Source organism: Astyanax mexicanus, chromosome 14, assembly GCF_023375975.1.
Source record: "Astyanax mexicanus isolate ESR-SI-001 chromosome 14, AstMex3_surface, whole genome shotgun sequence".
Lineage (NCBI taxonomy): Eukaryota > Metazoa > Chordata > Actinopteri > Characiformes > Acestrorhamphidae > Astyanax > Astyanax mexicanus.
In genome coordinates, this window is record NC_064421.1 from 35,287,270 (window position 1) to 35,575,627 (window position 288,358).

Consider the following 288,358-nt stretch of genomic DNA (forward strand, 5'->3'; position numbering starts at 1 on the left):
TGTACAATAAACTATCCTTTTAGTTCATTGCTAATTTTCAAATAGCCACAACAGCGGTTATAAGCTTCTTGGGTTTTCTGAAAAACTAATTAGCTGATAAGCTAATTGCTTATTAGTAATTATTTTAGGAGGTAATTATTAGTAATTATTTTTATTTTAGGAGGGTGTTGATATATTTATACACATTTTAGTATTTGTTTTTGTTTTTTAAGTAAAGAAATGTTTTGTTTCTGCCAATAGTTAGTTATTTGTTTGAAGTCAATTTTTAGTATAGTCTGCAATATTTTGAACTACCAATAAAATAGTAAAGTTCTATTCTACTGGGCAGTCACATTTTCAAATAATTTTTTAATATCTATTTAGCACATTTTGCTTTTTATACTTTGTTTTTTCTTTATTTTTAAGTTTTAAATATTACCTGTAATGCAAATAATACTTGACCAGAGCAAAACCTAATTTACCTAGCAACAATACTTATTTTTGTACGGATCTATTCTACTCTATTAACCACATGAACAGATGTCCATGTACATGTTATTTGGTCCAATCAGTTTAGCCAGTGACATCCCCTCACCTTACCTGTTCAGTGGCTGGAACAGTAGATCATGTTTAGCATAAGAAGCAGTTTAACATTTGCATGTGACCATAAACATACCTGATCAGCTGAGACCTGTTTGTTAGCTGAAGTTTCCCACATTACTTCAGCTACAAGGTTAACAAAGATACACAAGCTTATACACACCAAACAGCAGAACACAGTCTGCACATCTAATTACCATACTGTCTACAAACTGTGGAGGAGTTCATAAATCCGTTATGATCCAGAGTTCCTTACATCTGAATAATGAGTCAAGGCAATGGTGTTATCCACTATGCTACACACTAATGTGGTTGGTGATGTGTTTTTTTAACACTGTATAACTCCAGTATATACAAAAATGAGTTCCAGAAGTGCTGCTGTTTAGCAATACGAGCTTTGTTGTGGTTAACATTACAATTTACAGTGGACTATTACACTGCAAAGATCACAAGACAGAGGCACCAAAATGTTTTATTATCCAAATCTGTTTATTTGCTTTATGCATCAGCATGTCTCTTCATCCTCCTCCCCACACGCAGGCGCTCACACAGACAGTCCTGACAATTAAATACATGAAGTGGGGAAAAAGACAGCATTAGCTCATGGTTATGCTGCACATGCTTCAATAAAATGAAACACATATTTACAGAATCCACCTTTTTTTTAACTTATTCTACTCTTACACCTCCCCCCCTCCCTCCCTCCCCATCTAAGAAAGCTCCAAAAAAATAAAAATAACAAAAAGTGTTTTCAATCCTCCGCACCCCATGGCCTGCTCCAAGAACACATCGCACAATTTCTTCCACACTTAAAAAGAACGTCAGCAGAGAAAACCAAAGATGGGAGCGCCAAATAAAGAGAGAGAGAATGATGAAATAGACTTATGGCCAATACAGCACAGTAGTAGTACATAGAGTCCATTAACTACATAAACATGGCAGTAACACTGAATACTTTAAGTCTATGTACAAAGGTTGCACAGAAGTAGTTTTGGGGTGGGAGGGTGGGTGGGAAGAGGGGAGGGGGGGGGGGTGTCGTGGACTCTCTCAGGTCTCAGGTTTGAAACATGCCTTTTGGTCATCTGAACGTTTCATTTGAAAAGGGAGGGCATTATGGTGTGGTTGAACACCAACAACAGCAGAGCGAGAGAATGGGACGAGTTTTCAAATCGGTTTTACTCTATGCTTGTGGTTTTATTTGTTTAATCTCCCTGCCCAAAACCCTCCCTTCAATTCTTCATCCTGTTTCTTGCTTTTCACCGTACAGGATTTTTTTTTTGGACATATAAAAGAACACAAATAAGGCACAATTTCTACTCAGACTGTTTTATCATGGGGTATATGCATCAAAAGGGGGCAGAAGGGGGAGGAATTGGGACAAATAAAACAGTCGACTTATTTTAAATTGAAAAGAAAAAAAAAAAAAAAAAAAAAAAAAGATTTCCCTTTGTGTTCCAAACAGCCATTCTGATTAACATGTTTTTCTGATAACCTGCATCCTCCTCCTCCATTGCCACAGAAACCCTGTTTCCCCTTTACCCAAATGTGTACCATCACACTGTGACAACGAAAACTGTGCCACTAAAAGAGCACACTGTATAGTAAATAACCTAATACTTAAACTAAACTAATGCTTAAGAACCTTCCTCCCTCCCCCTAAACCATTCACAGATCAGCCAACATTGTCAACAACTAGCCTCAAGAATCACTTTTCAAATTTAGAGGGAAAAGTTACCCCAGCTAAAATACAGCCCACCACAAAGCGAGCCTCAAAATGCTGATTAATGGTAGTAGATTAATGGTAGCTGTTAAAATTAACAAAACAAGCAAAAAAAACAAAAATGTGAGTGAACCCAGCTGTGTTTCCTGACCCAGTCTTTTAAATCTTTTCAAAAACTGAACCACTGAACCATTTCTCTCTCTCTCTCTCTCTCTCTCTCCATCCCATTAGCACAAGGTTCCCTCTCTTTAACAGTGATGTCCCGACAGAAACAAGTGAACAGAAATCAGGTTGTTTGTGTGTATGTTTGGGGGGGTGTGTATGAGAAACATCAGTGTGTTTCATTCAACATTTTAAAAATCATTTCACATTTTCGGCCCGTGACCCAAGCGTGCAGATGTGCAGGATTTAGTGAAAGTCCCAGGACTTGCTTCACTGTGCAGAGGTAAAATGGGATATAAGAAAGGCGGCTGTGGATTGGGGGGGTTTCAGCTAAGAGGAAAAAGATACTCAACCTTTTTTATTGTTTCAGTAGTGGGTTTGATTTGATGGGAAAAGAACTTTGTGAACATTGTGAGCAACAGGCAAATAAACCCCTCCAAAAAAGCAAAAAGCTAAGCAAACAGGGTTCTCTCAAGCACAGTCTATGAGAGTGGCTTGTCCAATAAGACCATTCTGCTACCTGACAGGCTTGACTAAATTTGGCTAATTTGACATGCTTCTCCACTGTCAAAAAAGCACTGACTTTTAAAACGCCCTCTATTAGGAATAGTCTGTGGGAGCTTCTGCTGTTCAGCTTCTATCAATCAATCAATCAATCACAGGGAACCCATTGCACCCATGGTGATGAACTACAGACACAAACATTGAGTTCTTTCTGTGCTAAAACACACTCACAAACTCAACAACAATCAATCATCACTGGCTTGGTAACGATCAGGCAGGCTCATAAGAACTGGGGTTGAGAACCATTTGGGCAAAGAGGGAAAAAAGAAAGTAAAGATAATGGCAGGAGTTTAAAACAAGGTGTGAACGGATATCTTGAAGTGAGTACAGATTTAATACTCCCATATTAAATGGTGAAACCGCACCACAGCCAGCCCAGCCAGGAGCACGTGGGTGTAGCTCTGTTGCTGCTGAAGGCCTTCTGCTGCAGTGGTACCAAAACACCTGTCTGGAGCGTTTAGTTAAGGTGCAGGGTGGGGGAAACCTGGTGTGGGTAATGGGGGTAAATGGGGTAGTCTGGGCAATAAGTGGCAGGTTGGTTGGATGGTAGCGGTCTGAGTCTCAGGCTTTGGTCGCTGTATGGATGGAGCACATCAGTCGTGTTTCAGATGGTCCTTAATGTCCTCCTCGTCTGTGTACTCCGACGGCTCGTCACCGGGCTTCAGCAGACGACCTACATAGTCATATTTTTCTGCATTTGTGGAGGTCAGAGATAGGAAAAAAGGAGGAAAAAAATATATACATTGTTAAACAATATTAATACATTTGATCAGGTCATAAATTGAAAGTGTATTTAAGTAACAGTCCACAGGATTTTGCTGAAAAAGTTGCTAAAATATCAGAACAAATGTTCTGATATCTGACATGTTCGCAGTAGTTCTTATAGCAGCACCATTAGCAGCACAGTGGTTGCTCAGGTAACATGCAAAAGCTGTTAAAGCCAGAAAAGTTTCCGGGACCCATCAGACACACTTTTTTTTTTAAATGAATATATTTGGCTTTGCAGGAATTGTAACAGAAGCACACAGACACCATTTATTATAAAATTTTGCCCTGTATTCAATATTCAAAAGAAAAAATCTGAAGGTCAAAAATAACTGAAAGGCCACTGTAAAACCCTAAACTTCCATGAACATGATAAATCAGGTCAGAAGGTTTTATACACCTAAATATCTGGGGTTTTTTTCTCACTCTTGCTTTACAGTCAGAATTCTTAAATTGCTTGTCAGTTTCTAAAGATCTGATGTCATTTCGGGTTTGATTTTTCATGTAACTCATTAGACATTAGAAGGTGTGAAATGTTAACTACACAACCTATGCATTAGATTTGATTTAAACCTAAACAATACTAAATGGATAATATGCCATGGAAGAACAAGAACATAAGCCCTTAAGTGAATCCTGTTGAAAAGGAGAAGAGCCCTGGAAAATTCCTATTGAGCAATCTTTATTGGCATGCCAGAATAATGAAAACTACTGCTTTGTGAAACACCCTCCTGGAATTGATGTGGATAAAAAAAAAACATGAATAATAAAAGGCACATGCATCGAAAATATTTAGGGTATGTCATTCTGTCAGCAAGATTGAGTTATTCTAAGATAAAGTATTAAGAATAACAGCTTGTGCTTGCTGCAGGGGGAGGAGGAGGAAAGAAGCTCAGGTATAGCAGAAGGTCAACAGCCTTTAAACTAATGGCAGATTGTTCTAGACAAATGACAACTTCATAAAACAAGAACCATCTGGATAAATCTGCAACCCTTTTTAGTTTTCATCTATCTACTCAAAACCTAAATGGCATCTCATTACAATTTTTTTTTATTTTAAGTATGTACCTGAAGCAAAATTACTGGGGGGAAAGGCCAATTGTAGTTCTTTTATATCTACATTGTTTTATAGTGGTATGAAAAAGTTTAGGCACCCCTGATAATTTTTATGATTTTCCTTGTTTGTTGGGATCAGCAATTTAGGTTAAATATATTATGTAGCAGATGAACACAGTGATATTTTAGAAGTGAATACAAGTTTATAGGATTTACAGAAAGTGTGATATAACTCTTTAAACTAAGTTAGGCAGGTGCATAAATTTGGGCACTCCAACAGAAAAATTACATCAATATATTGATTTTGAGAAGTTTAGGGTCGTTTTCTTGTTAAAGTATTCAGCCCCGGCGCAACTGCAACTTTCTCACTGATTCCTGAACATTGTTTACAAGAATCTGCTGATATTGACTGGAATCCATGTGACCCTCAACTAATAAGATTTCCAGTACCTGCACTGATCACACAGCCCCACAGCATGATGGACCCACCACTAAATTTTACTGTGGGGAGCAAGTGTTGTCTTGGAATGCTGTGTTCTTTTTCCTTTATGCATACCGCCTCCAAATAACAAAATTTTAGTTTCATCAGTCCACAGCACCTTATTCCAAAATGAAACTGGTTTGTCTAAATGTGTTTTAGCTAGAGCTGGGCGATTAATCGCTTCTCCCAGCAGAATGAATGCAGCAGCAGCACCAGCACACCATCCAAAGCAAAACAAGCATTTATAGAACATTTAATAGAACACTGGCACTTATTTAAGACATTTGTTTTGCAATTCAAGCCCAATGGGGAAAAGTCTTTGCTTTATAGCATATTAAATTGTACTTGTTTTCTATTTTGTAAGTTTGATCAAAAAGGGCACTATTTTATTTCTTTCTATTTGTTTTTTGAGGGTGGGTTTATTATTGATTTAATTGATTTTATTGATTTAAGTTTGAGGGTGCATTGTGTTAGTACCTAAACTATGTTGGAGAAAGCTTTCTAAAAGTTACTAGATGATCTCACTGTTTACAATTGTTTTTTTTTTGCTTGCTTCTGGTTGCACTTTAACCACAAAGTGGGACATTTAAGTGACAACTAAATAAATAAAAACTGTTTTTTAACCATTTTTTATCATCTTTTTAGTAGGGGGAAAAATCGATTTAAATCTTTATTTTTTTTTTAAACAGATTTTTTTTATGGGCCATATCGCCCAGCTCTAGTTTTAGCATTCCTCAAGCGACTTTGTTTGTGGTGCAGAAAAGGCTTCTTCTGCAGTAATCTCCCATACAGCCTCTCCTTGTGTAAAGTGTGCTGTGGGTTGACTATAACTGTTCTCACCATCCTTCTCCTCTGATTATCTGATATTTTTCTTGACCTGACACTTCAGACCTTAACTAGAACTGTCTGTGGTTTTCCATTTCCTCACTATGTTCCTCACAGTGGAAACTGACAGCTGAAATCTTTGAGAGAGCTTTTTGTATTCTTCCCCTAAACATCGACGTTGAATAATCTTTGTTTTCAGGTAATCTGAGGGTGTTTTGTGGCTCCCCTGTCAATTCTCAGATATTACTATGTCCATCTACAATATATGTTAAACTGATTTGAACAATCAATGATGAAAATCATAAAAATTAACAGGGGTACCCAAACTTTTTAATACCACTGTACACACACTCACCCATAAACTGCATCTCCCATTCCCTGACACTTTCCATCTGAACCGCATTAAGATCTGACAGGTCATCATACTCGTCCCGCAGTGCATCCTTCTCTAGACAGAATGTAGCCAAACCACGAGAGGCATCCCGGCCCGCAAAGATTCCATACGGACCCTCTGAGGGACAAAAACATAAGACATTTATTATTATAGATATGTCACACTGTTTATATTAAAAAGCAAATTTATTTATTCTAACAGGGGATTGAACGGTACATTTTAAAACATGTTTATATACAGTACTAATCAAGGGTATTCAATATTTTACATTTTTGCATTGTAGATTAATAAAAGTCATCTAAATACATTGTATGATGGAAGAAAAAAAACTAGAAAATGTTTTAGATTTCATATTCATTTAGATAGCTTTGCACATCTTAGCATTTTCCAAGTCAGCTTTATGAGGTAGAGTTACTTGGAATGGGGCGGTTAACAGCTCTGCTGAACTCATACATAAATTTCTTCCTCTTAATGTGTTTGAGAGCATCAGTTGTAAAGTTGTGAAGAGGTATGGAATATAGTGAATAACCCTATTTCAGTAATGTTCTAACCCATATTATGGCAACAAGTTTGAAAGTATCCTCAAGTACTTTCATTACTTACAAACTGACCACACAAGCATCAGACATTTCTAGAAGAAACACAACCATTATGCTACTAATGAAAATGACCAATCTAAGAGCACTTCTTCAAGCTAGACATGAATTTGAATTCAATATGAATGTATTATGCATGGGAAAGTGCCTCTACAGTAGCTGGCCCTGACACAAATGCAGAAACCTGGCAATACAAAACAAAGAACATACATCTAATTATTCTGACAACTAAAAAGGCCACATAAAACAACAACACAAAACAGAAAAAAATAAAAAGGCTACGTTATTTCTGCTTCAGGGCTCCCCATACATATATAGTATAAGTCACATTTATGCCACTGCAGTAAATACAACAAATGCTTTGAGTAACCCCTCAAGGACAGCTGTGTGTGTGCTCAAGAGCTAAAAGATACAGAAGCAGCATGTGAGGTATATAAAAAAAAATAAGTGGACTGAGGTTGTAGGGCAATAGTAAAGGTAAATAGAAGATTTTATACTAATATATAACTCAGGAAAGTCTCATGCAGATCCATCTTGCCAGTTCCACAGAGCGGTAGAGGTGTTCTGGGCTGTGTCAGTGGAACATCAAGATAATGCAATCAGCTGCTGTTTGGTACAACTAATACAGAATTTTGTTTTTAAGGGAAAAGGAGGAGCACTGTCATCCTTCAAACTTTTACTAGTAATTTCAGGCCTATAAAAAAAAAAGTAACTTTCCTTTTTTTATATTGGACTTCAATTTGAATAACCATGGAAGCCCTAACCTTCACCATTTCAGCAAATTCAAAGAGCATTTTAGATAACAGTGACAAAAACACTGCAGATATTTCAGTTTTACAGTCTTTACTTATGACATGTAATAGAAGTCATACATGCATTTCGCGCACTTTCAAAAATGAAGAAGCAGAATGCAGACAAGTTCAGACAGGTCTGGCACTGTTCTTAAAATGCAACAACAGAAGAAGCCAGAAATGCCTGAAATATAGGTGCGCACACACACCTCAAAACAGCTGTTAGACAGGAACCAAACCCTCACCACATCCAACATGCTTCAGCTGACCTCAGAAACATTCCTTTAATAAACTCTGGAATGAAGCTCTGAGATGGCACAGAGCCCTCAATACAAACAGAGAGAGAGAGACCAATTCTACACACTGAATCAAATTACCTACTCATGCTGTTCTTTGTTGTGAGGATGGACCAGCTTTACAGAACACAAAATCCAAGACTAATATGTAATAAAAATGAGTAAGAGTATTCTACATAAGTAAAAAGTGTGTCCATACATATATACAAAAAAAACTAAAAAGTCACAGACGATCAGGCATAATCGCAGAGTAGGCACAGCATTAAAATTACTGACAGGTAAAGTGAAAAGGTAGACACATTAAGCAACAGTCAGTTTTTGAAATTGATGTGTTAAATTGAGCTGTTTTGAAAAGACTCAAACTGTTTAAGATCATGGAGAGAAAAAAAAACTGGGTCAGAATATACCCAAAACATGAGGCAGGTCTTGTGGGTGACCCGGTGTTCAGTGGTCAGTACATCAATTAAGAGTGCTGCAAGGAAAAATAAAAACTGGGACTCACTGAGGACTCATCTCACAAAACTTTTCTGACGCTAATACGGATGTGATTTTTGCAAAAGTCACTTAACACAATTAAAATTCCTTCTCAGTCCTGCTCCAGACCACTCAGTCCTGCAGGCACAGCTAGCCTGCCAGCTAGCTAACCAACACCACAAAGCACTAGAGATGGGACCGATCCGATACAGTATCAGTATCGGGCCGATACTGACGTAATTTAATGTATCGGCTAACAGGTAACCGCTTACTGATCCATATTCCATAAACTTTCTTTTAATATATTTTATAAAATATTTATGCAAACAATAGGATGGCACAGCCATAATACATACACTTACACACTGAATGTGCCACTAAAAACAGCTATTATCAACTATATAAAGCATGCTCTCCGACACTAAGCTGACTGCTAGACTAAACTGCACTGTCAACTGCTGATTGTCCACTGAAATTTCCCCTTAAAAGCATGACTCGGCTTATAATAACAGCCTCTACGTATGTTCTAAAGTCTTATGACTGGGATGCAGCCAGAGTTGCATATTCAGGTTTCTAAGCATGAACAAAAGTTAGCAAACGAATGCATAAAGAAGCTCCATCACTGTGATTTATAGATAACTGAAAATAGGGACAAAACAGATGTTGTGCTTGGCATCATCTGAGCGCCATGTGAGAAACTCCCCACCGTGCCCAGCTTTTTGATCATCTGATTCTCCCACAAGACTACTACTGATTTCATAGCGACATAACAGACATTAATAGTAAATGAAATGCAAAAGACAACAGGTTTAAAGCAAGCAGGCCTTTCTTGGTCAAAACAGGACAAAGTGCACCAGACGTACTGTTATTATTACACAAGACAAAATAAAGAAGAAAAACTGCACTGGAATGTGTGTCAAAATGAGGGCAGTGGTCAGAGGTCAGGCCAATGATGCCACTTTTATAGCTCTGGGCCTGCTTGGCTATTTAAGCCACGTATGATTCAGAATCTGATGTGTATCTCAAACTGAAATATAGCCTAAGGAGAGTTGGGGCCTCAAAAAACACACCCACTTCAGAATATAAATTAGAACTAGGCCTAATCTTCTATAGTGAGATACTTTCATACTGCCAAATTTTTGATAGATGACAGGCATTATATCTATTATACTCTAAAATAGTAAGCCTTGCTTGCCAAGAGGTTTGCTTTTTTTTTGAGTGTTTAGTGCAAAATAATTACTAATGTGGAACCAAATTTCACTGTAAGCTTTAAGGCAACGGTTCCCACCATTTTGCAACTTGTTGCCCACTTAACCAAAAACATTCCACAGCCCTCATAAACAGTTAAGTGACTATTTAAAATAAGTAAAATTCAACCCAACAATCATTGCTGATAATCAAACAGAATCATTGCCTCTGGTTCCTTTGTTTTTGAAAGACCCTGTTTTTAGCTATTTATCAATGATGGACAAATCTCTGATAAGATAAATAATGATGGTTCCAGCTTGCCAATTGACCATATAGCTTTTGTACTACACCAGACTAACTAGCTTGATCTAAACATAACATTTTATAACAAGCTTGCATCTTAATTAGCAAAACAGAAAATAAGAACGTAATTCCCCCCTTGTGGAGACACTGTTGCAGACATTCAATAATGCAGACTCTAGATTACTTTTTTTGGATGACTGCGCTTTAGGGCTGCAACTAAAGATTATTTTGGTAGTCGACTAATCTGATGATTATTTTTCGATTACTCAATTTGTCAACGATTATTTCTGCCATGTCCTTCATCTCTAAAATTGATAGAAACAGCTAAACATGAGATTTAAAAAGATTTTAAAGAATTTAAATATTTGGATGTTCTTTAGAAATTAGAAAGTATGGATCTTTAGTGAGTAAATATGTAATCTGTTGTGTCTGGTCACATTTGGAGACGCACACTAAGTTCAACTCATCAATTAGTCATTAGTCATCAATTAAATTTGTAGTCAATAAATTTAAATTATCAACATTATCGATTATATTGACTAATCATTGCAGCACTACTGGGCTTTACTGGTCAAATGTTTAAAGAGTAGATCCACCCTTAATATAGGCAAACCATCTTACTTTTTTTATATCCATGGGAATCAGTATAAGCATGCAAAGACGGGGCTTAGTGGGAAGCGAAAAGAGAACAGCCAATCAGAGGTTTTCACCACAGTGACCCCTGATGCATTAACATACAGAAAAGATGCCACCCACACTAAATTATAAAGTGCATTTTTGTCTAGTTTGTAAACTCCACTGAGGTGTGGAAACAGTAAAAGTGTAGTTAATCCCCATTAAATGATGATTTGTAAATATTGGCACTATTCCCATTACTTTCATCACATTTCTGGGTATCTCCTGCCCAACATTACAGTGTGCTTCTTATACAGACAAAATACATTCATCACCACACACAGGCCGTAGAAGGCTTCAGCTTCACTTCCAATGCCATGACCAAATCAAAACTAAATTAAGCAGCCGTGTGAGAGTTTTAAGCATGAATGCATCCCACATTTAACAGCTGTGGCATATGAGCAGATGAGCCAAAAAAACAGCATCTGACATTCTTAACCATCTGAGGGAGATCATGAATAAGAAATGCACAAAGCAGAAGAAGACAGGAGCCCAGTCATTGTTACAAGAATCAAGCCATCAAGGCAAATTTCACAGTTAATGCAAAGCGTTACAGCTAAATAACAGTAGATCAACCTAACACTATTCAGTGTGTTAGACTTAACTTTAAGTATTATGCAGTGTGTGTTCATGTACAGGGAAGTTGGCTTACATCTGGAACACAGCACATTTATTTCTCACACATTCGTAAAACTAATAAAAGCCAACTCCAGCACATACAGCTGATGCAGCAAACTCTGGTTTAAATACAAACACATACAGGCTTGGACACACTTAAGCACACCCCCCACATGTACACACAGTTAGCTACCTCTGGCAAGGTCTTGTAATGTCCACGTCAGTCATGGCTTTAGTTCAACACAACTTTACACACACACTCCCTCTCTCTCAATCTCTTTTCTCTGAATTGATAAACGTTTTAAAGAAATAAAAAAGAAGCAGGAGTCAATACTGCAGCTGACCATCCTTCATTCTGAACAACCAAAAAAATATTAACCAAACAAAAACTTAACGATACTAACACAACACTTATCCAACACGTATCCAACTCATTTACTGATTACTCCACAAGTGAAACAGATTATGTATCTGGTTCTTGTAACTTGTGTGGATATGAAACTAGCTCATTCTCCGAAAGAACAGCATTTCAGACAACAGTTTAGTTAGTCTAAACTATCAGCAATCAGACCAAAAGTCTAAAACTTCAGGTGGTTATTAATAGCCAAACAGATAACCTGCTTCATTTGTTAATATGGTGTCTAATATATGGTGGTTTGGAGGGGTAGCTATATCCTCCCTTAAATTATAGTTGCGGCATGCAAATGTAATAACTCTTACATTAGAAACATAGCTATTACTCTTAAAGTTTAGTAATACCTGCTTCAATTCTGTTTGGAGAATTGCCGACCTTATATATTCCATTACACACATTAAATATATTAAGATGTGACCAGATTTAAAAATATCTGGACAAATATTACTTTGTTCCAAGGTCAAAAAAGTACACCTAAAATGTTGTTTTGTGTTTTATTACTATATAACTACTACTACTACAACTATCTTTCTATTTGGTGGAGCAAGAGTATTTGGAACATTGGAACAAGTTACTTTGACAGCTATTTTATATTCAGCTAATAATTATTGCATGGATTTTCTTTAAGTTATATTAGAATACAATTTCTACACAATGGGATAACGCTAGCTTTACAACTACTAACCCCATATTACAGATATGTAACCTAGCTGAACGAAATTAAACAAAAATGTAACTTTTTTAATATTAAAACAGTTTTATTTTAGCATTACCACTACATAGAAATGTGTGTGGAACTCTTTAAAAAACTGACCTGAGAGCAGAAAAACACAAGTCAAAGCGACCAATAGTTATGGGGAAGAGTTAGCAAGCAGAGAGTTCATTAGTTAACTAGCTAATGAACTAATGAACTCTCTAGAGTTAGAGAGTTCATTAGTTAACTAGCTAAGTGTGGCAGCTACCCATTATTTAGTAATAAAAAGGCGCCGTTACGCTACACTGCGCTAACGTTAGCTAACTAGCTGAACTGCTAAGCTAAGAGCAACTTAAGCTAAAATGGCCACAGGTTATTTATTTTACCTAAGCTACTAATACAAGCTTCAGTCAAACTAACTACTAGCTACTTAATTTCAAACTAGATACTTAATTTAAAATTCTAAAATGCAGGCGCTGTTTATTAGTTATCAAAAAATATGGATACAGATAAGCTTGTATTTAGCTAGCTAGCTTGTTTAGTGTGTTATGGTGAGCTAAGCTAAGCTAAACACAGTTAACGGGTGTCTGAGCTCCCCTGTTGCCACTAGCAACTCTACAGTTAGTTAACCTATATTCTTCAAATTTCCTATCTGTTTATTACAGCGTGTCTTTAACGGTTTTGTGCAGCAGAGCTATAGCCAGACTGGAGAGCTGAATCTGGGGTCTGGGTGCTTGTTTTTGGGGGGCTGAAGAAGTTAACGTTAGAGCTCCACACACAACTACAGTCCTTATTCTGCAGTTCTCTCCTCCTCCTTCTTCTTCTTCTTCTTCTTACCACGTCCGTAAAACTTCTTCCCGCTGGTCACGTCAAACACCTTCATGTTGACGGCGATGAGGATGCGCGGGTTCTGCGCCCCGTCGTACTCCCGCAGCTGCTCCAGGGTGAAGTCGCGCCTGCCCATCTTGGGCAACGGCGAGGCCTCGCTGGCCGCGGCCGCGTCCGCGCCCGACCGCCTCAGCCACCGTCTGTACACGACATAGCAGGTGGCCAACACGAGGATTAAAATGCTGAGGTTGAGCAGCATGGCGCCGACGCCGGGCCCCGGATCCAGCTCCTCTGTGCTCGTCGCGCCCTGCCCGCCACTTGTGTCGCCTGCTGCTGCTCCGCTCCTACCATCCCCATCGTCCGCCATACTGTCTGCGCGTTAGCGCCGACCCACAGCACACACCACGCCCACTCAGCGCGGGGGGCGGAAATGATTGGGCGTTTATATTGCAGACCCGCCTACTTTGAGCTCAGGCTTAAACGCGATTGGTCGTTGCCGATCGAAGCTGCCTATTTTGGACTGGATTTGCCAAGTGATTGGGCCTTTGTTGTTCGAACCTTGTCTATTTTGGACCCTAGCTCGTATATGATTGGTCCACCATCGTTTGAACCCGCCCGTTTAGGTCTATAAGCCGCGTACGATTGGCCTCCTGTGTTTGAGGCCGCCCACTTTAGTATCAGGAATAAACGCAACTGATAGTCAGCGATTCAGAACCGCCCAGTTTGGACTGTATTCGAGGTATTATTGAGTTCGTCCTTGTCAAATCGGGCTGTTTTTTATTTTAAAAAGCATATGATCAGTTCATCTAAATTCTAATCGATTATCTGGGTTCTGAAAGAGTATTGTTATTGTATCTGACTGTTTGTTTGGCCCACCTCCTGCTGGGCCATGTTATAACCACACCACGGGAATTGAAGTTTTTCCCCTCTTTTTTCCCTACTAAGCTACAACAAAGACAAAAGCTCGTTATAAAAGAGGAGGTTACGGTTATTACCCAGTGTCTAGTCCAAACAGAGGCATAATCAGATGTAATGCACACTGACATATTTATCGTTTTAATAATAATAATAATAATAATAATAAATATATATTAATGTTAGAGTTGTCCCATTTTAACATCCCCAAGACAAACATAAATATTAAATATAAATGACAAGACAACACAATGTTTGGGTTTTTATAAACAGATTTTTAATAAAATTTTAATATATATGCATTTTTTTTTACAAGTTACAATTTATAGGCAGAAAAAAGGAAAAGAAATTAACCTGACATGCATATGAACACACCAGCGCACACAAACAATACTACAATACAGATTATTCAAAATTAAAATTAAAATCAAATCGAATCAGCATACTTTAATATTTTTATGTACAGTTTTAATTTGTATTTTATAGCTACATTATCCAAATAAGCAGTATAAGCAATAAAATATATGATTATCATCAATTGCATCATTCAAAATAGAGAGAAAAAAACTATCCCATCTCCAAAAGATTTTAAAACTTTTTTTTTTAGGAAATATAACTCCTTTTTGTTTAAAAAGATATAATTATATAAATTCTTAGAAAATCAAACTTCAAGTAGAGAGAAATGTTTCCATTTTGAGTCAAAATCCCCCAATAAGTGGATAACCCCTCTTGAGGACTTTTTAACTTCTGAGGGTGTCTTTTTACACTATACAACCAGCAAATGGGGAAATGTTAAAAGCATCTTAAGATGTGTCAAGATCATCTTGACTGGTAGAAAGAATGTTCAGTGTAATGCTCAGTCTACCATTTAGGAACACTCTTTTGAAAAGATGCTGTTGGAAAATACACCCCTGTTAAAAAGCAGATTAAAATCTTGTCTCCTTACATCCCACCCCTTTGCTTTGCAATCTTGCAATTTTTTTGGCTTTCAACTTTATTGTCTATTCATCAAACACTCGCAACATAAATGCATAGATGCGGTTAAGTCTTATGCAAATGCAAGCTATTCACCAAGAAACTGTGTATAGTGTCACTTTGTCAATGTGGCATTCCTTCCACAAGCTTAAAACGGCAAAAATGTAGTTCACAATGTGTTTTCATCAGACATCACAATCTGACATATGTCCAAGATGGGTTTTCTTTCCTAAAAATGATTACAGCTGGCCTTGTTCCGTTCTCCATCAGTGATGGTGCTATATGTTGTTCAGGCACACAAACAGCAAAAGTTATGACACCTAAAAAAATAAAATCAAGTGTGATGCATCGTCCTAACCTGTTTTAGGTAATAACGTTTTTGTTTTTTTTTTTCTTTTGAAATGTAAGGCACCCCTAGAAATACAACCAAACAGAGAGAAAGAAAGAGAGAGAAAGAAAGAAATAAAGAAATGTACATTCAATATTTGAACACTTTGTAAGCTGCATCCGATGCAGCGTTCGTAAACTTGACAGCAAAACATTTTGACCCCAATGATTCTTCGCAGTCAACTGATTAAAACAGTGTCTAATTAAAAACGGCAAACAAGAAAAACCTTCCCATGAGTCAAAATCAGTCTGCTGGGACAATTAATACACAACATTTAGGTTGACACAGTGACGTAGTGAAATCAATGCAGCTTTGAAGGTTTTAACACTTGAGGTTCATGTTAACGGTTTGACTGATTCACTCATGGGACAGATTTACGGTGTAAACAGTAAACCTGAAAAGACCGCTCTCATCCAAGATCAGAAGTAGTGGTCACTGGAAGCAGAACACAGTCCAGGATTTATTTATTTGGCTGACTGTCATCTTTGGTTTTGCTGGTCGCTGGTTCTCCCTTGTGTGCATCAGGCTGCAGACTTTTCTTCATGTTCTCTTTGGGATTGGCCTTTACGGCTGCAGTCAGATCGCTGGCCCCAGTGGAGCTCTTGGCAGATGTTTTCTGACTGGCTGAGGCCACTTTGGAGGGCCCTATAGCAGCTGGGTTATTGGTTGAGATGGTTTTGGTATTGGCTGTGGATGTTGGCTGATTGGCTGGGGCTGCCTTTGCTGGCCCTTGATTGGCCAAATCATTTTTAGTGTTGCCTGGAGAAGCTGACCGGCTGTTATTATCCATCTTGGCTGCTAAAGTAGCAACAGCAGGCCGATTAGAAGGCTTTGTGGGTGGGGCCAGTTTTGAAGATGATGACGAAGAGTTGTGACGTTTTCGTCTCCCCTCGTCACCTCCAGAGGACGAGTGTCTCCGTCTTCTGCCTCCCTCCTCCCCTATTGGCGGCTGAAAGAGAAGGAATCAGGTGAGATTTTGACTGGAATTACTTACTTGTGTGCGTTCTGACACTTAACATTTGGACTCCATAGGACCCAAAATTTAGGATCGGAATTCATTATATGTTGAACGGGTCTGGATTAGATCTGAAAGTTTGGTGTTCGTGCTTCTACACTCACCTCCACTCTGAAGTCGTCTATGCTCTTGAACTTGCTGAGGCACTCCTGAAGCTTGGGGTCAATGACCTGGTTCTTAACATGGGAGTATTTCAGGAAAGCCCAAAACTTCTCTAGACCGTACAGTTGACCTGCAGACAATGTTAGCATACACCTCAATGTTAACACATATGCCCTTTTAAACAAACATTATGTGTAAAAATATTGGAAACATGAAGTAATTATCACAACTCTCTGTCTGCATTCTTTTCATCTTCTCGCATGCAAGCTTACTCCTCATCAGACTTCTGCTTTAACAATCTAAACATTACTATTTTATATTTTGCATTGATATTGATTTTGACTGATTTTTTTTATCTACCTGGTACTTCAACAAATAACTGAATCTAAAAGAATTATATTAGAATAATAAAAAAAACAATGTAGATTTTCCATTGAATGTTTTATTTTACATTTCTTAAAGTATCCAATATTAAAAGTTCAGTGTTAAGAAGGAAAAAATGTGAATAATCGTGATTAATCACTGCAATCTGTATATTTACTTACTTAATACTTATAGAGTTTGACAGGTAGACACATTCACTGACCCCTATCTTTATGTTTATTTTATGTTGTATAATGGCAAAATTTTTAATATTGTATACACGGTGATCTATGTACACAATCAACAACATATTGTCGGTCACTGCATCAACAAAAACTTACTGCACTCTACATTACGATTCACTGTATTTAATCAATCATAATAATCCAACATTTGACCCATATGAGTCACTGGACACAGTAATGACTCTGAACTGATGAATGTGTTGTGGCCTTTAAACCAACAGTTATTATGTTAGACTGCAGGGCTAGAGCAGATAAATTGATAAGGCTTTCTTTCACAAGTTCACAATGTACTACAACATATGTACTACAACATAGGAGCATGCTCAGTACTAGGAGGTAGATGGGGCATGTTTTAGTGCAGCAGTTTAGTGCCAGATCTATTTGTTTATCAACACTGATTTCTGGTGCAAAAGCTAAGACATCTCTTAATGCTGTGTACCTTTCTCATAGTCGTTTAAAGTTTCTTCCTGAAACTCCTTAAAGATCTCAGGTCTGAACCTCTTCTCCAAACCGTAACTGTAGAAGCGGAACAGACATTCCAATCCGTACCTGCAGGAAGACAAGTGTATTGTTAGAGAACACTAATGTGAATGCCAACGTAACACATATCACACATTATAGGGACAATTGGGGCACACCTCTTAATAATTGAATTCAGGTGTTTTATTCAGTCCCATTGGCACAGAAGATTTATTAAGAGCAAAAATCATTGCTTGTGCTTAAACTACAAAGATTTTTTCAACACATATTGCTTTATGCATTTCAGTTTTATGAGTTCTTTTAAAAAAAAATATCAGCATTACATTGACTAAATTAAAATACATTTAAACTATGTCATTAAATTTAAATGGTCATTCTCGTCTGAAGAACATTCAATCTCTGCATGGATATCACAGTGTCTCTCAAACATATCCTCATGGATGAAGGAGCATCACCTTCAACTAAATCTCTCAAAGACTGAACTTCTGGTTATACCAGAAAAACCATCTTTTCAACTTCACTATAACCATCGACTCCCTCTCTCTCTCTCTCTCTCTCTCTCTCTCTCTCTCTCTCTCTCTCGAGAGAGAGAGAGAGAGAGAGAGAGAGAGAGAGAGAGTTAACAAGAGACAGAGAGTCAGAGAAAGAGCGAGAGTTAACAAGAGAAAGAGCGCGAGTTAACAAGAGACAGAGAGAGTGAGAGAAAGAGCATGAGTTAACAAGAGAGAGAGAGTGATAGAAAGAGCACGAGTTAACAAGAGACAGAGAATGAGAGAAAGAGCGCGAGTTAACAAGAGACAGAGAATGAGAGAAAGAGGGCGAGTTAACAAGAGACATAGAATGAGAGAAAGAGCGCAAATTAACAAGAGACAGAGAATGAGAGAAAGAGCGCGAGTTAGCAAGAGACAGAGAGAGAGAGAGAAAGAGCGCGAGTTAACAAGAGACAGAGAGAGTGAAAGAAAAAGCGAGAGTTTGCAAGAGACAGAGTGAGAGAAAGAGCGAGAGTTAACAAGAGACAGAGAGTGAGAGAAAGAGCGAGAGTTAACAAGAGACAGAGTGAGAGAAAGAGCACAAGTTAACCAGAGACAGAATGAGAGAAAGAGCGCGAGTTAACAAGAGACAGAGAGTGAGAGAAAGAGTGCGAGTTAACAAGAGACAGAGAGAGAGAGAAAGAGCGAGAGTTAACAAGAGAGAAAGAGAGAGAGAGAGAGAGAAAGAGCGCGAGTTAAGAGACAGAATGAGAGAAAGAGCGCGAGTTAACAAGAGACAGAGAATGAGAGAAAGAGAGCGAGTTAACAAGAGACAGAGAATGAGAGAAAGAGCACGAGGTAACAAGAGACAGAGTGAGAAAGAGCGAGAGTTAACGAGAGAGTGAGAGAAAGAGCGCAAGTTAGTAAGAGAGAGAGAGAAAGAGCGCGAGTTAACAAGAGACAGAGAGAGAGAAAGAGCGAGAGTTAACAAGAGAGAGAGAGTGAGAGAAAGAGCGCGAGTTAACTAGAGACAGAGAGTGAGAAAGAGCGCGAGTTAACAAGAGACAGAGTGAGAAAGAGCGCGAGTTAACAAGAGAGAGAGAGAAAGAGCGAGAGTTAACAAGAGAGAGTGAGAGAAAGAGCGCGAGTTAACTAGAGACAGAGAGTGAGAAAGAGCGCGAGTTAACAAGAGAGAGAGAAAGAGCGAGAGTTAACAAGAGAGAGTGAGAGAGAGAGTTAGAGAAAGAGCGCGAGTTAACAAAAGACAGAGAGAGAGAAAGAGCGAGAGTTAACAAGAGAGAGTGAGAGAAAGAGCCCGAGTTAACAGGAGAGAGAGAATGAGAGAAAGAGCGCGAGTTAACAAGAGACAGAGAATGAGAGAAAGAGTGAGAGTTAACAAGAGAGAGTGAGAGAGAGAGAGTTAGAGAAAGAGCGCGAGTTAACAAAAGACAGAGAGAGAGAAAGAGCGAGAGTTAACAAGAGAGAGTGAGAGAAAGAGCGCGAGTTAACAGGAGAGAGAGAATGAGAGAAAGAGCGCGAGTTAACAAGAGAGAGAGAGAGAGAGAAAGAGCGAGAGTTAACAAGAGAGAGTGAGAGAGAGAGTTAGAGAAAGAGCGCGAGTTAACAAAAGACAGAGAGAGAGAAAGAGCGAGAGTTAACAAAAGAGAGAGAGAGAGAGAAACAGGGCACAGTTGGTGCTGTTTTTACCTCGCTGCGCGTGTTCTTCACGTTTGGCACATTTCATGTAATGTACTGAATGTTTTTTTAACTTTTGATACGCTGTAATACAGAGACATTTTGGTTAAATGGTTAAATTTGGAGTTGCCCCACTACTCTTTCCATTAAGTATCTCCCAAAAATAATTTTAAGGAGAAAGAAAAAACAAATTAGTAATTTAAAACTTTTTTCATCAAGAATTTAAACAGAAAAACAATGTGAAAAAGAAGTTTGTGAACAGTGAGAGCCATAATGTATTTGCTATTAGGAGGTACTAAACTCAAATTAAAAGGTGTTACTTAAATAAAAATCTGTAATTTTTTTTAACTACTGAAGTAAAGAAAAAGATATATATAGAGTATATATTAGTGTATGTAAGTGTATGTAAAGCTTCTAGACTGAGCTTGAGTTCAGTATTTGCTATTCCCACAGACACACAGAAGTGAAACATCCTGTTTGTCTGTACCCAGTGTCTCACCAGCTCATAATAACCATCACAATTTATAACCGACTTCTCCAGCTCTCATGTTTTCACCCTGTTCTCATACAATCTCCCTGTGTGTTCATTAAACATATACAGGGGTTGGACGATGAAACTGAAACACCTGGTTTTAGAGCACAATAAGAGTTCTAGTGGAAACAGGAGAGTTAAGGTGTACATTGAATTCTGCCGTGATTTAATCAGCCGTGGTTTTAGGTTTTTTGGATACAATCCGGGTTAGCACCTGAACATCAGTAATCAACATCTGGTTCTCACCTGTAGTTCTCTTTGGCATCCTCCACAGCATACTGTTTAAACTCCTCATACATTCTCCTGTTAAAGTTGTCCCTGAGGAAGAAGGACCAGAACCTGAAGAGTGTGTTCATCTCCTGAGACTGACCCACACCCAACCGTTTTCTCTCTATAAACAAAACATAGAATATTACAAACCAACATTTTACATATTAGGCAGACTCTGTTATTGTTTTTTTGACTCTGTTATTGTTTTTTATGAGGTACACATGACAGTCAGTAGTGAGTGATCTATGTGTAAGGATTGCTGTCAGTAGAGTGTGTTCAGAACAGAGTGTGTGTGTGTGTGTACCATTAAGGCAGCGCCGGCGGTACTTGTGGTAAACCTGCTGGGTGAAGCCATTCTCCTGGAGCAGCTCATGGGACGGGTGCCAGAACTTGGGCAAAGACTGAGGGGTGCAGCTATAACTACCTGACTGCAGGGGGGCGCCTTCTGATGGAGAGGCATTAGAACTACTGTTTAAAGAAAGTGATTGAGAGAGAAGGGTTTAAAGGGATTAGAGGGGATTATACGGGGGAAAATCATTACATTTTAGTGGTTTACGGTGTATTGAGTAATTATTTTTGTTCACAGCACAGAAATAAGATGGATTACTGCATGTACATTACAATGTAGTCTGTCTGAATTGACAACACTTCATGCAACTGTGGTGTGTGTGTGTATATTTCTAACCTGACAGAATTAGTGCGGGGTCTGTGCTCTCTGGAGTCCATCACCCAGCCCACATGGCTCTCCAGGGGAGGATTGGAGCTGTGTCGGGTTTTCCTCTTCCGGGGAGTCTGAGAGAGAAAAGCCAGTGAGTAATCTGTAACAGACTCCTCTACTGTTTGCAAAAGCAGAGTAGCAGTATGTTGTGTATACCTTTCCATCAATGTTGCCACTGTCCTTAATAACAGGATAAAAGCGGGGTGTTTTTGTCGGGTCTTGGCGACCGGGTGTGCGTGGGGTTCGGGGGGTCCGTGGAGCACTGGAGGATTCTGGGACATTGGTGGGGAATGAATGGGCCAGGCTGGATTCGTCTACAAGTAATAGATAACAATAAATAAACAGTAACAATAAAAGACCTGCATCACCCTATTATCAGTCAGTTATGCCTATTCCGTATTTTCCTTTCTCTCTCCACCAATCATGTTAAGGAAATTTAAAACACATCAGCTTTCCCCTTAGACCAGGGGTCTCAAACTCATTTTTCTGGGGGCTGCTGGAGTTAGAGTCTGGGTGAAGCTGGGCCGCATCAGGACAAGGACTCACTGAGTGTATTTTCTTCAACGCTTTCTGCCATGTTCTGTCCAGTTATGCTACCCATCGATACGTGCTTCCTAAAGACACAGATGCATGCGCTACCCTATTTTTTTAATTATCTTATGTGTTTTATAATAATTCTGTTTTCCAGTATTTTTTGTGCATTTAACAACCTGGACTCACTGTCATTACACTGCCAAAGTGTAATGGCAATTAATAATAATAATAATAATAATAATAATAATAATAATAATAATAAAAATAATAATAATAATAATAATAATAATGTCTAAAATAAATACAAAAACAGATTATAATAAACACTTACTACCACAACTTTACCCTAATACTGTGATTTAGGCTATCCAAAAATAGTACATTAACATTTACTGGAAACATGCTCTAATATAGTGTGCTTATTTTGTATATTTACCTTTAAATATACACAAAGGGTAGCACAGTTTGAAAGAGTAGCACATTTGACAGAACACCGGATCTATCGGTGGGCCATGACGTTTTTGAATGTAAATGAAGCAACAGATGTAATCAATCATAAGTTTAAGATTTTTAATCAATCTCAATGTGATCTATAGATATATAAATCCATATTCTGTTTTCAACTTCTCCTCTGTGGTTAAAAGGCAGTTGTTCTGTGTGTGTGTGTGTGTGTGTGTGTGTGGCTTGTATGTGTGTGAAGTCACAGCCACTGTTCCCTGACTGGCTGGATGCAGCGTGGTGGCCGGATTTATCTGAATAAAGTGCTGCTGAACTTTTTTGCTAGAGGGCGGGATGCGGAGACTCTGAAATTAGATTTCAAGTCACAGGCTACAAAATGGCCCGTGAGTTTGAGACCCCCACCTTAGACAAACACTTTAACTTTATTCTCACAAAAACTCCTGCCATGAAAAAATATTTTCATATCTTTAACAACATTGTACTTCTGTGCGTAAAAAAGTGTGTGAAGTGCACACCACATTTCTGTAGCGTGACAGCTATTGATTTAAAATTTTATTATTACAAACATCATCAGCATTAAAAGCTTAGTTATGTATATTTTAACAGTTAATATAGAGAATTTGTTGCAGAAAGTAAGGTGCCCGATAATAAGGTACCATTCTAATTCCTTTTAATTAAAACAACTTTTTTCTTTCAAACAAGTGCAGGATATAAATCTACACACATCTCTCCTCATTTGGGTGAGTAAAACGCTTCTGTTTATTTACAGTAAGCTTAGAGTTTCAATGTTTTGATTGAAACGGTCAATTATAGGGTGATGCAGGTTATAATTATTATCTGTCGGTCTGTCTGTCTATAAAATGTAGTGTAATAATGTATTACTATAATTAATGTCTATATAGCTGATTTTTAAATTAGATTTATAGACTTCCAATCTAAACAAAACATGCACTACAAAATCAACCCTACTTTACAAAAGCAGGAGAGAAAACAAAAGAAGAACTACCTTGGCAGGGAGGAGGTGGAGGGGGCACTTCTTGGTTGGGTTCGACAGGCAGTTTAGGGGTCAAAGTCTCAAACGTGTCCTGACTGATCACACTGATCTTCTTAAAGTTCTCTACTTCCTGTTGATGAGGAGAAAGACACACAAACACTTCACTCTTTTAGAAGGTGCTGCATAATCTAACACATCACATTTGATTACTTTCTTTCAGTGTTAGATTTTCACTGATATTTCTTAATGAGGCGAGAAAACAATGCACACAAATACTCAGTGAGGAGCTGTCACTTTAAGGTACAACCTCAGTATGGACAGCTTACTACACAGCTTACTACACAGCTAACACACTCCAACACACCACATCACCAGAGAGCAGAGTAACCAGGCTACTACACTAATTCAGTGTCACTTAATGGAGCTTAAACATTCAGCAATGGTGTAGCAATGCATCAAAGAGGATGATTCAACAAAAGCAGCAATTATACTCATTTATTTTAATAATACAATACAATGGTCAGCATAGGACTGGGCGATATGGAAAAAAATCTTATCACGATATAGTTTTTCATATCAGCCGATATCGATATGTATCATGATATAAATCAACTCATTTTCTGTTACAATTAAAGGTTTCTTGTTACTCATAAGTGATAGAATAAGGGAGTTATGGCCAAACTCACTAGCAGGTTTAGAGCCTTGTGGACAGACACTAGGATGTTCACATCTTGACAGGTGGGCACAAGGTGCTAAGACAGCTTTTAAATTCATTTTAAAAGTCATTATACATCCACACAGGTCCGCAGGCAACTACATAAAGCAAAATACAATAGTATATCACAGTGTTCATTTGATTTTGATACAGTTTAGTCTTAGTCTTTTGACTAAAATGTATGTATTAGTTTTAGTTACATTTTAGTCTATCGGATATTATTAGTTTTAGTCACATTTTAGTCTAGTTTTAGTCTAATAAATTTTGGTCATATAAAAAGTATGTATTACATATGTTTTCCTGTTTTTCTATTTTAGATTTGTTGTTATTTTGAGATTATTTACTGCTAATGTTTATTAAAATAAGTTTCCTGTAATGGAGGTGGGAGGAATAAAGTCAAGTTTCTGAAATGATGCACTTCTTCTGCAGTACAGATTTATACTAACATTACTGGCTTTCAGTAGACTAGACTTACATTACTTAACAAGTGTATTTAAAACTCGTTCAGTTCAGTAACAGCAATGTTTAGCTCCGATTAAATGCAGCTACACAGATTTTATAATCTTCTGTATTTAGTAAAATATCCAGCACAACAGACTCTCTATTAAAAACTAAAAACACAAAGACAGAGGAGAATTCTGCACTCAGGGTTTTCTAACAGAAACAGTGAGAGTTATTTAACGGAAAGTGCTTATTTTCTGTGTGTTTATATGCTAAACCATCACTCGTGCTAAAGTTAACGTTAATTTACACGGAAAACGGATTAACAAGGCTAACCCATTAGTTACCCGTTAGTTTATTAGAGTGTAAAAATCAGTGAAGGCACCTTAGCTAATGATGACAGATTGCACAGATCCCTTTTACACCTAAAACGTCGCTAACTCTGAACTCAGACAAGCTAACCTATCCTAACAAACAGAGCAGTGTTACCTGCCTTCAGAAATCTGAACAAGCTCACCTCTCTAAATATCTTGATGAGGAGACTCCATGCCACATATTTAGGAGTTGAGTTTTCCACTCTAGAGCAGCTAAACTTATCCTATAAATGATATTTTTGGAGTAAATGGGAGAGGCAACGCTGTGTAGATCAGCTGTGCGAGTGTCAGAGGGAGGGGAGAGGGGGGGGCCTGATCTCGTGCTGCGCCTGTTAGCAGCGCTACTTAAACGGGAAATAGAAAATAAAGTTTATCGAATCCTATCGTCCGCCTTTTTATATTTATCGCGATATATATTTTCCTCGATAACTATCGTTATCGTTTTATCGCCCAGCATTAGGTCACCATTGTGCACTTTTTAGGATGCCTAATTTGAAGTAAACAAGGGTTTGTTACCCTGATGTAATCAGACTATGGATGCCCACACAGGACAAAGCTGATATCACTGTAAATCACTGGGCTGCTGGATCTCCCAGGCAGAGTGCAGAAACACTGTTTCTCGTATAGCCGGTGCAGGCAAAGACATGGCCCCACAAATAAGCCAAGCGATTTAAAAGTGTGCATTATTACAAACATCATCAGCATTAAAAGCTTAGTTATGTATATTTTAACAGTTAATATAGAGAATTTGTTGCAGAAAGTAAGGTGCCCGATGTCTGATCTCCATGCCACATATTTAGGAGTTGAGTTTTCCACTCTAGAGCAGCTAAACTTATCCTATAAATGATATTTTTGGAGTAAATGGGAGAGGCGACGCTGTGTAGATCAGCTGTGCGAGTGTCAGAGGGAGGGGAGAGGGGGGGGGCCTGATCTCGTGCTGCGCCTGTTAGCAGCGCTACTTAAACGGGAAATAGAAAATAAAGTTTATCGAATCCTATCGTCCGGCTTATTTATATTATATTTATTATATTATATTATATATTATATTATTATATTTATCGCGATATATATTTTCCTCGATAACTATCGTTATCGTTTTATCGCCCAGCACTAGGTCAGCATGATGCAACATACACTACACTGGTCAACAGCTAGCTAACCAGCTTTTGAACCCCTTTGAGCATCAAAGACATGCCAATAGAAGCTAGTCATGAGTTATATTTTTCAGCAAATATTATTTAACTAATAATACCACCCCCCCCCCCCCACCATATTTCATAACGCACTAGTCCATTCCCTAAATAACTGCCTATTGGTCAGACATGAACAACTGTTGCTTACAGCTCTTAAGATCCATTCAAAAAGATGTGAAGAAGGTATCGGTGATTCTTAATTAAATGGCTTAGTATAATTGTTGTTGGAAACCCAATACAGATGTCTATCACTGCTTTTTAATGTAAACAGCTTTTAAGGGACAGGATTATCTAGTTACAGTGTTCAGAAATAAGGTCTAAAAGATCCTGACTCTGTTCATCAGTCACCTTTACTAGGAGGAAAGAAAGGCTGGCAATGTTCCACAGTTGACTTATTTTATTGTACAAACACATTATAGGTCAATTCAGCACTAAAAGCAGCTTGATGGGTTGAGTTTTATAGGCAGTTAAACAAAGCGAGAGTTTGTTCAAGCAAGAAATAGTCTTCCGGACAGAGCACAGAGACAGACAGTAGTGAACTGCCACAAACATCTCCTTATAGTCATATATTTATATTCACATATTCACTTGACCGTGTGACTGTCCCTAGAGCAAGTATATTTGGATAAGCAAAATTTGACCTTTCAAACACAAGTCATCGCAGAAAAGTTGTATTTCATATAATTATTACTGATGGGTTGGAATGAGAAAAATGTTGCAAAAAGTTCAGAATATCAGCATATGTACATAGCATATGTGCAATATTATAAACTGTGTTAAATACTGTTGTATATTATATATTTTTTTTTAAGTTAGCAATGTGTGCATTCTTGTTTTTCAGAAATAAAATTTTAGGTAAACTTATAGAAAATCTAATTAAAAATACAATATATAATCACTTCTGTACTTATATTTAAAACAGTACAGCAGTAATAACGCTGGGCTTGTAGGGGTGAATCACTTAACTGTACTTTCACCTTTAGCTTAAGATAAGCAGTTTTGACCTTAGTGTTGTGAACACAGGTGGCAAAACTCACACTGAGTGGGCCTGCACGATATTGAAATAAACTGAAACTGCAATCTTACATCTTGCAAAAAATATAAATTGTCAATTTAGGCACTCCTGGTTTATTTTATGTATAACTAAATAAATGCATAATATATTCTATAGACACACTGCTGCACATTTAATACACAAGTACTGATTATTTACTAAACGTAACAGATTTGATAATAATAAAATGAGCATCTTACTTATGGCATGTGGGTCACACTCGACTGGAACTGCCATTATTTAAATTAGTTTACTGTGGTGGAAAATTGTCAAATTAACAAACACAACATACATTTGAGATTATGCTTGCTTTTTACTTACAATGGTTTTCACAAGTTATCTCAGTGTTTCTTTGATGTTGTTCCTTTAGTCACTAATTTGTATTCACTGCTTCTGGTGTTTCAAAGTCAAATACAAAACCATGATAAAGGAAAAAATAAACACAGATAAAAGCAGGCAGTCCAGATTAGGAAGAAGCATGGCATTTGTTCTGCATTGTCCCTTTTCTAATTCTTGCCTAAATTTAACCAAATTATTTCTACCTAAATCACTAATCACAAATCACTCAGGCAAATAATTAAATTAAAGTAATAGTTTTTGTTTTTTACTAGTTTAATACAATTTCAGAAGGCAAAAATACGAACAGCGAAACCAATGGTGGAAACAAACTATCAATGTATTACAATAATAATTACTACTGCCATTATTAAAACAGTATTTTACTGTGGTAGCTTATTTAATGCTTATTTAACAGCTATAACTAGCAGGTTATATTCACACAAGACTGAGTTAGAGGATCATCTGCCCTGATGTCCCTGTGAGGCTTCTCAAGAGGCAGTGCTAGGAAATAAGGGGTTTATTTTAGGAACAGATGCATTTTGGGAAGTCCTTGCGATTGGCCCTCCTGTAAAGGATATGTGCTGGGTGATATATAAACTGAGGCCTGCCACTGTAAGCACTAACCTAAAATCAGAAGAGTGTGCACACAGACCCAGTGTGATTTATCACTAATGTAAGTGTATTAGTGCAGACAGGGTGATGCACCTCTGTGTACATGTACCACTTAACACCACAGTGCAGACACTAGATTCGGATCGATTCAGTGCGACTGCGTTCCCGGGAGTATTTAACCCGTACGTCAGTGTAACACAGCTTTGCCCTCTGACCTAATTACCCCTGACATGAGAGCAGTGTAATAGGGCAATGCCCCAGTGTGTATTTAACACTCCTGACATCACTGCTGTACATTTTAATACAACACTAAGATCAATATCAGTGCAGTATGGATGTCAACCCTTTTATTCTAAGAGTGAAAGGAAATGTGGGTAAAACATGAGAATCTATTACCAAAAGAACAGAACTTTTACTCCCACCATACAGTCAAAATAGCATCTACCATACATTGTATGCTATGTAATCTGGGGGAATTCTTTAGGCACCTTACAATTAAATTTGATTCTGATTTAGAGGTCTGTGATGCGCTTATAAAATGATTACTGATGCTTCTTGATGCATCTTTTTCTTCTTTACAGGATTTCTTTATGCTTGTTGACTTCATAATGTAATAGGCTCTTTTATTTTTATTTACTTAAAAGAAAGCATAATTATTAATCAAATTAATCAAATGACTAATACAAGCATCTAGGATTAATATTGTTAGGGTAATAATATAACCAGCTATAAGATAAGAAACAAGGTGATATTAAACCACAGTTAGTTCCGTCCCTGCAATGTGATTGGCTGAGATGTGTTCTATGAGTGCCGTTATTAGCCGGTAATGCACTGTACCCAAAAATCTCCATGTATTACTCCGCCACATACAGGTAACCTTGCAACGATGCAGCACTTATATACCAAACTGCTATAAACAGAGCAGTAATGGAACAACTTTAACTGGCGGATCTTTCAATAAACATTGGTAATGGAATTGTGGTATAATCGCAATAATACATTTGAGTTTCATGCTACCACATGCCTACAACTGCAGCACAGCAGTTCCAATATTACACATTACAGCACTCCCTCTTGTGTATTACTGCTTATTTATAATATCTCAGGGCAGTTTTGTTTTTCAAATGAGAATATTGTAATGTGTGGAGTTACTGAGAATTTTAACAGAGAAAATAAACTAAAACTGTAGCTGCTTATTTTACAGTTGGAAAAGTTGGAAAGAGAAAAACCTCCCATCAGCTGTGTGTGAAAGAGAGAGTGAGAGAGAGTGAGAGTTTGGAAGAAAATGAAATGAAGGAAAGATGGCTCTGTAGGGAGCTTGCTCGATTAGTGTTTGTGCTTATCGAACAAAAAACACAACACACTCACACAGACACATTTGTTTGTTCATGAGTGAAATGCGAGAACAAACTTTATGAATATTTTAGAACATGGAATCGTACAAGCTAACTAGAAGGTCAACATGTGCACCTTTTGTACAAAATGCGTAGATACATGTTGGAAGATCTAAATCAATTTTTGCCATCTGTGAAGTTCACACACTCCTACTATTTCACGATACACCACTTCTTATGATTGTTGCTTTGAGCTATATTAAGCAGCAACCACTGCTGGCACAGATGTGCAAATGTTTGCAGACACATACAGCTTGTCTAATCCCTGTAGAGAAGTAATTCCAATAGAACTAGATATCTCTGGAGAAGATAAACATAAAACTATTGGCAGCGTGTCTAATTTCAGGTGTTGGCTAGTGGGGTATAAAGCCCCCAGCATTGAGCTGTGGAGCAGTAGAACTGTGTTCTCTGGATTGATGGTGCGAGTTCCAGCCAATACTTTTGGGGTGAGTTGAGGAGTTGCGGATGAGGTGGAGTGGTTATCACTCAAAAGCCTACCTCACTAATGCTACAGCCTTGATACCCTTGATTTTAGAAAAAACAATACATGGAAAGTTGTCCTAATACTTTTGCCCATATAGTGTACAAGCACTAGGCATTCATCATATCTTCATAGATTATATTTTCCCATAATCTTTCATAATCCATCCAAATTGAATTAATTCTGACACTGTGTTTTGGTTTTCATTCACCAAAACACAGTGTGTGGTAAAACAATATGAAAATAATTACTATGTATTATTATGTCTGCATATGTTTCATCACTGGTGTAAATGATCTTCATGCTATGAAAACTGCTATGCATTACTTTGTAATATATAATTCATTAATTAGCGTGATGCTAACTACCCTTCTAAACCCCTCAAGGTTTTTGGAAGTATTTAGCAACTTGTAATAGACTGGTTGTGTGGTTTCTGCCACTCTATGACTGAAACTGTTTTCTAGAACATGGATTAATTGGTGGGGTATAAGCTAACACTACTTGTAGCTCCACTGCAAAACTAAATGAACTAAATAAGCTAAATAAACTGCACATTTAATCAGCAACTCGAGGTTGGTAGCACCTGTTTATCTGTTTATCTAGGACAGGTGTGCAGTACCTTAATGTTGGTGCTGTCCAACTGCTTGTCCTCTTCTGTCCACAGGTCCTGCTCGTAGTAATAGAGACCGTCGTTGATGGCCTTGGCAAGTTCAGCTGTGATTTTGGCGCGAGAGACGTGATTCCCGGTCCGGTCGCCGGCCGGGTGTTTCCGCAGGTGTGGCGGAGTTTGCGTCACAATCAGGATTTTGTTCACATCTCTGTCGTCCAGCTCACCGTCTGAGTCATCATCCGACCAATCGGTGAAGGTGTTTTTGCGAGGTGCTGCCAGTCGTTCCATCTCTTCATCAAACAAGAAGTCCAGCTCCTCCTGGTCGGCCTCAGGCTGCTGGTTTGGACTGGAGCGGACCGGTTCAGAGCGCTCCTGTGAAATAGAAAGCCAGTTAATTAATCACAATCAACAAGCAATAAAAGAGTATACTTAACTACACATGTGCATAGAAGTAGTGTGTAGGTTTTTAAAGCACACATGTACAGTCTAATGCAAAAGCTATGGCACCCCTGTTCAAATGACAAACACATTTTTAATTGTTCCAGTGTAAGTAGGTAAATCAATTGTCTACTGGAAGCAAACATAAATGTTACATTTAAATGTCTTTCATCTGTTAAATTCAACAAATAAACAGTAATTGTGCATTAAAATGAAGAAATGTGTTTCAGTTGAGTATACTTAACTATATTTGGAGTCTGACCAGAAATGCCCACACTTTTGCATAAGACAGTACAATGTAGAAACATTATTTAAAGAATGGAGATACTCAACTATAACTGCAGAAGGCTCAGACTGAGGAAGAGGAGAAAGATGATGAAGAATTACAGTTTGCTAGATTAAAACAGAAAGGATTGAAAAGGAAAATGGAAAAAAATAATTATGAGCAGAGAAATAGAGTTTGCTGTTATGCCCTCGCTATGTTTTCCCCGTTTCCTAGTGTGTTTCTCTAGTACTTTTCCTTCACGTGTGTGTAATTTGTAGCTCCGCCCCTTCCCCAGGTGTTCAGTGTTTCTTGTTCCTATTTATAGCACAGTTTAGTCCATGTTTAGCCGTCGGTCTTTGCACCTTCCCCCGTTGTCTGTCACGTCACGTTATTGCTTTCTCCACGTTTCATATTTACTCGCTCTTGTTTATTGTCATTCACGTTATTTCTAGTCACGTTTATTTCCTGTTTGTTTCTTTGTTTATTTTGTATACATTTACGTATTTATCCTTTGTATATATATCCCTAGCCCTGTTTGTTATTATCTGTTTTACGTTTCTCCCTGTTGTTTGTTTATGTACATAGATATATTCGTTATTCCCCTGTTTGTTTATTTGTTATTTACTAAAGTATTGGTCTTACCCGCATATAAATCCGCCTCCCGTCTGTCCCCCGCGTTACATTTGCAACAAGAGGAGTGAGGTCATATTGCAACTCAGATAATGAAATGTTTATCATGCACAATTACAGAATATGTTAACAATCATGTTAAAAAATGAGGAAATCAGTCTGGACTAGGGATGCACCAAATAACTTGCAACGAAAATTATTAGTCAAAAAAGATTAAAAAAAAAAGAATAAGTAAAAAGTAAAAAGAATATATTCTATGAATATCAAAAATAGCAGAGCTGAGGAAATTTCTCATTGGAACAGCAAAGCTGAGGTGAATTTCTCATTAGAACAGCAGGGTCAAGGTAAACATTTTACAAGAATAGCAGAGCTGAGGTAGATGTCTCATAAGAACAGCAGAACTGAGGAAAATGTCTCATAAGAACAGCAGAGCTTAGGTAAATTTCTCATAAGAATAGCAGAGCTGAGGAAAAGTTTTGATTAGAAAATAGCAGAGCTGAGGTAAACTTTACTGCTACTATGTTTCATTCGCTTTGCACTACTTTTTCCAGATTGTAGCTTTAATATGCTTTATTATATTATTTGAGTAGTCTGTACTGTGTGTGCTTGTACCTTGGTTTTCCCGGAGGAGTTTCTTTGCCGTTTTTCCACCTGGATCCAATGGCTCTCGTGGTCGGGCAGACTGCTGGACAGGCCTTTTGGAGTATCTGCATCAGGCGTATTGTTGCACAGCCCTGCAGGTGTTCTTTCAGCTGTGCTGGACACATTTTTGGGCTCAGTTGGTGACTTGCTAGTTTGGGGTTTGACCTCTGTATCGGAGCTGTCGTTTAGTTGGCCGTTGGTAGTAGGGGTGGGCTCGACTGTGATGTTATTGGCTGGGGATGTTGAGACTGAAAATGCAGAGTTAATGAGTTAGCATCACTCTACTACAGCTCTAGGTAACATCTCTCTCGCTATCTCTCTATTCCTGTCTGCCCATCTTTGTACCATCTATGGTTTGTAGTCAGAAACTTCATTCCAGACTATGAAGAAAAACACAGAATTTAAAGTGTTAGAAAATTAAAATACTCTGTGAAGCTTTAAGGTAGCCTCTTATCTGAGGTGCTGTTAATTTGCTGTTTCTGAAGCTGGTAATATTTTAATTTTATCAGGATATTTTCAGTTCTTTAATTTTTTTCAAATTGACTGATTGGTAAAACTCTTAAAGTTGTTTCTTTTTCATTTTCTTTACTTGAGCAGTTCTTGGCAAAATACAAATTAGAATAAAATAGGTAAAAACCTCATAAAGCTGACTGAGAAAATGCCACCAAGATGGACAAAGCTGTCATCTAAGCAGGAGGTGCTACTTTAACAAAATCAAAAATATAAAACATATTCTGTTTTTTTTTTGTTGTTTACACTTTTTAGTTTGATAAATAATTCCATGTTTATTTTTATAGTTTGGATTACTTTAGTATTAATTCACAACACAGAGATTGTTAAAATCATTAAAAATCCAAATTTTTGACCTGTACTGTACATTTATCTGCAAACAAGACATCATGGCACCTCAGAACTGCCAATCAATAGCCCAATATTAATGAGCTCATGCATATAAATGACCAATGCAACTGTACTTATTGTTATTGCAATGCAGCAAAAAAAAAACCCTGTTTGCTGAAAAACAGCTAGATGGACGACCCAGCAAAGCAGAAATGAGCACCTGCGTTCAGGCAGGTGAAGGTCTGTCCCGGTACGAACTCAGGGCAGTGTATAAGCTGAGTGAAATCTGTGCGAGGGGAGTCGACTGGGAGTCCAGGGATAGGCCAATGCTCCGGGTCCTCCTTTCTCCTCATCTTCTCATCCACCAGCTCCACCACATCACTGTTTTTAACAGCCTAAACACACAAACCGACAACAATTAAATGTTGTTAATCTCCCTATACATGCATATAATGTGTGTGAATTCTATTTAATTCTAATAAACCACTAAACCAATAAAATCTCTCTTTAATATGAAGCTGTTCATACAATATGCTCCACAGGACGTCTGCTAACATACAGTATATGATATGAAACCTACTTATTCATTGTTTCTGTAAGGGTAATAACTGTAATAAGAAAAATATGTTTCTACTGCTTTTGCTAGAGGCACGGCATTGCTGTGAGGATATGATTCAATTTAGTGATCATCACTTAATGAGTTCAGCATGTTAGATGATCACCACCCCACCTCATCACCAAGTACTCAACTCATCCCAGCTAAAAGTACTGGATAGAGGAGGTGTCATTCCAGATGAAGACAGTTCCACTGCTCAACAGCTGAATCATACAGGGGATTTTCGTTTTTCTAGCCTTTGGTGGCATTAGGAATAGAGATGGGAAGATCGATTGGCTATGTATCAGTATCAGCCAGTTTTCGGCAAAAATACACAATCAGCTGATACTTCTCTGGTTTATGGTTAACTTGAATTTGTAAACAGAGCTCACGAGCACAGCGCGCTAGACATAATGATGTATGCTGACTCCAAAGTGTGTCTTGAACGCGCTGCCTTATAAAGTTCCTTATGGGTTTAAATGCTGCAGAACAAAAGAGCTGCCTTTGAAGGCAATGACTACCTAGGCAGCTGCCTTTAGATTGGACCGCAACTATAGTGTATAACCATATATAACTTCTATAAACTCTATAATATTTTTAATTTTTAGTTTTTTAATTTTTAGTTTAATTTTCAAGTCAAAGTTTTAAGTTTTAAATATGCAGATACTTTGTGAAGAGAGGGCACTATTTAAAGCGAGGTGTAAGCTATTGTTGCTTTTACATTTAATTAAATATTTTTTTAACCCTTTAACCTTACATGTAGCTTTCATATTAAACATATATACAAATATAACAAATATAATAAACAAATATAAACTCTTTATATTTTAGTTAAGGAAAGTGTAAAATATAAAAATCACAGCCACATTAAAGAGTGACAGAAAGATGTTTCTGACAGAAGCAAGTCTATCTACTGAGATTTCCCTGGAAGCTTCTATATGTAAAAATGTAATTAAAACTAATTTGATTAATCAAATGAATTTGATTAACTTCCCAGCCATAATTCAGACTGTAGAGGTCAAACTCAAATCTCACCTCTATGATGAGGTTGATGTCGGTGGTCAGGGCCTGGACACGGCGGAAGCCAGCAATCAGAGAGATAGGCAGGAAGCCCTTGGAGTCCATCTTCCTCCGTAAGAAAAAGTCTCGTTCCAAGTTATGCAAGCTGAAGTAATACTCACTGGAACAAAGAAAACAAACAAAATTACTTTTTTTTTAAAAAATCACACCAATCTGTTTAAATAACATTTATTATTAAATTCTGAAGTAGTACACTTTTATTGTCATTCTAAAACAAATATATGCCTCTGATATTATAACATAATAATGCAGGTACACACTTTTTAGGAGCATTAAACAATAAAACAAAGTAAACAAAATGGCCAATATATAAAACGGCAAAAATGACTGAGGTCATGTCTACATATTGTACAATACCAGTCACCTGCGCACTTGAATTACTTGAATGCTTCAAATTTTCCTTCAACACTTTTTAAAAAATGTTTAAAAATGTTTCATTTGCATTATAGTGTAGGGTTAGCTGTGCTATGGTGCTGCTAAAGTAAAAAGGTTTAAGACCTAACATTGGCTGCTTAGGTGGGATGGGTATTGAACCCACAACCCTGTAGTGAATAGCCTAGCATTCCTCAAAACATTGGACAAGAGCATTGGTACACTAACCAGTCCATGTTATTGATTTATCATGGCTCACAAAACTGGGAACGCTCTAAAACATGGACCAACTGAAGCCTCTGAGGATCAGTTTAAGGGATACTGGACTAAAATATGTGAAATTCTGTTTAAATTTTGCAGCTCCAGGGCAAAACTAAAAGAGCCGGAGTTAAGAAGCCAAATAGGTTTCTGCAGATTCAAGAGAAGAAAATGCCATGCCACGCCACAAAACAGGCCAAACAGTGTACCTCTGTATTGTACAGTTCCTTATTTCCAGCTTAAGAGACTCTGGGTCAAACAATCTCACACATACCTAAAGAGCCAGTGAGATAAGGTTTACTAAAACACTAATAAAGGCCCTTTTTTCGCTACAGCACCAAAGGCCATGGAGTGGCGTGCCAGTACGGACCCTTTACAGTTACCATATCTTTTTCCTTTTGCTGCTTTGCTTAATCAGGGCCAACAAGTGCACATCAGTGTCTCGTCAGTGGCTGTTGTTGTAACAATCAAATTTCCACTCTTTTCTCTGCTCCATGTCTGCTTTTGATCTCTTTACATTTTTAGCTAGCTAGCTAGTTGTGTTAACATTAATTTTATGTCTGATCTGATATTACAGATTAACATGGACATAAAAGTTAGTTCAGAACACTTTAAGACACAGGTTGGAATGTAAAAGTTGAAGAAGGACTAGACAGATAATTCAGTGAAGTCTGTAAGGAGGACTGTAGTTAGATGAACTACAGCGTATTTTTCAACAGTCATTAAGTTAGTTAGTAACTAACTAGCTAGCAAGCTAGATAACACTAGAGTTTTCAATACAGCAAACAAAGACGATTACCTTCCACGTCCTGCAATAACCCCTCAATCCAGTTTCTCTAGCCTTTTAGGAAAACAGTTCTGGGAATCTTGCACTTATTTCCTGCCCATTTTTGACTGCTTTCCCCCTTAATTTAAGGAGGTGTTTGAGGTTAGTTGTCCACACAGGCGCTTCCATTTAAACTGGCGGATATTCTGCTGGCTCCCTCGCTTCCTGGAATTTCTGGTTTAGTAGTGTAACCCCCAGCCCCGCTTTTGTTTTAACATGGGCGCAGAGTGAATGAGGTGTATGGGAATGAGATTACTCATGTTGGCTGTTTAATAAATACGTTGTGCGAGAATAATTAGGGTTCAAGCACCGAAGGTGCGTAGAACCCTATTGTTTTTGCTAAGATTTTTCTTCTTCTTATTATTATTATTATTCTTTTTCTCCTGAAAAAACAGTTGTGCAGCCTAAACCGTAAGTCATAGAGAAATGAAACTTGGTAGGTAGATGTAGGATCAGTGCATCTCGGTGGACAACAAAAATGGCACCGATTGGTCAAGTGGTGGCGCTATAAACAAGGAAATTCATTTTTCACAATTTTCTCAATAACTCAAAAACCATAAGACCTACATTCAAAATTCTTTTTTTGATGGATTCCTTGGGTCAATACCAACAACTTTCCAATTTGGACCATGCACTTCCGTCTATATAGATTTGTTGCTAATTTGCATAATATGCAAAACCTACTTTTGCAAACTAGTCCTAGGAATTTTGACCAATCCTGGCATGTTTCGTATCAAAATACTCGTGAGAGCATGCGCTTCAATATTCATTAAGAAAAAGTTGAAATATGTAAACAATATGGCCGCCATATGCAAATTAGTCCTTCCGGATATATGCCCCATTCACTTCAAGAGGTAAATTTGGAGCACTGTTTCTCAGCAACCGTGCAACCTAGCAAGTTGAAACTTTGCATGCAGAATCTATCATACAGCCTCTAAAGGATGTTCAAAGGGCAACTTAATCAATCAACATGGCTGAACACCATCAGCCAATCAGCATTCAGCAGACATTTTGGCAGGCTGAATGTTGCCCAATCTGGATGATATTTGGCAGTTATGTTCAGGTGGAGACACTGTAGTGACCTGCAAAGTGCTGAAACAATCCGCCCACTGGGGGGCGCTGTTCCAAAAAAACGAGTATATGTCAATCATGCTGTACTATTTTGACATCTAATTGTTTTTGCCATATTTAGTACAGTGGCTCTGACAAATTTCTCAATACAACTATGTTTAAAAAGTGCTTTGTTCATTCATAATTGCTAATTGTTTGAAAATAGCTATATTGAAACTACTCTCTGGATATTTGGCCTATCACCTCCATTTCAGTCTTGCTGCACACTGTAGAGTCTCTAGGTAAATGTTCATTAAAAACATTTGTGAAAATTTCACATACAATACTCTCCAGGCATCAAGCAATCTGTGCGTCCTTGGAATTTCTAACCTAAATTGCTGTAACTCTGCAGTATTTGCTGTAATCTCACAATGTTAAAGACCTCTGTACAATATCACTCTGATGAAGCGCCATTTAATACAGAACTAGATTAAGAATAACTTGACATTACATGTCATATCAGAACATTCACTCCTTTGTGCCTCTTCTCAACATTAATAACAGGTGAAAGACTTTTGATCATTTTAAATGTGACAGAATGTCTCCAATTGTGTTAGACCTTCTTACACATCACCATCCTATGCTCTAGTAGGCACCATTGTGCTAGTTGGTGCTTGATGAAGCGCCATTTAATTCAGAACTAGATTTATAATAACTTCGTAATTACATGTCATATCAGAACATTCACTCCTTTGTGTTAATTTAAACTTGTTTGGTCAAACATTTCAGCTTGTTCTGCAAAGGTTCAAAGGTCAATCTGAATACCACTTTGTGAACATTCTGGTTGAAGCCACCTGATCAATACCAATAACATGTAGACACCTTGTGACTAGTTCTAACTCACTTAATGAATATCCTACAAAGTTCACTAGATTTACATGTGAATTTAAGCACTGATCAGGTTGAAAGGCCTCTGCTCAACATTAATAACAGGTGAAAAACTTGATAATTTCTAAATGTGACAGGGCATCTCCAATCATATTAGACCTTCTTACACATCACCATTCAATGCTCCAGTAGGCACCATTGTGCAAGTTGGTGCTTGAACCCGATGATTGCCGCTTGCGGCTATATTTATTTTTGTATTTTTTATTACAATTTAGAAAAAGGTACTGAAAAAAGTATAATTTGAGTATCAGTATTGAAAGTATCGTATCCAAATATTTTTTTTATACAGTGCCTTAAAAAGTACATAGAAAATTAGCACATAATTGTGAAGTGGAACGAAAATTATATGTGTTTAAAAACTAAAAAAATCAAATAAAATCAAATAAAAATCTGAAAAGTGTCACATGCAGAAGTATTCAGCCCCCCTATATCAATACTAGTAGAGCCACCTTTCACTGCAATTTTTTACCCATTCTTCTTTGTAAAAAAACTTAAGATTAGTATAGTTGGATAGAGAGTGTCTGTGAACAGTAATGTTCATTTGATGCCACATCTAAAACCTTCCATTGTACCTCAGGCTGCTTCCAAGATGTTCTTTTCCAGGATTGCCCTGTATTTGTCTCCATCCATCTTTTCATCAGCTCTGATCAGCTTCCCTGTCCTTGCTGAAGAAAAGTATCCCCACAGCATGATGCAGCCACCACCACGTTTTACAGTGGGGATGGTATGTTCACGATGATAAGCATTACTTTCTGCCACACATAGTGCATGGCATTTAGGCCAATAGGTTAAACTTTGGTTTTATCTGACCACAGACCCTTCTTACACATTTGCTGTGTCACCTCCATGGCTTGTGGCAAACTGTATATACACCTATGAACAGCTGTTTATACAGAGACTAAATCACACACAGCTGCACTCTATTAACTAAATAAATGACTTCTGAAGGCAATTTATTAGCAATAAAGATACTATGAAATTTTGAAACAACGCTAATTCCAGCGATACCAGGAAATCAATGGCTCTGTTTTGGCAACAACTCGGCATCATAATACAGGGGGTTACAATTCACTATATTGCAATATTTTGCGATAATGTAGGCAAGATGATGGATTTTATTTGATATTTTTTTAAGAAAACTGTCATGATATAAACATCAATCAGATTCATTAAACCTAAATTAAAGAAAATGTTATTTTTTATCCAATCAGGACATGGGGATCTGAAGACAGACTACACCACAGCTATCTAGTGATCGTGATTTAATCACTAAATGAACCACTGTCTGAAATGTAACATATTAACTTTTTAATAATCAATACTTAACACAGTATTGATTGTTAATTATTTAAACCATTTCTATGCTAATATAGGTGAGACCCCACTTGGACATCTTACACGTAGGCCTGTCACGATAACAAAATTTTTAAGACGATATATTGTCCCAGAAATTATTGTGATAAACAATGATATTTTCATTTTAAAGCGCCTGTCTGTCACAGAAATAATATACTAGCATAATAATACTAACTGCACTAAATATTAAACAGACCTTTATACAAAAATTAAGTAACAACAAACAGATTAAAGTAACATTTACATTAATAATTTTTTTTTAACTCTTTAACTCTTGATATAACACAAAGGCATCTGCAGATTCTTTTTTCTGATCATATATGCATATGCTGTAAAACACACATTAGCTCAAAATCACACGTGTCCATGTGATCAAAGACACAGACGGCTCAGCCATGGCTCTTGCTATAATTATATATTTTAATGTAACTGTCAGACACTCGAATGCGTTTGCCAGCTAACATCTCCACACACTCTCCGCTGTGTGTGCATGTGTGCATGTGTGGAGGTACAGTCACTGGTGCAGCTCTGCATGCACTACACTCATTAACCGATAGATGTCGCTGTCTGACAGATTCGACAGAGAGCCAGTGAGAGAGCAGCACTAGAGATCAAGTGTTCCAATGTCAGTCGGTAACTTAATTATCGCGACAGGCCTACTTACAAGTGTTCTTTAATGGACATTCTTCTGTGCATTTCAGGTAAGGAGTATACTTGCATTTAGCACTGTTGTAATACAGGACTGGGTTATTTATGGGTGGAGCAGAACCTCCACACCCAACATTTCATAACCTTTTCTCTGCCAGAGCAGGTAGGCATGATGCACAACCAGTTAAGAGAAATTCATCAGTGTTTACTTAGAACCAGTTCTCACAGTCTTTCAGAATGCAGTGTCCTCTCCATGTTTATTACTGTACAGAAGACCTCTCAGACTGCAGCTCCACAACACTATATATCCTCCTGAGATAATATATATATATATATATATATATATATATATATTATTCCAGATTTTTAATATATCTTATTATATTAAAAATAAGAAGATAAACACAAATTGTAACTGTAAAATGCTTCCTCCAGAGATAAGATTCACTACTGGGCAAAATAGAAAGCAGTACATCCTACAAGAGACACTGAATAAAAGTTGTAATTTGAAAGAGTTAAAATGACTTAATTTCTCAAACACTCATATATTTCAGATCATCAAATATATTCAAATATTTTCCCCCAATAACTGGTTGGGCCTCCTTTAGCAGCAAGTTTGCTGCAACTTGCAATGAGTGTTTCACAGCACTGTGGAGGAATTTTGGTCCAGTGTATATTTGCAGAATTGTTGTTATTCTGCCACATTGATGGTTTTCAAGCATTAATCACCTTTTTAAGGTAATGCCACAGCATCTCAAAGTTTTCACTTTGTTCAGCCAATCAGAGGTGGACTTGCAGGTGTTTTTTTTTGTCATTGTCCTGCTGCAGAAGCCAAGTTCGTTTCAGCTTGAAGTTACGAACAGACGGCCGGGACATTCTCCTTTAGAATTTTTGGTAGACACAGTTCCATTTATCACACAAGTCTTCCAGGTCCTGAAGCAGTGAAAACAGCCCCAGACCATAACACTACCACAACCATATTTTACTGTAGATATGATGTTCTTTTTCTGAAATGCAGTGTTACTTTTATGCCAAATGTAATGGGACACTCACCTTCCTAAAAGTTTTATTTTTGTCTCGTATGTCCAGAGAGTATTTTCCCAAAAGTCTTGGGGATCATAGAGATGTTTTCTGGCAAAATAGAGACGATCCCTAATGTTCTTTTTGAGTAGCAGTGGTTGTCATCTTGGCACTCTGCCACACAGGCCATTTTTGCCCAGTCTCTTTCTCAGGAATGCTGACCTTAACTAAGGCAAGTGAGGTCTGAGGATGTTGTTGTGGGGTCTTTTGAGACCTCTTGGATAAGTCGTCACTGCGCTCTTGGGGTAATTTTTGGTTAGTTGGCCACTTCTGAGAAGGTTTACCGCTGTTCCATGTTTTTGCCATTCATGGATAATGACTCATTGTGGTATAAAGTTTTCCAGACTGATAGATCTTCTTTACTTTCTTTCTCATTTGTTGCCATCAACCGCGTCTATCGTAACAATCAAGTGCCAGCTTCATTCCAGAAGCTGTTAGACTCCTAAACTCCACCTAAACTTCACCAAAGCACTGCACTGACAATTACATATTTAAAACAACACTGACACATTATGCATACTGAGACACTTACTGTTGCAGCGTTAGTGCAATGAATAGCAGTATAAGTGCCTTCTGCACTTATATGTACCATATGTGATGTAAATGACAAAGTCTCTTTAAATCTTTAATGTTGGGTTTGGGTGCAGTGGCCTTGTGTATATAACGAGCCCAGGGTTATGCACATTGAGTGCGCACAATGTGCATGTGTTGCTTAAATAGCAATGAATGTCTGACTACTGACAATGGGCCAGAAATTTACCTGCACACATCACCTCTCAGACCACCCATCCATCAACACAGAAATATTCCCAAGATCCAGAATCAACATGTGTTTGTGGGGTGTCAGATAAGGCCCTTTATCTAAAAAAAAACTATTACAGCATTTTGAACGAAAAATAAAGCCTCACTGGGCAATCAACAGGACAAAAATAGACTACATAAATGGTGCTTGACTTATAGAAATTGCAGGTGTCAGGAAAAAAACCCCACCAAAACACCACTATCAGTCGTACAGACACTTATTGGGGATGAATGGAATTCTATCCACTGTTTTATAAATCTTGTTCAATGTGTGTGGGTGGAGTCTCAAGAGAAACATGTTTGCTCACACTATACCGTTTCCACAGCACAACAACTTTCATTCTTTAAATACTTGAGGTGGGGGAAAATTGCACGTTTTGGTCCTCCAAACAGTGACTTCAGAAAAACAAGTTGCAATTTCTCTGTATCCCTTGCTCATTTGCTCTCTCTCTTTCTCTCTCCTCCAACTATGTGTCTGGAACTGTTTTGTTGTCCTTTTTTTATGTGTTCCGTGCCTGCTCCTTTAAGAACAGCCCTAACCACTCCAACATGCACAGAAACACACACAGACACACATCCAGGATCAGTTTATTAGCACTGAAACCAAACTACACAGGAGCCATTTACAGGACTGCTGCTTTATCTGTGTGTGCCTGTTCTCCTTGTGGTGCACCACTGAGCTTACTCAATATCATTACTGAATCACACATCACACGCACACACACACGCGCACACACACACACACACACACACACACACACACACAGTTCCTCATTCGTTCTTTCACATTTACGCATATGTACAAAAATATGTATATGCAGATGCATGCGAGTACACACACACCACTTTGCACTCCAGATCACTTCACCTCTCCCTTACGCAGAAATGCTACATTTATCCCCAACCCCCCCTTTGCCACACACACAAACAAACAAACACACACACACACACACACACACACACACACACACACACACACACACACACACACACACACACACAAAAACACACACACACACACACCGCAATTCCTGCCCTGATGTAATAGCAGCAGCTCCACCTTCTGGTGGAAATTTGTACTGCATACCTTAATCTGGCCTCATGGCAGATGTTCTTTATATTTTGACATAATCTCACGATGACCAAAATGAACTTTTTCTGCAGTTTTGGTGGTAAGAGAGAAAATAAGTAAAATGTAGATAGTACAGATAGTACACTCATCACTAAATACAATTAAATCTTCAAAGAAATGCTCAAGAATCTGGTAGAAAGCCTTTACTGAATTGCAGAGACAGTTACTCCAACAAAAGCAGGACTCTTTTTAATCCTCTTGATTTCAGAAAAAAACAATGGTTTAGCAGATGTTCTAAAAACTTCATATAGTGTAATTTATCATGCTTTGTGGTTTAAAAAAATTACATGTATTAAGCAGCTTTACAGTGCATAGCCCACCTTGTTAATGGTGTAAAAATAGTGATTTATTTGCATGGGCAACCCTAAGCCTGTTGGAAGCATCAGCTAAAAGCACTGTATTTTAAAATGCTGGGGGGTGAATGGAGGTGGGCTATTCAACAAAAGTTTGTACTCGTTATCATGTTTCACTACATTTCACACCAGATTTCTCCTTTAATACAGAGTCACACAGGATCAGAACAGTGAACACCTCCACAGAGTCTAAGGAGAGTGTGTGATGATTTAGGCTCAATTAGAGCCATGCCAAAAGGTGTACACAGGCTTTTATTGCTTGTTATTTACATTAGCCTAGAAGAGACAGGCTTCAGAAACAGCTGTCGTAGCTGACAAATATCGGCAATAGGATAAAGCATTCACCTTAATTAGGCTGGATTGGAAAGTAGAAAGACAGATGTTTACTCACATCTGGCGCTTAATGTACTCTTTCAGCAGACTCTCCTCGATGGTGTACATCTGTACCCGGTTACCGTCGTCATAGAAATACATCATATTGGTGCCGAAATCCTGGGGCATGGCAGAACTATCCAAGAAGGAGTCCCGGTAACTATGTGAGTAGTCATACCGACCTTGGGAACAAAAGGACAAGAAAGTTGGTAAAGGTTCTGAAAATCAGTATCGACTCATTACAATGACTTATAATGTATTACTAAAATAATTTATTATCCACACAGAGCAGTCCTCCAACTACAATGACCACCACCAAATTCTGATTACTTTTTTTTCATAATTTTATTTATAGGTTTTCTTTGGAATACAGCATTAAAAGAAACAACCCTTTTCCATCCCAACCCTCCCCTCCTCCCACCCCAATGCAATGCAAAGAAAACAGCATAATGGTGTATATAAAACATTCAAAACATAAACATATAAAATATGTATCACATGTAACTGTGAATAGCACTCACATAGTCATATGCATTTATCCATATAGAATTATAAACACAAAAATAATAATAATAAAAAATAAAGAAATAAATAAAAAAAATAATAAAAATAAAAAGCTTGGAGAAATGTGACCTACACACATGATAAGTTTTATCTGCCTTGCATTGTACTTGACCAGGGACCATACCAACTTGCTACTAACCTAGGCTAGATAAGCATCACTACAACTTGTTTGCAATACATATACATAAGAAAGAAAATTACAGCAGGGTGTATCAGACTGAGGACATATTATCAACAAATTCTATAAAAGGAGCCCATGTTTTAGTAAACTTAGCACGTTTGCCACTGCGATTATATCTCATCTTCTCCAGTGGAATCATTGACAGTAATTCTCTGACCCATTGTTTGAAAGAAGGAGGTTTCACTGATTTCCATCCCTGGAGAATCAGCCTCCGGGCCATCAATGTGGCGAAGGCTACAGCATTCGACTGAAGGGCAGTAAATTGTTCTCCGAATGGAAACACGCCAAAAACAACGCAATTGTGGGATTAGGATCCACTGTCCCCCCACAGATGTAAGAGATTGCTTCAAAGATCTTCTCCCAAAAATCTACTAATAGGTTGCATGACCAGAACATATGACCTAATGTGGCTTGACTATGATGGCATCTTGGACACCCCGGATCATTTCCGGGGAAGATTATGGCTAGTTTTACATTTGAATAGTGTAGCCTATGAATAATTTTAAACTGGGTGAGTCCATGTCTGATGCAAAGAGAGGTGGTATGTATACGATTTAAGCTATGTTGCCAGGTCTCTTCATGAATTGCATGAAATGAAGTCCTCCTCCCATGCTTGTTTCTTAGCCTCACTAGTAGGGGGGCTGATTTCCTGGATTGATTGGTAGATTTTATGGATGGATAGTCAAACTGGGTAATACAAAACAAGGCATTAGGCACATTCCAAAATGGCATGCAGACAAAATAGATTCAACAGCAATCAGAAGATAACAACAAAAGCTTAAGTATGGTTGCTTTGGGACCCTCGGCTGACCTGTACTAAACTCCCAGGTCGCCCTAGCCTCACCTAACTTGAGGCTAAACCCACACATTGGCTTTAGATATCACCAGCACCTGGCGCTATTAGCAACTCAGCCGTCAAACCCTAGGGGCCGGGTCGTCACGTTGGTCCGAGGATGAGCCGGAGGCACCAGGCCTTTGAGCAGGTGTAGCTGTGTTTCTGTTTTTTGCAGCCTTGCCAGCCATTCTCCTTCGCTTGAGTGTGATGGGAAAACTGTCCCAAAGTTGAAGATAATTTAAATCCTTGTGTACTTAAACCAAAAGTGCCTAAAAGCAATGTTTTAAACTGAAAGTTCTGAAGAGCCTTAAAATACACGTCTACTCCATAGCTCTCTCGCCACGCCCCCTGATTACTTTTTTACTTTTTTTTTTTTTTACTTTTACTTTTTTTTTAAGTTTGGTTTATTTTAATATTACACTGAATTTTACACACTCAGCGACCACTGACTTTAGATTTATTTCTAACCTTATTAGAAATTAGAAGTTTTATTCTAATGCTTCACAGTAGTAATTACATGTAAACACACCTACAGAACACTGACTGGGTTTACTGGGGTTTATTTTAATGTATATAGTTTTATGTAACTGACCCCTGACTTTGTTTATTTAGGTTTATTCTAATGTTACAAACAGGTTCATTACAGTTCATTACAGGTAGACACTCACTGACCACTGACTATATCTTTTTGGGTCCATTTTAATGTTATAAAGAGTTTAACAGGTAACCAGTCTCACTGACCAAAACCTTTGTTTGTATGTTTGTAATGCAGAAACAAATTAAGTTGCAGTGACCGTTACCTCGACCACGACCTCTGCCCCTGCCGCGACCTTTGCCCCGCCCCCTAAGGCTGCCACGGACGCTGCTGCCTTCGCTGCGGATGCTGGATGCATCGTCAAAGAACTCTCGCTCTCTCCTCCAGCCTGAACACACAACACAAAGACGAGTTAAACACACAACAAACACAGAAAACAGAACAACATTTCATCATTAATGCTCCCAAATATTCCAACCAGACAGAGGCCTAACAAATTACTGAAACACTTATATACCTATATTTAGACATGTCCCCACATTAGTTATTTTTTATTTTTGCAGTCAAAATTCTACGTTTTACTGATTTATGCACCGAAAGCAGCCTGGATTAATTTTGTACAGTACCATTGTCCAACCTCTCTTTGTTTAGGCAATCTTTGACACCTGCTTCTTTAAGACTAAAATACCAATAGTCAGCAACCTTCTATCTTAACGTACCCCTCTGTGCATTACAAAGAAAACATAAATACATAAATAAATAAATACAGCTTTTATTAATAATATTAAGATTACTGTTGTTGTTTTACCGCTGTTGCATTATAGGTATTTTTACTGTTAGCAATGATCTTTCAATGGTTTAACATACTTTGAAAAGTGCTTCAGTTCATGCAAACAAAGCCACAGGGACAGTGTTTGGCAGTGTTCTTTTTAGATCAGCCCTGCACTGCGCATTTTACAATGGCGAATCAATTAGCTGATTAGCTGATGAGTTGAGTCAGGCGTGTTGGAACAGGAAGAGCATTAAAGCAAGTCGAGTAAAGGAAGTACAGGAGCAGAAATGAGAAGCTCTGAATCTAATTATACGCTTTAACCAGCTGCTCATTTTTAGACACAGCTTGGCTCTTGATCACTGTAAACTGTGTTTATCTGCACATATGAATGTGATCATTAATACAAACTGAAGCTATAATGTGTTTCATTAACCACATAATAATTCTGACTGTTGTGCTGATGTACTGTTCTCAGGTTGAAATCTTGCTCTTGATTTTGTAATGAAAAACAGTAGAATGTTTATAAGCCTTTTTACACATCAGAGTCTGGACCAGTAACATTGTCTGAATTTACATTATGTTAGTTTTGGTTTCAGACTGCAGTGAGAGCAGTAAATAACTTTGATGACGACAGGAGGTAGAGCACCTATGTGTGCTGCCTCTCCCTGTATTCGACACCGACTGGTTTGTAGAATGTTGTCAGTCTAGCATGTTAACAGTTGTTGTACTGAAGAAAACTCCCTTGCAGAAACTTTCTTCATGTGGAGGTCACTCAAGCAGCAGAAGAGCAGATTTCCCTTTTATTTCTGTTCATTAATAAGGGTTAATCTACAGTTACGGTAGATACAGGAGTCACAAGCATCAGCCTTTGAGTTCTTTTTTTTGCTACTGAGGGATAATAGCTTGATTCAACTTCCTGTAATTGGTCAGAAAGTCTAAACCACACAGGAAGTATATGCAGACCAAGGACCACATCATTTGGTAACAATTTTGGTTATCTGGTCCAGACCATTGTTTTCAGCACCTTTTACACCTACTACTAGATTTTTCGCACTATAAGGAGCACTTAAAATTCTTTTATTTTCCCCAAAACTGTCAGTGCACCTTTTAATCCAGTGCACCTTATGTATGAGTTTTTCCAGTCAGGTTGTAAGGAGCAGTAAAGCCACTCCACTGAAGTACAGCGTTATAGTTCTCCAGCATTAGCCGCTAATCACTCTAAACGCTAGCTCTTTCGCCGTTCAGAGGAGTGTTACTGGCCTGTAGCCTGCTGCTTACCCCGGCTAGCACTGCTAGAGCAGCATTAGCATTACCTGCTAACAGCACTATGCGTTAGCACTTTTGCCGTTCAAAGGTGAGTATTATCGGACTGTAGCCTGCTGCTAACCCTGGCTAGCACTGTTGGAGCAACATTAGCATTACCCGCTAACCACACTAGCACTTTTGCCGTTCAGAGGTAAGTAATATCGGCCTGTAGCCTGCGTGCTTACTGTGCTAACATCGCCCTGGCTTACCAGAAAACAAAGAGGGTTCCTCAGTGTAGTGCTGTTGGATGGCATTTGCTAGCAGTTAGCCGCTAATGGTGCTGCACCCAGCCTTAGTGGAAATCTGGAAATCTAAGCTTACTGTGAATAAATAGAAGCGCTTTACTCACCCTATTAAACAGTTTTCATGAATTAAATCTGTATAGATTAACATTCAGCGCTTGTTTGACTTTAAAAACCCAGTTTTATTTTCTTAGCGTAGCTTAGCTTTACTTAATTAAGTTGTTACAGACACCAGGCACTGTATGTATAATCATTCAGCACAATACCTTTTAGCATTCTTTTAGTGTAATAAGCTTTTATGAGTTCAGTCATCTGCTTTCCTACACCACCACTGTGAACTATTCTCTCTGGGTAAGATCAAGAATGTAAGCATTTTACACAAATCCACCAAACCCCAGGCCATAAACAAATTAATTTTGTATAAATTATTCAGATATTTTCCCTTGGAACTGTAAATTTCTGTCTAAAGGGAAATGAAACGTGTTTCTGACCTCCTCTCCTGCGAGTGGTGCTGTTTTGCATGTCTTTGCTGATGTCCTTCCCCTCCTCCGTGGGGAGGTGTGTTAGAGGCTCCTCTTGCGCCTCCCTGTTCTCTTTACTGTCACTTCCATCACTGCCACTCTCCTTTTCCCTCTTTTCTCCTCCACGATCCCTCCTCCTCTCCCTCCGTCCTGTCGACAACTTCCTGCCCTGTGTGTTAATCACGTTCTGCTGCAGCTGCAACCAATCCAAAATCATCATCATTTGTGTGCATATATAAAACACAATTACCATCATTCCCATTAAAGATTATAAATGTCTCTCTCTCACTCACACACACACTCACACCTCCAAAAGTATTGGAACAGGGAGGTAGATCCCTTTATTTCTGCTGTAGACTGAAAGCATTTGGACAAAAGTTCAACATTCTAGTTTTTTTCCAGGTATGAACATCTAGATCTGATACACAATTCAGAAGATTCAACACCTCCTTTCTGAACCCACCTAAAGTGAATAAGACTTAATACTTAGTTGCAAATCCTTTGCTTGCAGTAACTGAATCATGTCTGTGACCCACTGACCTCACTAAACTTATGCTGCTGCTGCAGCTTCTTCTTCTGGGATGCTTTTTGATGCTCATTATCTTGTTGAATGGTGAAGGATCTCCCAATCAGTGGGGTTTCATATTTCTTTATATTCACAGATAAAATGTTTCACACATGAGTTCACTTTACACCAATGAAGAATAATGAGCCTGTCCTCCACTGTGTTTCACATATGATTTTATATGTTTGAGATCATGAGCAGATTCTTTCTTCTCCACATTTTAGCCTTTTCATCACATTTATAAAACAAACATATTTGTTTCATTAGTCCATAGTTGGTCCACAGTCTTTTTTCTGTACTTCTGGTCTTCCTGTTCACCTCGTTAATAGTAGTTTTCATCTTCTGGTGAAGCCTCTGTATTTTTGTTCATGAAGTCTTCTGTGATCAGTAGATTGTGATATCTTCACTCCTGCCCTCTGGAGGTTGATGCTGATGTCACAGTTGTTTTAGGGTTTTCTTATTACAGCACTCAATATGTTTCTGTCATCAACTGCTGTAGTTTTCCTTGGTCTATCTGTTCATCACCTGTTATTTAATACACCAGTAATGACTTTCTTTTTCAGGACATTCCAAACAGTTGTTTTGGCTATAGACAATATTTGTGCACTGATTCTGATTGATTTTCTATCTTCTCTCAGCTTCACATCCGTTTTTCCACCCACAGACAGCTCTCTGCTTTTCATGTTGGTTACTCCCCTAACTATAAAAGCACAGTCTGCACAGATAAAACCCAAATCAGGAACAAAGTGTAGACATACAACGCTATTTATTGTTTGAATAATTAATGTATCAGGACACACCTGTCCAACAAAACACACCTGACAGTCACATGTTCCTATACTTTAGCTCACAAGAAAAATGTGTGTTCAGACAGAAGGTGTTATCTACTAAACTGTGTATCAGATCCAAATGTCAAAAGAGAATTGGCCTCACTACTTCTGGAGGGCACTGTATATATTACATCGTGGCAGCTACTCAAACACACCAAAGCCATATTCCACAAGAAACATGTTTTTTCTCTAGATGTTGTATATCTCCTTATCAATCAGAAGGTGAGCTCCAAGTGTCACTAACTTTACGTTGTTCCCTTGCCTGAGGCTACAGATAATGCTTTACGTTACTGCTTTAGGTTTAAAGCAGTTTCTCAGTATGAGGGTTTAAACACTGCATTTCTCTGCAGAGTGAAGGCCTGTGGCCTTGAGCATTAAGGAGAAAGATTCTAACTGATTCAGCCGCCATCCATATTTCACAAAAGTCACTGATTCACATATTTACATGAGACTCTCTCACCTCCTTGTTGGCTATCTCTCCAGGAGTGGGCCAGTTTGTGATGTCACTGAAGTCACTTGACTGGACCAGGGTGAAGTTGTGCAGATTGTAGAGAAGTGGGAAAAGGGGGGAGGGGGGGGGGGGGGGGGGGACAAGATAATTTTACTTAAATTTAGCACTTAACAATTATCTAAAATTCTTATAGCTCAAATAAAATGCATTTGTTTTTGCTATTGTATGTTATCTTGTATTTTTATTCATTAAATTTACCTACTTACACTGTGGACATGCCAAACTCATACGTTTATTTGTTTGCTCCTAACATATATGTGCAACTGTTCAGTTTGATCAATAAAAATAAAATAGTACTGTTTTGACAACATTTTTACCCTCTTACAAAGACATAAATCTTCCATAATTTTAATGGCAGTTTTGGCAGTATGTGTTCTTGTGTTAAATAAAACTGCTAAATGCATCACCAGGATTTATATAGTGATATAAGAAGAGTGATATAAAAAAGAGTTTGGGCAATTTCAGTTAAATATATCATATAGCAGATGACCAAGGATTTATAAAGAAAAATCAACAATTTTGTTGTTTCATTAGCAGCTGTTTGCATTACTTACACAACTGCAAATTTAAGAGCAAATTTAAAATGTAAATCATTAGCTAGTGTGAGAGTTTCAGGTCAAACAATGGCTAATAAAAACATGCAGATGATGTATCAAGTTTTACACAGGAGCTACAAAGCTAACAATGATAAACTAGTAGTTAAAGCTACTTCTGTATTGCATATGATTACATTTTAGGTATAAAAGGACATTTGTTAAAAATTTAAAACTACATAATAAATATTAACAATATTTATCTTTAAATTAATTTTTTAATCCCAGTTCAGAACATAGTCTTCCCTTCTGGCTTCAACATTTAGACAGAACCTATGGGGTACGAGTGTGAGAAACGCACTGTTACGCCCTCCTGCCTGCCATGAATCTCCCTCTGCGTTGAAGTACACTCTGAAAGTTGACCTCACTCGGCTCCCGTTACAAAGACCCACCCAGAGGAATCCTCTTCAGGACACTTATAGAATCACCGGCTTGATTGATTTACGAGGCTCGTTCCCCCTGTGAGTCCAGCACTGATGGACAGAGGTGGGATGGGTCATAAAGTTTTAACTCCACCCATTTTTTCTTCACCCTTCAGGTGCTTTATCAGGTAGAAAAAAAAACACAACCTTTTCCTCGAGAACTGCAGCGCAAAGCAGATTCCCAAAATTCTGAGCAGCGTGTCGAGTTGTGGCGACCTAGTGTAGCTCAGTGACAGACATTTCAGCAGTTGCTCAAACTGTGTGTAACTTTAAACTATATGTGCACTGGTATGTGTATGAGTGTTTGTGTGTGGCAATGAGGTCTCAAATTTACATTTCAGGGATATGACTATCAGGCCTCTGCACACCAGGGAAGTAAGAGCGTTTCAGTTTAAGTGTGTAAGAGAGATCATTCAGTTCATTCTTTTCCTATATGCCACAAGAGAAACCGACACCAGAGCATAAGTGTGTCACAGATCAGATTACTGAATAACGTCATTTATAGGAGTGTAAGAACGTAGCAGGATGCTATAATTTAAACCCATCAGCCATGATATTAATACCTAATAATGGTTAATTATGATTAGTTCACACTTTTGCTGCCACAAACTGCTAGAGGTGTCCAGTGATATCTGGGACAAAAACTACAAACTACAAAATTACAACAGATCCTTCAAGTCCTGTAATTTGTTGGTTCACCAGTTGTCCTTTTTTGGGGTACTTTTGGTTAGTACTTGTAGGTAGTACTTCATATTTTGAAGATATTCAGATATTCAGTCTAGAACAGCACAGTCTGGTTATAGTCAAAGTGTATCAGCCAATTAAGTTTGTCAATTTTCCAGCTTCAACACTTCGACTTCAAGAACTGACTGTTCATTTGCTGCCTAATATTTCCACCTGTTAGGGTTGACATTAGAAACAGATCATCAGTGTTATTCACGTCTTCTGCTTCTGGTACTAATGTTATGGCTGATTGGTGTAACCGTATTAATCTGGGTCTTGAAGAACCTGATATTGCTTCTATGGGCCACCCGATATTGTTCTGTATGTTAGTCCTCACATCATGAGAGGATGTAGTGGCATGTCTTATGCATAACAGCACAGTTTGCCTCTCAGCACTGGGGTCTTGGGGTCAAGTGCCTTTAATGGGTGAAGTTTCCATATTCTGTTTGTGTGGATATCCTCAAAAGGACTACGGTTTTCTCCCACAGCCAAAAATCATGGAGATCCTCCAGAAAAATTGGATACTCTAAAGTGTCCTGGTGTGTGTAAGTTTATATGAATGTGAATGTTAGGGCTGGCCCGAATAGCGTTTTTTGAGCTCCGGATATTCGGCACTGATTCGAAGCGAATATTCGAATATTCATTTTTAAAAAAAGAGGTAAAAAAAAAAAAAAAAAAAAAAAAGCAAATCACGGCCCCTTTAATCCACTGAAAAATGTTCAATTTGCTCTGACCGACGAGACATATTCACCCGGATTTTTGGTGTTTTTATCCCGGATTTTTGTGTTTTCACCCCATATTTTTTCTGTGTTTTTAGCCCAGATTTCTTTGTGTTTTCATCCTGGAATTTCTGCTGCCCCACACCGCGGCTTATCCGCTGCGTAAGCAGGCTAGGAGGCTGCTGCTGCACGGTTTCTCCGCTGCGCAAGCCAGCCTAGTAAATTGCTGTTTGTGTTTTCACACTTAGGCTATTTGCTTAAAAAAACAAACAAAAAAAACGTTTGTTCAGGAAGTATTTTATATTCTTAAACATTGTTGATTATATTAGAGGACAGTCATTGTAAACTGTACTTGGTCTATTTTGGTTAAAGGATTGTGCAGGGCATATTACTGATTTTGTATTTTTGCACTTGGGCTATAAGCTCAATATTAAATATTTCGTTTGTTTAGAAATTATTTTATATTTTTAAACCATGTTAAATTATATTAGAGTAGAGGAAAGTCATTGTTAATGACGCTATTGTACTTGGTCTATTTCGGTTAAAGGATTGTGCAGGGCATAGCCGTATTACTGATTTTGTATTTTTGCACTTGGGCTATAAGCTCAATATTAAATATTTCGTTTGCTTAGAAATTATTTTATATTTTTAAACCATTTTAAATTATATTAGATAAGAGGAAATTCGTTCAGACATCATTTTTGTAGGCCAGGCTTTTGTAACCGATTTAGCCCCTACTGTTGCCACATTACCCCTTACGTTTTATTATATAAATCAGTTTCGAAGAGCCTGCATTTTTTTTTTATCATGTATAATAGAGGTCTGCGCGAGACTGATTTTTAAACCCACTCTTCCACGCTCCCGCGTTTCTGTCTCGTTACCGCTCCGCAAAAAAATTGCTTCTTTTAATCCCTTGCCCGCCCGCCACATACACATTTCTGCCGCCCCACGTTCCTAATATAAATTAAATAAACTACATTTAATGCTTCAAATTTACTTATATATTTATTAAAACAGCAGCGCTGAATAGTGCGGTCCCGTTCCTTACCCCAGTCCAAACACCATCGGTGTGTGCGTGTCGGTCCATCCTGCGCGTTGAGAGTTTTCTTTAGGTTTTTTTTTTTACAATTATTACAGTTTTCTTAACTATTTATTAATTTGCTCCCGCATCGTCTGGATTAAACTCCCGCTCCAGCCAATAACAGTTCAGTTCTGTCCCGCGCGCAAGATATTCTGACGGGACCCGCGAGAACAGAAGTGGTTAGAGTGAGGTGGAACTCTGGAAAGGAGAAAAAAAACGAATATCCGAATACCAAAATTAAAAACCGAATACCTACTCAACGAACGAATATCCGAATACCCGAATATTCGGGTCCAGCCCTAGTGAATGTGTTTATGACTGAATGCTCAGATGGACTGGCACTCTGACTTGGGTCAGCTCCTCAGTGACTGATGCAGTCCTCCAAATGGATGGTCGTTTCTACTTGTTTAAAACGTGATTGTAAAGAAGAAAGGCGCTATATAAGTGTAACTTTAATCATTTATTCAAGCAGAACAACTTTTTGTCCCATAAAAAAGATTTTATTGATATTTCCTCACACTCACACATCATTGTTCCTGGGGAGATCGGCTTGATGGTTACCTTCTCTTGCCTCGTATGGAAAACCTCGGGTTTGAAAACGGGGGGCTAGCCGCCTGTGTGGCAAAACGCTAATAACAAGCTAGCGTAGCCAGCGCTTCAGCTCAGACTGCTGTTATCACTACGAGGCTGTAAACATCACTGTTATGCCGCCCAAGCCAAACTACGGTGACTTAAAAGAGTCAATCGACTCCTTGGCCGAGGATGTGTCTGCTGTCAAAACGCAACAGACGCAGCTTTTGGAACTCCTGGAGGAGGTAAAGCAACTGCGACTCCAGAACGAGGAGAAGAGCCGGCACATAACAGAGCTGGAGCAGAGAGTGGATGATCTGGAACAATACTCTTGCATGAACGATGTGATCATTTCGGGGATACAAATTAGGCCGCGCACATATGCGCGCACGGTTGTTGGTGATGGTGAGGAGCCCAGTGAGCAGGAGACGCGCTCTGTGGAGCAACAGGTCGTATCCTACCTCCAGAGCAGAGGGATTGAGTTGGACCTGGAGCACATCGAGGCGTGTCACCCACTCAGGCAAAACAGTGAAAGATCAAAAATCATAATGAGATTTGCCATCAGGAGGAATAAAAGGGCACTCATGAAGCAGAGAAACAAATTGAAAGGAAGTAAGGTTTTCATAAATGAGCACTTAACTAAAAAGAATGCTGATATAGCGAAGAAAGCAAGATACTTGAAGAAACAGCAAAGAATCCAGGATACTTGGGTAATAAATTGTAAGATCTTTGTAAAACTAAATGGTACTTTAGAGGGAGCTAAATTTTGGTGGTGAGAACTATAGAAGAGTTGGAAAGATTCAACTGAAAAGGTAACAACATAAAATTCTAAACACCACAATGACTGTAACATCAAAAACATCTTCACTGAGGAACAACAATGAGTCAGATCTGCTACGAAGAATCTTACAACTTAAACAAAAGGATTTGGAGACATTTGAATATACTGAGTACAACATGCAAGATCAGGAAAATGAAATCGACCCAGACAACAACTTTCTTAGTTCAATAAATACGTTGTGACTATTACACACAGGACCAGTATAGAAATATTAGGTCTTTGGAAGCCAAACTGTCAATTATACATTTCAACAGTCGGAGTCTGTATACAAATTTTAACTCTATTAAGGAATACTTGGAGCAATTTATATTACCCTTTAGTATTATTGCTATATCAGAATCCTGGTTACAAAAAGAAAAAGGTATTGATGTTGATTTAGATGACTATGAGTTGCATTATGTAAACCGGAAAAACAAAATAGGAGGTGGTGTTGCTTTATATATTCATAAAACAATACATTTCACTGTCGTAGAAAGTATGTCACTAAAATGTGTGACAGTTGAAATAGTTAACCAAAAGAGAAAAAATATTATTGTAAGTTGTGTGTATCGATCACCTGGATCTAGTATAGACATTTTTAACGAACAAATGGAAAAAATGTTTTCTGGGAAAAGTACAAAAAATATATTTGTCTGTGGGGATTTCAACATTGATCTTTTGAATCATGCAAAACAGAAAGCAATAGATGCATTTTCCGATACAATGTATAGTATGTCCCTTTATCCAACAATTCCAAAACCAAGCAGAATTACATCTCAAAGTGCTACGATAATTGATATTTTTACGAATGTTATTGAAAAACAAGTTATTAGTGGCCTGCTTACATGTGACATAACTGATCATTTACCTGTTTTTACTCTTTTCAACTGTGATTATAAAAACACTAAACAGGATAAAGAAGTAGTTTACAAACGAATAAGAACAGAAGAAACAATAAAAGCTTTTAATAGTAGTTTAAGCATGCAAAATTGGAACTCAGTTTATAGAGAGACAGATGTAAATAAGGCATATAACGATTTCTTGGAGATTTTTTGTACTTTATATAATAAACATTGTCCACTTAAAGAATATCGTAAAAACAATAAATACAATAAATGTCCTTGGCTAACCAAAGGAATATTAAATGCTTGTAAAAAGAAAAATAACCTATATAAAAAATTTATAAAGTCAAAAACGTATGTGGATGAAAAAAGATATAAAGTATACAAAAACAAGCTAACAGAAATCATTCGAACAAGTAATGAAATTTTACAAAAAATAAAAATTATATTAAGGAAACTTGGAATATTCTGAATAGTTTAATTAAACCAGGAGCTACAAAAAACTAAGTATCCAGATCATTTTGTTGATAAAAATGTCTATGATTTTAATATGAACAATATAGTAAATGGGTTCAATAATTTTTTTGTAAATGTTGGCCCAGACTTGGCTGCTGATATCCCAAATTTAGGACATCATCAGTCCAATGAAACTATAAAAGGAAACTTAAACTCAATCTTTCTTTCTGCAACAGATGAACATGAAGTAAAAAATATTGATAACCAATGTAAAAGTAAAATATCTACAGACTGTCATGATATAGATATGGCATTAGTTAAAAAAGTTATAAATAACATTTCAAAACCTCTGACCTATATTTGTAATCTGTCTTTCCAAACTGGATGCGTTCCGAAAAAAATGAAAGTTGCAAAAGTTGTACCAATCTACAAAAACGACAATAAATATATTTTTACTAATTACAGACCTATTTCTTTACTTTCGCAATTTTCAAAAAATTTAGAAAAATTGTTTGATTCTCGTTTAGAAAAATGTATTGAAATTTTTTAATTAATAAATGAAGGTCAATATGGCTTTAGAGCCAAAAGAACCACTTCAATGGTTCAATTATTGAGGCAATAGAAGAAGTCACAAATGCATTGGACAGGAAAAGATATGCAGTTGGAATATTCATGGACCTCAAAAAGGCCTTTGATACTATTGACCATTCAATATTATTAAAAAAAGTAGAGAAATATGGAATTAGAGGAGTAGCAGGTAACTGGATAGAGAGTTATCTCACAGAAAGGGTTCAATATGTGAAAATGGGCAATTATACATCTGAATATCTTGGCATCGCTTGTGGTGTCCCCCAGGGGGCCGTGCTGGGCCCAAAATTGTTTAACATGTATATTAATGATATTTTCAATGTATCAAAATCACTAAAACTAATATTATTTGCGGATGATACTAATATTTTTTATAGCAGTGACAATCATAAACTTATAAATATTGTAAATGATGAATTAAGTAAAATAAAAGAATGGATGGACAGAAATAAGTTATCATTAAATTTAAATAAAACAAAAGCAATGATATTTGGTAATGATAAAGATTAATTCTGTATTACAAATAAGCATAGATGGTGCCCAAATTGGAATTGTAACTGAAAACAAATTTTTAGGGGTAATAATAGACAGTAAATTAACATGGAAAGCCCACATCAGACACATAAAAACAAAAATTTCAAAAAGCCTCTCTATTATGAACAAAGTAAAGCAATTCCTCCATTATAATGCACTTCGTACACCATATTGTTCCCTAGCTCTCCCATACTTATCATTTTGTGCGGAAGTATGAGGTAACAATTATCAATGTACAAAACAAACACTATTTAAATTACAAAAACGAGCAATGAGAATTATACACAAAGTTGGATTTTTAGAACATAGTAATAATCTTTTTATTCAATCAAAATGATTTAAGATTCATGACATCATAACTATTACACAGTTCAGATTTTATTCAAGGCGTTTAACAACTTACTACCAAGTAATATCCAGAAGTTCTTCATAGTTAAAGAGTGTGCTCATAATCTTAGAGGTTTTGCTAAGTTTTCATCATGTAAAGCTAGAACTACCAGGAAAAAAAATTGTGTGTCTGTATGTGGAGTTAAATTATGGAATAGCCTGGACTCCAAACACAAGCAATGCCAAAGTATTCATAAATTTAAGTCACATTATAAAAAGATGGTTTGGGATCAGTATAGAGTGATTGGGACTTAACAAAAAAAAAATGTGGGTATCTGTCTATTATGATCGCTTCCTTTCCTTACCATTGCGTGTTTTGTTGTTCTCTTATCACTGTTGGTATGTGCTTTGTATGTTTGTTTTGTTCTTTTTTTCTTTGTTACTGTAACTAGTATGGTTTGCCCTCCATTGTTGGTATGAGGGCTGCTTGTTTATAGTATTAGAACTTTCTTTACTACCGTCGATGGTATCTAGGTTAGAGGATTCTAAGTATTTGTAAATTTAATTTTCTCTGTTGTTAAATTAATCTAATGTAAGTCGATGGGAAGTGGCTATGTAAGCTATGTAATTTATGTTAATTTTGAAGAAAGGGGTGGGTTTAAATAAGTTTTTTCTTCTTCCCACTCCTTTTTGAGTAGCTGTATTGTATATCTTCTGCTCAAAATAAATGAATAAATGAAAAAAATGAAAATGAATATATAATAAACATGGTTTTTCAGCAGTAAGAACACAACTGTCTGGTTGGCCTGGTTGTGGCTATGTCAAACACTACAAGCAGCAGTGTCTTATTAGACCACATTGCCCCTGTTCTGTCTTTCACTCTGAGAACTTTTTTCACTGCATTCTGTAATAACTACTGTATCATAACTACTAATAACACAGGACTGTACTTTTACTTGTAATACTTAAGTACAATGTTGAATACTTTAGTACTTTCACTTTGTTATGATTGTTATTATTGAATCATTGACACTGACCCTAACTGAGGCAAGTGAGACCTGCAGTATTTAAATATTGTTCTGGGTTCTTTTGTGAAATCCTGGATGAGTTGTTAATGAACTTTTGGGGTAATTACTGTCAGCCGGTCACTCCTGAGAAGGTTCTCCAGTGTCCATATTTTTGTGAATAATTTGTGAATAATATTCCTCACTATGGTCCGCTGGAGTCCAAAAGCTTCAGAAATTACATTGTAACCTTTTCTTGACTGATAGATGATTCATTAATTTGTTTTCTCATCTGTTTTTAAATTTCTTCAGATCAGGGCATAATGTTTTGCTTTTTTAGATTTTTTAGCTGCTTCATGTTGTCAGATAGGTTCTATTTAAGTGATTTCTTAATTCTACAGGTCTGGCAGTAATCAGGCCTGGTTGTGGCTACTGAAATTGAACTTAGCTTTTAAAAAAAAGACTTAATCACAGTTCATTAAAGAATGGGAAATAACTTATTCATATAAAGTAAGGTTGTTTTTTTTATTTTTTCTTAATAAATTAAATTATCATTTAAAAACTGTTTTTTGTATTTAGTTAGATTATCTTTTTCTGCAGTGTGGTGCTTAAAGAACACTTCAACTTCAACATATTTGATAGAGCACTTATTCTTACACTCAAGTCTGTGTCTTTGGTACTTTAGTACTTTACTGACATATAAATTAATAATATAAAAAATAAACAAGCAAGGTATGCTCTACACAATTGTTCATTGACTGTGAATACATTTTAACAACAATATTAAATAAAGCAAACACTCAACTTCTGTCCAAAACATAATTTTAAAAGTCTTTAGAAAGCTTGAGGCATTGTCGCACTTAATGTATAATTAATATTGTGATTAAATATACATATTCTGTTCTATTCTGTATCGTGTGTAGACCATTTATAAAAATGTAAATATATATATTTTTTCAACCTATAGAGCAATGTGAGATATTAAAGAATAAGTAACCTAACCAGTAGACCTAAACTAACCAATTCAGTCCTTCAGCAATCATAATCTCCAGCTAGTTTTAAGCTATTTTAAAAGCAAATATAACTTTAAAATTTGCTCACATTTGCACATTATCAAGAAATAATCAGGGTTAGAGTCTAACTCTAATGTTGACATTTCCCCCAAAAAGCACACCCACACTGTGGACACAGAAGACAGTGGACCCAAACACACCCACACTCACAAACATCAATAAAAAAACTTGTGACTTGTGATTGGCTGATGTCTAGATAACTCTGGTGGAGACCCTCCCCTTTCCTGGTCCAGGGCAACAAACAACACACCATGACAAACTACAAAACTACAAACAACAAGCACACCAGCACACAGATAACAAAAAATGTTATCATAGCATGTTATCATAATCAAAATATCATTGTTAATATGTAATATTATTTTACAAAAATCACAAAAACAATACTTATTTGTTGGAAATAAAAAGGTAAGAATTAAAGATTAAATAACTAAATAGATAATTAAAAAACACTACTGAATGAAATTATCAAAAACACCTACAGACTAAAATAAACTTACTGCCCACCGCAAGCTAAACATACTCTCCCTGATGTCTTTGTAAAACTGTTACCCTGTTCACAGTTCCTTTTTGGATATTTTTATTTGATTTAGAGTTTCCTGCTCCTCTTTAAATACACCACTGTATGAAAAAAATAGTGATGCATGGGAAGTAAAATTAAGTTGATAGAAATTACAGAAAGTTTGAAATTATTTCTTCAACAGAACAAGGCAGGCGCATAACTTTGGTCACCCTTGTCGTTTTATTGATTTAGGTACCTTTAACACTAATTACTGGAACACAAAATTTGTTTGGTAAGCTTACTGACCCTTAACCTACATACACAGGTGAACCCAATTATGAAAAAGAGTTAAGGAGCCAAGTTAAGGAGAGTTAAGGAGGCAAGTTTTTATCCTCTTTGCATCTTTTCTGGAGAGTGGCAACATGGGAGCCTCAAAACACAACTCTCAAATAAAATCATAAATCGTTCAACATCTTGGTTTAGGGAAAGAATACAAAAAGCTCTCTCAGAGATTTCAGCTGTCAGTTTCCACTGTGAGGAACATGGTGAGGAAATGAAAGATCACATATACAGTTCTAGTTAAGGCCCGACGTGGCAGAACAAGAAAAATCTCAGATAATCAGAGGAGAAGGATGGTGAGAACGGTTATAGTCAACCCACAGATCAGCTCCAAACACCTACAACATCATCTTGCTGCAGATGGAGTCACTGTGCATCATTATCATAACTATTCAGCACACTTCACACAAGGAGATGCTGTATGGGAGAGTAATGCAGAAGAAGCCTTTTTCTGCGCCACAAACAGAGTCGCTTGATGTATGCTAAAACACATTTAAACAAGCCAGCTTCATTTTGGAATAAGGCGCTGTGGACTGATGAAACTAAAATTGAGTTATTTGGAGGGCGGTATGCATGAAAGAAAAACAACACAGCATTCCAAGACAAACACTTGACCTGCCCATAGTAAGATTTGGTGGGGATTTCAGTCAATATCAGCAGATTCTTGAGAACAATTTTCAAGAATCAGTGAGAAAGTTGAAGAATGGTCCAAAAAACAACTGAAGCTATAGGAAGTGTTTAGAGGCTGTTATTTCTGCAAAAGGAGGATCTACTGAATATTGAGGTCATTTTTCTGTTGGGGTGCCCAAATTTATGCACCTGCCTAATTTGGTTTTAAGAATTATTGAACATTTTCTGTAAATCCTATAAACCTCTCACTTCTCAAACATTACTGTCTCCATCTGCTATAACCTAAAATTAGTGATCCAAACAACCAATGATTAATAAAGAAAAATCCATCCATCTAGCCATCCCGCCCGCCTTAACCCTTTGTGTTATTCATAACCCACCCTGTTATATGAATGCTAATAAAGATTTTTGAAATACTGTTAGCCTACGCTGATCTTGTTCTTACTTTTGAACAGGATTTAAAACTTTTACTACTTTTTTCTGTACTCCTTTGGGAGTATGAGGTTTTATCCAAGACAGTGATAATATACACTATGGACAACACCCATCGAACTCCAGACAGATCTGCAGAACTGCTGAGGTTTCTCGTTTTTGTTTTTCCGTTTATTTTTTTGCAATACAAGCATCCTCAACTCACCTTACTGGACTTCCTGGATCTGGGCTTGCTGGCACACACAACTTTGGCTGGGTTCTGGAAGTCTGTGGACAAAAAGCAAACAGGAGAGGAGAATGTGACAATTTTTGTTTTTTCCTGTTAAGGGGAAGAGAGTAAGAGAGAAAGGGATACACAAGCACAAGCAGGTCTTATTGGGAAAAAAAAGTCACTGGAAAAAATATATATTCTAGAAGGTCACATACGCTACTTTTCCTACTCTACTACGTTCATTACGGTCTACTACGGTTCCATAGACCAAAAAAAAGGCCTTGGTCTGGATCTACTAAACCATGATCCGGTTCACCTGCAGTATGAAAACACTTTTCTAGATGGCCTGGACTTCCAGATCAATTACAGAAAGTTGAGGCAGTCTTTAAACAAACCAGAGGGAAAAAGAACCGGCTCTCCGACTCTCCCTGGCATGAAGAAACATCACAAAGCAGTATGGACACAAATTCTTACACAGAGAATTAATTTATTTACCTTCTATTTAAAAACAGAAATAAAAGGAATTTGAGGAGAATCTTTTACACTCTTTCTGCTGCGGGACGCGGGTGTACCAGAACAGAAGTTGGATTTTGACACAACACCTGGCAAAGGAATTAGTCAAACTCATAACCAACATTCTACAAACCAATTAATATGAAGTATAGAGAGAGGCAGCACACACTGCTGAAGACGACAGGATTTAGTACATTTCTTTATGAATCATGATTTTAATATTGTGGTGATTAATATAATATTTGTTTAAGTGACTGACACCACTAATATAAAATAATAGAAGACCTTATTAAGAGGCCATTTGATTTTCACATATGTGCACTGTTTGGCATTTGCACTGTTGATTTTGTTTTTTGCTTCAAGTAAATACAAAATGCCTTACATATATAGTTCCAATTAATATATTTAGTGAGCAATTACATAAAAAAAAAGTGTATGATAATACAATATAAGACTTTCACAGACACATTCTTTTAATAAGATGGTATGTTTATTTACATTTATAATCACCTAGGAGTTCAGAATCAGTCAAAATAATTTGTGTGTTAGTGTATAGATATTTATGATTCTATCATAGAGGTGTGTATATTTTTGAAGATGTACATTGTGTATCTATGTGATATATCTATACTTAATATTCATGCTGCTAAATGTTCATATATTTTTGTATTTGTACTTACATGCTATATTTATTTATTTTTCTCTGTGTTTTTGAGAGTCAACGCAACGAAATTTCGTCCTGCGTACAGGAGTGTATTAAGAATGACAATAAATGAAGTCTAAGTCTAAGTCTAACATTAATAATTTAAATGTAATAATAAAAAAATCCTTAACAGACAACTTGGATGTGTTCTTTTTATCATATTTTTTTACTGTAATGCCAAAGTATTTGAATTGTCAGATTGGGATTTGGTATCTGCATATACTCTGTTAGTGAGGACAGGATGGTGGATGATTAAAGTTCCACTGCTCAGAAGCTCAATGCTGGGGTGTATAACATTCTTCTATTCAATATGTTTATGTTTATGTGATAAAGAAAATTCTATTCTATTGGAGGTACTTCTCTACAGGGATAAGTAAAGCTGTGTGTGTGTGTGTGTGTTTGCACATCTGTGTGCAACCATAAGAAGGGGTAACAAGTTGTATATTTGGCATAGAGCCAAGTACAGAACTACCCGATGTAAAATAACACTATGTTGTACAAGTGTCAGCGCAATATAAAGACATACAAAGACATCCATTTCAGCACAAAACCTTCAACCCTGTCACACTCCACCCCATAACATTTTTGAATAAATGACTCATATTTTTACTTCACAAAGGGCACCCATTCCTGAGAATGACTCAACAACCCATACACACGACTGCCTGCAGGAAGATGGTCAGCACTGGGATGAAGACAGGAGGCCGCCCGACTGTACGGCACATCAACAGAAAGCAAAAGGCCACGTCTTCAAACACGTCCCCCCATCCCCTTCCTGCAGTGTGCTGACAGTGAACCCTGCTTATTTCCACACAAACGTCATTATCAGCACGCGTCTGCTGCCAGATAAAACCTGCAGCATGTGTCTGCACTAAAGCACCTGTAGCGCAAGGTCAGCCCTCCACGCCGGTCAAACATTAACCCCAGTCAACACGTTGCAGCACAGCAGGCTGGATTTTCTTTTTTTTTTTTTTTATAATGGTGAGTGCACAGAAAGTGGACTAAACAGCCATCCTAGCTATTCATACAATGAAAGCGGGCCCCAGAGGTATTTGCAGTGTTGTTCACACACTTAACAAAAGCATTAGGCCTAGCCCAACCAATCCCTCCTCTTGCTACTTTACCTGCCGACACTTAGGAGAATTAACCAACTGGGAGTTCTTTCTAACATATATTTACGCTGTATTTTTGTTATCTACCCCAGCTCCTCCCAGGATGAATAATTTGCATATAGCAGCAATGTTGTTAATAAATATCAATATGTTTTTAATGAATCTTGATCAGGGAACTGTTGAACATTTTGATACTTATATTGATGGGATATAAAATCCACAAATAGTACAATTTTTTTTTATACTTTTTGCTAAATATGAGAGTAGGGAGTTTGGGTAAAGCATTTGGAATGATTTGTAGATTTTCAGAATTGTAATGAGTAACGATGCAGCACATAAAAATGTATAGGAGTACAATGATTAAACTCACCCACCTACAAAGTCTGTAATTTTTACAAATTTTGTCCAGATCTTTCAGATTTCTGGACTGTTGCTGGGTGACATTGAGTTTCAGGTCTGGAGACTGGCCAGGCCACTCCAGGACCTGGAAAAGCTTCTTTTGGAGCCCTTTCTTAGTTGCCCTGGCTGTATGCTTCAGGTCATGGTCATGTTGGAAGATTCAGCCAAAACCCAATTTTAATGCTGAGTTTGATGGCCAAAATCTTCTGATATTGCAGAAAAGTGCAAATATGATGTTTTTACCCCCATGCTTCACGGGTGGACGGTGTGCTAGTCTTGGCATGCTTCACGGGTGGACGGTGCTGCGGTCATGATTTTAATCCACGAAAGTGTAGTGTGTTACTAACAGTAGTTTTTGAGACTGTGGTCCTGCCTCTCTTCAGGTCATTGACCCAGTCCTCCCACGTAGTACTCGGCTGATCCCTGACATTTCTTAGAATCATTGTTACCTCACAAGAAGAGATCTTGCATGGAGCCCCAGACTAAAAAAGATTAACAATCATCTTTTGTTTCTTCCATTTTCTAAAAGCTGCACAAACAGTTGTTGTAATCCCAGACCTGTGCAGGTCTACACTTTTGTCTCTGGTGTCCTTTTACAGCTTTTTGGTCTAAGCCATAGTGGAAAGGTTGGAGTCTGATTGATTGAGTGTGTGGACAGGTGTCTTTTATACAAGTAATGAGTTTTAACAAGTGCAGTTAATACAGGTAATCAGTGCTAAATAGGAGAACTTTTCACGCAGTATGTTAAGGTAGTGGATATGCATGAATACTATAAAGATATTTTCAGTAACAGTTGGAGTTGCCCTATCCTACCTATTTGTTCGTGCTTGTCAGTTCGTGTTGTGAGTTAATTTCAAGATGCTGGTGTCTGGAGAACTCAAGTTACTGTGTGTCTTTTTTTTAATAAACTACCTGAGCATTTTTAAAGTTCTCAGTTCCTTGTTTAAAATGACATTAATAAAATGTAAATAATTTATTTTAGATTTTTTTCCCATTTTCTCCCAATTTGGCTATCCAAATGTCCCACCACTTTGTGTGTCACCAGAGGCACCTGCGACCCTAGGACAGTGCGGACGTGCACATGCCTCCTTCAACACATGTGAAGTCAATCACCCATTTTCTCGCTGCTGCTGATGAATCATTGACTGAGCAGCCAGCGCCTGGAGGAAAGCACAGCGACTAGGTTCTGATACATCCGCTCACAGACGCCTCAACCTTGTCAACCAAGTCAACCTTGCTCCCTCTGAGCACCGGCAGCTGATGGCAGAACTACATGAACGGGATTCAAACCTGCAACCTCCCGTTCATAGTGGCAGCGCATTAGACCGCTGGACCGCATTTCACACTTAGCATTAGGTTACTCAGATTGCAAAGGTATTATGTTGTTTTGATGAGTTTTAGTTGTGAGGACTCATTTACCAGAATTAAAAGGCACAGTTAGCAGTATTTCAAGCCCAGACTAGCAACATCTGCACTGCTAGCCTCTATTAACATGAACAGAACACCTACATGATTCTAAAGCTGCTGTTTTTAACGTAAAAATTATACATAATGTAGCTTAAGTTACAAATTTAAGACCTCCAAGAGTTAAAGCAACATAGTCACACCATTAACAATGCTAATCTAACAGGAATGCCAAAGGATTTCAACATGGCGGCCTTGTGAATGTCTCTCCACTAACAAGATCTGACTGCTCTTCTGGCTTTCAAAGAGACAGATGAGCTTCTTTCTATCATTTCAACAGCAGCCGCTCTCAGACTAGAATACAGCAAGGCTCAAATGCTCTCTGTGGTTTGGAGCACCCAGAAACAACAGCAACACCAAATATTAAGCAATCTTAGCCTTGAATTCAGTCTCCAAAGCTTTGTGACACTCATGGTTTCTCCCAAAGGCACACACACTCACACACACACTCACACACACACTCACACACACACTCACACACACACTCACACACACACTCACACACACACTCACACACACACACACACACACACACACACACACACACTCACACTCACACTCACACTCACACTCACACTCACACTCACACACACACTCACACACACACACTCACACACACACTCACACTCACACTCACACACACACACACACACACACACACAGACACTCACACACACACACACACACACACACACACACACACTCACACACACTCACACACACTCACACACACTCACACACACTCACACACACACTCACACACACACTCACACACACACTCACACACACACTCACACACACACACATACACACAGAAATACAGAGAATCTGCCATGTTTCTGGAATGAACAGGCAGAGAAAAGGCTGCCCATCCCAGGGAGTGTCAGGGGTCCATTATCACTGCAGTGAGGATGGTAAGAATGATAAGACATTGGGCGCTAGCTAATACTGTGGGGTGTGACCTAGTCTTTCTACGCAAACTCCACTGATATTGGGCACACTGGCTTCTCTCCGTGACTGCACTCTGCCAAAAGAACAACTACACCCAAATTAAGCAGAAGCATCGGCTAAAACAACACAAGGTGCACTAAAGTTCTCTTAATTACAATGAAAACTTGACCAAAAGCCATTTCCGTCCAAAGAGTTTTACAGAAGTCAGCATGTTTTACCTCAGATTACCAAGCTAAACTTGCCAAACTAAGGTTTACATTGACAGTAACTAGGCCTGTCACAATGTAGGATGTGGACATCACCTAAATCTTTGCTGATCTCAATACTGCCCACCAATACTGTTTACTTAGTGAGTAGAGCCTGCTTACTGAGTGATTGGTGTTACACCAGTTCATTTACCGGTATATTGTTGGGGAAATTAGAACTGGTATGCATTTTCTCATACCTCCATACTGATACAGGTGCTGCGGAGCATTGTGTAGAACAGTGCCGCCAAAGAAGCAGACAGCTTGCTAGCTAACATTAGCCACTGTAGTGACTGGAGTGAGTGGACTGGAATTGCCCAATCGACCCACAGCTCAGAGAAACGTTCCTCTCTTCCCCTAGACAAGCCCAGAATCGGTGTGAAAAAACATTTATTTAGCACAAGAGATCTCGCTAAAACTCGATTATTCGAGAAAGTAACTATAGCCCTTTTAAATATAGTAATACTGTAGCTTGAAGCATAATATTATTAAATACTGAACTGGCTGATTTCAATTCTGTAATGCCTCTAATGCTTCAATAATAATAATAATATTGTATAATTATATTAAACATGTGTCTGATTTGTACAATAGAGCTTTTGAGAAATATGTCTTTTAAATAAATTGAGTATTTTAGATCCATTTATAGTGTTTATGGGACTTTTTAAAATATTTAGTTTTGTGAAGGAAGCCAAGTTAAGGTTGTTGGCATCTATTGGTCTATTGTTAACATTCTTCTGCTGTTTTTCTGCTAATGCAGAACATAGTTCCTTCATATATTGTGTAATTTTGTGGGACAAAGTAAACCCATTAGTAATCAAAGCCTTGATATAAAGCCTTTCTGTTTTACATTAAATGTACTCCTAACAGTAGAGTAAGTCACAAATCTATATAAAAGCCCAGTCACGTACAAAATAAATAAATAAATAAAAAATAAAATAAATAAATAAAATATAATATACAGTAATATACAGAGAAATCGTGAGAATGAGTTAGGTTATTATGAGTTAGGGTAATTTTGGTTAAACTTGGCTTTATAACCTTTTCCAGACTTAATTACTTTCTCATTTGTTCCTAAATATCTTTAGATATTGGCATGATGTCTAGCTTTTGATCTTCTTGACTTTGTCAGGCAGGTCCTATTTAAGTGATTTCTTGATTGAGAACAGGTGTGACGGTAATCAGGCTAGAGAAACTGGTGTGATAAACCACAATTATCTTTTAACTGAGGGGGCAAACACTTTTTCACACAGGGCATGTAGGTCATTTAAAAACTTAATTTTGCCTTTACTTGTATTGTCTTTGACTAATTTATTTATTTATTTAATTATTATTTAAATGTATGGGATGATCTGAAACATTTAAGAGTGACAAACATGAAACAAAATAAGAAATCATAAAGGGGCAAACACTTTTTACTCCGCTGGTATGTACATACCAGCCTACTCCTGCATTTACTGACCAGCCCAAATAACAAACATGTATACATATCTTCCATACAAACTCACACACTTTAGTCTCACCATCTGAACGATCCCACAGCTGAAACAACAAAGTTGCAGCAAAATATATTCTATTTATCAGTATAGTTCCCCCACAGCGTTACACATGCAATAAAACTGCCCTTAATGAACACAGTGTTCCCTTTATCATTACAGACCACTACAAACACGCAGGCCAGCTCATGACTGTACATTAAGCCCTTTACTGATATGAGAGAAAGCAAATACCATTTGGCCTGTCACGATAATTAATTTATTTTATTTTAACTAATTCATTTTATTGGCCTACAAATCAAGACCATTTTATGCCACTAAGATGCCACAGCATGGATGTAGACAATGCAACGTCATATTTTTTTTATATCAGTGATCAGGATCTTCATCAGGGGACATCCCTACTCACAGCTTTGCTCCAAAATCTATTCAAAAGCCTTCCTGGAAATTTACTTTTAAAAAAAGCCTTGATTTCAGAAAGACTAAGTGAAGCTGAGATGGAAAAATTCAAGTGAGATTGAGATTACGAACACTAAAGAAGCTCACCACATAAAAAAGGATAAGGATTTAGAACTGGCTGATTCCCCCCTGAGCAACAATAACACAGGTTAGGTCAGATCCCTGTGGTGGTCCACTGCGGCCCGGTGCTAATGTGTCAATTCCTCTAATCCGGGTGGGTTTTCCGCTTTGCTGAAACCATTGGTGCCCTTTCAGTGCGTCCGAGGGGATTTACAAGGCTTTTGACATTCAGAGGCCCGACGGTCATCTCACAGCTGTTAGTCCACACACACAAACACACACTGAGCCAGCAACCCCACACTAGGCAAGGTTTACATAAGCAAGGTGTTATCAGGTGTGAAATGTTCCACATGATGCACAGGTCCCAGCTCTCTGGAAAGCCCAGTTACTGTACATTCAAAGAGTTCCAAAGAACTCTAGAAAAAATAAAAAAAACACTTTGCATCATCACACAGCAGAACTACAGATTTCAATTTCAATTTTTAACCCATCTGTGTTAGAGGAGACACCCACTAGGGCTGGGCAATCAAAAGTGAATCAAAGATGCATCTTGATTCGGTCAAGGACGATTCTGAATCTATTTCACAAATTACCAAAATAGTTAATCCACGTTAGCAATAACTGAGAACGTAATTATGGCGCAACAAAAAAGGCAGAACTTAGAAGTGCGAAAAGCACCCCAGACAGACTCAAGATCCACAGAGACCCCTACGGCTCAAATTCAGTGCAGCTTGGTTCAGCATATCCTGGTCACTTAAAGTATAGCCTCCTGCGTTCCAGGCTACTGCAACCGGTGAAGCCGGCCAAAGAGGAAAGAGCACTTCCACTCAAACATCTAAATCTCTGTCTTACTTCTTTCTTATATCTAGCTAAAGCACTTAGCTGCTATTTCGAATTTTTTCCACATTGTACATTTTGTATTTTTCGCACTATAAGGCGCAATCTTCCCCAAAAACGCCAGTGTGCCTTATAATCCAGTGAGCTTTATGGATTAATTCTACCAGTCAAGTTGTAAGGAGCAGTAAAGCCACTCTGCTGAAGCACAGCATTATACAGAGACTGGCGCAGTATTAGCATTAGCTCTTTCACCGTTCAGAGGTAAGTATTAGTTGCCTGTAGCCTGCTGCTAACCATGGCTAGCACTGCCGGAGCAGCATTAGCTTTAGTCGCCAACCGCACTAAGTGCGTTCAGAGGTAAGTATTATCAGACTGTAGCCTGCTGCTAACCTGGCTTAAAATTACGAAGGCGTTTTAGGGCCATACAAAAAATAAATAAAAACAGTTTACTTCGAGAATAATAATTAGACTTTATTCTCGTAATATTACGACTTTATTCTCGAAGTTAACTATTTTTATTAATTTTTTATATGGCCCTAAAACGCCTTCGTAATTTTAAGCCAAACAGACACTGATGATTTTTTTATCGGTACGGAGAGCTCATCTGCATGTTTGATTAAAGTCGGAATATTACGAGAATAAAGTTGTAATATTACGAGAATAAAGTCGTAGTATTTTAAGGGAAATGTGGTTCTTTTTTTTTTTTTTTTTTTTTTTTTTAGAAATGTGGTTCTAACTGCGTGGGTTGCCTTTTAAGAGTGGAGCACTGAAAGGGGCATTTTCTCGCTCATTATCTGTTACAGGGCTAATCGCCATTTATCTATTTATTATCTATATTTATAACCTGCAGATTATTAATGTAGTGTTACAGATAATACAGTGTCCAGATTTTCCCATGGTGGTGTAGCCGAGCCTCCGGCACCCCTGTTGCGAGAATTCTCCCGTGTGGGGAGAGCCTGCGTTGCTGCGCAGACATTTCCTGCCTTTTAGTTTGTATTTTTGTGAACAAAGGAACAAAAATACAGTAAATTCCAGTCAGTAATAAAGGAAATAAAAATTTTACCGATGCAGGATGACTGTGTATTATAAACGATATCAAGATCAAATATACTGTGGGAAGTATACATGATATGAACGTCAATTATCTCAACAATGTGGAGTTGTGTTTAAAACAGAAAAATATAAATGAAATAGGAAAATAACCAACTAAACTAAGCTTAAAATGCTAAAAGAAATATAATCTAACAAATTCTAAAAAAGCAAAACGAAATAGTGAACACACAGGTACAAAAATAAATATTAGTTACATTAAAAAAACGTAAAAGTAAGTAAACTGTGTCTGGGCGACAACACCAACCAAACAGACAACAAAGAAATAGCAAAAAAGAAAAAAGAAAAAAAAAGAAATGAACAAAAACTACAATTTAAAGGCCAATAAAGTTGTACTAATCTCAAAGCAGTAACTTAACAGACAGAATATAAAGCTTTACCAGCGCTATGAGATGCAACACCTATAAAACAGAAGGAGCAGCGGCAGCGTGACGGTTCTAGTGAAATAATTACAATTATAATTAAAATTATTATATGACGGTAATACCTTATACCACCATATAATCTGACGATGTATGATGGTATGAAAACTTCAATACCGCCCAACCCTAATTTGCATGAATAATTGATGAAATTACTGTAGAAACGATAGGGACTGTAGAAGGTAAGTAGCACGATAAACACTTTTCTATCGTCCCCACTATATATATCGTCATATCACACAGCACTATTGACAAAGTTGAATTGAATTGTGACGCTTAATGTGTGATGGGGTGATGAAGTTTGGGCACCTTTGATCATTTTCATGATTTATCTTTATGAATTAATGGTTGTTCACATCAGTGATTTCAGTTAAATACATCATATAGCAGATAATAACACAGTAATATTTGAGAAGTGAAATAAAGTTTAAAGGATTTAAGTGTACAATAATAATTTCAACAAAAATAGACAGGTGCATAAATCTGGGCACCCTTGTCATTTTATAGATTTAAATACCTTAGGCACTAATTTTGGAACACAAGATTTGTTTGCTAAGCTCACCGACCCTTGACCTACATACTCAGGTGAATTAAAAGAATTATGAGAAAGGGTTAAAGCGCCAATTGCGAGTTTGCATTTTCTCTGAGGAGTGGCAATATGAGAGCCTCAAAACACAACTTTTAAATAACAGGAAAAGACTGTTCAACATCATGATTTAAAATGAAGGATACAAAAACTCTCTGAGATTTCAGCTGTCAGTTTCCACCATCCATCGGTACAACTCCCAACTCTTTACAATTCACATCACTATGCCATGAACACACTGTTAGTGTTCAACACAATTTACACAATGCTGTCTCAGGACTTTTCCGTGTACTTGTACATAGAAATATTTCATTCTAATCCTTCTTCAAAGCAGACTGAGGGTGAATAAAAGATGCTTTCAGAGTTCCCCTGCGACTGCAGCATCATCCTGACGTGTGATAGAGTGCGTGTGCTTCCTCCAGCCGTTGTCGGCTTCTGTGACTTGCTGAGGTCATGCTGACAACTTTCACACAGATCTGAATAGATTATCTGATCTTTAAAACATTTCTTTTCAGATATAAATTCTCTGGTGTAGCTCGTAGATCACAGGACCCTTTTACATAAATTAAGTTTTGCAAGCAGACTGGCACTGACAAAATGACCATATATATATATATATATATATATATATATATATATATATATATATATATATATATATATATATATATACACACACACACACACACACACACACACACACACACACACACACACACACACACATATATATATATATATATATATATATGGTAATTTTGTCAGTGCCAGTCTGCTTGCACTTGAGGAAATTTACCAAAATAAATGTAAACCTAATTTCCAACCATTTCTTTGTGATCTGTAATTTGATATTTAGTAGGGGGAAATATTTATTATACATGAATATATATAATATATATATATATATATTATATATATTATTATATATGCTATATAGCCCAGCTCTAGACACACCCCTGCTTAATAGTTTTAATAAATTTGGCTTAGCTACACATGTTGTAGAACAAAAACTAGTTGTGTGTTTGCGTCTGTGTGTATACACTGTGGACTGCGTCCTCACTCTGTCTCACTCTACCTGGCTCTACTAAAATTGGTTGTTGTTTGTGTAAGTAGCTAGAAAGCTGACAGCAGAGGCTACATCCTTATATATATATATATATTATATATATATAATTTTAATATGATCTTATAATTCAGAGGATCCAGCAATGTTTAGGAGGAAAATGTACACAAAAAACAAATAGGGTTCTGAACATATTTATTTACCACAGAATGTGAAATGTGATAGAGGCGAGTTTTTGAAAAGCCAATTCATTCTGGGCATAGAGAAAGTCAGCAGACATAGATCATCTATTAAATCTACTTTATTCATGACATATTCTGTTAACATGCACTGAAACCTAGTAGCTGCATCTTTACCATACCTCAGGTTCTCTCTGGAGTACACAAAGCCGGGGATGTCCTTTGTGGGTCACCCAGGAACGAGCCCACAGTCGCTTCTCCCCCTATTTTTTTTTTTTTTTCTGAGAACAAAAGTGCTACCATCACTCAAATCATTTCCGTACCTATATTTGTCTGATTCTATCCTCCTCCCCCGCGATGACCTACGAACACGTGTAGTGTTGCCAGTTCCCAGAGTCCGACACGGAACAAAGATAACTGCTTAATCTGACATAGTGAACATTGTGATGGACAAAAACGTTGTGTAGTCTGAGCTTGACATTAGACCTCTTTTATTGAGTTGGATAGCCACTGGCCTGCGTGGTCAAGGCAAAACATTGTTAATAGGGTTGCACCGATACCAGTATTGGCACCAATACTGGCACTTACCCACAGTATCGGTATCGGCAATGGGTATCGGCCAATACCATTTCCTGGTTTGGAATGCAGGAGTAAAAAAATAGCAGGGTAAACAGCTCGGGTAGAACATACAGACAAAATAGAGCAGAATAGCAAAGTGCTGCTACTACAGCAGCGTGCCTTTCTGCTCAAACAGCAAACGGTAAACAACCAAACCTGAGTAACCTGCTAATCGAGCCGAACACTAACGCTAACCGAGCCGAACACTAACGCTATGGAGCAGGATTACTGCCGTCCCCATCTCCTGGTGAATAACTTTACATCTCCTATTTCAGTTTACACAATACAGATCTGAATAAACGAGCCAGCTACCTAAATAACCATCTGAATAATTAATACTTGCCTGAGTAAAAGTCTAAACCTCTTAACGCATCCTGGCCCACCGGCGGGCCAGATAAATATCATAATTAATATCTGGCTGTGTTGATGAATAATTATAATATATAAGGTTCAATAATGAATAAGGTTCAAAATACACCCAATATGCCAATTTAAAGCTTAAAATATCAGTTATCTATCATATTTAGCTGTATTTTCTTTTAAGAAATAAACATTGAGGGCGAAATATGCTTTTTTAAAATTAAAAATATTCATTATAATGTTCATATTTGCGTGTTTCGTACATCTATATTTGAACTTCACTGAACATTTTTCATTACAGCTTGTAAGTCACACAGACATGACAGAACACACAGAATGACTTGAGTAACAATAAGATGAATGAATGCAGTACACTTTTTAAACCTATAAAAACACCTGAGAGTGACTGATGCAACTGTAGAACAGAACAGGACTTGGTACGTGTGAAAGCCCTGTTCTAAATATACTGCAGGAAGATTTAAAGAGGGGTAAATGGGGAGTAAACATTGTCCAAATGTAGGCCTGTCACGATATCCATGTTATCGACTTATCTTACGATAATTTTTTTAATCACGATCATGTATGTCAACGCTGATAATAGGTTTCCTGTGCTGCTCTCTCTGCGAATCTGTCAAACAGCAACATCACGTTACACACACACACACACACACACACACACACACACACACACACACACACACACACACACACACACACACACACACACAAACACACACACACACACACACACACACACACACACACACAGACTGTGTGTTTGTGGAGATGTGTTAGCTTGCGAAGATATTCGAGGCTAAAAGGACTTTCTTAAAACAGCTTTAAAGAAATTTCAAAGAAAGTCCAGTCCGGGATGGGCTTTGATTTAAAGCCACATGTGGCTCCGATGTGGGAGTCAAAATAGTGAGGAAAACCATCAACGCAAATGAGCTTTGCTTTGTTTGTTTGCTTTGTTTGCTTTGTTTACTTTGTTCCACAACAGTGGCAACAAAAGCTGGCAATACTACCAACCTGAAATCTTATTTAAAGCACAACCATCCAGCCCAATTTACAGAGCTGAATATGGAACATTAACATTTTTCTCCCTGAGAGATCCTGCCTCAGGGCCCACATGCTAAACATGTTGGTGTCCCTTGCTTGGAATTTGTCTGACATTTACATTAAAAAATACATGTATAGGAAGAGATCAGGGCTGCTGAGCCATCTGTGTCTTTGATCAGACGAATATATGTAATTAAAGGATTATTCTTTTTCTGAATGCAGGCAACTACATAAACCAAAATACAAAAGTATATCACAGGTGATTTTGATACAGTTTAGTCTTAGTCTTTTTAATAAAATGTATAATAGTTTGTTACATTTTAGTCTATCGGATATTATCAGTTTTAGTCACATTTTAGTCTAGTTTTAGTCTAATATATTTTGGTCATATAAAAAGTATGTATTACATATGTTTTCCTGTTTTTCTATTTTCTATTTGTTGTTATTTTGAGATTATTTACTACTAATGTTTATTAAAATAATAGCCTTTAGGTGTTGTTGCATTTAAATTATGCTAACGTTTAAATATTTTAAAGCAAGTGACCTGTAATGGAGGTGGGAGGAATAAAGTCAAGTTTCTGAAATGATGCACTTCTTCTGCAGTACAGATTTATACTAACATTACTGGCTTTCAGTAGACTAGACTTACATTACTTAACAAGTGTTTTTAAAACTTGTTCAGTAACAGCAATGTTTAGCTCCGCTTAAATGCAGCTACACAGATTATATAATCTTCTGTATTTAGTAAAATATCCAGCACAACAGACTCTGTTACCCAACAGAGACAGAGGAGAATTCTGCCCTCAGGGTTTTCTAACAGAAACAGTGAGGGTTAGGAAAAAAGACAGAAAGTGCTGCTTCTTTGTATGTTTATATACTAACCCCTCACTCGTGCTGAAGTGTGGCTGAGCATGCAGTTCAGCGTGCTGCGCCTGTTCGCAGCTCTACTTAAACGGGAAATAGAAAATAAAGTTTATCGAATCCTATCGTCCGGCTTATCATAGTTATCGAAGAAAATATATAACTCGATACATATCGATATCATTTTATCGCCCAGCACTATGTTAGTGTCACTGTAATATGGTGTAATAGTATTATTATGCTAGTATATTATTACTGTGGCACATTCTCTTAAAGCACCTTTGGAAGCCCAGAAGCAGGAAAAAAACATTTAAAGCATTTAATTTATTTAAAATGACAATATTATTGTTAATCACAATAATTCTTGGGACAATATACAGTCCTAAAGAAATATCATGACAGGCCTATCAAAATGTAATGTTTCTCAGTCCACACTAGTCATTCTTTAAAACAATTAAATTTAGTTGTTTGGTTGTACGATGTCACAAATCAATGCACATACCGTATATCAGACTACTCAGCCTACCACAGTTTGGCCCTTTTGCTCAGTGAATTAGTCATTTATTAATTTTAGATGGCATTAACAGAGTACATCACAGCACAATAACAAATCTACAGTGAAGTTTCTGTAGACTAGTAAAAGAGCAGACCAGTTGTTCTAAACAAAGCACAGCAAAGTCTGAAGTGAAGGTTCTAGAGGTTAAAAATTAGGCACAATAAAGGGTGAAAGTTCTGGAAGTTAGTAATAGAGCATAGTTAAGTCTACAGTGAATGTTCTAAATTAAATGAGAGTTAATAATAGAGAATAAGTCAACAACATGCTAATTTTTTGTAATATTGCACATTAAACTGTCTGCAGTAAAGATTTGATAGGTTAATACTAAAACATAGTAAAGTCTGAAGTGATGGTTTTAAATTACTAACAGGGTATAGTAAAGTCTGTGTAGTAAAGTGTCTAGTAAATTTTACAGTAAGCATGTTAAAACGTATTAGTATTACATAATAAATTGAGTAAAGGTTCTAGAGGTTAATAATAAAACAAATTAAAGTGTACAGTGAATGTTCTAGGTTAATATTAGAACACAGCCAAGACTAGAGAGCATGTAAGAACTTAGCAATAAAGTGCAGTGAAGGATCTAAGGGTTTTCTAAAGACATTAGTAGCAAAGCAGAGTAATGTCTACAGTGAAGGTTCTAGGGTTTTGAAATAGACCAGTTAAGCCCTGCCCACTTATAGTCAAGTTATGACCTGTGTCCCAGCCTTGGATGCTTGCTGAAAAAGGCACTATATAGCTCAGCAGAGTAGAACAGAGATCATTTAAATGTGTCATATATATACTGTACATGTCTACAAGGCACACACATAAGTAGCATATTTCATGAAAACAGAAAAGCTTTAAAAAAAGTGGTTTGCTCTAATTACATAAGCATTAGAAGTGGACCTCAAGTCGTGGGAGGGGATACGGGTGAGGGGCACTATCACTTTAATGAGCAGGTCTAGAAGCAGGGCAGTGACCACACTCTGTCAGGCCTCTCTCTCTGCTCTGTTCGCCCCTGTGCTCTGCAGGCACTGGCTGGAGTTGCAGCTGTCAGCAACTCCACGTGTTCTCTGCCTGCAATCTGATCAGACAGGCTTTCAGGCAGGGGGAGGGGGGTGGATAGGGCCTTGCATTCTGGCTTCATCAGCAAGTCTGCCCTGATAGAACCCAATGATCAGGACCACGTCAATAGATATTAAAGCTGAACAGGAACAGACGATCTTCTCACTGTTGAAGGTGTTTTTCAGGTAGATCAAAATAGAGAACTTTATTTGGTCACGTCTAAAGCACTTTGGATCAAACCGAATCACTCTTTGCGTCGACAATGGGGTGTTTAAGAAGCTGATGGCTCGCATGCTGTGGGCAAATAGTGGGATTATCTTCGTCAGGTCTGGGAAAAGAGTGTGTGGTGCAGAGCTGGTTCTAACAGATGACCTGAGGAAGGCTAGGAGGGGGTATTTGTGACACTGGACTTATTTACAGCCTGGCAGGCAGGACCATATGTCCACAGGCCACGAACTGAGAGCTGAGTTTGCAGTAATAGCTTTAAATGACAGGGGAACAAGATAGTTAGAACCTGATTTAGATGATAGAACACAGGGGAACACAACAGGATGGAGGCATTAGGAGCTTGACCCCCTATATAATACTGAATATCTGTTTAGCAGAGTCTTATACAGTGGGCGAGTCAAGATTAGAGGCTTGCATTTTCTCACCACTATGGGTGTAAGATGACTACAGTGGAGGGTTTAGGGTGGACGCACACACACACGCTCTCTGTCTATCACTCTCTCATTGCTCTTTACCTGCCCATGTATGAACAACAGCTAACACTTGACAACACACTGACAAACAGCACCACAACCAACAACCACCTCCAACACTTCCAAATGTTTTCAGGTCTGAAGTAAAGTTTCTACACATTAGGAACAGAGCTTGCTAAAACCAGAAATAAAGGATCTAGAAGTCTGCAATACAGCACAGAAATTGCTCTAACAGCTAGTAATATAGCACAATAACAGAAAACAGAGAAATTTGATGTAAAAGTTCAATACAAAAGTAATATAGCACAGGGAATGTTCTAGAGGTATGTAGCAGAGTATGATAAAGCCTGAAGTTCTACAGTGTAGTGGTAAAGCACTATAAAGTATTTATAGTAAAAGTATTACAGGTTAAATTACCAGTCAATCTTAAACCCATGGTAAAGAGTGAAAAATAGATGTGAAGCACCTAAAGACTAGCAATAAAGTACAGGTTCTAAAGGTTAGCAGTAGGGCTGTGTATTTGCAAGAGCTTGGCGCTACAATACGTATAACAGTGTTGGGGTTAAGATTCTATATTCAGTATATAGCGCCATGTACTGTGATACACTGTAAACAATACAACACATTGCAATTATCCATATCTTATTTTAGAAAAACTCTTATAGTATAAATACACATTATCACATTCATAAAATCTGAGTAAATGTATAAAATCTGAGTAAAAGTAAAGTTTACTTTTACAACACTTACAATCTAACAGTAAGGGCTTAAACACGATACTAAATTAACTACTGTCTGACAACATGTGAACTAATCATTAATTATCAATAATGTGTTTTTGATATACAGTTATTTTCTTACACCCATAGTTAGAAGTAGAAAACATTTTTCTAGAAGTTAAACTTACTGTAACATAACCTAGTACAGTAAAGGTTCTATAGGTTCAATGTAGGCTGTAGAGGTTAGTAATAGAGCACAGTGGAGATTCTATAGGCTAGTAATAGGATACAATGGAGGTTCTAGAGGCTTAAAATAGGACACAGCTGAGGTTCTAGAGCTTAGTAATAGGACATAGTGGAGATTCTAGAGGTTAGTAATAGGAAAATGTTTTAAAGGCTTAAAATAGGATACAGGAGGAGGTTCTAGAAGCTAGTGATAGGATACCATGGAGGTTATTTGTGTCAGAAGTATATCACAGTGGAGGTTCCATATGTCAGTAATGTATAACAGCTGAGGTCCTATGTGTCTGTGGTATATTACAGTGGAGGTTCTAGAGGCTAGTAATAGGATACAGTGGAGGTTCTAGAGGCTAGTAATAGGATACAGTGGGGGGTTTTGTATCAGTAGTATATCACAGTAGAGGTTCTAGCGGCTAGTAATAGGATACAGTGGAGGTTATTTGTGCCAGTAGTATCACAGTGGAGGTTCTAGAGGCTAGTAATAGAATACAGTGGGGGGGGTTGAATCAGTAGTATATCACAGTGGAGGTTCTACATGCTAGTAATAGGATACAGTGGAGGTTATTTGTGGCAGAAGTATATCACAGTGGAGGTTCTATATGTCAGAAGTACATAACAGCTGAGGTTCTTTGAATCAGTAGTATATGACAGTGGACGTTCTAGAGGCTAGTAAAAGGATACAGTGGAGGTTCTAGAGGCTAGTAATAGGATACAGTGGAGGTTATTTGTGTCAGTAGTATATCACAGTGGAGGTTCTAGAAGTTAGTAATAGGATACAGTGAAGGTTCTAGGGGCTAGTAATAGTACACAGTGGAGGTTCTAGAGGCTAGTAATAGGACACAGTGGAGGTTCTAGACGCTAGTAACAGGATCCAGTGGATGTTGTAGAAGCTAGTATCAGGATACAGTGGAGGTTATTTATGTCAGTAGTATATCACAGTGGAGGTTCTAGCGGCTAGTAATATGATACAGTGGGGTTTTTTTTGTATCAGTAGTATATCACAGTGGATGTTCTAGAGGCTAGTAATATGATACAGTGGAGGTTATTTGTATCAGTAGTATATCACAGTGGAGGTTCTAGAGGCTAGTAATAGGATACAGTGGGGGTTTTGTATCAGTAGTATATCACAGTGGAGGTTCTAGAGGCTAGTAATAGGATACAGTGGAGGTTATTTGTATCAGTAGTATATCACAGTGGAGGTTCTAGAGGCTAGTTACACGATAGAGTGGAGATTTTAGAGGCTGTTATTAGGACAGCGTGAATGTTCTATGTGTCAGTAGTATATCACAGAGGAGTTTCTAGAGTTTTAGCTAAATCTTCACTAAACTTCAGCTCTAGCTCACACGGCGCTGTTAATGAGGACAACATGAAGGCTATTTACACGCTAAAGTACAAAACAGCGCCACGTAACTCCACACACAGCCGCTGTCTCTAATCCCACTGCAGGTGTGGTTGTTACTGGGTGTAAAAGTGAAGTTTTGGGGAGTAAACAGGGAGGCAGGAGGAGGTAGTTACCAGTGTGGGCGCTGGAAGGACATGTGCTGCTGCTGCCGCCGCTCTTCCTCGTCCACGGGTTCACTTTGGGCGGTGGAGCCTCCCGCACTCTCGCCTTGCTGTTTTCTGCTTCTCTCGTGTCTTGGCTCGTCGTGCTGGGCTCGTTCTCCTTCTCCGTCGCGTCGTTTTGTTCTCCTTCGCACATTTTCTCGGGTTCCTCCTCGGGAAGGTCGAGTTTGGCGGCGGCGTCGCCTCTGTTTTGCTCGCCGTCCCTCGCGGCCGAGTCGACGGTGGACATGGTGGTGCACGAAAACACGCACGCGGCGAGCTCGCGGACACGATCCCGACGGAGAACAGCGAGAGAAACAACTGGTCAAACCGCCTCCGTCTGCCCGCTAAAACCCAAACTAAACTTAAAACCGAGCCCTGGCTCTGACAGCAGCTCCTGAAACCCGAAACAAACGCTGGAGTCAGTGCTGCTGCTAAACTTTTTAAAAATAAATAAATACTCTGCCAGAATTTATCCCCGATATGTTTCCGTTGATGCGCGAGCCATCCGGGCCGAAGCGGCGGACAAGAAACGCTCTAAATAAAAATAAAATAAATAAAGCTACTTTAAACCGTGTTTTAAGCTGCTATCGACTTTGACGTTTGGATGATCCGCAGCTCACCTAAAAGGAAACACTACGAATAGAAGCAGCCACGAGTCGCTGAGCCGCGCTCTGATCGCCTCTTTGGCGCTCCTTGTGGCCAGACGGCGGTACAGCACGGCGCTGCGCGAGAAGCCTCCCATTATTTTATATTATATATCTATTTTCTGTATTTGCTGTAATTTTTGGGAAGAGAGTAATGTAACTTTTAATTCTCTGCATGTCCTTTACATATGACATATTGACAATAAAAACTACTTGACTTGATCAGCTGAGTCTCATTACTAAGCAACCGAACGCGAAACGTCCTGGAGCAGACAGCAAGCCACCAGAGAGGCTAGATAAAACGTGCTTCAAACCCTTACACAAAACAGCATATCAAAACAGTATATATATATATCTCTTTTAGATGTTAATTTATATAATTAACTGTATTTCACGATGCTATATAGAGCTATCATTTATTAATTTTATTACTACAACCAAAAGTAAATTCATTACTAACTGATACTGTTTGTAATGGCAAAGTAAAGGCAGCAAAATACTCCACAAAGTAGGGACAGGGAATGCATCTCACAGCATCGACCTGCCCCTAATGTTGAACTGTGGGGCAAACATGTAGTTGACATGCAGTCTAGGGACTGAGGAGGATAAATATGTATTTAAACTGAGAAAGTTATGATGACCATGTTATTATTATTTTTATTTTTTTGCAATGCAGTGAATAGCACATCATTTTATTATTGCTTTACAGTCAGTAGCTTTTACACCAAATACACTAAATATTATCCAGCCAACACATTAAAAAATAATGACAGTGATTTCAAATATATTTTTCTAATTATAGACTAATTATATAAAATACAAAACTTTATATGCAGGACTGATGAAACCACCAGTTAGGCCTGTGACTATCCATAAATTTGAATAATTTTGATTAAAAAAAAATCTTTGAAACATCCCAGACGTTTACTTTACAGTTCATAATCAATCACTGACAACTGTGACATAAGTCAAAGTTTACGCTAAACAAAGAGGCGTAAATTAAGCGTAACGACGTGCTTGTCAGCGTTATATGCGTATTTCAGTTACCCTATAGAGCCTAGACCGAAGGAGAGCACAGGCGAGGGCGGGCTGGATGTGAGGCGTAGTTGGATGTCTAAACCTGCCTTCCTTCAGGCGGTTCTCTGCTGCGCTGTGGACTCGCTCACTGCTGCCGCCGCCACGTGGCGGCTGAATGAAGGTACTGCAGATACACAGTTACAGCCTGCTTGTAATCTGACACGTGGACTTCACTCTCCAAAACAAGTTAGTTAGCTAGTGTTTACCAAAGGTGTCTAAAGCAAAAGCGTCTCTAGCCCTTTTTAGGGGCGTTCAAGCACCACTTTTTAAAACAGAAGTTTAATAGGATAAAAAATTTTCAAATCTATATATCTTTAACAGAATTTAAGTAACGAAAATACAGCAGTCTCTCGTTCTGACCAGTATCTGTCAAATTTTTGGACACACCTTCTCACTTCAAATTATATTTATATTATATTTTTCCTGCATTGTAAATGAATATTCAAGTGATCCAGACTATGAAAGAACACATAAGGAATCATGTAGTAACTTAAAAGTTTTTGATGTTCTTTGCGACTACACTTGAGGATACCTTCAAAATTCTTGAATTTATTTCGGATTCACTGACCTTCATTTCAAAATAGTTTTCTAACAATAATATACTATGTAGTTCTTTATGTATATGCCATTTCAGTTGACTGTTCCTCCTAAAGCTGACTGAGAAAATCCAGCCAAGATGCACAAATCTGTCATCTAAGCAAGAATTGTCTAATTTAAAGAAAATAAAATATTAAACATATTCTGGTCTATTTAACTTTTTTTTTTTACTAAACAATTCCATATATTGTTTCTTCATAGTTTGGACTGCCTTGATATTAATCATTACTCAACAATGCAGGACATTTTAAAATAATAACAACTTCCTGAATTAAAAATGTGTCACCAACACCAACATTTTCATAAATTTAAAGTGAATTTTAGATTTCTTTTTCAAACGAGTTGTTCATGTTTAGAAATACAAATAAAAGTGAATGAAACATTACCAAAACATGAATTTTCTCTAATATAATACAGTCATCTGCATACTACAACATAATTTGCTGCTTGTTTCATAACATTTATTACACCCATCTCTCTTAAAAGATGAAATAAATTCAAGATCAGGTTAGCTAACTAGCTAATGGTTACTATCTACCCTAGTACCTAGCATTGCAGCTAATCTGTGGTACTAGCATTTTATAAATATTGGGACTGGATAGGATTGTTATTGTGTGAAAACAAGGGTCAGAAACATAAAATCATTAATTATCTTGTTTTGAAGAGTTTATTGATTTAATAATGCAAAGGACTACAGTGAGGGCGCTAAATGATCTAACAAACCTGTTAAGAAAAAAATAGTGTTATAAAGACATGCATTTCAACCTATTTTAAATATTCTACTGCATTATATGCAGCTAATTAATGCTGAAAACATATATGTAAAATGATATGTGCTTATATTTATTTGTTAATATGTAATGTATTAGCAAACATACATACAAAACAAATTTTACAGATTCATGTACGTAGTAAGGCGAGGAGTCTACGTTATTATAATGTTGTAATGACCCATCACTTTGATGCTGACAATGTCACAATGTTGTAATGAAGTATGTTTGAAAATATATAATGTGCTCTATTGTCACTCAAATAAATATATGTAATTGTATTTTTAAAATACTTTTGAAACTTAATGAAAATAACAACTACAAATTTTATCTGAAATAAATATTAAAATTCGAAATATATTTCACATATAGAGAAATACGTGTAAATATTTTTCTTTTCCATGTGGACAAATGAATAATGGAAATTTTAATCTAATGTCTATGTAATAATTATGAAGTTGTCACAAAATTATTAACAAAACATAAACAGCACGGCCTTTGGAAAATGTTGTAGCAACATTGCAAGAAAATAGACAATGTTGTGACAACTTTGTGTTTGCTGGGAACGATGTAGTTGGATAATTTGATGCATGCTTATTTTTAAACTGAGAACGAAAACACATGTATTTTCATAAATTGATTTGACAAATACATGTTGAGTTTGATTTTGTTTATATAGTGTCCATCAGCTGTGATATTGGAATCTAAACAGTATAGTGCATAAAGTTCTTTCAGTATGATAAAACTTGGGGTATTTTATTGGTCGGTATTTGTTTTGTAGCATTTGGCATGCTAGTTTTTTGGGAAAAACATATAAAATGTATTATACATATTTTTTTCTTTTCACTCTGGAAACTGCCACTACGTTTTTGTTTCCAATACTGTAAAGACATATATTTCTAATTCATTAGAAAAAAACTTTTTTGGCATTTTCAAACTTTGTCATATGTTTTAAAAATATATATTTTACATACATTTCATTAATTTGGTTGTACAATACAGTGTTTATTAAATTTCAACATTTCTCTGATCTTATTCTCTTAGATTTGAATAAATATTGGCTAGGGTTGCTTAGCTAAACTTTTTTTAACATATATAATTAAAATATATTTATAAAAAATACATCAATGTATTTAGCAAATGTAAAATTTGACAGGTAGTGACTTTTTATTAAATATATATTGTAATTTTTCCTTATGGTGATGCTGCTTGAATGAAGTTTAATGATGTCACAGCTGCTTCGTCTATATACAAAATAAATATATAATTCAATTTCTAGATTTTTATATATTCAATATATTGTGAAAGGTTAGAAGAACTGTCTGCTAGGTGGTCATGTGCTTGGGAATGAACCGAATAAACCCCCTCTATTTCTAATTATAAATGTTTATAAATATACATCTTTTCAGCTTCTTATTTTTCTCGGATCATGGAGAAGAACCTCTAAAATGCATTTGTCATTAGATAACAAGTTATTTATATTTCAGAATTAATTTACATCCAACACTGCCCTCCTGTGGCTTTAATCTGTAACTGCAATCTGTGTAGTGTGTAATCATTTTATTTATAAAGGATATTATTATATAATTAAATACACAGAAATGTATGTAACAAAAAAAACATACATTGTATTTTTTATTGCACATTAATTTATTGAAATAATAACAATTAAATTATACACAGACTATTAATACATATATACGTTTATCAAATAAGGTGCAATATTAGTCATTAATAGTAAATATATACAAACCATTTCACTTACTGACTTACATATTATTCATTCATAAGGGTGCAACCTGCTATGCCACCCCCAGCCACCAGAGGGAAACCCAGAACCACTGCACTCTGATTACAGGCAATTAGCAGCACCTGGTCCTCTCCTATTTAAGGAGAGCCAACGCACGCACAAGTCTCTCTCGAGTGTTCTCTTGAATCTCTTTTCTCTTTGCGTTTGTTTTTATCCCAGACCTACTCTTCTGAGGTTTCCTCTCAGGGTTTCTCTGGAAACTCTCCTTTCCAAGTTTAGTCTTCCCTCTAAGTATTTTGAGTTTGTTTATTTGTTTGGGAAGTTTCTTTGCTCTGTGATATTTGAGCTGGCCAGTCTTCCCCTGGCAGTCTAAGTTGTCCCTTTGGTCCAAATCTCTTATTTAACTGCTCCAGCGGTGCAGTGCATTTTCATTTGTTTCACAAAGCAGAGTTTAGGGTCTTATTCCTCTGTAAAGCAACTTTTCAGTTTCTATTTTAAATACATATCCCTTGTTAACCCTTCCTAGTTCCATTAGCACTTTCTGCAGTTGCAGAAACCTTGGTTATTACATTTGTTCCTTATTTCTGTTCCACTCTGCACTTGGGTCTCTCTATAAATAATTCAGTTGCTCACTTAGTTTACTCTAGTCCCCCACCCATAAGGTTGGTGGTTAAAATCCACCTTCAGGTGAGCTACCACGTTACAGCAAGATTGAGCCCAGGGCTAGGGGTTGGCTCTCCTTAAATAGGAGAGGACCAGGTGCTGCTAATTGCCTGTAATCAGGGTGCAGTGGTTCTGGGTTTCCCGCTGGGGGTGGCATAGCAGGTTGCCCAGCCACAGTCTGCACCCTTACACGTGTGTTGTACTGATAAGCACTGAAAGTCTGTATTTTACTCCAGCACTAAGAACTAAAGGGAAGTTACTGATTGTGTTCTTCTGAAATTAAAGTCAGAGATGATAAGACAGGAGCTGAGAGTGATAAGACCACTGGAACCAAAGTACAGCGTCAGGCTTCGTGTTTCAGCACCTGCACTCATCTGCTTCCCATCACAACTACAACCCACACGGGTGAAAAAGTAATAAAGGGGTGATTTATAGACTAGTTAAGAGCGCAGTTCCTGCAGAATCTGTTGGTGTTGCTTAGTTTTTGCTGAGGTGTTTGCTATAGTGTTACTATGTTGTGCTATCATGCTATACATAGTTATAATGCTATAATAAATACAATGATTATTGGCAACAAATCTTATACTGTTGAAAAGCCTGATAATTTCCCTTTTAAATGTTTCAAATTTGTAAGGAACATGCTTTTGATTGATGAGCAGTAGAGCTGAGTATTAAACATTTGCCAAATCTTCTCTGCTCTTGTCAGACAGCTTACTCTACTGTTATTAATGACACGTGTTTTGAGCTTCTAGTACCCCATGTGCTTCCTGCCTAATTGGCACCTGATTGGCAGCACCTGTAAGCATGGGCCCTGCTGCAGTGGTCAGATGGTGTCTGCTCTAAAAATGGGCATTCCCTGTTTTACTGATCTGGATAGAGCCGGTGAGATTTTAAGCTGATGTTCTGCAAAATCAAAAGTAGAGGCTTTATACGGAGTGAGCTCTGGTACCTTCTATAAAACAAAGACCAAGTTCCATATAACAGGGAATTTCAGAGACAGGCTGTAAAGTGGAAGTCCCAAGAAGAACCTCAAACACCAAATGAGTCATTGGCAGAGAAAATTTCATGGGTGCATCCACGTACTCATTCATGTTGTTACAAATGTGGAGACATTTAAAAGAGAAATGAACAGACTTTCTAATAGTATACAATTTATTGCCAAGAAGCATCATTACAATAAAGAAATAAGCTACTTAACATCCAAAAGCTCCTCCACACACAGTATTTAGAACAAATGAGAAAAAAATGGCGTGTGTGGATTAATTTACAAGCATAAATCATGAAATACTCTATATATTTTTTAATTGTTCCAAATCTAGTTGTTTACAGACAAATTGTATTGCTTTTGTCTGACACTGTTTTTACCACAAGAGTTTTGCAGTCACATTAATACATTACTAATAATAACACAACTATGTGCATTATTTCCACACACACACACACACACACACAAACATGCACATATCATCTGTACAGCTCTGGAAAAAACAAGAGACCTCTTGATGTTTTTTCTTTGATTTGACCAAATTGAAAACCTCTGGAATGTAATCAAGAGGAAGATGGATGATCACAAGCCATCAAACCGAGCTGAACTGCTTGAATTTTTGTACCAGGAGTGGCATAAAGTTTCCCAAAAGCAATGTGTAAGACTGGTGGAGGAGAACAGGCCAAGATGCATGAAAAAAAACTGTGATTAAAAACCAGGGTTATTCCACCTAATAGTGATTCCTGAACTCTTAAAACTTTATGAATTTGAATATGAATTTGTTTTCTTTGCATTATTTGAAGAAGCTCTGTATCTTTTTTGTTAATTCAGCTGTTTCTCATTTTCTGCAAATAAATGCTCTAAATGACAATAATTACATTTGAATTTGGGTGAAATGTTGTCAGTAGAATAACAGAATAATAGAATAAATCAACAACATTAATTTTACTCAAACATAAACCTTTAAATAACAAAATCAGAGAAGGTGATTCAGAAAATGAAGTGGTCTCTTATTTTCCAGAGCTGTATACAACATACTATAAGTACAATATAGTTTAATCTTCATAAGTACTGTCAAAAGTAAATAAACACGATGTAATATTATAGCTTGAAAATAATAGTGATTATATGATACAGTTTCTTTACTTTTTGTGTATTTAAAATCAGTATTAAAGCAAAGGTGTCTAGTGTAGGTTGCTCCATATGGTCAGGAGGATTGTGAGGGTCATCAGACTCCAGATAATGTGCAGAGAGCTTGCAGAGGATAGAGCATTGGGCCTGGTGTAGATGTAAGGATGCTTCTGTGAATAAAATGCAAATATGAATCTAATAATTTTTTGATAAAACGATTGGGGCGAAGAAATAAATGCATTACGATTCCCCACCTCTGACGGACAGATGAGTGTTACTGGTTCTGAGAAAGTGTCAATCATCTCCTTCGCATCAGGAGGCTGAAACTGAGAGAGAGAAACAGTAGTAATAACAAATGATTTCTGTACACAATGAATTTAGATTATTTAGAGTGTGCTGCCCACAAATAAACACCTTTTTTTCAAGTTACACTTTCCCAGGGTACAGTCCGTATTTTATTCCACCACAATAGCACAAGGTAGTGGAAGTGGAAGTGGAAGCAGACGTTAGGTGTTTCTAATAAAGTGGCCAGTAAGTGAAAGCACAAGGTAGGTGTTTCTAATAAAGTGGCCAGGGAGTGAAAGCAGACGTTAGGTGTTTCTAATAAAGTGGCCAGGGAGTGAAAGCACAAGGTAGGTGTTTCTAACAAAGTGGCCAGTAAGTGAAAGCACAAGGTAGGTGTTTCTAACAAAGTGGCCAGTAAGTGAAAGCACAAGGTAGGTGTTTCTAACAAAGTGGCCAGTAAGTGAAAGCACAAGGTAGGTGTTTCTAATAAAGTGGCCAGGGAGTGGAAGCAGACGTTAGGTGTTTCTAATAAAGTGGAACGTGAGTGGAAGCACAAGGTAGGTGTTTCTAATAAAGTGGCCAGGGAGTGGAAGCAGACGTTAGGTGTTTCTAATAAAGTGGCCAGTAAGTGAAAGCACAAGGTAGGTGTTTCTAATAAAGTGGCCAGGGAGTGAAAGCACAAGGTAGGTGTTTCTAATAAAGTGGCCAGTAAGTGAAAGCACAAGGTAGGTGTTTCTAATAAAGTGGCCAGGGAGTGGAAGCAGACGTTAGGTGTTTCTAATAAAGTGGAACGTGAGTGGAAGCACAAGGTAGGTGTTTCTAATAAAGTGGCCAGGGAGTGGAAGCAGACGTTAGGTGTTTCTAATAAAGTGGCCAGTAAGTGAAAGCACAAGGTAGGTGTTTCTAATAAAGTGGCCAGGGAGTGAAAGCACAAGGTAGGTGTTTCTAATAAAGTGGCCAGTGAGTAAAAACACAAGTTTGGTGTTTCTAATAAAGTGGCCAGTAAGTGAAAGCACAAGGTAGGTGTTTCTAATAAAGTGGCCAGGGAGTGAAAGCACAAGGTAGGTGTTTCTAATAAAGTGGCCAGTAAGTGAAAGCACAAGGTAGGTGTTTCTAATAAAGTGGCCAGGGAGTGAAAGCACAAGGTAGGTGTTTCTAATAAAGTGGCCAGTAAGTGAAAGCACAAGGTAGGTGTTTCTAATAAAGTGGCCAGTAAGTGAAAGCACAAGGTAGGTGTTTCTAATAAAGTGGCCAGTAAGTAAAAGCACAAGGTAGGTGTTTCTAATAAAGTGGCCAGTGAGTGGAATTACAAGGTAGGTGTTTCTAATAAAGTGGCCAGTGAGTGGAAGCACAAGGTAGGTGTTTCTAATAAAGTGGCCAGGGAGTGAAAGCAGACGTTAGGTGTTTCTAATAAAGTGGCCAGGGAGTGAAAGCACAAGGTAGGTGTTTCTAATAAAGTGGCCAGGGAGTGAAAGCAGATGTTAGGTGTTTCTAATAAAGTGGCCAGGGAGTGAAAGCACAAGGTAGGTGTTTCTAACAAAGTGGCCAGGGAGTGGAAGCAGACGTTAGGTGTTTCTAATAAAGTGGCCAGGGAGTGAAAGCACAAGGTAGGTGTTTCTAATAAAGTGGCCAGGGAGTGAAAGCACAAGGTAGGTGTTTCTAATAAAGTGGCCAGTGAGTAAAAACACAAGTTTGGTGTTTCTAATAAAGTGGCCAGTAAGTGAAAGCACAAGGTAGGTGTTTCTAATAAAGTGGCCAGTAAGTGGAAGCACAACTTAGGTGTTTCTAATAAAGTGGCCAGTGAGTAAAAGCAAAGGTAGGTGTTTCTAATAAAGTGGCCAGTAAGTAAAAGCACAAGTTTGGTGTTTCTAATAAAGTGGCCAGAAAGTGAAAGCACAAGTTTGGTGTTTCTAATAAAGTGGCCAGAAAGTGAAAGCACAAGGTAGGTTTTTCTAATAAAGTGCCCACTGAGTAAAAGCGCAAGTTAGGTGTTTCTAATAAAGTGGCCACTGAGTAAAAGTACAAGGTAGGTGTTTCTAATAAAGTGGCCAGTAAGTAAAAACAAAAGTTTGGTGTTTCTAATAAAGTAGCCAGTAAGTGAAAGCACAAGGTATGGGTTTCTAATAAAGGGGCCAGTAAGTGAAAGCACAAGGTATGGGTTTCTAATAAAGTGGCCAGTGAGTGGAAACGCAGGGTAGATATACAGCCAGCCTAAAACAGTTTGAATGGTTTTTAAAACAGCTGATCCTAGGTCAGATTTACCATGTTGTTCCAGAGGCCCTTGGCCAGCTCCTCATGACCCTTGATGGTGAAGTGAAAGCAGTCTGGAGTGAAGAAGCTCAGGTCAATTTTGCCATTCTGAAATAAAACACACACACACACACACACACACACACACACACACACACACTGCTCTGATTTGTATTAAATGTAGAACTAGGTATTCTTAAACAAGTTGTTTCAAGAGTTTTTATGCTGTTGTGGAGATAAACTGACCGGAAGTCTTGGTGGCTGGGCATGGGTGACGAATGGCTGAAGAACCACAGCAAAATCCTCCTTAAAGAAGCGCTCACTGTTCAAGAGCTCCTCCAGCTTTCTCTGAAAATAAAACACAAGAAAATAAGTGTGCATACTTTGACAGAAATTGTATTTTTGAGGGTAGCATTTTTTCAGAGAATATGAATGATAATACAAAAAGCTCTCTTTAATTCATGGTTAATAATTGAGTGAAGCCATTTATTATCAAATAGTTAGTGTGGGTGTTTGTGTGTGTGTGTGTGTGTGTGTGTGTGTGTGTGTGTGTGTGTGTGTGTGTTAAAACTCCTGACAGACCCCTGCATGTTTCATTCAGTGCCGACATTGTTGGATTACGAGCCATGGGGAAAATAATGATCAAACAATAGTTGAAGCAGGAATCAGATAAACAGGATAAATGAATATAAAGGATTCTGTTGTGTTGACACTAAACCAAAAAATGTAAAAAAAAAAACCGCTAGGAAAATTGTTTTTTAAAGGATTAATTGGATTTAAAGAAAATACAGGACTCTAAAAAGGTTTTTTGTCATTTTGGAGAGCAAAATAAAAGCAATCCTATATAAAAAAAATACTGGAGTGAAATTTGCACTCATCAGCCCTCAAATTGCACATGAGACATCTTGGACATTCCAACATGACATTGATCCAAAACACAAGGCCAATTCAACCTGTCATTTGCTACAGCAGAAAAACTTAAAAGCCCAAAATATTTAAGATGACCTGGTCGCATTTTGGCAAGAAGAAGCTTTACCATATCAAAAAATAAACATTTAAACACACCTCTTCTGATTTAATGATTTTTTTACATTGTAAATGTAATACTGAAGACTAGATTAAAGTTCTACAGGAACACATGCAGAGTTATTCTATAAATAAAAAGTGTTAAACAAACCAGAACATGTTTTATATGTTGGATTCTTCTGCCCTTGTAGAAGAAAAGTGTATTAAGTATTTGTTTTTTAAGTAATAAATAAAAAATGCACTTTTATTATTTTTTATTTAATTTGAACATACTTTTAATGCTCTTAGGTATACTCCCTTTTCACAAGGGTCAGTACCACATTTAGCTTTGAGGACAGATTTGCACACTCTTGGTGCTCCAGCTCATCCCAAATTACCACCTCAGCTGGGTTTAGATCAGGGGATTGTGGAGGACAAACACTTTTTAAATTTATTATGTAACTCCATATGTGTCCCTTAATTGTTTTCATGTATTTAATATGAAAAATAAATTAAATAAAAAAGAAACAAAAACATTGAATGAGAAGGTGTGTCCAAACTTTTGACTTGTACACAGTAAGATCATTTTAACAGGTTAAAAAACACCTTTCTAGTTGAAGGACTAATATTAGACCTTGGCCCTAAATGAATTAAGAAAATCTATAAGGACTGAAATACATACCTGAAATACCAGGTTGAGCTCTACCAGCTCGGCCAGCTCTGTAGAGTTCTCATCAGGCAAGACCAAACAGGAGCAGAAACTCCTGCAGAGAGGAAGGAGGAATACCTCTTTATAAATCCAATAATAATAATCATGCTGAGAATTAAAAACTGTTTGTATTTCTCTGTGTGTGTGTATGTGTGTGTGTGTGAGAGGGAGTACTTTTGAAGTAAGCAGCCCAAGGTTGGTTTTGATACTTCTCTCAGAGGCTTCATGGTAAAAATCTGCACCACGTTCACAATCAGTCGAGGAACCTTAATGATAGATGGTTAAAAAATGTACACATATATTTATAGATGGCACAATAAAAGTTTGTATTACTAAAATACTGACACTAAGGCAAAGAGTGTTGAACTTAAATAATGAGCTGGTTGAGAGTAATCCAATTCATGTTAAACTGTATGTGGATTACATTGCCTATAAATGATTGATGATCCCAGTGACTGTAGAAATCATGGATTTTGTGGTTCAATTTCCTTCCATTCCATAGAAATTAAGCCAAATACAGATCCGGAAAAAATAAGATATAATAACCCATTAAAAACATCTAGACTGTAATTAAGAGGAAGATGGGTGATCACAAGATACCAATCTAAGTTAAACTGCTTGAATTTTTGCACCAGGAGTAGCATTAGGTCACCTAAAAGCATTGTGAAAGACTGGAGCATGTCAAGATGCATGAAAACTGTGATTAAAAATCTGGCATAATTCACTGAATGTTGATTTCTGTATTTAAAACATTAGTATTGTTTTTTCCAAATGAATATGATCTTTGCAACATTTTCTTTGCATGAAGTTTGGAAGCTCAGCATCGTTTTTGTTATTTTAACCATTTCTCATTTTCTGCAAATAAATGCTCTAAATTAAATTTTTGTATTTGGAATTTGGGAGAAATCTTGTCAGTTTTTTATAAAATAAAAACAATGTTCAGTTTACTCAAACATATACTACCTATAAATAGTAAAAACAGTGAAGCTGATCATTTTGAAGTGGTCCCTTATTTTTTTTCCGGAGCAGTATGTTGTTGAATTTGTGGGGTGGAGGTCCGAGGTCTACCTCATTTGGTAGAAAACTCTCTTTCCCCTAGACTTCTCCCAGACTAAGCTTCTTAAACCACTCTCACTGAGTCTACAGTGCAGCCTTAAGGACCAGTAACAGAGAGGACTTTTCCACTGGATACCCAGTTTGTCCAGTAAGTGAAATGTCACAACAGTAAAAGTGCTGTTCATGTATTTGACCACTAAGCTACTGAAATTCCCCTCAAATTGCAGTCCTTTGTTTACCACTGTTATGGTCCCATTAAACCCCTGAGCTGCTGTGAGTCAGGACGTACCAGTGGTGATTTAAAGAAAAAATCATTATGATTTAAACACTTCACTCGATCCAGACCAGAAAATAATTGTGAGCAACAGCACAACACCACATGATCAATACTAGTATATTAAAAACATAGCTGTTTGATTCCAGTCACTGTATATAAGCATGGACAGCACTAAATCTTTCATTAGTGAAAGTCTGGAGCCTCTGCTGGCAGGTTGCAGTACGATGTGCTGCTCCACCCATTCCCATATATTTCAATAACAAAACAGTGTGTTCTTACATGTCTAGGGTAAGTTTCTGTTTAATTCCCGGGTTTCATAAAGTCAATTAAATTGCATTATTGTATGTACAGTAGATTCATACCCCTTGAACTTTTTTACTTGAGATTTTAAGTGATAGACCAACACAAAATAGCACATAACTGGAGTGGAAGTGGAACGCAAATGATTTTCTAATCATTCAAATCGAAAAAATATCTGAAAAGTGTGACATGCAAAAGTATTCATCCCCCCTATACCAGAACTGAGAAGAGCCACTTTTCACTGCAATTGCAGTCTCTACCAGCTTTGAGCATCTAGAGACTGAGAGTTTTGTTGATTCTTCTTTACAAAATAACTCAAGCTCAGCCAAGTTGGATGGAGAGCGTCTGTGAACAGCAAGGTTTTCTTCCAGGATTACTCTGTATTTATCTTCATCTATCATCCTACCAACTCTGAAGAGAAGCATCACCAGTGAATGATGCTGCTGACACAAATGGTGTGTTCAGGGTGTGAGCAGTGTTACTTTCCTGCTACACACAGGTTTGCATTTAAACCAAAAAGGTAAACTTTGGTCTCACATGTCCACAGCACCTTCTTTCACATTTGCTGTTTTCCCTGTATGGCTTGTAACAAACTGTCCTTCTTATGTTTTTATTTCTATAATGTTTTTTTTTCTAGTCACTCTTCCATAAAGGCCAGTTGTCCTGTGGCCATATTCCCCCATCAGAGCTGTGGATTTCTGCAGCTCCTCCAGAGTGACCATGGGCCTTTTGGCTGCTTCTCTGACCAGTGCTCTCCGATGGCCTTGTTTTGGTAGGTTTGCAGTTTGGTAGGTTTGCAGTCTTTTTCCATTTCTGGATGATGGATTGAACAGTGCTCTTTGGGATGCTTAAAGCTTGAAATATATTACCTAACCTTGCTTTAAACTTCTACAACACTTTATTTCTGACCTGTCCGGTGAGCATGCCAACACCTTTGTTTTAGCGAGGTCACTGTAATCTCTGCTCTCAGAGTCAGAATAACCCAGAGCCCATATGCAATTCGTAATTGTCATTGACATACACTACTTTCTTAAAAAAAAAGATAAGTTAACATCAACAACTTAAAAAGACTCACTCTAATAAAAGTAACATGATTATATATAAATTAAACCTCAGATTATAACAAAATAGTCCCCAAGCTGGTGTATTTGCAGTCACAAACTTCACCGCCCATATTCAGTCATGTTTTTCACCCTCATTTTTAGTTATTTTTTTCTGTGCTAATATAAAAATGTTATTGCCGCCCCCAAAAATGGCCCTATATAACATTCTTTTGCTGTTGAGACATTGCACTTATTTAATCAATTGTGAATTCAGGAAAAAACTGCTCTCCCTCTACACTGTAAACTTCTGTGTATATAAGTAACAACATTAGACTCATAGATGCAGTGCTAAGCTATAGAAGAAAAATACTGACCGTAAATTTGGCAGATCAACTATTGTACATCATTCCTTCAAGCTGTTGATTTTAAAAGTGGTGTTAACGATATGTATATTAAACTAGCTTAATTTGAGGTTAGTCCAAAATAAATAAAAAAGGATGTTGTTTTATTCTATAAACTAAGGACAACATTTCTCCCAAAATCCAAATAAAAATATTGTCATTTAGAGCATTTATTTGCAGAAAATGAGAAATGGCTAAAGTATCAAAAGATGCAGAACTTTCAGACCTCAAAGAATGCAAAGAAAACAAATATATATTCCTAAAGTTTTAAGAGTTCAGAAATCAATATTTGGTTAAATAAACATTGTTTTAATCACAGTTTTCATGTTTTTCTCTACCAGTCTTACACACTGCTTTTGGATAACTTTATCTCCTGGTGCAAAAAATCAAGCAGTTCAGTTTGGTTTGATGGCTTGTGATCATCCATCTTCCTCTTGATTATATTCCAGAGGTTTTCAATTTGGTAAAATCAAAGAAACTCATAATTTTTAAATTGTTTCTTATTTTTTTCCAGAGCTGTATATGCTATTGTATTGTTGTACTATGCATGGTGACACATATAATAATCATACATAAATTATTAAAAAGATATATAATACAAAAATACCTCATTCATCATCATGTCTAGAGACTGGGTGAGGTAGTGGATGAAGTTGTCAGCTGTAAACAATTTCTATATACAAACAAAAACAAAAACAGTTGCTAAACCCATATCTTATCACATGTAATGAGAGATACATTTATCATATTCAGACTAGGTGAACTAACATGTTAGTATAGGTCATACAACCCAGACAATTTCAATTTACTGTAAACAAGTACATGATTGATTTACAATAATGTTACACTGCACATACATTATATTGTGTTATATTTTTTACACTTGCTGGTAGCAAAAGATAACACCAAAAATCGCCTAATGTTGTTTAAACATTCTCCTACAGCATAAACTGCAGAATCCTTTACAATTTATTATCTGATATTCTAATTAACCTCTCAAACTGAAACATAGACACAGTAGTATGTGTACATAGCACAACTAACTTCCTCTGAGTATTAGTCACAAAATCTACCACAAAATTAGGTGATATATGTATAACAATGGATTTATAATCTGATACAAAAGAATGATCATTTTTGTAACAGGAACACCAAACCATTTGTCAGCATGAAATCAACACCTGTCATGCCTGTCACCGAGAGTGACAAATGACAATCTCAGAACTACACTACCCACAATACACCAGAGACTCAGAAAGTGCCTCTCCTGAGTACTAGCACCTGGAGGCCTGAGTTTATAAAACTGCCTCAGGCTCAGCGTCAGTGCTGAGTATTGTTTGGTTCTGTCCTGCATTACGATGCACTTCTTTTGCTACTTTTGATCTCTTTGTATTACTTATTTCTTTCATGTACCCCAACCTTGATTCCTGCCTGCCCTGTGATATTGTTTACCAATGTACTGACCTTTGGCTTGTTATATCTACTTTGGTATGTTTATTCCTGTTGGCTCCTGTTTGCTCTTATTGACCCTTTTCTGTTCGACCACTCTTTGGATTTCCCATTTATTTATTAAAGTTTCTATTTTAAATCTGCATGTGTTTTGCCACCACAGGAAGAATAAACATCATTTAAGCAATTCTCTTTAGCACTTTACCATCATCATAGACACGTTATAGGCGAAGGAAAAAATCTTAACTATAAATAGAATTGTATGTAAAAAAAAATGATTCCAAATCATTTTAAAACATTAGGAAATTCTGTTACAATAAATCTCAGAACCAAGACTGATTAATGTTAATTAACACAACATTAAGGATGGCAGGAAAAAAAGAATTAAAAAGGCTTCCTTACTCTATCCTTACAGTAGTCACAGATATCATTCATTCCAATTAAGATAGTCACCAACTTCCAGTCCTCTTTGAAATTTAAGCCCTGGAAAAATTAAGAGTAAAATTACACACACAGTATTACAAAGTAAAAAAGAAAAACAAACACAAGTAAGAGCAGTCCCTAGACATTACACCAGTGTTATATTACAGTTCTTATTATAACATTATTAAAATAATTATTGCCAGTAAAAATAGGAAAGTAATAAATATATTACCGGGTAGGTTTTAAAGGTGTTGATCATGTCTCTGGCCTGTATAGAGAAATTTCTAGAAGGAAGATATCCATCAGATTAGATAGTGATGGTCTCATTACTACCTATAGGCCTCCATAGATAGGACTTCTACAAACTTTTACATTAATTTATTATTACATTCATTTACAAATTAAATGAATAAATAAAATTACTGTACAAAAAGTTATGTGTGTGCATTGTGCACTTTTGCATGTGAATCCTTATCAGGCCTTTGTTAAACATTTATAGCTTTAATCACAGTAATAAAATTATGTACAGTAATAAAATAGTGATAAAATAAAGGTCTGTGTTTTGGAGCAATGGGTGTGCATGTTTATGTCATTGCTGAGAAATAAACTCAAACAAAACTAATAAACATTTTCATGAACTAAAATCTCATAGCATTTAAGTTCAAGCATTGGTGTTGCAAGTCATGACTTACAAATTTGATTATTATTGTGCATAAATATAAATATAAATGTCTACATATGAATTAAATATTAATTATATGCCAGATCTTAAAACAAATGATTCACGTTTTTAACCGACTTTTTCTTAAAACGTTTAGAAGTGGGCTTACACTGTGTTGTGTCCGGTGACGGCTAAATTGAAGCCAGTGTCGTTGACCGTTATCGGGTAATTATGTAAAGTCCACACAGGGGCCGGACCCAGAACGTCCGGGTTAAAAAGCTTCACGATGTCTGAATCACAGAGAACAGACAGACATGATTAAACCTAATCTCTACCTGTGGTATCTGTAGAATTCTGTCTAACAATGATTCAGATGCAAATAAACCTTAAAATACAACTGCATACTCAAGGAAAGGTAGTCCTGGTGAGTGAGTTAGTGGTGGTGGACACCACTAACTATGGCAGGAACCAATATGGAAGATAAATGAGTTAATAAGGTGCTGCATTAGTGAAATCTACTAAGATACAGCATCTAAAATATATTTCAGTGAGAATGAGTTACAAAGTGTGACTTAGTGTACAAGTTTAATAAATTACTAAAATACCAAATGTAAACCTGAATTTGAAGTGCAAGTTTAATGTCTGTAAAATTTTCCTGCACATGCTCACTATAGAAATGGAAAGTTCAGTTTACTTTTCTGTATTTGGTTATAGACGTATTTTATACGTAAGTAAAATTAATAAAATTTACTATTGCTATTTAAGAAATTAGTAATGTCACCAACCCTGCCTCTGAAGAGCTACTGTCCTGCAGGTTACATCTTCATCGCAAACCTTAAACACCCCATTCAACTGACCAAGCTTCCCTAGAGGCAGCATTTAGATGGATCTGGTGGGTCTGAGTTTGCTAAAGGAAGCTCTCCAGATAAAGGGTTCGTGACTTGGTTACAACGCTGGTTACAAATCACAACAAAATCTTACCTCAAAAAAAAACTTTCCCTACAGTTTTACAGCTTCACTGATTTTATATTTATTACAGGCTGCAGTATTAGCATTACCCGCTAACCACGGTAGCGCTTTCGCCGTTTAGAGGCGAGTATTATTGGCTTGCTAACCCTGGCTAACATTGCTGGAGCTATAATATTTATTTATTTTCTTCAGCAGTTAAACACCCTTTCAGCAGAGTATCTATTCCTTTACAGCACATAATGACTTCCCAGAGTAATGAACTGTACCCTGCAGACACAGCAGATGAAGATCAGGTTTTTAAAAGCTAAAGTTATCTTTATGAACATTAATAGGATGAACTGTAATGTCATTATCTTACTTGCGAGAGTGATAACATCCTCGTATGATCCATGACCCCCAATACTGCAGAGAAGGAGATAATAACTGCTGATTACGCAAAAACACCAGCAATAAAACCTCAACTCTCAGTTTATTATTATAATCACTGACCTCAATTAGTCAGAAAATATGAGGGAAAATATCAGTGCAGATTATGGATGTGGTATCAGTTGGGTGGGGATGAGCAAATCTAAAGTTAAATCTATTGCTGATTTAAACCACAGTTAGATGCAGTTTGATTAGCTGAGAGACGTGTTAGGAGGGCCAGTGTTGCACGATAAGGCTCTTCACATTTTACTCATATACAATACCAGTCAAAAGTTTGGACATACCTTCTCATTCAGTGTTTTATTTGTTTATATACACTGCTCAAAAAAATAAAGGGAACACTCAAATAACACAATATAACTCCAAGTAAATCAAACTTCTGTGAAATTAAACTGTCCACTTAGGAAGCAACACTGATTGACAATCAATTTCACCTGCTGTTGTGCAAATGGAATAGACAACAGGTGGAAATTATTGGCAATTAGCAAGACACACTCAATAAAGGAGTGGTTCTGCAGGTGGGGACCACAGACCACGTCTCAGAACCTATGCTGTCTGGCTGATGTTTTGGTCAGTTTTGAATGTTGGTGGTGCTTTCACACTCGTGGTAGCATGAGACGGACTCTACAACCCACACAAGTGGCTCAGGTAGTGCAGCTCATCCAGGATGGCACATCAATGCGAGCTGTGGCAAGAAGGTTTGCTGTGTCTGTCAGCGTAGTGTCTAGAGGCTGGAGGCGCTACCAGGAGACAGGCCAGTACACCAGGAGACGTGGAGGAGGCCGTAGGAGGGCAACAACCGAGCAGCAGGACCGCTACCTCCGCCTTTGTGCAAGAAGGAACAGGAGGAGCACTGCCAGAGCCCTGCAAAATGACCTCCAGCAGGCCACAAATGTGCATGTGTCTGCACAAACGGTTAGAAACCGACTCCATGAGGATGCTATGAGGGCCCGACGTCCACAGATGGGGGTTGTGCTCACAGCCCAACACCGTGCAGGACGCTTGGCATTTGCCAGAGAACACCAGGATTGGCAAATTCGCCACTGGCGCCTTGTGCTCTTCACAGATGAAAGCAGGTTCATACTGAGCACATGACAGACGTGACAGAGTCTGGAGACGCCGTGGAGAGCGGTCTGCTGCCTGCAACATCCTTCAGCATGACCGGTTTGGCAGTGGGTCAGTAATGGTGTGGGGTGGCATTTCTTTGGAGGGCCACACAGCCCTCCATGTGCTCACCAGAGGTAGCCTGACTGCCATTAGGTACCGAGATGAGATCCTCAGACCCCTTGTGAGACCATATGCTGGTGCGGTTGGCCCTGGGTTCCTCCTAATGCAGGACAATGCTAGACCTCATGTGGCTGGAGTGTGTCAGCAGTTCCTGCAAGATGAAGGCATTGAAGCTATGGACTGGCCCGCCCGTTCCCCAGACTGATGATTGAGCACATCTGGGACATCATGTCTCGCTCCATCCACCAACGTCACGTTGCACCACAGACTGTCCAGGAGTTGGCGGATGCTTTAGTCCAGGTCTGGGAGGAGATCCCTCAGGAGACCATCCGCCACCTCATCAGGAGCATGCCCAGGCGTTGTAGGGAGGTCATACAGGCACGTGGAGGCCACACACAATACTGAGCCTCATTTTGACTTGTTTTAAGGACATTACATTAAAGTTGGATCAGCCTGTAGTGTGTTTTTTCACTTTAATTTTGTGTGTGGCTCCAAATCCAGGCCTCCATTGGTTAGTAAATTTTATTTCCATTGATGATTTTTGTGTGATTTTGTTGTCAGCACATTCAACTTTGTACAGAACAAAGTATTCAATGAGAATATTTCATTCATTCAGATCTAGGATGTGTTATTTGAGTGTTCCCTTTATTTTTTTGAGCAGTGTACATTAGAAGACATAGTCATCCAGAGTATGAAGGAACACATGAGAAATCATGCAAAAACAAAGGATAGAAATTCTATTTGCAACCATAACTTTATCTCCTCACCTAAAAGATACGTGGCGATACTCGATTGGCACTCCCAGAAAAGTGGAAGCATTAGCAGCGATTGCAGTCTGAAAGAAAGGCAGAAAAAAACACATTTATAAATATTGGTATTCATTATTGGTATAATAAGATATTTATTTGTATCTCTGCATATGGGAAGAAGAATCAGGGCTACTACTTACAGTTAGAGAGTCCCCTAAAGCTGCAATGACCTTAATGTCCGCTGCTTTGACTCGTTCAACTGCAGATGAGACACAGACACAGGAGTAAGAACTGAGTTATGGACAGTAGAGCTTTTAACCTGGATACAGGGGGCACTTTTAGAACAGATAGTCTAGTTTTGGACATATTAAGAATAACCAAATACCTGAGGAGGGTATTTGGGAGGAGCAATAAAAGTTGTCTAAGACTCAGTTTGGAATAGTGGAAACCTCAGTGGAAAGTGTTACCTGAGACATGTAAGATTGACCTGAAGCAGATAAAATTTAAATAAACAAAAAGTGTTACTAAAGCTAATTACACTGAAAGGGTGTTTTATAAAGCTTGTAACTTACCTGCTTTTGATTGGCAGGTACCCTATATAGATGTGTTATCTAAAGCAGGTGGGTGTTGCCAGAAGAAAAGAAAAAGCTTCTCATCTGGGCAGTAACTGTTTATTAGCTCAGTAAAACACTAGCATTACAATAAATACAAACAGCAATTTTACAAAAAGCAAAGCTTTAACAGCATCGTTTTCCTAAAAACAACTCCTAATCTCTCCTCAGATTTGTTTAGATTTGTAGTTCTCATCATATTATCAACACCTGGTTTGGTAAATTGGTTAATTTGGTAAATCAGGTGAGCTGCTGATGGAACTGAACATATACACATTGGCTCACAGGATATAACATACTTAGTTAAAAATGAGAATTCCTTGTTGTGTTTTACTGTATGTATGTTTATTTGCATCTGTTCAAATCATATGTGGTGGGTTTTTTTTCAGGCAAAAACACTTGTATTATACCTAAAGCAAAGAAGTGTCACCTGAGGCAGGTACGATATAGATATGTGTTGCCTAGAGCAGGTGTGTGTTACCTGAGACAGGTACAGTATAGATATGTGTTGGCTAAAGCAGGTGTGTGTTACCTGAGACAGGTACAGTATAGATATGTGTTGCCTAAAGCAGGTGTGTGTTACCTGAGACAGGTACAGTATAGATATGTGTTGCCTAAAGCAGGTGTGTGTTACCTGAGACAGGTACAGTATAGATATGTGTTGCCTAAAGAGGGTGTGTGTTACCTGAGACAGGTACAGTATAGATATGTGTTGCCTAAAGCAGGTGTGTGTTACCTGAGACAGGTACAGTATAGATATGTGTTGCCTAAAGCAGGTGTGTGTTACCTGAGACAGGTACAGTATAGATATGTGTTGCCTAAAGCAGGTGTGTGTTACCTGAGACAGGTACAGTATAGATATGTGTTGCCTAAAGCAGGTGTGTGTTACCTGAGACAGGTACAGTATAGATATGTGTTGCCTAAAGCAGGTGTGTGTTACCTGGGCTGGTATGGTATAGAGATGTGTTACCTTAAGCGCATGATTTTTACCCGAGGCAGGTACAGTTTAGATATAAGTGTTAGCTGAGGCATAACGCATGTGAGTGTTACCTGAAGTGGGTATGCTGGGAGAGGGGCTCATGTCTGGACACTTAAACGTAGGGTGCTTGTAGCCCTCGGGCCTAATTTTCCCGGGGTGCTCCTGCAAGCATCAGCATATTATTTAGCTTAGAACATCCAAACCAGGCCTGGAAACCACAGCCTTCAAAAATTCAGCTCAGCCAAAAGACCCATGAATGAAAAGAGCACAATGTGGCAAAGCGAGGAAGAAGAATGTATGAAGAAGTATGGTTTGTTTTTTGAAGAAGTTAAGTCATGTTATTTTATGTGTTGCATTAGATTTCCCTTTTGCCTACAAAGGACAGTACAGTTACACTAAGATTAAGCTGTGTAAATGGAGGTTCTTCTGATTCCATACCTGATTTAGCTCTTCCTCACTATAGTGTTTTATAGCTTCTTCATATTCCTTCCAGTAGTTTCCTACAGGACAAATAAGAGCACCATAACAGGCATTATAAACTAAACTACAAACACTGGAGTATTTATCATTCTGCTCACCTACTGCCTACAGAGCTCACTTCTAACTCACAGGCACATAAAATAAGAAATTTAATAATCGTGACAGATCTCTGTTATCAGTTGATCAGCCAACACATGTATGGTATCTGATGTGTGCCGATTTGGTTTATAACAGCTATGTTCGGCTAATGTTCTGGGCATAAATTCTCGAACAAAAACTCTTGTCTTTTAAAATGTATTGTAACTTAGTGTTTGTACAAAATGTGAAACAACTACTGTATGATATGGACACAAAAGGCTTGTTACATTGATAGTACCCCTATGAAGAATGCTTCCTAATTTACTATCTAATGGATCTTTGACCCTGAAGCATTCAGTTTTTACTGTATACTAAAATATATTGCATTTATCTGACGAAATTGTTCTTATTTAATAATATAATAAATGGAGCACACCTCCAGTCTGCTATAAAACATATGTGTAAAAATACAATGCTTACATATACAAACTGTAAAATATACAACTATAATATACAGCTCTGGAAAACATTAACAGACCACTTCAGTTTCTGAATCAATTTCTCTGATTTTGCTATTTATAAGAATATGTTTGAGTACAATAAACATTGCTGTTTTATTCTAAAAACTACAGGCAGCATTTCTCCCAAATTGATTGATTATTGATTTATTTGCAGAAAATGAGAAATGGCTGAAATAACAAAAAAATGACTTTGATCATCCATCTTCCTCTTGATTATATTCCTGAGGTTTTCAATTTTGTAAAATCAAAGAAACTCATCATTTGTATCTGGTCTCTTATTTTTTTCCAGAGCTGTATATGTGCTAAAATAAACAACTGTAAAAGACATATCGTAACATATGCCACTATTATTTTATATATACAGTAAAATATGGCCCTGTTATACATATTGTCACGTCTGGTGCTGTTAGCTCCTCTGTCCCTTCCACACCAAGCTCTAACGGAGGTTCTCAGGTCAACAACTACACTACCCAGAATGCACCACCCGCTGACATCACGCACTCACCTGATCACGTGACACCTCACTGCTTCCTCCAGGAAGTCCCGAATACTGATTACTGGCACTATAAAGGTGCACGCCAGACAAACACCCACGCCGCGTATTGTAGGTTCTCCTCATTACAAAGCGTTCTATATCTCTTGTCTTCAGTTTATCTTGTGTATGACCTTGCTTTTGTTTTCTCGACGCCGATTATTTCCTTTGCCTCTGATACTGGATTGTTTGTGTATTACCTGGACTGTGTTTTCACTACTGCCTCTTGGATTACCTCTGATATTGGATCTCTCGTGTATGAACTCTGGACTGTTTCTCGTTTATGGTATGGTTTTGCCTTCATTGCTCTGTTTACTGGTGATTACCCATTGTTTCTGTATCGACTACGTTTACATCTGTTTATTTTATAATAAACATATATTTTTATCAGTATCTGCACGTGTCTGCAATTCTGTGCACACCATGACAGAATACGCGGCCGTTCAAGATCAGATAGCGGATACTGAGGCTATTAAATCTGGTTTAGCCAACCAGGGGAGGCTACACGGTCAGCACCAGCAAACGCTCGCTGGTGTGACCCAAGCTGTTTTGGAGCTAGCCCGCCAGCAAACCACGCAGCAGCAACAACTTACTGAGCTGTTAGCTCACCTCAGAGGCTTAACTGAGCCTAGCCCTTTAGCTAACACCAGTGTGCCCAACGCTAAATCCTCTGTGCCTGGTTTTTCTGTGTGTAAACCGGAGATTTTTGATGGGAATCCGGAAAAATGCAGCGGTTTTCTTTTACAATGCTCCGTGTTTTTCAGTAATTCACCACCTACAACCGATAATGCTAAGATCGGTTTTATTATCTCCCGGCTTTCTGGTAAGGCACTAGAGTGGGCAACAGCTATTTGGGAGGAGGTTTCTGGGGCTAGTTACACTGACTTTTTGGCCACTTTTCGCTCAGTTTTTGATCATTCGCGTTATGGACAGTCTAATGGAGAACTTTTGCTGGCTCTCAAGCAAGGTCAGAAGCCGGTGGCTTCCTACGCTTTGGAGTTCCGCACTCTTGCAGCTGGAAGTGGGTGGAATAATGCTGCTTTGATCAACGTGTTCAGATGCGGACTTAACCCAGATATACAGAGGGAGTTAGCCTGCAGAGATGATTCACTGACTCTGGACCAGCTCATCTCACTATCTATCCGGTTGGATCAACTTCTCTCGCGCCGCCCCAAGACCAGCCCTCACGCTCAACACACTCCTGTGACTCTGCCCCGCGCCCCCACACCAGAGAAAGCTGCGCTGTCTGCCCCAGAGCCCATGGACATCCAGAAAACCAGGTTAACTCCAGAGGAGCAACAGCGCCGTATCAGGCTTCGTTTATGCCTTTATTGTGGGGAGGCCGGTCATTTCAAGGCTGAGTGTGGTCTCCTGACCCGACCTGTGAAAGCTCCAGCCCTGGGACAGCGCGTGGAGTGCTCTCCACTAACGTGGTACGTAAGCAAAACACAATTCTTCGTTCTAAATGTTTCTCTTTACCAGTAAATATTGTATTGCCTGATGGTATGCTCTCTGTCTCAGCGCTTGTAGATTCCGGGTCGGAAGGGAACTTCATCAGTCTGGACCTGGTTAAGGAGCATAACGTACCCACCCGAGAACTCCTGCGTCCTTTATCCATCCATGCTGTGGACGGGAAGACGCTTCGCTCCAAACCTGTTACTCTACAGACACTACCCATCACCCTGCAAGCCAGCGCTCTTCATTTTGAGGAACTGCCACTTTTCGTGCTTCCCTGCACCGAGCATCCTGTTATCCTGGGCATGCCATGGCTGAAAACCCACGATCCCACTGTCTCCTGGCGCGATGGGGGTATCACGGTTTGGTCTTCTCACTGTCATGAACATTGTTTAGCCTTGGATAGTCTTATCATTCAGTCAACTTCTGTAGAAAGTCCTGAGGTTTCTGATCCCATTGTTATACCCGCTGAATATTCAGATTTTTTAGAGGTGTTTAGCAAGGATAACACTACTAAATTACCTCCGCATCGCTCTTATGATTGTGCTATCGACCTAGTGGAGGGTGCCACCCTACCCAAAGCTAGAGTCTACCCCCTCACTCTCGATGAGGAAAAGGCTATGAACGATTATGTTACCAAAGCGTTAGCTCAGGGTTTCATTCGGCCGTCAAAGTCCCCTCTCGGTTCGGGTTTTTTCTTCGTAAAGAAAAAGGACGGGGGACTGAGACCCTGTATTGATTATAGAGGTTTGAATGCCATCACTAAGAAATTTGCTTACCCTTTGCCCCTCATTCCTTGTGCTCTCAAGCAGCTACGTCAGGCCTCTTATTTTACCAAGCTCGATCTGCGTAGTGCGTATAATTTGATCCGCATTAGGGAGGGGGACGAGTGGAAAACAGCGTTCACCACCACTAATGGCCACTACGAATATCTAGTTATGAGCTATGGTCTCGCTAACGCCCCCGCAGTATTTCAGTCTTTCATGAATGACGTATTTCGTGACATGATTGGCAAATATGTTACCCTATTTATAGACGACATATTAATTTATTCGTCCGACCTTAAGTCTCACGTGCTACATGTTCGCTCGGTTCTCCAACGACTATTGGAGAACAACCTCTATGCTAAAGCCGAGAAATGCGAGTTCCACCTTCAGAGAGTCGCATTTCTCGGCTATGTCATCAGCTCCCAGGGAGTTCTCATGGATGACTCTAAGGTAGACGCCGTAACTAGTTGGCCAGTTCCTAATCCATCAAAGACCTCCAACGTTTCTTAGGGTTCGCAAATTTTTACAGGCGTTTCATACGAAACTTTAGCAGTATAGCTGCCCCACTTACAGCGCTCACTAAGCATGCCACCAAAGTTCTTAAGTGGTCCTCGGAAGCTGACCAAGCTTTCCAGAAACTAAAAGCCGCCTTCGTCTCTGCCCCCATTCTCAAACATCCGAATCCTGACCTGCCCTTTGTAGTTGAGGTCGATGCTTCTAATACTGGCATAGGAGCAGTTCTCTCCCAACGCAGCGGTTCACCGCTTAAACTACATCCCATAGCCTTTTTCTCACGGAAAATGTCGCCAGCGGAGCGTAATTATGGGATAGGGGATAGAGAGCTGCTGGCTGTCAAACTGGCTAAACGGCTAAACCCCCGTCAAGCTCGTTTTTTCTATTTTTTAGATTTTTCTATCTCGTTTCGTCCAGGTAACCGTACTAAGGGTGATGCCTTATCCCGTGTTTTCAGTTCCCCAGACGACACATGCCGCGCTTCTGAGAACACATTCTGCCACCCACTGTTAGAGTAGCAGCTATTAGATGGGAACTTGATGATCTCATTCAGCAGAGTCTAACTAACACACAACCTCCGGAGGGCTGTCCTCCTCACAAGATTTATGTACCCGAACAATTTCGCGATCAACTCATTGGCTGGGCACATGCTGCCCTTACTTCTGGTCACCCTGGTGTTACACGTACGCTACAACTAATCTCAGCTCGGTATTGGTGGGAAACCATGCGAGCTGACATTCAAGCTTTCATAGTTTCATGTTCAGTCTGCGCACAATGCAAAACACCCAAAACCCTTCCAGCTGGTAAACTATGTCCTCTGCCTGTTCCTGAACGACCATGGTCACACATTGCTGTAGATTTTCTTACAGATTTACCCGAATCTGAAGGTTACACTACTATCCTTACAGTAGTAGACAGATTTTCTAGGTTGGTTAAATTTGTCCCTTTTCCTGCACTACCTAATGCTCTTCAGACAGCTCAAGCTATATACACACACATTTTCAGACATTTTGGGGTCCCGGAGGACATTTTGTCAGATAGAGGTCCTCAATTTACTTCCCGGGTATGGAAATCGTTCTTTGAACACTTAGGTGTACATGTGAGTCTCACTTCTGGGTTTCACCCCACTAACAACGGTCAATGTGAGAGAGTAAACCAGGAGTTAGGAAATTTTTTTAAGATTATACTGCTTTAAACATGCTACAGGATGGTCGCAGTATCTGATTTGGGCTGAGATAGCCCAAAACTCCCTAATTAACTCCACGTCTGGTCTCACTCCCTTTCAGTGCATTCTGGGTTGTCAGCCTCCGTTGACTCCGTGGACAGCGTCGTTCACTGAGATACCTGCTGTTGACGACTGGATGAAGTGGAGTGAGCAGGTGTGGGGGGAGACGCATCAGCAGATCTCGGAGGTTTTACGCAAGTATAAGGAGCAGTCCGACAGACACCGTGGTACCACCCCCCAATACCAACCTGGAGACAGGGTGTGGTTGTCGACCCGGGACTTGAGGTTTGAGGGGGCCTGTAGGAAACTGCTGCCTAAGTATATTGGCCCATTTAAGGTTTTGTCTCAGGTTAACGAGGTAACTTATAAGATTGAGTTGCCTGCTCAGTACAGAGTACATAACTTGTTCCATGTCTCTCTGCTCAAGCCTCTTGTCCCAGGTCCGCTTGCTGAGGGTATTCCTGATGATGTGCCGCCCGCGGCAGTGGAGGGGGAGGATTCGTCTACCTATGCGGTTCGAGAGGTGCTGGATTCACGCAGGCGTGGCGGTGTGCTCCAGTACCTCATAGATTGGGAGGGTTACGGCCCTGAGGAGCGTTGCTGGGTGACGTGCTGGATCCTGCTCTACTGGCCGAATTTCATGCCCGTCACCCTCTTAAGCCTGCTCCTAGACCCCGTGGGCGTCCCAAGCGCTCACTCTCTTCTTCGGCTCTGGTGCGTCGGGGTTCCCAGTCTCGCAACCCCCGCCTGTCCGGCACCTCTGAGGCTACGCCTGGTCCTCCCGCCGGTACTCCTTCCCTGTCGGGTGGACGTCGTCGTGGTCGTCCCTGTTCCGGTTCCGTTCCGACTCCCTTGGGGGGAGGTACTGTCACGTCTGGTGCTGTTAGCTCCTCTGTCCCTTCCACACCAAGCTCTAACGGAGGTTCTCAGGTCAACAACTACACTACCCAGAATGCACCACCCGCTGACATCACGCACTCACCTGATCACGTGACACCTCACCTGCTTCCTCCAGGAAGTCCCGAATACTGATTACTGGCACTATAAAGGTGCACGCCAGACAAACACCCACGCCGCGTATTGTAGGTTCTCCTCATTACAAAGCGTTCTATATCTCTTGTCTTCAGTTTATCTTGTGTATGACCTTGCCTTTGTTTTCTCGACGCCGATTATTGCCTTTGCCTCTGATACTGGATTGTTTGTGTATTACCTGGACTGTGTTTTCACTACTGCCTCTTGGATTACCTCTGATATTGGATCTCTCGTGTATGAACTCTGGACTGTTTCTCGTTTATGGTATGGTTTTGCCTTCATTTCTCTGTTTACTGGTGATTTACCCATTGTTTCTGTATCGACTACGTTTACATCTGTTTATTTTATAATAAACATATATTTTTCTGCAATTCTGTGCACACCATGACACATATGAAAATCATATCACTATAAAATACATATAGTGAATTATACATATATATATATATATATAATAAAACCTATGTGCAAAATATGGACCTGTTAAATACATATTATAAATTATATCCCTATAACATACATATAGTAAAAAATACCACTGCAAAATAAAAAAAGGGAAAACGTACCACTATAAAATAAAGATACCATACACCATAAATACACCATATTAAATACATAAGAAAAAGATATCACTACAGTCCTGTGCATTACAGGCAAGTAACTGCTGGTGGCATCACAGGCTGTGTGCGGCCTTAAATGTGGTACTAGTATTCCTAAACCCTGCTAGTTCTTGTAGTCATCCAGTGTTGTGCACTGTAATCTGAAATCTGTATTCTCTCAAATTCTAAGACTGTTAACCGTACTTTTAAGTTTGCTGTATGTTTGATTTTCTTGCTTTTTATGGTTTCATTTAATTTGATTTTAGGTTTTAATGGTTTTTAATGGTTTTAATGGTTTTTAACTTATGTAACTTATTTAACTTTATGTAAATCACTTTGCATTTAACACTGGGTATAAAAGGTGCTATACAAATAAAGTTGCCTTGCCTACATTTGATAAAATGTACCGCCATTAACTACTGTGGTGCTGGCTGGAGGGCATCCAGGAGAAATCTGAAACCAAGCTTAGTTATTCAGACTAGTTCAGAAGTTCTATATATATATATATATATATATATATATATATATATATATATATATATATATATATATATATATATATATATAATTCTTGTTAATTGTATGCTGCATTAATGTTTAGTGTTTTACAGTAGGCACTCTCTTATTGTGTGAAATAATTTATGACAACAGGATTATGACAATGTGGACACAAATTCTACACAAATGTTGTATATAAAGCCATTCATATAATTATTATATTACTATTATGCAAACTGCTAAATCAGCTTTTATCCTAAATACCTGAACATCATCAGTTATTACACTCACCTTTTACACAGCACAGGACAGCAAGTGTGAACCCAGCCAATAGTAGAGTCTTCATGATTCTGAATCTCCTTGTGTAACATGCAGGTGAAATGTGAATGTGCTCTTCAGGGGCCGCTCATCTACTGCCACTGTTTATCAGCATCACCCTCTCTTTAACTCAGAAGAAGAATTAATGACCGTGAAACGTGACAAAGTACAATATGATAAACATTAGAGCTGATAATAGGATGAAATAGTCTAAAGTTACTGATTAAATGTGTTATTTGTACCACCTAGTGCTGCTTATAGGAAGTACAGCCATTACCCTCACCTGCAGGAAACTTATACTCGAATGAGGGAGAACCAAACCAAAGGAAACACCCCCCTACATTGTGCCTTCGATAACTGGCCACTTTATCAGAAACACATCGTTTATTTTTCCTCACTGGTCACTTAACAATTATTAAATACAAGAGAAAGAAAGGGAAAATGACCACTTTATTAGAAATGCACACCGTGTAGTTCACTTTATTAAGAATTGCTGCTTTCTTCTGCCACTGACTGACCACTTCATTACAAATACCTAACTTGTGCTTGTGCTTTTAAATATATTTCAAATATATTTTTAAATATATCAGCTTTGCTATTACATTGTTGTGTAATTGGACATTGTATATTCCTGGTAGCAAAGAATATTGAATAAACATTATTTTTGTATGGTTGCATTACATATTTTAAGGTTAATTATGGAAAAACAACCTTTGTTTAACATTGTCTAATAGGTATTGGTTAATATTAAAATTCTGACATTGAATCAACGTTCACTCAAAGGTTTTTAAAGGTTGCGGCTCTGAATCTTCACTCACAATGCTTTTAGGAGAAATGTGCTTTCTATCAATAATAATAATATTAGTAATTATTATTTAAATGTGTTATTTTACACTGCAGGACCACAATGTAGGCCATAATAACAGAACACAAACAAAATATATTTCATGTAAATAAAGTTTAAATCAAACCATACATTTTAAGCCATAACATTGAATCAATGTTGAATCAATGTGAAATCTATGCCTATTAATAAATAAATTCTTAGAGATTAGAGATCAACGCTGTTTCAGTGCATTAGCGATGGAAAAATGAATGTTGATTTAACATCCTTTTGCTGTAATTGATTTATTTTTGCTAATGGGAAAATATCATATACATGAATTGAAATGGCGTAATTTTAGTCCAGGGTTTTACATAGTTTCCATCATTTCAAAGAGTAAGAATGCCAAGAAACAATGTATTTATTGGATAAATATCTAATTATTTGTGTGTTATGTCTAGAGGTGTGCCATATCATACTGTACGCAACATTATCGCCAAATATTCTGATATCCATATCGTTATATTGCAATATTCTTGAAGGCCTTGCATTTTGTATGAATCTATTTACGGCATTTCGTTTTAATTGTTTGTTTTTACATTTCTCCAATCAGTATTAATATATTCACCACAGTGTGGGCATTTCTTAAAACAGTTAAACAGCATCACACAATGTTTCTTTTTTGGAGCGGCCCGCGAGGTATTTTAGAAATAGAATGAAAGTTGGCCCGCTGTTAAGCAGATTTTTATAATGTGAGATTCAAAGTTTGAACGCTAGGTGTCAGAAACGGGCCATAGAGTCGGAGAGGGTGCGCATTTCTAGCGCAGAAAAACGGGGCAAAAGGGTCTAAAAGCGGAGAGGATGCGCATTTCTAGCGCAGAAAAACGGGCAAAAGAGTCTAAAAGCGGAGAGGGTGCCCATTTCTAGCGCAGAAAAACGGGCCAAAGAGTCTAAAAGCGGAGAGGGTGTGCATTTCTAGCGCAGTAAAACGGGCCAAAGAGTCTAAAAGCAGAGAGAGTGCGCATTTCTAGCAGAGAAAACGAGCCAAAGAGTCTAAAAGTTGCCGTAATTAAGGAGTTTTATAATAAGAGACATCATGAAATTAAACATCAATTTGAAAAATCTTAGTTTACACAACACTGTCAAAGATAAAGATAGTTAGTCAAGTAAAATGGTGTGTAAATGAAATAATCAGGAAAAAAGTATTATTTAAAGTGGTATATTTCATTATTTGTTTTATTACAGAGTGTGGCCCGTGACTTCAAATATATTTCTCCTTCTGGCCCCCAACAAAAAAAGTTTGGACACCCCTGCATTAGAATAAAGAGTTTTTCAGTCATCAATTACGAACAAGTCAGTCTAAATGATTAGTCATGTGCTCGTCTTACAGTTTACTCTATAATGGTTTACTCAATGCGAAGGTTCTGAGTATTATTTAAAAATCCTGCACTTTTTTCTGGTACCCATAAATCAGTTTTAGCTGTACAAAATTACACAGTACTGTTTATGAGAGCCTGACTGCAAGAAAGCTTATGCTACTTTTAAGCCGTGTCGGAAATATCGTTTTTACGAGATGAGAGCACACAAATGCCAGCACAAATTCGTGTTTACAAGCGTGATATTTTCGGATTTTTAGATAAGCTCAGCTAGAGTTTTCTCAGTTAGGGGCGAGTCAGTAACAAGAGGTCATGGCGGCTGCCAGTATGGATCTTGCTCCTATAGTAAACGTCAAAAGTCAAATTGGCTCTGGCACTACATAAGGCACTAAATGAACAATGTGTCATGTCTTTATATTTCATCATGAAAAAAGCACCAAATAAACAGTTATTTATAAATCTTTAAACAAAAATGGTATCACTTTAAAATAAGACTACCTTTATAAAGGGTTTATAAATGGTGTACAATTAGTTTATTAATGGTTACTAATTAGGTTGTAAATGCCTTAAAAATCATTAATAATCAGTTATAACACATACGTAGAATATATATATTCTACGTATGTGTTATAACTGATTATTAATGATTTTTAAATATAGATGGCTATGGGTTCACTATTTGGCAAACAACAGGCAATCATTGTTGCCCTTTTTACATATGTGTTATTACTGATTATTAATAATATTTATGGCATTTACAACCTAATTAGTAACCATTAATAAACTAATTGTAATTAACCACTTATATACCCTTTATAAAGGTAGTCTTATTTTAAAGTGGTATCCAATTAATAAAGAAGGCTAACAATTAGTAACAACAAGCATTGAAAAAACAATTGCTAGAAGCAGATTTCAAGCAGATTTGCCTGTCTGCCTGTCTCTACACCATTTCTCTCTTTCTTTCTTTGTAGATATATTTCCTTCTCCTTTCAGGATCAGAATCCCAATGTTCCCTGTAACGCTTCTGTCTCTCTGCAGAACCTAAGGCCACTTTAAGAAATGCACACTTAATATCATTATTACAAAAATGTATTATTATTCATACTAAACATAATAATAAAGCAACATAAAACACATAATGCACTTCATAAATACATTATGATGTCCACCCTGTTATGTCTTTGGTGGTAACTGGGTGGAGCATAACTGGGTGGACATTCTGACATAAAGTTAACCATTATCCAGTGTGTGAGCAAAACCAGGCTAGCAAAATAAATGAAATGAATAACAAAGTATTGTATGCTTTTTATTATGACTATTTTTAAATGTTTAAATCTTACAGCCTTTTCTCATATTTTTCATAACGGGGTGGACATGTTGTGATTGACCATGTCAGACTGATTGGATGAAATTAGGAAAAACAGACATTAGCATTAGGAGTTAGCCACTCATCTCCGTGGACAAGGTGGACAGTAATTTGAGGGATATGAAAAAAAAACATTATAATCTGTGGCAACATAAAAAACATTTAGAAAAATAAACTAAAGTTAAGAGAGGGGTTGTGCAAAACTTTTAAACAATATTAAAAGGCCGAAAGATTTTTATGATTTTACCTCATATTCCCATCACACAAAGAACATGCCCAACACCCGGGACATGGAAAAACCCATAGCGTATAATAAATAAAAACACTGTAAAATGTATTAAAATTGCATTTTGTATTAAAAGGCATTATGTTTAATATTTAATATATGTTGATTATTTTAGTAGAATTGTCAGAAATTATATTGTTTATATTTTTACATTATAAATACAATGATCACTAGTGTACTAAGTACTACCTTTACTTTCAGACAAGCAGTTTACCACAGTTCAAGTCCTCTGCAAGTGTATTAGTGCTAAGCAGTTTACGAACTGTCTGCTTTAATCTATTGAATTTATTTATCAATTTAAATAAATGTAATAATTAATTTATTTGTCTCTGGGAAAGTCGGGGCTTATTTAAAAATCCGACTTGTCTCACAGGTGAAACCGATGAAACTGTGGCGTTAATCTGCTCTCATCTCGTAAATACGCTATTTAAGACACGACTTTAAGGCAGCATTATTATTATTATTTTTGGCTTGTTTTTTGGAAAGCACCAGATCTAGGAGCCACGCCCCCAATCACCCAGATCCCCCAGCCCCCCCACTCTGCGTGCCACGTGACGCGGTGGGTTTGCGGACGCGCCGTGGCTCGCGCTGAAGATGGCGGACGGAGCGGAGGCGGAGTGGAGCAGCCCGGCCGAACACGACGCCTTCTGGGCCATGGAGAGCCTGCAGGCCACGCTGCAGCAGCTGGAGGCCGGGCTACGGCACCGCGACGTGTCCGAGGAGTCCTCCACCGAGTACTGCGATAACTTCTGCCAGGTGAGAGAGAGAGAGAGAGAGAGAGAGAGAGAGAGAGAGAGAGAAAGAAAGAAAGAAAACAACAGGACGGTGCAGTGCAGTGTGGAAAAGCTGCGGGCGCGCGCAGACATTGCTTTAGTGTTGAAGTGTGCAGAACATCTGGAATATCAGACTGCCGTGTTTTTAAAGGAGCTTCACGTTGCAAAGCCAATCCAACGCTAGGCTGGCTGATAGATAAGCAGGCAGGCGTGTATGTATGTATGTATGTATGTATGCATACATACATGCACACGCGTATGAATGTGTGTGTGTGTATATATATATATATATATATATATATATATATATATATATATATATATATATATATATATATATATAAATATATATATATATATATATATATATATATATATATATAAATGAGTGTTTGAGTAGCTGGGGAAGACCTCCACCCCTCACCCCCTTCATACAAACAGTAGCTACCTTTTGCACTTAAATAAGCCTCTGCTGCAGCTATTGCAGTTTTGCCCATTTTCGTTTATACAGAATGTTTAGTTGCACACAGCAGCCTGCGGTTTTTGTGGATGCAGGGAACAAGCAAGCAAGCCAGTCAGCCAGCTGGCTAGTGTGGGGTGGGGCGACTGTATGTTTTTATCTCCAGGGTGCATTAGCCTTAAGGAAACTTACCATTTTATACATTTTTAATCCATGTATTTATTTGCATGCTTATTCGTTGGTTGCTCTGCAAGTTACGGAGTTACGGGTGTATGCACGTGCAACTTTTTTCTTTTTCTTCTTCAAGTTCATTACATTTTTCTTAGGACCCTCCGTTTTGTGCCCCACCTGTGTGTGAGTGTGAGTGTGTGTGTGTGAGTGTGTGTGAGTGTGAGTGTGATCTTGGTCACGTAGCTTTTGCTTCTTCACAAGATAGATAAGCAGGACTGTTGTTCCTCTTTACAAGTCTCAAAGTGGAGTTTCCTGGTCTGTCCACATAGCTGAGCAAGAAGTGTGAGTGTGTGTTATGCTTTAGTACATAGTATGCTTGCACTTGGGGAACCTTTCATTTAGGCCAGGATCTTTTAGTGACCTTTTTTATTTTCTTGGTTAAAGCATGCAACGGAGTTTGTGAAAAAGGCTTTCTACCTTCTAAACATCTCTATTTTTGATCTTACTGAGTTAATAAAGTACTGCTGTGGCTGCACTCGTAATATGTTTAAATTATGCGCTTACACACATGGCTGTTTTGGTGCAAGCTAAGAGAGAAGTTCTCCAAAAGTATCCACAAAAAAGCTGCTGAGATCTCAGCAAAAGGAGCAACAAAATGGAAACAAGCTTTACTATGACATGCTTGGGAGCTCTCTTTTACCAGCAGCCGTGGTGTTGCTGTGGCAACCGCTCCAGCTCAGCATCCAGCGCCAGGCATATGTCCTGATAAGTGCTGTGCTCTCTTGATGGTTCCCCATGAATTTGGTCTTTGGGGAACTTGTAGAAAAGGCTACCGCTAGGATAAGTCCCATTGCTTCTGCTTTTGCTGAGGCGTTCAGCATCCAGCGCCAGGCATATGTCCTGATAAGTGCTGTGCTCTCTTGATGGTTCCCCATGAATTTGGTCTTTGGGGAACTTGTAGAAAAGGCTACCGCTAGGATAAGTCCCATTGCTTCTGCTTTTGCTGAGGCGTTTAGCACAGGTATTTTAAATTTGGTGAATTTTAATTTTCCAGGTGTTTTAAGCCCTGCTGTGAAACATTTAACCCATAACCTGATATTTCATGTGATATGGCAGAAGCCGTGCTAATGGCATGTTAGTGTTTTATCTTCACATGCGTTTAGCAGATGACCTGTGTCCAAAAATGTGCACAAAGTATAAGCACATAGTGGTTAGATAATTCTATACAGGCCTGAAGCCTAAACGCCTCTTGAGTTTTATGGGCAGGTCACTTTAAATCTAACTGTTCTGGTGCAGTGGTTCTGCAGTCTTCACTTACTTTTACGCTGTAATCAGTGGTCAGTGACCTTTTTACCAGCTTGTATGAATACATTTCCTGCTCACATGCATGCGTTTCTTTAATACATGTCAACAATGTTGGTTTGTAAGATTAAGTACCAACCCAAGTCCTTGGGTATTATTTGTAACACTAAGCAGAGCAACTGTAGTGTCATTGAACTGTAAGTGGTCCTAGATAAGAGCATCTTCCAAGTGCAGTAAACATGCACATACATGATGTTAAGATCCTGGAAGACCTTTAGCATAAAACGTTAAAGCATCATTAATGTTTGGTTTACTTTAGACACTACAGGACAGCTTATCCAGGTCCAGGGGGTCTCTAGTCTGGGTCTTTTAAAATCTAGAACTTCAAAATGGATTAAAGGTTCAGATATTATTTACCAGAGTAATTGAACCGATGATAGCCATCCAATGACCTGCCAGCATACAACATCCAGGAACACAAACTGGGTCTGCACCTGGAACGAGGTCAGAGTATGCCATTTTCGGTGCAGTTTAGTACAAGGCACTTTCCAAAACTGACAAGCATATTTTAAACCAATGTCCTTGAAATCTCTCTCAGATGCTCTGGTTAGATCTGGTTTTCAGGTCTGGGAATACTCTGGGGATTGAAAACCTGCCTAAGAATATCCTGCAGGGTTAAATATGGAGTGATATTTGTCCCCCATCGACCTGTCTCTCTATTATTATGTAGGTGAATGATTTGTCAAAGGGGATTCCCTGTGTGTTTTTGTGTGTGTGTTTTTGTGTGTGTGTGTGTGTTTTTGTGTGCGTGTGTATGTGTGCGTGTGTATGTGTGCGTGTGTATGTGTGCGTGTGTATGTGTGCGTGTGTATGTGTGCGTGTGTATGTGTGCGTGTGTATGTGTGCGTGTGTATGTGTGCGTGTGTATGTGTGCGTGTGTATGTGTGCGTGTGTGTGTGTGCGTGTGTGTGTGTGCGTATGTGTGTGTGTGTATGTGTGTATGTGTGTGTGTGTGTATGTGTGTGTATGTGTGTGTATGTGTGTGTATGTGTGTGTATGTGTGTGTATGTGTGTGTGTGTGTGTGTGTGTGTATGTGTGTGTGTGTGTGTGTGTGTGTGTGTGTGTGTGTGTGTGTGTGTGTGTGTGTGTGTGTGTGTGTGTGTGTGTCCAAAGGGTGATCACACAGTGCTTGAGGAGAACCCTCTCTAATCCCTGAGGTCCAATCAGTTCCTCATAGCAAAGATGGAGTGAAGTGGAAGTGTTCTATCAGGAGTCTCCTCAAAGCCTCAAAGGACTTGGTACTCTTGGCTCATTAATGAAGCAGCTTGTTAATCTGTGTGTCAGGAGGATGTACTCTGAGGGTCAACTAGGTTCAACGCTGATCTAACAATCGTAATGTTGTAATATGAGGTTGGTCTTTTAAATAGTACTTTAAGGAAAGGTCAGGCTTGCAGAGTTGCACAGTCCTTCCACTCTGACTATGAAATCCACAGGCTCTCTGAAGGTGTCCTGTGTTATCTTAAACACTAAGACTAAGGTTGGCAGCAGTTGGCAGTGAGTCCTATAAGTTGTGAGGTGGGAACTCCATGAGAACAAGTATTACTCTAGTCTGTGTTTGTTCCTGACTGTTTTCAATATCATACACGCAAAGTATCGGTCTAGTCCTGGCCTTGACCTTGAATTCGGACACTTGTCTCGGTCTAACAATGAGGTGGATTTTTAAATCATTATTGAGACCAGCTGAGAACAATTTGTTTGTCTTAGTGATGAATTAGAAACAAAACTTCTTGCTATCATTGTTGATCTCTGATTTAAACTAAATCAGAGAAGTAAATAATTTAGCTTTAGAGAAGATTAACCACAACAATTTGCTTGCAAAAGTTACACTAGTTTAGTTGGAAGAAGTTTAGTTGTTTTCTAAGTTTCTTAGATTCTTACACGTGTCCTTTTTTTTTTGTAAGTCAAGACATCGACTTTACAAACTGAATTTTCACTGCCTTGACGGGAGTTATTAGAACTGAATCATCAGTGATAACTGTTTACTTCAGCTGGCAGTTTCTAAATTGTGGCTGATCGGTGTCTGCAATTGGAAATATTTTATTGAATAATTTTTTAATGAGTTTGCCTGACAATTAGGCCTACTTGTAGCAGTGTGTGTAATGAAGGCTGTAGACTGCTGTAGTTGAGAACATAAGTTAGGCTTGTCAGAATAACATTTTCCTTGTTATATTGTCCCAGAAATAACAAAATATTTATATTAGTATATTATTGTCTTTTTAGGACCATATAATGCCACAGATGTGATTAATGTAATAAGGTAATGTAATATCACATATATAGCATATATAAATAATTCAGTTACACCCTTGAAAAGAGCAGTGAACTTTCAATGGTCAAGAATATTTAGAGTTTGGATTTAGAATATAAGTATTTAAAAAATGTTTTTGCAGAAAACATGAATGTTTTTAAACGAAGCCAACATGTTTAAGTTTTTACCCAGTTTTTACATACTAAGAGAAACATATTAGCAAAAGTGAATGGTTACTGATGTATTGTCACACATTTGTCGTGTTCTATGTTTTTTCTCCTTTGTCTGTGTGCTTTTCCTGTCTGCTTGTTTTTTAACTAGTGCTGGGTAGTATACGGGTTTATTCGGTATACCGCGGGGGTAACCAGAACCGGTATGCACTTCTCCAATACAGCCACACCGATAGAGGCGCTGCAGAGTGCTGTGCAGAACAGAACTGACAGAGAAGCACACGCAGCCGTGTGGAGTCAAACGCTGGTCTAGCTCTGTCCTGCCTGGAGAGAAATCAGAACACCTCCTGCTGCAGTTTCTAATGTAGGAGTGTTTTTATCCCAGTTAAATAGAGCAGTAACTACAGCCCTTTAAATATATTAATACTGTAGCTCAAAGGATTATTTGAATGTATTTTGTTACTGGAGAAAGAAGGGAATTGTGGAATTGTGATTTAAATACTGTAATGGCTCTAATGGCTTCAATAATAACATATAGTAAATTGATGTTAAACTTGTGTCTTACTTGTGCAATAGAGCCTTTGAGAAATATCTCTTTGAATAATTTAGTTTGGGTATCTATTTTTAAGGTCTATTGTTTACACTCTTCAGATGTTTTTCTGATAAAGTCTGATTTCTTTATATATTGTTTCATTTTGCGGGACAAAGTAAACCAATAGTAGTCAAAGCCTTAATTTGAAGCCTTAGTGTTTTATATTATATGTACTCCTAGCAGTACAGTAACTCACAAACCTATATGAAAGGCCAGTCATGCAAAAAATAATAAAAATACCGTGATACACCTTAAGACCGTCAGAATCTTGAAGAATACTGTGATATATATGTGGTGACTAAATTAAGTAAAGCTAAGCTAAGTAAACAAAACTGTAATAAAAAAGACAAGTGCTGGATGTTAATCTACACAGAGTTCTCCTTTTTAAACTGTTTATTTGGGTAAGTAAAGCACTTCTGTTTATTAAAAGTAAACTTGTTCCGGTAAGCCAGGGTGATATTAGCTTGCGGTTCGTCCCACACAGATTGTTTTAACACGATAAACATGCAGGCTACCGTCCGACATACTCTCATCTGAGTGACGAAAGAGCTAGCGCAGTTAGCGGCTTATGCTAATGCTGCTCCAGCTGTGCTAGCCAGGGTTAGCAGCAGCTTACAGGCCAATAATACTCACCTCTGAATGTGAAAATGGTGGTTAGCGGCTAATGCTACTCCAGCCCCGGTACTGGAAAACTAAAATGTATAACGCTGTACTTCAGTAGAGTGGCTTTACTGCTCCTTACAACCTGACTTGTAAAATTCATACAAAAGGCGCACCGGATAATAAGATGCAACAACAATTTCTTTGGAAAATTTAAATATTTTAAGTGCACCTTTTATAGTGCAAAAATGTGGTACATATAGCCCTTTTGTTTCAGTGTTCCTTTGTCTGGTCGTGGTGGTATTTGTTAATGGTTGTGCCCAGTTGGTTCTCTGTGTTAGTTTATTTCTTGTTCCTTTCAGTTAATTGAAGTCAAGTCAGTTTGTATTTGTTGTTTTGTATTTTATTTTAAACCATTTGGTTTAATTTAATTAAAATGACTAGTACCTAAATCCCCCCTCTCATCCTTGCTGCAACCGAGGCATGTACATTATACAGTACCAGTCAAGAGTTTGGACACATCTCTTCTCGTACAATGTGCTTTCTTTTTTTCTTTTCTTTTTTTTTTTGTTTTACATTGTAAATGTAATATTGAAGAGTATATTAAAGCTCTACAGGAACACATGCATAATTATTTTGTAAACAGAAAGTGTTAAAAAAAACAGAATATGTTTTATACTTTAGATTCTTTAGATTAGAAAGTTGAACATTTATCTTTGAGGACAGAATCTGAAATCTAATCTCAGTGTCTTCATGAGGGTAGAGGTACCTGGAATAGTTTTCTCAGCGTCTTGAAGGAGTTCCTGAACAATAGTTGCTGCTTTTCCTTCAGGCTGTGAAGCTCCAGATCCATCCCAAATCACCTCAATCTCAGTTAATCAGGTTTAGGTCAGGGGATTGTGGAGGACAAACTTTTTTTGTTTGTTTTTTTGTTTTTTGTTTACTACGTAATACGTAAATCTGCCCCTTAACTGTTTCCATGTCTTTAATATTAATCTACAATGTAGGCAAAACATTTAATAAAGAAAAACATTGAATAAGGTAATGAAGGAGCTAATTCATCATTTTCTTCTGTATTCTGTTTGTGTGCAGGCGCTGATGCACTTTGCTGGGAGTCGGAACTCTGTGGAGCATGGTCTGTCCCTGCTGGAGGTCTACTGTCTCTCCATTAACTGTTTTGCAGCAGCGAGGCCACACCTCACTGCTGAATCTCCCAGTGTTGCTCTTGTGCTGAAGAGACTCGCACTGTAAGTACTAGAAACACACACAAATTTTTCAAACATTAACCCTTAAAACTAACCCGTAAAGATGAAGGTGATTAATGAGTCTCAAAACTGGTTTACCATTGTACAGAACCTCATTCTCTTATCCCCTTCAGTCCACGCCTGCTATTAAGCATGGTGTCAATAATGAGTTCATGTTTATCTTTTCGAGGGAGTCCTGTTGTATTGCAGTAATTCTCTACAGGGCCTAAGCGAGCTGTGTGTAAATGCATGTCAGCTGTGGGTAAAACTTTAGCTGAATTTGGACTACTGCACCAAAGCATTCAGCTTATTGAACACTTATATTGTACATTGCACTAATAAAGGCTCCTAAAATAGTTCTCTTCTTTTGGCTGTATGGTCTTAGAAGGAACCTGGGTATAGATAATGAAGACCCTAGAGGCATTAAAAGTCAGAGCCAGATGTGTTTAATCTCACAAGGGTGGAACATCTCCAGGGGAATCAGTAGTATAGAACCTCTGTAAAAGGTGCTTTAGTTGCTTTTGGTTTTCAAAAGTGATCCATTATGGCTCTTTTGAAAAAGCACCGAAACAAAAGGCACTGGCTAATACAATGACTTAGAAAATACTTCATCTGTCAGTGGCATCAGCTTCTGAAACAAAAAACAGAGTAAGCTTACAGCTCATACTGGAGTATCCTTTTTTTTAACATGATTTATTTGTTTGTTTTTGTTTATTATTTTTTCCAAACATTTACATGGTTCACCACTGATCACTTGTAATCAAGTTTCCTAGATTTAGAGGCATTTCATAATGCTTTTCTTCTCCTGTTTTAGGAGCTGCTTTGAGCTGCTTCTCTCTGTGCCTCAGAATGAGATCCCATTCGAAGCCTGGCTGCAGTTCCATGGTTCTGTGCAGGTGAGAGAAATGTCTGCTGTGTTTTGATTGTTCATAACTAGGCCTATCACAATAATTATACTATCAACTTTTTAAACATATGATCTCTTTTGTTCTGAGCTTGTTATTAAGCCAGTAAGTTGGCTGTATGTTCTGTTTTAAAATAGTGATTTTATTTGTGTGGATAAAATATATATTTTTATTCTATTACGTGTTTAGTAATCATGTGTATTGCTCTTTGAAAGTAAATTATTATGCTTGAATATTATTAATACATTAGTGGCAAATAGTGTAAATGATCTTTAATATTATTAATTGTGATTATTTCTTTTAAAGCAGAAATGACAGGCTTAGTCACAATTTGGGCTGTATGCACTGCAGGATTTCTTAACATGAGTATAAGCAAAGTTTTACTTTTCTAATATTAAAATTAAATTTTTCGTAATATTCAACACAGTATTAAATATGAAAGCTGAAACTACTTAAATTAAATTAGCTTTTGTTGCCCAAACTGCACACTACTACACTTAACAGTGTGTTCAACGTTTGTGAAATTATTGAGATCTGTACTTTATTATCTGTACTTTACTGGGGTAATAAATTTAGGTAATTTTTTACTTCTGCTTACATTTTCACAGTTATCTGAATCGTTCAAAAAAACAAAACCTGTCCAGATAAATCCAGAGTGAATCTGATTGTGATTGGATGTAGAGAAGCATAAACATATACCATTCCGACACTCTATTGGTTTATACTGTGATGCATCACACCTGCACACGTCACGCCAGCAAGAACATGGCAGACGTATGTAGCCTAGTATGAAGATGATCAGTGCAGAGACTCAAGAGAACTCTAATAAAAATATTCCAAGTACAGTGGTATAAAAAACATTTGGGCGCCCCTGATCATTTTCAGGATTTTCCTTTATAAATCACTGGCTATTCAGATCAGCAATTTCAGTTAAATATATTATATATATCAGATGAACACAGTGATATTTGAGAAGTGAAATGAAGTTTATGGGATTTACAGAAAGTGTGCAAAAATTCTGTAAACAAAATTAGGCAGGTGCATAAATTTGGGCTCCCCAACAAAAAAAAAAAAATACATTCATCAGTCTACAGCACCTTATTCCGAAATGAAGCTGGCTTGTTTAAATGTGTTTTAGCATACCTCAAGCGACTCTGTTCGTGGCGCAGAAAAGTCTTCTGCATTCCTCTCCCATACAGCCTGTAAAGTGCGCTGAACAGTTGAACGAGGCACAGTGACTCCATCTGCAGCAAGATGATGTTTTGTTTTCAGGTCATTTGAAAGTTGTGTTTTGAGGCTCCCATGTTGCCACTCTTCAGAGAAGATGCAAAGAGGAGAAAACCTTGCAATTGAGTCCTTAACCTTTTCTCATAATTGGATTCACCTGTGTATGTAGGTTAAGGGTCAATGAGTTTACCAAAGTAATGTTGTATTCCAGTAATTAGTGGTAAATGTATTCAAATCAATAAAAAGGAAAGGGGTGTCCAATTTTATGCACCTGCCTAATTATGTTTAAAGAATTATTACACACTTATAAATCCTATAAACTTCATTTCACTTCTCAAGTATCACTGTGTTCATCTGCTATATGATGTATTTAACTGAAAGTGGTGATAAAAACAATGACTTATAGAAGAAAATCTGTCTTTTACAATTTGCATTGTACTAAATACATTTAGTTTAAGGGGCATATATGCAGCTGAAACAGTAAGCCTTGTTCCTCCCAAATATATGGCATTTTTTCTCTTACAGTACATTTTACTTTTGTCTTTTTAAGTAGATTTGAGTCCAGTACTTTTAATTGAGTAAAAGCTTGAGTTAAAAACTCAACTTCTACAGAAGTATTTTAATTCCTTGTATCTATACTTCTACCTAAGTAATGAATGTCAATACTTTTCACACATTTGCTTTTAACCTAGCTAAGATGCCGTTTTGCTTTATTGTGTTCAGAGATTGAGTTCTCCTTCTGCGGACACTGACACAAGCCATGCTCTGCTTTCCAAAAACTTAAGCCTGCTTCCCAGTGAATGGAAGTGAATAGTTTCTCTCCAGTATCAACAGCAACTTACTTTCACAAAGTCGCCATCACATTGAACATTTCTTCAGTTTTTGACTAGTTCTTTTTCTGGAAGGTAGGGTTTATATTGATTTGGTGTACCAGTTTCAGTGTTTTTTAATTGGCCTGTTTTATAGCTCTGTTTTGGTTCTACTGGTTCTTTTTTTGGGGAATACAAAGCTAAGGGTTCATATTGAACCATACCAGGATAAATGCATTTAACATTTTATGTGCACCTTAAGAATTAGGCTATTTGCGGAGTGATGGGTCAATAAAAGACTGTTTAGATTTCTCTCAAAGTTGTTCACTTATGGACTTAATTCCAGAAGTGGTTGCTGTTACAGGTTTGATGGAGCGTTGACTCCAGATTGAAATGTCTCTCTGCAGGCCGCACATGAAGCCATGTTGCAGTACGGGAGCATAGACCTCCAGGCTCTTCTGCAGATCACAGGAGAGGGCGGGGCATGGAGTAACCCAGCACTTGTTGCCCTGCTTACCGGACAACCCACAGATGAAGATGAGGGTTGGTGGTGTTACATCGTTTATCCTAACTGGCCTACAAAAGCTTTAGATCATCTGGAGAGGAGGCAGGACAGTATTTATCAGACAGTGGCTTTTGGTCTGTAGCCTCTTGTCTTTGATCAAATTTATCACAAATAAATTTAGTATGATCAAATTTTAAATATGTTTATTTTTTATTTTTGTACTTTTGTCAAGAATCACTTTATTTCCCATACATCCCAATGGATATTTTGGATATCCCTTTTCTAAAGAATGCATTCAGCTACTTTAAAGGGGACATGAAACACTTCAAGTATTTAGTTTAATTCACAAGATGTATTTTCACTCTAACAAATCTGATAAGTTTAACAGTTGTCAGTGAAGCGGAATTAAAATAATGAGCAATCTAAATGTCATTTTTTTTTTAAGTAATGGCAGCGCCATCTTGTCCCAGCGCTGAAGTGACAACACGAGGTTGGTTCTCGAACGCCTCACTATTATAATCTATGAGTCTACCGTAAATTAATTCCTCAATAGATAATAAAATCCAAACCAAAACTCAATGCAGAGCGTATTGCCCCTGGGTGTAGTAATACTGAAATTAGTGAAATTTAATAGGGTGAGGAATGAGAAATATTTACTTTCACTTTCATACCTCGCCTCGGACAGCTGTTCTTCGGCGGTGGCTAGCAGCGCTGAAGCGTGAGAATCCTCCGGTTAGCTGCAGTGCTAGGGGTTAGTGGCGAGCAACTGAATAGATATTTTTTTCTAAGTTTGGTATCCAATTGCTTCAAAATTATACAATAATATTCTGTGTTACTCATGTTATTAATAGTTTGGAATGTGTTCTTTAAGGCTGTCTTGGTGCCATTGGATATCAATTTGATTTGCTGGTTTTATAGGACTTTGAAATGTTGTTTATGCAAAAACAAATAGACATTTTTCCTAAGTTTGATATCCAATTACTCCAAAATGATACAGTAATATCACTTCAAACATATATCTGGGATACATGAGAATAAGATCTCTAAGAATTTAGTGCTGCGATATGATAACCATTTGATTTGCTTATTTAATAGCTCTCCAAACATTTCCAAAACGTTACACGGTTTCTACATATAAGCAGTGGTCTTTCTGGTGTATATTTGTGGATTAGACCTCGTCAAATCATATTTATTTAGGTGTAAAACTAGTTTCTGTTCCATTTTAAGTCTCTGCATGAGAAGCGCCAGTCTCTGCTCCTCCGGTTGCGCTGTGCACGCGGCTACCGTAAAACACGGTTTAGACGCGCACTAGAGTTTTCGGTGTAGATAGAAAACGCTCGGTCGGTTGAATTTAGCCTACTGTTAGGAAAACGTTTCTTTGTACTGTGTATCTAAGTATTTTTCTCTCCGTAACTGGACTACGATCACGTTGATCACGTTCAAGTATATGCTTAGTCCACCTCAGTTAGGTTTGGATTCAGGCCGGAGTTCGAGTACCCCTGCGCTAGCATAACGCTAATTCAGGTTTTACATGTATTTGCCTAGCGCTCAAGAACTTGGTCTGAACGTGGCCGTTTAGTGAATGAGATTTATAAAGATTATTTAATAAAGATCACTTAGATAATACTCTGATCCATTTCATCAAGGCGAGCAGCTGCCTCTCTAAGCAGATCCGATACCGACCTTCACCCCAACGTTTCAGCTCCTGGACTCTTCTAACTTACTCACATCAGCTCCTCTTTCTCTGGGCTTGATTGCCAAGCCGGTATGTAAAAAAACACGCCCTTCATTATAATATAAGCACAAGTAAAAACATAAATAAATAAATCGGGAAATAAATGAATACAGAAATAAATAAATCGGGAAATAAAGGAATGCAGAAATAAATAGTCATGTAAATAAATAAACAAATAAATCAAAATAAAAATTAAATAATGTTAATAAAGAAATCCATAAATAATTTATTAAGACACTTCTTTTTAAGTATATGTATTTATTTTTACATTAATGAAATTGTTTTACCGTTTTTATCAACCATTTTACTTTTATTGAGTGATTTACTAGTTTTTATTTATTTATTTATTTATTTATTTTAAAATTTGGCAGTTTTGGTCCTCCATACATCTGGAGGTAACTGTAACAGCAGCAGCTGTGAGCCGCACGGAACGAGCCAAACAACGCGCTCACCCAGCAGAGCACCGATAGGTAACTTATCGAAAGTCTAGATAAACTGACAGTTAAAAGACAACATAGCTAGCGTTAGCTACTTATCTTGCTATCTTACCATAGCTAGCCATCGCTAGCTAACTAACTTACGCTAACTAGATGAAGCTAGCTACCCAGCAAGCTTTCTAACTTCCAAACTGAACGGTTTATCAACCAAACAGCGCCTTGGTGTTTCAATATCCACTTAAATCATGTTCGTTTCATTCTGTCTTAATGAACTCTGGACTTTACATGCTAAGTAGCTAAATGTATATAAACTAGCTGGTTTACTGGATGGCAGTACCTGCTGTTGAGGGGCTGCAGGCTTCCTGCACGGACCTCCAGTAGAGAGAGAATAGACACCTCCAAAATGTCTCGCTCTCAGAAAAGCATCTAAAAAGTTCTGCTCAGGTTTATACGGGTAAGATCTCTGAGTAAATGCTCCACGTTAGCCTAGTTCGTCTTCATCCATAATCTCCACAAACAACAAGCTCTTTTCCTCTAGCTTTATACCTGGACTCTTCAACCAACCAACCTCGTGACGTCACCGGTGCTGCACGGGCAACATGGCGGCGCCCTAGCTCAAACGCAACAAACATAAATATATTATAATTTAGTGTGTAAACATTTTATATAAAAAATTCCCCCCAAATAAATTACATTTAATCCCTTAGAAAACTTGTACAAACTGAAATGTTTCTTGTCCCCTTTAAGTTACATCAATTGCTGACACAGATGTGCAAATGCGCACTCTCTCTCACTCTCAAGCAAAAGCATAGATTTTTTTGCTTTATTGTTATCTGTGCTTTAAATAAATCTGACATTGTTTATTATTAAACAGATTGATTTATTGATTCTGTTGTTGAAAAATACTTGAGAAGACAAAAAAAATCGCATTTTAAATCGCAATCGCAATTTATAGATAAAAAATTGCAATTAGCTTATTTTCCAAAATCGTTCAGCCCTAGTAGCAGGTGTGAAAGGGGCCGCGAACCACGGTCCGGACTAAAGGACCAGATTTTGGTCCGACCAAGAGAGGTGGTCTCGGTCCGGATCTTCTGAACCAGACCACACTCTTACATTCTCACACACTCTCTACCACACTCTCTCACAGTCTCACACACTCTCTACCACACTCTCTCACAGTCTCACACACTCTCTACCACACTCTCTCACAGTCTCACACACACTCTACCACACTCTCTCACAGTCTCACACACACTCTACCACACTCTCTCACAGTCTCACACACTCTCTACCACACTCTCTCACATTCTCACACACTCTCTACCACACTCTCTCACAGTCTCACACACACTCTACCACACTCTCTCACAGTCTCACACACTCTCTACCACACTCTCTCACAGTCTCACACACTCTCTACCACACTCTCTCACAGTCTCACACACACTCTACCACACTCTCTCACAGTCTCACACACTCTCTACCACACTCTCTCACAGTCTCACACACTCTCTACCACACTCTCTCACAGTCTCACACACACTCTACCACACTCTCTCACAGTCTCACACACTCTCTACCACACTCTCTCACAGTCTCACACACTCTCTACCACACTCTCTCACATTCTCACACACTCTCTACCACACTCTCTCACAGTCTCACACACTCTCTACCACACTCTCTCACAGTCTCACACACTCTCTACCACACTCTCTTACATTCTCACACACTCTCTACCACACTCTCTTACATTCTCACACACTCTCTACCACACTCTCTCACAGTCTCACACACTCTCTACCACACACTCTCACATTCTCTCACACTCTCTCTACCACACTCTCTTACATTCTCACACCCTCTCTACCACACTCTCTCACAGTCTCACACACTCTCTACCACACTCTCTCACAGTCTCACACACTCTCTACCACACTCTCTTACATTCTCACACACTCTCTACCACACTCTCTCACATTCTCACACACTCTCTACCACACTCTCTCACATTCTCACACACTCTCTACCACACTCTCTCACACTCTCTCACACTCTCTCTCTCACACTCTCTCACACTCTCTCACACTCTCTCTACCACACTCTCTCACAGTCTCACACACTCTCTACCACACTCTCTTACATTCTCACACACTCTCTACCACACTCTCTCACATTCTCACACACTCTCTACCACACTCTCTCACATTCTCACACACTCTCTACCACACTCTCTCACACTCTCTCACACTCTCTCTCTCACACTCTCTCACACTCTCTCACACACTCTCTACCACACTCTCTCACACTCTCTCTACCACACTCTCTACAACACTATCTCTACCACACTCTCTCACAGTCTCACACACTCTCTCTACCACACTCTCTACCACACTCTCTCACACACTCTCTACCACACTATCTACCACACTATCTCTACCACACTCTCTCACATTCTCACACACTCTCTCTACCACACTCTCTCACATTCTCACACACTCTCTCTACCACATTCTCACACTCTCTCTACCACACACTCTTACATTCTCGCACTCTCTCTACCACACACTCTTACATTCTCGCACTCTCTCTACCACACTCTTACATTCTCGCACTCTCTCTACCATACACTCTCACATTCTCACACACTCTCTCTACCACACTCTCACACTCTCTCTACCACACACTCTCACATTCTCGCACTCTCTCTACCATACACTCTCACATTCTCACACACTCTCTCTACCACACTCTCACACTCTCTCTACCACACACTCTCACATTCTCGCACTCTCTCTACCATACACTCTCACATTCTCACACACTCTCTCTACCACACTCTCACACTCTCTCTACCACACACTCACATTCTTGCACTCTCTCTACCACACTCCCACACTCTCTCTACCACACTCTCTAATTGACACCACTAATATGAATCCAATTTTGCCAATCTAGACTATTTCTTTTATTTACATTATTATTCATTTTTACAGATACTTTAAAGTTCCAAATAGTCATGCATAAGTTTTATAGTTGTTTTGCAGAACTCTGAATCCACCCCTAACCAATACATTGCTGAATGCAATCAAATCCAAACAGCTATTTACATCGTCCTACTATTTATTTGTAATTATATAAACTAGTACAAATGCATTACAACAGTGTTTTGTCTAAAGTTCTAATGCTATAGTGTATTATTATTACTGCATTATTGACAAGTATTAATTTTATACTTTATCTCAACACATTTCATGATCAGTAGCTTTTGCTCTTTTTTAAATTGTTAAGCAGTATTTAGTGTTAGTTTTGCTGAGCATTCTCACAGTTTCACACAAAAAAACTTTACTTTCAGGTGACGTTTTTATTACTGTCCTCAACAGTGAATGCCTACCTCGCATTGGAGGGGGATGACTTTTTAGAGATGAGGATCAAGCATCTGGAGAAAGTTGGAGAGGTTGAGAAGGCTTTGATTCTGACTAAAGCCTGCGGTAACTGCAGCCTTCTGCTCGGACAGGCCACCTTTCGCCAAACGTTTGTGTCACAACTATGCCAGCTGCTGCCCAGTGAGGAGGCTATTCTGGAGGTAAGAGGTTTTATGATTGGTTGTATTTTTATTATCTTGACGTGTTTCTGTAATAAATGCCCCTTAAGTGCTAAAAGGATACAGACTGTAGAGTAGTGATTGTGTTTAACTGATGAGCGATGAGCATGGTGCAAGTCTGCTTTCTTATCACTTCTCTTATTCTGCAACCTGTGCTCCAGACTAGCACAGTCCCACTGTTCCGGGGACTTTGAAATTAGCCTACAGGATAGGATTAAAGCTCCTTCAGGATTTTAGGAGGAGCCCCTGCTGGTCGAAAAATTACTGGGAGTTTTTCCTAAGTATAACATAGAGCCAATCACCTTAGTCAATGTGGCGCTAGTGTGAAAGCTTACATAACGGAAACACAGTGGGGAGGAAAAAGTAAATGACATCATAGGTAGAGCTCAACTATGAGAGACAAAATGAGAAAAAAACAACAGAAAATCACATTGTCTCCATGCAGATCTTCTCTAGAGCAGTGATTTAACTCCCTCCAAAGCTTTTCTTGAGATCTGGAGACTGGCTAGGCCACTCTAGGACCTTAAAATGCTTCTTACAAAGCCTTTGTTGCAGTCCTGGCAGTGTGCCTGGGATCATTGTCATGCTGTAAGACCCAGCCACGTTTCATCTTCAATGCCCTTGCTGATGGAAGAAGGTTTGCACTAAAAACCTCACAATACACGGCTTCATTCATTCTTTCATGTACATGGACCAGTCCTCCTGGTCTCTTTGCAGAGAAACAGCCCCAAAGCATGATGTTGCCACCCCCATGCTTCACAGTTGATATGGTGTTTTTTTTGCATGCAACTCAGTATTCACTCTCCTCCAAACACGATGAGTTGTGTTCGTACCAAACAGTTCTACTTTGGTGTCATGTAACATTCTTCCAATACTCATCCAGAACATCCAAATGCTTCAGATGCGCCGGATATGTACTGGGTTAAGCAGGGGACACGTCTGGCACTGCAAGATCTGAGTCCCTCGCGGCGTAGTGTGTTACTGACGGTAGCCTTTGTAACATTGGTCCCAGCTTTCTGCAGGTCATGAACTAGGACCACCCGTGTGGTTCTGGGATTTTTGCTCACCGTTCTTGTGATAATTTTGACCCCACAGGCTGAGATCTTGCGTGGAGCCACTGAGGGAGAATAGCAGTGGTCCTGCAGGTCTTCCATTTTCTGATTATTGATCCCACAGTAGATTTGTTCACACAGAGCTGCTGCCTATTGCTGATTCAGTCTTCCCAGCCTGGAGCAGGTGTACAATTCTCATTTTGTCTCTTATAGTTAAGGTCTACCTATGATGTCAATTACAGGTCTCTCTCATCTTTTTAAGTGGGAGAACTGGCACAATTGGTGACTGACTAAATACTTTTTTCCCCACTGTATATGGGGCTGATGGATAACCATGTCAGTCTGCTGTGAATGAATATAAACTCACAATATTACATTCAAATCCAAAAGAAAGGAGCGACTATGTATATCAAAATGATTGATAAATACACAAATAAATACAGCAGTTAGATATGTAAAAAAAAAAAAAAAAAATCATAAAAATTGTGGTGGACTATTTTCAGTTTGGGGCGGCTGACATGAAGTCTGGAGCCGTGCACTATATACTTCTGTGAATAGCATTTCTTAACTGCACTGTTGTCTGTAAAAATAGGAATTGCATGAAGCAGAAAAGAACACATTCTAAATGTATTAAAATACACTGCTCAAAAATAAAGTGAACACTAAAATAACACATCCTAGATCTAAATGAATTCCAGTTGAAACTCTTTATTTATTACGTAGTGGTATACGTTAAGAAAAAATTAACATAAAAAAATAATCCATGTAAATCAAAATTATGCCATGATGGTCTGGATTTGGAATCATACTCAAAATTTAAAGTGAAAAATCAAATGACAGGCTGATCCAACTTCAGTGGAAATTCCTCAAGACAAGTTAAAATGAGGCTCAGTAGTGTGTGTGGCCCACTGCACCAGCATATGATCTCACAATGGGTCTGACAAGCATATGGAGGTCTGGGCGGCCCTCTAAAGACGTCTCCAGACTCTGTTATCTGTCACATGTGCTCAGTGTGAACCTGCTCTCATCTGTGAAGAGCACAGGGCCCCAAGGCAAATCTGCCAATCTTGGTGTTTTCTGGCAAATTCCAATTACCCTGCACGGTGTTGGGCCGGGCCCTCATACCACCCTCAGTTAAATCAGAAACATGGATATTAGTGGCCTGTTGGAGATCATTTTGCAGGGCTCTTGCACTGCTCCTCCTGTTCCTCCTTGCACAAAGGAGGAGGTAGCGGTCCTGCTGCTGGGTTGTTGCCCTCCTACAGCCCTCTCAATGTCTCCTGGTGTACTGGCCTGTCTCCTGGTGTCTGCTCCATGCTCTGGACACTGTGCTGACAGACACAGCAAACCTTCTTACCACTTACTTACTACTTACTACTTCTTACTTACTTACTACTTGCTTTGATGTGCCATCCTGGATGAGCTGCACTTCCTGAGCAACTTCTGTGGGTTGTAGACACCGCCTCATGCTACCGCTATGATGAGAGAACTGACAAAATGCAAAAGTGACCAAAACATCAGCCAGAAAGGAGGAGAACAGAGAAAAGGTCTGTGGTCTCCACCTGCAGAACCATTTCTTTATAGGGGTCGTCTTGCTAATTGCCTCTAATTTCTACCTGTTGTCTGTTCCATTTGCACAACAGCAGGTGAAATTGATTCACAATCGGTGGTGCTTCCTAACTGGACAGGTTGATTTCAGAGAAGTGTAGTTGACTTCTGTTGAGTTACATTGTGTTATTTAAGTGTTTCCTTTTTTTTGAGCAGCATACAATAAACAGAGAAGCGTATAGTAAAAATTATTCAATGTGTGCCATTGTATGACTTTTTTTGTACACAAAGACATGTATAACTAATTTCATTAAAAATAATAGTTAACCAATACAGGAATTTAAAATGGTTTTATTTCTGAGGTACAGTTTCAGGGTTTTTTGACAGTGAGTGTTATAGTGAAATTGTTTTAGGACTTTGCAGTTGAATTAATTGTTTTTTTTCCTGATTTCAAGTTTACTCTTGTGAATTTCAGCTCAAGTCTTAACCTTAGTTACTTGGTGTCTCTTAAACACTTTAGCTAGTTTGGCCCAGGTCCAATAACGAATTAATGGACATGGCATGATTGCTCTTATTTGGTGCACATTGTTTTTAATAACAGTTTATTGCACACTTCTTTCTTCTTGGTTAGATCTCCAGGCTGGATGGCAAGGATGTTCTGGACATCATTTGCAATATGGAGACGGAAGGTGATGAGAACACAGCCTTCATCCTTTGCACCACATACTTGACCCAGCAGCTACAACATGAAAACCTGTACTGCTCATGGTGTGTTTAAATGATTACTTTTTTTACATTTATTTTTAACCATTTTTGACATATTTTAGTATGTTCAACCAAGAGATTTTGTCTCATGTTAAGAGCATGAAAAACGAGATGTGAAAGATTGAATAAGATGTTTTTCTTTCAGGGAGTTGACCCTGCTTTGGAGCAAGCTGCAGAGGAGAATTGATGGATCCCTTGAATCGTTTTTAGAACGGTGCCTCCAGTTTGGGACCATAGCAAAAACTGTATACCATTTGCTGTTCCTCATCCGGGTAATACAAACTGAGGTGAATAGCTGTCTATTTACTTATTGATTAACTCCTCTTAAATAGCTGAACATTTTTGTCCACACAGAGGAACCTATTGAAAAACTTTTTTTTTTCCCCCACTCTTTTTCAGACAATGCACTTTGGTCTGGCAGTGTCAGTTGAGCTTTGTGTCAAAGCACTTCAGCTTCCAAAACAAGAAGACCCAGAAATCAAAACCACTGTCTGCAAAACTGTTGCCTGTCTTCTTCTGGATGATTTGGAGGTGCTGCGAGCATGCCAGCTCACAGAATTCCTTCTAAGCCCCTCTCGAGAGGTGTTTGACATCCTTGAGGACCTTTACAGGCGTCCAGATCAAAAGTATGATGAGGAGAGTGGTATTATTCCCAATTCACTACGATGTGAGCTCCTGCTTGCACTTAAAGCCCACTGGCCTTTTGACCCCGAGTTCTGGGACTGGAAAACCTTAAAGCGCTACTGCATTAAGCTGCTAGGACTAGAGCCTGAGGAAGAAGAAAATGTTGTGTTGAGTGAAGTGTCCAATATTCAACTGGTGGCAAATGAAGAGGAGGAAGGTGCTGAAAAAAAGGGAGAAACTGAGAATGATGAATGCTGCCATTTTGAACAACAGGAGAATACACAGCATGAGGGGGATGAAAAGAAGGCACAGCAACAGAAATCAGCAAAGAAGGAAGTGCTTTGGACCTCTGAAAGGGCCAAAAGGTGGCAGAAGTTTAAGTTCTTCTGCCAGCTATGCCAGAAAGAGGTAATTGAGCCACGATTCCTCCATCACTCCAGAAAGCACTTGATGAATGATGTGTGGACATGTCCAGTGTGTCTGCAAAAATTTCATAGCAAAGAGGACCTTGTTCCACATTCCAAAAAACACCTTCGGATGCCTACCAGAGTGTGCCATTTGAGAAAGAAGAAGGTTAAAAAGAAGGAGATAAAGGAAGACAAGAAGATGGAGTTTGATGTTGAGACAGAAGAGGATGACCTAAATGACTTAGAGCCTGGCCAGATACCTTTGGACCCATCTTTAGTCATGTATTACCAGTCCACACGTGATCCAGTTGTGTTGAAACACATTTTGGAGCAAGCCGCCTCTGTGCCTAAAAAACAAGACGATGATGATGATTACATCACATTTGACTACATTTATAAACATTTTAAGATTCAGGATCGTGAGGTTTATCCATGTCCTGCCAGTGACTGTTCAAAGACCTTCAAGCTTTTTAAGTACTTGGGGGTTCATCTAAAGAACGAACACGATGATTCAGACCCCAACGTTAAACATTATTTGGAGATGAAAGACAGACGGGAGAAGTGCACGTTCTGTCGAAGGACGTTTATGACTGCCCATCACCACCGGAATCACCGCCACGTGCATTATGGAGACCATCCGTATATGTGTGTGGTTGCAGGTTGCGGTGCACATTTTAATACCACCAATGAACTCCTTGTGCACAAACACAGCCACGGCTTTCGGCTGTCTTACCACTGTGAACTTAAGGGCTGTACGCTCTCCTTCTGTGACCTGGGTCAGCTTTACCACCATGAGGCTCAGCACTTCCGTGATGCAGCATACACCTGCACCTACCCAGGCTGCAAGAAGTTTTACTACTGTCGAAAGGAATTCCTGAAGCACTTAGACACCCATTGCATCACCTTCACAGAAAAGGACTTTGAGGCGCAGAGGAAAGCCAAGCGGAAACTTCTGGTCACCGCTGTAGAGGATGATGCCAATAGTAAAACGTCCCAAGGGTCAAAGAACGGATTGCTTAATGCGGCACAAAATAAACTCTCACCCTCACAACAGCTGGAATGCAAGTCCAAGACTTCACTGACTTGTGTTGCTGTGTGTTTTGATGGTAACAAATTCACCTGTGGCCTAGAGAAATGTGGTAGGACCTTTAGAAAAGCTAGAGAGATCCAAAAGCACTTGAAAATTGTCCATCCTGACCAGTTTAAAGAAGAGAGTAAGGATTGCAAAGAACTGGAAAAGGAAAGTCCTTCGAAGGATATGCCCATTAAAGACCATAAAAAGATCCAGCACAAAAGTCCATGTGAGCCACCCAGTCAGGACTCCTGTCAAGAAAAGGTTCTCTTGTCATCTGCAGATTCATTGCGGTGTGAATCTGCATCTTCCGCAAAACTCAGTTCTCATACAGGTCAGTCAGACCTCGGTGCGCTGACTGAAATTGTGCTAGGCCTTAGTCAGCTCAGCCTTAATTCTGCCATCCCTGGCATCATTCGACGCCATCCTCGAAGACATTCTTCAGGATCTAAGGTGTCCCAGGTGACGTCTCCCACTGCTTCAAATGTCAGGTCTCCAGCAAAAGCAACGTCTAGCAAAAGTGAAGTGGGATCTCAACAACCACCTCCTGACTCCAAGGCGCAACTGTGGACGGCAGAACTGCCTCACAAAGCAGAATCGTCAACTAGGCAAAAACTTGCACTTACAACTAGAGATGGTAATTTTGATAAGACCCCAACAGAAAGCAATCTGGGTTTCCCAGACATTAGCAAGCCTTACATTTGTGATGTTGATGGCTGCTGCTATCAGAGTGTTACTAGCAATGCACTTGTCCACCACTATGTAACAAAGCACGGATTTTCTAAGAAGGATGTAAAACAAAAGGAAATTTTTAATCCTCTCAAGTTCAGGCCTTTTAAGTGCCAACTCTGCACCAAGGGCTACAAAGAAAGGAAAGAGCTGAAGGCACACTATCGCCTTAAGCATAATGAACATATAGCAGATATCAAACAAGTAAACAGCTCTTTGAAAAGAAAGATTGATGATGTTCCACCTCCTGCTGTGGAGACCACTACTAAACTAGCTATCAAACAAAGTTCTGCATCTTCAAAAGCAAGAGAGGTTCCTGAGGAGAAAAAAAAGGATGTTTCCACTTGGAAAGATGGACCTCTTAACAAAGAGAGAAAGATTGTGTGGGTGGGAAAGATGGAGAAAAGTGAAAAAATCTCGATGGAAGAAAAGAGAGCAGGAAGTAATCACTTTTCATCATTGAAAAATGGCCCAGAAGGTGAGTCTACTGAAGATGGAGCCACACAGGAGAGGAGGGCAAGTCAACGTTTGGTGACTAAAGGGAGTAAATGTTTGGATGCCACAGAGGAAGACAAGTCCTACTACTGTGTGCACAGGGGCTGTGGTGCTGCATTCATGAAGAGGTGCAATCTTTTGCGCCACATGCAAAATATACATCACTACAATGCGTCCCAGGTATGTTGGGAAGGGGGTGATGGCAACCGTTGTAAATACAACGGTTGTAATAAGTTATTCAATCATCTGTCTAGTCTGCAAAGGCACTACCGTAAGGAACATCAGGTATCAGAAGATCCTATTCCGAGATTCAAGTGTACCTTTGCTAACTGCACTGCAACCTACCACCTAAGGAGCAGCCTTTTGAGACACACCAACCAATCTCATCAGAACCAGACTCCCCTCAAGTCTGCATGCCCTTTTTCTATTCCACATTCGCTCTCCAAATTTAGCGCTTTCAAAAAGCACATCTTCTACAAGCGCTGTGACTTCTCTGTTCCACTCGTGGTGCGTCTACAAAGTGCTCACAAGAGAGATGGTTCCAACAGTGGCTGCCAAAAGAAACTGATCATCTCCTCCACCTCTTCTCAGTCTTTAAGGGTCCCCCAGCGTTTACCTTTAAGGCAGTCTTTAAAATGCTGCAATGTGGGCCTTGACTCTGGTCTAGCAGAGGAGAGCTTTGAACCCATTGACGAAGCGCCAGAAGAGGACCCACGTACAAAATGTGTCAAACTAAAGTCCAGGAAAAGGCAGGAAGAATTTGTCTACCGAACACCTGAGGAGGCCTTGCAGATGTGCCAAGATCGCTGTTTACCTGTGGCTTACCCTTGCATGGTGCAGAATTGTGACTCTGTGGTTTCAAGCATGAAAAGCATGATTCGGCACTATTTGCAGTGTCACAAAATGCGGCGGACCATGTTAGGCATTCACCAAGACAAGCTTTTTTACACAGCTGAAAAGCTAGAAGAACTGATACAGAAGAAGTCTGCAGTGTCTGCCTTGCCAGATTTGACCAGAGTTCCAAATGGGGTCCTCAGGATGGAATATCAAACTGAGCCGGAGAATCCCGGGGGCCCTTCTTTGCTGATGAGCCTTCATTCGATCAAAAATGAAACAGCGGGGCAGGAGCTGGTTGAACAATCAAAGGAGCAACCTCCTGAGAGTAGTCTGCAGACTGTTGGGGATGATGTACCTTGTAGGGAATTTAACGGGTCAGCGAGCGAGCTTCCTGACCAAGAGAGCCCAGCTCACAAAGAGCGAGCAAAAACTGTGTCTCCAGCTCCTCCCCTTGTGCCAGCTCCACCACTTGACCTTTCTCCGCCCTCTACACTTCGAATAACTGTTGACGATGTTTTGCTTGAGCCTTTGGGCAAAGAAAGCACACCTGCTAGTGTCCCTGCTACCATCTGTATTCCTGCAAACCTGACTCCAACACGGCAGCCCCTGAGGTGGAAAAATTCTGAGCCTTCTGAACCACTTTCTGCTGCACCTCTTCTACCTGCTCAAAAAGATCAAGTTGCACAGAGCATCACACCAAGGTCGTTTGATATTGCAGCATACAAGCCTTTGGGGTTCGAGACCTCCTTCTTGAAGTTCATTCAAGAGAAGGATGAGCGTCTCCGATGTGAAAGGGTACGGACAGTGGCGGTCTTGAACACCTGCTATAAAGCCGATCCTCTTCATTGCTGCGATCCTCACAGACGCAACGGCTCAGTCAAGGAGAACAACCAGAAGAGACTCGCCATCTCTGGTTGCAGAAGGTCACGGTCATTACCTCTCAAGCCCTTCCTCTCCAAAGGGGAGTGCAGCTCTATGCAGAACCTGCGCTTCATTTTGGAAAGGGCTTTGAGGGACTGTGGTGACAAGGCTATAAAACAGCTGCAGTTCCTGAAGCCTGTCGTAGTTCTAGAAAGACCCAAGTCTTTTACCTCCATTCTTGATCTCCTACCATCTGAAACTGAAGCATAAACTGCTGCTTGGGACTTCTCAAGGCAGATGAGCCTTTTCCCCATATTTTCTTTTTCCTTTTTTCTGGCGAACTAAAAGACTTCCAAAGTATTTTTTTAAGTGTCATTATTACAATTTGATTATTATTTGCCAAACTGCCAAGGACAAATACCTTGATTGCCATAAAAAATGTTTATATGTGTAAATAAGATAAATAAAAACATTGTAAAAGAACAAATGTGTGTTTTCCAAATTCTTATTTTAATTGCATTTCGTCTTTTGTAATAGTAATCTAACAACTGTGTCTGTTGCATAGAAGCAGTATATTAAACAGTGAGGAGGCCACCTTAACTGTGAATATTGTGTGCAGTGGTGGGTTCAGAGGTGTTATTTTAATTGTGGAAATTATATTTATTTTATACATACTTAAATGCACTTTCTGTCTGCCAGTTAAGTTTTAAAGTTTGCAATTTGTTTTCAGTTACTTTACCATGAAAGGAATGGGGTTTTATTCACACAAAAAAAGTATTGTAAGTGGACTTGTCAGTGCTTTATAACTCCCCATTGTCACGTTACTCTCCCACCACCCCATCTCCTACCTTCTGATACTCCCATCAGCTCCTCTCAGGTCCTCTGCCTAATGCACCCACCTTTAAAAAAATTGAATTTTATTATGTTCTTTTGTCAAAAACAGCAGTGGTGTTCATAGGTCATATTGACCCGTCACATGTTTAATTATCCAAAAGATCTGAAAAAATATTTCTTTACTAACTCCATTGCTAATTATTATCAATATAATCAATATTTAATTCAATAGTGTTCTTGAACAGCCCAAAGACAAGAGTTGTCAAGTAATGAATTACAAATACTCAAATGCCTTACTTAAGTAAAAATTCTGGTTATTTATACTTTTCAGATGCATTTTTTCTTCTACACTTCACATTTTTACACAATTATTTGTTTTTTCTATTTTTCTATACTGTGATTTCCATTCCTCTTTTCTTGTTCTTTGTTCAGAGTTGGTGACACAACAGCTTGTGTGACACAAGTTTCTTAACTTTATACAACTGAATTATGATTCAGTCAAGCTAAATTTTAATCAAACCGGGCCAAAAAACATACTGGACAAAGGTTCCCAGCTTCTGTTCTCCAAACATTCAGTTTCTGCTGGCATTTTATTTCTCTTCTCAATAGTGTGCTGCCAAACATGGTAGAGGATTTCTTTTCAAATGTAGTAATTAAATACACATATAATAATAATAATAATAATAATAATAATAATAAAAACACTGACACTATAAAATACTATAATACTATAAAAAATACAAAAAATGTTATATAACAAATATTTAAATGTTAAAAGGCTTCTTTATAATACTTAGTATTTATGGCGAAAAATGTGATCATAGTCAAACTGCAGCAATAATGACTGATTCCTAAAAATACTATTTTCAAAACAATTTCATATTAAGTGTTTATTTTATTCAAAGTATACTGCAAACTAAATTATGATTTTTGTAATGAAATGTACAGTTGTTCTTTAAGCACTGATTATATCCCTAATTATGTTTATTAAAGTATATAGTCACTGATAATAAAACTTGATCTTTCTGCGTGAAATAGGCTGCTGTACGTACCCTGTGTGAGCTTTGAGTGAAGGAGATTTAACAGCTTTAATTTTGTTATTTTAACTTAGTTCAGTGTGACTATTTTTCAGTGTTTTTCTGTAGTTGTCAGTGCACTTTCTCACAGGACATTCGTTTATACAGAAACCACTGCAGAATTAATGAAAAAACATGAAATGAGGCCTTTAATGTGTCCAGCCTGAGAGAGAGAGAGAGAGAGAGAGAGAGTAACCGGTGTTTACAGTAAGTGTCGTGATTTATTGGACACACTGGATTGAGTCTTTTTATGACCTGAGGTGTGGCTTACTATTTCAAATGATAGTACTTTATATTTTGTAACTGTAACAGAAAAGCCTTGTATTTAGAAGTTTACTGTTTGGTATGTAGAATTTCAGGTTGAAAGGACAAATAAACATATTTTAGAAAGTCTTGTACTTAAATCATACATTTACTTCCACGAAAAAGATAAGATGGTTGGTTTGTCTTCGGGTAAAGTTGATATTTTGAACATACAACTATTGGACATGAAAGTATACATTCACACACATGGATAAAATTGTTGGTACCCCCTCGGTTAATGAAAGAAAACCCCACAGTAGTTACAGAAAAAACTTGAATCTGACAAAAGTGCTAATAAATAAAAAATCTATGAAAATTAAAAAAAAAAAAAATCTGACTGTGGTTAATTTTTTTTTAATGATTGTATCCCTGGAAATAATGAGACCAACGGAACATGTTTGTTGAGTCTAACAGCAGAGTGTTGCTGCTAGCGAGCTGACGACTTCTTTTAAGTTTTGCTGATTTATTTTTCTCAGAACAATATAACATGACCGCCTGCAAGTTGGGCTGTACGTAGACTGAACAGGTTATGTAAAAAAAAAAACTCTCTTGCATAAAAGTACTACGGGAAGTCAATTGTGCCAAAAATACAACATGAGCGTTTAAACATTACTCATATGTTTTGTGTTCTTGCGCCCCCTACTGTCGCTAAGAGAACATAACTGTATTTACAAGTCATGTAACCTGAGGACACATTTCTTCATACATTTTAACACCCCCACTTGTACTCAGGTTGGTAACAACAAAACAAAACAACAACAACAACAAAAAAAAAAATAGCAAATGTGTACCCTTGGCTTACACATATTAATCACCAAAAAGAAGACCTGCAAACTTTCTCAGTTTGAACTTGGTTACAGGTTTCGTCATTACATCAGCGACCATCTCGTCAGTAGCACAATGCATTAAATTTACTTAACCCTCATTCACAGGAGACCTAATAAAGTGATACTTAATGTCTATGTGTTTACAGAGTTTCTGGCAAGAGCAATTGTTCCCTGATTGTCTTCATGTATTACCGTTTGTGTGTATTTGTAACTATCCATATTTCCCAGTAATTGTTCTAGGTAAAGACACTCTTGAACAGTAGAAGCAAGTGCCATATACTCTGCTTCGCATGTGGAAAGTGCAACAGAAGGTTGCTTTTTCGTCTTCCATGAAACAAGTGCACTGTTTTTACTTAGGCTTACACAGTATCCTGTTGTACTGCGGCGATCACTAGTATCAGCCGCCCAGTCTGCATCACTGTAGGCTTGTATACCAAGATTCTCAGTGTTATTTCTCCTAAAGGTTAAACCTTTGTCTGCTGTACCTTTAAGGTATCGCAGGATATGCTTCACAGTGACCCATTGCTCCTCTGTAGGCTCAGCTAGGTATTGTGACAACCTGCTCACCACAAAACTCAGATCAAGCCTAGTGCAGGTTGTTAGGTATATCAGACTGCCCACGGCCTCTCTGTACGTTCTGATGACTGTCATTTTAACTGCATCATTACTGTATTCGAGCTTTTGCTCACAAGGAGTTTCTCTCACCCTACACTCTGACATGTTGAAACGCTGTAAAATTTTGTGGATGTACTTCTCTTGTGACATCTTAATACACCCATCGGAAAAATCAAAATCAATACCAAGAAAATGTTTGAGTTTCCCCAAATCCTTCATCTTGAATTGCTCTGCAAGCATCCCTTTCACCTTTTGCAGTTTCTCTTCATCGCTTGCAGTGATGATTAAGTCATCAACCCATACAATTATGATCACTGTCCCTTCTTCTGACTCTTGGGAATATACACAGTGGTCAGTTTGGTTTTGTGTGAATCCATTTTCAGTTAAACAATCATGTAAAACCCTATTCCAATTTCATCCAGACTGTTTGAGCCCATAAAGCGATTTCTCCAGCTTATAGACTACACCCTCTTTTTCTTGGTAACCCTCTGGTGGATTAATGTAGATTTCGTAGTCAATGGGGGCGTGTAAGAACGCAGTTTTCACGTCCATTTGGTGGACCAGTAAATTTTCCTGCACTGCCTTTCTTACGCTTGTTAAATCTGCAGTTGGTGAAAACGTTTCTCCATAGTCTACTCCCATTTTCTGGTTGTAGCCCTTGGTGACAAATCAAGCCTTGTATTGGTCATTCCCATCCACACCATACTTGATTGTATAAAACCACCTACCCCCCACTGGTTTCTTGCCCACAGGTAGTGTTGTTGGGGTAAAGGTTTTATTCTCATTTAGAGACTGGATTTCCTCATCCATTGCTTTTCTCCATTCTTTTGAATTGTCTGAGTGCATTGCTTCCTCATAATTCTGCGGAATGCCACAAACTGCTTTGCAGCAGTAGTCTACCGTGACATGCATCTCGTCACTATCATTGTCTTCGGTTATGTAGTCACCTAGGTAATTTGGTGCCCTCTTTTCTCTAATTGGATACATACTCTCAGGATTAACGCTTGTAACGCTCTCAATTTCATTTTGTTCAGTAGACTCATTTGATGCCTTTGGACTATCACAACATGGACTTTTACCGGGTTCATTTGGCTCTGGAGCCTTTTCTGCACTCTTGTTGACCCCCTGTGTCCCACTAGTCCTGACTCTTAGCCCCACACTGTCATCATTTAGATCTGGCTCACATGTCTGTGCTTGTTTTTCCGCAGCTGTTTTGTGCACAAATTTCACCAGCCGGTGTTTTTGCACTTTGTTCGTATATGGGTGATACACCAAATTCGCTGGACTGTTCTTGTCGTACCCTACAAAACGCCCCTGTTCGCATCTGGAGTCAAGTTTTCCCTTTTCTTGTTTGTAAGTGTAGCAAACAGACCCGAATCTTTGCATTCTGGACACATTGGGCTTTTTGTTTGTCAACATCTCATAAGGAGTCAGCCCTGTGTGCTTATTGAAGCATCTGTTGCATACCACTGCTGCCGTTTGTACTGCATAGTGCCATAGGTGTTTTGGTAACTCGCTTTCAATTAGCATGCACCTGCCCATCTCGAAAAGAGTACGCCACCCACGTTCAGCAGTCCCATTTTGGTGCGCGGAGTACGGAGCTGTCGTTTCATGCCTAATTTTATTTTTCCTCAGCAGCGTCTGGAAATCACCACATGTGAACTCAGTTCCATTATCGGATCTGATACACTTCACTTTCCCATAAGGGGATACATCTGCAAGGAACTTCTCAGTTGCCTGCACTGCGTCACTCTTTTTCTTTTGGAAGTATACAAACACTGCATTGGAGTAATCATCAGTGAAAGATTGCACATATTTGTACCCTTCTAGTGACTCTGTGGCTACTGGACCTGCAAGGTCTGTGTGTACCATCTCTAAGGGAGCCTTTGCTCTGGCATCAGGTTTCCTATTTCTGGTTTGTGTGAACTTCCCCTGAATACACACCTCACATTCTTGTTCAGGGTTACTCATTTTGCCTTTAATCTGCATACCATCAACTACATCATGTAACCTAAGCACATCTTCATAGTTGCAGTGGCCTAATATCTCATGCCATGCTTGAATGTCGTGGGTTGCATTACACTTATCATCATTAGACTCACTTTCAGTATGTAGGTAGAACAACCTGCCATATACATAAATGTCAAACCTGGTACCGTCTCTGGCTATCAGAACATCTTTGTCATCTTTGAATATGACTGTGGACCCATTTGTGGTTGCTGCCTTCACCAAGAAAATGTTCTGTGGGTACGACGGTACATACAGAGCGCCTCTCAATTTCGCTTTGCACCACCGTCCACTGCTGTCGAGGAGGGTAACCACTGCAGTGCCTCTCCTCTGAGCGACGCCGCTGCATCTGGTGCCATCAGCCAACTCGACGCTGTGAGTCTCCGGCCTGAAGGTGCTGTCGAAACTGGTGAACAAGGTGATGTCGTTGATGACGTGGGATGTGGCTCCTGTGTCCACCATCAGGCCCTTCTCCTGCACGGTGTGCGCCGGCTGCCGCTGGACACTGGCCCCTCCGTCTGCCATCTTAAACGCGAAGTCCTCGTCCTTAGCATTTTCTGAAACTTTGCTCACACCGTCTCTTTTGTCTCTGTCTTTGTCTTTTCGCCTGCATGTCGCGTCCCTGTGCGTGTCGTTTTTGCAAACACTGCACCATGTCTTCTGTCGACACGCTCTCGCTCTGTGCCCTTTTCTGCCGCACTTGAAGCACACTATCTTGCTGTCGTCTTTGCTCAGGGAGGTAGCTTTGGGAGGTCGCCGTCCGGTTCTCCCCTGGGTTTTCATCACGCTGTCATTTGACTCAGTTGTTCTGATGTTCTCGGTCTCTTCGAAACTCCGCAGTTTGGTCTTAAAGTCCGCAAAAGCGATGTTTTCGTACGTGTGCGGCACATGAATTGCGAATGGCTTACAGCTCTCTGGCAATCCCTTCAACACCATAGCCACTAGCAGAACGTCCCCCAGCGTTTCACCCGCGCTTCTCAGGGCAGTTATCGCAGTCTCTGCTCTAATGATATAGTCCATCACATTTTCGTCGTTGGACTTCTGCAGTGAGGTCAGCGTGGTGTACAAGTTAATTATACGAGGCTTTCCCGTCCCAGCATAATACTCTCTCAGAATCTTTAACGCTTTTCTGCCATCATTTTGCGCATCTCTCATTACCAGAGACAGACTCTTGACATTTAGCAGTAGGATTAACTCTGTCTTTCAGTCCTAACAAATGAAAATGTCCCAACAATTTAGTTTCCCAAACTTCATACTTAGTCTCATCTCCGTCGAAAAACAGTCAGTGTATCCTGCTGCTACTTGTCCTTCGTTGCTCTGCCATGTTAGCTTACCCCTCTCCTCAGGTTAGCAGTTTTCTCCACAGGCGGTCCGACTTTCGTTGACTAATTTCTCTTCCAAACAACTCCTGGGCACATAACCTGTTGAGTCTAACAGCAGAGTGTTGCTGCTAGCGATGTGTTAGGAAAGAGCTGATGACGACTTTTAAGTTTTGCTTATTTATTTTTCTCAGAACAATATAACATGACCGTCTGCCAGTTGGGCTGTACGTAGACTGAACAGGTTATGTAAAAAAAAACTCCTTTGCATAAAAGTACTACGGGAAGTCCATTGTGCCAAAAATACAACATGAGCATTTAAACATTACTCATATGTTTTGTGTTCTTGCACCCTTTACTGTCGCTAAGAGAACATAACTGTATTTACAAGTCATGTAACCTGAGGACACATTTCTTCATACATTTTAACAATGTTAAATCTAGGTGTGTGCACTAATTAGCATCACGGGTCTCTACAAACGTGTAATCAGTCAGTGGGTCTATATATATTTCTACAGGTAGTCAATGTGCTGTTTGATGACCTGGTGTATACCACACTCAACATGTACCAGAGGAAAAAGGAAAGGAAAGAGTCGTCTCAGGAGAGTAGAAAAAGAATTATAGATAAGCATGTTAAAAGTAAAGGTTATAAGATCATCTCCAAGCTGTTTGATGTTCCTGTGAGTACAGTTACACATATTATTCAGAAATGTAAGATCCATGAGACTGTAGCTAACCTTCCTGGACGTGGTTGCGGGAGGAAATTTGATGACAAAGCAAAGAGGCGGATAATACGAATGCAAACAAAAGAGCCCAGAAAAACGTCTAAAGCGATTAAAGGTGAACTCCAAAATCAACAGTGAACAAAGTGAACTTACTGGGAGACGAACAGGGAGGACACTTTTGTTGAAAACGTATCATAAAAAAGCCAGACTACAATTTGCCAAACTGCATGTTGACAAGCCACAAAGGCTGTGTCGTGTTCAGGGGCTGCTTTGCTGCATCTGGCACAGGGTGTGTTGAATCTGTGCAGGGTACAATGTAATCTCAGGACTATCAAGGGATTCTAGAGAGAAATGTGCTGCCCAGCTACAAGCACCCAAAAATGACCTAAATCCTATCGAACATCTTTGAAAGGAGCTGAAACAAGCCGTCTGGAATAAACACCCTTCAAACCTGAGACAACTGGAGCAGTTTGCTCATGAGGAGTGGACCATAATACCTGCTGAGAGGTGCAGACATTTCATTGACAGTTAGTTACAGCAATCATTTGATTGCAGTGATCCTAAAAAGGTTGTGCAACAAAATATTAAGTTGATGGTACCATCATTTCTGTTTCATGAGTTACATTTTTAAAATAATTCTGTTGTAGCATAGTTGCAAATCAATGTTGGTTATTCATTTGTTCATTTTCATAGAATTTTTATTCATTATTTTGTCAGATTTAAGTTATTTTTGTGTCCATTGTGGGTTTTTCTATCATAAACGAGGGGTGCCAACAATTTTGTCCACATGTGTACTTTTCTATAAAGTGCTTCAAAAACAATAAGAGATATATATAAGAAACATTAAGCAATCAAACAAAATAATAAAACAAATACCCCTCCTATTATATTTGGGGTCAATTTAATTTAATAAGGACAACTGGGTATACGTACATGATGGCATGTTTTCAATGTCCTGTATGCATGCTGTATGTGTCAGTTTTCTCTGGGGTAAATTTGACCCCAGGCTGTTTAGCTGTATAAAAAATATAAAATATTAGCATTTTACACACATTTGTTTTGGATGATATCACTATGACATGCAAAAAAAAAAAATAAAAAAAACTTTAGGGCCCTAACATAACTATGACTGTAGTAGTCCACTAATACTTCACACATCATTCCTGTGAAAAGGCCTTCCAAAAATGGAAAGTTACTATGGTTCGTCTCTCCACTTGAACAATCATCAACATGACTGTTGATTCATATCTTGAGGGTTCCAGACCCTCAAGATATGCAAATCAGCATTTGAGCTCCTCATAACAACATAAATTATTTTTTTTAAAGACTATTTAAGTAGTCAACAAACAAACAAACTTCAGAACCAATTTTACTTTTCTCAAAGTTTAAATTGATATTTGATTGAAAACGTGTTAATCAACTTAAAGTAAAAGGAGGGAATGCACAAACATAAAAACAAAAACAACGCAGCCTAAACATAACATAAAATACAATAAAACATAACATAAAACCATGCAGACAGTCCAGCACCAACCAACAAATAACAAACCAGTAAACATTAGCTGTATCCAAGCTCAAATGCTAAAGGGCCCTATTTCAGCGATCTGTAGGTGAGCAGTCAGCTTGATTTAGGGTGTGTAAGTGTGTCTTTGCTATCGTAACAATGGGAAAAGTATGCCATATGCAGCTTGAAATGCTCAAAAGGCACATACTAATTCTTTTAATTAATCATGGGTGTGTTTTGGCCGTAAGATGAAATAAACCACTCAGCAATGTTGCCATTCCCTGCTAGATGCGCTCTGACTTTGGGACATTGCTATGTTAACAGCGCATCACTTCTTCGCTTCTCATCAGAGGAAACTAACCTGTGCATTCACGCTGTGAAGGTGCATAAGCAGGTCATTTATGGAAATAACTATGTTGTTTAATTTTGTTTTTTTTTTTGTTTATTGTTGATATAAAAGTTGGGTTTGTGCACTGCGGTGTGTCCCTGTGTGTATCAGAGGTGTACGGCCTTATCTTACACCCTGCACATTCCGAGATGCTTATTGCTATCTTACAAAGCAACAGTCTATTTTTACATCTTGTGGCTGTATCCTTTAAGTAACTACGAAGCTTGTGAATATATCAACACTGATGGGTGTGGTGGTCTGGAAATGAGGTGTGTTCAGGTACATTTGTGGCATGTTGTTAAATTGGCAGCAGAAAACATATGCACACTACTGACTGAATACTACCTAGGCAGACGTCTACAGTCAGATGGTTATTGCTGTCTTGCCAGTGCACAAACCCAATTTTTTACATGAACAATACAGAACAGAAAATAAAATAACATTGCTGTTTCCGTAAATGGCCTGCTCATGCACAAGGCGTACTTTTCCCATCATTATGATAGAGTTGTTCACATTTTTATACAAGCTTTTATACAAGTGTGCAAAAATCCTTTAAACAAAATCAGACAGGTGCATTAATGTGGGCCCCCTTGTTTTATTGATTTATTGATCCCTTTAGCACTAATTACTGGAACACAACATTAGTTTGGTAAGCTCATTGACACTTGACCTGAATACACAGTTGAATCCCATTATGAGAAAGGGTTAATCAGATCAAATTAAATTTATTTGTATAGAACTTTTTTACAACTGATATCACAAAGCAGCTTTACAGAAATGTGATCACAGGACAAAGAATCAGGCAAAACATACAGAACCTCCAGTTGAACAATGGAGGCAAGAAAAAAACTCTTTTGGAGCTGGGAGGACCATCCTACCACTTGTCAAACAGCTTTAAAATGAATATTATAAAGTCATTATGCATGCACACGTCTAATATTTTCAGGTGTATAGCAGCACCAGTAACATTATCGATAAAATATTTTCAGGTTGTAGCCCCAGAAGCCCAGCCCCTGATTCCAACATGATGACAGCATTATAAGGATTTTAGACCTTAAAGTTCTTATTTTTCAGCAGAATGGTGACTTCTCACTCCTGTGCTGGACATGGGTCATTAGCAGTCTCAGAACTGTAGCCATACTCTTCAACACATGTTAGGTTTAGACCAATCACCTGATTCTGTGTGTGATTCTGTACGCACCCACTGTTGTGAAGAGGTGTTTGTGGGTTGGTCTGGAGTGTGTGGTTGGATCACTGCTGCTCTACAGATCTTAGTGTTACAAGTATACTGTAACTTGTGACTACTACTGTAACATTAATCACGGTCAATCAATTTTCCGAGTAAAAAATGTTGATTACTTTTTGACTAGGAATTACAAGAAAAAGTTCAATTCCATTGAACAATTTTTTTTTACATATTATTAATAGTAAAATGTAAAAAAAAAAAAATGCACAAAATGTACATTATAGTAATCTTGAATCAGAGATTTCCCTACTAAACATCGAGTACCTGCTTGTATTACAGCGGTGGATCTGTGTTCTCTGGAATGATGGTGCTCAATCCAGTCATTTTGGGATAAGTTGAGAAGGCTATGTGGTGATTACAAATGCTTTTTTTTGTTGCAGAATGCAATCAAATCTTGAAATGTGTGTTTAATGTATGAACCTGAATTATGCTGTCACACAAGGCAAGATAGAGGATTCAATTGCAGGTTTATTAAAAAAAAAAGTTCGGTAAAGACTAGGACAAATTCTAAATCAACGTCAAAAATACCAGAACAAACAGAGAGAATAAACACACGCTTTTAAATGTATTACAAATACAAGACCTTGAATACTGCTAATAATTTGAAAATAGGGAACAGGTGGACACAGATGTTAGATCTGGGGAGATTACGACCTCCTGTGTTGTGAACGTGCAACACCAGGGTCATCACCGCACTCCTGATGGTTGCCCCCCTGGCTGATGAGGATGTTCCCAATGAAAATCTGTAATTACAGAGGGGTCAAGGTTATCGCAAACCTTGATCATTCTTCTGGTCCTGTTTTGTGGAGGTGCAACACAAGGGTCATTGGTGACATATGCAGTATTTGCTCCTTCACATTTGCTTCTTCATCTTCATCTGTATTCTTCTAATCTGTGCTTGACTCTCTCAGGAGGCGGTCGCATTTTTCTCCCTCTCCTCCCCTTATCTATCCTGCTTGGCTTCTCCTGTCTAGTGCTGTGTACTGCTACCAAAGAGACTCTCCTTACACTGTTCTTCAAACTAGAAAATATGAATTTGATCAAATGGTCTCTCAATGCAATTGACACCATCTTATCGACGAGAAGCCTGGGTCTGGGGGAACCTGTTTGTCCTGATGGGACGTTTGCAGCTGACTACGCGATGGACGCTTGGAAGAACTGACGTGTCGTGTGCCTGGTGACTCTTTCCGTGTAGGACGCAGAGGATGTCTACTTGTTCGGCACATTGATTTACAGGGATTCTGCTGATTGGATTGGGCATTTCCCTGGTGTATCGAAAAATTAACGAAGTTGGGACAGCTGTCAAAGGCCCCCAAAAGCTGCCCGACATGATTGATGCGGTGGGCAGAGCTGTGGGGACTACTTTTAAAACATCTTGGAGAAACAAGCAGCTTTGCAACGCACTGTGGAGAAAATTGAGGACCATGATGGACAATAGAGAATGGCTGCACTAAACTTCAGCAGCCATTCCCTGAAAACATCCAGAGTAATTTTGTTTTGGCTTTCTGCTATCAGCACTCTTGGCTGATAGAGGAAACTCCTCCAGAAGAACACTGCGACGCAATATCTCTCCCTGTTTCCTAAGCTGCTGAATGTTGCTCTGACTGGTACTCAAGGTTGTCTCGGCAATCAGACGGTTGCCAGGCAGTGGAACTTTCAGCTCCCCTCCTCTCGTCTTCGTTGTTTTATCCCCCCAGGAGGACGAGTGGGGTGCTAGTCCAGTTTTGTATTTTTGTGATATATGTGCATTTCATGTGCTGAGGTTTTTTGCTGTTCCCACACTGTGCTTCCCTGGGCAGAGCAGTCTGAGGGTATTGTATTTTTTGCCCTCTCTTTTCCCTGTGTATTCCACTGTATCCTATTGTATCTTCTCATTTCTGTCTTCCTGTCCTGTCTGTCCCCTCCTTCCCTTGCCTATGTACTTGTGTATATTGTTAACATATCAGATTGAATCTAGCTGTACAATAATAATAAATACAATTCAGACAATTCAATGCGGACACAGTACAAGAACATTATTAATCCAGGTCTTGGTATAGGGTGTGATGCAGAAGATCATGCTTTTCACATAATTTCCTCATGCTGAAATAACTAAAAGCTGCATTTTACTTCTTCTCTTAGAGGGAGTGAGAAGCAGAGCAGGGATGTTGGAAATCTCTGGAGGTCCCAAGAGGAAATAGTTGCAAAAGGATTTTGGTTAAACTGCATACTGCTGCACTAAATATGTAAAAAATGAAAAAGAAATAAATAAGTAATACATGAATGTATCATTTCAGGATGTGCTGTTTGGCACCCATTCTTACTGTCTAATATTTATGTTGATCTTGTCTAGTCAAGTAAAGCTTTTCTCTAGGTAAAGAACTTTCTTAGTGTAACCATAAAATTCGTTGTTTTGTCATTTTATTTCAGAGTGATGCCACCGAAGGAAATGAATAAAATCATTACAGAATACAACTTTTAAAAAATGATTAATGAATGCATACAAAACCCATGCAGGCAAAACCCACTCCTACACTCCTGAGTAAGCATTATAAAAACACAATTATTTGGAAAAAAATGCATCTACTCAAATTCTGAGAATATAATATGTAAATGTATTTTGTAGTTAAATTGCTGTTCCTGCAACAATAATCTGAGAGCAGATCCAGAGCTCTAAGAGGGAAAAGAAGGACCTCCATGTGGTATTAGTCTGTTCCACATCATCTGTATTAGGGTTGCACAATATTGAAAAAGTTTGACATCTCATTGTTTTTTTTTCGGTGATAATATTGCGATATTAAACAATTCAGGTTGTGACGTCACCAGCCCCGCCCCCACCCGCGTGCTGTCTCACGACCCTGCCCGAGCCCGACTTATAAACTGTCATTATGAGCCCGACCAGACCCATAAACTGTCTGTTTTCGGGCTGTTTGAATGAGCAAAATCTGTTCAGAATGATGTTAATTAACTATGCAACACTGAAGGAGCACAGACCTATTATTCAAAAATAATGTTAGGAACAGCTACACGCAGCACTGCACGTGCTTAGTTTTAGTAAGTTATTATTAATTCTTCATAGAGTTTATCAAAGATTTATCAGTTCATCCTTCCCGTGTGGTGTTTTCTGGTGTATAAACTCCTTACATGTAAGATTCTTAACTTACAGCTGCTTCTCAGTTGGACTCTGTGGAGTTTATTCCACATACTGTATCTCCTGTTTCACTACTATCTCCTGTTTCCTCTTTGTTCCCCACCACCACTTCTGGTGTCTGTGTCTGAGGGGCGAGAGCATTCTTCTACCCGCTCCTCCCCATGGTGCTCGCCGGTCCGGCGAGCGACTGAAGCGCGGCTACTTCATAATTCAGAACATTGCAACATGACGTGTTTGTTTTTACTGACTAGGGTAACATTGCATGTAGGTAGAACATTAAAAAAAAGCAGTGCCAGTTTAGACTGCAGCACCCGAAGGGTCTGGTCTGTGAGTGCCACTGAACCTGTGGTTAAAGCATGTCTGAAGGAAAAAACCTGATGGTATAGAGGGAGGAAAAAAAGCTCTCTCTGAAGTCTATCAAGAAAAGTAGTGGGAGGACATTCTACCAAGGTCAGTAGGATGAAGTGACCTGTGGAAGGTGCCTAAGGCAAGACTGAGTTTCCTTATTTAAGCCACATATGACACTCCAGTCCAAATCTGATGGGCCTTTGTGAGCCTTTTGAACAACTGGTTCCTAAGAGACACTGGCTTCACGTAAGCCAAGACCAATAGCTCCATAAAGGATCTTTCAGAAGAGGCAGAGAAGGCTGAGAAGAAATGATAAGGACCATAGAAATCCAGCTGCAGGGAGACATCCCTGTCTGCGGAACCACCATCCTGAGATGTTTTTGAGACTAAAGGGGTGAAATATCAGTGAGAGGATGGGATGGCTCCCAACTGAAAACCCATCAGCTAATAATTTGGCACCAGTGTAGGTGCATCGAGCAGAAATGCTTTTGCAGGTACTAACATCTGCCTGCCAACAAACTAATATACCTGGATAAATGATGTTTCAGAAAACATGACATTTTACAACAGAATGTATTTGTCTGTATTTCTTTGTTTTTCTTTGTGTTTGCATAAATAAATATTAAAAGATTAAAACACAGAGGTGCAGCAGGTGTGATTTTTAACAGGGGATAGTAGTGGCCCAAGGTTAGAGAAGTATCCTTGGGTATTAACTGGGCCCGTTTTTTTTGGCCAGATGTGACCAAGATAGAGCTTTTTGGCAACAAACACTCTAAAATGGTCTGGTGTAACACTGAGGATGAGTTTGCAGAAAAAACACATCATGCCCGCTGTTAAGTCTAAGGAACGATCAGTGATGCTGTGGGCCTGTTTCTCCTCCTGCATCAACAGTTAATCTTGTTTGATGTGGTTGGTCCTTCTTGGTGGTATGCTGACATTACCCTGGATACCGTGGCTCTTGATACATCTCGGTCACAGATGCGCCAGCAAGTCGTGCACCAACAATATGTCACCCATAACGTTGTGTGCATTGAAAAACTGTGCTCTTATACACCATACACCACACGTATGCATACATACACCAGTCTACTAAACTATACAAATACGTGTGTAAGTATATTGTAGCACAATTTCATAAATTACTTATTACTTATAAATTACTATCTCAAATAGGAGGAGGGTTATGTGTTGATAATAGACTTTCCACCTCTGTGGGGGTGAAACGATTACCCGATTAAAAAAAAAAGATCAATTCATTTTCTGTACCTTGAGTAATTTATTACAGTATTTACAGTTTTTCCCAAATGTTTACACACAAAATATGGAACTATGCACACAAATCCAAAAACATGAAGCTCATGTGTCAACATTGTGACTCCAAACTGCTAAACTCTAAACACAATTCCACATGTTCTCACTCAAATATCACTCTAAATCACAGCTTTGCAAATCGCTAAACACAAATTGCATCATTTAGAACACCTTGCTCACCTGAGAATCACTGACCTCCAAATACAAAACCCAAATTACCAAGTATTCTCATATAAGTTGCACCTGTTCAGACTTAATTAGCAGAACGTTTCAATCATTTATCAGAGTATAAAAGAGGCCTCACGTGACTGATACAGCCATACTATGTTGTCATCTGGGATAATGTAAGTTTCCACTGGGCAGCTCTGATCAATGACTGGTTCACTACATTCACAATTTGTTGTGCTGCATCTCTCCCCATATTCCCCATTTCTCAATCCAATATAATTCTTTTCTGCATGGAGGTGGAAAGTGTACAAACGCAGACCCCACGAGCGTGTGGCTCTACTTGTAATGGGGGAGGCATGTGATGACATCCACGCAGATGATTGCCAAAGATGGATTTGCCATGCGAGGTGTTTTTCCAACACTGTTTGGCGAGGGAGAATATTGCAGCTGATGTAGATGAGGTCCTCTGGCCTGACCGAGATCAGGGGTCTGATGAACAGTGATCTGTTTCTTTGCATTTTGCAATAAATACATTTTGTTACCTCTTTGTATGTGATTTTTCCTTATCATATTTTTCATTGTGAAAATAGGTGAAAATTACAGTTTTGCAACATACAGTTTTTTCTCAAATGTTTAAACGCATTTCTAAAAACTTGGCTCAGTTTCTCAAAACTCTAAACACAAACTGAAAATTATTAACTCCTTTGTTAAACCTCTACAAATCTCCAGCAAAACTGATTCCTTCCACCAAAACAACACACACAGATATTTTATGCTTATCTCTTACAGAGCATCAAATAATCACTGACAAGATCAATTCAGAGCACTGTTAACAGAAGTACTTGGTTGTGTTTTTGACTTCATGAGGCCGCTGTACAAATTCAAACGCAAACAAGTCCATGGAAATATGTTGGCTTTCTGTTGTTTTTATTTATTTGTTGTGGTGTGGGACCCCCCCATTTACAGTACTACACAAATGTAGGCTATATTTACTGTATGCAATATGTTCCAAAACTGTAATTTTCACCTATTTTCACAATGAGAAACATGATTAGGAAAATTCACATACAAAGAGGACACAAAAATGTATTTATTGTAAAATGCAAAGAAACAGATCACTGTTCATCAGACCCCTGATCTCGGTCAGGCAAGAAGACCTCATCTACATCAGCTGCAATATTCTCCCTCACCAAACAGCGGGGAAAAATGCCTTGCATGGCAAATCCATCTTTGGCAATCATCTGCGTGGATGTCATCACATGCCTCCCCCTTACATGAAGTAGAGCCACACGCTCGTGGGGTCTGCATTTGTACACTTTCCACCTCCATGCAGAAAAGAGTTCCTCTATTGGATTGAGAAATGGGGAATATGGTGGAAGGTGCAGCACAATAAACTGTGGATTTAGAGAACCAATCATTGACCAGAGCTGCCCAGTGGAAACTTACATTATCCCAGGGACCTTTCTTCCCCCTGCTGTGTTCAAAGCAGTTTCTACTGAAATGTCTTAGTAGTTCAGTCTAGTTAGTCAGACAGTCACAGACAGACAAGTCAGATGGACTAGTCAGACATACACAGAGGGAGGCCTACCCAAAGGGAAAGTATATTTACAGCAAAGGGGGGAATAGTCTGAAATAAGGACAGGAAGCATGTCAACATCTGACAGATCACTCTGAATGCCATGTGAAACCAGCATATAATCTATCCTTGAATATGATTTATGATGTGAGGAGTAAAAGGAGTACTTCCTAAGATTAGGATAAGAAAGTTGCCATAAATCTACTAAATGAAGATTGGATATGAAATTATTAACAGCCCGTGAGTACTGTGGTTGATTATCGTGTATGTGGTCTAGGCCAGGGATCATATATGCGGACTGCAGTCCGGGTCCGGACCCAGGCGTTGTCCAATGCGGACCCAAACCGATAAACTACTGAAAAGGATTTAATTTTTGACAGCGTTCATTTAAAGCACCGGAACTTTTCTTGTCTTTACGGTAAACGCGCTCTGCGGCACAGTAAACTTGCAGACCAATCACGCGTGGTGTAAAATCTTCAAACACTCTCCTCGGCTAATCAGATCTGTGCAAACCGCTGGCTAGTGAATTGGGACGCGGCCGGGAAAAAACGCCTTTATAAGAGATAGGGAGCTCGAGAACTGGCAGAAAAATGAGAACAGGCGGAAACTAAAGACACGCCGAGCGCGCGAGAGAGAGACAGGGGAGTGCGGTGAGTAAACCAATGGTTGTACCTCATTAACAGAAGCGAGACGTGTGTGATTGGGGGAGAACGGAGGGGGGATGGGGAAGGTGCAGTGTGTGTGTGTGTGTGTGTGTGAGTGCGTGAGGTGGAGAGAGAGAGTAACGCACAGTGACTTGGATAAGTAACTTTAATCTGATTACTGCATAGTAACGCGTTAGATTACTCGTTACTGGAAAAGAAGGGTCAGATTAGAGTAACTGACATCACTGGGCACAGGAGTAACTGACTACTTTAAAATATTTATTCTGGAAACGGCGCACATCCTCCAATCTAAGGTGGGTTTCTTGAATTAGAGTGAGAGATATACGTTTGCGTCGTAAAAAGTCCAAACATCTCGCCCGTTTCACAGGGTTGTTTAGACCTCGAAGATTCCAGCTCATAATATTGATATTAGCCATTTAAGTTATACGATACATGGTGGCAGTGCTAAATAGAAGACCTCCCTTGCATGTTACATATGGTGCGACTATTGGATTTGAGATAATATCAATAAGAGAATAGGAAAAAAATAGAACTATATACAAAAACAGATGAACACACAATCCGCAGGGAAGAACAGGCTTCCCCCTAGGTTTGTGACAAAATAAACAATTTTGGAGCCGTGACTATTCCATGGTAGCTCATATATTCCCTCGCCAACAATTCAGCCTATAATCAGAACAAATGTGGCTTTCTTATAGTTACAACACAAAAAACAGCACAAATATTGAGCACAAATACATGCTATTAAAGAACACAGTGAGATACTGGCTTTCTATTACCGAAAAAGAAATCAAAGACTCTTTTACACATGCATTCTGCCACTGCATGTGATAGCACCTCAAATAAAATGAACAAACTCAATTAAAATATTTGCAAATGTATAAATCACTTCAGTTCACTGGAACAGTGGCGTTTATTAATCAGTTATTGTATTAGCGCTTAGCGAGAAGATAGATGAATGAACAGTCAGCGCGATCCTTCATTTGGAGCGGCGCGGGATTCAGCCCTCTCTATTGGGATCTCACGGCCAGCCAGTGCGGGAATACATTTTGGCAAGTGCTCCTGAAGAAAGGATACAGCATTTGAGCCTTCCACCGACTCAGGTAAGCCCACTAGCCTCACGTTGTTCCTGCGGCTCCTGTCTTCCATGTCGATTAACTTAGCTCGCAGTTTATCGACTTCATGTGCCTGCTCCTGTAGTTGTTCCCTGTCTGTGCGAGCTGCGTGCTGAATGTGGTCAACCCGGGTCTGTAGATGACTGATGGATTAGCTGTGAGAATCCAGTTCGTCATGAGCATACTGTAGACTGGCTTTAACTTTATTCTGTTTTTGAGCTGTTCTAGCTGAGGAAAGAGGATGTTGTTTAGAGCATCAGCTACTGCTGCAGAAATAAGAGAGTTCAGCCCGCTTTGTTGCTCGAGGAGTGCTTGCTTCATGCTTTTTAAGATGGCCGCATCCAGTTCTTCCAGCGAGAAAGAAGTATTTTCTTCTTAACCGGTGAAAATTCCAATTTGCGCGAAAGTTTGCCCTGAGTTGTCATGATGCTGTTATCAGTAGATTAGAGAGGGGAAGCTTCTGTAAAACAGCATAAAACACGGTTGATGGCGGAGCTCTGAAATTAGTGTGCCGCCATTGATACGTCAACCGGAACCGTCCATTAAAATCCTTCTCACAGTTTCATTCTCTTTTTTCACCAGTGATTTTAGTCACAGTAAACCTTTCTTTACTGACTCACAAATTATCTTTCAAGTAATAGCCACCAGCTTCAGTGCAGATCTGGTTAACTTTTTGCTTTGTGCCTTGGATGAAGGTTTGTGTGGGGGCTCTTCCACAAAGATCATTCCTCTGCAGGTATGTTTTCCACTGAGCTTTATTTTTAAAATTGGAGTCATTTCTGAGTGTAACTATATGATGGATTTGGAAGAAGCAGTATTGATTTTGAGTTGCTGTGTTCATACAGGGACTTTTAGGCTCGTTAGGATTTGGACGATCAGCAGTTGAGTGGTAAAAGCAGAGCAGAGACAGAAGAGCTTCATCCTGAAACGCAAAAAGCAGCAGACCTTCAGTTCACAGCTCATATCACGTCAACATGAGACATTGTATGTGTGTTATAAGTTCCATCCATGGATAGCCCTGTCATTACTAAAAATCTAAATAAAAATTCTCTTTTCATTTTTTATAGCAATTTTAGACCACCGATGTTCTTTAGGCTGCAAATCAATTGGAGAATTTAGAAAAAGCATTAAGTGTAATCCTAATTATAATTAAGTCATACTATTTTAATATTAAACTGGAAAATGAGTGAAAAGGTACAGCTCATAACAAAACAAAACTCTTTCTAATTGTTCAACTTTAATCTATTCAATTCTTTTATTTCTTTTAGTTTAAGCCAAACATGGTGAACATGCTGGTTAGGTTCTGTCTTGAGCAGTAGCACTTTTTTGCCCTGACCCTAAAAAAGCCTGTGCCTTTACTACTGCACATGTCACATTTAATATTTAAAATTTGTATCCTTTCATATTTACTATTTTTTTGTAGTCTTTTAAACTTAATACATTATACACAGTTTAATACATTATTTGTAGTTACATCATTTAAAATACATACTCGGTAAAACATATTCAAGTTTCTGGTTATAAGACGACAAAATGTAAGGTGAAAAAGTTCAAGGGGTATGAATACTTTTGCAAGCCACTGTATCTATTGCTCTAAAAATAATTCAGTGCAAAAAATGTTTTAAAAACACTTGTAATGTGATTTTTAATTTCTCCATTTCAATCCTTCTTATCTAAACTGTCTTTTCTTTGGGTCTGACCCGATCTGTTAATCAAAAAAACATTATACCCACTTACTTGTGCTTCTCAGTGCTCTTCAGATCTGCTGCTTCTTTTGGGTGAAATGTGTGTGTGTGTGTGTCTATGGTAGTTTGAGTGTTTAAAGTGAGGTGGCGTGATGTTTTTAACCAATCAAAACATTTCGTCATATCTTTAATCAGATCTGGCATTAGGTGATGTCCCATTTCATTACACCTATTATTGTGAAATGTTTTGAATGGCTTTTCTTAAGGCACATCAAAAACCACTTCCCACCATAATTGGACCAATCTTAGTTTGCATCTATTCTCACTTGTTTAACTTGTTAAGACTATGCCATCTCCAGGTAGCCTAACCTGCTGAGCCTGAACATCTCCCTCAGGTACTGGGTAAAGTTAAGATCAGTAAAATCAGCTCCAGCACCACTATTTACATTTACATGTAAAGAGTATACCCCTATCCAGAGCGACTTACAAAAGTGCCTCATTGATTATTTTGAAAATATCCATAGTTAGTTTGTAGAGAGTAGAATCTGAAAGATATATCAAGCTTCAATAATGTTTGAACACTTAGGAGAAAAGTGTTAGTTTAGGAACTGTTTAAAAAGAAGAGTCTTCAGTCAATGTTTGAAATTTGACAGCCTATGTCATGCCTTGAGCACGCCTCGTTAAAATAGCGTTGGACTTTATTAACCCCGATGATCGTGGTCTGGAAATGACGTGTGTTCAGGTAAATTTCTGGCGGCCAAAAAAATAGTTGCATAAATCGCGCAGCCAGAACTGGAGCCAGGAGCACTGCGCTCCCCATTCACTACACCACACACCATTTCTTTACCACAGCAAAAAACACCTCACCCAGAGCCTTCAGAAATCTATAAAACTATAAAATATACTTACAAAAATAGGCACAGTAACAATAAGTTATTATTAGTTATATTTATTTCTGACAGTTATAAGGATTTCAATTTATGTTCAGTACATTGTAGGGTAATTTACCACAGCATGACTTAGATAAAACTCGGATGTGAGAAATCTCAGAACATGAAATGATGACCAATGAGTCAGAGCTTAGAATTTAAAATATATTAAAGTTTACTGGAAAAATAGTTTCAGCATTACAGATATATATAAAAGGAACAAATATTAATAGATATATATTAGAAAAGAGTAAAAGTACATCAACGAGTAAACACATAGTGTAATAAAATCTCGATAGATCAACACATTTACAACCCAGAGAGAGAGAAAGAAAGAGAGAGAAAGAGAAAGAGAGAGAGAGAAAGAAAGAGAAATAAACTAAAGCCAGTCAAGGGCCAAAAAAAGAACTCCTCAGACTTCATCCAAGCAGTTATACATTTATGCAAATGACGTGATTGAACAGAACTTATCAATATGATTACGTCAGCAGAGTCCAGTTAACAGCATGTTGTCCAGTTCTGATGACGTGATCCGCTCCAGCCTGTCTGAGCAACAGGTTCTTATCATGATGTTGTTCAGCACTGTGTCCTTCATGAACACAGCAGACAGTCCTTAAGTGTCCTAAAGTCTGTGAGAAGATGAAACAGAGGAAAAGAGTGGATGGAAAGATCTTCTGGCCTGTGTACGACTTTACGCCATGTAGAACAGGCATGCGCTGGCTATCTGAGGAGAGGTTCCCAGCACTTCACTCAGAGAGCTTGTTGTCTCCTAGTTCATATACACTGGTCCCAGAACAGCAGAACAGCAGTGAAGCTTCTCTGCCACTCAGGGTCACGTTCTCCTCACAGCTCTCATTGTTTATGAAAACACTCTGACCTTCCTGATTCCTGAAAAAGTAAAAACAACCTCCAAAGCCTTGTGTCATTGTGACAGTTACAAAGAGAGCAAAGATCATAAGGTTATTAAGTGAATTATAAAGTGAACAGTAAAAATAATAACTGTATATATAAATGTATAAAACATTTAAGAATAAGAGTGTGAAGGTGTGGTTATCTCCAATCACACCCTTCAACATAGACTTAATAACTGTAGCTTAATATAGCAGTTATAGACATTCTGCTGTTTGAGAATTTCAACAGATTCTTCTCACTCACATGTAGTTTTAGAAACACTACGGTACTGGTATGTTCCTTGTTCATGCTGCAGTGTATATTAATACCCTGCCTGCCTTTGTTTACATCTGTACTTTTAACTCTGTAAATAAACCATCTGTTTTATATCAGCATGTGTCTCCGCTTACCCTGGCTCCAGTGTTCCTTAAAGAGACATTTTCTTTAAATAGTTGTGTGGTTTAGTCAGCATATTTTCAGTAAATCTCCAGTGACCTCCCTAGCTCTACTGCACGTTTTATTTGCTACATTTAATTTAACATTTCTAGGGCAGGTATAGTTAATAATAAGGATGAACGGTACAGCAATAAGAGACTCAACACTGCAGCTAATGCTGAATGATTCCACTGCTTTATTAACTACAGAACGAAGAATCTTTGAAGGAGGAAAAAAGGAGGATAGAAGAAGTCAGTGTTTATCAGAGAAAACAACAAAGATGACTTGTGCACTGTAACGTTTATACATTTAATGTCATTCTTTTTACTGGTGATTTCAGTCACCGTGAACTTTTCTTTACTGACACACAAATTATCTTTCCAGTGATATCCACCCTTTTTGGTGCAGGTTGGTGCAGGTTTTCTTTTGTGCTGTGGATGAAGGATTGTAGTACGTTTTTTCCACAAAGTTCATTCTTCCACAGGTACTGTCTCCAGTCATCTGTCTCAAGTAGATCAGAGCCAGAAGAAGGAAGAGCTCCATCCTAAAACACAGACACCAGCAGACTTTCAGGTCACAGCTCATATTAAGCAAAAAAATCTGCCAATTGGATAAGCAAATTTCTCTTTGAAGACATTCTTAAAAAAAAAAACAATCACAAAGTCTTAAAATGAGTGAAGTAAAACTTAAATAAAGCAAAAATCATTTGTACACAAAAATCTGAATAACTTGACTGGTGACTTATGTGCTTTTTGTGCTTATTTTGAGTTTAAATTGCTTAAATTAAGGTGAAAATTCTAAGTAAGTCTGAATAAGATAATTATTTCTAAATTAAGTAAAAGACAAACCTTAGATTTAGCTTTTTGCAGTGCATGCAGCTGGTTCAACAGGCCTTCCTTCCATTAACTATTTTCAGGAATGGTTGCATCTTCCATATGAAAATGTAGCATATGGCAAAATATACATTTTGAATGTATACGACACAATATGTGGACACCACTTTAAATAAATGCATGTGAACCTAATGGCACCACACCCAGCATTCAGTTGTGGAGCAGTAAAAAAAAATAGCACACACTTTGTAATACCCCTGATTTTAGAAGAGACAACAAATAAACAGGTGACCCAATATGTTTGACCTGAATACCCCAGCAAGTAACGGGTTTGTCTAGGCTATAAATAACATGGCTCCCATCTAATATATATATTGTAATGAAATTTGTTTTATTACACACTTCCTTCACACATTTTACAACAGACACATATATACATTTTACAGTTTTTTTTATCTAATTAGGTTGGTATATTACAATAAATTGGAAATTTATGTAGATTATATTCAGTGTCAAATGTTAATCTAATAGAACTTTAAAATATATATTTGATTCACTCAATTTATCTGGAAAAATATTCCACTTACTTGTGTTGCTTACTATCCTTTTGTAATAGTATCCACTCAGGAACCCTGCTTGTGGATGAAGAGTGTGTGTGTGTGGGTGTGTGTGGTTTGTGTGTTTGAGAGTGCCTTAGTATGAGAGTATTAAAGTAAAGTGGGATGGTGTTTTTTTTAACCAATCAAAAGATTCTGTTCTATATTGAAACAGATATGGTGAGTGAGACCTTTCAGTGAAAATAGATGGTGATAGTTTTCACACCCAGCATGAGCTACAGGCCAAAAGCTATGTTGTGGCCAGGAAACCTTAGATTAAGGAACTCTCATACAAGATGACATTTATAGAACATAGAGCACCACATTTACGGTGGTACGAAAAGGTTTGTGGACCCCTGATAATTTTTTAAATTATTTTTCTTTACAAATCATTGGTCGTCCGGATCAACAATTTCAGATAAAGCAGATGAACACAGTGATATTTAAGAAGTGAAAAGAAGTTTATAGGATTTACAGAAAAATGTGCAATAATTAATTAAACTAAATTAGGCAGGGGAATACAATTGGTGAACCCTTGTCATTTTATTGAGGTGAGTACCTTTAGCACTTTTATTACTGGAACACAAAATTAGTTTGGTTAGCTTATTGACCCTTGACCTACATACACAGGTGTTACCAGATTTGGGTTCATGTCCCTTTAAGCAATGTATGTTAAGCGCACTATATTCTGTTTAGATCAGTTTGGCGGAGGCAGCGGCAGGGTGTGTTGAGGAGAAAATTAGGGTTAGGTGGCTGCTGCTTCGTCTCTCTCTCTCTCTCCGCCTCGTGTTAGACCAGTTACATCTACGGCTCTCCCCTCTGTTCTCTGAATGCTAGCTACCTTTCTTTTGGAGTGTTTGGAACTGTTAATAAATGAGAGAAGCGCTTGGGAACTCACCCTAGACTCCTTTGACTCTTCCTGAAAGAAACCGAGTGCGGTTAAAGTGGGTATCACCCTAGAGCAGTTGACTCTAGCCCAAGGAACTGCGGGTTCCACTGGTTCCCGTCTACGGCCGGGACAAACAACTGCCAGGAGAAGAAAGGTGACACTGGGGGCTCGTTGTCCGGGATAATCCGTCTTTCAGTGGTGAGTCTCATGTAACTGTTCCTAATGAAATGGTGAAAGAAGCTTCGAGAAGGCAGCACAGTTCAAGCAGCTCAGCTAATATTACCCTAGCAAATGTATGGCAAGGCAGTAGGAGAATGTAAACACGAAATGGCGGCGGAGCAGAGAAAAAGTTCCACCGTAGAAGCAAGTCTCCGCATTAATTACACCAACTATAGCAACCCATTCATGTCTCTGACAACTGTAAATGAGAGTCAGCGTCCACAAATGAGCTGGCACGAGGGGCAGAGTAGTTCTGACTGTGGAAGTGCTGCATTTAAACGCAGCAGCAATCCGTTTATAGAGAGCGCGGAGCTGTTTTTCCCCGCGCGCGTGCACGCGCACAGAGCGCAGCCCGAACTTTTCCTAAATGACGGAGTTTTACCCGCGCACTTGGCGCGAACCAATCCGTTCCTCTTTGACATGGAAACCGCTGCAGTCAGGTGTGCAGAGTCAGCATGTACTGCAACCTGATACACATTGCTGTCCAAGAGGCCAATCTCATCCATCTCAAGCCTGTAATAACATGCAAGTCAGAAGTAAATGCACCCCCCATAATTGTGTTTGTCCCACCTCGTGTAACAAACCACCTAGTTACACACAAGATGATAATTCCCCCAACTGTAGTGGTGATGAATGTAGCAGCCAAAGAGAAAGGGTCCCTGTATTACGCCCAGGGCAGTTTGATGGTTCTTCATCATGGAAGGAATTCCTGTACCGTTTTGATAGCTGTGCAAAAGCTAACAACTGGACAGAGAATACTAAAGCCACCCAGCTCAAGTTTTGTCTAGTAGGTGCTGCTGGAGCTGTAATTCACAAAAACCCAAAATCTGCACAGTGGAGCTACAGACAGATAGTTCAGCAGGTTGAGGCTGCTTATGGGCCAGAATCAGAGCATGCAGCTGCAGTAGCAATTGAGCTGAGACAGCGCATTCGCAAGTCAGGTGAGGCCTTACATGTTCTCAGAGATGACATTTATGAAAAAGTGTCCATTGTATATTCAGACCGATCAGAAACTGAACAAGATAGCATTGCTGTAGAGGTGTTCACGAATGCACTTGGGGATGCTGATGTCATACAAAAGCTGCTGGAAAACAGACCACGTACACTGGCCAAGGCTTATGAAATTGCCCACAGGTATGAGACCACAAGGCGGGCAGCCACAAGTGTCACTCAACTGATGGCCACTAACTCATATAAGAACTTTGAACGGAAAAGCAAAACAGCTGTAGTGCATGATAGCAACACTTTGAGAGAGGGAGATGACAAAGACAGCATAATGGGAGTGCCTGTTGAGTGGAAGCGCAGAGATAGCAGACCCTCATCATTTAAAGGTGGAAAGGGGAAAAATATTAACTGGGCTGAAATCAAGTGTCATAACTGTTTCGGGATAGGGCATATGAAACAACACTGCCCATCACCCAGAAAGCCAGTTAAGCCCCACCAAGCTCAGAATGTAAACAGCCCCCATAACCATCACAATGCTCCAGCTGTGCTCACTGTGAAAAATGGCCCAGAAATGTGCATCCATGTGCTTATACATGACAGGGAAGTCTGCGCACTGCTAGATAGTGGCGCTCGAAGAAATGTTCTGCCTCTTCGCCATTTTAACGAAATCCACCCTGATGTTAAGCCCCCATTGCAGCCTTCTACTGTGCAGTTTTTACAAGGTATCGGGCCTCTGAACATTTCTGTGCTTGGAGAAGTTCATCTCCCCATCCAAGTTGGTAGCCAAATGGTGAGTGCAAACTTCTTGGTGGCTGATGTGGCAAAAGACACTGATACAATCTTGGGCCATCCATTCCTAGAGCAGTCTAGAGCACGTCTTGATTTTGGAAATCAGAAAATCATGCTGTTTGGGGAGCACATTCCATATTTCGACCCAAACCAAAGACCTAGGACCCATATTGTCAGAGTAGCACGTACAGCCACATTGGAGTCAGGGTGCGAGTACATCGTGCCGGGTAATGCCCACTTTCGCGGACCTGAGAAGGGGGAGGTGGTGTTGAGCCCAACCAAGGGGTTCATGGAGAAACACAGAGTGCTGGTAGCAAGAGTTGTTGTGAATGCTCAGGCAGCTAATCATGTTCCCATCCGTATGTACAATCCTGGTGCGTCAGCTATTACCATAAAGAAGGGTGCTGTAGCAGGGGTCCTCCAAACTGCAGAGGTAGTTCAAGTCCATTCTATTGTGTCCACAGAGTCCCGACCAGATAATTCTCACGTGGCTGCTGTTCCCAACCATCTACAAGATTTGTATACTGAAGGTGCATCTGTGTTGAACCCAGATGATAAGACAAAGCTATCCCAGCTACTTCAGAAATATGGAGATGTCTTTTCTACTGGACCTGGAGACCTCGGCCGCACCACACTGGTGCAGCATGACATCCAAATCATGCCAGGCCCTCCAATAAAACAACCTCCACGTCGCATGGCCTGGGAAAAACAAATTAATGCTGATCAACAGATAGAGCAGAGCCTTGAAACTGGACTTGCAAGTCAGAGTCATAGCAGCTGGGCGTCACCAATTGTCATGGTACGCAAGAAGGACCAATCCTATAGACTTTGTGTTGACTACCGGTCTTTGAACGAACGCACTGTCAAAGACGCGTACCCTTTACCACGCATTCAAGACACTCTAGACACCTTATCCACTGCCCACTGGTTTAGTACATTAGACCTGGCTGCCTGGTATTGGCAGGTAGAACTCACCCCCAGGGCTCGTCAGGCAGCAGCTTTCTGCAGTAGGAAAGGGCTCTTTACCTGGGATGTCATGCCTTTTGGCCTATGTAACGCGCCTGCGACGTTCCAGCGTTTAATGGATCGTGTTCTGGCCGGCATGCAGTGGGAAACCTGTCTTGTATACCTAGACGACATAATAATCCTGGGCAAAGATGCTTCCGAGATGTTGAAACGCCTTGGACAGGTGTTTGAGAGACTCCGCCAGGCAAACCTCAAGCTAAAGCCAGCTGTCTTTTTCGTCGGCAGGTAGCATACCTTGGGCACACTGTGTCCGAACATGGCATTTCCACTGACCCGGAGAAGATCTCAAAAGTGCGAGAATGGCCACCGCCTCGCAATGTCTCTGAAGTTCGTCAGTTTGTTGGTCTTGCTTCGTACTACCGACGATTCGTTAAAGATTTTGCTGCTGTGGCACAACCCCTTCATGCACTTACCCGAAAGTATGCACGTTTTCAGTGGACAGCAGAATGCCAGGAGGCGTTTGAGGAGTTAAAAAGGAGGCTTACCTCTGCTCCTGTTCTAGGCTATCCCCTCGACACTGGTAACATAATTCTGGATACAGATGCAAGCAATTTTGGAATTGGGGCTGTCCTATCTCAGGTGCAGAATGATGAGGAACGCGTCTTGGCTTACGGGAGTCGCAGACTGTCTCAAACAGAGCAAAATTATTGCACTACCAGGCGGGAACTCTTGGCTGTTGTAGAATTCACCTCTCACTTTCGGCAGTATCTCCTGGGCAGAACTTTCACTGTACGAGCTGACCACAGTAGTTTGCGCTGGCTCATGCGTATGAAGGAACCTGAGGGCCAGCTGGCCAGATGGCTGGAAAAGCTTGGGGAGTATGGCTTTAAGGTCATCCATCGTCCAGGTGCTCAACACTGTAATGCTGATGCGATGTCTAGGCGACCATGTCGAAAATCCTGTCCCTGCATGGTTCCAGATCCATCCTCTAGCAGTGAGCGTTTCAGTGACCAAGCAGTGCAGTGTGACTTAGGCTGCAGTGAAAAGGTGGACGTTTCTTCAGCCGAGTTCATGCCAGTGGGGGTAGATAAATCACCCAAAACCACACTATCAGAGAAAACGGGAAATCACAGAGTTGGGAAAGAGGCTGCTAATCTGATGGAAAGAGTTCACTACACAGGCACAAGTGAAATAAATCCTTTTCAAGGTTGGACCGCAGGGCAGCTGTGTGAGGCACAGAAAACTGATCCCGACATCGCACCAGTCTGGAGGTGGTTAGCGGAGGGGAACCAGCGTCCTACCTGGAAAGAAGTATCATCTTACAGCCCAGCTACAAAAGCGTATTGGAGTCAGTGGGACAGATTGGACTTCAGAGAAAACATCATATACAGACGGTTCTACAGCTCTGAGGACCCTGTGTATCACCTGCAAGTCCTGCTGCCACAGGTCTACCGCCATGATGTAATTAGGCAGGTGCACGATGGACCTGTTGGGGGCCATTTTGGGGTAGAAAGGACCCTGACCCGTCTGCAGACTCGATATCACTGGTATCAGATGAAGGAGGATGTCATGTTCTGGTGCCGCACTTGCACTAATTGTGCCGCCAAGGCCCGACCCCCCAAAACGCCCCAAGCACCTATGGGTACTGTTCGTGTTGGAGCACCCATGGAGAGGATTGCTATTGATCTGATGGGCCCAATGAATGAGACAGAGAGATATAATCGCTACATCTTGGTTGTGCAGGATTATTTCACAAAAACTGTGGAGGCATATGCTCTGCCGAATGACCAGGCTTTGACAGTGGCTGATGTACTCACTGCAGAATGGGTGTGTCGTTATGGTACTCCTCATGTTTTGCACAGCGATCAGGGCTCCAACTTTGAGTCAGAAGTTTTCCAGAGAATGTGTGATTTGCTGGGAATTGAAAAGACTCGAACTACACCCTTCAGACCACAGTCAGACGGGCAAGTAGAGCGTTTCAACTCCACTCTGCAAAAGATCCTGGCTACTACAGCTGAGCGTTGCCATTGGGACTGGGACATTATGATCCCATATGCTGTGATGGCATACCGAGCAACAAAACACAGCTCCACAGGGTTTACACCCAACATGATGCTCTTCGGGCGAGAAATAACAGAGCCCATTGACATTGCAACAGGCTTGCCACCGGGACATATGGAACCAGTAACCCCCCCCCAGTATGTCACCCAGCTCCGGGAGAGGCTCGAGCTTGCACACCAAATTGCCAGAGATGCGCTAGGACGTTCTGTCGAACGAGCTAAAAGACAATATGACAAAAACGTTTGCAAGACCCACTACAAAGTAGGTGATACTGTATGGCACCTTATCAAGGGCACTAAGCGAGTGAGAAACAAGGTGAGAAAGTTCCTACCTTCCTATGAAGGTCCCTACTTTGTTCTTGGCCAACTTGATGACTTAGTGTACAGAATCCAAAAGAGTCCTAAAACGAAATGCAAAGTAGTGCATCACGATAAACCGAAAGCTTACCACTCACGTGAGCAACTGGACAACAGCTGGGTCTTCAAACAAATTGAAACATGGAATCCCACAGAGATTCCACCACCAACTCTTGACACAGAGCCTGACCCTGACCTTTCCCATTTGTTCATCGAAGAGCAAACAGAGCTAGAACCATCCGATGTCACTCTAGACAGTGAACAAGTCCCTGCAGAAACCTCCAACAACTCAATGAACACTAATGCTGTTCATCATAGTGGGGGTAGCACATTGCAACCAGAAAGACAAGGAACTGTAACTGAACATTCTGCAGCCCACACACCCAAAGGGCGTCCAAAACGGAGTAGGAAAGCTCCAAAAAGATATGGGGAATGGACTGTTTAGAGAACTGGACTTTGTGATTGAAACGTTTAGAAAAAAAAAAAAAAAAAGAAGATAATGTTTGTTATTGTGATAAGCAATCGTTGTTACATTTGTTAAAAAAAAAAAAAAAAAAACCCTAGCGCACTTGTACTAAAAAAAAAAAGCTCTTTGTCAAATGTATTTGTTGATATAAGTTAGTTTGGGGGAGCCGTTAGCTATAAAATAAGACACATTTCCTGTTAATGTTGCAAATTATCTGTGTGTGGTAGGTTTGTTTATGCCTCTTTCAGGGTTGGACCTATGGAGTGCTTCAAGAAACTGAAACACTATGCCAAGCAGCTAACTTACTGCATTGTGGACATCAAATCAAGTACAACACTTTTCCCTAACAAAAAAAAAAAAAAAAAAGGAGAACGAGCAAACTCGGTACTACTCAATACTGTGCTTTTCCCCCCTCCTCAGGAAGGAAAATGGAGATAAAACCATAAGAGACACCAAGTTCTTTTCTCTTTCATGAAGTGTTACTCCTTTGCTAGGGGACATTCACTTTAAAAAAAAAGACTGTAATGTGTGGTGTATGTGCTGGATTGGTGATATAGGTTATACACCATCCAGAGTGGGGGTAGTGTTACCAGATTTGGGTTCATGTCCCTTTAAGCAATGTATGTTAAGCGCACTATATTCTGTTTAGATCAGTTTGGCGGAGGCAGCGGCAGGGTGTGTTGAGGAGAAAATTAGGGTTAGGTGGCTGCTGCTTCGTCTCTCTCTCTCCGCCTCGTGTTAGACCAGTTACATCTACGGCTCTCCCCTCTGTTCTCTGAATGCTAGCTACCTTTCTTTTGGAGTGTTTGGAACTGTTAATAAATGAGAGAAGCGCTTGGGAACTCACCCTAGACTCCTTTGACTCTTCCTGAAAGAAACCGAGTGCGGTTAAAGTGGGTATCACCCTAGAGCAGTTGACTCTAGCCCAAGGAACTGCGGGTTCCACTGGTTCCCGTCTACGGCCGGGAGAAACAACTGCCAGGAGAAGAAAGGTGACACAGGTGAATCCAATTATAAGAACGGGTTAAGGAGCCAATTGCAAATTTTTCTCCTATTTTTGCATCTTCTCTGAAGAGTGGTGACATGGTAGCCTCAAAACAAAACTCTCAAATCACCTGAAAATATTGTTCAACATCATGGTTTAGGGGAAGATTACAAAAAGCTCTCTCAGAGATTTCAGTCAGTTTCCACTGTGAGGAACAGAGTGAGGAAATGAAAGAACCACAGATACAGTTTTAGTTAAGACCTGAAGTGTCAGGTCAAGAAAAATCTCAGATAATCAGAGGAGAAGGATGGTGAGAACAGTTATAGTCAACCCACAGTGCAGCTCCAAACACCTACATTTTGCTAGAGATGGAGTCACTGTGCATCGTTCAACTATTCAGTGCACTTTACACAAGGAGATGCTGTATGGGAGAGGAATACAGAAGAAGCCTTTTCTGCACCACAAACAGAGTCGCTTGAGGTATGCTAAAGCACATTTGGACAAACCAGCTTTATTTGGAATAAGGTGCTGTGGACTGATGAACCTAAAATTGAGTTATTTGGAGGGCGTTATGCATGGCGGAAAAAGAACACAGCATTCCAAGACAAACCACTTGGAACACCTGGCCACAGTAAAATTTGGTGGTGGTTTCATCATGCTGTGGGGTGTGTGATCAGTGCAGGTACTGGGAATATTCTTAAAGTTAAGGGTTGCATGGATTCCAATCAATATTAGAACAATATTAAAAATAATGCTCAGTTTGCTGGTCTTTAGCTAAATATGTGCATGGCAGTGCCAAATAATTGCACTTTGCGTGAAATTGTCAACCAACAGTTTCCTTTATTATTAGTATTTATGTGTGTGATAACAGTATGATATGCAAGACATTTTACAAGATGATCTGACATCAATTATCAAATGTCCAATTCTTCTCCTCCTTAATCCTGGCGAGGCTCAGTGTATGTGTTCGAGTGAGAGGCCACACTTCCGGAGTGTACGGCAGACGTAGGGCATGGCATCCTGCAGAAACCACTCCCTCTTATACAGCACCAGCATCATGTCCAGCAGCAGACTGTGCTCCCTCCGCCTGTACAAACACATGTTTACACTATAGATACAAAAGTAAAGACTTTCGATTTAGAAAATTTAATTGCATTCAGCAACGAGATAAATGTTAATGAGGTCAGGATATTTAAAGATGATTACCACCTTACCTCAACCCCTACTCCTCAATCATCCCATCCAGAATTATTGGATGGAGCACCATTATTTCAGAGAACACAGATCCCTGCTCCACAGCTCATTGCTGGGTTGCTTTACAGACCTCTTACCCACACCTGTCAGCAATGGGTGCAACATAAATGGCTCGATGCATTCACTTGAAGGGGTGGTCACAACACTTGGAGACACTATTCTTTATTTGGAGTACTAGATTAATGATGTACATCAGGGGTGTCCAAACTTTTTTTTGTTGGGGGCCAGAAGGAGAAATATATTTGAAGTCACGGGCCACACTCTGTAATAAAACAAATAATGAAATATACCACTTTAAATAATACTTTTTTTTCCTGATTATTTCATTTACACACCATTTTATTTGACTAATTATCTTTATCTTTGACAGTGTTGTGTAAACTAAGATTTTTCAAATTGATGTTTAATTTTATGATGTCTTTTAATATAAAACTCCTTAATTCCGGCAACTTTTAGACTCTTTGGCTCGTTTTTCTGCGCTAGAAATGCACACCCTTTCCGCTTTTAGACTCTTTTGCCCCGTTTTTCTGCGCTAGAAATATGCTCCCTCTCTGACTCTTTGGCCCGTTTCTGACACCTAGCGTTCAAACTTTGAATCTCACATTATAAAAACCTGCTTAACAGCGGGCCAACTTTCATTCTATTTCTAAAATACCTCGCGGGCCGCTTTAAAAAAGGAAAAAGTTTGGACACCCCTGATTACATTAATATAGTATTGCAACAACTGTTGATTCTGAAACAGGTCTGAAATCAGCCCAGAACTACACTGGAGGAGCTGGTCAATGACCTGAATAGAGCTGGTGAAAGAAGGATGAGTACAACCCCAAGCAACTGTGAAGCATGGGGGTGGAAACATCATACTTTGTACTTTTCTGCGAAGGTGACAAGACGACTGCACTTTATAAAAGGTCCAGTATGGTGAGACTTTGACAAACATCCTCCCTGAAGATGAGTCATGACTGGGTCGTCCAGCATGACAATGACATGAAACACACAGCCAGGGCAACTAAGAGAGTGACTCCCTAAGATGTTATTTCTGGTCCTGGAGTGGCTATAAAAAAATCTTTAAATGGACCTGAAACTCAATGTTGCCCAGCAACTGACCCAAAACCTGAAAGATCTGAAGAAGATCTGTATGGAGGAGTGGGATAAATCCCTGCTACAGAGTGTGCATAGTTGGTCAACAATTACAGGAAATAATTAAGATTAGAACCTCTATAATTGTAAACAAAGGTTTATTTACCAAATATTAATATTATTATGCAATAATACAATGTGATTTTCTGGATTTTGGTTTTAGATTCTGTGTCTCTCAAAATTGAAGTGTACGTACAATTAAAATGGCAGTCCTCTCCATTCTTTGTAGATTTTCCCCACTCTATCTACAGACACATTCTGTTTATTTAAAATTCTCTTGTACTTATTGTGCATTTGAGTAAATGTTGTGAAATCTACCCACAGCTGTTTGTAGAGTTGGGGCTTGTGCAGTGCTGGGTCACAGTGGCAGGTGTGTAAGGTTGGCTCAGTCGATCTGTCTACGAATCCACCGTCAGAAGAAGATTCAGGAAAGCCAGAACACAAACTAAAGCAGCTCTTATAGCCTAAATGGAGCAAAAAAAGCATACAGAATTTCAGGTGCAAATGTGGTAAACATATTTAAAAAAAAACTATTCGCATTTAATTAGTGTAAAAAGTTAAAGTGTTAAAGTGATCATTTAGCGTGAAATCCAGCGCACTTTTTCAGACCAGTTAATCACCTGCATAATTAAATAGATGGCATTGCAGAATACAGTCCATGCTACAGGACTCTACTACTGGTTTTAACCATCCTGCAATAATCTTGCATGAATACTCCACAGTAAACACTGTAGAACTACAGAAGCAGTGTGTGTGGGTCTCACCTTGTGGAAGGTTTGTGCTACACTGTTGGGAGACACAGTGTGACATGAGCATCATCTCTGCGTTTGTGGTGACAGTGTGTGTGTTTGAGGAGGAAGAGTGTGTGTCTGTTTGTGTGTGAGAGGTATGTCTGTCAGTGCGAGTGTGTGTATCCATGCTGCAGCGGCACCCTAAGCAGGCCCTGGAGTTATCCTTCAGAAGAGCTTCCAGTCTAGCCTTTAGCTCAGCATTCTCTGAACATACCTGCAGGGGGCAGTAAACACACACACACAGCTTTAAGCATATGCTGTGGTCATCATTTGAAAAATGAGTGGATTGAATGACTCACTTTTTCATAGCAGGTATTGGTGTTGTGGATGTGAGAGATGAGCTCGGCCTAAACACCAGAACAGGATTTAAAGCAGTATTAAGGAAAATTGCTATTGTTGGTAGGTGTTATACACATTTTGAGCCTTTCCACAAGGAAACATTTTACACATGCTAAAACTGCCTGTTACAGTCAGTGAAGTATCAACATAATAGGAAATCTACAGTTTTAAGACAAACGTCAACACCTCTGGTGTTTAATAAACACTATATGTGGTAACTTTTAACACTATCAGCTAGTACTGATTTAACACTGGAAAATTTAGTGTGTACACAATATTGTTTAAAATGAGAAGAAGAAATCTGACCTTTTCTTTCTGCAGCTGAGTGATGGACAGAGCAGCTCTCTCTCTCAGTCCCTCACACTCCTCTCTCACTCGGTTCAGCTCCGACAGAAGGTGCTCCTAAAACCCACAGTATTACTGAACTACTAACCTCATATAAGTGTCAGCCAAAAACAACTGGTGACCACAGAGGTACTGATGATCAGATTTTTTGTTATAACTTTTTTTTTAATACTGAAAGGTTTATGGGTCTTATTAAAAAGGGACCTGCTTCGATGTCAGCCTGTATATAATCTGCTTTTGCTGCTTAAGACAGATAATCTGAGTTAAAACTAAATGTTATGCATCTAGTTTTATTTTTAGATGTTCTGTTTCTAGATCAGATTGCAGATATTTTAAGCTAAATGTCAGATTCTAAAGGTGATCCTCATGTTTAACAGATTCAGTGAGGTTCAGATAATTTAAACCAAAAAGTTCTAATTAGATTCATGTGTCCTCTACACATTTTTTACTGGGTTTCTGGAATAGCGCTGGATTGAACCCCAGATGGTATCAGTGGTCCCTGTTTGCCTGTAGGACCTAGATTTCCCCCTGGGGTTTGTAAAAAGACCTAATTATATTTCCGGTCACATTTACCATCACATGCAGTGCTTCCTCCTCTGTGTGTGTGTGTGTGTGTGTGTGTACCGTTTGTGAATGGAGGCTGGTGATGCGTTGTGCACTCATGTTCCTCTCTCTTTCCAGCTCTTCCTGGAGTTCTAGGGCATTCTGAGTGAAGTGGTCCCTCTCACACTGGAGTGTGTATGCAAGTGCTTTCTCCTGCTGAATACACACTCTCAGATAGGCTTTTAGGGCCTCCACCTCCTTTACACACACACACACACACACACACTAACTGATACGATTATAAAATAATAACTGACAAATACTTAATGCACCAATTTAAACACAACTTTTCTTATAGGGTTAGTAAGATCAGGTAGATGGAGATCTGATTGTAAAGTCTAGGTTTTGCCATTAGTTGTTGTGAATCTGAAAGATTACTGTCACTATTTGTATCTGTATTTGGTTTGGTGGAAGTATCAGCGTGACATTATGCAGATATGTACAGTGTACTGGGGGCTCTATATTAGGGATCTATAGAGCACTTGTCGGTTGCAGATCGAGCAGCTGGATTTAGGGTGTGCCGGTGTATCTTTGGTATCATGAAGGCATGAAATAATTCTCTTAATTAATCATGAAATAACCCAAATCAGTGAGTCAGTGATAAACCTACAAATGTTAAGAGGCAGGTGCGCTCTGACTTGGACTTGGTGCGTTCAGATTTTAACAACGCTGTTCTTTTTGCTACACTGTTTAAGCTGTCTACACTGGTTAAAGGTGAGTACTTGGTTAAAGGTGGGGACTTGGTTAAAGGTGGGTACTTGGTTAAAGGTGGGTACTTGACTAAAGGTGGGTACTTGGCCAAAGGTTTTGTCACAGATTTAGCAGTAAGTAGTGATAAAGTGATTATAGTTGGAGACTTCAACATTAATTTCGAAAAGTTGGATGATCCATTAAAAAAGCATTCACATCCATTTTAGACTCAGTTGGTATTATTCAAAATATAACAGGACCTACTCTTTACTGTAATCATACTCTGGATTTAGTTTTGACCCTGGGTTTGAGCATAGATAACCTGAATATTCGTTCTCAAACCTCCGCAATTTCAGATCATTACCTTCTTTCATTTAATTTACATCTTAGTCATAATATACGTACATCCCCTAGCTACTCTGTAAAACGTTCAATTACGCCTTTTACAGCCCAACAATTTACAGATAAGCTTCCCGATTTATCATCTATAATGTACTCTCCTGTAGAACCAGTAGAACTAGACAAACTAACCGAAGGGTTAGAAAATACCTTTCGCTCTACCTTAGATGTTGTAGCTCCCCTTAAACATAAAATAGAGAGAGAGAAAAAGCTCGCACCGTGGTACAATGATCAAACTCGTACCTTAAAGCAGTTAGTACGAAATTTAGAGCGTAAATATCTATCAACTAAACTGGAAGTTTTTCACTCTGCGTGGAAAGACAGTCTTGTTAAATATAGAAAAGAACTTGAAAAACAATTGAAAACATTCGGGATAAAATTAAACAGATAAACAGACAAATATTACATCCTCTCTGTCATCTGGTCTGGCTGATCTAGAACAAAACCCTGTCACCGAAGTTAGGTTGGAAGTCTTTAACCCACTTCCACAGCTGGAACTAGAGAAAATGATCTCCTCTTCAAACAGCACAACCTGCACACTTGATGCAGTTCCCACTGTGTCCATTACATGGCTTGTTACCAACAATTGCACTTCTTTTGGTTTTCTTTTAACAGTGTTTTTCTTTTTGTCACTCTTCCATAAAGGCCAGACTTTTGAAGTGCAGGACTTATGGTTTACAGTGACTTAGACTTAGACTGATCATGGGCCTTTTTGCTGTTTTCACTGGCCAGTGCTCTCCTTAACCAAGTCCCCACCTTTAACCAAGTCCCCACCTTCAACCAAGTCCCCAGATTGGTTAAAGGTGGGGACTTGGTTGAAGGTGGGGACTTGGTTAAAGGTGGGTACTTGGTTAAAGGTGGGGACTTGGTTGAAGGTGGGTACTTGGTTAAAGGTGGGGACTTGGTTAAAGGTGGGGACTTGGTTGAAAGTGGGGACTTGGTTAAAGGTGGGGACTTGGTTAAAGGTGGGGACTTGGTTGAAGGTGGGGACTTGGTTGAAGGTGGGGACTTGGTTGTAGGTGGGTACTTGGTTAAAGGTGGGGACTTGGTTGAAGGTGGGGACTTGGTTGAAGGTGGGGACTTGGTTAAAGGTGGGTACTTGGTTAAAGGTGGGGACTTGGTTGAAGGTGGGGACTTGGTTGAAGGTGGGGACTTGGTTGAAAGGTGGGGACTTGGTTAAAGGTGGGTACTTGGTTAAAGGTGGGCACTTGGTTGAAGGTGGGGACTTGGTTAAAGGTGGGGACTTGGTTGAAGGTGGGGACTTGGTTAAAGGTGGGGACTTGGTTAAAGGTGGGTACTTGGTTAAAGGTGGGGACTTGGTTGAAGGTGGGAACTTGGTTAAAGGCCTTTTTGGCCTAAATGCAAAGTGCTGTGTGTGGCAGATATGTAATCTGCTCATCACCCTGGAACACCATCCCCACTGTGAAACATGGTGGTGGTACCATCAAGCTGTGAGGATACTGTTCTTCAGCAGTTATTATGTAAAGAAAATGGGTAAAAATCTCGGTCTTTAGATGTGCAAAGCCTGTAGCTGGTACACTTTTGCACATCAATCCTTTTAGATTTACTTTGTTTTGGTCTATCATGTACATTTAAATCTCAATAAAATACATTTACACTTTTTCAATGTGAAAACGTTCAAGGTGTATGAATACAAGCACTGTTATAAAGAGCTGTGGGCCTACTGTGGGCTTTGGGAACATTGCTCTTGAGATCTACTGTATCTGTTTAATTGTTAATAACATATTAGAGAGAATGAGGTACTTTCCGGGGACAGTAAGTGTTTTGACTCTCCGAAAGTGAATGTAACTCTAATTCTGTGGCTTTTGAAAGCAGTTTAATGTAGAGAAGGTAAAGTCTGGGACCAGTTTTGGTATTTTATGTTCTCAATGATCAGAGAAACTGATCTAAAACCAGCTCTGTTTCTTTCTAATCTGACCCAGGGTTCCCTTTTCCCCAAAGAAAAACATAAATTCCTGTTTCAGCATGAACTCTTGGTTCTTTACCTCTGCGCTCTTTTCTTTGTGTGGGGTGTAGGATTCCTTTCTTCCTGAGTCATCCCCCTTTGGTCGCCCTCCTCTATTCCAGTCTTCTGCTTTTTCTTCTTCACCCCCCTCTCTCTCCTTTCCTTCTCTGTCTATTCCCTTTCTCTCACACTCAGAATCAGAATTGCCTTTAGAATTGCTCTCCTCTATTGCTGTCTTTCTGCCCTCTTTCATAATCCCTCTCCCCATTACAACTATGTCACTCTTTTCTCTTCTTTCTTTAATGCTTTCTCTCCCCTCTCTTTTTCCAGTTCTGCTCTCTCTCCCCTCTCCAATGTTTTCCTTTTCTTTTCTTACACTTTCTCCTCCCTGTCCTGTGCTTTGTTTGTCTCTAACTCTCCTTTTCTCCTCTTTTATGCTCTTTCCATCCTCTCTCCTGCTCTTTCTCCCCCCTCTGCCACTCTCTCTCTCCTCCTTCACACTCTCTCTCTCCTCTCTCACACACTCTCTCTCCTCTCTCACGTTCTCTCTCTCCTCTCCTCCTCGTGTCTTCAGCTCCTCCTCCAGCTCAGTCACTCTCTGGCTCAGGCTGTCTCGATCTTTCTTCACCTGAACTATGAACTTGTCGTACTCCTCCCTGATCTTTCGCTCCTGTCTGCAGTTGGGGCACTCTGGGGCAGCAGAGTGGGCAAGTGAGGTGCCCAGTGAGGATGAGGACAGAACAGAGGTTGGGAGGCAGTGGGACAGCGGGACAGTACCTTTCAGAACACACACTGCAACAAACAACTAGTATTAATCTCTCACCCTCAGCTGACCAACATTACATATCCAAAATATCTGGAGAACACAGAGCGGCAAAAAAGTATTTGCCCCCTTACAGATTACTTTTATCATACTTACATTTTTCAGATTATCAAACAATTTTTAACATCAGACAAAGACAAACAGAGTAAATAAAGAATCATACTTTTTAAAGGATGATTTAATTTATTAAGGGAAAAAAGAATTCTAAACCAACCTGGCCCAACCTGATTACCTGTAGAATCAAGGAATCATTTACAGTACCAACCTCCTGAACCAGTTCTGCTTAACTACAAGCACAATTCCTGCTTTACTCTCAAACTGCAGTCCTAAATACCCTTTTTTCAAAACACTAAACACAATTTTATGAAGAAAATCTCTAGTTTTCATGAGGAACACACTGTTATTTAAAACTCTAATGTTAATTACTCTACTGTGCACACTGACTCGTCACATGGGCAAACACCTGTTACACAGGTTTACAATTAGCAATAGAGCTTTAGCATGAAAGAGAAACAGGTGAACTCAGTCAAATTAGGGCAGGTACACTGCAGCATCCATCATCCAGACTTTCAGAAATGAGAATAGATAAGAAGTCTAATCTCAATGTAAACTTGCCTTTGGACTGAAAACTGCACAAAAACACATTTTGTCATTACAACACAAAAACCTGGATCCACATCAACGAATTCTTTAAAAACATATGTTCTCTGTTCCAGAGCTACATATAGTCAGTGACTGTGCCTCATGTCAAAATACTAAAAGCTAGTGACATTACAGAAACAGCATAACAATTTTCTTTTTTATAATTTTTTATGAAAAAATGTATTTGAGTTTGGTTACCTGTACTTTACAAGAGTGATTATTTTTAAACCCAATCCAAGCAGACCTCTTTGTATATATCTGTGTCACTGACAGCACCTGGTTAAGTCTAATGCTAAGAACCAGGCTTAACATAGCCTCTTATTTATTAATAATAATCTGTATATTTTAAATTGTGTATTAGTTATAATAGCTTTACACCTGCTATTGTTGCAGAAGCAGAAGTTATATACTGTATTTAAGGTTTGGAACATGAGGTAGTTAATTTTGACATGCTGTATTAAAGCAACTGTAAATAAGATAAGAAAGATCCAGAATTGTGTGAGTGGGGAAACTTGTTTGTTTATAAAATATAAGCATGTTTTAAAACATGATAATTAAATGTATATTGTGTGATAGCAACATGAATAGTATGAACAGTATAGTCCACAACAGACAGGTGTTGTTTTAAGCATATTTAGAGTTTTGAAAATGTGAGTACAGATTGGACAAAAGCATTTTAGCGACTGTAAAAAAAACTGTAAATACCTCATGTTCCAAATTTGAATTACAGTATATAACTACTGCTTCTGCAACAATCGCAGATGTAAAGCTATTATAACTATTTTGAGGCTATTTTAAGCCTAGTTCTTAGCATTAGACTTAACCAGGTGCTGTCATATATAAAAAGAGGTCTGTTTGGACTGACTGTGGCCAGTGTAGCACATAGAGAGAGAGAGAAAATAAAATAGATCTGGATGGGAGTTAAGTAATAGTTAAATCCAGGAAAAGGTTTAGTTAAACCAGGACAAGGCAGAGGAAGAGTTGGGTCAGGATAAAGGAGAGGAACAAAAGTGTGAAAAGATTCTCTATTCATTACTCAGGTAGAAGTTTAGATACTAGGGTTTAAATTACTTCTGTAAGAGTTAAAGTATAAACTTTTACTCAAGTAAAATTGTAAAAGTAAACCAATAGGGTGTCTGAATGGTATATGTTTATACTTCTCATCCAATCACAATCAGATTCACTCTAGATGGAGAGATTTATCCGGATATTGAACGATAAGAAGCCGGAATGAAAACGAGGCTATTTTTGAAAATGTAAGGAGTATAAAGTAACCAACATTTCTACTTAAGTAATGTATCAAAGTATTTGTTGTTCTTTATTTGACACCTCTAGAAATAAATAGTTGCTGCAGGATGAGAGAGAGGGAGACGAGTAAGAATGTGTGGTGATGGTGTTCAAATAAAAGTAAGGATTATTTTTGTATTTGTGTAATTTCATTGTGCACATATGGAACTAAGGCTAATGACGTCTATAATAATATTTTTTGTAGAGTTTGACAACAATGTCATGTCTCTACTGTTTTTTGTTACTGAATGGATGGCCAGAGACTATTTTTGTCTACACTATAGTTCTATAAAATGAATATTCTTTAAAACAAATATCAATTACCAAGTATCAAGCACACATTTGAAATTCAAGTACATTTTTTTTATTTTATTTAAATAAATTAAATTAAAGTATTTACAGTATTCCCCAGTATTACATTTATTACACACAGGTCAAATGATTATTATTAGAGTATAATTATTATTTTAAATAATTATTATTATGAGTGAATGTATAATGTTTTTTTAACATTCATTAAAAAGCTGTCTGACCAGTGGTGTTTTTCCACACACTGACATCACTCCCTTACACTATCACATCACTGCACACGGTATCACCAAGTCAATCACCGGAATATTGATCACACCTGTTTACAACACAATATATATATATATATTGCCACTTCTCACTGAGTATTGACGGATTAATTCTTGTACAAAGCGTTTTCCTTGCCTGTGTTAGCTCTTCTTGTTTTTCAACCATGCTTTTTTGTATTTTCTGGCCCTGATTATCATTTGCCCTCTGGTACTGCCTTGCTGTGTATGAACTTTGGACTGTTTATCATGTAAGGAATTACTTGTGCTTACTCCCACTTGCTGTTGTTTACCATGTTTACTGATCATTTTCACTACTTTTTTGGCCACTTTTTGTTTGCTGCAGTTCTGTCCAGCCATGACAAGTGGGCCAAAATTCCTTTACAGTTAAAGACTCATTTCTCACTTTTAGATTTGCTTTAGGTGTGGGAGTCAAATACTTTTTCACATATGGCCAGGTTGGTTTGGATAGATTTGCTCCCCTAATAAACGAAATAATAACTGATTTTCACTGATTTTTATATTTACTTAAATCTAAGCATTAAAAAAATAAAAAACAAAAGACTCTAGGAATCTATAGAAAGGCATATGCTTTTTTTATGGCACTGTAGATGTAGTGGTATGAAACCTCTGATCATTTTCATGATTTAACTTTAAAAATCATTGACTGTTTAGATCAGCAATTTCAGTTAAATATGTCATATAGCAGATGAACACAGTAATATTTGAGAAGTGAAATTAAACTTATAAGATTTTCAGAAAGTGTGCAATAATTCTTTAAACAAAATTAGATAGTTGCCTACATTTGGGCTCCCATGTTGTTTCATAGATTAGAATACCTTTATTTTTTGGATAAAAAAAATATTTGAAAAGCTCATTGACCCTTGACCTACCTACACAGGTGAATTCAATTATGAGAAAGGGTTAAAGAGCCAATCACAAGTTTTTCTCCTGTCTGAAGAGTGGCAAAATGGGAGCCTGAAAACACAACTTTCAAATGACCTGAAAACAAAGATTGTTCAACATCATTTAGGGGAAAGATACAAAAAGCTCTTTCAGAGATTTCAGCTGTCAGTTTCCAGTTTGTCAGTATGCTAAAACACATTTAAACAAGTCAGCTTCATTTCTACTGCTATACTGTCATACACACTTTAATTCCTTATAAAACTGTAAACTTTAAGAACTTTAAGCACTCATTCACTTTACCAGCCTTAAGGTATTATACCACATTTGCATTACTGTTTATATGGGTTCTGTTAATACTTGTACTGTCATTCCATCGTAATCACCCCCCCCCCCCCCACATCACTATTGCATCGTCTTCTGTCTCAGGAGGTGGAAAAAGTACTGAAAATTTGTAGTTAAGTTAAGGTACCTTTACTTTGCTAAAATTCTAGTTAAGTAAAAGTAACCATCTAAAAGTAAAAGTTAAAAAGTACTCAATTTAAGTTACATAGTTACTTTTTAATTATTTGATGTAAAAAAGTACAACAAATCGTACATTAAATCATTTTTAATGAACTATTATTCCACATAATAAGTTGGACCTTTAAGGCAGTATTTGTTCAGACCATCGCATAAAACATTTTCAAGAACAAGTGGTATAGGTTTCTATGATCCAATTTTTTTCTTTACTGTTAAAAATTTATGGTCATATATGTGACTATAAACCATATTTTTTATAGTTTTACAGTTCATTATATATTTAATTTTATTTTCTTTAACTGCTATTTACATGTTTTTTAACATTTAAGCAGATTGTTTAATATTCCCATTAGGGCTGTCCTGGTAAAATAATTTTATTTTACCAGGACAGTAGTTTTATATGGTGGCTCAACACCGCAATATGCCTCCATTTAAGAAATATATAAATGTTTTTTATAAATACTTTTTCACATGCTTTTTTGTGGCTAATATATTTTTTGTTTACTAGCTAACGTGCTTCACACGTGCTTTACTCACCCAAATAAACTTAACGCTTAATCTAGGGCTCCTCAGAACAACAACAATTTGGAGCAGCTGCATATCAGCATGAATCGAGCATTTAAAGTGGCGCTCTGAGCTGAGTGAATGAATGAAAGAAAAGGCTTGAATTTAAAGCGCGAGATATCAATTAATTAAATATATTTAAATCATACTATAAATAACAGGTGTACAGAATTTTGACCCCCGGCAGAATCCGACTGTCCTTTGCGTGCAAACGCGTCTGGTAAACATGTGGGAGCTAGAGGTTACTCTCGCGCTGTCCTTTATTTTTTATGTGTAAATAATGCTTTATATTTATATTTCACCCAAAAACACAGCAAGATATAAAGCCAAACAAAGACTCTTGTTAGACAGTGCTAGTTAAACACAGCTTAATCGTAAAATCTGCAAAGATAACCATTTTCAAACCTGAATACCTTACATTTACACCTGCCGAAATGATACTCCTCCTCTGATCTCAGCACCCTTGGTGATGAAGAGCACAGCACAATCTCAAATTAGAATTAGCTTGGAGACGAATGTGACACTGAAGGTACAATTAAAAGTAAAATTATAATATTAAAAATGAAAAGAAAGCTAACTGGGAGGCCAGTTTAGGAAGCTCATGACCTGTAACAGGGCTGCTGGGATTATTATCAGTAATTTACATTTTTAACTTGCTCTAGTGCTCTAGTGCTCTAGTGTTAAATTATACAGTGTCCAGATTTTGCCGTAGAGCAGGGGTGTCCAAACCTTTTTTTTTGTTGGGGGCCAGAAGGAGAAATATATTTGAAGTCAGGGGCCACACTGCGTAATAAAACAAATAATGAAATATACCACTTTAAATAATATTTTTTTCCTGATTATTTCATTTACACACCATTTTACTTGACTAACTATCTTTATCTTTGACAGTGTTGTGTAAACTAAGATTTTTCAAATTGATGTTTAATTTCATGATGTCTTTTAATATAAAACTGCTTAATTACGGCAACTTTTAGACTCTTTGGCCCGTTTTACTGTGCTAGAAATGCGCACCCTCTCCGCCTTTAGACTCTTTGGCCTGTTTTACTGCGCTAGAAATGCGCACCCTCTCCGCTTTTAGACTCTTTGCCCCGTTTTACTGCGCTAGAAATGCGCATCCTCTCCGCTTTTAGACTCTTTGGCCCCATTTTTCTGCACTAGAAGTGCGCACTCTCTCCGCTTTTAGACTCTTTGGCCCATTTTTCTGCGCTAGAAATGCGCATCCTCTCCGCTTTTAGACTCTTTGGCCCCGTTTTTCTGCATTAGAAATGCGCACCCTCTCCGTTTTTAGACTCTTTGCCCCGTTTTCTGCGCTAGAAATGCGCACTCTCTCCGCTTTTAGACTCTTTTGCCCCATTTTTCTGCACTAGAAGTGCGCACTCTCTCCGCTTTTAGACTCTTTGGCCCGTTTTTCTGCGCTATAAATGCGCACTCTCCGCTTTTAGACTCTTTGGCCCGTTTTTCTGCGCTAGAAATGCGCACCCTCTCCGCTTTTAGACTGTTTGCCCCGTTTTCTGCGCTAGAAATGCGCACCCCCTCCGCTTTTAGACTCTTTGGCCCGTTTTTCTGTGCTAGAAATGTGCACCCTCTTCGCTTTTAGACTGTTTGCCCAGTTTTTCTGCGCAAGAAATGCGCATTTCTAACCCTTTCTGCGTTAGAAATGCGCTCTCTCTCCGCTTTTAGACTCTTTGGCCCGTTTTTCTGCACTAGAAATGCACACCCTCTCCGCTTTTAGACTGTTTGCCCCGTTTTCTGCGCTAGAAATGCGCACCCCCTCCGCTTTTAGACTCTTTGGCCCGTTTTTCTGTGCTAGAAATGTGCACCCTCTTCGCTTTTAGACTGTTTGCCCAGTTTTTCTGCGCAAGAAATGCGCATTTCTAACCCTTTCTGCGTTAGAAATGCGCTCTCTCTCCGCTTTTAGACTCTTTGGCCCGTTTTTCTGCGCTAGAAATGCGCACTCTCTCCGCTTTTAGACTCTTTGGCCCGTTTTTCTGCGCTAGAAATGCGCACCCTCTCCGCTTTTAGACTCTTAAAAGACTCGTTTTACTGCGCTGGAAATGCGCACTCTCTCCGCTTTTAGACTCTTTTGCCCCATTTTTCTGCGCTAGAAATGCGCACCCTCTCTGCTTTTATACTCTTTGGCCCGTTTTTCTGCGCTAGAAATGCGTACCCTCTCCGCTTTTAGACTCTTTGCCCCATTTTACTGCGCTAGAAATGCGCACCCTCTCCGCTTTTAGACTCTTTGGCCCATTTTTCTGCGCTAGAAATGCGCACCCTCTCCGCTTTTAGACTCTCTGGCCCGTTTTACTGCGCTGGAAATACGCACTCTCTCCGCTTTTAGACTCTTTTGCCCCATTTTTCTGCAGTAGAAGTGCGCACTCTCTCCGCTTTTAGACTCTTTTGCCCCGTATTTCTGCGTTAGAAATGCGCACTCTCTCCGCTTTTAGACTCTTTGGCCCGTTTTTCTGCGCTAGAAGTGCGCACCCTTTCCGCTTTTAGACTCTTTTGCCCCGTTTTCTGCGCTAGAAATGCGCACCCTCTCCGCTTTTAGACTCTTTTGCCCCGTTTTTCTGCGCTAGAAATGCGCACTCTCTCCGCTTTTAGACTCTTTTGCCCGTTTTTCTGCGCTAGAAGTGCGCACCCTTTCCGCTTTTAGACTCTTTTGCCCCGTTTTCTGCGCTAGAAATGCGCACCCTCTTCGCTTTTAGACTGTTTACCCCGTTTTCTGTGCTAGAAATGCGCACCCCCTCCACTTTTAGACTCCTTGGCCCGTTTTTCTGCACTAGAAATGCGCACCCTCTCCGCTTTTAGACTCTCTGGCCCGTTTTCTGCGTTAGAAATGCGCACTCTCTCCGCTTTTAGAGTCTTTGGCCCGTTTTTCTGCGCTAGAAGTGCGCACTCTCTCCGCTTTTAGACTCTTTGGCCCGTTTTTCTGCGCTAGAAATGCGCACCCTCTCCACTTTTAGACTGTTTGCCCCGTATTTCTGCGCTAGAAATGCACACCCTTTCCGCTTTTAGACTCTTTTGCCCCGTTTTCTGCGCTAGAAATGCGCACCCTCTCCGCTTTTAGACTTTTTTGCCCCGTTTTTCTGCGCTAGAAATGCGCACTCTCTCCGCTTTTAGACTCTTTTGCCCGTTTTTCTGCGCTAGAAATGCGCACCCTCTTCGCTTTTAGACTGTTTACCCCGTTTTCTGTGCTAGAAATGCGCACCCCCTCCACTTTTAGACTCCTTGGCCCGTTTTTCTGCACTAGAAATGCGCACCCTCTCCGCTTTTAGACTCTCTGGCCCGTTTTACTGCGCTGGAAATACGCACTCTCTCCGCTTTTAGACTCTTTTGCCCCATTTTTCTGCAGTAAAAGTGCGCACTCTCTCTGCTTTTAGACTCTTTTGCACCGTTTTCTGCGCTAGAAATGCGCACCCTCTCCACTTTTAGACTCTTTTGCACCGTTTTCTGCGCTAGAAATGCGCACTCTCTCCGCTTTTAGACTCTTTTGCCCGTTTTTCTGCGCTAGAAATGCGCACCCTCTTCGCTTTTAGACTGTTTACCCCGTTTTCTGTGCTAGAAATGCGCACCCCCTCCACTTTTAGACTCCTTGGCCCGTTTTTCTGCACTAGAAATGCGTACACTCTCTGCTTTTAGACTCTTTTGCCCCGTTTTTCTGCGCTAGAAATGCGCACCCCCTCCGCCTTTAGACTTTTTTGCCCCGTTTTTCTGCGCTAGAAATGCGTACCCTCTCCGCTTTTAGACTCTTTGCCCCATTTTACTGCGCTAGAAATGCGCCCCCTCTCCGCTTTTAGACTCTTTGGCCCGTTTTTCTGCGCTAGAAATGCGCACCCTCTCCGCTTTTAGACTCTCTGGCCCGTTTTACTGCGCTGGAAATACGCACTGTCTCCGCTTTTAGACTCTTTGGCCCGTTTTTCTGCGCTAGAAATGCGCACCCTCTCCACTTTTAGACTCTTTTGCCCCGTTTTCTGCGTTAGAAATGCGCACCCTCTCCACTTTTAGACTGTTTGCCCCGTATTTCTGCACTAGAAATGCACACCCTTTCCGCTTTTAGACTCTTTTGCCCCGTTTTTCTGCGCTAGAAATGCGCACCCTCTCCGCTTTTAGACTTTTTTGCCCCGTTTTTCTGCGCTAGAAATGCGCACTCTCTCCGCTTTTAGACTCTTTTGCCCGTTTTTCTGCGCTAGAAATGCGCACCCTCTTCGCTTTTAGACTGTTTACCCCGTTTTCTGTGCTAGAAATGCGCACCCCCTCCACTTTTAGACTCCTTGGCCCGTTTTTCTGCACTAGAAATGCGCACCCTCTCCGCTTTTAGACTCTCTGGCCCGTTTTACTGCGCTGGAAATACGCACTCTCTCCGCTTTTAGACTCTTTTGCCCCATTTTTCTGCAGTAAAAGTGCGCACTCTCTCTGCTTTTAGACTCTTTTGCACCGTTTTCTGCACTAGAAATGCGCACCCTCTCCACTTTTAGACTCTTTTGCCCCTTTTTTCTGCGCTAGAAATGCACACTCTCTCCGCTTTTAGACTCTTTTGCCCGTTTTTCTGCGCTAGAAATGCGCACCCTCTTCGCTTTTAGACTGTTTACCCCGTTTTCTGTGCTAGAAATGCGCACCCCCTCCACTTTTAGACTCCTTGGCCCGTTTTTCTGCACTAGAAATGCGTACACTCTCTGCTTTTAGACTCTTTTGCCCCGTTTTTCTGCGCTAGAAATGCGCACCCCCTCCGCCTTTAGACTTTTTTGCCCCGTTTTTCTGCGCTAGAAATGCATACCCTCTCCGCTTTTAGACTCTTTGCCCCATTTTACTGCGCTAGAAATGCGCCCCCTCTCCGCTTTTAGACTCTTTGGCCCGTTTTTCTGCGCTAGAAATGCGCACCCTCTCCGCTTTTAGACTCTCTGGCCCGTTTTACTGCGCTGGAAATACGCACTGTCTCCGCTTTTAGACTCTTTGGCCCGTTTTTCTGCGCTAGAAATGCGCACCCTCTCCACTTTTAGACTCTTTTGCCCCGTTTTCTGCGTTAGAAATGCGCACCCTCTCCACTTTTAGACTGTTTGCCCCGTATTTCTGCGCTAGAAATGCACACCCTTTCCGCTTTTAGACTCTTTTGCCCCGTTTTTCTGCGCTAGAAATGCGCACCCCCTCCGCCTTTAGACTTTTTTGCCCCGTATTTCTGCGCTAGAAATGCACACTCTCTCCGCTTTTAGACTCTTTGGCCCGTTTTTCTGCGCTAGAAATGCGTACCCTCTCCGCTTTTAGACTGTTTGCCCCGTTTTCTGCGCTAGAAATGCGCAATCTCTACGCTTTTAGACTCTTTTGCCCGTTTTTCTGCGCTAGAAATGCGCACCCTCTTCGCTTTTAGACTGTTTACCCCGTTTTCTGTGCTAGAAATGCGCACCCCCTCCACTTTTAGACTCCTTGGCCCGTTTTTCTGCACTAGAAATGCGCACCCTCTCCGCTTTTAGACTCTCTGGCCCGTTTTACTGCGCTGGAAATACGCACTCTCTCCGCTTTTAGACTCTTTTGCCCCATTTTTCTGCAGTAAAAGTGCACACTCTCTCTGCTTTTAGACTCTTTTGCACCGTTTTCTGCGCTAGAAATGCGCACCCTCTCCACTTTTAGACTCTTTTGCCCCTTTTTTCTGCGCTAGAAATGCACACTCTCTCCGCTTTTAGACTCTTTTGCCCGTTTTTCTGCGCTAGAAATGCGCACCCTCTTCGCTTTTAGACTGTTTACCCCGTTTTCTGTGCTAGAAATGCGCACCCCCTCCACTTTTAGACTCCTTGGCCCGTTTTTCTGCACTAGAAATGCGTACACTCTCTGCTTTTAGACTCTTTTGCCCCGTTTTTCTGCGCTAGAAATGCGCACCCCCTCCGCCTTTAGACTTTTTTGCCCCGTTTTTCTGCGCTAGAAATGCGTACCCTCTCCGCTTTTAGACTCTTTGCCCCATTTTACTGCGCTAGAAATGCGCCCCCTCTCCGCTTTTAGACTCTTTGGCCCGTTTTTCTGCGCTAGAAATGCGCACCCTCTCCGCTTTTAGACTCTCTGGCCCGTTTTACTGCGCTGGAAATACGCACTGTCTCCGCTTTTAGACTCTTTGGCCCGTTTTTCTGCGCTAGAAATGCGCACCCTCTCCACTTTTAGACTCTTTTGCCCCGTTTTCTGCGTTAGAAATGCGCACCCTCTCCACTTTTAGACTGTTTGCCCCGTATTTCTGCGCTAGAAATGCACACCCTTTCCGCTTTTAGACTCTTTTGCCCCGTTTTTCTGCACTAGAAATGCGTACACTCTCCGCTTTTAGACTCTTTTGCCCCATTTTTCTGCGCTAGAAATGCGCACCCCCTCCGCCTTTAGACTTTTTTGCCCCGTATTTCTGCGCTAGAAATGCACACTCTCTCCGCTTTTAGACTCTTTGGCCCGTTTTTCTGCGCTAGAAATGCACACCCTTTCCGCTTTTAGACTCTTTTGCCCCGTTTTTCTGCACTAGAAATGCGTACACTCTCCGCTTTTAGACTCTTTTGCCCCATTTTTCTGCGCTAGAAATGCGCACCCCCTCCGCCTTTAGACTTTTTTGCCCCGTATTTCTGCGCTAGAAATGCACACTCTCTCCGCTTTTAGACTCTTTGGCCCGTTTTTCTGCGCTAGAAATGCGTACCCTCTCCGCTTTTAGACTGTTTGCCCCGTTTTCTGCGCTAGAAATGCGCAATCTCTACGCTTTTAGACTCTTTGGCCCGTTTTCTGCGCTAGAAATGCGCACTCTCTCCACTTTTAGACTCTCTGGCCCCATTTTTCTGCAGTAGAAGTGCGCACTCTCTCCGCTTTTAGACTCTTTTGCCCCGTTTTTCTGTGTTAGAAATGCGCACTCTCTCCGCTTTTAGACTCTTTGGCCCGTTTTTCTGCGCTAGAAATGCGCACTCTCTCCGCTTTTAGACTCTTTTGCCCCATTTTTCTGCACTAGAAATGCGCACCCTCTCTGCTTTTATACTCTTTGGCCCGTTTTTCTGCGCTAGAAATGCGTACCCTCTCCGCTTTTAGACTCTTTGCCCCATTTTACTGCGCTAGAAATGCGCCCCCTCTCCGCTTTTAGACTCTTTGGCCCGTTTCTCTGCGCTGGAAATACGCACTCTCTCCGCTTTTAGACTCTTTTGCCCCATTTTTCTGCAGTAGAAGTGTGCACTCTCTCCGCTTTTAGACTCTTTTGCCCCGTTTTCTGCGTTAGAAATGCGCACTCTCTCCGCTTTTAGACGCTTTGGCCCGTTTTTCTGCGCTAGAAGTGCGCACTCTCTTCGCTTTTAGACTGTTTACCCCGTTTTCTGTGCTAGAAATGCGCACCCCCTCCGCTTTTAGACTCTTTTGCCCCGTTTTCTGCGTTAGAAATGCTCACTCTCTCCGCTTTTAGACTCTTTGGCCCGTTTTTCTGCGCTAGAAGTGCGCACTCTCTCTGCTTTTAGACTCTTTGGCCCGTTTTTCTGCGCTAGAAATGCGCACCCTCTCCACTTTTAGACTGTTTGCCCCGTATTTCTGCGCTAGAAATGCACACCCTTTCCGCTTTTAGACTCTTTTGCCCCGTTTTCTGCGCTAGAAATGCGCACCCTCTCCGCTTTTAGACTCTTTGGCCCGTTTTTCTGCGCTAGAAATGCGCACCCTCTCCACTTTTAGACTGTTTGCCCCGTATTTCTGCGCTAGAAATGCACACCCTTTCCGCTTTTAGACTCTTTTGCCCCGTTTTCTGTGCTAGAAATGCGCACCCCCTCCACTTTTAGACTCCTTGGCCCGTTTTTCTGCGCTAGAAATGCGCACCCTCTCCGCTTTTAGACTGTTTGGCCCGTTTTTCTGCGCTAGAAATGCGCACCCTCTCCGTTTTAGACTCTCTGGCCCGTTTTTCTGCGCTAGAAGTGCGCACTCTCTCCGCTTTTAGACTCTTTGGCCCGTTTTTCTGCGCTAGAAATGCGCACCCTCTCCACTTTTAGACTGTTTGCCCCGTATTTCTGCGCTAGAAATGCACACCCTTTCCGCTTTTAGACTCTTTTGCCCCGTTTTCTGCGCTAGAAATGCGCACCCTCTCCGCTTTTAGACTCTTTTGCCCCGTTTTTCTGCGCTAGAAATGCGCACTCTCTCCGCTTTTAGACTCTTTTGCCCGTTTTTCTGCGCTAGAAATGCTCACCCTCTTCGCTTTTAGACTGTTTACCCCGTTTTCTGTGTTAGAAATGCGCACCCCCTCCACTTTTAGACTCCTTGGCCCGTTTTTCTGCACTAGAAATGCGTACACTCTCTGCTTTTAGACTCTTTTGCCCCATTTTTCTGCGCTAGAAATTCGCACCCCCTCCGCCTTTAGACTTTTTTGCCCCGTTTTTCTGCGCTAGAAATGCGCACCCTTTCCGCTTTTAGACTCTTTTGCCCCGTTTTCTGCGCTAGAAATGCGCACCCTCTCCGCTTTTAGACTCTTTTGCCCCGTTTTTCTGCGCTAGAAATTCGCACTCTCTCCGCTTTTAGACTCTTTTGCCCGTTTTTCTGCGCTAGAAATGCGCACCCTCTTCGCTTTTAGACTGTTTACCCCGTTTTCTGTGCTAGAAATGCGCACCCCCTCCACTTTTAGACTCCTTGGCCCGTTTTTCTGCACTAGAAATGCGTACACTCTCTGCTTTTAGATTCTTTTGCCCCGTTTTTCTGCGCTAGAAATGCGCACCCCCTCCGCCTTTAGACTTTTTTGCCCCGTTTTTCTGCGCTAAAAATGCGCACTCTCTCCGCTTTTAGACTCTTTGGCCCGTTTTTCTGCGCTAGAAATGCGCACCCTCTCCGCTTTTAGACAGTTTGCCCCGTTTTCTGCGCTAGAAATGCGCAATCTCTCCGCTTTTAGACTCTTTGGCCCGTTTTTCTGCGCTAGAAATGCACACCCTCTCCGCTTTTAGACTGTTTGCCCTGTTTTCTGCGCTAGAAATGCGCACTTTCTCCGCTTTTAGACTCTTTGGCCCGTTTTTCTGCGTTAGAAATGCACACCCTCTCCGCTTTTAGACTGTTTGCCCCGTTTTCTGCTCTAGAAATGCGCACTCTCTCCGCTTTTAGACTCTTTTGCTCCATTTTTCTGCACTAGAAGTGCGCACTCTCTCCGCTTTTAGACTCTTTTGCCCCGTTTTTCAGTGTTAGAAATGCGCACCCTCTCCGCTTTTAGACTCTTTTGCCCCGTTTTTCTGCGCTAGAAATGCACACTCTCTCCGCTTTTAGACTCTTTTGCCCATTTTTATGCGCTAGAAATGCGCACCCTCTTCGCTTTTAGACTGTTTGCCCCGTTTTCTGCGCTAGAAATGCGCACCCCCTCCGCTTTTAGACTGTTTGCCCCGTTTTCTGCGCTAGAAATGCGCACTCTCTCCGCTTTTAGACTCTTTTGCCCCATTTTTCTGCACTAGAAGTGCGCACTCTCTCCGCTTTTAGACTCTTTTGCCCCGTTTTTCTGCACTAGAAATGCGCACCCCCTCCGCTTTTAGACTTTTTTGCCTAGTTTTTCTGCGCTAGAAATGCGCACCCCCTCCGCTTTTAGACTCTTTGGCCCGTTTTTCTGCGCTAGAAATGCATACCCTCTCCGCTTTTAGACTCTTTGGCACGTTTTACTGCGCTAGAAATGCGCACCCTCTCCGCTTTTAGACTCTTTGGCCCGTTTTTCTGTGCTAGAAATGCGCACCCTCTCCGCTTTTAGACTCTTTGGCCCGTTTTACTGCGCTGGAAATGTGCACTCTCTCCGCTTTTAGACTCTTTTGCCCCGTTTTTCTGCACTAGAAATGCGCACCCCCTCCGCCTTTAGACTTTTTTGCCCCGTTTTTCTGCGCTAGAAATGCGCACCCTTTCCGCTTTTAGACTCTTTTGCCCCATTTTTCTGCACTAGAAGTGCGCACTCTCTCCGCTTTTAGACTCTTTTGCCCCGTTTTTCTGCACTAGAAATGCGCACCCCCTCCGCTTTTAGACTTTTATGCCTAGTTTTTCTGCGCTAGAAATGCGCACCCCCTCCGCTTTTAGACTCTTTGGCCCGTTTTTCTGCTCTAGAAATGCATACCCTCTCCGCTTTTAGACTCTTTGGCACGTTTTACTGCGCTAGAAATGCGCACCCTCTCCGCTTTTAGACTCTTTGGCCCGTTTTTCTGTGCTAGAAATGCGCACCCTCTCCGCTTTTAGACTCTTTGGCCCGTTTTACTGCGCTGGAAATGTGCACTCTCTCCGCTTTTAGACTCTTTTGCCCCGTTTTTCTGCACTAGAAATGCGCACCCCCTCCGCCTTTAGACTTTTTTGCCCCGTTTTTCTGCGCTAGAAATGCGCACCCTTTCCGCTTTTAGACTCTTTTGCCCCGTTTTCTGCGCTAGAAATGCGCACCCTCTCCGCTTTTAGACTCTTTTGCCCCGTTTTTCTGCGCTAGAAATGCGCACTCTCTCCGCTTTTAGACTCTTTTGCCCGTTTTTCTGCGCTAGAAATGCGCACCCTCTTCGCTTTTAGACTGTTTACCCCGTTTTCTGTGCTAGAAATGCGCACCCCCTCCACTTTTAGACTCCTTGGCCCGTTTTTCTGCACTAGAAATGCGTACACTCTCTGCTTTTAGACTCTTTTGCCCCGTTTTTCTGCGCTAGAAATGCGCACCCTCTCCGCTTTTAGACTCTTTGGCCCGTTTTACTGCGCTGGAAATGTGCACTCTCTCCGCTTTTAGACTCTTTTGCCCCGTTTTTCTGCACTAGAAATGCGCACCCCCTCCGCCTTTAGACTTTTTTGCCCCGTTTTTCTGCGCTAGAAATGCGCACCCTTTCCGCTTTTAGACTCTTTTGCCCCGTTTTCTGCGCTAGAAATGCGCACCCTCTCCGCTTTTAGACTCTTTTGCCCCGTTTTTCTGCGCTAGAAATGCGCACTCTCTCCGCTTTTAGACTCTTTTGCCCGTTTTTCTGCGCTAGAAATGCGCACCCTCTTCGCTTTTAGACTGTTTACCCCGTTTTCTGTGCTAGAAATGCGCACCCCCTCCACTTTTAGACTCCTTGGCCCGTTTTTCTGCACTAGAAATGCGTACACTCTCTGCTTTTAGACTCTTTTGCCCCGTTTTTCTGCGCTAGAAATGCGCACCCCCTCCGCCTTTAGACTTTTTTGCCCCGTTTTTCTGCGCTAGAAATGCGCACCCTCTCCGCTTTTAGACTCTTTGGCCCGTTTTACTGCGCTGGAAATGCGCACTCTCTCTGCTTTTAGACTCTTTTGCCCCATTTTTCTGCACTAGAAGTGGGCACTCTCTCCGCTTTTAGACTCTTTTGCCCCATTTTTCTGTGTTAGAAATGTGCACTCTCTCCGCTCTTAGACTCTTTGGCCCGTTTTTCTGCGCTAGAAATGCGCACCCTGTCCGCTTTTAGACTGTTTGCCCCGTTTTCTGCGCTAGAAATGCGCAATCTCTCCGCTTTTAGACTCTTTGGCCCGTTTTTCTGCGCTAGAAATGCACACCCTCTCCGCTTTTAGACTCTTTGGCCCGTTTTTCTGCGTTAGAAATGCACACCCTCTCCGCTTTTATACTGTTTGCCCCGTTTTCTGCGCTAGAAATGCGCACTCTCTCCGCTTTTAGACTCTTTTGCTCCATTTTTCTGCACTAGAAGTGCGCACTCTCTCCGCTTTTAGACTCTTTTGCCCCGTTTTTCAGTGTTAGAAATGCGCACCCTCTCCGCTTTTAGACTCTTTTGCTCCATTTTTCTGCACTAGAAGGGCGCACTCTCTCCGCTTTTAGACTCTTTTGCCCATTTTTCTGCGCTAGAAATGCGCACCCTCTTCGCCTTTAGACTGTTTGCACCGTTTTCTGCGCTAGAAATGCGCACCCCCTCCGCTTTTAGACTGTTTGCCCCATTTTCTGCGCTAGAAATGCGCACTTTCTCCGCTTTTAGACTCTTTTGCCCCATTTTTCTGCACTAGAAGTGCGCACTCTCTCCGCTTTTAGACTCTTTTGCCCCGTTTTTCTGCGCTAGAAATGCGCACCCCCTCCGCTTTTAGACTTTTTTGCCTAGTTTTTCTGCGGTAGAAATGCGCACCCCCTCCGCTTTTAGACTCTTTGGCCCGTTTTTCTGCGCTAGAAATGCGTATCCTCTCCGCTTTTAGACTCTTTGGCACGTTTTACTGCCCTAGAAATGCGCACCCTCTCAGCTTTTAGACTCTTTGGCCCGTTTTTCTGCGCTAGAAATGCGCACCCTCTCCGCTTTTAGACTCTTTGGCCCGTTTTACTGCGCTGGAAATGTGCACTCTCTCCGCTTTTAGACTCTTTTGCCCCGTTTTTCTGCACTAGAAATGCGCACTCTCTCCGCCTTTAGACTCTTTTGCCCGTTTTTCTGTGCGAGAAATGCGCACCCTCTTCACTTTTAGACTGTTTGCCCCGTTTTCTGCGCTAGAAATGCGCATCCTCTCCGCTTTTAGACTTTTTGGCCCGTTTTTCTGCGCTAGAAATGCGCACCCTCTCCGCTTTTAGACTCTTTGCCCCGTTTTACTGCGCTAGAAATGCACATCCTCTTCGCTTTTAGACTCTTTGGCCCGTTTTTCTGCGCTAGAAATGCACACCCTCTCCGCTTTTAGACTCTTTGCCCCGTTTTACTGCGCTAGAAATGCGCATCCTCTCCGCTTTTAGACTCTTTTTCCCGTTTTTCTGCGCTAGAAATGCGCACCCTCTCCGCTTTTAGACTCTTTAGCCCGTTTTTCTGCCCTAGAAATGCGCACCCTCTCCGCTTTTAGACTCTTTTGCCCGTTTTTCTGCGCTAGAAATGCGCACCCTCTCCGCTTTTAGACTCTTTAGCCCGTTTTTCTGCGCTAGAAATGCGCACCCTCTCCGCTTTTAGACTGTTTGCCCCGTTTTTCTGCACTAGAAATGCGCACCCCCTCCGCTTTTAGACTCTTTGGCCCGTTTTTCTGCGCTAGAAATGCGCACCCTCACCGCTTTTAGACTCTTTTGCCCCGTTTTTGTGCGCTAGAAATGAGCACTCTCTGCCCTTTTAGACTCTTTGGCCCGTTTCTGACACCTAGCGTTCAAACGTTGAATCTCACATTATAAAAACCTGCTTAACAGCGGGCCAACTTTCATTCTATCTCTAAAATACCTCGCGGGCCGCTCCAAAAAAGGAAACGGGCCGCACCTGGCCCAAGGGCCGTAGTTTGGACACCCCTGCCGTAGAGGCTTAGGTACCGGTACAGCCTAGCCTTCGGCACCACTGCCGCGTCCAGCCGGGAGAGCGTTCGGTGCTCAGCAGGTACCTTATATTTTCTTTATAACTGGTTTTACTCTCCCATTAATTTATATTAGGCTAACAAATTAATTCTATAAAAATGATAATAGTTTTTTGTGTAATAGTGTAATATAATGATATATTTGTCCTACATCTTACAATTACATTTGGTCACATCTAAAACACATTTAAAATATCAAAATAAATTATCGGATTTATCAAAATTGCAATATAAATGCCCCACTCAAATAAACTAAATAATCTTAAAAACACTGTATTATTTTTAGTTTAGACCATCAATTATAGTTATATAATTATTAGTCTCATGTGAGCCATTTATAGGATCGTCCCTAATTTCATTATATATTTTTTTTTTCTTTCCCTTATTTTTACAGTGTACAGTTGGAACTAATTCAATAAACAAAACTCTAGGTTGACACGCATATAGTGCATAATATTATGCTTTACACTATATTTGATAATACAGAGACAGTCCTCCTGCATCAGTAAAAGGTTTATTTCCTTTATTCATCACTGGAACTGATTGTATTTATGTTCCTCCAATATAGGCAAGGCCGCGGGTAGAGACGCCTCGCAAAATCTAAACACAGTATTATTTAACTTTAAAAATACAGTATTAATAAGCTTTAGGTTATATTTTATTTTTATTTTTTACTCAGTAATTGGGAGTTTTTCAATGTAGCGAAGTAAATTACTTGTGTCAAAATGAACTTGAGTAAAAGTAAAATTACCTATTTTAAAAACTACTTTAAAAATGACAATTTACTCATAAAATCTACTTCAATCACAGTAACATGAGAAAATGTAATTCGTCACGTATGTCTATTTGTGTCCTTGTTGTATTGTACATATAGTGTCTTCCATTCTTTTATACTTATAATCTTATTTTCTGTACTTGCTGTAATTTTGGGAAGGAGAGTAACGTAATTTCAAATATCTGTATGTCCTGTACATATGCAGTATTGACCATAAAAACTACTTGACTTGACTTTTGAAATAAGGTGCTGTGGACTGATGAAACTACAGTTGAGTTATTTGGAGGGTGGTATGCATGGTGGAAAAAGAAGGCAGCACTGTGGATACTTTAACAAGACAATGACTCAAAACACTATTGAAAATCTCAAAATCAAATTTTTCTGTTGGAGTGCCCAAATGTATGCCTAATTTTGTTTAAAGAATTATTGCACACGTTCTGTAAATCCAATAAACCTTATTTCACTTCTCAAATATCACTGTGTTCATCTGCTACATGATATATTTAACTGAAATTGCTGATCTGAACAATCAATGATTATAAAGGGAAATGATGAAAATTATCAGGAGTGCCCGAACTTTTTCATACCACTGTATGTACTAAGGTATTCCTCATTAATTTTCTGAAATAATGGGAATTAAAGAGAGTTGAGGCTTCTGCTGGAGTAACAGTCTTTACTCTCCAGAAATTACATCACTAGATTTTAGAGCATTGCTGTGAGGATTCTAGAATTGCATTTAGTTACAAAACAAGCATTAGTGAGTTCAGGATCTTAGACGGTGACCACCTCACCTCTAACTGCTTAATTAATTTCAGAAGTACTGAATGGAGCACCATCATCCCACACTTTATACCACTCTAGCACACTCCTGGCACGGCTTATTCAACTGGCAGTACTTCTCCACAGGGACTAGACAAGCTGTGTGTTTGCATTTGCACAGTGTCAGCAATTTGATCTGTGTCAACAATGATTCCAGTACCTGAATGCATTTGTTATAAGGGGCTCCACTTATAACGTTTGCTCCACTAGCTACAATTTTTTTGTAACTGTAGGTTAAATGTCTATCAAATCAATTATTTACTAATTAATACCCCTCTTTACCATCCACAGCTCTGCTTTTCTGTCCAATGGTCAGAGATCCATGGCCATGGTGTCCATTCATCTCTGTGGGTGATGGTTTCTCCAGCTTTGGGAGAAAAGGGTGGCTCTCTGAGCCTTCCAAGCTGCTTCTATGTTTGAGTTTGGGCTTGGCTAGAGACCCAGATGTTGCCAGGATAGGAGGCAGGCAGGCCTGAAACTGCACAAAACACAACATGTCAAACTAATAAGCGATACAGTTTTTTATTGTCATCAGAAGAAGTTGGGACAATAAGGAAAATGCACATGACTTTTATTTAATTGCAGACGTTATGAACCCAAGACATTGCATGTTTTGTCTGTTCAATTTTTTTTTTTTTTAATGTATCCCATGCATTCATATCTTTCTGACCTACTACAGATTAAACAAAAGTTGGGATGGGGTCAATAAAAAATATGATTTTAAACCCATGATATCAAAACATGACTGTAATTATGATTTTGGTACAACAGCAGAATCCATGAAATGCTGAGGAGAAAAGCTGGGCAGAATATGGGTACCTCTGTGTTTACTTTGGTCAAGATAGGCGTCAAAGCTTAAGCAATAAAGGCTTGGCCAGAACAGACTGGAGTTTAGACTGGGGGAGGCTGAGATATGCTGGCTGAGAGCTTTAAAGCACTTAGATTGGTTTGGGCTCCGCTAATTGAAGTGTCTGGAAGCTTCTTTAGTTATACTTTGCTTCTTTCTTTTTGTTTTTTTGCTCATGATGCATCACACCAGAGACAACATAAATCAGGATCTCATGTAACTACGTTCACATTACCAGAGACTTAGTGACTCAGTTGTGATTTTTTTTGCTCAATGTGGTTTAGATTTGATTTTTTCATGACTTTGTGAACGTTCCAAATATGTTTTTTTTTTCAGATCAGATTTGAGTCACTTTCATATTTGTCCTAAATTGGATCTTATCCAATCCGTGAATGTGAACGGTGAATTAATGTGTCTTTTTGTTTTTGCGCATGCGCTATGTGGTTCTCTCTCGTACCCACACATCTCTTGGTGCAGCTATAGCTGCAAAAACAGCAAAAGCAAACCACCTGGCCTTTTTATCACCTCCTCAACATGAGCATGTACAGGGGCTGGACAATAAAACTGAAACACCTGGTTTCAGACCGCAATAATGTATTGTCCCGATGAACAGTTCTGGTGGAAACAGGATAGGTGAGGTGAACATTAAATTCTGCCGTGATTTGGGCAGCCGTGGTTTTATGTTTTTTCGATACAATCCGGGTTAGCACCCAAACATCCCTTTCAGCTTCCTCCTGAGTCCACAGTTAATCCTGTTGGATGTGGTTGGTCCTTCTTTGGTGATAGACTGACATTACCCTGGATACCGTGGCTCTTAAAAAATACACCCATAATGTTGTGTGCATTAAAATATTTTGAGCAAAACTGTGCTCTTACTCTGCTAACTGAACCTTCACACTCTTACTGGTGCAATGTGCAAGCAATTCATTTAGCCATGAAACCTCCCACACTAACATGACAGGTGTAATAGGATATAGCACTAAATCATTAACCAAACATATAATATCTTTGGTACATAGCGTCTGCACTCAAATAAAAGTCAAACAACAAAAAAGTAATTTTCATACTGTCCTTACTTTCACTGATCATTCAACTTTGGTCCAGAACAGTTAATATTGTTACTTTGGGAACTAAGCATAACAAAGGAGATCATAATAAAAAAAATAAAATAAAGCAGGCCACTGATAAATGACTGTTTGTTTGTGATGATCAGGTACTAAGAGCTATTTAAGACCTTCATACCAAAAGTTTACTGAGGCTTGTTTAAGCAACCTTCTCACAACAGTGTCTAAAGCTCACAGAACCCCACTCTGGTCTTTATGGGACTCACTCGTCTGTCCGCACTGACCAGAGGCAGCGTCTGTGTTCTGGTCAGGGGAAGGGGGCTCCTTTCTGCTGGCCACATGTTCTGCACCTGTCAAGACAGAGACAGAGGTGTATTTAAATATTATTGTACCAGATATAACATGTGAGGTCTGTTTAAACATGATTATAAATGCCCATATTTACCTGTGCAGGTGTGTAGCATATCTGTACAGTATGTTTACCTGTGCAGGTGTGTAGCATATCTGTACAGTATGTTTACCTGTGCAGGTGTGTAGCATATCTGTACAGTATGTTTACCTGTGCAGGTGTGTAGCATATCTGTACAGTATGTTTATCTGTGCAGTATATATGTATAGTATATATGTACAGTATGTTTACCTGTGCACGTGTGTAGTATATACGTGCAATATGTTTACCTGTGCAGGTGTGTAGCATGTCTTTACAGTATGTTTACCTGTGCAGGTGTGTAGTATATATGTGCAGTATGTTTACCTGTGCAGGTGTGTAGTATATATGGGCAGTATGTTTACCTGTGCAGGTGTGTAGTATATATGTGCAGTATGTTTACCTGTGCAGGTGTGTAGTATATATGTGCAGTATGTTTACCTGTGCAGTTGTGTAGTATATATGTGCAGTATGTTTACCTGTGCAGGTGTGTAGTATATATGTGCAGTATGTTTACCTGTGCAGGTGTGTAGTATATATGTACAGTATGTTTACCTGTGCAGTTGTGTAGTATATATGTGCAGTATGTTTACCTGTGCAGGTGTGTAGTATATATGTGCAGTATGTTTACCTGTGCAGGTGTGTAGTATATATGTACAGTATGTTTACCTGTGCAGGTGTGTTGTATATTTGTGCAGTATGTTTACCTGTGCAGGTGTGTAGTATATATGTGCAGTATGTTTACCTGTGCAGGTGTGTAGTATATATGTGCAGTATGTTTACCTGTGCAGGTGTGTAGTATATATGTGCAGTATGTTTACCTGTGCAGGTGTGTAGTATACAGGTGCTGGTCAACGAATTAGAATAATTTGAAATAGTGCAATCATGAAATTCTTTGAATGCATTTTTTGTGCAGAAAGCAAATCAGGTGTTCACCGCACCTGTCCTACTCGTTAGACTAATCACAGAACTCGTTACCTGGAAAAAAGTTTGCTCAGCTGAGCTTTCCAAAAGGCCTATTTAGGCCATTTAACTGTGACACTGTTGTTTTATTGAATTAGAATAATGGAGAAACCGTTTCATTGAATTAGAATAAATGCTCGAATTTTTGTTTTCTGTGAAGAGTGTTCACTGTGCAGTATAAAGTCAGGGTTGAGTAGAATTTCTAAGTTGTAAAATCAATCATGGGTAAGCAGCGCGACCTCTCAACCGGAATAGTGGCTCAAATTCAAGCCCTTCGCCAACAAGGCTTGACCCAAACTAAAATTGCTGAGCAGCTCGGCATCAGCCAGTCTTCCATCTGCAAAGCTCTCAAGAAAAACTGCAGCAAGCGCACCAACTGTTCCGGCGTCCGAAAAACTTCTGCTCGCGACAACAAGCAGCTGAGAAAGATCGCAGTCAGCAAGTCCACTTCCGAGCTCACCGACTTGTGGAACAAGCAGACCGGCGCTGACGTCTCCAGATCAACCACTTACCGTCGTCTGCGCGAACTCTGCTTCAAATCTCGCATTCCAGCAGTAAAACCGATGCTGAACAAGGAACAAATGGAGAAACGGCTGAAGTGGGCCAAAGAACACGGCGAGTGGACTGCTGAAGACTGGCAGAAAGTGGTCTTCAGTGACGAATCACGCTTCTGCATCTCCTTCGGTGACCAAGGTCCTCGTGTCTGGCGTCGTGGTGGCGAAACCTACAACCACGAGTGCGTGAAAAGATCCGTCAAGTTTCCCCAGAGCGTTATGCATGGGGATGCATGTCCGCTCGAGGTGTAGGGAAACTCTGCTTCCTCAAGAAGACTGTCAATGCTGCCGTATATCAAGATGTTCTGGAAACGTTCCTGATTCCGACTGTTGAGGAACAGTTCGGCGAAGAAGACTTCATATTTCAACAGGATCTTGCACCGGCTCATGCGGCAAAGTCGACCAAAGATTGGTTCACTAAAAAACAGCTTGAAGTTTTGGCATGGCCGGCCAACTCGCCTGACCTCAATGTCATTGAAAACCTTTGGGCCATCGTCAAGCGGAAAATTCGCGACAGAAAGCCTACTACGCTGGACCAACTGAAGCAGAACATCGCCACTGCCCGGGAAGCTGTGAGTGCGGAAACTTGCGACAAGCTGGTCAAATCGATGCCGCGGAGACTTCAGGCAGTCATACAAGCCAAGGGGGCAGCCACAAAATACTGAGAAAGTGATGATTGTAATTATAATAAAAATTATTCTAATTCAATGAAACGGTTTCTCCATTATTCTAATTCAATAAAACAACAGTGTCACAGTTAAATGGCCTAAATGGGCCTTTTGGAAAGCTCAGCTGAGCAAACTTTTTTCCAGGTAACGAGTTCTGTGATTAGTCTAACGAGTAGGACAGGTGCGGTGAACACCTGATTTGCTTTCTGCACAAAAAATGCATTCAAAGAATTTCATGATTGCACTATTTCAAATTATTCTAATTCGTTGACCAGCACCTATATGTGCAGTATGTTTACCTGTGCAGGTGTGTAGTATATATGTGCAGTATGTTTACCTGTGCAGGTGTGTGGTGTGTCTGCGAGGTGTGTATTGGCCGTGAATGTATTCTCATGGCTTGGGCGGCAAACTGAAGGCAGCTTGTGGTCTCAGTGACTGAGGATGACTGGGTCGCCACATTTACCAGCAGACACGTATAACAGTTTCCTCCTAGACTGTACCAAAAAACACAACAACCAGAACACAGCTTTAAACAAAGCCTTAAAGTGGACATAAAACATTTTGGTTTGTACAGGTTATCTAGGGGATTAAATATGATGGAACTTATTTGAGGGGGCGCCGCTATTTTGCCTGTGCAGCACTGGTGACGTCACAAGGTCGGTTGGTTGGTTGAAGTGCCAGGTATATTAGCTAGCGGTCAGGGTTAAGGAGAAGAGTTTGTTGGTTGCCGAGATTATAGATAAAGACGAAGCTGAATGGGGTTTTGATGAGATTCCTAGAAACCCAATGGCTTATGCTTTCAAGCCGGTGAGGAGACGAGACAGATTAACAGTACAAACTTGAGGAGCAGCCAGAGGTTACCGTACAAGTGGAAAGGGGCGGTAACACTTACTTTACCTTGTGCAGATGCAGTTCATTAAGACCATAGACTGTGTATAGCTGGACAGAGCATCAGCTCTCAAAAATGAAGCCACCACAGGTCTGGCGCCCCCTGCTGTTCGGTTACAGAAAGTTGTGTAAGGCTTGCTGGGTAGCTAGCTTCATCTAGATAACGTTAGCTACTTAGCTAGCATTGGTTAGCTATCTTTACATGGCTAGCATTAGCTATTTATCTAACTAACTTAGCTAGCTAAGTAAATAACTCTAGCTATGTTATCTTTTAACTGTCAGCTTATCCAGACTTTCGGTACCTCTTGCTGCTCTGCTGGGTGAGCGCGTTGTTTGGCTCATTCCTTGTGGCTCACAGCTGCTGCTTTCATAGTACCCTCAATCAGACAGTCTGTACAGCCCAGTTGTTCAGAGAAAGAAAAAATAAAAACGGAGGAAAAAAGCCTCGGACTTCAGCTTATTTGTCCAGCACTAATGCTCCTGACTCAAAAACCCTCTCCTCCATAGTCCTGGTCTAGAAAGTGCTCGCCACTAACCTCTAGCATTGCAGCTAACCGGAGGATTCTCGCGCTTCAGCGCCGCTAGCCACCGCTGAAGAACAGCTGTCCGCTTAAGAGGTGAGATATGAAAGTAAAAGTGAATCTTTCTCTCATTCTTCACCCTGTAAAATTTTACTACACCCAGTATTACTACACCCAGAGGCAAAAAAGTGGCCCCCCTTTGGTTTGGTTTGGCTTTTATTATCCATTGAGGAACTACTGTAGGCTTTAAGTTTATGTTAGTTAGGCTTTTGAGAACCAACCTCGTGACGTCACTTTCAGCACTGGGACAAGATGGTGCTGCGCTTACTTAAGGAAATGACATTTAGATTGGTTATTATTTTAATTCAGTTTCACTGACAACTGTTCAACTTTGAATTATTAATTTAAAGATTTGTTAGAGTAAAAAATACATCTTATGAATTATACTAAATACTTGAAGTGTTTAATGTCCACTTTAATATTTCATACAGCAGCAATTTAACTGACTACAGAAAAGCAAAATAAAATAAAAAAGTGTATTAATTAATTGATGTATCCTGTGTTTAGTCATGTGCTGCTTCAACATCTTCAGCAAAACTGCTGAAATGTACTAAATTGTGTATGATGAAGGTCATGATGTTTATGAAGATGAAGCTGATGAAGGTGACTCACCAGTCTCTCAGTGAGCGGGTGAGTTTAGACTCTCTGTAGGGAACATGTTGACATCCTGCAGAACTCAGAGAAAAGATCACCTGAAGAAATTCCAGGAAAAACTACATTAACTGAAATGAAACAACAAGTGTAACCATATCCACAGAACAATATAGCCATTTTATACAAACTCATCAGTTAATCTACAATGATTTAAAACCAGTTTAGACCCAAAATCTTCTCAGTCTCACATCGTATAAATACCCCTCAATCCACTCAGTTATTGCTGAGCATTGTTTGGATAATCCCCACTTTACGAAGCGTTTCTGATTCTTGTGTTTTGATCTCTTGTGTACTGACCTTGTTTTGTTTTTCCCATTTACCCTGAATTTTGCCTCTCCTCTGATATCACCTTGCTGTGACCCTGTTTTTTTGACGACTCTTTGTTTTGGGCTTTTTGATGTATGATGTATCTGCGTCTGAATTCTGCTTGAACATCACACCTGCATTTCATGCCTGCAACTTCATACTGCCTTCAAACCAACATATTTTCAACATCCAGGGACTTTTACACTTTTTTCAACAAGACAATGCCAAACCACATGCGGCAAACAATACACATTTGTAATGTGTTCCAGGCCTAAAATGCAGCAAATTATGTATTTTATTACAAATTAAAATAAAGTTAGCACGGCAAAGCATGAAATATATTGGGTTCATACTGTCCCCAAATAAAACTTTTCAGATTTATAGATAAACATAGTACAAAAGAAAGAAAATTTGTCTTTGATAGATCCAGATCAGTCAAATGTGGCATGCCCGTTCCTGAAACAAACGCAGACTGTAGACCACTGTACCACTGTAGCGGTGCCAATGCTCACCTGGGGAACCAGAAACCCAAGACAAGTGTCAATAGCAACAGCAAAATAAGCTGTTTGGCAATATCAGAGAAAGCTAATTTTCCTCTGCTCAGTCTGTCCAGCTTTTTTAAATCTCATAACCTTTGTTTTTCAGAAAAGGTCCACGGGACCTGCCTTTATCTGAAAGTAACCATGGTAACATGACCATTTTCAGGATCCTCTTGAACTCATTTTTTAAATGTGATCTCCACCCTCCACTCCCCCTCCTGAGCACAGAACACATTTAACACTTTAAAGTCTGAATTACAGCAGGGACAAACAACACATTATAACTTTATAGAACCTGTTTCATATACAGTGGTATAAAATGTGGGGGTATAATAAATCATTGGTTGTTCTGATCAGCAATTTTAGTTAAATATATCATATAGCAGGTGAACACAGTGATATTTGAGAAATGAAATGAAGTTTATAGGATTTACAAAAAGACCACTTTTAATCACACCACAGATTATCAATAATATTCTGGTCTGAGATGATCATTCCAGAACATTGTACTTGTTTCTCTACATGAATGTTTTAGTAGATTTGATCAGTGTCGTTGTCTTGTTGAAGTATCCAGCCCTGGCGCAACTTCAACTTTCTCACTGATTCTTGAACATTGTTCTCAAGAATCTGCTGATATTGACTGGAACCCATGCAACCCTCAACTTTAACAAAATTCCCAGTACCTGCACTGATCACACAGCCCCACAGCATGATGAAACCACAACATTTTCCATCATGCATACCATGCTGGCCTGTAGGAGCGGGTCTGTGGGTTGACTATAACTGTTCTCATCATATTTCTCATCTGATTATCTGAGATTTTTCTTGTTCTGCCACTTTAGACCTTAAATAGAACTGTATCTGTGATCTTCCATTTCCTCACCATGGTCCTCACAGTGGAAACTGCAGCTGAAATCTCTGAGAGAGATTTTTGTATTTTTTCTCTAAACCAGGATGTTGAACAATCTTTGTTTTCGGCTCATTTGAGAGTTGTGTTTTGAGGCTCCCATGTTGCTGCTCTTCAGAGAAGATGCAAAGAGTAGAACAACTTGTGATTGGCTCCTCAACTCTTTCTCATAATTAGATTCACCCGTGTACGTAGGTCAAGCCTGGACCCCTAAACAAGGGCCACAACCATATTAGCTCCAGGGGGCAGTGTAGCGTGTCTGACCTTTCAAAAAATTTCACTGTGTATACGTACAGAAAATATAAAAACATACAGGCACATTATTAACACGTTATTCATATGTGTGTTTATGGTTAATATTACAGCACCTGAACACAATTAAAACTTTACTCACGTTTCTGAAGATGGTGAGAGAGCGTTTGAGAGTTTTGGCCTCCTGCGGATTTTCTGGAATCACATGGAAACTCCTCCTTACATCCTGAGATACAGAACTGCGGTATGCAGCCTTTCACAACACACACACACACACACACACACACACACACATACAGATAATAAAGAGAATAAAATGAGTAAGTGAAAGAATAAGAGGGGCAAGCACTATAAGTTATTTAGTACTCACTATGAATTTTATACCATCTACAAATTAATCTACTATGAATTATTCAGTATCTATGAATTACTCAGAGATTACTATAAATGTATGATGTTACAATGAATACAGATATGCAGCCATATGGAAAAATATTCTAGAGCTAAAGACAGAGAGAAAGTGTATGTGTGTGTGTGTGTGTGTGTGTGTGATTAATCTTACTTTTGCTGAACTCGCAAGATCCACCTAAGAAAGGAAAGAGATGTGTTTTCACTAAGGAAATATTTAAACACGTACACACACACACACACACACACACACACACACACAAAGCAGTGATGTTTTAGAAGAATGTCTGGGTGCTATCAACTTACCAGAGTGAGCTTGCCAAATGTTAGAGGTCCCTCTACAAAGCACACACACACACACACACACACACACACACACAGACTTGTTGTATTGCTTTATATTTAGATCTGTATTATACATGCTGTTGTTGTCACACTAAAGCCTTGTATCTCCAAAACAGCAGTTTTACATGAAAAGAAAAAACAAATCTATGCAAATTGAAATTAGAAATTATTAGAAAAGTATTATTATTAACTTAGAAAAGTCTGAACACAAACACACACTAGGGTGGATCCTCTTGTTAAAAACAACACAGAGTGAGAGCAAGGGCTATCCGGTATGCTCTTATCACCCAACAATAACACACACACAAACTTGAGGGGGCTGGAGCTCTGCTAGATTACCGGTTGTGTAAGTGTGTGATGGATGTGATGAGAAGAGGTTGCTTTCAGTAAAGTAAAGAATGCAGTAATTGGGACATTTGGAGGATGTTTAGTTTCAGTCCACCTAAGTAAACTGACATGCCACATGTTACAAGACAGGAACTAGTTACCATGACTTTTGCTGTAACTTCCGGAAGTGAAAGAACACTGCGCTGAACTTCTGGACATGCCGTCAGGGTCTCCTATATTGAATATTAATGCACATTGAGGGAGTCACTTCTTCTATCAATGTGACAATTACCACCCACTGCACCATAAGACCATAAGAAAAATGGTCTACTCTGCCTTCAGGTCATCTCTTCTATGATGTATTGTTGGTACACGAATAACACTGAGGTTCAATGAATGTTAAAATGCCTGGAAATGAAATGTCCCATCCATCTGGCACCCACTGCCATCTCTGTGGAGGAATGTTGGTTCACCCTTCTTTGCAGAATTGTTTTAATTCAGCCACATTGGAGGGTATTGTTTAAGATTATCCACAGCATCTCCATCAGACCTTTTGTTTTTTGAGCCATTCAGAGATGGACTTGCTGGTGTGCTTCAGGATTATTGTCTTGCAGCAAAACCCAAGTACACATGAGCTTGAAGTCACAAACTGACAAACCACTATGTTTAAAATTTTCACTTTTCTTTTGTTAGCCAGAATATTTTCACAAAGTCCAGGGGATCATCAAGATCATCAACATATTTACATATCAACATACAGTACTGGTTTTTGCTTTGACTTTGTAACATTTTCCAGACTAATAGATGATCAATGACTTTCTTCTCATCTGTTTTTGAATTCCTTCACATCGGGGCATAATGTGCTGCTTTTTGAGATCTTTTATCTGTTTTATGTTGTCAGACAGGTTCTATTTCAGTGAATTCTTGATTCTACAGGTCTGGCAGTAATCAGACCTCTTTTTTATATTTACTCTTATTTACTTGTACTGTTATTTTTGTCTGATATTAAACATTTTTTTTATTAATCCCTGGCCACTATCCATTGGCTCCATTGGCTATCCATGTTTCCATTTATAGCAAAAAAAAAGGATTCAAATAGGTCACCATTCCTTCCCTCCTGCCACCCATTTTCCCAAAACTTAAGCTATGTATGGAGGATTACCCAAAGTTAAGGTTATCAGAACATGAATAAGGTGCACATAGACATAAACAGACATAGACAAACATTAACAGAGGTACACAGACAGGATTGACAAAGATCAACACTACAAAATATATATTGGAGTTACAATTCCTACGCTGTCATAAGAAAAATACCTAGTTATATAGCATACAAAATAGAGTAGTCCTTCCAAATTTAGTATGTTGTGGAAAAAGTGGGAGTTAGCTCTTAATGTATTGTTAAAAGTATGAACAAGTTTCATCAAAAAGTTTTGTACTGTTTTTTAAATATGCTGTAATTCTCTCCAGGTTACAATGATCTGTAAGCAGGTTAAGCCAGTGATTTACAGAAATTTGAGTTCTGTTTTTCCAGTTAAGTAGAATTCCTTTTTTATAAACGTTAAGAGATATAATTAAAAAGCATCTAATATATTTGGGGGCTGTTAATGAGGTGGTGTCATTAAATAGTGCTATGATGACCAGACCCAGGATCTCAGATAACCTGCCCATGACCAAAAGGCTTGAAAATAGTTAACTATTAATGCTGGGCAGTATGGGCATTTGTTACTGTGGCTTAATCAGTCAGTCGTGTAATGGAATCTATGAAGGATTTTATATTGTATAAACTGCAGTTTGAGGATATGTTACTACAGATAAGTTGCCAATTAAGGTCACAAGCTTGTTTTATATATGCTGACCATTTTTAATGGGAATGGATATTTTTCTATTTACATTATATATATGTTATATAAATTCACCTTGTTTAAGTAACTTTAAATGAAAAGCTAAAACATGGTTAGGAAACTTTGAAGAACTGACAGTTTTCTTTATACTGTCTTTGATCTGAATATGCTGACAAAACAGTGATCTGGTAATTTATATTTTCCTTTTCAAAGGTCATAAGCAGGTCATTAGTATATAACTGTCAGAGGCTGGTTACTCCTCTCTGTCTCCAAGATGTGAATGGAAAAGGTTTGTTATTGATTAGAAACATAGTGTTATTCCACAATGGGGTGTGTTCTGAAGGGGAGAAGCGGTAATTGATTATTCCATTGGTCTTCCAAAAAGCAGTCAGAGTGGTATTTATTGTGGTGTACTGGTAACAGCTTGTTGATTTTAGAGTTTTATCTATAAATGGAATACTGTTGATATTAAATTTCTCAAATAAGATTTTTTCAGTATTTAAGCATGATTGGTTCGTATTATCTATCCAGTGTCAAATGTAGAGTAGTTGTGAGTTATAAGGATAAATGTAGGCTATTTCATCTTTCTAGGTTGGCTTGTAATGCGGACAATAAAAGTTCAAAATTAAGTTTATACAGACCTTTGAGGTTGGAGGAAATATGTATAGCAAGATATTTAATAGAACGTGCTTCATATTTAAATTGGGTGCTGGTATCCCAATCAAACCCACCTAAGGGCAAAATCTTTAGAGTAAAAAAAAATTAATAGAGTAGCCAGACACATTACTATGACTATTAATTAGATTCTGGACTGATTGGGGTGATTCAGATAGATCTGAGATATAGAGTAAAATATCATCTGCATATAAACTTATTTTATGATGATATGATTGAGACTGAATACCTGATATTTTTTACACTGTCTAATAGATGCAGAAGGGGTTCAGTAAAAAGTGCAAATAATAATGGAGATAAGAAAGAGTCTTGTCTACTTCTTCTATGAAAGGCAAATAGTTTGGACTTGTGTCTGTTTGTTAGAACAGAGGCAGTGGGCAAGGTATATTATATCTATATCCAATTTCTAAAATATGATCTAAATCCAAAATGTTTGCAATATGGTGAAGAGAAAAAGCAATTCCACTCTTTCAAACGCCTTTCCAGCGTCCAGTGACGCTACTATGAATGGTGTCTTATTGTCTTCTTGTGTTTTCTGAGGAGTGTCTCCCTTTAGTAAATCCGGTCTGATCGGTCTATTAGTGAGGAAATGACAGTTTCTAATGGATAAGGCTTTACCCATCATTTTTATGTCTGCATTAATAAGTGATATAGGACGATAGATAGATAAAATGCAGTTATGTCCCAACACATGAACACAGCACTTAATTCACTAATTCTAAAACCAGATAAAAATCCATCCTGATGGATTTTTATCTGGTTTTAGAATTAGTGAATTAAGTGCTGTGTTCATGTGTTGGGACATAACTGCATTTTGATACATTTCTGAGATTACTTTAAAAAATAAAGGTGCGATAAGAGACCAGAAATGTTCATAAAATTCTGCTGGGTCCAGGTGATTTCTGATTTTGCATTAGATGAGCATTGGTGAGAGGTTTGTCTAGTAATTTTGCCTGATTATTAATTATTTAGGAAGGGTGACACTCATCTTTTACCTGTTCAGGTGGTGGTTTTAGAGATTAGCAAAGAATGATCTAAATGTGTCAGTAATTACTGAGGGGTCCTGATTATGGTTCCCAGAGATTCTTTAGTTGATTAGCTAGGAACTTTCCAGTTTTATTTCCATATTCAAAATGCTGAAGTCTGAGAATAGTAAATTCAATCTTTTAGTTTATAATAGTATTAAGTTCTTGACAAGTTTTAAGAAGTTCTTTAAGAACTGCATCATTTGGTGTTTAAGAGACAAGTTGGTCCAATCTCCTCAACTCATTTTGCAAGTATTGTTCTTTTTTATTAAACTATGTATTAGAACTAGTAAGTTCTGATATTAAACTATGTTTGATTATCTTAAAAATGGGGGCACATATTTTTTCACGGCACTGTACATACGTACAGACTGATACATACATAATAAGTCTGTTTGTGCTCACCGTTATCAGACTGGTCTTTTGTGTTTGTGATCATGATGTTGAACACCATGTGAGACTTGCTGGCAAAATCACCCTTCGAAACACCTGCACAGAAACACAAAGTTTGAAACAAAGCCATGTATTGACAATAAAAACTACTTGACTTGACTTGACTGGATAAAGCTCCATCATCCCTCCAGAGAACTCAACAAACCAATACTGGGGGTTTTATTCCACACCACCCATTCTTAGTGGTGCTTAGTGTCCCGTTCTTTTGGTTAATGCCGTGGGGCACCTTAAAGCACCAGTACGCTGTATAAATACATACAAGGTGGAGCTACTAATACAATCAGGTCTCTATTCACCTGTGTTCCTGTGGGCAGTCCCACTGTAGTATACATGCAGTAGTTCCTGGGAGGAGCTCACCTCCACCTCTCTCAGCCCTTCCAGAAGCACTGCTTCCTCTGTGTCATGAATACGGCACACCTCGCTCACCTGAGGCTCCTGAACAGGTAGAAGAAATATGTTACGTAGAAAATTGCTTTTGAACCTCTGAAGAATGAAGAACTGTCCTGTCGTTCTCTCCTCATCACCTACATAAGCTGTGTCTCTCTACACTCCATAGTGATTGCTTTGTAGAAGAGCATGAATCAGGCATTTGGCGAGTTGCTTTTTAAGATTTCTGTGACAAATTCTGCATCTCTGCCAGAATCCAACTCCTCTTAAATGCAGCCATGTCACATAGCAGAGTAAGCATACCAGACTTCAATTAAAATCCTTTTATTTCTGTTGATAAATAAGGGTTAATCTACAGTTACTGTAGATACAGTAATCAGCAGTGAAATCTGTTATAACCATATTGATGCATGAACCAAGCTGCAAGTGAACCAAACCAGGGTCCAGCAGGTTTTTATTGTCCTTTGGCCTAACCTGTATTTCACAACAACTTTAAACACACTATTTGACTTCGAACCAACCTGAAAAATGTGAAAGATCAAACAAGGTAGGTGATAAAACACACCTAGTACAGGGGTTAGACAATGACACTGAAACACCTGGTTTTAGACCACAGTAATTTATCGTCCCAACGGACAGTTCTGGTGGAAACAGGAGAGTTGAGGTGCACATTGAATTCTGTCTTTCAGACAGCTTCCTCTTGCATCCACAGTTAATCCTGTTGGATGTGGTTCGTCCTTTTTGGTGGTATGCTGACATTACCCTGGATACCGTGGCTCTTGATACATCTTGGCCACAGATGCGCCAGCGAGACGTGCACCAACAATTTGTCCTCTTTTGAACTCTGGTATGTCACCTATAATGTTGTGTGCATTGCAATATTTCTCTTACTGGTGCAATGTGCCATTAATGAAGATTGGCCACCAGGCTGCTCCAATTTAGCCATGAAACCTCCCACACTAAAATGAAAGGTGTTTCAGTTTCATTGTCCAACCCCTGTAAATGTTAATATTTGGGGGGTTAATATGGCTAGGAATGAATCAAAGCATAGCATATAGGTAGCTTGCGGGTGGTTTTAGTCTTTAAAAGCAATGTTAACGTTGTTTGGATCATTCTTCAGAAAAACCATAGACAGTTTGTAGAACTCACTCACCAGCAGGTCATAGATCTTCTCATTGGAGATGTGGTAGAAGGATGCTCTGACTACAGTACAGTGAGAGTACTCTGGAGCTGAAGAAGTTCAGTAACATTAAGGATGGGTTTCTGAATTTGGTTTCATTCAATTTCATTTCAATCAACATTGCAATGAATGAGAGATTATACATTATGTCCCCAAATGTTTGTGGACACCCTTTTTAAATAAAGGCAGCATTCTTCTGTTTTGCTGATTTGCAGATGTGCAAATTAACAGACACCACTTGTCTAATCCAGGGAGAGAATTGTTGCCAATAGAACAGGACCCTCTTATTCTTATTCTGTTGGCCTATAGGCATCATGCAGCTCGTGCAACCTAATTTCCATTTAGAGGTATTGGTAAGGGGCTGGACCCCAATTTGATATAATCATATTTCAGTATCAGAACCCTCCTAAGTGACCCATGAAACCTGTAAAATATAGTACACATATCATATCAAGTATAACTCTAACCAGCACAAAGACATTCATTCAACATTGATTCATTCAGCTCAGAGACACCATTACCATCACCAGTTAGCTGTGTAAATTCTTGTTTTTAAGTGTTTTATGATTGGATTCAGTGGCATGATAAGTGTTAGTTACATTCTATAATTACCCTCCCACCTATGCCCCACAGAATTATTATATTTTATCGACTGAAATCAAGAAATACCTTGTGATAAAAAAAATTGGCCATATCATCCAGGACTAATTTGTAGTGAGAAGGACAAACTACAAAAGTTGGCCATCTGAGGGTCATGTTAAGTGGAGGATAGTCCATAAGATATTGAGCCATGAGATGTTCAGAAGCCCTTAAATCACTAGCTCAGTGAAGCACTTTAAGCACCATCACTTTTTCAGTTAGGTTTCTTGTGGAATTGTGCTTCAAATACAGAACTTTATGTTAACCAGATTAGTTAAGGTTAGGTCAATATTACCTACAGGTGCTGGTCAACGAATTAGAATAATTTGAAATAGTGCAATCATGAAATTCTTTGAATGCATTTTTTGTGCAGAAAGCAAATCAGGTGTTCACCGCACCTGTCCTACTCGTTAGACTAATCACAGAACTCGTTACCTGGAAAAAAATTTGCTCAGCTGAGCTTTCCAAAAGGCCCATTTAGGCCATTTAACTGTGACACTGTTGTTTTATTGAATTAGAATAATGGAGAAACCGTTTCATTGAATTAGAATAAATGCTCGAATTTTTGTTTTCTGTGAAGAGTGTTCACTGTGCAGTATAAAGTCAGGGTTGAGTAGAATTTCTAAGTTGTAAAATCAATCATGGGTAAGCAGCGCGACCTCTCAACCGGAATAGTGGCTCAAATTCCGTCTGCAAAGCTCTCAAGAAAAACTGCAGCAAGCGCACCAACCGTTCCGGCGTCCGAAAAACTTCTGCTCGCGACAACAAGCAGCTGAGAAAGATCGCAGTCAGCAACCGGTTCAAGTCCACTTCCGAGCTCACCGACTTGTGGAACAAGCAGACCGGCGCTGACGTCTCCAGATCAACCACTTACCGTCGTCTGCGCGAACTCGGCTTCAAATCTCGCGTTCCAGCAGTAAAACCGATGCTGAACAAGAAACAAATGGAGAAACTGCTGAAGACTGGCAGAAAGTGGTCTTCAGTGAAGAATCACGCTTCTGCATCTCCTTCGGTGACCAAGGTCCTCGTGTCTGGCGTCGTGGTGGCGAAACCTACAACCACGAGTGCGTGAAAAGATCCGTCAAGTTTCCCCAGAGCGTTATGGTCTGGGGATGCATGTCCGCTCGAGGTGTAGGGAAACTCTGCTTCCTCAAGAAGACTGTCAATGCTGCCGTATATCAAGATGTTCTGGAAACGTTCCTGATTCCGACTGTTGAGGAACAGTTCGGCGAAGAAGACTTCATATTTCAACAGGATCTTGCACCGGCTCATGCGGCAAAGTCGACCAAAGATTGGTTCACTAAAAAACAGCTTGAAGTTTTGGCATGGCCGGCCAACTCGCCTGACCTCAATGTCATTGAAAACCTTTGGGCCATCGTCAAGCGGAAAATTCGCTACAGAAAGCCTACTACGCTGGACCAACTGAAGCAGAACATCGCCACTGCCTGGGAAGCTGTGAGTGCGGAAACTTGCGACAAGCTGGTCAAATCGATGCCGCGGAGACTTCATGCAGTCATACAAGCCAAGGGGGCAGCCACAAAATACTGAGAAAGTGATGATTGTAATTATAATAAAAATTATTCTAATTCAATGAAACGGTTTCTCCATTATTCTAATTCAATAAAACAACAGTGTCACAGTTAAATGGCCTAAATGGGCCTTTTGGAAAGCTCAGCTGAGCAAATTTTTCCAGGTAACGAGTTCTGTGATTAGTCTAACGAGTAGGACAGGTGCGGTGAACACCTGATTTGCTTTCTGCACAAAAAATGCATTCAAAGAATTTCATGATTGCACTATTTCAAATTATTCTAATTCGTTGACCACCACCTGTATATAAACAGCAAATTTAAAAAATATTAACCTGTAACTGTGGTGTTAAATGCATTATAGTTAAACATTTGGGTGAAACTAACTTTTATGCTGGTCCACCTCAGCTGAGGGGGGGGGGGGGGTGGGGGAGGTAAATATATTTAATAAAAGGGCACTAAGACCCAAACGGGCAGGTGCTCAAGCACCCTCCATCCCCCCTCTGCATGTGCCTGGTAAATTATTCAATGCCACTAACACTGCTATTATGCCACTGAATCCAATCTGATCCTCACACCAATGCTCCAAATTAGAAAAAGTAGAAAAACTCCCCTGGGTAGTACAGACAGTAGAGACAGTTACTCCAACAAGGACACATTCTTTTTAACAAACAAAAATGAATTAAGAAAATTGTCCAAATATTTTTGTGAGTTTTATTCTAATTGGCTTGTTGAAAGACTCCTGAGAACTGCAGCGTGAGTGGGCAGGGCTAAACTCAAGTATGCAGAATGGGTGAGGATATGTTAATTGAATTGGTTGTTATGACCACAGACAAACACTGTCCCAAGGATACAGCTGAAGATGTCATCAGCAGCCCAGCTGATGATGCCCCTCAGTCTGCCACAGGGGTCCCTGCTGTTAGGGGGCCTGTATGCAATTACACACCCATTATATCCCTTCATTAAATACTCCAGCAAGGGCTGAAGGGAGAGAGAAAGAGAGAGGGAGAGAGGGAGAGATTGCCATTATTATAATATGTAATCTGAGTAGCAGTGATAACACAATGTTTCCTATTGGTGGGAGCAGCTGGAGGGCTGGGTAGCGGTGGTGTTAAAGGACATTTGGGGGTTAATATACACTACCGTATTTTTCGCACTATAAGGCGCACCTGATCATAAGGCACACTATTAATAAACCTCTATTTTCAGACATAAGGCGCACCGGATTAATAAGGCACATTATGCAACACTTTTATTAAAATCAAAACGAGCGCTGGATGTTAATTTACACAGATTTCTCTTTGGGTGAGTAAAGACCTTTTGTTTATTTACAGTAAGCTTAGATATCCCTATACTCACCGTGCCAGCTCTGCTCCACAGCTCAATGCTGGGAAGGTTTTATACTCCTCTAGTCTACGCCTTGCATTAGCCAATAGCAATCAAAAATTTGGGTGCAACTAACTTTTGCCAGTACTTCTTAGCAGTGCAGACAGAACAAGCTGTGTGTTAGGTGTGGAGTTACACATCTCTGTTAGTAATGAGTGCAGCTTAAAGTAGTTAAATGGAACATTCATTGGGGGTGTACACCCACTTTAAGACATGTAGCATACCTGGGCTGTTGACTCGTACACATCTCTGAGAGAAGCTTCTTCATCACAAACAGCATCAAACTCCAGAACATGAGCATGATGACCCTACACACAAACACACACACACACACAACAATCATAACACTTTTAATCTACAACAGTATCTGAGACAGCGTTTTGTTGCTGTCTCATCCTCTGAAACTGCACTCGAGTCTGGCTTATCCCAGTTCTCAGGTAAATGCTCCGTATATGCAGCGTACTTTGGTAGTATAGCGCTGTACCCGTGAGTTACTGTTTGTTTTGGTTTCAGTTTAACTCCTCAGTGGGAATTGTTGGCGTCTGACCAATTGTAACGCTGCCTGACGGCATTTTCATCAGCTCTGTAAGTATACGAACCGCTTATCTAGTCAGGGGGTAGTAAAATGGGTTTAAACTTTATATTTATGCCTTCTGTGTTTTTAATTTAGCGGGTCCAGCCGATCTGGTGTGATTACTGGCTGTTGCATGAAGATAGCATCCTGTAACGGTGAAATAAGCTGCCGTTTTGCCTCCAGAGAAGTTTAATGAAGCTCTAAGACACTTTTATTCTCTTAAGTGTGTTGATAACTGTTGTGGGAACCGATATCATTCTGTGCTGAATTATCGGACTGCAGCTTGTGCTCATGCACACTGTTTTATAGCTGAAAAGCTCTACTCTTACTTACTTACTATTTGTTTATAAAACTCCGTCTACTATCAGTGCAACTATATTACACCTGTGGTGTATGCATTGTTATTTTTGTGCACTGATGCTTCATCTGTAAATTGTTTGCTGTGTGCAATAGTTAATCCAATCTAAACTGTATTTTGAGCCATTGTATTGTGGTCCTTTTTATATTTCTGATTTTATTTGGTAGTTGTGGAGTAGGTGCATGAGGGATCCAGGAGGGGAGATTGAAGTATTATTTTCACTTTGCTTTACTGGTTGGGATTTGATTTATTTTCTTGCACGGGTGACTTTTGTTGTGATTTTGATATTTTTTAGTTAAATTTTGGCCCCCACCTGGTGAGCTTCAGCCCTACAACAATTAAAATAATTAGCTTCTTTGTAATTTCTTAACTCAAATGACCTGTTGTTGATTTTAATGTGTTTTTGAGCATTGAGTGGGTCTGGTGATATTAATATTAAAATTTTCTTTGTTTTGCAGCCGTGTGTATCTGTCTATCTATCTATCTGTCTATCTCTATCTATCTATCTATCTGTCTATCTCTATCTATCTATCTATCTCTATCTATTGTTGTTTTTTTTTTTTTTTTTTTTTTTTTTTTTTTTTTTATAAGCCTATTTTGATTAATAAAATCTTTTTGGTTAATTGAAATCCTTGTCTTTGTACTTTCTGGTACCCACGAACCTGAAGTGTTAAATTTCTTTGGGTGCAATTCCCAAAGTGGCGTAGTTGGCTGCACTGGTGTAAGGGTAACTAAGGTATTTACATAGTTTAGGTAAATTAATTATTTTTATTAAGTCCTACCGCTCGCTCCCCGCCACATATGCAGAGAAACAAACAGACTGTAAACATGGGTTGTCGTCTCCTTAGGTCATGTAAGATAAGGTACGGACATTGCATTATATCAGAAGCAAAAGTGGTTCGTGTCTAAAAGAATGTAACATGAATTTGAGTTCAACGCAGTTTTTTAAGAAGTTTGACCAGTACTTTATTCCCCACCTGTAACATTATACATAATACTTATTAATGTCAAACATGATACATGTCAATGCAGCCAGTAGAGCAGTGCATACACATGTTTCTCCACATCCTCCACAAAAAAATCCTATCATGACAGACCTACATGTGTGTGGTCAATCAGAGCTGCACTCACCCTGCCAGTTTGGAGAGTGACTGTGTTAAGCCCTGAAACTCTGACTGTCGCTTGCGGCTCGGCTGCAATCAAACACAACGCAACAAATGAATAATTGAGTGAATGAATAAAAGGCTGATTAATCATTAAATGGATCAAATAAACTATTAAATGAATAAACTCATTTAACTTAACATAAAAGAAGTAATGATTCATTTAATATTCACTCATACATGGGAGCCAGGACTTAAAATCCAACCTGTGTCTGTCTGTTCTGGTGGGCAGAGGCGGAGAACCACCCTGAAGTTTTTCACAGTTTGTTCTCTCTCCATCTGAAGGTCATCCTTTACTCCCATAATCCTCCTCTCAGCTTCTGCCCAGTGCCCAGTCAGCGCTGACCATCTTCACAAATCAAAGGTGAAGATATCCGAATTCACACAAAAAGTAAAACATACCAGCAAATGTATATTGTCCAAATGTATGTCTATCTGCTCTTTCAGTATTTACTCTTGTGAGAAGGCTTTAGACTGCAGGTTGGAACACTGCTGTGAGAAATATTTGATGGCATTCAGCTGTTGATTAGTTGCATAATTTGTTTCCAAGTCTCCCCAAAAACACACAATCATCACTTCAGAGAACTCACAGCTCCACGGCTGAGGAAATTTAAACCCAAGTAGTGCAACCTTGGTAAGGATTACAGTCATTTACAGTCTGTAGTCAAGGTACACCATGTATCATGTTGTGAGTTTGTGTTTGTTTAGTGTAATTTAGTTGTAGCACACGACCCCCTACCCCAGCACCAGGAGGGTTTACATTAAGAATGAAACACATAATCAATAATATAATAGAATGTGATGTAATACAATATAATTGTCATTATCAGAATAGTGTCCCATAACTTAAAACAAAATGTTTTTTTTGTTCTTTTGTCGATTTGTCACATTTATATATGATAAAGAACGTATATCTTTCCAGCTTAATCACTGTTTATTTATTTTCTTTTTATTTTCTGTCATACATGCGTCTACCCTTGAGTCATGAACTACTTTAGAAAACATATTTATGATTTAGATTTTCTAAAAGTGTTTAATGACAGGATGGAAAGCTTAAGCTAAGTGTGAAGACAATAAGAGCAATATTAAGTGGAATTAATCTTATTAATTAGTCCCTTCAGTCCCTTGAAAATAAAACAATATGAAGGTTGAGATGTCACTAATGTAAAATGTTACTTTATTATTTTTGGACACATTAAATAGCTTGATATTTTTATTAAAATAGCTAGAGGAATAACTGTAATAATCAAGGGTTCCCAAGCTTCTTAACACATCGCAAAACTTTTTACAGCCACGAGGGATACACCAGGCATTTATTCAATATCATTCAACATTAAAAAAATGTACAAGGCTATATGCTTAATAATAAAATGTATTTTATTTTTATTTTAAAAAGTTATTTTGTGTGCACATATATGCATGTAATTTCCTGAGAACAGAAATGACATCTTTTTGGTAGAATGGCCCTTATTTTGTTATATTGTTTTTTTCATTAATTTTATTTCTATTTTTCCCCATTTTCTTCCCAATTTTGCACAGATAATTACTCAACCCACTCATTAGGACTCCCCCTATCACTAGTGATGCCCCAACACACCAGGAGAGTGAAGACTAACACATACAGTACCTCCTCTGATACATGTGAAATCATCCACCACCTCTTTTTGAGCTGATGGCAAAGCTGCATGGTGGCAGCTTTGGTGGCAGCTTTAGACCGCTGGACCACTCGGCTCCCACTCTCTTTTTCTGTTTTATATACAATTTACATCAGCTGCCTTCTTGTAACAAATCAACATATTGTCACAGTTTTAAGGCCTTTGCTGTTCTTAACTGAACAGTACATTCAGATTGATTAGTCTGTTTTAGAGGACCCGAGCTTTAGTGCAGAAACTCATTTCAAATGCATCCGTGTATGTGGCTCAGCAACAGCATAGGCTTGACTGGGAAGTAGAAAGGGCCAACTGTAAAGTTAGTTTTTACATTAATGTGCCTTTTTGATGTCATGTGTTTGCAGAAGTGAAGGAGGATTAATAAAGGGACCATAGGAATTTTTTAAGCGTTGTTGTGGGAGGGGCACTTGTCCCCATTGCTCCCCTACAACCACCACTGGGTATCCACACTGCTGTATTTTCTTCATTGGATTAATGCTGGCTTTTCTCGGTTCTCTCAGTCAGAGGTACAGTGGCTGCTTCACTTGTAGATAGTCTATCTTTAATGTCTTTTGTTTTCAAAACCCCTGTTTTAAACTATTTATCCAATCAATCAACAAGTTAATACATTAACTAAATATCTGTCACATGTTAAATTACATTTACTAAAATAGCTTTTACTTTAAAAAACGTAAAAAAAAATACTTAACCACTTTAAAAATCATTCAGCTTAACCAGGCAGAACTGCAGACCTGGCAACCCACCCACATCAAAGATTACTGTACTTGAAGGTTAATACTTTATAGTAAAGCTTAACTTTCATCTATATTATTAATAATCTGTTCATTCAGAATAAGTTTAGAAAAATGTTCGGATCAGTAATTTCAGTTAAATATATCATATAGCAGATGAACATAGTTTTGAGAAGTTACAGAAAGTGTTTTTTTATTTAAATACTTTTAGCACTAATTATTGGAAAAGGGTTAAAGATATTGTTGTAAGTTGATTAATCCCTTGACCTACATACACAGGTGAATTCAATCATGAGAAAGTGTTAAGATGGTCAATTGCAAGTTTTTCTCCTCTTTGCATCTTCTCTGAAGAGTGCCAACATGGGAGCCTCAAAACACAACTAGAACAAGATTGTTCAACATCTTGGTTTAGGGAAAGAATACAAAAAGCTCTCTCAGAGATTTCAGCTGTCAGTTTCCACTGTGAGGAACATAGTGAGGAAATGGAAGATCACAGGCACAGTTCTAGTTAAGACCTGAAGTGGCAGAACAAATAAAATCTCAGATAATCAGAGGAGAAGGATGGTGAGAACAGTTATAGTCAACCCACAGATCAGCTCCAAACACCTACAACATCATCCTGCTGCAGATGGAGTCACTGTGCATCGTTTAACTGTTCAGTGCACTTTACACAAGAAGAGGCTGTATGGGAGAGTAATGCAGAAGAAGCCTTTTCTGCACCACAAACAGAGTCGTATACCGTCCTCCAAATAACTCAATTTTAGGTTAATCAGTCCATATGCACCTGCCTAATTTTATTTAAAGAATTATTGCACACTTTCTGTAAATCTTATAAACTTTATGTCACTTTTCTTTGTTCATCTGCTATATGATATATTTAACTGAAATTACTAGTCTGGACAACCAATGATTTAAAAAGGAAAATCATGAAAATTATAAAGGGTGCCCAAACTTTTTCATAGATTGCAAAACATATTGAGATATTATAAGCAAGGCATTATATTGCAATTGTTTAATTTTTTTAAACAATTGTTCTGTTTCGTTCAAATAGAACAGTGGGATCTAAAGTCAGAGTACAACGCTGCCCTGTAGTGGGCGGGGATTAAACACAACAACAAATTAACCACTTGTCCAACACTGTTCTTTTTTCTGCAAACCAGTGGTTGTGGTGGAGCTTTGTTCTTCCAGGTTACACTGAAATTATGCACAAACAGAAGATCTTATTGTCTACTGCACACACTCCAAGTCTCTGGAGCAGTTCAGCACCTCTATTATTCATGCTGTAGTGTGGATAAGTCTCGTGTACTCACCTCTTTCCCTCACACTGTGCCTCCTGAGCTTCTCTAGATCTTCAGTCAGATCACTACTGTCCTGCCTGCTTCCACTGGAGGCTCATATGCATGCAGACGATTCCAGGAGCTCGAGCTTTGACTCACTCTGCGCTCTCTGCTCTGTACACACACACACACACACACACACACACACTTTGAGTCATTAACACAATCTGTAATATTTTATTGACTTGCCCATAAAGAAAAACACAAGTACAATAGTTTTAGGACACCTGATCATTCACTTTTTCTTTTAAAATCAAGGGTATTAAAAAGAGTTTTAGATTACATTTAGCAACAAAACATACAGTGCCTTGAAAAAGTATTTGCCCCTTCTTTTGTTTTTGCTTTTTGTCATAATTAAATTTTTCAGATTACCAAACAAGCTTTAATATCAGACAAATATAACCTGAGTAAATACAAAAAGCAGTTTTGAAATAATTATTTCATTTATTAAGGTAAAAAAGCATTCCAAACCAATATGTCTCTATGTATCTAAATTTAAGAACATATGAGAAAAACTAATTGATTGACATCCATCAGTCTGGAAAAGGTTCTAAATCATTTCTAAGGCTTTCTAGCGGACCATATTGAAAAATATTATTGTGTGTGTGTGTGTGTGTGTGCACGCATTTGCACACACATTTGTGTCAGCTATGAGTGCAACTTAATGCAGCACTCATTACAAACATTTGGACATGTAATGTAAGTATGCTGCACGTACTGCTGTAACTTTCATATTTTATAGGTTTTATAGGTAGTAAAAAGAGCTCTGGAAAAAAATAAGAGACCACTTCAGTTTCTTATTTATAGGTTTATGTTTGAGTAAAATAAACATTGTTTTTTACTATAAACTACAGACAACATTTCTCCCAAATTCTAAATAAAACTTATTATTTAGAGCAGTTATTTGCAGAAAATGAGAAACAGCTAAAATTACAAAAAAAGAGTTTTCAGACCTCAAATATGACAAAGAAAACAAATTTGTATTCATAAAGTTTTAAGTGTTCAGAAATACATTTTTGGTCAATTAGCTCTGGTTTTTAATCACAGTTTTCATGCATCTTGACATGTTCTCCTCCACCAGTCTTACACACTGCTTTTGGATAACCTTATGCCATTTGGTTTGATGGCTTGTGATCATCCATCTTCCTCTTAATTACATTTCATAGTTTTTTTAATTAGCTAAAATCCAAGAAACTGTGTGTGTGTGTGTGTGTGAGAGAGAGAGAGAGAGAGAGAGAGAGAGAGAGAGAGAGAGAGAGAGAGAGAGAGGAGAAACAAGCTGTGGAGGCTAAAAGTTAAAAAAAAAGCATTAGTTTTGTGTCCATTGTGTCCATACATTACATTTGGACATCTAATGTATGAAGAGCTGTTAACCAGTCAGGGACGTTCTAAGCATTTATGAAGACTATAGATTAAATAAAACATCTTAAACATCTCACCAGTGATGCAGGTCAGTCCATACGGGTGTGAAGGTTATGCTCCTCCATACTCCGGGCATACCCAGGGCAGAAGTTTCCTGAGCAGCAGGCCGGAATGTCTCAGATAGGTTTACCCCCTTACCATCCAGCACCTCGCTTACCCCTCCCAGCACCTCTCTGGGGCTTTTATTGTAGTTTTACAACCCACTCAGGAGGAAGAATGTGCAGCATCCACAGACACACACCCACACACACAGCTCTTAGAGTGCTCAGCATCCAGTGGCCAACAACACATTATTGGACTGTCAAGTTAAATGAAGCCTCAGAAACTAGTTGCAGCCGCACTACATGAACACTATAACAGTATAAAAGTAGCAACATTTGCTGCAATTAGAAGAAGAAGGTGACTTCTCAGTCAGCAGCTGTATGATAAGCATTCTTTCAGAAACTCAATAAAAGATCAAGAGAACTCTCAGATATGTGTAGTAACAGAGGGGCATATTTTAAAAAGAGACTATAGAGGAGGTACACCATCAGAAAGTAATAGTTAGAGCGAATCTTCAGACGCTGGTTGTAGGTTTACCTTCACTAAGAGGGTACAGAGATGACAGAGCCCTCAAACATTAGCAGTAGGTGAAGGAGACCCTCAGAAATGTGTTGTAAACGACGAGGAACCCTGGTTAAGTGACTGCAGAGGAAGCAAAACTCTCAGAAAATGAAAACAGGGATATATTTAACTTAATAGAGAAGGTGCAGATGTAGAACAGTTAAAAGGAGGAGACAGGGTGGTGGAAGGAAGAAAGTGACTATAAAGGTAATGTAATAATATATTCCTCAATATAATAATATATTCCACAAAATGTTGTTAAAGAGCTCTTAGATAGTAGCTGTAAGTGTAGTGGAACCCTTAGACATTGGCTGCTTGCATATTTGACATTCAGGGACAGTGCTGGCTGCAAGGGTAGTAGGCCTTCAGTCAGTGAATGTAGGGGCAGGGGAACCAGGAGATATTGAGCGTAAGGGTTGGAGAATTAACCGACAGTGATTGCTAGAGTCATATAACATTCAGAAAGTACTCACAGAGTATTTATTATTACGTACTTATTCTCAGTATAAATACAGCTCTGTAAGGCCTCAGTGGTTTGTGAGAGAACATTAGTGATCGAACAACAAGAGAAAGAGAGAGAGAGAGAGAGCTGCCATGACCAGCTGTGTCTGTGTTAAATATTGGAAATTCCTTCCCTCTTTTCCTCTTTCCTCTCCTGCTGCTCTGCACCGCCCTTACTCGTTACATTCTCAGCCCACATTCGACTGAATTTTTCTACAAACGTATTTAAGGGGGTCATTTTTGTAATATTACAATGTGTGTTAGTGTTCATAGAAAATAAACAGTTGTTTACACTAGTGTGTCGATAGAAGGCAGATTTCCTCCTGCAGATGGCAGTGTAACACTGTATATTGTGCCTGACCGAGCCGGTAAACAGGACACTATTATTGCCATGCTGTACCTATCCATACTTTCACTACACTTCCACTACAGTTCTGCACATTTAACTTGAGTTCTGACACAGTTACCTATAAATTCAATAGTACCCTTTTGTTCCCTTTCTGCTCTTTCAGTTGACTTAGATCGTGATAAAATACCCATACTTTCACTATAGTCAAGTCAAGTCTAGTCAAGTGAACTTTATTGTCATTCAGACTTTACAACAGAGTGCATAGTTGAACGAGATTGCGTTTCTCCAAACTCCAATGTGCAGAAAAAAACACATAAAAACACAGACATACAACTAACATGACATAAATAACAAATTGACAGTGCAGATGCAGAATAGGGGTAATATATATGCATGTATGTATATTGCACAATGTCATAATATAATATTGCACATTATAGCAATAACTTACCTAAGCTATATAAAATAAGTAAACATAACACTGTAAACTTGAAATGTGTAAAGTGATAAAGTGACAAAGTGCTTAATTTTAAAGAAATAAGTCTATTGCACAGAATTTGAAGCATTTAAAGGATATTAATGGCAGAGATTTTATTATTTTGTACAGTTTCATGTGAATATGTGGTGAGGACCATAAGTGTTCAGTATTTGTTGAGTGATCAAGAGTTTAAGTCTTTAAGTCTGCTCATCCGGAAGTGTTTAACAGTCTGATGGCCTGTGGAAAAAAACTTTTGTTCAGTCTGGAAGTCCTGCACCTCATGCTGCGGTAACGTTTTCCAGAGGGCAGCAGTCTGAACAGTCCGTGAGCTGGATGGGTGGCATCTCTGACCATCCTGGTGGCTCTGCTGTGGCACCTTGATGGGTACAGATCTTTTACAGGTGGAAGTGAAGTCCTGATGATGCGCTCTGCTGTCCTCACTACTCTCTGGAGTGATTTCTGTTCTGCAATTGTGCAGCTGCTGTACCAGACCGTGAGGCTGCTGGTCAAGATACTCTCTATTGTTCCTCTGTAGAATGTTGTGAGGATGTGAGGGGGAAGGTTAGCTCTTCTCATCCTTCGTAGGAAGTGAAGGCGCTGCTGTGCTTTCTTAACCAGGGAGGTGGTGTGTGTAGTCCATGTCAGGTCGTCTGCGATGTGCACCCCCAGAAACTTGATACTATTCACAGACTCCACAGTTTTGCCCTGGATTGTGAGTGGTGTGTGCACTGTGCGCTTCCTCCTGAAGTCAATAGTCATTTCTTTTGTCTTGTTGACATTCAGTGACAGGTTGTTTCTGCCGCACCAGGCAACAAGTTGGTTTACCTCCTCTCTGTAGGCAGACTCATCGTCATTACTGATGAGGCCCACTACTGTAGTATCATCTGCAAACCTGATGATGTGGTTTGAGTTGTATTTGGCACAGCAGTCGTGGGTCAACAGAGTGAACAACAGAGGGCTCAACACGCATCCTTGGGGAACACCAGTGTTCATGATGGTGGTTTGGGAGGTGTTTCCTCCAACTCGCACTGTCTGCGGTCTGTCTGTGAGGAAGTCCAAAAGCCAGTTGCACAGTGAGGTGTCAATGCCTAATGGGCCAAGTTTTTCTACAAGGTGCTGGGGGATGACCATGTTAAAGGCGGAGCTGAAGTCAATGAAAAGCATCCGCACATAACTGTTCTTGTTTTCCAGATGGGTCAAGCTCAGGTGGAGTGCTGTTGATATGGCATCATCAGTGGAGCGGTTGGGGCGGTATGCAAATTGAAGTGGGTATGTATATATGCTATAGTACAGTTTCAGATATAAAAATTTAGATTGTGATAAAATATTCATATTTGACTATAGTACAGTTTCAGATATTAAAATTTAGATTGTGATAAAATATTCATATTTGACTATAGTACAGTTTCAGATATTAAAATTTAGATTGTGATAAAATATTCATATTTGACTATAGTACAGTTTCAGATATTAAAATTGAGTTAGATTGTCATACAATACCCACATCTAAACTACAGTACAGTGGTCTTTTAACTGAAGTTGTTTGATACAGTATATATGTTGTCACTGTAGTTTCTCTTTTTTTTATTTGAGTTAGAAAGGATACAGTACCCACACTTTCAATACAGTGTAGTTGCTGCTCTTTTATGGTTATGGTTATGCAGTCTTTTACTGTTACTTTTACTGTTCAGATATTATTATTGAGTAAAATTGTATCTATACTAAAACTATAGTACAGTGCTCTTTTAACTGAAATAGTATATGTATTTTCACTGTTGTAGTTCGTCTTTCCTTTAACTTGAGTTAAATTATGATACAGAAGCCATCCTTTTATTGTAGTACAGTTTCTGCTCTTTTAAGTGAGATGTAGATATAGTTATATGTTTTTATGTAGTAGTTTCTCTTCTCTGCTGAGTTGTTGATTGTTATACAGGATCCATATTTTTACTATAGCATATTTTCTGCTCTTGAATTAGATTGTGATACAGTACCCAAAGTTTCACTGTAGTACAGTTTAAGCTCTTTTAATGATGTCAGATTGTTCTATAGTAATTGTGCTGCTTATTGTGTACTTGAGAATAGCAATGTTAAGCATGATTTTCACATCTGATCATTTATGCAGTTCTCATCATACATAAAGACATTGTCTCCCAACTGTTGCTTTTAGTAGTCTGGGAGTCTATTTTCAGCATTGCTTTTCTCCAGTATGATTCCTGTGCTTGTGTTGGAGTGAAAGTGGGTCAGGAGTGCAGGGTCAGGTCTCTCTGGGGCCGGGTCTGCAGGGGGCCTAGTCCAGCGTTTCAACACAAGCTCAAACAAAATGAGTTATGACCAAAATCAGCAAACACAGCCAGAGCAGAGCCCCCACCAATTGGAGCACTGAGGCGCACAGAGAGCTGGACTCATATGCATCTCATTATAGAACATGGATACAACTTTATGACCCGAAGCTCCACTGCACACATTGGCTTTTAACTTCTAGCAACAAAGTAACACAGTCATTAGCTGCATCACTCCTTTCAGAGCTGCTACTGCTGCAGAGGCTGGAACCAGAGCGCTTTAGCAGATCAAAGACCTGCCACAAATCTCAGTGTATCTCCTGAAGACTCCAGAATATAACTCAGTCAGACATAAAAAAAAGAAATTCAACACAGTTACTCATTCAGGTAACTTCATTCATATTATTAACATTTAAAGCAGTACATATTCTAGAATCCACATACATACTGGACATAGGACACTTAAATACAAAGTTAGAGTTCCTGAAATTTAGAAGTTATATGGAATTCAGAGCCCTTCCAACCTCACAGTTCTAAAATTAATTACTAGAACTACAGCAGTTTCAGAGATTTGAACCCCTACTAAAGTCTAGACCTTATTACTAGAATAATAATTAAACTCTGAGCTCTAAAACATCAAACATTCTAAGACCTACAGATTCACAAATTCTAAACTTCATTACTTCTAGAAATACAATAGTCTACAATTCTAACAGTCTTGTTTTCAAAAACTAAAAGATGGAGCTATAGAAAGCGATCATATCGAACTCATACACATATTGATGTATGATGACCCAATAGCCAATACAAGTAAAAGAATTGAAAATTGTCAGTTACACAATCCTAAATCTCTTATTACATATGATAATCAATTCTCTTGCCAAACCCCCAATTCTACTGCCATATGAATGAAATGTAGTGCTCCAGAAACTCCAAAATATTTTGACTTAAGTAATAGTAATCCTAAATTATCCCAGGCCTATTACAAAAAAAAAACAATTTTAGCAACAGAAACCCCTCAAAAGTAGAAATTAAACAGTAATCTAGAACCCAAGGCTAAATGAACTGTTACAACTAGAAACACAGAAATTATAGAAAATTACTAGAAATTCAAGAATGTAAATATTCGAGTTATAGGTTCTCATGTCCTAAAGAACTCTAGAAGAATTCAAGAACTTATTGTGACTATTCTGAGCCTTCTAAGAAAAGCATTGGGCAATCCAAGAATGAATTCTCAGTTCAGTTTTTGAATTGCCCAACAGGGTTGAGAGCGGTGACCCTATTCAAGGATCCTGCTCCAGCCGAGAAACATGATGCCACACTTCCACACCAACTCATTGCCCGTTTGCCTTAATCAAACAGCAGGGCGTTATCAGCGATTTGCTTTAGATCACACTGGGATATCGCATAACCAGCTACAAACAGACACTTGGCCAGAGCTGTGATGGGCCTGAACAGGTGTGGAGAGGGCATTTAATGCTGGCATATTCTCTAACCTATTTGGACAAGCTCTGATATCCAACCGGTGCACAATCAGTGGCAGGTACTGCAATCCCATTGCACGGGTGCACACGTATGTGTATGGAGGTAGCTGGAAGCTTAGATTTAATGATGGCCAACTCAAGTCCAAACTACCCAGTACTTTATTTCAGCTGCCTGGGCAGCTCTACTTCAGCTCAGCTGTGAGTTAAGCATTTTATTTTGGTGGTCTATAAAGTCCAGATTAGTGTAAGTCTTTTGTTTCTAGTAATAACTTTAATTTCAGGATTACTTTGAGCTCTAAAATGTCTGGGTTTTTAAGAGCTCACAGTTTTAGATTTTGAATGGCTTCAGCAGAAGAAAATACACCTTTTGAAGAGTCCTGACCTCAACCCAATTGAGATGCTGTGGCATGACCTCAAGAGAACGATTCAAACCAGATATCCCATGAATATAGCTGAACTGAAACAGTTTTGTGAAGAGGAATGATCCAAAATTCCTCCTGACTGTTGTGCAGGTCTGATCTGCAACTACAGGAAACGTTTGGTTGAGGTTTTTGCTGCCAAAGGAGGGTCAACCAGTTATTAAATCCAAAGGATCACATACTTTTTCCACCCATGTTGTGTTCAATAAAACCATGCAAACATATCATTTTGTGTGTTGTATTAGTTTAAGCAGACAGTGTTTGTCTATTGTTGTGACTTCGATGAAGATCAGAACTCATTTAATGCAACTTTATGTAATTAAATACTGACAGAGCTGGGCAATATGGTAAATATATATCATATAATTTAAAAATATATTTTCAGGAAACACAATTTATCACAATATTTTAACACAAAGTAAATCAGCACTAACAGATTCTGCCATACAAATACTCTTTTATGCATAGTACAATGATTATTACGATTTTGCTGCACTTCATTTGTTTTTACACTCTCTGTAGTTAAATGAACAGTTGGATCAATGTTCTTTGATCACTGATGATATCCTTGATATGCTTTTATTAAAACAAATCGTGAATAAGGACTATTACAATTCAACCAAATATTCCTATACTGCCCAGCTCTAATCTAAATCTTCAGACAAATCAAAACAAAAAGGTTTTGCTGACTACAGTCTGGAACAAAAGACCAAAATTGTGTCCAACCTACAGAGAAGATCTCAGTCCAGATGAGCTGAACCATGGTCCACTTCAATTGCAGTATAAAACAGGATCAGTTACAGGAAGTTAATGCAGGCTACCATCACCTACTCATCAACAACAAAAGAAAAAAAGAGCCAGTGTTGTGCCAAAATCCAACACATTATGCAGCAGAATTCAAAGATCAAAGACAAGATTTCTATGACGATCATTCTGCTGTGTAAATAACACATACTTAAAGGGAGTCAGAATTTAGCAGTAATGTAAATTTGTCACAACAACTCGATAAATTGATAACATGCTGACATTCAACACAAGCCCCAATTCCAAGTACAGAGACACAGCTCATGTAGGTGATCACAGGACATAGTAAAGTTCCTCAGTGACTCACTGCAGTGTAAAATCAAAAGTTCACAGAATAAACATACACAAAGTAACAAGCACATGAACCTTGGTTCAGACTTTCAGGTGTGAAAAATAATTTTATAAAAAAATAATTGTAGAGCTCAGATTCCAATTCATTTTTATTAATTTCAATTTTTTGTGATTGTAGTACTAAATAAATTTGTAGGTTATAGTAATTTAGATTCTAGCGATACACTTTAGTAGAATCTTGAGTTATTTCAGGCCTCCTGTCATCTGGCATAATAAAACCACAGGTTACCTGTGTAAAATGTAATATAAATAATGCTGTTTTAGACAAGGGTGTCAAAAGTATTTACATTCATTGCTTAGTAGAAGTATAGATAGTGGGGTTTAAAATTACTTTTGTAGAAGTTGAAGTATTAACTCAAAAGTATAAATGTAAGGGGAAAATGACCTTATAAACAGAAGCCTAGGCCGCACCACAGGGGCCTATAGAGCACTACCCCCGATGACTAGATGACTATAAGAACTGAAATGGTGCTAAAAACAGTCTTCAGAGATTCTGAGGGATGTTATTAAAATATTTTACAGACAGACTCACACAGACATCATACCTGTCCTTACTACATGCTTTACCAACCAGCTGTAGACTTTGCACAATGAACTTTGCATATAGCAATAATATAAAGTACCAGTCCAAAGTTTAGACACATTCAATTCTCTTTTTTTCAACATTTGTTGCAGAGTTATGCAGTAAACAAAACAGACAAATTGTCAACAAAATATGTATTATAAAGTAGAAGCTTTTGCTTTAAGACCAGTGTTGTCTGCTCTCAACGCTCTCTCATCCAGCTTAGAACCTAGAATGGTTCCTTAAGGATGAGCCAAAATCAACACATAGCTAGTTAGCTCCAAAACCAGCCAGGCAATTGGAGCGAAATCCTGGGATGGACTTTTACTTTTTGGACCTAGATCACCCACCTCTACACCTAAACGCATTAATTAAAATTAAAAGCTCACACAAGCTCTTCAATTGAACTTGCAACACTGAATTACAGCCTAGACCTAGCAAGCAAAGCCATGACAAACATCGCAAATTCCCTTTTAGTGCATCACTAGGTTACTACAATATATTTTGTGTTGTTGCTGGAGTTTGACGTGACATGCAGGTGGGATGGATCAAAAAACCCTAGTTGTCTAAAAATATTCTAGACATTTTGAGGTCCTAGTTATAGAAGAGTTGCCCTGGCAGTTTAAAGGAACTCCATGGGAGGATTTTGAATTCGTAGACCTGAGCTTGCCACCTCTGCTCAGTTTAGACATGGACCCGGCCTAGAATTGTGCCAGTGCCCAATCTCTAGGACATTAATCCATTAAACAGCAGAGTATGTCAAACTGGTCTACACCATTGATGTAACACAGAACAGGGAAGCAAAAAAAGGCCTGAAAGTTGAATGAAGTCAGACAGGTCACGTCCAGGAGTTAAAGTGATTCTAAAAGCACGCCACTCCACGGTTAAGAACTAAAATGAAGCATATGGTTTATTTTTCGGCTTCCCCTGACCTTGATTATTTGACTGGGCTCTTGTTACTCAATAACCAGAATTAGGAGTGTGTGAGAAGAGGTGAAATAGATCTGAGCACTGCCCTCATGCTCTGGACCTGCTGAAGCAGGTAGTTCTAAGTGATAACTGCTTTGAAGCAATTAGATGGATGGTATACAGTATTCAAACCCACTGTACTTATTCACCTCACAACCACAAACTTAAATGTATTTTTTTTTCTTATAAGCAATTGACAAACACAAAGTAGAACACTATACACTATTCTCAAAATTTAAATTTAAATTAAATAAGTGGGATGTGAAAAAGTATTCCGCTTTATTTATTGAAACCCCTAAATAAAATCTGGTGCAATCTGTCACAGAAAGCGCTCACATCATGGTAAAATGATCGAACTCGTACTTTAAAGCAGTTAGTATGAAATTTAGAGTGTAAACATCGATCAACTAAACTGGAAGTTGTTAGGTTGGGAGCTTCACCAAAAGAAACCAGAAACAGGAGCTGTAACCAACTTGATTGTTTACTTGTCCTCTGCAGTAACACACTCCTAGCAAACTTAAAACTACTCAACTCAGTATGTGCCATAGTGACATCTAATGGACAGATGCAGGAATTGCATCTTAATGCTGAATTATACAGAACACAAAATTTTCCCCTCTGAAACAAAGAATTCTGTAATCAACCAATGTCAGAGCTTGCAGTATAGATTTTTGGCATATGTACATTACATTCCTTATATCCATTCTATTTTATAACATAAAACCAATTGAACTAATAGAAGTAATAGTAGAAGCATTGCAAACCTCACACAAGCAATTTAAAGAATTAGAATGAGAACATTTACACACTGTCACTCAAGAACTAGTCAAGTTGAGACTGATTGCTTAATATAGTCCTGTAGACAAGTGGGTTCCTTGCGAACACGTGAAGGCTTGGGAGCCATTGGAGGAACTGAAGCAGGTGCAACTACAGCGCTCACCTTGGTTGTAGCAGGCACACAACATGAAGCTAAGTGACGTGCATTCCATTTCCTACCATCCTCCAGCATGTATGTGTTTTCTGCAACTTTCCTCAGGATACATTTGGCTTACTGAATTTTGTATGTGCCTTTTTATGTGCACATGAAACCGCATTTTCACTCGCACACTATCACCAACACAAAAAACATACTCGTGCACCCCGCTTCACATCCGTGTAGGTCTTCGTTCGTTGCTGATGACGCCTAACAGTCATGCGCAGATGGGCATCTGTCAGAGATTCAGGGGGCAGGCTAGAGAACACAGACAGACAGCTCTGTGCTCATTTTCCGTCCGGTAAGTAATTCGTAGGGGGACTTGCCTGTAGCAGCATGCGGAGTAGCCCGGTAAGTCATCAGAAACTCAGTGATGGCAGGCTTCCATGGTGAAGAATTCAAAATTGCCATCTGCACACTCTGCTTCAAAACTCAATTAAAGCTCAATTGCGCCATTTGCTGCGGGATAGTACACAGACACTTTGTGGTGCACAATGCCATGTTCAGCCAAGAACTCAGCAAATTCTACTGAAGTAAACTGTACCCCATTATCCATCACAATGGACTCTGGGTTCTGGGTATGTCTGCTGAAGGTTGTGATAAGGAAAGAAGTGACATCCTTTGTAGTAACAGTTGCAGAGAAGGCAACTTCTGGCCATTTACTATAGTAATCAATTAAAGTGATGGCATAACCCCCATGCACTTGTTTCAAAGGGCCCAACAATGTCCATAGCCAGTTTTTGCCAGACGGACAGAGCTCGCATGACTTAATGATGGACTGAACCAACGTATCCATCTTAGGCCACCAGTAGTATTCACAAAGACGTTGCTTGATTCTTACAACCACCTGGTGTGTTTCATGTGCCAAGTTAACAAGAGTATGACGAAGCTCGACTGGTGCAACCAAGCATGTGCCACGGAACACTAAGGAATCTTTCAGTGAAAGCTCATGTCATAGGTGAAAGTATGGAGTTAGCTCTGGACACACATCTTTGGGTTTAGTCGGCCAGCCTGTAGCCATCTGCTTGCACAGTGCAGACAGTTCAGTGCACGACTTAGAAGCAGACTCAAACTCAGCCACTGACAATGCAGTAAGTGCAGTAGAGACCAGTGCAACCAATTCTGGTTCAACATCTGTACCATGGTCAAAAGTTGCAGGCAGTGGTAGACGGGAGAGACAGTCAGCTGTATTGTTCTCCAAACCAGGTCGGTACAGTACATCATACTGAAAGCACAGCAGTTGGGCAGACCAGCGTGCAATGTGCATCCCAGCACGTCCCATGCCCTTGGAGGTAAGCAGTGTTGTCAGTGCCTGATGATCTGTGCATAGGGTAAATCGTCGACCCCACAGGTACATGCGCCATTTTTCAACTGCCCAAACACAGCATAGTGCTTCCTTTTCCACCACAGAATATTTTTGTTTAGTTTCAGAAAGAGTTTGAGATGCAAACGCAACAGCGCGTTCACTTCCATCTGGATGTACTTGCGCCAGCTCAGCACCTAGACCATAATTGGATACATCGGTGGACACCACAGTGGGTAGAGCTGGGTCAAAAAGTGCCAAGGCAGAGCTCTTAACTAGCAGTTCTTTGATTCTTTCAAAGCTACACTTTGCTACTGCAGTCCAGACGAAGGTAGCATCTTTCCTCAGGCATGCACGCATTAGTTAAGATTCAGTCGCAAAGTTTAGAATGAACTTTGAGTTCCAGCCCATTAATCCAAGAAAAGAGCACAATGTAGCCACATCAGTAGGAGCAGGAGCGTTCAGGACAGCCCCAATGTGTTCTTCATCAGGTTGAATCCCCTTGGCAGAAACAGTATGACCCAAGAACCAGAGGCTGGGTTGATTGTGCAAGCCTGCATCTTTTAGCCGTGTCAGAACAGTGCCCAACCGCCTTTTGTGTTCCTCATCCCCATAGACGATAATATCCTCAAGGTAATTGTGGACACCTGATAAGCCCTGCAGAATAGTTGCCATCAATTTCTGAAATGCAGAAGGAGCTGAGGCCAGTCCATAAGGTACCCGACAGAAACTAAATAGACCATCGTGTGTAATGAATGCAGTCAGGTCACAGCTGTCCTCTTGTAATGGTACTTGATGGTAAGCACTGGCCAGGTCCACTGTTGAGAACACAGTAGAGCCATGTAGTGAAGACAGCAGCTCATCCAAATGAGGAAGTGAGTAGCAATCTGTGATAACCGCTTTATTCGGTTCTCGAAGATCCACACACAATCTAATGCCTCCTGATCTTTTCTGCACCACAACAACTTGGGAGACCCAAGCAGAAGCATCAATTTGTTCGATCACCCCAGCATCCAGTAGCTTGTTAGTTTCCTCAGTTATTTGGGCTCTTACAGACAGAGGGAGTCTACGCAGTTTTTGTCGTACTGAGGGAACTGATTAATCTATTTTGCTATGGTGTACAAAGCTTTTTGCACAGCACAGCAAAGGTGTTTGTGCAGCCAATTACATCACAGGGACAGCAGAGACAGATGTAGTCACAGACGGCAACACAGCATTACCCACTATATGAAGTTTCAGTGCCATCACCAGGTCCATACCTATCAAGGGAGTGCCCTTTTCCACCACAAAGAAGTAAGCAGGTGCAGTAACATTACTCCAGGACACTTCTGCAGAAAAAACAGCAGACCTCTGCATGTACAGCACAGTCAATTCTGGAACTACTACTTCTTGAACTTGAGCATATGCAGGTGCTGAGCGGCGCACACGTGCAAAATGTCCCTTCTTTTTGCATAAAGCACATGTAACCTTAGCAGCGGGACATATGGATGCATTTGTCAAATGTGTATCCAACCCACATCTGAAACACTTACGGTGAGCTTTAGTGTTAGGAGACTTGGTTGGTGGCGTGGCATGAACATGCATTTTAGGTTGGCGTCGCAACCGGTTCTGCTTCATATGCACTGTTTGCACAGGCATATTCACAGCAGGGCTTCCAAAAGCAATTGACTTGGCATGTTGAACAGCAGACTCAATTTGAATGGCGAGAGTCATTGCCTTATCCAGTGTCAGATTCGAAGCATTTCATCCGATTTATCTCCAAAATCACATGTAGCTGCCAGCTCACGTAAAGCAGCCATATATTGCAGAACAGTCTCATATGGAGCTTGACTGCGCTTGCGGAATGTGTGCCGTTCTACTACCACATTAGTTACAGGAATGAAATGTCTTTGTAGTGCACTCACAACCTCCTGAAATGTAGCTCCTGTATCAGGCAAAGAGTAAAAAATTCTCTGATCTTCTGTTCCAAGGCATGTATGGCCCTCTTTCTGGCATATGGTCAAGCATTCCCTGTTGTGTGAATTGCCAGCAAATAATTGTCAAAATCTTCAGCCACGTCTGACACTGTACAGCTGTCCAGGACAGGACAAAAACGGAGCAGGACAGGGCACATTAGCAGCCATCTTTCACAAAACAAAATCCTCGACGTTTGTTAGGTTGGGAGCTTCACCAAAAAAATCAGACACAGGAGCTGCAACCAACTTGATTGTTTATTTGTCCTCTGCAGTAACACACTTCCACATCCTTCGCAAATTGAAAACTCCTCAACTCAGTATGTGCCATAGTGACACCTAATGGACAAATGCAGGAACTGCATCTTAATACTGAATTTTACAGAACACAACAAAAGTGTTCCAATCTGCGTGGACAGAGTCTTTTTTCAAATATAGAAAAGAACTTAATAAATCCCGCTTAGCGTATCTGGCCTCACAGACCGAGATTAATAAAAAATAATTCTAGCATTTTCTTTAGTGTTATTTCCAAACTGACTAAAAACCAGGCAGGTACTGAACCTCAAATCAGGGCCTGATTTTGACACGGTGTACGAAGCCCCTGTGCGACGTCCGCGGCTGTTCGTTTTCTCCGCAATTGCGTCACATTGTTCGCTAAAGGCATGCGAACGCCGTCTCCGCACGAAGTTTGCCGAGGCCTTTAGGCGTATGTCGACTCAGGCGAACCGGCGGTCCCCCACTTCACTTTCAAAATTATTTTTCCCGTGGATGTGCTTTAAGTGATTAAACCAAACGAGTGGTTCACCGCTCTGGATTTAAAGGACGCATATTTTCCGATTCCCATAGCGGCTGTACACAGGCGTTTTCTCCACCTCGTCTTTCAGAACCAAACGTATCAGTATCGCGTTCTTCCGTTCAAGCTTTTGCTAGCTCCGAGGGTCTTTACCAGATGCATGGCGGTGGAATTATCTCCACTGACTCACGCTGGACAACTGGCTGATCTGTTTACCCTCACAGGAGCGCGTGCTGGCGGATCTCAATGTGTTGCGATCTCACGTAGCAGGGCTGGGGCTTTCCATCAATCTGGAGAAAAGCTCCCTCTCTCCGAGTCAGTCCGCTCAGTTCATAGGCATGAACTTGGACGTGCCAGCCATGAAAAAGACACAGCGCTTGATGAGTATTCTGGGTTTACTCTCCAGAGTTCATGCAGGCCGCCGCGTCCACTACAGTCACCTGTAACGTCTGCTGAGAATGTTCACAGCGGCTGTGTGCAATTTGCCGCTCGGTTTGCTGGAACTGCGTCCATTTTCGGTCTGAATGAATCATCTGGGGCTCGATCCGATCCGTCACAAACACAGGCTGGTGCAGATCAATCAAGGGTGCGAGGAGGTTCTTTCTCTCCTTTCTCATGGTGGGGGTACCGTTGGGGGTCGTGGCATTGTGTCGGGAGATAATCACAAACGACGCATCTCTCACGGGTTGGGGTGCTGTATGGCAACGCAGTGCTGTGCCGGTTCTTGGAGTTTTTACCAAGCCCAGGACCACATAAATCTCCTCGAGCTGAGAACAGTTTACGCCACGCTGCCTTTTCTCTCGATTTCGCTTCTTTTGAGCATCCTGCTCTGGGTTCGCCAGTGCAGACACAGTGTCCTCCTGGTAACTCCACGGTGGCCTCCCACACCCTGGTTTCCTCTGACTCAGCAGAGAGCCCTGACCACGTCCTGTGAGGAGGGACCTTCCGTCACAGATTGCCATATCGGCCCATCGTGTGGACATTATTGGATCATCCTGGGTTCGCACAAGCTGATCTGTAGCTTTCTTTAGGGTGCTAGGAGCCTCAGGCCTGTCAGGACCCCAGGCTGCCCTCAGTGGGATTAAGGTTCTGTTTTAAGTTTCCTAAAGGGTGAACCTCTATCACAGGCCAGTCTTAAATGGGTTTCACTCAAAACTCCCATGTTAGCTGTTGCCTCAGCAAGACGTGTCAGTGAGCTGCATGCACTTTCAGTTAGTGCTGCTTGTTTAAGTTGGTGGCCTGATTGCTCCGGCGTTACATTATGGCCTAATCCTGTGTTTCTGCACAAAGGAATAATCTTTTGTTAACCAGTCTTGCTCTATGAGTTTCAGGACGAGCTTGTGGATCAGCCTTCAGTTCTGTGCCCTGGTTGTGCACTCAGGCAACATGTTTTAGCTACGGAACCTTCAGCTCATCAAATTTTGGTATGTTTTGGTGGCCGCAGTCATCAGGTGTTCTGTCAAGTTGTGCTACCCTGTCAAACCGTGCTACTCTTGTGTATATGTAAAGGTAAACATACAAAATAAGCACAATAGTAGAGCATTTTTCCAGTAAGATGTTCATATACTATATTTGGAAAGCCTTAATCACCATTTCAGGATAAAGTTATGGTAGCAAGAGTTTATTATACTCTGTTTTTTTTATATTTTATTATTGTTGTTATTATTATTATTAGGGGGGCCTTGACGCTTTCAAGTTGTAAACAGTTGGGCCGTAAGGTAGAAAAGGTCGAGAACCCCTGCACCCCTGCTAAGCCGCCCTCTGGCAGTCATCCAGCTTTCATAAAACAAGTTATATTCCTAACTAGCGTTTTCGTTCCTCCTAAGGTTTCTTCCTTTTAATGTAAGGGAGTATTTTTTTGCCACTGTTGTCACAATAATTGGCATTTCTGTGGTGCTGCTCATAAGAGGCGTGGACCTGTTTTTCTCGGTAAAGCTGCTTTGTGACAAATTCTGCTGTAAAAAGCCCATCATAAGAAACTTAGTTTAATTGAATTAAACTCCAGTTGTGTGCAATTTAGTTTCAGTATAAATAAAAATGCTTGTTCTGTGAAGAACTCAGTGGTTTGTTAGAGAAAACTAGTGAACAAACAGAATCATGAAGACAAAAGAACTCACCAGACAGGTGGGTTAAAGGAAAGGGCATTTCTTCAGCAGTGACATGGTCAAAGATGATTGGAAGACAGATGGAGTTACATACAGGGCAATCCTGGAATAAAACCTGTTGGAGGCTGCAAAACACTTGAGACTGGGAAAGAGATTCTTCTTCCAAAAAGACAATAACCTAAACATACAGCCAGAGGTACAGTGGAATGGTATATATATTAAATATATATAAAAATATTAATTTGTTAGAATTACTCAGTCAAAGCTCCCACTGAGCTTCTGTGGCAAGTCATGAATATTGTTTTTCACAGATGCTCGCCATCAAACCTCGCTGAGCTCTCTAGATGCGCAAAGCTGGTAGAGACAAACCCCAAAAGACCTGCAGGTGTAATTGCAGTGTGAAAAGTATTAATATAGGTGGGTAAGTAGTTTTTTGTCATTTTTTGGCAAGTAATTTTTGTGATTTTTATTTGATTAAAATTTTAAAATAATGTATAATTTTCACCAAGTGGATAATGTGATACAACGTATGTTTCTGTATGTCTGCATCATGGAATGCTAGCTTTACACCAAACAACTTTTCAAGCAATTTCACAATTTATACAAATGTTGTCTTGCACTTCAGCCATCTCTGTTTAGCATTTTCAGTAGGATATAGGTAAGTCTTGCAGATCATTATGGTGAACCATGTCTGTAAGTATCCCTGATTACAAATAATGAAACTGAGAATACAGACATGTACCATATGTGCAGGCAATATGCTCTGAATTAATACTGTCCTTCAGAATCAACAGTATCGCAAAACACATTTTTTCTTACAACCCTATCCTTGACTAGTAGTTCTGTTATTGCCCAAATTTTTAGTTATTCAATATTGAATAGAAACAAATAAATCTGAGCCTGAGGAGCATGGTTATAAAATTCATTCGACTTTAATCAGCTCAAAAAAGTTTCACATCAAACGTAACACTTAAAGAAAGGGGATTTCGCCACCGGCTGAATGTAAGAATTCCTGTTTTATCTAGATTCCATTATATTCAGGTTAAATTAAAAATAAAAAATAAAATAAAAAATTTAAATGTAAACCGTTTTTTTTATTTGCTCTAAAGTAGTGTCTTGTAGCACTACAGCAATGGTAAACAAAGTAAATTAGTACATAAACAAAACAAAAACAAACAAAAATCTCTATACCTGCTCTCATGTTAACTCGCTCAGATACAGTTATAAAGACGCAGCCTACAATAAACCCATAAATATTTTGACCACTTTTTTTAAACTTCGACTTAATGAAAGCTCACAAAAGGAGCCACTGTCCTCATTGAGGAAACCAAAAAAAAAACTGATGTCGGTTAAGCGACAACACACACACACACACACACACACACACACACACACACACACACACACACACAATAACACAAAGAAGAAACATCCACGTGTTCCCCAGGTAATAAAGATGCTATTTGATAGTGACTATTTGTCCATAATAAAGCCACTGCGTTGCACAAAGCATTGCTTTCGAGCCTGGCACAACTGGGATGTTGACGAGACCAAACCGAACAGAATCTATCAGAACTTCACTCATCCATCCATCTATCCATCCATCAAAGCTTTATTTACTCCTTCCTGAATCCCCTTCCTTTCTAGTAGGAGAAACATTCTTCTGCAGCCTGCAGAGAGCAGAACTAGCACATCTTGTTCCTTTTCACACATTACACTCGTACACCCCGTTTACACATACAAAGTGATAAGGAATCTTGGCCTATGTCTAAGCAGGAAATCCAAACTGATTTTAGACCTGATTTGTATTAATCTTTTAACCCCTTAAACCACATTAAAAGTAAAAGCATCTGAAGAGCCGTTTAGATTAACTGACTTGACTACTACTACTACTACTACTACTACTACTGCTACTACTACTACTGACCTGTTCTGTTGGCAGCAGTTTTTTTTACACAGACTAGAGAAGCTTGTAGAGAAGCATGTATTATTTTTCTAATATTTGCATAATTTTGTCTCAAATAAATTGTGCATTTAGTGTAAACTCAACAGGACATTTGTTGAGTATATTTTAAACTCCCACAAGAGACTGTCAAAGTTAAATGAGGAATAAGGAGCTACTAATACTATGAAATAATGGCAGACAATGACAGAATTGACGCATGCTTACACAGCAATGATTCATCATTTCCTGTTAATATAAAACCGTTCAGTGCTTTAATATTGTGTACAACAGCCTGCCAAACTCACACCGTTAAGATTCGTATATAATTTATATCTATTACCATAAGTGTGTGGAATGCAGCCCTGTAGTACTCAATGACAAAGAAACTGTAGCAGACTACTTATGGAGGCAAAGATTCCTTATCACAGAGTTAATGCGTGCCTTACTGCAAGAGGAAAAAACTGCACTCAATTTAATATACAATATACAAAACAAATACATGATGAGAAATTAGAGGAGCATGAAGAAAGAACGAAGGTGCAACAGACAGGAGTTAAAACGTGTAGTTCAGAAATAAACTCCACACACTGCAAGTTAACTGACCAAACATAAGCTTGAGTTAACGATGAAAAAGAGATTACACAAAAATATTGTGTCCATATAAAACGGAGATCATGTAAAAAGGGCCAACGGGTGAGGGGATCATTTACAGATTGGCATTGGTTTTGGTCAAGAGACAGCCAAGTGCAGATATTGCCTCCAGAGAGGTAATCAATCTCACACACACACACACACACACACACACACACACACACACACACACACACACACACACGGCCTAGACACACTGTTGCCATTAGCACTGTGTCCAGTTTTGTTAAGGTGCCAGCACTGTGTGTGTTTACAAGTGTGATGTGTGCTCAGTCACACATCTCCTCTGGGATCTCATGAGGGTTCAGAATTCCAGGAACAGACATCTGCAGTTTGTGCTTCTCCTCCTGAGCCTGGCGAAGAGATGCCTCCCGTTCCTCCAGAAATAAATCTGTGGTGTCCTCACCTGCGAACTCCTGCAGACAGACAAGATAAATTGAAGAGGTTGTGATAAATTAGAAAAAAAACTTTGAAGAAAATGTAAAGGCAGAGGAAGGAAAAACGAGTAGAAGAAGTCAAGCCTGACATCATCAAGCTCATTAGTAGCACTCTTCCAGTACCACCCCCTGCAAAGATACCAAAACTCCAACATGCAAAGTCTCTGTGCACTTTAGATGACCCTACTTCAGTGTACCCCCACTTCAACAACATCTAAAAAAGGAAAAGACCAAAAAGACAAAGCTGCTTCTCTCTATCTCAGGGCAACTTCACTCCAACAGTATTGCACACACGTCTTACAAAAACACTAAAAAACTGGTTAAAAAAAAACAAAAAACAAAAAAACTTCTTTACTGATTTATTTCCTTTGAAGCCCAGTTCACACCAGATGCTTTAAATGCACCACCGGACGGTCCGAAGTGAATGTTTTACAGTCCATCTTCTTTTCTCCCTTTTTTTTAACCCGAGGAGGTAGTGAGGGCAAGCCCATTACCCCCTAAAATACACACAAATTCAGTTCACTGAGCAGCCAATTCATAATGAGACTGATGAGACCTAAACTAGGTAAACTAATACTTTGAACAAAATAGCTAGCTACCAAAACTGAAATGAAAGTTACTACGAGTAATTTTTAAAGGCTACGCTTAAAGTTAGTCTACAGGTTTATTTAAGAAACGCACAGAATACAAGCTACAGATGCCTTTATTGTCTATCAGATAAACCACTTGAATGTTGCGTTCAGTGTGAAATGGGCTTAACTTCATGTACCTGTACAGCAGGGGTATTTAATTGGAATTCAGTTTGGACCAGTTAGAGAAAATTTCATCAGGCTAAGGTCCGGACCGTCGGCAATGTTAACTTGTGTTATAATTCAGTGTTTTATTCTGTTTACTGAAGAAGCCTACAGAAGATCTGTCAGTGTTTTATCAACAACTGAAAGACAAAACAAATTACACATACTAGTATATTTCAACAATATTCATTGTTTTAAACAGGCCTGTTACAATAATTACATTATCAACCTATCATAAAATAAATGGAAACACCCTCAATAATTTAACATATTGAGTCTAATAATGTGAATCTGTATGTTCACTGTGTTTCAAAATGCTATATTTATTCTATTTGATTTTATTTATATTAGATTTAGGCCTGCCTGTCATGATAATAATTACATGAATGATAAATCATACAATATATGGAGAAATGTTTGCTGAACTTTGTCAAAATATTAGCTTTTTTTTTTTTAAACAGTAGTTTTATTTTATTTAATATTATTATACTTATCATACTTTATTATGTTGTGGGTAAAACTAATGGGGGAAGTTGCCAATGCTTTTTGACCCCTGGGGGTTGCCTTAGTTTTGAGGTAGGGTTGTTTTGGGAGTAAAGAGAGCGTGCGCGCCTGCGAGGAGTTCTGATCAGGTGGAATAAAGTGGCATATTTTTCACTCTTGTCTCTGGTCTTCACTTCTGTGACAGTATCCTCAGAATGAGACTCACCTTGATTTGTACTAGGAAGTCTCTCAGGTGTTCCTTAAATGCAGGGATATCCTGATTCAAACTGAACAGGCCGGTCACAAACACTTTCACTTGCGCACTGTAAACACAAAACAAAAACAAATATTAATCCAACAAGTTCAATAAGTAAATTTTTAATATACCAAAATGATAACGCACATTAATCATAAAATTATTATTCATACCCATCAATTTAATTGTAATAAACAGAAAAGGAACACTCACTCCTGTAGGTGAGGAAAAGCAGTTTTAAGCAGGTTGGCCACATACTCCTGAATAAAGGCCTGATTGCTGACTGGGTTTCCAGGGTTGAGGGTCATACTAATCTTACCCTCCTCCACCAAATTAAACATGTATGCCAGGATGGATGCGTGCATCGTCAGACCTGTGGGATATATATAAAGTTAGAAAAAAATCAGTGTTCTTTAAAAAGCCAGACTATTAAAAAAAAAAAAGACCTGTTACATTTGTGTCTATAGGTGTCTTAACCTTTAAACTGCCAGACGGTTAAAACCCATTGTATGTGTATTTGGGTTGGGTACCCTTCAATGCATGCATTAAAAGATAAACTTAAGAGCTAAAGCATCTTTTATGTGTTTGAGTTGGGCAGAAAGTACTGTGTGATTTACCATTTCTAAGAGTTCTGGAAATAGCACCACTGAGTCACTGGTTGTGTGTCATGCATCATTATCTGCAGCGATGTGTGTATGAGCGTGTATGACTCACCAGCTGTGTGAGATGTGTCTGTAACTACAGAAAAGATGTGTTGCAGTATGTCACAAAAGTATGTTTGGTAAAAACTCTGAGCTGCAGCGTCCTCCTGAGCCACATTCTGCAGCAACGTGTAAAGAATCTGCAGACCTGTAAAAACAGACAAACTATAACTGCACTTAAGAAATTGAACACGCTACAGAGAAATGCATCATTACGTATAACTTCACTCAACTTTCTAGCAAAGAACTGCGTTCCATCTACTAACAAGAGTCTTTATTGCATTTCATAAATCAATGAATTTACACCATGTCAATTTATGTGACTTATAGTTGGATTGTACAATATTTTAGCCAAATTAATTTACTCTCGGCAGCCAACTGTGTCCGGTCAGTAAGAAATCTGATTGCCAGTCCTTTTGTATGATACAGACTTAGGAAGAAACAGTACCCCTGCCGTGTGAACATTTAAAACCAAAGCCCAACTCCCGAAGACTGCATTATTTCTGGTCAGGGTAAATTAGCACACATAAACCTAAAGAACAAAGCCAAAGTACTGTATTGTGATTTAATCTATGTTTTATAAAGATTTCCGGTAAGTATTATTATGATTGGCCAAGCTCTGTAATCTATACACTTCTTTGGCATTCTACAGGTTTCCCTGGGAAAAGTGAACCCTCTGCTCTCCCCAACGGTAGATCCTCCAGGTAGGGTTAAAACAGGCATCACCTCCAGATTGGACGCATTTGGACCCCCAGCCTTCTTAGAGGAAGGACCACGAGGGTAAGTACACACAGTCTCATTAATGTCCCATGGGTTATGGTGATTGGAAAAACTTTACCACATCACAATTCTATTTCATTATTATGTTTCTCACAGACAGAAATCACAGTTTACACTATTATAACATGTGGTTAACAGTAGGGGTGGGCCATATGTCCCAAAAATAATATCACAATATTTCTGGGTATTTTTGCGATAACGATATTCAAAACGATTTGTAAAATTTAATTACTAATAATGACTTTAATATGGCACACTGAAATTTTTGCAATTTAACACAAGTCAATAATCCAACATATCATGATTCTAATAAAACACTCAATATATCAAGGACTAAGGTTATAAAAAATGATTGCGCATAATACAACACACCCCTAGTTCTGATCAAACACATGCAAAATGTAACCTATAACTAATACGAACTTCTCAAACCAATTAATAAAAAGAGTCAATAATATTAAAAGTCAACATTAAAAAGTCAATCAATAATAAGCAGTACGCAAATGCAGCAGCATCAGTGCACAGTAACATCTCAATAACAGCACTTGCCAGCTCGTGTCAGATAGAGCTTAGACCATTTTCTTGAGCCCAACCCAAATCTGTGATGTAGGCGTCTTCTTTTAATGCTATTTTTATATTATATAAAGCTAGGGTGTGATAATTACAATACAGCAAATTAGCAAATCAAACTGTGTAATAAAAAATGTTGCACAAGTTAGAATGTTATTATCAAGCAGCTCTGGGGCACATATGCACACCGCCTCAAACTGCGCCTGTGTCGTGCTGTGTGTGGAGTAAACAGCCCAGTCAAATCAACAGTTCAGCCTGTGCCTGTTGTGTTCTGCAGAAGTCAGGTTACTACACAGCCGACAGCCCTATTGAACAACTGTTAAAATTCATATTATGGCAAGAACCAATCAGCTAACTAAAGAAAAACGAGTGGCCATCATTACTTTAAGAAATGAAGGTCAGTAAGTCTGGAAAATTACAAAAACTTTAAATGTTTCGCAAAACCATCAAGTGTTACAACAAAATTGGCACACATGAGGACCGACCCAGGAAAGGAAGACCAGGAGTCACCTCTGCTTCTCAGGACAGAGAGACACAGAGTTCTAGCAGCAGACCCAGCTCTAGAACATCTGTTAAGAAAAGACTGCGCAAATCAGGGCTTCATGGTCAAATAGCTGCTAGGAAACCACTGCTAAGGAGAGGCAACAAGCTAAAGAGATTTGTTTGGGCCAAGAAACAAAAAAATGGACATAAGACCAGTGGAAATCTGTGCTTTGGTCTGATGACTCCAAATTTGAGACCTTTGGTTCCAAACACCGTGTCTTTGTGAGATGCAGAAAAGGTGAACGGATGGATTCCACATGCCTGGTTCCCACTGTGAAGCATGGTTGAGGAGCTGTGATGGTGTGGGGTGTTTTGCTGGTAACACTGTTGGGGATTTATTCAAAATTGAAGGCACACTGAACCAGCATGGCTACCACAGCATCCTGCAGCGACATGCCATCCCATCTGGTTTGCATTCAGTTGGACAATCATTTATTTTTATATGACCCCAAACGTACCTCCAGGCTGTGTAAGGGTTATTTGACCAAGAAGGAGAGTGATGGAGTGCTGCGGCAGATGACCTGGCCTCCACAGTCACCGGACCTGAACCCAATCCAGATGGTTTGGGGTGAGCTGGACCGCAGAGTGAAGGCAAAGGGGCAACAAGTGCTAAACACCTCTGGGAACTCCTTCAAGACTGTTGGAAAACCATTTCAGATGACCACCTCTTGAAGCTCATTGAGAGAATGCCAGGAGTGTGCAAAGCAGTAATCAGAGTAAAGGATGGCTATTTTAAAGAAACTAGAATATAAAACATGTTTTCAGTTATTTCACATTTTCTTGTTAAGTACAAAACCTCACGTGTTCATTTAATTATATATATATATATATATATATATATATACATATATATATATATATATATGTATATATATATATGTATACAGAGAGAGAGAGAGAGTGAGAGAGAGCGAGAGAGAGATCCGGCGGTGTGCGTGGCTGGCCGTCTACTCTCTCTCTGTTTGGTGGCGTTAGTGCTATTAAGTTTTGGAACATCACTTATTGAGTCTCTGTTGGTGTATGACCGCCAGTCTTTGTTGGATCTGAGACATAATGTCAGTGATATTATACGTGTGTTTTGCCAAGGAGGACAAAATACTCTGCCCCCGCTTCTGGCGGGGATACCAATCCACCTGTATCGGGCCTCGACTCAAACGCCCCGGCGTAAGCGCCGCCGCTGTAAATGTGGCGGTCGACAGGTGAAGCTAAAGTTCTGCCTGGCAAGCACCTCTTCCATCTCTCAAACAAGACATGGATAAATTCTTCCATTCGTCGTGTCCCGGCGTTTTCTGAAACCCATCAACACCTGCCTGATACCTGTTGCCAACTTGGGCGAAGATTTCCGGCCCTGCCGCTCCTGCTCTCCTCGGCTCCGCCAGCAATCCCTGCACCTTGAGGACGCTGTGCTGGGCTCCCAAACACGCCGAACCCCACTCCTCAGCTCCTGCCAGGATCGGGCGGGTGAATGCCAGATCACTGGCAAATAAAACTTTTATCCTGAAGGACTTATTTTACTCTCGCTGCCTGGATTTCCTCTGTGTGACAGAGACCTGGATTAGTGCCGGTAAGTACAGCGCTCTCAATGAACTTTTACCGGCTGGCTGTAATTTTTTTTAATTCCCCGCGGGCGTCAGGTCGTGGTAGAGGAACGGCAACAGTGTTTAGAAATGACTTTAAATGTAAACAACGCTCTGTACCAGCTTCAATTTCCAGCTTTGAAGTCACTCTATTTGAGGTGGGTCGCTCTGACCCGGTCCTTTGCGCTGTTATTTACCGACCCCCAAATAAAACAAGGACATTGTGAATGATTTCTCTGATTTTCTTGCTGGACTTATGCCAAACTACGATCGCGTCCTTATTGTCGGGGATTTTAACATTCATGTCTGCTGTCCTGATTAATATCTGGTGAAGGACTTTTTAAACATCATTGACTCTTTTAATCTAGTGCAGTGTGTGTCGGGTCCCACACATGAACATGGCCATACTCTGGATCTTGTTTTTCTCACGGCTTGTCTGTTTCTAACGTTCTAACGATCTGTGATAGTGGGTTTTCTGATCACATGCCTATTTTATTTGATGTTGTTTTATACCATGCTGCTGTTAAGTCCTGCGCTCTCGCTCGGCTCTGTCGTAGTTTTAATCCCTCCACTGCCGGTCAATTCTCCACTGCCTTCGATCAGCTCTGCTCCACTCCTGACTCTGCCTCTGTTCATACGGAGGAGCTCAGCTCCTGGTTCAACCAATCCTGCCGAACCATACTAGACTCACTAGGTTTTTAACGATACCCTGCTGGCAAATGATTCAGGGAACCATGCTATTCTTATACTGCTGGATTTAACTGCAGCATTTGACACAACTGATCATAGCATTTTAGTTTCCCGTCTGCAGCACTTGTGGCAGTGGGCATTTGTGGTAGTGCTCTGGAATGGTTCAGGTCCTATCGGTCTGACAGATCTTGGTGTGTTCGTTTTGCTGGCTCAGAATCTTCCTTAGCTCCACTGTCATATGGGGTTCCACAGGGCTCAATTTGAGGACCTCTTCTATTTTCATTGTTATGCTGATGATTGCCAGATTTACATGCCACTTAAGAAAAAAAGCCAATTTCTCTATTCAACCACTTCTGTTATGTCTTAATGACATTAAAGACTGGATGGCTTTAAACTTTTTGAAGTTTAATGAAAAGAAAACAGAAGTGATTGTGTTTGGCCCCAGTGGTTCTTGTGAAGCCCGCCCTGTTGATTTGGGCCCCTTAGCTCTGTATGTGATGCCAACAGTTTCTAACCTGGGTTTTAAGATGGACAGTGATTTTAAATTGGATCGCCAGATTGGTGCAGTAGTCAAGTCCAGCTTCTTCCACCTTAGGCAGCTGGCAAAAGTGAAGTCAGTTCTTACACATGAGCACTTTGAAACCTGAATCAATGCCTTCATCACATCCTGGTTGGACTACTGTAATGCACTATATTTTGGAGTAAATCAGTCCTCCCTTAAACGCCTTCAGTTAGTGCAAAATGCTGCTGACCGACTTTTAACAGGTTCTCGCAAGAGAGAGCACATTACTCCCATTCTGGCCTCCCTCCACTGGCTGCCTGTGCATTTTAGAGTTCAGTTTAAGATTCTTTTATTTGTTTTTAAATCTTTAAATGGACTCCCTCCGCCTTACCTCGCTGAGCTGCTCTGCCCCTATGTCCCTGCTCGGTGCCTTAGGTCAGCTGATCAGCTGCTCCTGGAGGTGCCGAGGTCAAAGCGCAAGCTTAGATGGGATAGAGCTTTTTCAGTTGCGGCTCCTAAACTGTGGAATGGCCTACCACTTTATGTCAGACAAGCCCCGTCACTGTCCACGTTTAAAACCAGGCTAAAGACTAATTTTTATTCCTTGGCTTTTAACCAAATTTAAGACTTTGTTCTTGTTTTATTTATTTATTTTATTTCTGTTTTTATTATTTTATTTTGTTTAACTTTTACTTTGCTCATAGATTTATATAAAACTATTTTTTATTGATACCTATATTTGATACCTATAATTTGGTATGTTGCAGCTGTTGTTTTTAAAGTGCTCTATAAATAAAGTTGAGGTGAGTGAGTTGAGAAACAAACATAACTCGCTTGTCAACTTATAAAACAAAAACTGATCTGACCGCTCTGTAGTAGATTTCGTATATGCTTCAAGGATACATTACTTATTTAAAAGTCCAGTGCATGTGCACTTACCAGTGTCAGCCACATTTCTCATGGTGTGCTTGAAGGCCCAGATGATCGAGTCCAGCACCAGTTTGAACTGTGCTGGGGGGATCGCCAAGAACGCAGGAAAGCAATGGGAATTCACTGCCTGCAGTAAGTAAAAGAAGTGTGTCCGGTGCTCTGGATACTCCTCAAAATCCTGGCAATAACACAAACACAGCACAACACATCAGATGAATGGATTATAAGGTTCAAGAAAAAGGAAATTAGTATCCACCTTATTCTGCAACAGCTAAGCTTGATTTAAACATGAGCAGTGCAGATAATAGAGTGGTCTGAAAAAGTGCTTGCCCCCTTTGTTTTTTTGGTTGTCATTCTTAAATGCTTTATATAAAAAAAAAAGAACACAAAAACACAAAATGCTCCACAGCACTGTGAAAGACTCACTGCAAGGTACAGCAAACGATTAATTGTAGTTGTTGCTGCCAAGTGTGGCACAACCAGTTATTAGGTTTATATAATTAAATTTGTTGATCAAATTATCAGGTAACAGTTAACTTGAGAAGTTAATGAAGTTACAGTCAAATGAAAAAGTTTGGGCACCCCTATTAATCTTAATAATTTTTAGTTCTAAATATTTGGGTGTTTGCAACAGCCATTTCAGTTTGATATATCTAATAACTGATGGACAAAGTACAATAAACCTCATTTCAATCCTGAAATATTACTAACAGAAAATGTGCAATATGCATTAAACCAAAATTTGACCGGTGCAAAAGTATGGGCACCCTTATCATTTTATTGATTTGAATACTCCTAACTACTTTTTACTGACTTACTGAAGCACAAAATTGGTTTGGTAACCTCATTGAGCTTTGAACTTCATAGCCAGGTGTATCCAATCATGAGAAAAGGTATTTAAGGTGGCCAATTGCAAGTTGTTCTCCTATTTGAATCTCCTCTGAAGAGTGGCATCATGGGCTCATCAAAACAACTCTCAAATGATCAAAAAACAAAGATTGTTCAACATAGTTGTTCAGGGGAAGGATACAAAAAGTTGTCTCAGAGATTTAACCTGTCAGTTTCCACTGTGAGGAACATAGTAAGGAAATGGAAGACCACAGTGACAGTTCTTGTTAAGCCCAGAAGTGACAGGCCAAGAAAAATATCAGAAAGGCAGAGAAGAAGAATGGTAAGAACAGTCAAGGACAATCCACAGACCACCTCCAAAGAGCTGCAGCATCATCTTGCTGCAGATGGTGTCACTGTGCATCGCTCAACAATACAGCGCACTTTGCACAAGGAGAAGCTGTATGGGAGAGTGATGCGAAAGAAGCCATTTCTGCAAGCACGCCACAAACAGAGTCGCCTGAGGTGTGCTTTTGCATTGTGTTTGTGGCGTGCTTGCAGAAATGGCTTCTTTCACATCACTCTCCCATACAGCCCATGATGCCACTCTTCAGAGGAGATTCAAATAGGAGAACAACTTGCAATTGGCCACCTTAAATACCTTTTCTCATGATTGGATATGGATATTGGATTGGATTGGCTATGAAGTTCAAAGCTCAATGAGGTTACCAAACGACCTTTGTGCTTCAGTAAGTCAGCAAAGAGTAGTTAGGAGTATTCAAATCAATAAAATGATAAGGTTGCCCATACTTTTGCACCGGTCAAATTTTGGTTGAATGCATATTGCACATTTTCTGTTAGTACAATAAACCTCATTTCAATCCTGAAATATTACTGTGTCCATCAGTTATTAGATATATCAAACTGAAATGGCTGTTGCAAACACCCAAATATTTAGAACTAAAAATGATTAAGATTAATAGGAGTGCCTAAACTTTTTCATATGACTGTATATGCTAATATGCAAAAACAGGTCTTGCATCTGACTTGTTTTGATGGGACTGCCTTGTACTGTTAACCTGACAAAAAGAAAAAAAGGCTAACTAGTAGTTTGTGTGTCATGGAGAGCCCGGAGGCTTAATTTATTTTTTTTTAAAAGATTAAAACGTGTATAAATACTACTGGCCCTTGAGAAATGTTTGAGTGTGCAGGTTAATACAAGAGGTCTTACTTTGTTGATCATGTTCAACGTGCACTCAAACACTGCATCAAATATCTGCGGGATCTCTGTTGTGATATGACCGCCCAGTTTGTTTACGATGGTGGCCATAGTGCTCAGCACTTCCGGCTCTCTGGCTGCCGGAACATTCCGCTGGTAATCTATTAGGACGGCATCCAGCAGTGGCGGAACAAAGTTCTCTCCCACCTGAAAAACACGCAAACATGCACACAAACGCACACAATGAGAAACAGGCAGCAGAAGGGTAAGAGACCGCACAAGGGTGTGTAAAGTGAGGACAGATAATCTGAACAGGTTCAGACCAACTCACACATGCTGTAGGTACAACACACTAATACTTCATATGACATAGATATGAATACTGCTTAGCCCTCAGCCCTACTTTGATTCTTAAAATAAAAATGATTTCTCAACAATGTAGTTTCTGTTAAAATGTATTTGTTTCAGCATATTGCTTTCATTTGTACAACAGCTTACCATTACAATAAAACCTAAATAAAAACAGTTGACAAAATGTTCTGTGGGTCAGTAAAGGTTTTAAACAATCGGCAAAACACAGTTGGAACAGCGCGGGTTTGGGTGCTGATCATCTCTGTAAACTTTAGGGACAGTATAGATTGTTTTCAGTTGCACCAGCAGCTCACCTGTGTTACTTTAATAATAAGGACTAATTAGATAACACTGGTTTCCTTCTGAGAGATCTTTAAAAATGGTTAGGCCAACACACTTAACTATCACAATGGATTGTTGGTGTTTTATTTTTAGTATAAATTAGGAATGCTAGGGTTATTAATAATGCTAGTGTTTACTGTAATAAACCTCCCTCTAATCAGATACAGATTTACATGTTCTCATATGTGTAAAACATTTGAATCATACTGCCTATTACACAGTGGTATGAAAAAGTTTAAGCACCCCTAAACATTCATTTATAATTTTATTTTTCTTTATATATCATTGATTGTTCAGATCAGTTAAATAAATCATACAGCAGATGAACACAGTGACATTTGAGAAGTAAAATTGAGTAGAACGCCAAACGTATCATATTTGATACATGCCCTCCATGTGAGCGGTGTTACATTTTTTTCCCCTGAAAAACCCAATGTATACTACGATACACATGCAGTGCACGGATAATTCAACAGATGGCAGTATTTTGTTGACTAGAGGGATTTCCAGGGATGTGAGAAGATTGTCATTAATAAGCAAGAGGACACAGGTGGATTTTAAAGAAAAACTTTGCCAATTTTGAAAATGTTAAGGTGAGATTTTTTTTTTTTATGAAACAGCAATAGGAACAGTTACAGGGTTGATGCAATGTGAAATTACCTACTATTTCATAATCTATGTTTTAATAAAACCGTGTTGAAAATGACGTAATGACGTAATTTGACTCTAAATCTGTAAACTGTCATTTTATTGTATTTAATGCATTACACATAACATCAAGCAACATACAGTTTTTATTTTTCAAGTGAACTAATTAAATGTTTAAAATACACAATTTAGTACATTTAGAGCAGAAAATTTGATATGCAATTTGCTGTACCGTGATTGATGACTAGTAAGGTGTTGCGATGGTACAACTGCTATTGACTTCCTTTCGCTTACTGATTTTCGCTAAAAACTGATGAATTCTGATGAATGGAAAAATACACAATAATCAGTTTTTTTTGTGTGTGTGTTTTTAAATGGCAAAAAACACAGTCTTGAAGATGCTCTGAAGAGGATTTTGGATGGAAATTCAAGTGACAGAGCAGCTAGAGGAAGATAAATAAATAAAAAGATAAAAATAACAACAACAAAAATTGGTTAGCGAAATACACAATGAGTAAAAATAACTAAAATGTTCTCATTACTTTGAAATTGTATTATTATTTTGACCCATTGTATCAAATATGATACAAATTGAAAAAAATTGTTTGTTTAGAAGGACCAATAAAGGCTCCAGTTTCAAAGAATTGAAATTTTCTGTCCATTATTCAATGTTTTGGGCTTTACAGGTTAAAGAATTTCACTTCCTGTAAATCCTATAAACAAAATTAGGCAGGTGCCGAAATTTGGGCAAACTTGTCGTTTTATTGATTTGTATACATTCAGCACTAATTACTGGAATTTGTTTGGAAAGCTCATTGACCCTTGACCTACATACACAGGTGAATCCAATTGTGAGAGAGTTAAGGAGCCAATCGCAGGTTTTTCTCCTCTTTGCATCTTCTCTGAGTGGCAACATGGGAGCCTCAAAACACAACTTTCAAATGAGCTGAAAACAAAGATTGTTCAACGTCATGTTTTTAGGGGGAGGACACAAAAATCTCAGATTGTAGCCGTCAGTTTCCACTGTGAGGAGCATAGTGAGGAAATGGAAGAACCACAGGCACAGTTCTAGTTAATCAGAGGAGAAGGATGGTGAGAACAGTTATAGTTATAGTTATAGGAATATTCACGAGCGTAGGAAGTGACGTAGCTGTCCCTAGGACACTTCCGTTTAGCGGTAAACAGCGTTCAAAACAGTGGACGTAACTTTAACATAATTTAACATGCAGGGTTTCCGCCACGTTCATTTCAGTGCGGCGGTCCGCCACGCCTTCGTTCTTCCCCGCCACCCTTCGTGAAAATTCGGAGCCCGGCGTTTTTCCCGCGCTTGATCAGCGTTGCCCCGCCCTCTCTCGTTTCTGACACTGGAATTTGATCATCTCGACAGGACACCGGCTGTCAAACTGGACAACTGAATCCGAGGTATGTGGCGCTGAAATGATGTTTTTTTTATATTTGTGAACAAGTTGTTGAACATTGTTCAAGGGTTATATCGGTAATATGTTGTAGACGTAGCCTACACAACACGGCTGGTTTCGCATGTTGCATCTATTTCGGGAGGCTACAGGTGAGGGCTTCTCTAGCCGTAATTCCTAAACGCACAGCTGTGTTCCAGTCCTGCACATGTAGCAGGGTGGCCGCGGGTCCTTAAAAAGTCTTAAATGGTATTAAATTTCATTTTTGTCAAATAAGGCCTTGAAAAGTCTTATTTTGTCTTAAAATTTCAACCAAAATGTCTTAAATTTGCCGGAGCTAAATTTAGGGGGGAATAATTCCGTCAGCCATGTGTTGAACTTCGGGGGTGGAAATCGGTAGTTAGTCATGCAGTGCCAACATAACGCGCGCGCGAGAGAGAGAGTGTGAGTATAGGACACAGCGAGAGAGAGAGACTGAAACATAACGCGAGAGAGAGAGAGAGCGAGAGCGCGCCTGTAAATAGCGAGAGAGAGAGACTGAAACATAATGCGAGAGAGAGAGAGAGAGACTGAAACATAATGCGCGCGCGAGAGAGAGAGATGAATTAAACAGTGATTAAACAGCTTCAACTTACGCAGGTGTCCACTCAGGCTCACTCACCTGGTGGAGTGAAAATCACGCTATGTTTCTGTTTCTGGAGCTGTCATAAAGCAAGGATGTAGGGCCCTAGAATAGAGGCACCCTAGAACAGCTCTGTGATGCATTTGTTTTCACGGTCCAGTAAACATTTTATTGTAATTAAATTAAAGATTAAAGATATTATTTGTCTGTTTTAATAAGCACAATTTTTAATTAAATTCAATAATATTTTTTATTTTATTTACTCATTCTCACATTTAAAATACCTAATACAGATAAGAGCGAATAAATAATACATATATATTCTGTTGTGCCCTTTCTCCTCTGTTATGTATAATTTAACATTTTGTGTTGCACACTTTTACGTTTACCGTATCTGAAAAAAGAACAATAAGGATTTATTTTAAAGAAACCTACTTTTTGCAACTTTTTGTTTTAAGTGGGCATTTTTCAGTGACAGTTGGAAATAAAGAAAATAACTGGAAACATGTGTAATTGTGTTATATCGTGATATCATTAACGTGATATAAATTATCGGTTCCCAACCGGGGGGTCCTGCCACCGCACCTTCAAGGAAATCCTGGGGGAAACCCTGACATGAATGCAAACCTTACCTAATCTGAGAGTCATAAACATTGAAAATCAGGTCAAATTGTTCTTTAAACAAGTAAACAATGGAGGACGAAAAATTACATTAGTATAAATAAATACACATATAAATGTATAAATATATAAATAAATAAATTAATGAATAAATTAATGTTGAAATTAATAAATATATAAATAAATGCACATATAAATGAATAAATAAATAAATATATAAATAAATACGTGCACAAATAATTGTATAGGTAAATAAATTAATTAATACATTTCTTATTAATATATTTATTTATTCATTTATATGTGCATTTATTTACATCAACATTCATTTATTTATTCATTTATTTATTTCAACATTTATTTATTTATACTTCTGTCATTTTTGGTCCTCCATAGTAAACACGCCTGCTTTCATTTTTCACACTGCGAACCTGCCATGCAGTTACAGTGTCCGCTCACAACTTCTCCCTCTTTCTTATCAATAAATAATGCAGAGTACGTGTTGGACAGCGTTTGACTTGCTCCACCTCACCATACACTATAGTGATGCTTCTCTACTATAGGAACTCATATTCCCAACTTCCACTGAGAAAGTAATTATATGCGCTCAAACTGCGGTACGCTTTCACTGCGTTTCAACAAGATAGTGATCACATCTGGGTAGGTCACATCTGGCAAGCGTTTTAAATCAGAGGAAAAACTTCCTTCTTAAATCCTTATCAAAATGATCAGGAAAAGAGGTCTGATCACTTTTTACTAATTTCTGACCATATGTTTGCTCTGTTTTCGGGGGAATTGCGAAATATGCGCTCTCATTTTGACAGCTGAATACTTGAAAATAGCGCCACCGGAAGCATCGAAGGAACAGACATGCACAGTAGCTTTGTTATTGTTTTCCTCATTGAAACGCAAAGAGGAGAAAAACTTGCAAGCGGCTCCTTAACCCTTTCTCATAATTGGATTCACCTGTGTTTGTAGGTCAAAGGTCAATGAGCTTAGCAACAAGTTCCAAAAAATAAGTGCTAAATGTATTAAAATCAATAAAACGACAAGGGTGCCCAAATTTAAGCACCTGCCTAATTTTATTAAAGAATTATTGCACACTTTCTGTAAATCCCAACAGAATCTCATTTCACATCTTAAATATATCATACAGCAGATCAACACTGATATTTACTGAAATTGCAAATCCAAACAACCAATGATGTATAAAAGGAAAATTATGAAAGTTATTAGGAAGGCCCAAACTATTTTTAACCACTGTAACTGTTTTATCAAATGCACTTTTTACATATTTTTTAAATATTATTTTTCATATTATTTTACACCACAAAAATCTGATATCTTAAATAAAACACTACCATATTCCTCACACTATAAATCATCAGTGCATCTTATGTATACATTTTATCAGTCAGGTTGTAAGGAACAGTAAAGCCACTCTGCTGAAGAGCAGTGTTAAACAGGAATATCAGTTTAGTTCTCCAGCAGTATTACATTAGCCAGTAACTGCGCTAGCTCTTTGGTCGTTTAGAGGTAAATATTATTGGCATGTAGCCTGCTACTAACCCCGGCTAACCCCTGTACAACTGAAACAGTATTAGCATGGTTAGCCACTAATGCTCCAGCTTTAGTGGGAATCTGAGCTTACAGTAAATAAATGTAAGCACTTACCTCACCCAAATAAACAGTTTTCAGGAGAAAAATCTGTGTAGATTAACATCCAGTGTTTGTTGGGCTTGTCTAAAATGTTTTAAGAATTACAGTTTTGTTGGCATCTGGTGTGCCGTATATATAAAACAGACCAGAAAATAGAAATGTATTAAATAGTGAACTATATAGTGTAAAAAATATGATGTTCAGGATACGTTTTACTATTTTATTTTGTCTTGCTTACCATCTGTGGGTCATTGGAACGGCTGACCCAGCCTGAGATGAGTTTGAGAGTCTCTCTCTTCACAGTGCGCATGCTTCTGATCAGAGGCTGTTTTGTCACCATCTCACCTGCGCAAACACGCATATATAAATAACACAGCAGACTGGCCTTTACACGCAAACACAAAACACAACAAACAGATGACACACTGTGTTTATTTTCTGCTCAGCAAATGTGTCTCTGGACTGACACCACTCCACTAAAGCTTCGAACTAACACTAGTGTCTTAGTCTTAGTATAGTGACACTCTAGTGTCTATACATGGAGCATCAGAGACTTCAAGAAGTGTTTCTACTTAACCTGCTTACTGTAAAATTACTGCAGAACTGAAACAATCTATGTTTAATAATTACTACAATTGTAAGCTCTTTCTTTCACAATGATTTTATACAATTCTGTGTAGAGATTTTAAGTGTAAGCACAAGATTTATATTACATCTCCTGACACTAAAACTGATATTATATATCATATCATAACATATTTTTTAGGAAGTAGTTGAGAACTGGAGAACAAAGCTTTGTTTTAGATTTCTTCTGGACAAGCTCAGCCAGCACCCCAGTGGATGAGTTAAATTCCATCACCAGCTCACATGAGCGATACTTGCTCTTAAATTAGTGTTTAATTGAGCTTTTCATGTTAAGTACTAAGTATTAAAGAGTACTACAACTTTTGCACAGTACTGTATATGCCACAGCAGAAACACTACATACTGTACAAAAAATAAAAATAAAAAATAATAATAATAAAAAATAAAAATATACAATTTCACATACCATTGGTTTGTATGGCTGCAGAGATGTTCTCGCTGAGGCATTTGTACACATTGAGCATGTCCAGGTAAATACGTCCTAGCTGAATGACAAAGGGGTGACCCACGGCCTTACATGCCCTCACATTGGTCTTCAGAATGCTGCCTAGCTGCTTTACTGTTTCTGGGTCCTTCAGAATGTCCACGTTCTGCCACAAAGGGGAAAAAATATACTCATGATTTGTTTATCATAACCACCTGCAATAGACCCACTAATCTGTAAAATCCTTATTTTGATCAAGCATTTAAACAACTCTGGATCAGATTCCATTAAAGCTAAAATAAAAAATGTATTGACCTGAAAAATGTTATATACTTAAATAATTGAAATCAACATTTCATATAAAGCAAATTAAGGAGTGATGCTGGTCCTTTTTTACATCTTCAATGATCTACAGTCAGAATGACCTGCCCCAAAGGGATGCTTATATTAATGCTTATATAATAATGTACTAGAAATACTGCATTAACAGAATGAGGCCATGTGTAGTGCATCTTTTCTTACCTTGGTGGCCTGCTGAATAATGCTGTCCCACACCTGGTTTGGTAGCAACATGTACTTTTCTATCAGATGCTCCTGCACAGCCTGGTCTGTCTGAGCACCTATCATGTAACCAACAGCCTCATAGAACGTATGCACCTGAACAAAGAAAAGGATGTGGGTGTCACAGTGGGTTAAACTGGTAGGAAGATGAGGTGGTTTCCCTTCATATGATTTTAGCCAATAATATTACTACAGCTGAGATGAGTGGCAGAAAAATATAATTCTTTTTATGATAATGTAACAACAGTTTCCTGTGGCAACACATTTAGTTCAAGTTAACTGCAATTACAATTGTCTAGTCAATGCCACACTAGCTGTAGACTGATGTAACTAAAATTGATTTATTTGGAGGACGGTATGCATGGTGGAAAAAGAAAACAGCATTCCAAGACAAACACTTGACCCCCACAGTAAAATTTAGTGGTGGTTTTATCATGCTGTGGGGCTGTGTGTTCAGTGCAGGTACTGGGAATCTTGTTTTAGTTGAGGGTCACATGGATTCCAGTCAATCTCTGCAGATTCTTGAGAACAATGAATCAGTGAAAAAGCTGCGCAAGATAACAACTCTAAACACTGCTCAAAATCTACTAAGCATTCATGCTGAGGAACAAGTACAACATTCTGGAATGATCATCTCAGTCCACAGACCTGAATGTTATTAAAAAACTGTGGTGTGATTTAAAGCGAAGTGTCCATGCTTGAAGTTTTCGTCTGCTATATGATTTTAAAAGAAAGTCTTTATTACAGTTTTGTTTTATGAAAGTTAGTTAGCTATCCCCCACCATGACCCAGCAGCCGAACCTGCCTAAACAGCAGTTGCTAATTGCGCATCTTAAAATGCACCTTATAATCCAGTGCACCTTATGAATGAAAATAGATGCTCACTGATAGTGCACCATATAATCTGGTGCAGCTTACAATGCGAAAAATATGATACTTAGAGCCACTAAACCCTGAAACAAATTTGTCCCATTAATATCTGAAAAGTGATCCTTGAAGTAATGAAACATACCAGCCCTGCCTAAACATTTTTATAAACATTTTTTAATCTTAAAAAAATGCTTTTATTGTGACAATTTTGGCCTATGCAGCGCCCTCTCAGGTTCAACTGTCCTATAGGCATAAAGTGTTTGTGTTCTTTGGTACACAGACTAAATCACAATATGTAACCATCAGCGTCTCACTGCTATCAGAGGAACACTGCTGCTGCTGCTGCAGCTCAACCAATCAGCTCTCCATCCTGCCCTGCCTCTAAACCCATACATTACCCAGTGCCCCTCCCAAACTACCCTCCCATTTTTTTTTTTTTGTTTTTTTTTTGCCTTTTTCAAATTTGAGCTAAGGGTGGAGTGAGCAAAAACCAAGGGGCTTAGTGCCCCTTTAACATTCTATTGACAAACTTAATAAACTTGTCTGTTTTATAGTCGTAATAGTGACTAACATTTGTATCCCAGTACTTGTACAAACATACAGGTTTATTTATATTTAATAATGTCTAAACAGTATGTTACATGGTCCAAAAATGCCAGTTCTGACCTGCTGTGGCTGCAAATCACAGATGATTGTGTTGATATTGTTGAGGATCTCATCAATAAAAGGCATGACCTCTCCAACCTGCACCTGCACAAAATGTCTCCTGCACTTCTGAGCAATCTTAATAAATGTGTCACATGCCATGTCCTGCACTCCATCATGGGTCTCTAAGAAAAGAAAATATGAAACAAAATATATTGAGCATTTTACACTTACCTTACCCAACAGACGTAATAAACTTAATCAGATGTTTAAGTGTAATGTACTTGGAATAAAATCTACTAAATTAAGTTATTTACTGCAACCAAATTAGTTCAAAATGTCAAGGACAGAAAATACACAAATGTTTTCACTATTACTTCATGTATACTTTACTGCCAACATCCAGGAGGATCTAATCTCAGTTTGGTTGTCTCCATGTATAAAACAAAGCAAATAGACACTGTATACTAGCAAATTCCAAGCACACAGGTTAACTTACCATGCATAAACTCAAATAATTTGTTGACAACAGTCTTAAGGAATTTCCAGTGTGCACGAAGGAATCGTGGGTACTGACCCACAATATACATGATGTTAGAGGCAATGATGGCCTTGTTGTCCTTTCCACGCTTCTGCTCACACAATCCTAGCAGATCCTAAGAAACACACATACACAAAGTCATACTGGTTGGATCATTTACGTGAACTATTGAGAGATACTTTTAATTAAGAGAGAAAATACCTTAATGACTGTGACAAGGAACCTCTTTTCATCCTCTTCATGCATGGCTCCACTGATGGACCCAATAGCCCAGCACAGTGTGTTTAGGTTCTTCCAGGACCACTCAGTCCCATTTACCTGGTTATGAAGCTTTTCCGTCATGATGCGCTCAGTATCAGCATAGTCCAGATGGGTTAGGTATACTAAAAAGAAAGAATAAAAATACTGAACTGATTTTTAAGCCACCACTTGTAGCTGCCACGTTAGTAACATTTAGTGCAATAAGAGTGGCAAACAAACAAACAACAAAACAGCAGCCATTCTCTTAGCGCAATCAACCTTATAAATCAATAACTGTTTATAATCGCATCACTGATCTTATAATTGAATCAAATCGTTAGGTGTCTAGAAATTCCAACCCTAATAATTGATTATATCTAATAAAGTCTAAACTAGTGTCAATAATCAATCACTACAATTTCTTTAAAAACAAATGTCTCAATTTATTATTAAATAACACACAAACATTAAAATAGAGCAATGATTAACAATGTCTCAACTAGTGTCAGAAGTCAGAAGAATTTAATCAATTTAGTCAATATATGAGGTAAAGCACATAGTGTGAAATGATGATGTTAAGGTGTGAGTGTTTGTCCTTACCTAGAGTCTCTCTCATGTTCTTGTAGAGATTGATGGAGTCTGTGTCTTTCATAAATTCACGGACGACCTCCCCCTGATCATTTTCAACTACCAGTACCTCTTCTGGTTTAGCCATGCGGCTTACCATGAGCAGACGCACCTGAAACACAGGTACATAAATATCTTATACTCTATACACTATGAGTGTGAGCGTGTGTACAGTTTAATTGTACAGCTCAGGAAAGACATACATTTGCGAGTTTGTGTATAGTATAACAACACTTGGTCAGAAGATTCATCGACACAATTATTTAGACTAGTGAGAGCCAGTTAAATTACCAGGATTTTAAGTCATTAATAGTATGTGCAAATAAGGACATTTTACTGTACTGGGATATATTCTATTCTCTGTTCTGCTCTTTTTTGAAATATGAGTATGTATCATTTTTGAACAGCTATTTTTAAGAATCTGATGCTACTGTCTGAATGTCAATTTAATGTCATTTATATTAAATAACAGAATGTTAAACATTCACAATATTACTTAAAATCTAACTAAATGTTAAATTGAAATAAAAAAAATGCTTCATATAAAAGCCAAATAGGTATAGGTAGAATAGTAAAAAAGAAATCTAACTATAACTAGTAACTAACTGTAACTAGTAAAACTGAACTATGTAGAATGTACTGCTGATTAATCAGAAACAGATATTGGAAGCATATGCTATATGCAAATTATCTGTTTTTTATTAAACAAAAAGCTACATTTTCCCAGGTAATATGCTGGTCTTGGCATAAGACCAGCCCTAGCACACAATTTGAGTGTCTATCCACGTAAGACCTCCTCACCTTTGACAATACAGGTAGGTAGAGCTGCCTGCGTGGGGGCACGTCAAAGTGCTGGCTGCCAGAGAGCAGGGGTGAAGTGGAGGTGCTAAAGGGACTCTCTCTGTACAGCTCAGCTGCCAGATGGTTCCAATATTCCAGACAAATTTTAAAGATCTCAGTCTCCTCCACCTCTGACACTAGGAGCATGTAGTGGAGTGCCTAGAAGGGCAGGAAGATGAGAGATTTATTTAGAGAGATGCAAGCAGGAATGTTTTTTTTTTTTGAAAGCTTCACAGTAGAGTCACATGGATGTGGGAAAGAGTACCTCCATGAGGGTCTCTCGCAGGTTGAGTCTTTTCTCAATAAGCTGGCCATGTTCTTTTAGGAAGGTGCACAGAAATAAGCTGAGGTTTTGAATGAAGTTCTGCTCGTCATCTTTCCCGTTGGCGTATGCCAGGCGGATGTTGGTGTTCAGAGGCAGCATCTACAAACCACAACAAAAAGAAACAGATTTACCACACATGGCACACTGCCTGCTCTGTTTTACTATATGAGGGTCTTCTGTTGTAATTGCTCTGGTTTTATCTGCATGTTACCTGTTTAAGCTGCATCATAGTAAGTGTGAATAGTGTAACAAACTGCTCCTCATACTGGCTCACACTCACACCCGCAATCTCCGTCAGACACTTTAGCGTCACGTTTCGGAACATGGGAACGTTCAGGAACTACCAAGAGGTGAAGAAACCAGTGGAGAGAAGAGAAATTTTTTTTCACTTTAAAAGTTCTAACAAATGCACAAGCCTAAAAAATACATTAGAGGTTCTAAACCTTTTCCACCTCACCACCCAGAAAAGCATAAGTTTACTAATTTATCTTAATTTCTTTAACTGATTGTGTTTATTTTAGGGCTGTGATTGTTAAAGCATTAACGCACGAAATTTATTTTTATTTTTTTAATTATGCCCCAAGTTTGACCCCAATTTCTGCCATAATCTGCCCCTCTCCTGCCTGACTGAAAAGCTCCAACATGGCCAAGGAGGACACAGCATGGCCTATTGCACAGTAGTAGTATAATTATATATATATATATATATATATATATATATATATATATATATATATATATATATATATATAAATATAAAAAAAAACTAAACAAAACAAAAAACACAAATAGAATTGTTCAGCTGGTCTAAATTATACCAAGAAGTGCCAAGCTCTGGTTACCCGACTGCTTTTACTTTTACTTGAAATGAGTTTTGAGTTCAGTAGCGAAGACCACCTTTGGCGTTTACACTCATTTGCAGATAGTTTCCTTTTAGATTCACTTAAACAGTTGAGTAATTTCAAAAGAACTAGAAGAAAAACATCATTAGTGGATGATTCATTGGAATCATAAGGAATGATAAGCAGTGAGTAGAGAGATGCACCGATGTGGAAATTCTGGGACAATGCAAGTATTTCATATGTACAACAGCCAACGGCCATATACACATTTAGAACTTGCAGAGACTTGACACTCCGGTGTAACTTTAAAAAAATAAAATAAAATAACTATATTAAAATCAAAGAACTTTAAAAGTAGTGCGGCCAACACTGCGTGGTCCTTTTCCGTCATGCAACAAAAAAATAAATAAATAAACAAAATCATTTAAAATATTGGTCTTATCTGATGCCAATGATTCTAAGAAAAGTAATACCAATTTATTGCTGGTACAGTGCATCTCTAGCAGAGAGTGAGCTGGTATTACCTTGCTCACTATAGACTATAGAGCAGCTGGTATTACCTTGTACACAAGAGTGCTGATGAGTTTGGTCTCAAAGATGTAGCCAAGGGGGATCCAGTTCAGAAACCGCAGCAATGTTTCCAAAGTGGCATGCACCAAAGGAGCATTCTGGGAGTTTTCCTGAAAAGCAGTTAATTTTAGGTGTAGATTCATCTTACAAAAAGGCTTTTGAACATGTTTGTTGAAATTGCCATGTTGAAATGTACTACTAAAGCAACAATGATATTTAATGGTTTGATATACTTTAGCTGCATTCCAAAGCCTAAGCTGCAGCCGAGGTATGCTGCATTTTTCAGTTGCCACATCATAGAAGGCTTTTTCAAAGTAAAAGACCTTTTATATACAACTGTGAACTTCTGAACAATTTTAAGGTGGCCAATATCTTTATCTACCAGGGCCCTTGGTTAACCATAAATCTCTGCATATGCACAAGCCGAAGTAAATGGGGCAGAATTAATATTTAAAGTGTTATGTTTTTTTTTTCGAATTTAGAAATAAAATAAAATTTAAAATAATTTTAGTAAAAAAAAAAAATTAAAAAAAAAAGGACATCATACGAGTTTTGGACCACAATTGCAACGAACAATTGCTAACGAAATGAATAAGCCTCATTAGTCTGCTAAAATGCAGCTTCCGTCAAGGGTGTTAAAGAGGTTAATCTGCTTTTCTTAGGGTAATTGTCCATAGGTTCATAATATTTTTTTTCCAGAGAGCCCGATTCTTCTAATACAGGGACCTAAATGCATTCATTAGAAAGGATGTCACATTTTGTACATATAGTGTAGTTTGATAAATAAGGACACATTTCATAGACTGATCTTTTCTGTGATGTTTAAAATTTTAAAAATCAAATATTGATAAAACATAACAGGAAAAATATTTATTTATTTTCTGAACCCAAGAGATAGCCCTGCTGTGCTTGCACTAGGCCAATAATTACATTATTGACTTATTGTACAATATATTGGCATAACCTCAGTTATTTTACTTATCAAAAGGCCCATAAACACTGTGATAATACATACCATTACAAACTGGCAGAGCTGAAAGATCTGTGAGAACTCATTACACATGCTGTAAAAGAGGAGATTATTGAACATAAATGTATAAACACACACATACATGTAGGAATATTTCAGTTCAACAATTAAGGTTTTTTAAGCAAACATTTAATTCAAAGCCTAATTACTAATTATGTCCAATTCCGGAGCCTCACCTGTCTTTCAGGTGCTTAGCTTTCACCTGAGTCATCTGTCCACTGGAGAAGTCGAACACTTCCTCACTGAGCAGCTTCAGGATGATCATGTTGTTTTGACAGAGACTCTCACTGGTGCGGCTTGCTCCAACAATATCGCTGATGAAAGTGGGCCAATGCTTTGGCCATTCCTGCTTTAAGATCTACATATCCCAGAAACATAACCGAGGGCAATGATGGGCCACATTTACACATTTGCATAACACAGAAATAAACCATTTTTAAAATAATGCAACAAAAATGTATTGAACTAAATCATTAAAACAACAAAAGTCTTACCTGAACTAAAATCATGTTGAGTTTTCCAATGTACACCTTTTCCTTCTGCAAGCAAATTGAACAGTCTTTTTAATCGATCTGCAATCAGACAGGCAAAAGTTTTCCTAAGTGAGCCACACCTACCTCCACATTAGCTGCATCAGATGATGTCTTGATAATGAGACCAACAACATACTTTTTAATTCCTGCACACAGAGAGATTAGAAGGAGTGTGAACTTTTTGTTTTCCAAATAAATGTCAAATACAATGCCACAAATAAAACTAGAAACAAGATTTCTATGTAAAAATTAACATTACATGAAACTTTGAGAGAGGAGAAGAGTCCTCCAGTAAGAAATGAAAAAAAAAAAAAAATCAAACAGCTTCGGGCAAAGCACACTGGCTTTGGCCTGAAAGACTTGTAGATGCAGTAGATCTGACAGACAGTAGAGGGAGCAGCACCGAACGAGTCCACTTTACTGTGAACAAAATGGCAGGAGTTACACCAAGGTTAGACTGTGCTGCGTGATAAACACTAACACAAAAAGGCAAAAGAGAGAAGCAGAAGCCAATCATGCACAGCAAACTCTCAACCAGCAATAACCACACAGACCCAGGACAGAGTGGCAAGCCATTTCTGGGCATACAGGCATACACTCATTCGCACAGAGAGACATATACTTACCTGCATACACAACAGCTTTCATCTCAGGGCATTTTTATATATTTTTACAGAATAATAATGCTTACACAACCTTTTAAGAATATTAAATAATGAATAATTAAACACAGACCATTTGAATGATTAATCTCAATTTGTTTAAATATTCTAAACAAATAAATCAAATACAACCCCAATCCAAAAAGGAACCCATCTTTAATTTACAATAGAGAACAGAACACATTTTAGTGGAAATGTTGAAAGCAAAAAAGAACAAAGAAAAATACAACCAAACAATAATAATAATAAAGTTGTGTTTGCCATTTTAAATAAAGGATAGTTAAAATGCTTACAAAAAAATCAAATAAAAATATCTATAATCAAAGTGCTACAGAAGCTAAGGACCTACTGTCTCACAAAAAATTTCAATAAAGAATATTACTGTCATCCTTTAATGGAACTGACAATTTAAATGACAAGAACTTTAAATTAATAATAGTGTAGCAATTCATAACCCTGTAATTAGTCTGTAGCATATTTTAAAAGCACTTTATCCCTATTTTAATAACCCTATGATTATATACACTACTAAAGCAGAAGTGAAAAAGTGTTAATTTTAAAGGTATTACAATGAAAATGTAATAATAAATTGTTGTTGTTGTGGAGCACTTTGTTATTAGTGTGATAATCTGTTTTACTGGTGCGTTACTGGATAGGGGGAGGTCAACAACAACAACAACAACAACAACAACACTAAAGGGTATATAGGCCCAAAGAATTTAGCTGTTGAGATGATGGTGCTGCAGCCAAAATTAGCTGTTTCGCTTACAGTGATATGGAATTCTGAATAGTGCTGTACAATTTCATAAGGTTGGTTGATACATAATATTCCAATATTGATATAAATATATAAATATCATAGTCTAATGTCTGTACCTAAAATAAATTTGCCAATTCATGTGCTGTAACTGTAATGAATGTCATTGACCGATAAAGGTATACTAGACAAATGAAATGATATAGAAGCATTTCATTGCAATACATGTTCATTAAAAAAAAGCTTAGATCTTAATTTTACTAATTCAAAAAGTCACTTTACTACAGCATAAAATTTAAGTGCTGCAAAGAATGTGTGTCAAGTTAATTCTGCAAGTTATATCCTGAACAAAACTAAACAAATCACAGCACTCACATTATCCAGTTGTAACATTATAGTGTAAAATAAGGTGTGCAACACTATAGCCAATAATACTGAGTCAGGCTTACCTTCACACTGGTTTCTTGGAAGTATCTTCCATCTTGTTTTAATAACTGTTTCCAGAATCTGCAGAGCATAGTACTGTAATGCCAAAGGAACAAAGCACACATTAATGACTTGAACTAGATGGCTACCATATGAGCTAGTGCTGTATTGTGTATTTTTTTTCCAATTATGACTCAAAAGAATAGAGAAAGAAAATTCTCTAAATACATTAGAAAAAAACGTATTCAAATTAGAGCTTTACACCTGATTCAATACACTTTCATGCAGGTTTGATTACAAATGTATTAAACCCTATGGTTTTGCTTTTAATCATTCTATAGAATCAGTGTATGCAGAATAAACCTGTAGGAGTGTTGCTGTTTCTGCCAGTATCACACCAGAAAGTAAAAGACAGGAAAGAAAACACTAACAACTAAATGCTAAAAGCCGTTGCATTCAGCTACAACCACACAGGAAGCCAGAACACCTACAGAAGTACCAATTGTATTTTGAAATTGATGACAAACAAACATTAATAATTAAAACATCTACAATAATTAAAACTTTTAGAACAGCAATTCTCCTCAGATTACAATTTATAACTTTCGATTACGAAACATCTATTGACCTGACCAGTCTACTAATTATCAATCACAATATCAGGAATTTAATTGGCATTCCCCAAACTGTTTCACTTTTAGCTGGTGTGGGTCTTGGGAACAGCAAGACAAACCACAGGTTTTGGTTTATACACCTATATCTACAGTGCTTCTGGAGCCTTTTCGTGTTACAGAAATGTGAAAATTTCAGATAAATCAGTATTTGTGTTACTAGCATTTGTGATATTTTGATCAACAGCATTTCAGCTGTAGGGATCAACAAAGTTAAGAAAGAAAGATGTGATAATCAAGTGGGTGAGAACAAAGACAGATGCAGAGACAGAAGCTAAATGTATAACAGGTTTCACACAGTGAAGGACATGACAAAGGTAAAATCTGTAGATGTACATCCTGCAGATTGTGTGTCACACAGTTTTAAACCCCCAAAACCCCAGATCTTCACCTTTAATTTTATTCAAAATGAGCCAAAACATAATAACACTGCAACATTTCAATATTCCAGGCACTCAATTTTGCTGACAAAGTACCTAACTGTAGGGCTGGACCAGAGTATTTGGGTATTTGGATATTTGTTTGTTGGGTAGGTATTTCTATATTAAATTTGTTAACAAGATATTCCGCTTTTGCACCAAAAGGAAAAGACACTTTGTTGGATAAATTAAATAGCCTAAATAAGTTTAATTTTAAATTTAAATAGATATATATATGTAAGAACTAAACCACCTCCATCCAAGCATATCAGCATGAGAAAAGACATCTGTGATCTGTTATGTAATTTGTTGTGTCAGGGTTTTGACTCAAGACACTTGTTTTTAAAAAGGTCTATATAAAAATATTTAATACAATATTTATACGTGAAGACATAAATGGAGTTACACAAATTAAGATAAACATATTTTTACACTATAATTAGATTACGTAAGTCTTCCAGTTTGGTATGAAACCTCTGAACCTGAGCTACAAAGTCTGGAACAGCAAGTTAGACACAATAACAGCCAGACTTGGAGCCAATATAAAAAAAAAAAAAAAAAGTCACCAGCCAGCCTGTGCATATATTAGGTTATTCATTTTTTTTTTCATATATACTAGAAAATCCAAACATAAATGTGTTTTAAATCTTAAATAATTAATAACATAATTAATAATGTATGTAATCATTACACCTCTTCCCTGCTCCCTGACAGGGTTGACAAGGGTTTTAATGTGTGCAGGAAAAAAAATGGCATTCAGGCCAACGCCACTAAACTTTTTTTTTTTTTTTTTTTTTTTGAAAGACTGATGAAAAGAAAAGTAGAAATGTACAAAGAGAGAAGACAAAAAAACAACTAAGACAAACAAATGATCCCTACAGCAGAAACACCTAGCTGCCCTACACCTAGTTAGAGTAATACCTGCTACCTGCCTAAAACCAGAAATTAAAAATGATATCCAAGAGCAAGAGTGCTGGTCTAGGATCAGTTTCTCCTACTGAACACAACCATATGAAAGAAGGAACTGATTCTGGATCAGCATCTTCCTCTGAGATGCTGCTTAGATCTCCCTCCTCCAGATGAGAAGCAAATGCAATGAAAACGGATGCAGAGCAGAATTAAGTATAAGGGAATGAAAAGGTAGACCTTGTGGAGGCCTGCCGCCCAAAGCCTAGCTGTGTCAAGGTGCACAGGAAGACACACCCCGTTTCTTCCTATTACAAGCAATCAACATAATGGAACATTGTCATTAATAATCAAATATGAACAATTTCAATTAAGATATTCTCTTTGATGATTTGTGTTTGATATTTGATTCTCATAATTTTAACCCATAATGATATAAATATAAACAATATAGGAGAGGGCAAATGATTGCAAGTGCTAAAGCACTTTATATAATATTTCAGATTGGGGAGGGGTCATTTTGTTTTTCAAAAGAGAAATTTAAAAATGTTACTTGTATGAAAAATGTGTTATGTTTTTTTTTTCTTAGTTAAGCTAAAGCCACTAAAGCCCTCACATTTTGGGCAGCTTAGTATCAAATTATAGATACTACTAATAAATCCACTCCAAACATTAGTTGTTATAATGGACAGAAGGTTAAGAGCACACTAACAGCAAGCCCAAACAAAACAAAACAAATAAATAAATAAATAGATAAGTACATGATAAACTAGGTGGGCAGTACTTTGAGGAAGCCTTTAAAACAAGGGGGAAGAAACACCCTCCCAACAACTGCAGAATATAAATGCTGAGTATATTAAAGCCCCAAGTAGGATTAATCTAAACAGTCACCACCGGATTAGCCCCAAGCGTAAGAAAATTTTACACTCTGCCTTTTAGAAAGAAAGCCAAGATCATCCAAAACTGCTTAAGTGATTCCTAATTGAGGCTTTAAATGAGAGTTGCCTTCATTCAGTTTGCTCATTGACATAGGGGCCAAATACGAATATTAATACCCAAGAGCTTACAAAGAGTCTGTGGCACTGAGGTATTTGGTTGTAAGATCTAAATCTGCAGTCAGAAACTAAAGCCTCTGGGAACACGTAATAATTAGCCAAGAGGAAAAAAAGTGGCTTTCATGTTTATATATAAACACTGAATCATCTCATACAGATTTTTATGTTATTCAGACAATGCTGGTGTGAAACAGGGAGTGAAAAGTAAATGGCTGGAGGTATCAAAGTTTAAATGATACTGTAATACCAGACTAAGTTAAATCAAAACCTTGTTCATTTGCCCCAGTGCTTTACAACGAAACACCTACTTTTGGTGAGGTCAGAGCCAACTGTTCATTTAGTTTCCCCAAAATCTGTATGAAATCACACCAGAACTTCCTCAAAGTAGAGTTGTCATGGCCTGTGTTTACAAAACATCTTGGTGCAAGATTGCTGCCTCTGGTTAGAAAATCAGGCAATCAAGACCAGCAGTCGTGCTTCAAGATGCCTCAAAACATTAGCCTAGAATGATGCTGCAGGCCAGATGGAGATGTTGGGCTTACTTTGGTGTTCATATTCTGGGAGAACTCCAGTATGGTGTCCACTCGAGTCCATGCATCCGGGTGCTCCTTTAAATGGGTAAGGACCTCCTGGGCCATTCTTTGCTGGAAACAGAATTAAAGTATTAAAGGTTGCTGGTTGGATCATTTAGACATGATGCTAGTCTGTATGTGCTAACCTAAATAGTAGAAGACATGAATCATAGTCTGCAAGACTCAATTATTTTTATTTTATGAAGAAAGACATGGGTTTCAATTCCAGTGCTCGCTCCAATATGAACCGAAAGCATCTCCAATGTGGAAATGAGAACTAATAACAATTAAGTTTTCATCTTGGGAGCATATGATCTTGGTTCTCTTAGGGATGTATAAAACTAAAATAAATCCAAAGCATTGGGGGGGGGGGGGGGGGGGGGGGGGCATTGTATCATCATTAGAACATGTAAAGATATAAATAACACCCATTGTGTATACAGTATGATACACATTTGCACAGTGTCATCAAAGTTTTCTGTACTCCTAATATGAATGAAAATTATTTTGTTTTCTTTTGGTCATTAGAGGCGAGAAACATGCCTGGCCATGTCATATTGCCTACCCTTTAGGTTTGCAGCGGTAACCGGTTTCACGGTATACCATGGTATTAAAATGCACGGTTATCATACCGTGTGTGTTTGCTTATTACCGGTAAAACGCAAGCCAGCGGAGAAACTAACCTGCGCATGCGCAACTCTGCTCCGCTTCAGCTACTCAGCACACAGCGGTGAGAACGGCAGAAAGTGCATCAGACTAAACAAATCTCCGTCCACCTAAAAAAAGGCTAAACTAAAATCAGCAGTGTGGGACTATTTCGGATACCCGCCGAAGCTAAAGGTGGACATACGTTAAGCCTGTTCTCCCATCTCCAAGAACACCAACCCACCACACACCCCCCCCCCCTGTACAGCGCAAAGTATGTGTTTAGTTTATAATTTTAATCTGAACCTAAATAAAACCTCTTTGTAGTCGTGCACAACCCATGCGGTAAGCGCCCGCAAAAGCGCTGAGTTATCCGAAATTTGGGCACGCAGGTACAGGCTTGAAGTGCTTGCTACGATGGATTCACGTGTCCGTGTAAAGGTCCTGGCCGGACTGGATGTGAAAGACGCCATTCATTTATATGCATTCATTTTCAAATTCTGACGTCCCTGTTTTTCATATGTTAAAACCAGACTCGGTGTGAAAGCCTTAAAATAGAAATCTCTATTGTGAGGATCATGTCAGAAATAAATCCCCTCTTTCTGCAGTATCTGGTTACATACCAACTTGGCAGTAAAACGGACGTTTACAACAGTTGTTGATCAGACACTGACCCAGGCTCAGTTTATCAGATATTAAATAATTTAAACTTAAATAATTGTACTGAATATTTTAAATACAGGATCTTTACTTTTTAGAGTACATGTAATGTGTGACACGTGTGTGTGTGTGTGTATGTGTATATATATATATATATATATATATATATATATATATATATATATATATATATATATATATACACCTGATGGTGTACAGCTTTTTTTTTAAGGAGACATTATCTATATAATTGTTCCAGGTTTCTACAATAAAAAGTTAATTGAAAAAAAAAACCTTTGTTGTAATTTCTTTAAGGGTCAGTTTAATAATATATGTAACAAACTGTGATACCGTGATAACCGTGATACCGCTGTATTTTCTGAGACGGTCATCATACCGTGAAAATCTCATACCGTTGCAACCCTACTACCCTTTTGGTACTAGTTTTATCAGGTGCAGTCAACCAACTGCAGCTGATTCCATGTCAGACAGGCATGAAATTCTTACCTGCGGCCCAACTCCATGGTACAAGCAGTTAACCACATTATCCAGGAGGTTAATGTCCAATTTCTGGTTGAAGTCCAGCAGCTGTCTGGCTGCGTGGTCGGCTAACATTGTCATAACTGCTGGCATAGAGCTCTGTGGGGACAGGGAGGACTGGTGAGGCCTTCTGAGGGGAGAAAATGTCCAATAGGACAAAATCAGGTAAAATTAGCCCCAAACGGTTGAACACTTCCCTATTTGCAATGTGTAAAACTATCCAAAGACCCTGACTTTTACTCACCTTTTCAGAATGCTGAGCTAGTACTGTATTCATTAAATGCATCATACACCAGAACCTATCATAAAAATGCACTTATGTCTCTTAATTCTTAATATCTCGCAATGTCCAATTCTTTTTTTTTATCAAGTCATATCAGCTCACATACTTTTTAAGGTATTACAAAAAGTGCATAAACTTACTCTCTATTATTAGCATTAACCCTGCAAACTTCAAAGCCCACAGCAGATCCTTGAGTATAGCAGTCCAGCTGAATTTGTAAAAAGCTCAATAAATAACTATAGACCTAGATATTTATAATGAAATACCGATCTAAAACCTACAGGTGGTCCAGTACACATTGAAGAAGTACTCTTACTCTCGTGAAATTCAATACACACGAGTCATTAATCAATAATTAAAGAATGGAAATAACATAGGTCATTTCAAAACAACAACGTAAAGCACTAAGGTTTTAAAGTCTAGGACTCTGTAAGTGCAGATCTGTCAGACATTCTCTGGTGTGTGTGGAGGAGAGGACTTTTGATCACTATTTTTCTCAATGAGACCACGTGTGAACTAGCCCTGCCTTTGACGTCATACTGTTTACATCTGTCGCAGAGAGGCGTGGCCACGTGACTGAACATGAAACCTCCTCTCTTAAACCATTAGACTCACAACTCAGAGGAAGCAGCAGATATACTTTAATAATATACGCAATTCTTATTATTTTAGGTACACTTTTTTACATTTATACTTATATCATGTAAACATCATCTACACGTGGTAGAATTGAACAAGGATGACCCAGAAAAGTATAAAGCAGATCGCAAACACGATGCAATTTCTGCAGAAATGAAACCAAAACATTTCCTGAGTCATTCCACTTTTGCCCAGATCTGGATTAACCCATTGCTTCATTGGCCACACCAGACAATCCAGTCAGTCAGTCTCTCCACCTAGCTAACTACAACCACATGCCCTTTTTAAAGTGCATTTCCAACTGTCCTCTCTCACTAAAGAGATCTCCAAGGAGCATCGGTCGTCCTCGTCGTGTCCTTCTCCTTCTAACTTGGGCTACGAGCCTGAGCAGAGCTGAATAGGCACTATTTACTCGAACACTAATTTGAGCTTAAAAGACTCAATCTCAAAAATCAGAGTGCTGCTACCTCTCAAATAAGACTTCGCCCATTTATCTATGCACATTACTCACTACAATCTTGATTCTGCAAAGTGATAATTCAGCACTGTATTTCTGTCAGCTATGTTTTTGCATGCAGGACCGTCCTCCCGTCAGCCCCGAAATTTCTTCTTATGGAAACACAAGGGCATATTGGCGTTTAGCCTATTGTGTTATCCACTTACCCATTCACCAACAGACAAATAAGTGGTAAACGCAATGTGAGCAAAGCTGGCACAGTTGCTGAAAAGATCTGACGCTACTCTAGCTAGGTTAGCTCAACTGTAAGTCTAAGCTACGTTTAGAACTGGTGTGCATTATTAGCTAAGTATGGTTAGGTATCAAGTTAATCAAGTCAGTTTAAATAAAAGAAAGTTCTCATGTAACGTTAGTTTAGCTAACCGGGTCAGTTAGTTATCCTAACACACCCATCCCATGACCAGAGTCAAGACTGTGCCAAAAATCTCCAAGCACCCATGAAACAATGTTAAGTTAACCTAGCCTATATTTTTTGACGTTTTAACAAGCTAACCCTAACGTTACCTAAGGAAAAGTTTAAAACAAAACAAAACAAAACAAAACAAAACAATTTCACACTCATGCTCTCTCTCCTTCCACACTAAGAACTATGCTAACTAGCTAAGAAAGTGTAAACAGTGTAGCCAAAGCACTTTAGGAATACCTAACGTTCACCTAACAAGCTACACATGTCAAAGCCCACGGTTTAATACCTACCGAGATGTCCAAGCCTTTGAAAGAAAGGTCTGCTTTTTTGCCAGCGTTGCTGAAACTTAACCTAGCTAGCTAGGTTAACTAGCTCCAACAGTGTCGGTAGTGGGCTGGCTTAAGCTTTTTTTACTGGCCAGAAATGAAAAGCTAGGCTAAAAACAAGCTAAGCGGTTAACGGTATTCACGGAAGCTAGCCAGCGTAGCTAACGTAAATGCAAGCTAGCGAGGCTAAGGCTGGTGAGCTGCGATGTGTGGACTCTGCGCTAGCTAGCTGTTACGTTAGCTAGCGTTAGCTAACGCTCGCGGTTTTCTCTCAGACTCATTTTACGTAAGTTACGCTTAATAAACAGTTTCCCGCTCTTTTGTAGTTCTCTAAGTATGTGAAAGGATACCTCTTAAATAAAAAGAGTGAGCCTGTGCCTGTATCTGTATCTCTCTCTATCTCTCTCTGAGTGAGTGAGTGAGTGAGTGAGTGTCTGTCTCTTCTCTCACAAGCAGCGAACGAACTCATAACCGGTTGAAACCGGTTCAGACTGGGAGATTCCATCTCGGTTTAGTTTTCAGCCGGTGGCGCCGCGAAAAGTTCGGATCAACGTCACGCCCATGCGCGCGCCTCATTGGCCAATTCTGCGGCGGTCGCTCCTAATTGGACGAAGGTCCTGCCCATCAAACTCGACTCTCCTCGGCGCCCGCCCACGGCGCACGGAGAGCACAGAAGGCGTACGCGCTGTGCAGAATTTCAGTGTTAGTGTAGTGTATATATATATACATCATTGCACTATGACGCCGTGTCAATCATAGCGCGAAGTTCTTTTTTGCTAAATGGCTAACTTGGAGTGAACTGGAAGGTTTATTTTGCTGGAAAATTATTAAAAATCACACGCGCATGGTAGCTAGTAGGGCAAAATCGTCATTTTATGCATGCTTGCACTGTGTACATTTAAAGATGATGTTCTGTTGTAGATGTAGTAAACTGGTGTAGGAAGGGTTGGGGGGGCATTGTAGCTTGCACTTGTGCTGCTTGTAAGCTGGTAATTTTCCACTAGCCACGAAGGGGGAGTGGTTGAAAGAGAGAACGCGAGCGAGGTAGAGGCTGCCATACGCATGGCACGGGTCAAACAGACACATACATGGATAGATACAGTAAGAGGAATTGCAGTCATGCCCTTTCAAGCAGAAAACTCCCAAATTAATATAATATTGCATTATCACAGACGCAGCAGTGCAAGTTTGATTGATGATACTCAGTTCGTTATCAGAGATATTTGTGTGTGTGTGTGTGTGTGTGTGTGTGTGTGTGTGTGTGTGTGTGTGTGTGTGTGTGTGTGTATGTGTTTTTCCCCGTTCCCTACGAGCCACGTGACGCAACTCCACTTAAACGTCAGTTGATGGAAAAATACAGGATTTCTGTGTAGGCAAAGTAGAGCTGCAACTGGACAAAGACAAACAATATAAGTAGCTCCTCTAAATGTAACTGTTTCGTGTATAGATTAAGTCGTGCATGCATATATATATATATATATATATATATATATATATATATATATATATATATATATATATATATATATATATATATATATATGCATGCACGACTTAATCTAAGATCAAATTAACGAAAAAGATGAAGTGCTTTCAAACCTCAAATAATATATATATATATATATATATATATATATATATATATATATATTATTTGAGGTTTGAAAGCACTTCATCTTTTTCGTTAATTTGATCTTTTCTCATGTTCTGCCAATAAATGCTTTTTAAATTAATATTTTGTTTGTTAAAGGAACAAAAAAAAGATCCAAACCAATCTAGCACTATGTGAAAAAGTTTTTTTTTTTTTTTTTTTTTTTTTTTTTTGTCATTTAGAAGTGGACTTGTTTGTGTGCCCTGGATCAATGTACTGCTGCAGAACTGAAGCACGTCTGCGTCTGAACTTGAGGTCACAAAGAGGTGGCCGGATATTCTCCTTTAGGATTGTGTGGTAAACAGCAGAACTCCTGGTTCCATCTATTACAGTCACTTTTCCAGGTCCTGGTTTTCCCCTTGGAACCACGGATACCATTTTCGCCCAACAGAATCCTTAACACTGACCTTAACTGGGACAAGTGAGACCGAATACAGTGATGTGAAAAAGTGTTTTCCCCCTTCATAATTTCTTATTTTACATGTTTGTCCCTCTTAAATGAATTCTACTGTCTACCAAAACATATTGAAGGAGAATGTCCAGCCATCTGTTTGTGACCTTAAGCCTAAACAAACCAGGGTTCTGCAGCAGGACAATGACCCAAAACTGAATGGCTAAAGAAAAACAAAATAAAAACTTTTGAGAGGCCTAGGCAAAGTCCTGAGCTAAATCCTATTGAGATGCTGTGTCATGATCCTAAAAAGGTGATTAATGCTCCACAACCCTTCAATGTGGCGTAATTACAACAATTCTACAGAGATGAGTGGGCAAAATTTCTCCATAGAGCTATGAAACACTGACTGCAAGTTACCGCAAACGCTTGATTGCAGTTAATAATAATAATAATAATAATAATAATAATAATAATAATAATAATAATAATAAATAAATAAATAAATAAACAATAAGTAATAAACAATAAATACTAATAATAATAATAATAATAATAATAATAATGTGTCATATTAAAATATATAAAACAGCAAAAATATTTAGAAGCAGTCAATATAAAATCAATATAAAAACAATCACACAGGCCCTGTGCGAAAAAAAAAAAAGCCCACAGTTAACACATAACTGTGGTTAATCAAACAGGTTCAATTGCTCTACCTGTTTTCAATCAAGAAATATATACATCCTTGCAGTTATAGTGCAAGAAAGCATGTAATCAGCATGCCACTACTTTCTTTTTGCTTTACAGGGTTGCATTTATGCCTGATTTGACACAAGTTTGATTACATCTATTTCTTAACTGGTTTGGTTATCCCAGTCCATCGTTCCATGATTAGTGGCATTCCCAGCTGTGAGCTTTTAGTTTTTTTTGTGAAACATATAGCAAAACAATAAATATAATTCAATTCCGATTTGCTTCTTTTCCAACTTTCTTCTGTATTTGGAATATATGAAATGTTCTCTGTTCAATTCATGCTTAACCACTTCTTACAAAGTTAACATGAATTGACAGGGCTATAGACTTTATTTGATGTGACAAATGTCATAGGGCAGGAACTTTTATTGTGTCACATGGGATTTGCCATGTCCCATAAAAGCTAAATAACACAGTACTGATCACTGCAGAATATGAGAGTGGGGTCTTTCTGCCACAGACCAGCAGTCAAGATCTTACCACCCACTGCACCGTCAATTGTGGATGGTGTATTCTCTGTACCCATGCAACACTGTAGATTGAGGAATGCTAAACAACTGCAAAAATTCCCAAACTGAATGTCCAATCCATCTTGCATCTGTCAATCCTTGATCAGACTTCCATAATTCACATCACCATGCCATAAACAAGCTGGTCAGTGTTGAACCTCACTCACAAGATAACACCTCACAGCATACACAGGAGGTGTACTCCATAATATCTGGTACCAAGACATTTCAGCCTATGTGATCTTCTGTTTTTTAGACAGTATTTATCAGTTCAGTTTAGTACAGAAACTTATCCATTTTAATAAGTACAGATTATTAATAAAATAACAGAACATTTCCAGATAATGAATCTGCCAATAAATCATGCCTGAAGTTTTGAAGGTGTTCTTACCCAGTCATTGTGAACATCACAGTTTATTACTTGTCAAAGTGTCTCAGATATATAGACTTGTCCACATATTGTTTTTAGAACTGACTGTTGCTACTTAACATATATAGTATATATAAATTTTTCCCCTTGGGAATAGTACCTTTAGTTTGAGTGTCTTTTCAGCTATAGCTGTATTTTAGCAAACTTATACACTGCGTTATATATTGTATTGCTCTTTTATAATTGCATTGTTCATTGTAATCTTCATGTTGTTGTTTTTTTAGGTAGACAATTTCAAGATCTGTCCAGGGACAACAGATGAAAAATAACCTTTAGGCTAATTCTGGTGCATTTACAGATCCTGTTAAATAAACTATTAAATAAATACAAATATCCACATCTTGACTGGATCCAGTGGAACCAGATCATCAGTGTTATTCACTTCACCATTTGTCCTGTTTTATACTAAAAATATTACACTGCTGTTATTTAAAATTGAAGAGAAAGCTGTGGTAAAATCCATTCTTGGCCTAGCACTCCATGTCCTCTTCACAGCAGTTAAACAGAGAGGTGAATAGTAGGGGGCTATAAAAGGGGTGGGGGGGGGGGGGGAGGGGGCAGGGGTAACACATTGGTGTAAGCCAAAAGTAGCCGAGTAACAGCATTCCTGAATGGATGGAACAGCCAGTGAGAGAGGTTTATCACACTGAAATCTCTAAGGAAATGATGTGTAAGGCTGTTTATCTGAACACTATCCATTTATAAACACATATAAACAACAAAACTACTTTACATTAATCTAGTAACTATTGTCTATTAATAGTATTAATAGTAACTATTGTCTGTGTTTTTAAACTCTCTCCCAGAGATAGGTCAGTATATATAGTTTTGGTGTAATAATGTAGAAACTGATTGGCTATTTTCTTAATTAAAGCCACAGTCCTTAGGAAGCTGTTCTTTTAAATTAAAATAAGTAGTGTTCCTAAGTAGAGAGAGGGGGAATTATTATAATAAATTGCATCTGTGTTCTTCTGTTATCATTCCTGCAACGATACATACACTGCCCGGCCAAAAATATTTTGTTTGACCTTTTTAGGTTTTGATTACAGCATGCATTCGCTGTGGCATTATTTTCACACGCTTCTGCAATATCACAACATGTAATTCTGTCCAGAGCTGCATTCATTTTTCCCCAATATCTTTTATTGATGATGAGAGATTTCTATCACTGCATTAAATCAGACATCCCAAGCTGCAAAAGTTGATTTCAGGGAGGTTACCCTACAAACCCACTCCCACCCCCTCCCTCCCCCACCTACAAAAAAAAAAAACATGCACACACACCAAAGGATTACGAAACTTGACTTTTATATTAATTAATTTTAGTTTTTTTTTATTACATTTAAATTTAATTTTTTTTGGTGAAATGCATTTTCTTTTTTCTTTTTGGAAGGCCCTGCCCCCTTTTTTTTTTTTTTTTTTTTGAAAAAAAGCCTTTATTTGACAAAAATTGACAGTTACAATAAAAAAACATTTCATATCATATTACAATAATTATTAATATTGCCTCTGCCATGATCTGCTTTCTCTCACTCACTGAACAAATCCCGTCTGGGAGGGGGGAAAACACTGCCCGCCCACACTAAAAACTGATTGGCTGTCTCACAGACTCACAGACAGAGAACAGGCCAATCAGAACCCTCTCTGTTTTCTCTCTCTCCTTCCCACACGCGATTAGAGAAAAAAAGTCTGTCGCCTGTGTGCGCGTTTGGGTCCTCTCTTCTTACCATGATGCTCCATCACTCTGGAACAGTGTGATGTTGTCAATAGGCCTGACACATCACCAGCACTTCTTTATACATCATGTTGATTATTGTTTGTAACCTGTAAATACTCACCTCATATCTTTCCTCAGTGGTCTTCCAGCTCTCTCAGGGGTGATCGAAGGGCCCTCGATTCACTTGTGGGGAGGGGGGGTTTGGACTACGGCTCCGTAAAACCTGTGGGGGAAGAAAAGGGGAAATGTGATTAATAAACTGTTGTAGAGATACTTACCGGTAATATTATTTTGGTTATGTAGTGACGTCTGTAAATAACTGGATCCAGTAATGTATAGATTATTGTTGGTTTGTGTATGTTTGTATATTTTAGACACCCCTATTAATGGTGGCAGCCAATTGCTCGGTGGGAGGGGCTATGGCCTTAAAAGGGGAGGCGTGTCTAAACAAGGGGGGTTTGGTTGTTTTTTTTTTGGTTTGGGTTCCTCGTGGCAGGGGGAAATGGCGCTGATAGAGGGAGATCGGGTTTTTATGCAGCAAGCCAGCTGTAGCCCTTTACTGACTGATGTTTAGTCAGATAGCCCTCATCATTTTTTTTTAAACTTATTACATTTCTTTCTTTTTGTACAGTTTTTCTTTGGTTGTTTTGCTGCGTGCTTTCAGTCCTTACACTCATCCCCACGTAAACCCAACACCAGCTTCACTCACAAATGGTGGCAGTGGACTAGTACTTGGTGGAGCTACGCTGATCGGTGGATGGTCACGAGTGATGGCAGTAAACCAGTGCCTGGTCGAGCGACGCTGATCGTCGGATGGTCACCTGTGGAAAGAAAACGGGTCAGTAACAACTTAAGACCAAGACTAACAGCCAGACAGAGACAATGCCTCCTAAGAAAGTGCCAGTGAGTTCATCACAGCAGCAAGGAGAAGAGTCGGGGTCGGACAATCTGCTTTTACCCTCGTCCACCATGGCGGCGGCGGGTAACACAACTGCAAGCGTGGAACAACTGTGTTCGATGCTTCAGAGCTTCATGACGGAGCAGAGGGAGAAAGATGAGTATCTCAAGAGAGAAGCGGCGAAACAGGAGCTTAGGTGGAAAACGATGCACCACCAGTTCGGACTGCTGCAGGAGGTGGTTCACAAGGGCCGGGCCGAAGGAGAACAGGAGGGAGAAGAGAGAGAAGAGACAGTGGAGCGGCAGCGAACTCAGATTCTGAGATGCGCACGAGGCGGGAGCGCTGAACCGCAACACTTAGTCGATCCACGGCAAAATTCACCACCAGTTCACACTCAGACAATGTGGCTAGTGCCTAGGATGCCAACATTAAAAGAATCGGACGACATCGAACACTTTCTGACTATGTTTGAACGCGTGGCGCAGACAGCGGCTTGGCCGAGGGGCAGCTGGGCGCTTCATATGGTTCCGCTGTTGGACGGCAAGGCCAGAGCGGCGTATGTGGCTATGGACAGTGAGGACATTGGCGACTACCAGCAGGTAAAGGACGCTATCCTGCGCAAATATGAAATTAATAAAGACACTTACCGGCGGCGATTCCGGTGCAGCACGGGCCGGGAGGAAGAGACGCCGCGCGAGCTCTACACCAGGCTGAAAGGGCTCTATGAGAAGTGGTTGACGCCGCAGGCAAAGTCCAAGGAGGAGATCGGCGACGCGATCGTGCTGGAGCAGTTCCTGCAAGTTGTCAAGCCGGAGCTCAGGAGCTGGATCATCGAGCGCAGCCCTGAATCCACTCTTCAGGCGGTGGAAATGGCGGAGGTGTATGTGTCGGCGAGGCTGGCTGAGGGGAACTTCTGCAGCGATGACAACAATAAACTACGTCATCGCGGCATCCCGGGTAAGTTTGTCGGTGGGCGGGGTGGTAGTCCTATGCCGCAATTCAGTAGACAGCCCACTCGGGGGCGCCAGTTCGCTACAAACATTAATGCTGATAGTGTTAGATGTCCTGCAGAGAAAATGATGAAATGTTTTAACTGTAACCAACCTGGCCATAAAGTAAGTGTGTGCCCTAAACTGCCTAGCGGTTCAAATAACCTGTGTTATAATCCTAAAAAAGTGGCTAATTTTAAACCAATCGCTAACTGTAGTGACAGCACTATTATGGTTAAAATAGGTGCTAGGCGGTTTAAAGCTCTAGTTGATACGGGAGCAAGCCAGTCTTTGGTGTCGGTTAATTGTCTGCCCAAACAGGAGTTAGTTCATACGGGGTCATTGACTGTAAAA

At 39.2% G+C, this 288,358-nt stretch overlaps 6 protein-coding genes across 10 annotated transcripts; 1 reads left to right on the top strand and 5 right to left on the bottom strand.

The window, feature by feature from the left end:
* Positions 1–1,047: 1,047 nt before the first annotated feature.
* Positions 1,048–13,823, bottom strand: pgrmc2 (progesterone receptor membrane component 2). Its single transcript, XM_022672733.2, has 3 exons — positions 13,434–13,823; positions 6,508–6,663; positions 1,048–3,716 (listed from the first exon to the last, which is right to left on the bottom strand). The coding sequence occupies exons 1-3, from the start codon at positions 13,789–13,791 to the stop codon at positions 3,619–3,621; spliced, it is 612 nt and encodes a 203-aa protein (XP_022528454.1). The 5' UTR covers positions 13,792–13,823; the 3' UTR covers positions 1,048–3,618.
* A 1,867-nt stretch (positions 13,824–15,690) lies between these two features.
* On the bottom strand, positions 15,691–83,177 carry larp1b (La ribonucleoprotein 1B). 3 transcript variants are annotated; one of them, XM_022672716.2, is made up of 19 exons: positions 82,478–83,177; positions 63,200–63,261; positions 51,289–51,348; positions 49,404–49,629; positions 46,859–46,981; positions 44,498–44,660; positions 35,238–35,382; positions 33,828–34,002; positions 32,738–33,015; positions 31,564–31,623; positions 30,802–31,164; positions 23,592–23,709; positions 21,749–21,906; positions 21,560–21,666; positions 21,179–21,342; positions 20,851–20,995; positions 17,867–17,976; positions 16,822–16,949; positions 15,691–16,651 (listed from the first exon to the last, which is right to left on the bottom strand). In XM_022672716.2, the coding sequence occupies exons 1-19, from the start codon at positions 82,752–82,754 to the stop codon at positions 16,163–16,165; spliced, it is 3,351 nt and encodes a 1,116-aa protein (XP_022528437.2). In that variant the 5' UTR covers positions 82,755–83,177; the 3' UTR covers positions 15,691–16,162. The 3 variants fall into 3 exon arrangements, with proteins under 3 accessions (XP_022528437.2, XP_022528438.2, XP_022528439.2); XM_022672717.2 differs by having other exon boundaries at positions 31,564–31,584; positions 82,478–83,176; XM_022672718.2 differs by lacking the exon at positions 31,564–31,623 and having other exon boundaries at positions 82,478–83,175.
* A 4,989-nt stretch (positions 83,178–88,166) lies between these two features.
* On the bottom strand, positions 88,167–113,190 carry LOC111193190 (phospholipase B1, membrane-associated-like). The gene is made up of 16 exons (XM_049464216.1): positions 112,936–113,190; positions 105,383–105,444; positions 105,016–105,106; positions 103,555–103,613; positions 103,373–103,440; positions 101,311–101,354; positions 100,153–100,273; positions 99,555–99,606; positions 99,302–99,382; positions 98,058–98,123; positions 94,548–94,639; positions 94,347–94,428; positions 92,906–93,007; positions 92,672–92,767; positions 90,379–90,450; positions 88,167–90,294 (listed from the first exon to the last, which is right to left on the bottom strand). The coding sequence occupies exons 1-16, from the start codon at positions 112,988–112,990 to the stop codon at positions 90,178–90,180; spliced, it is 1,260 nt and encodes a 419-aa protein (XP_049320173.1). The 5' UTR covers positions 112,991–113,190; the 3' UTR covers positions 88,167–90,177.
* A 4,187-nt stretch (positions 113,191–117,377) lies between these two features.
* rlf (RLF zinc finger) lies at positions 117,378–142,533 on the top strand. Its single transcript, XM_022672714.2, has 8 exons — positions 117,378–117,569; positions 124,283–124,437; positions 125,249–125,330; positions 127,783–127,918; positions 133,436–133,638; positions 136,888–137,024; positions 137,167–137,308; positions 137,421–142,533. Exons 1-8 carry the CDS (start codon positions 117,408–117,410, stop codon positions 142,314–142,316), a joined length of 5,913 nt encoding a protein of 1,970 aa, XP_022528435.2. The 5' UTR covers positions 117,378–117,407; the 3' UTR covers positions 142,317–142,533.
* Positions 142,534–175,065: 32,532 nt separating this feature from the next.
* Positions 175,066–223,174, bottom strand: si:ch211-63b16.4 (uncharacterized). The gene is made up of 21 exons (XM_049464145.1): positions 223,044–223,174; positions 222,806–222,867; positions 220,967–221,050; positions 220,211–220,337; positions 217,165–217,241; positions 215,921–216,059; positions 215,577–215,660; positions 211,262–211,293; positions 211,110–211,133; positions 210,690–210,800; positions 208,502–208,581; positions 206,758–206,914; positions 204,075–204,158; positions 202,180–202,375; positions 181,813–182,564; positions 178,739–178,915; positions 178,076–178,171; positions 177,730–177,777; positions 177,404–177,644; positions 176,962–177,103; positions 175,066–175,335 (listed from the first exon to the last, which is right to left on the bottom strand). The coding sequence occupies exons 1-21, from the start codon at positions 223,138–223,140 to the stop codon at positions 175,203–175,205; spliced, it is 2,943 nt and encodes a 980-aa protein (XP_049320102.1). The 5' UTR covers positions 223,141–223,174; the 3' UTR covers positions 175,066–175,202.
* A 21,656-nt stretch (positions 223,175–244,830) lies between these two features.
* xpo1b (exportin 1 (CRM1 homolog, yeast) b) lies at positions 244,831–281,151 on the bottom strand. Of its 3 annotated transcripts, none has more exons than XM_022672721.2 (25): positions 280,628–281,151; positions 278,460–278,622; positions 276,618–276,719; positions 273,048–273,120; positions 271,264–271,325; positions 271,141–271,185; positions 270,823–271,004; positions 270,632–270,680; positions 269,607–269,726; positions 268,416–268,544; positions 268,145–268,303; positions 267,841–268,038; positions 267,013–267,151; positions 266,374–266,555; positions 266,131–266,287; positions 265,653–265,816; positions 264,078–264,212; positions 263,538–263,721; positions 262,725–262,831; positions 256,841–257,035; positions 254,791–254,959; positions 249,203–249,337; positions 248,702–248,861; positions 248,459–248,555; positions 244,831–246,934 (listed from the first exon to the last, which is right to left on the bottom strand). In XM_022672721.2, exons 2-25 carry the CDS (start codon positions 278,583–278,585, stop codon positions 246,788–246,790), a joined length of 3,216 nt encoding a protein of 1,071 aa, XP_022528442.2. In that variant the 5' UTR covers positions 278,586–278,622; positions 280,628–281,151; the 3' UTR covers positions 244,831–246,787. The 3 variants fall into 3 exon arrangements, with proteins under 3 accessions (XP_022528442.2, XP_022528440.2, XP_049319498.1); XM_022672719.2 differs by having other exon boundaries at positions 278,460–278,591; positions 280,628–281,150; XM_049463541.1 differs by lacking the exon at positions 280,628–281,151 and adding an exon at positions 275,261–275,328 and having other exon boundaries at positions 278,460–278,590.
* Between the last annotated feature and the right edge of the window lie 7,207 nt (positions 281,152–288,358).

Excerpts from the sequence above, each read along its gene's own strand:
- rlf (XM_022672714.2), top strand. The coding sequence starts at position 117,408 with ATGGCGGACGGAGCGGAGGCGGAGTGGAGCAGCCCGGCCGAACACGAC. Across the intron at positions 124,438-125,248 it reads GTGCTGAAGAGACTCGCACT|GAGCTGCTTTGAGCTGCTTC; the intron begins GTAAGTACTAGA and ends CTCCTGTTTTAG. Across the intron at positions 127,919-133,435 it reads ACCCACAGATGAAGATGAGG|TGAATGCCTACCTCGCATTG; the intron begins GTTGGTGGTGTT and ends TGTCCTCAACAG.
- pgrmc2 (XM_022672733.2), bottom strand. The coding sequence starts at position 13,791 with ATGGCGGACGATGGGGATGGTAGGAGCGGAGCAGCAGCAGGCGACACA. Across the intron at positions 6,664-13,433 it reads GAAGAAGTTTTACGGACGTG|AGGGTCCGTATGGAATCTTT; the intron begins GTAAGAAGAAGA and ends TTTGTCCCTCAG. Across the intron at positions 3,717-6,507 it reads ATGGGAGATGCAGTTTATGG|AAAAATATGACTATGTAGGT; the intron begins GTGAGTGTGTGT and ends CCACAAATGCAG.
- xpo1b (XM_022672721.2), bottom strand. The coding sequence starts at position 278,585 with ATGCCAGCAGTTATGACAATGTTAGCCGACCACGCAGCCAGACAGCTG. Across the intron at positions 271,005-271,140 it reads TCAACATGATTTTAGTTCAG|ATCTTAAAGCAGGAATGGCC; the intron begins GTAAGACTTTTG and ends TGGGATATGTAG. Across the intron at positions 265,817-266,130 it reads ATTATTTGAGTTTATGCATG|AGACCCATGATGGAGTGCAG; the intron begins GTAAGTTAACCT and ends TTCTTTTCTTAG.
- LOC111193190 (XM_049464216.1), bottom strand. The coding sequence starts at position 112,990 with ATGAAGACTCTACTATTGGCTGGGTTCACACTTGCTGTCCTGTGCTGT. Across the intron at positions 103,441-103,554 it reads CTTTAGGGGACTCTCTAACT|ACTGCAATCGCTGCTAATGC; the intron begins GTAAGTAGTAGC and ends CCTTTCTTTCAG. Across the intron at positions 100,274-101,310 it reads GGATGTTATCACTCTCGCAA|ACATCGTGAAGCTTTTTAAC; the intron begins GTAAGATAATGA and ends TCTGTGATTCAG.
- larp1b (XM_022672716.2), bottom strand. The coding sequence starts at position 82,754 with ATGTCCACCGTCGACTCGGCCGCGAGGGACGGCGAGCAAAACAGAGGC. Across the intron at positions 46,982-49,403 it reads CACCACTCGCAGGAGAGGAG|GCTGGAGGAGAGAGCGAGAG; the intron begins GTCAGAAACACG and ends TTGTGTGTTCAG. Across the intron at positions 16,950-17,866 it reads TTTAAACGACTATGAGAAAG|GTCAACTGTACGGTCTAGAG; the intron begins GTACACAGCATT and ends CATTGTCTGCAG.
- si:ch211-63b16.4 (XM_049464145.1), bottom strand. The coding sequence starts at position 223,140 with ATGGGAGTAAAGGATGACCTTCAGATGGAGAGAGAACAAACTGTGAAA. Across the intron at positions 208,582-210,689 it reads CTCTCACCATCTTCAGAAAC|GTGATCTTTTCTCTGAGTTC; the intron begins GTGAGTAAAGTT and ends GAATTTCTTCAG. Across the intron at positions 204,159-206,757 it reads CACACCACACACCTGCACAG|GTGCAGAACATGTGGCCAGC; the intron begins GTAAACATACTG and ends CTGTCTTGACAG.